The sequence below is a fragment of the Marmota flaviventris genome, chromosome 3 (genome assembly GCF_047511675.1).
Source record: "Marmota flaviventris isolate mMarFla1 chromosome 3, mMarFla1.hap1, whole genome shotgun sequence".
NCBI lineage: Eukaryota > Metazoa > Chordata > Mammalia > Rodentia > Sciuridae > Marmota > Marmota flaviventris.
In genome coordinates this window covers 7351316-7603254 of record NC_092500.1, presented here as the reverse complement: position 1 = coordinate 7603254, position 251939 = coordinate 7351316, and the positions used below count along the sequence as shown (strand labels likewise).

Genomic DNA, 251939 nt, shown 5'->3' with positions numbered 1-251939 from the left:
TGTGAATTGCCCAAAGACAGGGAATTGTTTGGGCCAGGTATGGAGCAGACATCAGAGGCTTCATGAATGGTGGAATGAGGAACTGAAGCAGCCATCTTTATTAGGCACCTCGTTAGTGCCAGGCACTGTGCAGAAAGTACGTCTGTTCTCCATGCAACTGAAAGTCTGACCACACTTGCAGCCCAGAGAGGTTCAGAGAAGGTTCCAAGAGCCCTCAGGTTCAGAGGCAGAAAAAAGATCAAGAAACCCTGGGAACTGGAAATCGGCAAAGGTTCCTTTGGCAGTGACTTTCAGGCATTCTAGGCGGCACTAGCCCCGTGGTGAAACAGCCAAGTGGTGTGCCAGGTACAGTTCCCAAAAGAGAAACAGACCTGCCCTCAGGCTAGAGGGAATGTGATCTTGCATCAGGACCTTCCTTGAACTCAGAAACCGAAAGAGTAAGAGGAACAAGACTTCAATGAACCCTGTGGACTAGATTCTTCAATTCTTGTAAATTTCCTTTAATTCTCTTAAGGCCTTTGTTAGGCTCAGGTGGTAAACCTTACCTAACGCCCACCCCATCCCACACCCTGAGAATGTAAGACTACTTAAGAAATTAACTCCCCTGGAATCTGCCATCTGCTGGGGAAACCATCCTAAATGGAAGATTTTTGCATCATTACAGTCAATGTGCACTTACTATTCTGCATTTTTCTTTTTCTTTTATTTCACATATGTGGTTCCACGTATCTATGTAACCTGGATATTTACAGTCAGTGGCTGATATTTGTGCCATTGATTGGATCCCAGTAGTTGAACACAGGTCTGTTTCTTGGTCTTCAGCCCTGTAAGTAGAGGCTGCAGTGAGTATCCCCAACACAGGGCATCAGCTCCTCCACTCTGGGAACGCTGCTTCCATGGAGAAGCCTGGGACAGGTTCAGGGCCTGGCAGGGACCTGCAGGCAGCTCTGTTTGTCTCCAGAGAAGGCTTTTGAGGGTTCTGTCCAAACCACATCTACATAATTCCTCACCTCCAGAGCCTGTGTAACCTCCTGGAAAATATACCCAGGCTGTTCGGGAAAAAAGTTATCTGAGCCATCCAACCTATCTGATTGGTGATCAGTAAGTTTGTGTCAACCTCTTCTGGCATGTTCATTTGGATCCTAGAAGTCCAATATGCCCTACTGGCCAAGGAGAGGACAAGGCACAGTGAAAAGTTCTTGACCCAGTCCTCCATTGGCTGGACCTTCCTGCTCAATAATCATAGGGTCGCCTGCCTGGGGTACAGCTTCCCTGTGGAGACATATCTGTCAGCACATAAAGGACACCTTGTTCCCAGTGACTCTCCAGATGTCTCCAGGTATGTATGCAACCTTCCCTGGCCCCACATTCTCCTGATGTGGTCCCTGCTGACTGCTGGACCTCTGCTTGAGCACAGAGTAGGAGATACCAATGTGGATTGTAAGTGTCATGGAAATACTCTAGGGCTGGGGAGTTAATGGCTGAGTGTGTTACTTAGCCTTGAACACTCACCAGATCTAGTCAGGTGCTACACTTATGATGTATTAATCCATATGTTGTTATATAACAAAATACCTGAGACAAGGTAATTTATAAAGAACAGAGGCTTACCAACTCTCAGGCAGAGCCAAAGGATTGCAAGTTTAAGGCCAGCCTCACAACTTAGCAAGACTCTGTCTCAAAAGAAAATAAAAAGTGCTGAGGACATATCTCACTTCTAGAGTACTTTCCTGGCATGTGCCAGGCCCTGAGTTCCATCCCCAATACTGCAAAAGAGGGAAAAACAAAACAAAAAAATCCCAGCAACTCAGGAGGCTGAGGCAGGAGGACGCAAGTTCCAAGCCAGTCTCCTGAGGACCTAAGCAAATTGGCGAGACCCTGTCTCAAAATAGAAAGGGGCTCAGTGGTGAAATGCCCCTGTACAAAAAAAAAAAAGAATGAAAGAAAGAAAAGAGAAGTTTGTTTGGCTCATGGTTCTGAAGGCTGGAAGTCCAAGAGCATGGTACCATATGGGCTCAGCATCAAGTTAGGGCCTTCTTGCTGCATAACAAGGTGGAGAATATCATGTGAAATAGAACAAATATGCTAGTTCTCTTCTTATAAAGCTACATGAGCTTTTGGGGGACACATGGAAGCCATAGTATGTGGTGAGCATGCATGCATGGTCTGTGAGGCTTAGGACATTTGTGAGTCTGTAGGAAATTCACAGGAGTGAATCTCCAAGAAGGAAATGCATGCAGCAGGTAGGTGTTTTTGAGATATGTGGGTCACTGAAATCATGCTTTGTTGGTGTCTGCCCACTCCACCTTTGTACTAAAGCTAGTTTTATGGTAAAGAAAGGTCTTGGGCCAAGTACTGATATCACACCCAGCCCAGCTTAAGTCAGCACCACCTGCAAATCACAGGCCCACTCAAGGCAGCCTGCACACCAGGCCTGTCCTTACCCTTACCCACAGTGTGCAGAGCCACCAGGCTCTGGCTGGGAATAGAGCAGGAAGGAGAACTTCCCTTTGTGGTTACAAAGTACCTTCCACTGATCAAAGCATATGACTCTTCAAAATATGTAATTAAAAATTTTACATATATACTTTCTGTTGCAAAAATAAACAGTGGAGAGAGAAATAATTTAAAATTTTAAGAGGAGAAGGGGCAGGGATAGAAATGATGTTTCTATTTTTTTATATTTATTTTTTAGTTTTTGGTGGACATAACATCTTTATTTTATTTTTATGTGGTGCTGAGGATCGAACCTAGTACCCCCACATGCCAGGTGAGTGTGCTACCGCTTGAGCCACATCTTCAGCCCCCAAAATGATGTTTCTAAAGTATACTTTATCAAAGGGTTTGAGCTTTAAGCCATGCACTGGGTTTTTTAATTCAAAATTAATTTTTAGTTAATTGGGGAAAACAACAAAATTTGGGGAGGATTATTATGGAGGAAAGGAAGGCAAACAGAAGTTAAGGATGGTTGGGAGGGAAGAAGCCATAAGACCCTCCTGGAGTACTTTTGATTCTGTTTAAAATGCAATATTGGAGAGTAGTGAAGGATGTGGTAGTGATCAGCCACAGAGCAGAAAAACAGATACTTACTGCATCCAACCCACAGCCATGAAACTAAAATCAGAGAACACAGTCAGTTGTTTTGGAATCGAGACCCAGAATTGTTGTCTGGCTTGTCCAAGATTCCACACCATGGCAGACTCAAGAATCCCTGGCCAAGTCTGGCTTCACTGTGATGCTGGTCAGAAGGATGGCAACATACAGATCCTTGGCTTCACCCACACATTCAAGTGCTGGGGACCACAGAGGTCAGACAGCATCCTAGTGAGAGGACAGGGAAAGGAAAACAACCAATTGCCAACAAGGTCCTCATGGCAGACTGGAAGCCTGACCCAAGTCTGCAGGGTTGCCCTCCTTTCAGTGCCCACCCTACCTGCCATCTCTGAACTCATCTTCTAGGGTCCTGCCTCTCCCCCGCCCCTCCTTGGAAGACAAGAGAAATTCAGGCTGCAGGTTTTGTCATTTCCAATTGGAGAATAGGCTTCAAGCTCTGCAGATGGTATAAAGCTCCAATTATGCATGCCACATGTACACTCGTGTGCTTTGAAGGCACGTGTGCATAGCACATACATACTGTCCCAACATGCCACAACCCCTTGAGGCACACAAGCTCACACATGAATGCACAATGCCATTTATGTCCCGGAACCTGCCACACATGCTATCTTTTGTGCTGAGCTGCCTGGGGTGCTGGTCTTGTCTACCATCCTTTCTTCCTGGGGCCTCTGGTCCCAGCCTGGGATGGTTCCCAGGGTGTGCCCTTCTCTCCCTTGCGCCTGGGGCTGCAGAACTCCTCTGCCCCACCCCAGTGTCATGCAGGTTTGATGTGGGCATGCTCCATGTAGGCGTGGAGCTCTGCTCACCGTTCTCATCTGGCAGCCCTGGTTATGGCTCCCAGCCTGGGGGAGAACTTCCCTTTGCAAAGTTAGATAACAGGCCGGGTTCTCTGTCAGAGGATTGGCGCTGTGGCTCCACGTGCTACAGCTGGCAGAGAGCCAGGTCCACCCTGCCAAGCAGCGGGAAGGGAAGGCCTGGCTGCAGCAGGAGCTGGCAGGTGGCCGAGCTGGGGGAGGACGGGCGGGCCAGGGCTAGTGCTGCCCATTGGCTGCCTCAGGCTCCCACCCCGCCTGCCTCCCTAGTCTGCAGCTCCCCCTGGCCAGCCCCTGCCTCTCCAGCTGCTTCTAAACTCCCGGAGCAAGCACCTCCTGCTGGGCCATGTCTAGCTGTGACCGGATCGGAGTGGCCCCTGCCATGGACATGCCTGAGGTCCTCAAGTCCCTGCTGGAGCACTCTCTGCCTTGGCCAGAGAAGAGGACAGGTAGGAGAACAGGAGGTCTGCATTGGCAGGCTGCCTAGGTACCAAAGGGATGGGTTCAGGCACAGGGATAGTGGCAGGACAGACTAGGGAGGGCCCCCCAGCAGGGGTTTGCCCTTGGACCTGTTCTGGAAAGAAGATGGGCTGTGGTGCAGAAAAGGCTCTGGGGAGGTGTATGGGTGCCACACCAACTCTGGGGCTATCCATTAGGCATGCTGGCTTTGGAGAGCTGCCGTGGCCAGCATGCAACCACTAACAGGTGCTGTGCTCATATGGGACAAGGATAGAACTGAGAGTGCCCTGTTGAAAGAATCCAGCTGATGTTAATTGCTTCTTAAGCTCCCTCCCTCTGCACATTGGGGACAGGCAGAGGAGTGGCAGAGATGGTTGATTTGGGCAGCAAGAGCCTGTGTGTGTGGAGAAGAAGCTCCACTCGCTGGAGGGCTGAACTCAAGGATGGGATGGAAGCTGTTATATAACAGGACCACAAGGCTCCTAGCCCCGCGTTCCTAGGATACCACAGGCAAACATGGGGCGAACAGAGGAGGGTGTGGAACTGGGGCAGCTCTGGCAGCCAGCACCAGGTGTCTTGCAAGTCCTACTTGGGAAACCCAAGAGGCCAGAGTGCTTAGATTTGGGGAGAATTGGGGACAACCTGTTTCTCCAAATCTCTTCTGTTCCAAACATCAGAGGCTCATTGCTGATGAGATTCTCTCATTACCTTAATCTGTTGGGTTTTTTGTTTTGTTTTGTTTTGTTTTTTCAGTGCTAGTGATAGAACCCAGGGCCTCACGATGCTAAACACATTCTCTACCACTGAGCTACACTCCCAGACCCTCCTCATTGCCTTTAAAGGAACCCAGCTGATTTAGGAGCCCAGGATGTTCCCTCAGGAGAATTTTCTCAGGCCTCTTCCACCTGTTCTCTCTCACCACCCTGGTTGTCCCCATAAGACGTCTTTCTGCAGGACTCTCTTAGCCACTCCTAAACTTTGGAGCCAGAGGACAGCCTCTGGTCTCCTCTTACTGCTCTAGGGTCAGGCGTGGGCTTTAGTTAAGGAGGGACAACAGGCTCTGTTTCTGGGGAGACACTATCTGAGAGAGGAGGGTGGCCCCCAGAGTTCATGATAGGATTCCCTGAGGGCACTCTCATGCATAGTTGAGCCCAGGCCTCTTAGACCACAGCCTGTGGTTTCAATGTTGGATTCAAAAGGTGGGCATTACAGAAGGCGTTTCAGCGGCTCACCAGGAGCCCAACTCCTCAGGGAAGGCCCCTGCAACCCAGTCCAATGGACAAACCCCAGCTGGAGTCCACACCCACAAACAGGCCACAGCTGACTTTTTGCCATCTCTGAGGAGGGCCAGCAGGAAAGCTTTCCAAAAGTTAAGGCAAACTGTATCCTTTTTGGTCCAAGCAGAGGGAAGGTAGCATAGTTCCCCCCTGGCCCTATCTATGTATCCCAGAATGCCTTGCTACACTGCACGGGACAGCTCCTAGCTAGGCAAAGAAGGGTTCTCGGAGGTGACTCAGGGTGCTGCTCCTCAGATGAGGATAGAAGGCCTTTGAAGTGTGGCAGCAGCTGCCGACTGCTGGCTCTGAGCCGGTCGGTCTGCAGAGCCCTGCAACAGCTGAAGAGTCTCTACCCATCACTGTGGAGGGCAGTCAGTCCCAGCATTTAGGGAACTTATCCAAGATTTCAGGCAGAACTTTGCCAAGAGCTAACAAGCTCTGGCTAAGAAATAGTCAGGTGTGGTCAGATAGGTCTGATGGGTATAGGCCAGAGTCTCAGGTCACCTCCTGTGATACCTCAATGAAAGAGCACAAGGTCCCAGAGGACAATTGCCTGTAGCCAACTAGGGAGATAAAATGAGGGGAAGCAGGCAGAAGAGCCAAAGGTGTCACAAAGCCCCATCCACATTACTGCCCCCACCCTAAAATTACCACTTTCCAAAGCTCTCAGACTCTCCAAACCATTTCTAAAAATAAAAATGGTTTACCTGAAAGAGTAGATGAGAACACACCCATCAAAGTGAACTCGATTCTAAGTAGTTGCATGGGTACTTGAAAGGCTGAGGTCAAAGCATCTTCCTTCCCCATTTCCCACCACTCTGGCTTTGACCTCAATTGGAAGTCACAGCTGCTTCTATGTGAAAGGGGATGGTTTCTCCTGGGAGACTATTTACAAAATCCCCCTCTTCTCCTCCTTTTCCCACCTAGTGACCGCAGCCCAGTTACATCATGGGCAGAGTATATCTTCAGTGGGTCAGGTTTCAGAGGAGAGCCACACGGTGTGAGAAATTCTAGGTGTGCCTTTGCAGAACTGCTCTCCTGCAGCCTCATGGTGGTTTTCTAGCTCAAGACAACCCCTGACGCTCACGTGGGGCCGCTCTCCTCCTTGCTGCTCCTGGGCCTCCTAGTGTAGTCTGTGCAGACCTCTGCCTCTCTCTCATCCTGCATTGGCAGCCTGACCAAACCTGGGATTCCCTTGGTTTCTTAGAGGCCCTTCCTCTGGGCCACCAGTTCAAATAATTTCCCTTCAGGCAGAGAATCACATGCCTAGAAAAAGGGTGGATCCATACCCTGACTCAGTTTCCCTTTCCTGGTTTCTGGACCCTGAGCCCTAATCATACTTTTCTTTCCTCTGCTCCCTCTTTCTCCGGAGAGTCCTTTTCTGAGAGTGATTCAGTCTCAGATGCTTACTCCATCATTTATTTGTTCCTTTCTTCTTCAGCTTCTGGAAAGACGCTGAGACCCAAGACTCTACACATACCCTTAGCTCCTTGTACCCCACCTTCTCAAGCCCTGGAGCCTTGGCTGTGCTCAGAGGCACCCCTGCCCATCTTTTTACCTTTTCCACTTATTCAGGCCTCCCTTTTAGAGAGCTGTGAATCATGAATGCATACTTTAAACAAGAACTTGAGCTGGGCAGGCAAGGTCCCCACCCCAGGGCACTCTTAAACCATGACCACATCTGGGCAAAGCAGAAAGATCCTAGAAAGACAGCAGAGAGCTTCCAGAGACAGGACTGCTACCCACTGGTTGGGTGGACTTGCCTCCCACTCTCCATCTCCTTTCTTTAAAGTGAGGAAAAGGATACCTGTGTCACAGTCTTGCTGCCATGACTAAATGAGTTGTCCCACATGAAAGTGGTATAAATTGTGAAGTGCCACGCTGTTTTCTCTGAAAGGCAAAAAGCAGCTTGGCCTGGCACGTTCCTTCTACCTGCATCACATTTGCAATCTTACCCTCCCACCCTTCTTCCACCTTCCTTTGAAGAGTTGAATGTTACAACTTTGTGCACATACACAGGGCTGTCTCCTTGGAAATGCATGCTGAGGCTCCCAGGACATGGTGCCATTGGCCCTGCACCAAATAGGACAGCCCAGATGTGGATAACAGGCAGAGTAACAAGGGGACTTGCTGGGACAGAGGCAGAGTGCAAGGGAGGGGACCTTGGTATGATCCTCTGGGCGGATGAAGTAAATGGACTAAGGGTGGACTCAGTATGGCCCAGGCAGCCCTGAGCTTGGCCTTAGTAGCAGTCCATCTGGGGACCTCTACATCCTGGGGGAACCAGGGCAAAACTGAAAATGTGTGGAGTTTGCTTCCAGGGAGAAGGAAATGGGATGGGATCTTCTGTGTGCTAGATGTGTTGACTCATTTAATACTCACTTCAACCTTCTAAAAAGTGTATTTTCCTATTCTGAAAATTAACTGAGAGAGATTGGCCACCTTTAGGCCAGTAAGTAGACTAGCCTTTTTTTTTTTTTTTTCCTCTTTCAGTGCTAGGGATGGAACCCAGCCGGGCCTCATGCATGCTAAGCAAGCTTTCTACCACCACTAAGCTTCACTCCTCGCCCAGGGGGCCCGCCTCTTTTCTTCCCTCTTACCTTAAACCCTTTCTTCTGCCTATTCCCCCTCACCAATCAAAAATGTGAGAAACTACTCTTCACCAAGCTCCAGACACTGATGGCAGTGTCAATCACTGCCGCTTCCAGGTGACTTTGCATTGGACCGGACCCAGTGCTAGGTTGCTGAAAGAATGACCTGTCAGTCATGTGCCAGGAATTGTGCTACACACTTCCGTCACTCTCTGTGCAAGAGACTGTGTTTGATTCTTCATTCTATGGGTGAAGAGATGGATGTTTGGAGATGGGAAGGTCACACAGTTGTCAAGGTGGTCAAGTCCAGTTCCTCCCCCTTCCAGGTTCACGTCTACCTATAGGACTCCCTGGTCTCTAAAACCATGTCTCTGGGCTGAACTTCCTGGTCATTCAATCATTCATCATTTGCTTTTTGAGCATTTGCTTCACTTGTGGCTCAGGTGTGAATGAGATGAACACTGTACTGGCTCAATGGTGTTTGCAATCTATTGGGGAGAGACAGTCAAGAGATAGCAACTGGGGTGCAGTGTGCGGGGGCGGGGGGAGGCTCTGTGAGGAGGGACATTTAGGCTAAGGCCTGGAGGGGAAGAAAGAGCCTGCTACATAAGGAACTTTCAGTCTGGAGGAACATCATCTGCAAAGGTTCTTTCCTGGGTCAAGAAAGACTAAATTGACTAAGGAATAAAAGGGGAAGAAGAGCAAGAGGGAGAGAAGATGAGATGGGGTTGGAGAGACTCAGAAGGTGAGAGCCTACAAAGCCTTTAAGGTCCTAAAGTGAGACTGAGAAGTCCCTGTGTCTAAGAGCCCACTCACCCTCACTTATTCCTGGAGAAGTGGCTGGTGGGAGGCATGCAGTATCCCCAGAACAACCCAAGATGGAATTATGGTACAAGTTAACTTTAACTGACCATTTGCTTATGCACCATGCACTGATGGCAGTGTCAATCACTGCCCTCTTTCAGGTGACTTTGCATTGGATCGGACCCAATGCTAGGTTGCTGAAAGAATGACCTCAGCATAGTGCCTACTGACTACTTTATTTCTTACGCTTAGGCACAGAAAGGTCAAGTATGATGCCCAAGATCACACAGGAAATAACTGAAGTAGGAATCAGAACAGGTGGTCAGGCTCTGAAGCATGCACCCCTACCACTGTACCACCAACAGCTTTGGCTGGAGAAACCAGGGCTGTCAGGTGGTGGCTGTTGAGAGGTAGCAGAGGCTGGAGGTAAGGGCTTCTCTCTGGAAAGAGCACTCCTACGGCAATTCCTTGTGTAATCTGAACCCTGGGAGTGCACAAAAAGCAAGCCAAACAGGAAACAAATCCTCTTGAGTGTCTGGAAGAGATGGGCAAGAATTTTAAAAGAGCCTCCACCCACCACTTCTCCCCTAAAACACAGTGAGACCTAAGGCATATGCACCTTAGAGCCCAGAGTTACGCAACCATAGGTATGCAGGCCAGAAAGAGCTGCTGGTGAGGATGGTGCTGGAGGACTTACGGAAAGATGGCTCACATTTGTTATTCCAGGTTCCACTGTGAATCACAGTGACTGTTATTTAACATTAATAACGCTCCAAATGTATGGAACTTGGCTCTGAAAGGTTTTGTTAACCCTCCTACCAGCACCAACCACAGCAAGCAAGCCAAGAAATATTTACTGCTACTACCCTGAACAATAGTGTGCTTGCCTGCTTTTGGTACTAGCAAGGACCACAGATGGCTGGGCTTTGTTAGAGCTCAGGTTGGGTTGGTTAGCAGGTTTCTGCACAATGAAGAACAGAATTCAAATCCAGTTAAAATCTGGAAAGCAAGACATTTTCTCATCCTGTTTTGGCTCTAACTTAGATTCTATAATCAAACCTTTGGTTGTCACACCCAAAATTATAACCCAACACAACCTGAAGGCAAGAGTGGGTGCCCACACACTCCATCCTATTTATTACTGTTCTAGTTGGGCATTTGACATTGTCTATCACAGATAATCCTCATAGCCGCCTTATGAGGGAGCATTTCCATCTGTTTCCAAGAGGAAAATAACTGAGACATTGAAATCATCTGCCCAAGGCCACATGGCTACTCAGTGGGTGAGGGGAGTCATTCCTCAGGCCTGCCTCCCAAAACACCAGTATCACCATTACCCCAGGACCTGTACTTCCTGAGAATCTATTGCTACAGAAGGTACCACTTCATTCCTTGAAAGTCCTAAGTAGGTAATGATGTTCTTTTTATGGAGTTTCTTTTCTTCATAGGGCTCACAAACACTATAGAAATTGGCTTCATTTCTCCACTAATAGAAGGCGCAAAACCAGAGTTATTCCCACACTACTGACAAATGTAAAGACAAGCAGTGGATTCTTGTTTTATTTGGGGGTACTGGGGATTGAATTCAGGAGCACTTGGCCCTTTGAAGTTTGTTTGGAAAGAGCTCTAGGTCAGTTTCTCCTAAAGAGTTTAGCCATATTGAGAAGTCCTGCTAACAACAATTTTACAACACACAGGTTTTTCTAAACACAATACTATTTCCACAGTGGATCTATACCCATCAGTTTTAGCAAAATTTTAACTATCATTTGTTGCAAGCTTGCAACTGTACAATTACATATTGGCCCATGGAAACACTCTAATGTAGATCCTATCCTTACTCCATTTAGGTTTTTATTCCTTATACAGGAGTCCAGAAAGGTGACACAACCAACTGGAGGCATCATATTCAGAAAGTGATCTAAGTCTAATTAGTATTACTATAAGAACCTGAGTTTTGGAGTCGAACTCCAGTCATCCTGTCCCTACCACTACCAAGTCCTCCAAATTTCTTGCTTTCTTTCTAGGCCTGCTCAGCTACTCAACTTTTTTTTCCCCCTCAACTCCCAGGGAAATTCTGATTCCATCAACTTTTAGCCAGCTGTGCTGCATTCCTGCGTCTACCCCAGGAACCAAGGACTACCTTTCTGCTGTTCCCCAGCCCCTCCCACGGGAAGCCTGGATCCCTTGAAGGGACACAGGACAACAAGTCAAAGTCCCTGCCCCCTCTGGGTGTTTAAACTGGGAAAGTCTAGTATTGTTTGGGTTTGAAGCAGAGTATGATTTGTATCTACGGAGGTACAAAGTTCTGAGGGCTCCCTAGGAGCAGCTTCCTGTAAGGGCTTTACATCCCTGCGTTTCACACGGTTCCTGAGGAAATCCCAGGGAGTGTTTATATTTTAAGAGCGGGTGGTTCAGCCACAAAATGTGGGATGGGATCAATACCTGTGTAAAGATTTTTTTTTTTTTTTAAATTTACGAAAAAGGTCGGGGCAATCTTGGAAAGAAGAGAATTCAGAGCTGTTTGGGTCTGTGGATACTCTAGCCCAACCTCCTAATTTCATGGTTGAGGAAACAGGCTCAAGTGGAGCCACTGGACTTTCCCAAGGTCACAAGCTAGTGGGGGGAGGATGGAAGCGTGACCCGAGCCCTGGCTCTGGACTGGGCCTCACGAACGCTCCCTCCACGCTAGTGTTTATCTGGCAGCCACGCCCGCTCCAGAAGCCAGGATCAGTGGGCAATCCGATGCCAGTTTCAGCGGCTGCCAAGCCTGCTCCAGCAGACCTTACCGCCCGGACCCGGGACCCGCAGGCTGCCTGCCCTCGGCCAACCTCTGGGTCGCGTGGGAGGAGGAGTGCTGGCCGGGATTTGCGTCCCTGTCCCACGACCCAGGGCAGAGTCCCCGGAACATTAAGGCCCGCCCAGCGCCTCCGCCCCTCCCCGCCGCATACCGCACGTGCGGCGCCTCGTGCACCAACGCCGGCCCCGCCCTCCACCCCCCATTGGCTGGTCTGTGCCGGCCTGGCTCGGCTGCGGCTCCACGTGACCCACAGGCCGGCCTTGCGCTTCCAGCCCCGCCTGCCTCCTGTGGTGCGTCGGGGAGGTTGCGAAAGTGGGATGAGAGGGAAAAGACTATGCGGTGGCTTGGGAGAAGGGCGAAGGTTACGAAGACTGGGAGCGAAGAACGCATTGGGGAACGGGCGGCCGCCGTGGAAGGCCTACAAAACAGACTCCAGCAGGGCCCAGCCAGGGACCGCGAGCAGGCTGGCGCACCTCACCTGGCCCCGCACGTGTCTCGCTAGCCCTAGCCTCCCGGCCAATCCCGGCCCGCGAGGCCGCGCCCACCCCCTCGCGGAACGCACCAATCCAAAGCTGCCGACCGGGACCGCTGGCCTGGACTCATGAATAATAAATGCAGCCCGGGCCTGTCCGCGGGCGGGGCGCGGATGAGGGAGGCGGGGGTGCGGCGGCGCGCCTGCGCAGGAGCCGCCCGTGTCGGCAGCTGCGGCGGGTCGCGCGGCTCCGGCCCATCTCGTGGGGCGGGCGGACGGGGGAGGTGAGGCGCGCGAGCAGGGCGCAGGGCACGATGTCCGACACGGGCGGCGGGAAGAAGCCGCCTGTGGAGCCGCAGGCGGGACCGGGCCCGGGGCGCGCAGCTGGGGAACGGGGCCTGCCGGGCTCCTTCCCTCTGGTCCTGAAGAAGCTGATGGAGAACCCCCCGCGCGAGGCGCGCCTCGGTGAGGGGGGGCATCCGCGCGTGCCTGGGGGCGGGGTTCCTGCAGGGGCGGGGCCTCGTGAGGGCGGGGCTGGAGAAATCGGAGGTCGGGGTGAAGTGGTCCAGCGGAGGGGGATGGGGCCCCGGGATGACGAGGGGCCTGCAAGACGAGGCCGAAGATTGGGAGAGGAAGACAGAGGGCGAAGCGGAGAGGCTGGGACGGGTGGGGCTTAGCGGAGAAGGGTCTGAAGAGAGGGGATGGGGGCGTGAAGTGGAGTTTGTGTAGGGGTTACAGAGGAGACTGAGGGGGACCGGAGCAGCCACTTACATGGCGCTCCAGGGCGCCTCCCCTGGGGCCGCCTGCATCAGAATACCCGGAACGCTGGCCTAAAATGCCGGTTCCTGGGCCCCACCCAGTTTGCGGATCCTGGATAGGACTCTGCATTTTAGGGAGCACCCCTCCAAACCTCTGTGGTTTCATAGTCCACCAAAGTTTGAAGAACATTGGTCTGCTGAGCAGATTGTCTGTGCATATGGCCTTGTCCCTTTCTGGGGGAGAACAAGTCTTCCTTCCAGGGGGTGAGTATTCCAGCTATTAAATCCTCTAATAGGTATCTATGGGCTGCTGCTGAGGTGCAGGTAGGGGAGTTGTGTGGGGCCAGCCATAGGGCACCTTCTAGCGGGGCAGGTTTGGGCGAGGCAAGGGTGGAATGAGAGTCAAAATGAGGCCAGTGAGATCCTTCACCTGGTTGGTTTGGGCGACAATAGGCTTTGGAACCACAAATAGCAGGACTGAGTTTCATCTTATTGCCCATGTCCCAGGGGCCTTTGTGGAAAGCAGGGTTGGCCCTGGTTTTTGGCCTGGGAGATGAATTTCAGGCAACAGCAGGAGTGCTACTTATAGTGGGGTTTAGGTGCTTTAAGGTCTACTTTCATTCTGAGACCTTTAGATTGTTACATTGACCCATCAGTGTAATTCAGGGATTTGGGAAGGGATGGGCCTTTTGAAAATTGTCAGACCTGAGTAATTAATTTTCTTTTTAAAAATGCCATTTCTCTTCCTTTCCTGGATGAGTTCTGAGGCTCCCTTTCCTATGGCTGTCACTGTTGGGTTATAAATAGCTTTAGCACATCAGGTGAAGCCAGGCTTTCTCCTGCTTCCGGACCTCCTGTGCAGACCTTTCTGTTTGTTTTCAAGATGATGCTTTGTTCCAAATCTTGGGACTGAGACAAACTTCAAGGACAGGTGTTCACATCTGGCAGGTTCTTGTTTAAGATTACCAGATAATAACCATCCATAACAGTAATTCAGAGTGTTCACAGATCAGTTTGACATGATCTTACTTCATGTAGACTTCCATCACAGCCCTGTAGAGTATTACCCTCACTTTGCAGTTGAGGAAAGTTGAGGTACAGAAAGGTAGGGATGCTTTCTCAAGGCTTTATGGCTCTCAGTTTGTTCTTTATACTATAATGAACACAATCACTGGTGTCAATACTGTCACCTATTTGAGTGATGAACAAATCCTCTTAAAATTAAAACCAATTTTTAAAAAGTATTGACTTAAAATACTCTCCAATATTTAGACTAGGCAAAACCTGGAACCTACTGTTGCTTGTCCTTTAGTACAGCTGCTTTTTTTTTTAATCTTCTCCCTTCTCCTGCTTCCATTGATCCTAAGTCCCTACCCAACAGAAGTCATTTCTGTGTAGAATATGGTGTCAGGATCTCAAGGGAGAAGAGCAAGAAGGTCATCTGGCCCACCCAACCCAGAAGCCATGGGCTTTTTACTTCCCAGTTAGTTGTAAACCAAGTCCTGGTATAGAATACAGTTTCAGGAATTCAGACTAAGTCATATTAGAAGCCATGACCAAATTATGTTTGCTAAAAACTCCATCTTCTTAACTCACTAGGTGTGTCCATTTTTATTGGACCAACAGGCTGCTTTTTGGCTGATTGTGGTCCAGGAGTCCATGCATGACTGGTTTACATTTCCAACATAATGGTATTTGATTTCTCCTTTTCACTTCTAAATCCAGAGTTCAAAGTTGTCTCTCTCAATTTTGAAAACCCATTATGAACTTGTCATGATTTTTTCTCCCACTTCACTGATTAGCCTCTCTGTCACTTTGATTTCCTTTCAGTCTTGTCACATTTTTCTCTTGTCTTTTTTTTCTTAATTGCTCTCTTTTGGATATCCCCATTTATAACTTTTTCACTAAGATAATTAGGTGGAATCTGGTCCTTACTAACTGATTAGTTTTGTTTTTCATAGGAGCAGTATCATCTTCAGCTCCATGCTTCTCCTTTCTCCCAGAAAACCTGCCCTTAGTCTTTTCTGTTTATTCTGGAATAAAGGTCTCTTGAAATGGTTGCTCTGAAAAAGGTCCTGAAAAGACAGCTCCAGATTCTCTCAGTAAACCTAAAGTGAATTCTGTTTGTAAATTCAGTATTCTTCATTCAGTATATGCATCTTCCTTTGGTATTTGATTTCTTCTGTCTGTGGGGTAGACAGCCACTGTCTGTCTACCTCTTTGTTGGACCCTGTCATCCAGAACTGAACCATACATAACCCCTGCTTTCAGTGAGTTCACAGTAGTAGTGAGCACCTGCTGTTTGCCTGGACTTTATACCGATATTTTCAAATGTTTAATCTTCACCAAAGAGGCTGCTTTATCCTTATTTACAGTGGAAGATACCGAGTAACATGGCCAAGGTCATATATCACATAGCTAATGAGCGGCAGCCCTGAGTTGCTAAGGAGAAGCAGACTTAAGGAGGCAGGACAGTAGAACACAAAAGTTCTTGGCCTGAGGACCTCAGCCTTTTCCACACACACACACACACACACACACAAAAAAAAAAAAAAAATCAGAAAAAGGCAAAAAATTATACCCTTCCTCAAAGTTTCTCTCCAGCAGGTGCCGTTCCCACAGCCTATTCTGCATTAACCCTTGGTTCACATCAGGCCTCAGAGCATGTGGCTAGCATTCCAGAAAGGCCAGGCACAGAAGGAGGTGTGATGCCATCTCTAAAGGAGACTAGCCACTGATTGAAGCACCAGATTGTAGCTGGAACACAGGTTGGGCCCTTGAAATGCATGGGATGGAATCAGACTGGAGAAAGATGGATCTGTCCTGAGGCTCACAGCCCACCTACTGGGACCGAGTTTCCCTCTTGTGTGGTGTCTCATCACAAATTTTGTTTGCAGATAAGGAAAAGGGGAAGGAAAAGCTGGAGGAGGACGAGGCGGCAGCAGCCAGTACCATGGCTGTCTCAGCCTCCCTCATGCCACCTATCTGGGACAAGACCATCCCCTACGACGGCGAGTCTTTCCACCTGGAGTACATGGACCTGGATGAGTTCCTGCTGGAGAATGGCATCCCTGCCAGCCCTACTCAACTGGCCCAGAACCTGTTGCTTCCTGTGGCCGAGCTAGAAGGAAAAGAGTCCGCCAGCTCTTCCACAGCATCCCCGCCATCCTCCTCCACTGCCATCTTTCAACCCTCTGAAACCGTATCCAGCACAGGTTGGTGACAGGCCTTTGGGCAGGGCCACCTGTCCCATCTAAGGAGTCCACTTCCCACTTAGGACGACTATGTCCACACACCCAGTGAGCCACTCCTCTGAAAGGAGATCCTGGTAGGCTGCAGTGTGGAGGAACCCTCTGATCCCCACCTTCCAGCTGTGTTCCCCGAGGCTGGAGATAAAATAGTAGTCACACCAGCAGCAGTCAGAGGTCTTCTATTGGTTGATGTGCTGCAAATGATCAGGACAGTGAAGTCAGCCTTTCAGGTGTGAAGCTTTGCAGGAGGAAAATCCTGTTCTGTGTATCCTTGATGCTGCTGTTTTATCCCAATTACCTGCATTTTGCAACAGAACATTTAGGCAGTATCATTAATGCCATTGTTGTCATCATAATTATCATTGTAAGTGCTAGCATTTATTTTGCTTTATTCTGTGTCAGACAGTAATACATCAAAAATCATCAAAAGAACCATATGAAATTAGTACTATTATTCCTGTTCTGCAGGTGAGGAAACTAACCTGTGAAGCCCCTTCATATAGAGAAGTGCCTTTCCCAGGTCACATACTTGGTAGGTAGTGGAGGCAGCACTTGAGCGTAGGATATATGTCTCTATAGGCAGGTACTGCTTAGGTGGCACTGGTCTAAAGAAGGCATTCCTTACACCTGTAAAACATCTTCAGAATATGTCCTTCATCCTCTCGTTGTTCTGTTTTGCCTGTAGGGGTTTGTTTTTATGACCCTTGGACATTAACCTACCAGGGGAGACAAACTCCTGTCTCAGTGGGCTCTGCAGAGCTTTCTACAGGCTCAATTAGAGGTTATACAAGCTGATATGTCCTGATTTGTCACCCAGGGAACCTACACCCAGGAAATTCTCATGCTCTTATTTTTTTATTTAATGTTTTTCTTTTTTTTTAATATTTATTTTTTAGTTCTCAGCGGACACAACATCTTTGTTTGTATGTGGTGCTGAGGATCGAACCCGGGCCGCACGCATGCCAGGCGAGCGCGCTACCGCTTGAGCCACATCCCCAGCCCCTTATTTTTTTAAATTTATGTTTAGTATAGAAAATTTTTCAAATAAAATAACAAACATAAGGGGCTGAGGTTGTGGCTCAGTGATAGAGCATGTGCTTAGCACATGCAAAGCCCTGGATTAATCCCTAGCACCAAAAAACAAAATAGCAAGAGACTATAATAATTAATGACCTTCCAGTCTGGGGTTGTGGCTCAGCAGTAGAGCTATCGCCTTGCATGTGAGACCCTGAGTTCGATCCTCAGCACCACATAAAAATAAATAAATGAAATAAAGGTATTGTGTTCAACTACAACTAAATAATAATAACAATAATAATGACCTTCCATATAGCCAACTCCCAACTTCAGTTGTTAATTAATAACCAGGTGTTTCCAATCAAATCCTAGCTATTTTATCATTTCATCTATAAATATTTTGATGTGTATTTAAAGTATGAGGGGTTTTTTTTTAATTTTTTGTGGGTTTTTTTGGTTTTTGTTTTTTGTTTTGGTACTGGGGATTGAGCCCTGGTGTGCATAACCACTGAGCCACATCCCCAGCCCTTTTTTATGTTTTCTTTAGAGACAGAGTCTCACTCAGTTGTTGAGGCTGGCTTTGAACTTGAAATCCTCCTGCCTCAGCCTTTAGAGGGGCTGGGTTTACAGGTGTGTGCCACTGCCCCCCCCCCTTGTAAAGGTATGAGTTCTTTTTAAAAACTTTTTTTTTAAATAACAGGTGTTTTTGCTTGTTAATGTTTGTGTTTTTACTTTTGAGACAGGGTCTCACTAAGTTGCTGAGGCTGGCTTTGAACTTGCAATCCTCCTGCTTCAGCCTCCTAAGTTGCTAGGATTACAGGCATGCACCATTGTACCTGGCTTAAAATACCAGTTTTATAGCTGAAATTGACAATAAATCCATTGTGTTCAGATTTTCCAAACTAGGAAACTCTGTAGATGCTTTTCAGCTGTAGAATGGATAAACTGGTGTGGTCAGGTAATAGAGTATTCCTCAACATTGAAAATTAAATGATTGTCATGAGCAACGTGATGAATGATCTTCACAAAGTTGAGTGAAAGATGCCATACACAAAAGCAGACACTGTTAAAGTGTACACAGTGGTTGTATCCATTAGTATATGGGAGTTCTAGTTATCAGTCTTTGATTTTAATTTAGAAAAAAAAATTTAACATAGTACCTTTTTTTTAATAACTTTATTTTATTTGTTTTTTTATGTGGTGCTGAGGATTGAACCCAGTGCCTCGCACACGTGATGTGTGTAATCATGTCATGCCTCACGTGTGCGAGGCAAGTGCTCTACCACTGAGCTACAACCCCAGACCTGATTTTAATTTTGAAAACCTTATATTGACAGATCTCCAAAAATACTGTTTCAGTCAAATTAACAACAGAACTGTTACCTTTCCCTCTTCTTAAGTTCCTGCTATGGAAGTCATGTTAAGTAACTTGCTAGAATTTGGTCAATAGAGCTATCCACAGGGAAAAGGGAATTCCTCAAAATTCTTGCCCCCAAGCCTTATTTTTATGCACTTTTTGGAAAGTGTCCTCTTTTGTTTACTGAAACTCTCTCCTGTCTTGTCCTTGAGACTTAAACACACCTCAGCATTTGCTTGCTGCTGAAAGGCCTGCACACATGGTGTCACTTTGAATAGCAATTTCGTTTAGTGGATACCTTGACTGTCTTGCAAGTATGGAGTTTGGCATGCCCCTGTATTCCCAAGTTACCAAGAGGTCCCTGCTTATTCACTCCTCTGTTGCTCGGACCTCTTGGTATTTCACCTAGTCTAGCAGGATACAGTGAGTTGATGTGTGTAATCATGTCATGCCTCTCTTTGTTCCGAACTCTCTAGTGGCTTCCCATCTCAAGAGAAAAGTCAAAATCGGCACCATTGACACTTAGACCACAAAATGTTTTGTGGTTGTTGGGATTGGAGTCGGAACTTAGATTTTAATTTTTATATCCTTTGCACTGTTGGACATGTAGCTGCCTCCCTGGCTTCTGCTCACTAGATGCCAGTAGCACCCTTCCAGTCATGACATGGCCACATGTCCCTTGTAGGGCAAACCCACCCCCTCTTGAAAACTCTGATTTTATTGGAATTAAACATATGTTTACCTTTAATCATATCCATGTTTCATATCCATCTTATTACTCTTTTATTCACTCTAGCTATATCATCATCCCTGCCATTCATTTTTTGAACATACCACCCAGCACCTACCTCAGGGTCTTTGCATTTGATATTCATGCTTTCTGAAATATTCTCCCAAATGTCTACATTATTCTCACATTTTTATACATGTTTTAAAATGTCATCTTGTGTAGCCAGGCATGGTAGTGTATGCCAGGAATCCCAGTTACCTGGAAGGCTGAGGTAGGAGGATCTCTAGTTTGAGGCCAGCCTAGACAACTTAATGAGACACTATCTCAACATAAATTTTTTTTAAAAAAGGAAAGGGAATGTAGTTCAGTGGTATATCTTTTGCCTAGCATGTGTGAGGCACTGAGTTTGATCCTCAGTACTTAAAAAAATAAATTGTATAATGTCGGTCATTCCCACTAGAATAATATTCCATGAAACAGAGATTTTTTTACCAGTTGTACTGTTTTGTCATTGTAAGACAGTACCTGAACCACACACAGTGGTGCATGCCTGTAATCCCAGCAGCATGGGAGGCTGAGGCAGGATGATGAGTTCAAAGCCAGCCTCAGCAACTTAGTGAGGCAGTAAGCAACTTAGCAAGACCCTGTTTCTAAATAAAATATAAAAAAGGGCTGGGGGGCTGGAATTGTGGCTCAGTGGTAGAGCACTTGCCTGGCACATGTGAGGCTCTAAATTTGATCCTCAGCACTGCAAATAAATAAATAAATATCCATTGACAAGGTTTTTTTTTTGGGGGGGGGGTGGGGTTTGTTTTGTTTTAAAGCAGGGGCTTGATGTGGCTCAGTGGTTAAGCACCCTGGGTTCAATCCTCAGTACCAAAAAAAAGACAATACCTGACAGTACCTGGCATATAGTTTGTGTTCATTAAATATCTGTTGACTGAATATATTGTGCACTCCTATCAGTAGCATTGAACAAATAGGCCAAAGGTTTAGTTTGTTTTTAAAAATATAACACTTATCTCTAGTAATACACAACCTTTGAACTCTAAAATTGACTCTAATCCAATGTTCACTATAAAGTGGCAGCCAGATGGGGCAGGGAAGAACAAGCAATCAGAGTCTTCCAGGCCAAGATTCAGATTTTAGTTCAGTCATTAATCTGTGTGATCCAGAGAAATCTTTGAATTTCCCGAGCCTTAGTATCCTCGTCTATCAAGTTAACAGTCATTTTTCTTTCAGAGTTGTATGACGAGCATAGTGACAAATGTGTCTCAGGGACTCAAAAGTGGAACCCATGTCCATGTCCTTGGCCCATTGTAATTCACAGAGAAATTCAGCTGTTTCTCATTACTTGAGACACAGGAAATGGGTATAATGATTTAATGTTTTGCTTAATATATCTTGAGAGGAAAAAACAATTGAAAAATCCTGTGTATTTTGAGAGCCTCTGTTTCCTTTAGAGCATTCTGTTTCTAAAGGGAGGAATTCTTGGACTGTGATATAGCTCAGTGGTAGAGTGTGTAGTTAGCATGAACAAGACTCTGGTTTAATCCCCAGCACAGCAAAAAAAAAAAAAAAAAAAAATCTTGTTTATGTTTTTGAATTGTACTACATGCACCCATCTCCCACCTAACTTAAGAGCTGTGGTTTCATGGTCTTCTTCCTGCTAAGTAGCAGTAGTTTGTGCAGCCTTGAGATTCCAGCAGATGTCTGGGTGGGTGACACAGAGACTACTCTCTCTTGTCTAGTGAGCTACTTCCAGATCACCTGCCTCTGTGTCTTTCAGAATCTTCCCTAGAAAAAGAGAGGGAGACTCCCAGTCCCATCGACCCCAACTGTGTGGAGGTAGATGTGAACTTCAACCCTGATCCTGCTGACCTGGTCCTCTCCAGTGTGCCAGGTGGGGAGCTCTTCAACCCTCGGAAGCATAAGTTTGCCGAGGAAGACCTGAAACCCCAGCCCATGATCAAAAAGGCCAAGAAGGTGTTTGTCCCTGATGAGCAGAAGGTAACCTGGTGTCCTTTTATAAGTATAGGTGTAACAGTTGTTCAGGAATTGGGGGTGGGATGAGGGTGTAGCTCAGTGGTAGAGTGCTTGCCTATCATGTATCAGGCCCTGGATTCCATCATCAGCACCACACAAAAAAATGAAGGATGTTGGAGCGGGGGACTGGGATGGGGGACAGGACTGGGAATTGTGTTTCCTCATATGAAATTTTACCTGGAGAACATTTCCTCCTTGGGGACACATGAGTTCAGTGTATAGAACCACATCATGCAGCAATTTGGTAGAAGGAAATGTAGTCAGGTGGTGTTTGGCTCCAGTGACTCCCTGTAGTTGTCTCTCATTTCTGTTGCCTCTGGGTGTGTCAGTGTCCTGCCTCTCTGGATTTAGCCCATCCATTGGGCAAAAGCTCACTCCACTGGAACTGGAGTTGAAGGAGTCTCCATTTGAAGGACAGAAGACAGCTTATATGTTGGCATTTCCAGGCAGCTCTCAAGCTGATGGTTCCATAGGAACTGATGGGAAGAGGGAACTTCGCAGTTTTTCCATCCTCTCCTCTGAAAAACTGAGAGAAAGGACTCTTCATCTGAGCTTGGAGTCAGGCAGACCTGGGCATAGGCCCCACTTTACTACCTAGTACCCAGGGTGCTTCAGATTCCTCATCTGTAAAATGGAAACAACTGTACTTACCTCTTGAAGAGGTTTCTAAGACTAATAATAATGGTGACAATACTGGTTCTTGGGACATTAACATCACCTTTAGGCCAGGCATTGTTATAAGTACTGTGTACATACTAACTCATTTAATCCTCAAACAACTCTATGAGGTAGTTACTATTGTTATTCCCCTTGTAGATCTGAGATACTGAGAAGTTTGGGCATTTGCATGGTTTTACTGCTAATAAAATTGCAGAGCCAAGATTTGAATTTAGGGGACTGGACCCAGGTTACCATCCTTTAACTATTGTAAAACACTAAATGATGTGCCTAAACATGCTTGATGCTAAAGCAGCACTCCAAAACGACTGGTAAATAGAGACTCCTTCCCTCCATGATGCAGCTGCCTGAGGACTTTGTTTCTCATTCTGCCCCTCTGAGGACAGGGCAGTGCCCTTCAATGTTTCTTGGCACATGTAGCTCCTTTCCCAGGGTCCCAGCTTTAGTTCTAGCTTCATCTCTGAATTATAAGGGGAATCTGGGTGGCAGGAGGGAAAGATTGGATTCCCTAACAGGGAAGATGAAACCCACAGAGGCTACTCTCCCACAGGATGAAAAATACTGGACGAGACGCAAGAAGAACAATGTGGCAGCTAAAAGGTCACGGGATGCCAGACGCCTGAAGGAAAACCAGATCACCATTCGTGCAGCCTTCCTGGAGAAGGAGAACACAGCCCTCCGGACGGAAGTAGCAGAGCTACGCAAGGAGGTGGGCAAGTGCAAGACCATCGTGTCCAAGTATGAGACCAAGTATGGGCCCTTGTAACCCGTGCCCCGCCCAGGCTGGGCACTGCCTGCCCCTTAGACCTCTGCCTGGGGGCTCCGTGAACCCCACACATGCGTGGAGACTTAGGACTCGTCCTGGGCGCATAGTGGAGCACCTGCTCCAGGAGCGTTCACGTCTCAGCTTCATTATAACACGGCCAGCGCACGTGGCAACTTCCCAGGGGGGTCAGCCTCCTCACTGACAGGGAGCACGAGAGAATCTACGAAGATGGGTGAATCGGCCTAAGTTTCTATTCTTGGATGTCCTGGCTGAATTGGAAGGGGACCTCTGGAGTACACATCTCCTTTCACAGGGCGCTCAGGCTTCCTTCGACTCTCCCTCGGTCTCCAGCCTGGGCTGCCGAGGGCTGCCTCTGCAGAATGAGTCATGATCATTGTTACCATTATGTCTTCTCAGGTAGCCTGTGGATTTCCACTTGGTGTGTGTCTGTCATGCACCTCACCCTCCCCAGAAAGTCTGTGAGATAGGCCATCCCCATCTCCCTTGGAGGTAGAAGGGCACACTTGCTCCTCTGTTAGCATACACAGGGTGCCAGGCCACAGGAATGGGTCTCCACAGTCTGGGATGGGGTTGGGGTCTGGGGCCTTCAGCAGAAGTGCACTCAGCCATTCTTAACCCTCACACCCCTTTTCTCTTGGGGCTTTAAGGCCTGAGTTCTGGATGCCAGGGAGGAGGCCCTGGGGACTGGCTTCGTCTACTTGCTGTGGAGCAGCTTCCTGGAGACTGGTCTTTGGGCCTTCTTTGCCAGTGCAGGGGAGACCTTTTTTTCTCCTCCTCCAGGCCAGTCCTGGAGGCCACCTGACTCTCTAATTTGTCCCACTAGACTGGCCTCTGGGCCTGTTGTTTCTTTCCACTTGGTAACCATTGTCTTGGATTTAAAAGAATCACCCCCCTCACCTGGGAAGCTTTACCTTCCTGGACCCAAGGTGTAGTTTCCGCATGGTGTTTGGAAAACTGGTCTCTATATCACCTTACACTGTGAGCGTGAGAGCTGGGGCCTGTTTCTTGAGAAGCTCCATTTTTTTCTTGCTCTGCTCACCAGTGTGGCCCAGGCCAGATTCCACTCTCCCTGAGGCAGAAGAGATCCTCTCACTTCTTGTATCAGGATTCCTCCTGTGCAAGCTATCAGGTGTTAGCAAGGCAGAGCACCTAGCCAGGAATCGTCAAGGTCACAATGCAGCTCCCATGGGATAGCAGGTTCTTGGGACATTTGCATGGACCTTGGTCCCCACAGTCTTGGTCCCAGAAGTCAGGCCACCTACACCGCCTGGCCATAGTGTGGAGCCATTCTTACAGCTATGGCCTCCTCTGCCTCACAGCTGCTCCTTTCTCTTCTGTCCGCCTGGATTTATCCTTTTGCCCAGAAGATGAACTGAGGAAACTTGTGGAACCCTCTGCTCATTTGGGCCAATTTGGGAACCCTCAAGATGGCTGTTTGTTTGCTCAGGGTGGGCAATCTATGTGAAGAGGAGACAGGTGACGGGTGCACTTTGTCATACTTAACACTGGCTTTATTTACAATGGTGGCATCCTGGGCCTGACCTCTAAAGACTTTTTGTAACAGATGTTAAAACCGGGGAAGCTGTCTGGCTGTGGACTGCACCCAGGGGACCCTCCAGGGATCTGCACACCCACCTCTTCGGGGGACTTGACAAAGGTCCCTGAGGCCAAGGGAGGTCTCCCCCGCCACTGGGCCCCTGACTTTCACTTTGTGGTTCTATAAAAACCATGTGCACACTTTTCACTCTCTTGTGACCACACAGGGCAGTTGCATCCAGCATGTCCGTGTCCTGCCCGGGCAGCTCACCTGCCCGCCCAGCGCTCTCCCTCTGGGCTGGCTGCTCACCCAGAGGGCAGTTCATTTTGTTATTGGTGGATGAGCCTTGAGCTGAAAAGCTCTTCATTTTCTTTGGCTAGAACAATATAAGGTTTGTGTTTTTTCAGTTTTTTTTTTTTTTTAAAGGATGGACACTTTATCTCTGGATTGTATCTATGTTTGGACCCCAGGGGGTGGGATGGGGGCTTGATGTCTCTTCTCCATCCCACCTGCCATCTGTGAAGTGCGCTCCTCTTCTTCCTTCGTGGCAGAGGATGACTAGTTCCTTCCTTAGAAGGAATTTGGTCATTGGACTTTTAGAAGAGCCCCTTAAAAGTTAGGAGCCTGGCAGGAACAGGAAGGAGCATGTCCAGAGGTTGACATTTTGGGGAAAGAAGTACTTAGGTAAGCTTGTTTTCTCCCCTGGCTTAGGAACCAAGACCCTACAGAAAGAGGGTTAGTGCCTGCCTAGTTGCTCTTGGAGATGGAAGTCTCTCTGACTCCCTCCTGGGCCCTCTTCCTCTAGGGTCAGTGCTGAAGATTTAGGCTCCCGTGCTCAGATCTTTGACATATTCTGGAGAACACCTGGGGGGGGGGGGTGTTAAAAATTAGCACAGGGGCTAGAGAAGCTGACTTAAACTTGTCTTTCCACGGGTTCACCTTGGGCCAGGAAGTGTTGTCAACTTCCTGAGCATCTTGTCTTCAATTTCCTGGCCACCCCATTGCAACCTCAGAACAGACAAATCATGAATGAACTAGAATGTTGCAAGAATGTACATAAAATAAATGTAAATCTAGATATAGAAAACAAGTTTAGACAGCCGGCAGCCTTGTGGAGGACCTGGGTAATCCTGTCCTCTGTCAAAGGAAGAGCTTTGCCTGTCTGGCTCCTGCCAGTTGGGGAAGGCATTTAGTAGTGAACTTTAACTTTGGGTCTGCACACCGTGCTGTGAGGTCTGCAAACTTTGCTGCAGACGCCTCCCCCCACCCCCAAACAGGCAACTTGTGTAGTCCTCCAGCCTGAGGCCGGATGGCCAGTGTGGGAGCCTGTGGGAAAGGCCCCTTTGTGCTGGGCAGCTCTCCACATGGCCCTGGAGTTTCACTCCCTATGACACAAAGGGCCGAGGAGCTCCTAATTTTCATGGCAAAGCTCCATCCCAGCTCCTTTAACACCTGTTAATTAAGTGCAATAAATTTTTCTAGAAAATGGCAAAGATGACTTCCAGGTGGAGATTGCTATCTTGTGGTGCTGGGGATGCCAGAACACCACTTGGTCTTATTTTTCTAAGTGCATGTGATGTGATAGAGTGTGTGGGGCTCTGCATCCTCCCCTGGGAGCTGGCATTCCAGCGGGCCCCCTTTCTCCTTTACCTTTGTTGGGGGAAGGAGGCAAGGAGAAGATCTCTTCTTCTCAACTGGAGAGGGCAGAACAGAGAGCAGCCCATTGGCCTTATGTGCGTGTGTGCGTGTGAGTGTGTCACTGTTGGTGGGCCGGAGTGATGTGGTAGGGAGGGAAGCCGGGAATGTATCCTTTTCAAAACAAAATTAAATATTTTGAGACGAGAATTTTGCCATTGCCTTTGTCGTTCCCATTCTTTCCTTGTTTTCTCTGTGTGTGGGCCTGGAGACTAAGATTCAGGCCAAAGTTCCTAATTTTTATTAGAATCCCATTTCTGGCATAACTTGTCACCAACCAGATGCCCTTATCTAGGACACCTAATCCCTGTGTTTCTCAGTTTCCTCAAATGTCAAATGATCCTCCTGCCCTGTTTACATTGAGGAAGGACACAGACCAAAAGCAATTTGAACAGATAAAACTGTACAACTCCAGTGAAGTGGGAGGCTGAGGCAGGAGGATCACCAGTTCAAAGCCAATCGCAGCAAAAGCAAGGCACTTAGCAACTCAGTGAGACCCTGTCTCTAAATAAGATACAAAAAAGACCTGGGGATGTGGCTCAGTGGTTAAGCGCCCAGGGTTCAATCCCTGGTACCAAAAACAAAATCTATACAACTAATAGAAAGATAGGACTGCTTATGAAAAGTGTTCCCAAATACTTGATGGCAATTGTGTTTAACCAAAAAAAAAGACTGGGGCCAGGCACAGTGGTGTACCCCACCGTAATCCTAGCACCTCAGTTTCCTGAGGTGGAAGGATCACAAGTTCAAAGCCAGCCTCAGGAATTTAGCAAGGCCCTGAGCAACAACCAGACCCAGTCTCAAAATAAAAAAATAAGAAGAGCTGGGGGGTGTGGCTCAGTGATTAAGTGCCTCTGAGTTCCATCCCTGGTACCAGAAAAATAAAATTTATTTATTTTTTTTTTTGGTACCAGGGATTGAACTCGAAGGCACTCAACCACTGAGCCATATTCCCAGCCCCTTTTTGTATTTTATTTAGAGACAGGGTCTCACTGAGTTGCTAAGCGCCTCGCCATTGCTGAGGCTAACTTTGAACTCACAGTTCTGCCTCAGCCTCCCGAGCCTCTGGGATTATAGGTGTGTGCCATCACGCCTGGCTCAGAAAAATAAAATTTAAATTAAAAAATAATAATAAATAAAAACCCTGGAAAAAAAATAAAACCCTGGAATTGTTGGGTCCTGGTGATGAGAGTCTGGGACTTTTCCTTTTCTCCTTTGGGCAAGTTTTCTGTCTCTGGTCACGACACTTTCATAACTAAAAGACAAGTTTAGCTAGGCCCAGTGGCACACTTCTATAATCCCAGCTACTCAAGAAGCTGAAGCAGGAAGGTCCCAAATTCAGGGCTAGCCTTGACAACTTAGACTGACTTACACATACCATTACACAGAGAGGGTACAGCCACTTGCAGGGCACCAGTGTTGTCATTGCCAATTGACTCAGCATTGGGGTCCCTGGGTCCCCTGCTCAGGCTGTCCTGAACTCTCCAGCTGCTTCCATCCAGAGTATGGGAGTGAATTGGGCTGCATCACCCTTGGTAGTTCCTCCTCTCTCCCGTCCCATCCTCCTCTGCATCCCTTTTCCCTCCACTCCCTGTGTGTGGAGCAGTGACTACTTTCTAGCTAAACCTGGAGCTGCCCTTCTACATCCAAGGCTAATTTGCCTGGCCTTCCCACCCTGCGCTGCGTATTGTTAGAGTTTGGTCCCTGTAGGTTGAGGGACCAGGAAGCATTTATAAGTTTGTAAGAGGGGGAAAAAGATGTATTTGAATGGCAAGGTAGACTATTTTTTTTTACTTTATTTATTTATTTGTATGTGATGCTGAGGACTGAACCCAGTGCCTCACACATGTTAAGCAAACACTCTACCCCTGAGCTACAGCCCCATCCCGCAAGGCAGACTTTTTTAAATGGCCATATTACAAATTAAAGGAAGCTAAGAAAGGCAAAGTGATGTGTCTCAAATTATAGCAGCAGAACTAAAATTCATACCCAGAGTAGGGATGGGGTAACAAATCTCCAGAACAGCATCTCTGCCCTGGGATCACAGCATTGTCATACAACTTGTTGACCAGCTGCCCATCTCCTGACAAAATCCTTTCTCCTAGCTGGGATTGTCCTCACCCCAGTCCAGCTCCCAGCACTCTTAGCACTTACTACTTCCCAGTCCTGAACTGGATACCTGAGGGCACTGTTTTGGTTTTTAAATTTAATGGGGAACATTGTCATCCCATTATATGCATGAGAAATCAAAGCTCGGAGAAGTTTTATGCAGTGAATATTTACTAAATGTCACGTGTCAGTCCTGCCGCCTGCCTCTCATTTCCACTGACAGTGAGTGTTAGAGAGTGGCACTAGAGAGTGGCGGGTCATGGTAAATGACATGATGGAAAAGACTGGGAACTGGGAGGGTTCTGGAAGACCCCTCTGTGGATAGCATTGAAAATGAAACCAGGAAGGCAAATGGATGTGACTTGTCTCCAAGTTTCATGTTAGGTGTACAGCCATGAGACCTACAGGCAGCTTCTGACCTGGATCCATACATCCAGTGTCGACCCAACACACCAAACAATGAGGTACAAGGAGAGGAGTTATGAAGGGATCCAGGATGAGTGGAACCTAATACCCCCGGTCTCTTGTCCCTGAGGATTGGAACAGGATCCCAAGAAGTTAGGTTAAGCAGAGTAAAACCTTTGGGCCCAAGCATCATATACTAAGGGAAAGGTCTGGCTGAAAGCCTTGCACACCCCCCAAGCCCATTCTTGTAGTCTTTCTGACCCTAGCCCGAGACACATTTAGTCAAGGAGTATGTGACCCAAAGGGCTAGGAAGTCCTTCCCTGAGATTTGTCAACCTGAGGTCTCTCTATACCCAGCAATGACCTGTTGTAACCCACTGTGTTTTCAATGCTGCATACAAATGCTCCCACTCCAAGCAGATATTTGTGCAACCTGGAGAAATGTAAGGGCCATAGACCTGAAATGTGTCCAAACACTGGTTTTGGACAACCCAAGTTCAAATGCTGCCTCCATCACCAATTTCAGGTATGATCTTGGGCACATCACCTGGGCATGCAGCTGCTGTCATGATGATGGTGTAGAATGTTCTGACCTACACTGATTGAGGTCGCCCCCAGTCCTAGCAGCTGTTGCCATCAGTGAAGGGTATCTGCTGGGCAGCATGTGGCCTTGGGCAAGAAACTCCATTCCCCTGAGCAACTTCACTCTGTGTGAAGAGGATTTGCTATGCAGACAACATGTGCAGTGCCTGACACAATGCAGATCATTAACTCTTGTCCTCTTCCACTCCAGCTCCTGGGAGGACAATTTTCCAAAGCTGGATATATGTCCCCTCCCTTGACTGTACCTCACTAGCAGACAACCCCTCCTATACTGCCTTGTCTGTGCCAGTTTGCCCCAGCTGGCAGGTCCTGATGTCAGCAGTTAATCTGGGACAACTGCCAGCCAGAGACAAGAGTGAGCAGCAGAGTACATCAGAAGCAGGCTTTCAAGTTGGGGGCCCTAGCCTTGAGTTCTCATCAGCTTCTCACTGCAGCAAATCCCCTCAGCCATTCGGGCTGACACCCGGGCTCCTTAGGATTAAGTCAGGGCAGAGCAGCACCGGGGACAGACCAGTGAGCCACTGCTTAGCCTTGTTTCAGGTTCCTCCCAACTTGGTCGGGGCATCCACTCCAGCTGGGATTCCAGGCTGACATCAAGGGTGCAGGCTGGTGGGGAAGGGTCGATGGTCCTTGGTCTGCTGCCTACAGCTGGCACTGCCTCTCAGAGCACAAGGCTTGTACACCATTCCTTGATATCCTCATGTCCCAGCCTCAGGCACCCTAATGGACATCCTCGTTTTACAGAGGAAGACATCAAGGTTCAGGGAGGTCTTAGGCAACTTGCCCAAGATCCACTAAATATCAGAGCTGAGATTCAAACCCAGACCTAGTGACTCCTACACCCTGGCTCTTTTTGTCACCTTATCTGGCTGAAGCTGGCTCTCCTGTGCCTGTCTATGCTAGATAGCCCCTCCCTCCAACTCCCTTGGGTCAGTGGAGGTCAAGTCGACCAAAGCAGCCAGACCAAGTTCTGATCTGACATCTCCCCATGGGCTGCCTGAGCCACCCTGGCCAGCAGCAAGGAGAGGAGAAAAAGCCTGATGTTTGTCCTTTGTAGTGAGCCAAGATCTTTGTGGTGACCACATTTGACCTACTTGACCAGGTTCAGAGAGGGAAAGTGACTTTCCTGAAGCCACACTGCTTTTCCACCATAAAACTCCTCCTCGATCCTGCCCATCCAGCTGGACCCTATAACCTCAGGTCCTGTGATCTACCCTCCTCTAGGTCCATCTCTCTCCTTTCCTCCCTCCCTCATGGCATGTTTGGGTGCCAGGGTCAGATGCCTTAGATAACAAAGGCCTTGGAAGTCATCACATCTGGACCTCCCTGCCTGGATGGGAAGGTCTGAGACCTAGAGAGGGAAATGAGCTACCTGTGGACACAAGCAAAATGGGGCTTGGGTTGGGAGGCCCTGCATTGCCACACCCTCTGCTCTCCTGAACTCAGGCCCAAGCTGGGGGCCTTTCACTTGGGTAGAGCATTGGTTGTCAAACCTGAGCTCATACACAACTAGAAATCAGCCCTAGCCAGGGATCTGTGGCACACAGTTGGTTAGGTGCCTGTTCAATCCTTGGTACAAAAAAAAGGGAGAGGAAAAAATATCAGGCCAGGCATGGTGGCACACACCTGTAATCCCAGTGGCTCAGGAGGCTGAGGCAAGAGGATCATGAATTCAAAGCCAGCCTCAGCAACAGTGAGATGCTAAGTAACTCAGTGATACCCTGTCTCTAAATATAATACAAAATAGGGCTGGGGATGTGGCTCAGTGGTTGAGTGCCCCTGAATTTAATCCCTGGTATCCCCCCCCAAAAAAAAAAATAAAATAAAAATCAGTCCCAGCTCCACCTTGCTGTGTAACCTCACAGAAACCTATGGCTCTCTGAGTCCCCTCTTTCTTATAAATACTATGAAGATCGGGACTCCACACCTGCCCACTTGTCAGGGTCATTGCAGGGGTCACAGGAGAAAATGACTAGAACCCCCCTATGGAATGCATGGGATGGGTCATGGGACAGTCTTATTATCTATAACCCACAATATGATGTGCCACCCTTCCCCCCACCACATGCACAGACTTACCTATGCCTGCAATTCTGTTAGAAAACGCTGACTGAAGGGTAAAGAGGGGGTTGGAAAAGGCAGGAGATGAGACTGGAAAGTGGTAGGACAAGGCCACTCCAGGCTGAAGAACATGGCCCCAGGACTGTGAATCTGAGAACTTGCTACCTAAGCCCAAACTGTCCTAAAATCCTGCCCTAAAGCCCCAGAGAAGCCCCACGTGTTAGCCCCGGGGGTGTGACCAGAGTGCATGAAGGCACCCAGAGCTGGGCCTGGAGTCCTGAGCTGGCAGTTTCCAGCCCTCAGCCCACCCTGACTCACCAGCTTCCTCCCTGCTCCGAGCCTTTCCCTGTCAGGGCCAGAGCACTGGAAGTGTTCTGACTGTAATCTACCAGGTCCTTGCCTGTGCTGGAGCGAGCCCAGTGTTCCCTTTCACTTCCTCTCTGTCTCACAAACTCCTACTCATCCCTTCAGGCCCCAGTTTGTTGTCACTTCCACCAGAAAGTCTTCTCCAATGCTCTTGGGGACTTGTGGCCCCTTCTGCAGGCCCTGAGCTAGGCTTATCCCCTCCCCCACACCTCGGTGGCAGATTCATTGAGTTGAAACACGCGGAGTACTATGAATAGTGGCCAAGCACTGAGCAAGTGGCCATAGATGTCAGCAGGTATTCTCATCACCACCCCTGCTCTGCAGAGGAGGAAACGGAGCTCAAGGCAGCAATAACTTGTCCTGATCCCACAGCGCATCAGTGGTGGAGGCAGGATTTGGACCCCGACTCCAGGGTCTTCCCTCCCAGCCCTCCTGTTTGTCCCCACCTTCCTGTCCCCACTAAACTCAACCCCCCATGCCATTACCTACCTGCTCCTATGATTCTTCCTTCCTGTCATCACATCACTCCTTCTGCTCCAGTATCTTTTCATCATCCCGTGTACAGGCTATAAAATCTCTAATCCTACAAAATCTAAATACCATCACCCATTGCCCTCCAGCTGCCATCATGCACCTGTCCCCTTTGTAGGAGCTCTTGGAAGTGCTTACACTCACAGCCTCTACTCAGTCTTCTCCAGGTCTCTCCAGCCTCCTCTAATCAAACTTTGACCTTCCACTGAAAATCTTGAGCAGAAACCATTTTTCTCAAGGTCCCAGGTGACCTTATGTTGCCAGATCAGCTGGACTTGATGCTCAAGCTCATTTTTTTCCCTCTTCTAAACTGTGTTTGAGCCAGGTGTGATGGCACAGGCCTGTGATCCCAAAGGCTCTGGAGGCTGATGCAGGAGGATCATGAGTTCAAAGCCAGTTGCTGAGGCGACTTAGCAAGGCCCTAAGCAACTCAGTGAGACCCTGTTTCTAAATAAAATATGAAAAAGGACTGGAGGAGCTACGGCTGTAGCTCAGTCGCAGAGCGCTTGCCTAGCACATGTGAGGCACTGGGTTCCATTCTCAGCACCACATAAATATAAATAAAATTATTATTTATATCTACAACAACAACAAAAATAATGGAAGGAAGGAAGGAAGGAAGGAAGGGAGGAAGGGAGGAAGGGAGGGAGGGAGGGGGGGGTGGGGATGTGGCTCAGTGGCTAAACACCCCTGGGTTCAATCCCCAGCACCAAAAATAAAATAAAATGAAATAAAACTGTGTTTGACCCAGTCACTCATTCCCTCCTTCTGTGTTCTTTTCACACTGGACCCCAGATCCTCCTCCCTCCTGAATGCTCCTGCTCATCTTCCTTTGCTGGTTCTCCTCATCTCCCCAAACTCAGAAGTCCACAGATCCTCCCTAGTGCTCTGCTCCACCCACATTCACTTCCTGGGTAATTTGCCTCAGAACCTGGAGTGTTCACACCTCGACCACATCTAAACTTGTCTCTCTAGCCAACACCCGGGCCCTGAGCCCTGTGCATATAGCCAGCCACCTACCTGCTCAGCACCTCCACCTGGATGACCACAGGCACCTTGATCTTAACCTGTCAAAGGCAGCTCCTGGTCTCCCCCAAGCCTGCTCCTCCCACATTTTCCCTTCAAAATAGAGAGTCCTGTGAGCCACGTATGGCAGCACACACCTGTAATTCCAGCTAGTCAGAAAGCTAAGGACAGAGGATCGAAAGTTTGAGGGCAACCTCACCAACTCAGTGAGACACTGTCTCAAAAAGAAAAAATAAGGGCTGGGGTTGTGGCTCAGCGGTAGAGCACTCGCCTAGCACATGCGAGACCCTGGGTTCGATCCTCAGCACCACATAAAAATAAATAAATAAAATAAAGGCATTGTGCCTAAAAAAAGAAAGAAAGAAAAGCTTGGTGCAGTGGCGCATGCCTGTAATCCTGGCTGAGGCACGAGGATCATTAATTTGAAGCCAACCTCAGCAACTTAGCAAGGCCCTAAGCAACTTAATGAGGCTCTGTCTCAAAATAAAAAAAATAAAAATAAAAAGGGCTGGGGATGTGGCTCAGTGGTTAAGCACCTCAGTTGTTAACATAAATAAATAAATATAGAGATGGTAGTGTACCCCTGGATTCTATCCCCTGCGCGCGCATATACACACACACAACTGAGTAAAGGGCTCACCATTCACACATTAGATACTCACCTCAATGCCATGAGCTCATTCTTATATTATTTTTTGAGAGTATCTTCTTATGTTACCCATGCTGGTCCTGAACTCCTGGGGTCAAGCCATCCTCCTGCCTTAGCCTCCCCAGTAGCTGGCTAAGACACAAGTGGACATCATTGTGCCCAGCTTCACCTTGCTATTCTTGATACTCTGCTTTATATCATAGCCCCCTCCCATCTGTCTGCAAACCTCTCAGTTTTAGAATCATATATACCCAGGGGTGCTCAGACACACTCTCTCTCTCTCTCTTTCAAATACAGACACATGGGCACTTCACGTCACAGGTCTTAGGGAAGGGGAAGCCCCAGACACTTGACAAAGTAAGTCACTGGGGCCCCAGGGGCTGCTAGTTTCCTGTCCACCTGCCCTTTCCTCAGCTCACACAGGACTCACCTGCACACACCACCTACCACTAACAAAGCTCCTCGGGCCTGTTCTGATAGGGCAGGCCCACCTCATACTTCCTAGCATCACACCACTGCCCCCTGGTATCTAAGCCGCCATCAGCTTCTGCCAGAGGTCCATACAGCAACCCCGTGTTTTCCCTGTCCATCCTGAAGTCTGTCCTCACAACAGCCAGCATAGCCATGGCTCCCATCACATTCCGAAACAAATTTAAATGCCTCACCTCAGAAGCCCTGCCAGATCTGCCAACCTCTCTGCCCCCCAATCCCCTCCTTCTCCACCTGGGCACTGAGGGTTCAGCTCTGACCGGTTTGCACCTCCTGGGTCACCCCACCACCCTCACATCTCAGAGCCTTCACACTTGCTGTTCCATCTGTCAAGTGCCCTCCCAAGATCTCTTCAGCCTCCTTCCCCTCTCAGTGCCTGGTCTGCCTGTGCCTGGCACATAGTAGCTACTCACTCAATGTCTGCTGAACCCCTCCCTGGGAATGTTGGGCCTCCAGCCCAGCTGTGGCATGAGTGTTGTATCACCACCAGGTGGCGCTGCAGACACATCCTGGGCAGTGACCTCGGGTTTAGGCTGATTTGACTTCTCAGCAAAGCCCGCTGGGGCCTTTAATGCCAGGTGGTACTGTGAGGCACCAGCTGATCAGTCCCTGCCCCATCAGCCCTCCAATGGCTCCTGGTAGACGCTCTTCGAGTACGCACAAAACCTGGAAGGAAGGGAGAGCTAGTTGCCTCCCATGGCCTGAACTAAGCTCTTTCTGGGCAGGCACCAGAAAGTTCAGGCACCAGAGAGGGGATGGGGAAATGGAGCTCAGCCAGAACAGGGATATGAGGTCTTGCACTTGGATTCTTCTTTTCCTGGATTTGTATCTACTCTTCTCCAGGGTTCTGAATGCCTTAGGCATACCTACCCTGGGCCAGTTTCCTCATCTGTCAAAGGGGATAATAAATGAGAGCAAGTTAAAACATGGGGGAGGGGCGGCTTGCTGTATCAGGATGAGGGTCCTTGCTGTATCAGGTTGAGGAGCTTCATGGTGTGGGGAGGGGCGGGGTATGTGTGCAGATGAGCAGTGCCCTGGTTTGGGGAAGAAGCAGGTGGACAGGAAACCAGGGGCCCCTGGGGCCTCCCCTGCCTTGAGGCTTTTGTTCCATGCCAGGAGCATGATCAGAGTACCTGCTCCATCAGTAGCAGAGCCAGTGCCCTGCGGGGGCATCAGGCCACTGTTCTAGCCCACCATTCCCAGTCCTTGCTAACTGAATCTTCCCTCCCTTCTTCCCCCACCCTCCCTCTCTCTTTCTCCATTTAAACCCCATACACATATTAGAGTCTTTGTCCTAAGGGATGGGGCTCCATGAGTCTCACTCCTGCAGCCTGGTCAATGAGGCTGTGGACATCCTTAGGGTGAGCAGAACTAGGGATTAAGCTTCCCCATGCAAAGATTCCTTATCCCTTCTCCACAGATTGAATTGTCAAGTGCTTATGTGCCAGGTGACACATTTATACCTGTTCATTTCATCCTCACAAAATCCCTTTAAGGTTTTGGGGCTTTTTTGATTATTCATTTGTGGTGGTTGTTATTGTTTTTGTGTTGCTGGGGATGGAATCCAGGGCCTCATGCATGCTATGCACACACTACTGAGCCCACTTTAAGGTATCTTTACAACCATTTACAGAGAAGAAAATTGAAGTTCCAAGAGATTAAATGACTTGGCTAATATCACACAGTCAATGAGATTTCAGGCCCAGCTCTGGTGGATTTTCTGCTGACAAAACTGGAGTGGATAGGCAGTAGGCCTCGTCTCCTTCTTCCTTAGCTCCTGCCCTCCTCCTCATTTGCCTGCCTGCCTGGTTCCTGTTTTGGAGGCTCAAGGGTCACAGTGTCCCCTGGGGAGATGAGGTGGAGGTGGTGGCTCAGAAGAGGAAAGGGCTGCTGAGGTTTGGGGGCTCTTCTTCATAGCCCTGAGTCCACACAGGGGTTTTGTCTGCAGTTTCAGACTGAGGAGTCATCCTTGCAGGCCCAGTGTCAAGGCCACTTTCCCCCAGCCCTCCCAGACACTGCCAGAGATAGCCCTTCCCTTATCCCCCCCCCCCACCACCACCACATCTTGGGACTTTTGAGCCCCAGGGCACAAATTGAATGCTCCTGTGGTGAGGTAAAGGACAATGATAAAATCAGCAATTGGTTGAGCATTCACTAGGTGTCAAGCCAGTGCTCAATGCTTTTCTGCCTGTTCTGGAGAAGTCTTTCCCAGAACCCTGCTGGTGAGTTATGTCCCATTACTGACCCCATTTTTACAAATGAGAAAACACAGAGAGGTTAAGAGACTTGCCCAAGGTCAAATGGCTAAGAAATGCCTCAGGCAGGATTCAAACTGAGATCTGTCTGGGTTCAGAGTCTGTGCTCTTATTCTTCATGCTACAATGAACTGTGAAGAAATGGAAAAATCTAAGGGCTTGTCCTCCCTGGGTGCTTCAGGCTTCAGGGGTGCCTAGGCCAATCCTAAGTGCCCCTGTGGTGCCCCAAACCTCACCAACTCTGGGCTGGGCTGGGTAAGGTAGGTCAAGCTTGCTGCTCAGGGGGCTGGAGGTCAGACAATTCCAGCCACAGCCAAGTCACTTCTCCCCTTTAAGCCTTAGTTTCTCAATTTGCTAAAAGAATCTGGCCCTTTGTCCAGCTTCTCAGAGTAGTTATAAGGAAAGAGGAGTCAAGCCTATCATTTACACACACACATACACCCCCACACACACACTCACACACAGAGTTAGGACCCTTGTTTTCAGTCACAATCTTATCCACAAGGCTAACACATAAAAGAGATAAAAGCTGTGCTCCATCAACATAAATCCCTAAACTCAAGGTGGTGATAGATCCAGTCACCACTGGAAAGGGTGAGTGTGTGACACTTTGTTGTTTTTAGTTATTGATAGAACTTTATTTTTATTTATTTATATGTGGTGCTGAGAATCGAACCCAGTGCTTCACACATGCTAGGCAAGTGCTTACCTCTGAGCTATAACCCCAGCCCAAGTGTGTGACATTTATGATGGACACACATCCTTCCCAAGATGTTGGTTAGAATCCTGGTGCTACTTGGAGCTATCCAGCACCCAGCCTATTTCTGCTGCTTGTCTGAGCTATACAGTATCCAGAAAAACTTGAAAAGCCTGTAGACCAAATGCTGCCCTTTTTTGGAGGTGGGGGCAGTCCTGGGGATTGAACCCACAGGTGCTTAGCCACTGAGCCACATCCCCAGCCCTTTTTTTATTTTGAGACAGAGTCTCACTAAGTTGCTTAGGATTTTACTAAGCCGCTGAGGCTGGCTTTGAACTTGCCATCCTCCTGCCTCAGCCTCCCAAGCTGCTGGGATTACAGGCATGGGCTACCATTCCTGGCAAAATGCTGGTTTTAGAAATGAAATATTCAAATCAAGTTCTGGGGACTGTTCTAAGGCCCAGCCACAGATTCCAAGCATCTATAGAGCTATTAGATGACCCCTAAACCTAGCTGTGGGACTCTGGGCAAGGCCTTTGCATTCTCTGAGCTCCCCCTCCAGGGGTCCGTCTGTTTACCTCCACCGTTATGGATTCAGTGACCAGACACATTTAGTCAGGCCTGGCTTCCTCCTGGCTGTGCTTGTCAGGCAATGGAGTTGTGGGGACAGGCTTTTAGCACTAGCCTAGAGGTTCAAATGCAAACGTGGGAAACTAGGAGGCAGGGTGAGTTAGGGTAGGATGGGTGGAGGTAGGGAGCTGGCCAAAGCCTGAGTGTTTAAAAATAAATCATGTTAGCTACAGCCTCAGCTCTCAGGGTCTGGTGACATCACTAGGGCACAGGATGTCCCTGGCAGGGGCTGGAGTGGCAGAGGAGACAAGACCTAAGAGAGGGCCAAGGGGGTTCTTTTCTTATCTGCCCTTTCTGTAGAAGTTGTGTTTGCAGAAAGCCTGCCTGGGTTGTTCTTGGGCAGAGGGGCTGCCAGCTACCTTCCCCTGATACTTGGTGGGCATTTCATTCTGCATATGAGAAACTGAGGCCCAGGAAGGTCATAACGTGCCTGATGCCCCACTTTGAGAGATGTGGCAGTCCCAGGATGGGTCAGGAAAGGAACCAAGTGAGCAAATGCCTAGCCCTGGGCTTGAGTAGCTTTTCAGGAAAAATAAGCTCTTCCTGCCTACCCACTGCCCCTGTGCCTCACTCTGACCTGGTGAAGGAGGACTGGGTAGAGATTAGCACTTTTTTTTTTATTTGCTTGTTTTTTTTTCTGTGGTGTTGAGAATTTAATACAAGACCTGGCACATGCAAGCATGCTATCACTGAACTGTACCCCCTACCAGCGTTTATATTTTATAGCTAAGGAAACTGAGACCAAGAAGGACAAAGCACATCAAGCATATTCTGCCCAGTTGGGATGGGATTGGTCTCTCCCAGCCATCTCCAGTTCAGCTGCCTATGGGGAGGGAAGCATGTGGTGTCAGGCAGGGGCTTCGGGAATAGAAGGAGGGGATGTGAGGGAGCCCTGGCTCTCTAGCCTTCCTCCCACCACCCCATCTCCTCCTCCCCTTCCCTCTGTGGTGCTCAGAACAAAGTCCGGCCCCCTTGCCTGGTCAAGACTCCCTGCCTCCTCTCTCACTGAACCCTGTGCTCTAAACCTCAGCCTCACCCAAGTGCTCATAGATCCCTAAAGCGCTTGCTATTTCAGGACTCTGAGCAGCTGAACAAGCTGTTCCCCGCTGCCTGGAATGACCCCTTCTGTAGCTGCCAAGGAAACTCCTATGCATCCTTCAAACTTCTGCTCTGAGCCATCACTGTTCCATCAGAGCGTGATGTGGTTGTGAATGTTATGTTCACCGCCTGTCTCTCTTCCTGTACCAACAACGTGTTTAGGGTAGGAACTGTATTTTATTCATCCCTTCATGCCCAATGTCTAGCCAGTGACTGGATAAAGAAATTGAGTCTTGATTTTGTGCCTTCCTTACCATGGATTTTATCCAAGTCACATATCCTCTTTAGAATGGGGACAAGGGCCAGGCAATGTGGTGCACTCCTGTAACCCCAGTGGCTTGGGAGGCTGAGGCAGGAGAGAGTTCAAAGCCAGCCTCAACAATTTAGTGAGGGCCTAAGCAACTCAGCAAGAACCTGTCTTTAAATAAATTATTAACAAGGGCTGGAGGAGTGGCTCAGTGGTTAAGCACCTGGGTTGTTCAATCCCAGTACTAAATTAAAAAAAAAAAAAAAATCAAAGGGAAAAAATGCAAACAAATGGGACAAGGCCCACTTTGCAGGGCTGCTGGAGGAGGCTGCATATCCCTTAGTAGGCATTAAAGGGCTTTGCTGGTGGGGGAGGTGCTGTGAAGCCAAGATTGGGACATTCTCTGGCCAAGTCCCCTCATCTGTCCTCCAAAGAAGCCCTCACATGCTCTGCTCTCACCCCTCCCTTCTACCCTAACTTTCCATCCTGCCCATGAAATCCAAAGCAGGTGGCAGCCCTAGCCTCCCTCTAAGGGCCTCTATGCTCCCAAAACTTAAAAGAGTTTTTTTTTTTGGCCCAGGTCAGCCTCGAACTTGAGAACTTTTTGCCTCAGCCTCCCAAGAATTACAGGTGTGGGTCACCACTCGCATATCTGCACTCCCAAACATTAGAAACCACATGGAGACGGGCCCTGCTGTGCACACCTGTAATCCCAGCGGCTCTGGAGGTTGAGGCAGGAGGATGGAGTTCAAACCAGCCTCGGCAATTTAGAGACCTTAAGCAACTCAGACCCTGTCTAAATAAAATTTTAAAAAAGAGCTGGGGAGGGCTGGGACTGTAGCTCAGTGGCAGAGCGCCCGCTTCGCACGTGTGAGGCACTGGGTTCGATCCTCAGCACCACAGAAAAATAAAGATATTGTCCACCTACAACTAAAAAATAATTTTAAAAAGAGCTGGGGGGATGTGGCTCAGTGGTTAAACACCCCTGGGCTCAATCCCCGGTACCACTGGTGGAGGAGCCTGGTGCGGAACTCTGGAACCGGTATTGTTAGGCAGCCTCCTTCCTTGTGGCCCGAGAGGCGGAGGACGATTCCTGCCCAGCGGAAAGGGGAGGGTGGGCAGCGGTGGGTGCGCGGGGGACGGCTCGGTGGCAGCGGCTCCCCGCTCCTCTCCCGCCCCTCCTTTCCACCGGTGAGGCGCGCCAGGACACCCAGCTCCCACCCGGCCACTCGCCGGGGGAGCGGGCGCCTTCCAGCCAGGACCTGTAGCTGCCGCCCAGCCCGGGGCGCAGGGCATCCGCTGCCTCCCTCTAGGGCCGTCGGCCGCGAGCAGCTATAAATAACGCGGAGGCGGGCGATGAAGTCTGCGCGCCCCGGGAGCCGGGACCGCCACGGGGGCAGCGGGGGCGGTTGAGGCGCGCTCCGGGCGGGCAGGGCTCCCGGCGGCCAGAGCCGAGCAACCGTAGGCGGTCCGGGCGTCGCTGCTGAGCTGGGGGGAGGGGGGCGGGCGAGAGGTGTGACAGCGCCTGGCCTTAGGGAAGAGCGAAGGGCGCCTCACGGCGGCCCCTGGAGCGATTGGGGGGCCAGGAGATAGGGACTGTCCCCTTATTTCGTAAGCCGCAGGCTGCAGCGAAACGGTCCCCAGCCCAGCGCCCCTCCTGGCCTTGGGGAGTGCGCAGAGCTGGCGAGGCGACCCCTGTCAGGCCGCGGGCCCAGTCTGCGCCTCCGTCTCCCCGGCGTCCTCCCCTCCCCCGCTCCGCGGCAGGCGCGCTGGCGCGGGTGGGGGGGCGCTGTTCCGGTGTCACGTGGGCGGAAAGCAGTGCTCTTCACAGGAGGGGCGCCCGCCGGCTCCCCCTCCCCTCCGCATCCGTGCGCCGACGCCCCACCCCCGCGCCGTGCGTTACGTAACCGTCCCCTCCCTCTTCCCCCTCCCCACTGCACGCGCTTCCCCCGCTGCCTGACTGCAGGCCCAGAGAGGCCAGGCCCTTTTCCGCTGGAGTGGCCACGCCTACCCCAACCTTCTCCCCTTCCTCTTAGCTCCCATAGGGACAATGAGACTCCCTCCAGTGGGACACACTGGGGGTAAGGGGTAGCTCGCAGGCATAGGGATGACTGTCCTTGCTAGGAATTTTGAGCCCCCAGGGAAGCCCAGACTGTGTGTGGGGGGCTACCCCTGCTAATGCACCACTGTGCCTGGCCCTTGTCCCCATTTGGAAGAGGGTATGTGACCTGGTTCAAAGGGCTGTTACCAGTGCACAATAGTTTACCCCCTGACCCGGACTTTGGGGACTCTGTAGGTCCCTGACGCCTCAGGAAGCCTTCCACAGCCTGGGCCACTATGTGTCTTAAATTGTAAAGCTGTGAAGCCCAATGGTAACTGATTCTTTGCCTACCTCTGGGTGACCTTGGGCAGACTTTGTCTCTCTGAGCCTCAGTATTCACATCTATAATGTCTCCTTGTAGTGTCATAGGGAAGAACAGAGCCATGTCAACACCGGTGAGTACTTAGCCCAGTAACTAGGAATTCTCCTTATCCTTCCCTAACTCCCTCCCAGGGACCTGGCCAGGCCCTGGGCTGGTAGGTGGTGTCTGCTGGACCAATCAGTTCCCTGTGAACCTTGGTCTTTGCCCCAGGGAGCTGGGTGTCCAGCCTGCCTTGTGGCATGGCTATAGCTGCAGGTGGAGCTAGTGCCCTGTGGGCTGGTGCAGTGGGGAGGTTTTCCTAGCCATCCCCTTTAAGACTCAGAGAAGCCCTGATAGTCCCCTGTAGTCCTTTCCAGGTCTCACTTGCTGAGATAAGCCCATCATTACCTGTTTTGAGCACCTACCAAGAGGAGGTGCTGGGATGAGGGAGACATTTAATTCAGTCCCTCTCTGACATTGGGAGGTCCTTCTCATTTGCAAAGGGGGATAACCACCCTAATCCTAACCATCCCCTCTTGCTTGGCCTTACTAGCAGGACATGAATGACACTATCTCTGCCTCCACTTGCTGGCCTGGACTATGAACCTAGGACTTTATGCTCCTGTTACCATCAAACAATGTGAAGGGAGAATTAGTGTCCTTTTACAGTTGAGGAAATCAAGGGGTGGAGCAAAATCCTCCAGCTAGGGTAACCAAGTGTCCTGGTTTGCAGGAGGTTCAGGTCTCAGTGTTAGAGCACTTGCCTGCGCCTAGGAGGTTCTGAGTTCCATCCCCAGCACTGATGGAAAAAATAAGTCAGTGGGAAAAACTGGAAGTCACCCTACCTTCCCAACCATTACCTCCAACCCCTTTGATACTAGTGCCAGGGGCACTCTACCACTGAGCTATATCCTAGCCCTTTTTAAAATTTTATTTTGAGACAGGTCACTAAGTTTCCCAGGCTGGACTCAAATTTGTGATCCTTTTGCCTTAGCCACTTGAGTTGCTGGGATTACAGGTATGTACCAATGAGCCTAGCCTGAGCCAGACTTTGAATGTGAATACTGTCACTTGCAAAGTATGTGGTTTTGAGTTGGGTGTGATGGTGCATGCCTGTAATCCAGCAATTTGGGAGGCAGAGAAAGGAGGATCCTAAGTTTGAGGCCAGCAAACAAGTCTGACTTTAGGTCCACATAGAGTAGTACCCAACTCTAATGCCCTCAATAAATATTTGCCACATGAGCAAAGGAATGATTGCACATACACCTCTTGGGCCTTCTTGGGTGCTTAACTTTCATGCCTGGATCCGAGTTTGGATTCTGCCAGGAGTGTCCTATCTGAGGTTAGGAGACTGGATTCAGCTGATGTCCCAAGGAATCCTTCAGCCTCTTCATTCAGCTTCAGTCTTTGGGAACCTCCCAGGGTCACCCAACTGATCCTTACCCTTTTGCCCACAAGGGAAGCTGGGTTCCCATGTGGGGAGCCACTCAGCCCCCTAATATCAACTGTATGGCTTTAAGCTTGTCACTTTGATTCTTGGAGCTCAGTTTCCTCACCTATAAAATGAGTGATGAGACCTACCTACAAGATTGCTGCCAGAATTTGGGACAATGCAGGTAAAGCTCTTGGCACACAAAAGCCTTTAATAAATAAATGTTGTTATTGTTGTTTATTCATGTGGTGATAGCAAACTTTTTTTTTAAAAAATTATTTATTTTTGTTAATTTTTTATGTGGTGCTAAGGATCAAACCCAGAGCCTCACACATGCTAGGCAAGTGCTCTGCTACTGAGCTACAACCCCAGCCCGGTGATAGCAAACTTTACTGCATTAAGCTAACTTTCTCTGTGATGGTCACTGTCTTAACTGATTTCCATGCATTCACACCCAAAGAGGTGGTAGATGCCTTTTTTTTTCTGGCATCAGGAATTGAACCCAGAGGCACTTAACCACTAAGCCACATCCCCAGCCCTTTTAAAATTTCCATATAAAGACAGAGTTTCACTGAGTTGCTTCAGGGCCTCTCTAAATTGCCAAGGCTGACTTTGAACTCACCATCCTCCTGCCTCAGCCTCTCAAGCAGCTGGGATTATAGGCTTGTGCCTATGAAGAGCTGAGTTTTAGAAAGGTGGTGACCTACCCAAGGTCACACAGCTAGTAAGGGGACAGGCCAGCATTTTCAGAGTTCTGCAATGTTGTAGAACTCAGCTCATATAATGGCAGTTATTGATATTCTGGGGAAATACAGCCATGAGCTAGAGAAGAACTGCTGAGGTCCCTCCTGGGGCCAGGCCCCTGCCTCCAGAGAGCTGTCCCTCTCCTTGCCCAAGGTGGCAGGTGGCAGGACAGGTTGTAAGCACAAGCCCTTTGCTCAGGCTGACTGCCCCTCCACCCAGTCAGCCAGCTGCCCATACCCTCTGCCAGCCACTGTTCCTTGTTGGCCAGCCAAGCTATGGAGCAGTCCAGGACATTGTGTCCAGAGAGAGGTCCTGGCATTCCCCCCTCCCATGACACTAACCTGCCCCTCCCCTCCAGGCCTTGGGCCAATCTGGCCTGTCCCCAGCCCTAGCATGAACAGGAGACTAGAGCTGCCCTCACAGAGGCCAGGACAGTGTCTGGCTAGGTCAGCCTTCCCTGCTTCCAGCCTAGCTTGAGAGGAATGCCCTGCACCAAAGCATGTGCTCTGTCTGGAAGACAACCCCAAGTCCTATGGGTCAGGTTCCCAGGGTGCCCTTGCAGGACAAATTAGCTAGGCTCCTGAGATGCCTCTTGCTGCCCTTGGCACATTTTCTCTGCCAGTTTAGTATGCAAGCTGATCCAAGGTGAGAGGCCTCCTTGAGCCAAGAACAGAAAGGGCTGGATTCATGCAAAGCCATAAGTTAAGACTCCATAGTGTCAAGCAGAAAGGGGGCTGAGGAACAAGGACAGTTGAAGGGGGACAGTCTAATGGGAGGGAGCCTACAGGAAACAAGGTGAGCCCTTCTGGGCTCTTTTGTATCTTTCTGCCTGGGCTTAACTGCCACCTATTCAGAGGTGCCTCTCTGACCCCCTCTTGGAGAGGAGGGCTCCCTGACTCAACCCTCTGTCTTGTCACCCTGAGAATGAATCTCTACTTGGATTTCCTTGTTTCTTTATCATGTTTGTCATTTCTTTTGCCACTAGAATTTGTGAGTCTGGTAAGGGAGGAACTTTGCCTTGTTTTTTGCTGAGAACAGGTTCCGCACATAGCAGGGCTGGTAAATATTTGTCGAATGAGTATTTGAATGCTGCTGGGCCTTTAAATCCTTTGGCCCTCTGAGCTTCTGCTTGCTTATTCTTTTTTTTTTTTTTTTTTTTTTTTGGTGGGGGAGGGTGTGCTGGAGACCAAACCTAGTGCCTTGCTCATGCTAACTAAGCATTTGCTCTACCACTGAGTGACACCCCCAGTCCTTCTTTGTTTTTTAACAGTGTTATTGAGGAATAACTGACATATAATGTACTTACTACACACAACTTTAAAATGATAATTTGATAAATTTGGCATATCTTTTGAAGCTATCTCCACAATCAAGATAATGAACCGGTACATTACTCCTCAAAGTTTCCTGATTCCTCTAAATCCCTCCCTCCTTGTCCCTCCCCCTTTTCTGTCCCCAGGCAACCACTAGTGTACTTTTTGTAAGCTTAGTTGACATTTTCTGTATTTTTTTTTTTTTTTTTTTAGAGAGAGAGAGACAGAGAATTTTAATATTTATTTTTTAGTTTTCGTTGGACACAACATCTTTGTTTGTATGTGGTGCTGAGGATCAAACCCGGGCCACACGCATGCCAGGTGAGCGCGCTACCGCTTGAGCCACATCTCCAGCCCCATATATTTTCTTTTCATATGGGAAAAACTTAGGAATGGAATGGCTGGATCACAGGGTAGGTATATATTAGATTGAATCCAGGGCCTTACACATTATAGGCAAGAGTTCTACTTTTGAGCTACATCCCCAGCCTTTTCTTATATTTTATTAGAGACAGGGTTTCCCTGAGTTGCTTAAGGTCTTGCTAAGTTGCTGAAGCTGGCTTTGAACTCACAAACATCCTGCCTCAGCCTCCTGAGTTGTTGGGATATGTCACCATGTCCAACTTGTAATTAATTTTTATATTTTTGATTAACATGTATTAATTGTACATAATGGGGTACAGCATGATATTTCAATGCATATATATAGCATGCACTGATCAAAGCCTTTCCATCTCATTATGTAATTGAGGTTTTTTATTTATTTATTTTTTTTTTGCGTTGGGGGATTGAACCCATGGATACTTTACCACTAGTTATATTCCTAGCAGTGTTTTTTTTTTTTTAATATTTATTTATTTTTTTTAGTTCTCGGCGGACACAACATCTTTGTTTGTATGTGGTGCTGAGGATCGAACCCGGGCCGCACGCATGCCAGGCGAGCGCGCTACCGCTTGAGCCACATCCCCAGCCCCATAGTGTTTTTATTTTGAGACAGGATATCACTTAATTGCTGAGGACCTAAGTTTCCCAGATTGGCCTTGAACTTGTGATGCTCCTGATTCAGCCTCCCAGTCACTGGGATTACAGTCATGCACCACTGTGCCCACCCATACAGTTGAGTTTTTTTTTTTTTTTTGTACTGGAGATTGAACCCAGGAGCACTTAACCACTGAGCCACATCCCTAGCCCTTTAATTTTTATTTTATTTTAATTTTGGGGGGGTAAAGGGAGTGAACCCACTCAACCACTGAGCCACATCCCCAGCCTTATTTTGTAATTTATTTAGAGACAGGTTCTCACTGAGTTGCTTAGCATGTGGCTTTTGCTGAGGCTGGCTTTAAACTTGTGATCCTACTGCCTCAGCCTCCAGAGCTGCTGTACCACCACACCTGGCTGTAATTGAGTTTTGAAAGTTCTTTTTATATTCTGGATACTAGCCCTTTATCAAATATATGATTTGCAAATATTTTTTTCAGTCTGTGGCTTATCTTTTTATTGTCTTAACAGTGTATTTTTGGAAGTTCTTTTTTTTTTTTTAAATATTCATTTTTAGTTTTAGGTGGACACAATATCTTTATTTTTTTTATTTTTACATGGTGCTGAGAATCGAACCCAGTGCTTCACACATGCTAGGCAAGCACACTACCACTTGAGCCATATCCCCAGCCCAGAAATTCTTGATTTTGATAAAGTCAATGTGTTATCTCATGGATCTTGCCTTTGAAGGGTATCTTAGAAATCTGCCTAATTCAATGTCACAAAGATTTCCTCTATTTTCTTTTAGAGGGTTTATAGTTTGGGGTTTTGCATTTCTGCCCTCTGAACAGTTCTTGTGGCTTCTTGAAGAAGCTCTCTACACTCCTCCAGCCCAGTCATGTTCCTCCTCCACATCCCTGGGGCTCCCTCAATATTGGGGCGCCCTCAATACCAAGTCCGGGTATTGCTGACCTCCACTCGGTCAGCAGCACCTGGCATCTGTGTCTATGGGCTATTCCCTGATTCTTCAAACCCTTCCCTCATCTGCTTCTCTCAACCCTCTGAAAAGCCTTCCAGCATCAGATCAGAACCTGCTCTGGGTACTCCTAGCTCCTGGGCTTCCTTCTGGTATGGGCTCATTGGAGTGTTGAAGTCAGGATGACCTGGGTTTGTTTCCACCATTGGAACTCCCCTGAGAGAAAGGCCTGGGTTTGCTCCTCCAGCCAGTCCATGTGCGGGGGCCCAGCTCATGGCCTGGCACAAAGGAGGGATTCTGGAAAGGTTTGTGGATTCAGTGTGTGAGAGAAAGCTCCCCTGCTTCTTTTGTTGTTGTTTGGTACTGGGAATTGAATCACTGAGCTACATCCCCAGCAGCCCTTTTTATTATTTTGAGACAGGGTTGCTAAATTGCTGAGGCTGGCCTCAAACTCGAGATTCTCCCTCAGTCTCTGGAGTCACTGGGATTATATGTGTGCACCTGGCTATGATTTTTTTTTTTTTTTCATGGCAGTGCTGAGAATTAGAGTCAGGACTTCAGGCACAGTGACACACGCCTGTAATCTCAGTGGTTTGGTAGGCTGAGGCAGCCTCAGCAACTTGGCAAGGCTCTGAGCAACTCAGCAAGACCCCGTTTCTAAATAAAATACTAAAGAAAAGGGCTGAGGATGTGGCTCAGTGGTTAAGCACCCCTGGGTTCAATCCCAAACTTAAAAAAAAAAAAAAAAAAAAATCCAGCCTTAATCACACTAGGCAAGTGCTCTACCATTGAAGTACATCCCCACCCTGCTATCCCACTACTTGGGGCAACTTGGGGGGCAGATAAAATCCCAACTTCCCATCCAGTTCACAAGGCCCTCCATGTTGCATGCATGACATGCTGTTGGCTTGTGCTAAGGCACACCAGTCTTGTTCTTGTCCCTCAAGTCTTGTGAAGCTTCTTGTCCTTCTGCTGATCTTGGTTAAACATGTGATAAGAGATTTTTTTTTTTTTTTGGTGGTGCTGGGAATTGAACCCAGGGACTTGTGCATGCTAGGCAAGCAGCTGTACCAACTGAGCCATATCCCCAGCAGCCCAAAGAGATCTTTTAATTCAGATCACATGATGAAAGCCTTGCCTTGACCACCCAGTATAAGGATTCATTAGGTTATTAGTTACCATTATTGTGATAATTACTTTTCCATTACTGGGAATTGGACCCAGGGATGCATTACCACTGAGCTACATTCCCAGTCTTTTCCATTTTTTATTTTGAAACACATAAAATAAAAGTTGCCCAGCCTGGCCTTGAACTTGCAGTCCTCTTGTCTCAGTCTCCTAAGTAGCTGGAAGTACAGAAGTGTGCCATCATGCCTGGCTGTTGTGATTATCTTAATAGCACATCCTTACCCTGTGACACTTTCTCATTTGTGATCAATAGAACCTTGCTTTAGGAGAGCAGGGACTTTGCTCTTCTCCCATGTTTTCCTTCTGCCTAGGACAATGTCAGCACTTATAGGGACTCCATGTGGCTTTATTTATTTTATTTACTTTTTAGTCCTAGGTATGGAACCCTGGACCTCATGCACACTAGGCAAGTACTCTAGCAACCCCAGGGGGTCATGTTGAATGCTGACTATTGAATACAGTAGATCAGGGTAGAGAAAGAAGAATGCAGATATCCAGGCCACTAGGGCAGGCCTTTCCCCCTGCCCAGACTTACCTAGCCTTGCCACAGCTTAGCAGTAGTCAGATTAGGTTCTTACACTTTGGGGATATCCCAGCCATACCATGTGGCTGCCCAAGGCCTCGCTGGTCATTTTCTTCCCCTCTCCCTGGGAAATATACCACAGCACAGGGCCCTGAGAAGAGGTACCAGCCCAGGGAATATCCTGAATGGCCTAATTAGACAGGGGCCTGACTCCGCTGTCCCTCATTGTGCAGTTGGGCCAGATGTCAAGAGACATTCAAGGTTACACTGAATTGGCAGCTTCAAGAACCTAGAACCCAATTCTTTCTGGCAGTGAAATTTTCCAAATTAAAGCCAGAGAATGAACAAGCTCATGTTGCCCAAGGCCTTGGAGACTTCCCCGGTGGGCCCAGCCTGTCCACAGGCTACTCAAGCAGGACGTGGCTGGCCAAGCTGGCCAGGCCCCTGGAAAGGAGGAAGTGTGTCCCTCCCCTCACCCCACTCACAGGGAGGTGGCAGTAGTAGGGACCAGACAGTGGCATTCACTTGGCCTACAGGTGCTGACTGAGGCAGGCATCGAGGAGGGAGCAGAATTTGCTGTGTGAATCACCTCTACCCACCCATGTGCCTCTTCAAGGAGAAACTCCCAGAAGGCTTTGGACATACAAGTCGGGGACCCTTCCTATGCTGAGGAGCGAGACAGGCCCCTGGAGGAGAGGGGAGTAGAATGGGACATCCTCTTACTGGTGGCAGCTTGCCACCTACGGGCAGCCAGACTCTAAAATGAAACTTTTATTTTCAGTCCTAGCCTGGTCCTGTTGCTGGCAGGCCTGGGTTTCGGCCTGTTTGCCAGTGCAGAGCAATAGACCGGATGGGGCTGGCTGGTGGCCTTTGAGGATGGACAATAATGGCCAAGTTGATGAAAATGATACTTATTTACCTCAGATCAGCCAGTGCCTCAACATTCCCTACCCATTATTCTGTTGTTCACAAGGAAGTGCTAGTCACTGTTCTCATTGTAGAAGTTGGGCAACTGAGGTGAAGTAGGTGGGGTGGGGGGGCTGAGGTTGTGGCTCAGCGGTACAGCGCTCACCTAGCACATGTGAGTCCCTGGGTTCGATCCTCAGCACCACATAAAAAATAAATAAAAACAAAGGTATTGTATCCAACTAAACTAAAAAAATAAACAAATAAAAAAGGAGGTGGGTGGGTAGCTGGAGGTCCCCCAGCTAGCAAGCAGCAGGGCTGGAATTGGTACCTGTGCTCCTTTTTTTTTAGTCCTGGGGATTGAACTCAGGGACACTCGACCACTGTGAGCCATATCCCCAGCCCTATTTTGTATTTTATTTAGAGACAGGGTCTCACTGAGTTGCTTAGTGCCTTGCTTTTGCTGAGACTGTCTTTGAACTTGTGATCCTCCTGCCTCAGCCTCCCTACCCACCGGGATTATAGGCGTGTGCCCCATGCCTGGTGGTACCTGTGCTTCTAAGAAGCAGGGTCCAGGCTTTTCCCCTACCCCTGATGGGTGTCTTCCTGATGGGGCTCCCCTGGGAGGGCTGTAGCCTTGCCTTTTCTTTTGTGGCTGACTTCTACTCTCTTCGCACCTCCAAGAAGCCTTCTTGGTTCTGTGGGCTCCTAGGCCCCTTGTGTATAGTATCCTGAAGGTGCCCCCCCCCCACACACACAACTGTTTCCAGAACAGAGTGGATGGATACTCAGGGATGGTTTTTAAAGTGCACAAATGATGCCCTTTTTTGGAGGAACTCTCTTGAGTCTGCCAAAATGTTTTCTTCCCCTGCTGCAGGGCAGGGGTCCCAGGCAGCCCTTTACCTCTCCAGGCCTCCAGCTCACTTTTCATCAGAGCCAGTGAACAATTGGTGAATAAAACACGGCATGAATGGAGTGAGTTACTTCTGTGTCCATTCCATGGAGGAGTTGGGGGTTTGTTCAAATATGTAGTGTCCACACTATGAGCTGGAGGGACTGGCTGTCCCAGAAGTTAGTCTTGGCATGTGGGTAGGAGGTTGCCCTGGCCCTTCAGATCTGAGTGTGACAGAGTGGGAACAGGTGATCCTGGCACTTGCTGAGTCAGGACCTATGTTTATAAATAGAAATGAGGTGAGGGGCCATCCCACCTCTGCTCTGGGGCCCTTGACTGGTGGACAGCTTGTACACAGGACAGGTTGGCTTTCTCTCTGTTGGGATAGAAGTATGAGACCCCTGTTAAGTGGTTTTGTGTCTTGACCAGGGGCTTTCCTCTGCTTGACACTCTGTGGGAAGCAGCCAGTGGAAGGAGCCAGACATCAGGGCTCCTGGGACGCTGTCTAGAGGCTGGACGTTTGGCCCCAGAACTTCTAGATACATGAAGTGCACATGCTTGCAGGGGTTGAGGGGAGGGCTGTATTGGCTTATTTGTAAAGCGAAGAGCCTGGGGACACCCCACCCTCCTGATGCACCATAAGATCTGCTTGCCCTCTGCCCCAGTTTGAAAGTGTTAATGTTCCCCATCCCCATCATCATACCCCCAAAACAGTATTACAGCTTATCAAATATTTGTGAGATCAGCTCTGGAAAGACAGGCACTGGTTTGTTCTCTGACAAGGGCCTAACACTGCTCAAGACCACTGGATTGAATAGGACACATCAAATCAAAATCTCAGCCTTACCACTTACTAGTTTTGTGAATTTAAGCAGGCAATTTAACTTGGCCTTCACCACTGGCTGCTATGAGGGTGAGATAAGATTCAACAAAAATAAGCCCTGCACGGTGGAACAGAGGAATACGCGGCTAGGGAGGCTGAGGCAGGAGAATCATGAGTTTAAAGCCAGCCTCAGCAACAGCGAGGCTGTCTCTAAATGAAATGTGAAAAAAGGGCCGGGTATGTGTCAGTGGCTAAGTGCCCCTGAGTTCAATCCCTGGGATCCCTCCCCCCGCAAAAGGTTCAACAAGTACCTTCACAAATACTCTGGGCCCAGTTGGGCCCAAAGACCTTGGGCAGCATTAATGAGCCCTGACCTTGTGAAGAAAAACATGGCCCTGGGGTCCTGGGAGAAGGAGGAGGTGACTGAAATCTCAAAGAAATCAGTGGCAGAAAAGTGGGCTGCTTTCCAATCCTGGGCTCAGACAGGTTGTCACCTCTAAAGCAGCCAGGGAGGTGTCTGGCCCAAGAAAAGGATAGAGAACCCGAGTATCAGGTGTTTGGACAAAACATGGCTTAGGTGGGCTCTCCTCATTCTGGCCATATCCAAAGAGCAAGTGGCTTGGATAGGCAAATACTATATCTAGAGTAGGCTGCAGGTGGGCCTCTCCCTTTTTTCTCCAAGGAATAGGCAGTTCCTAGCATAGCCACAAAGAGGAACCCCAATCTTAAGGCTCTGCTTCCAGTCCTGGCCCCAGCAACTACCAAACAAGAAAATGTCTATTAGCCTCAAGGAACCTGTCTGCAACATGGAAAAGGACAGTGGTAGTGGGCATACCAAGAAGTCAGTTATGTCCACCCAGGGGTAGGGGTTGGGCTACTGCCATTCTCTCCATCCCAAGAGACCCCATAAACAGAACAAGTTAGGAGCAAGGAAAGGGCTATTATATATCATGCTTTTAATACAAACTTAAAAAAATCTGGAACAATATAAACTGTACAGATTTGATCAATCTTGTTTTTAAACTAAATCTCTAACACACCAATATCCCATTTCAAAATATTGCACAACATTCTGAATACAAAACACTTGATTGTATTCCTCCTTCACTAAAGAAAAAAAAAGTCATTACCCTGCTCCCCTGGCTCCTCTCCACAGTTGCTTCAATGCCCCCTCCCACTCTTAGGGAGAATTAGAGAATCTATAGCTCCCTGCATTGAGAAAAAGACATCATTCTGGATTGACAGTTTACATTCTTCACAAGATAATCCATCTTTAGATTTGTTCCTGGGAAAGAGAGATAGATAGAGGATGGGGAAAGGGGAGAAAAAGGTTTATTCTCCTCTTTTTTTATTTTAAAGTTTGTTTTTCCTGAAAAAATATCAATTTCTCTCCTCTTTTTAAGAAAAAACCTTGAAAAGAAAAAATTACGTTTCTTACGTTAGAAATATACATATATTATATATACCTCTTACATTTTACAAATGTAGCAAATTATTCAATACAAACGGACACCAAAAAATGTAAAAAATAAAAAAAAATTTCCTACGAAACCAGGTAAATTAGTGCAGATTTTTGTTTGTTTTCTTAAAAAAAATAAAATTGAAGCAAAAATGCCTAGATTTGAGACGAGACAGACCGAACCAGGCCCAAAAGCCCAGTGTAGGAGACATGCTCCTGAACACACATTATTCTTCGTATTTCAAGAGACAGGAAGGGATTGGTCTCCCCCTCTCCCTGCATGTGGTGAAAAATGAGCTGGCCTGGGTGCGGGTGGTACCAGTGTGTGTGTGTGCACAGGAGGGGCCAGAAGGGGGATAAGGCAGCATCCAACCTTTCCCAGAGAGGAGCTATCTGCCTGGGCCTGTCACCTGCATGGGAGCTAAGGATGAGGGACAGGGTGACCCAGACTGGGCTGGCCCAAGAGGTCTAGAGGAACAGATGGTGCTGGGCTGAGAAGCCAGGGCCTTGCCCTGATGGGGAGGTAGAGCTGGTGCCCATTATAGGGAGGGGAGGCCGGCAGTGTCTGTCTGGGCCAGACTCACTGCCACAGCAGTACCCACTTGGGGTCCTGGGAAGAATGGAATGGGGTGGGGTACCAGGACTTTGGTGCTTTCTGGTGATGGAGCCCTGATGCCAAGTGCCCCATTACCAAAGCACTGTGGCTCAGAAGCTATGCCATGGATTGGAAAAAACCCTTTCTTCTGCAGAGGAAGGGGAACCAGTGACCTTCTGTATCACAAGTACAATGGCTGGGAGGACCACATGCCTGTCCAGCCTGGCCTACCCAGGAGACCATGCCTCATAGCATCAAGGTCCAGGGTAGGCAGGGTAAGGGCAGTGAGGGGGATGACAAGAGAGAGGTACCGAGAAACTATCAGGTAGGGACACAGACGGAGTGAAATAACACAACCAGAAGACCAAAAAGTCACAATGCAAGGCTCAGGACTGCCCGCAATAGGCACTGACTGACTCCAAATGCGGGTCCTATCTCCCCACCCCCAACTCCCCACCAATGGAACTCAGGTAAGCAGCTCCCATCCTGGGTAAGGTTGCACAACAGGGTCACTGAAGTCCAGGGACTTCTCTTAGGCAACAGAGGCTTGGATATTCCTTCTACCCTTCAGAGCTTATGTGTGTGTGTGTGTGTATATATATATGTATATATACACACACATACACACATATGTATATTGTATGTGTATATATATATTTTTCCCCTATATATATGTGTATGTATGTGTGTGTGTGTATAATTCTTTTTTTTTTTTCCTTTCTTTTTTTTTTCTTTTTGGTCAAAAACAAACAAAAGTGCAGATCCCTCTGCAGTCTGGAAACCAGTTCCTTCTGCAGTGCTTTCCCCTGGGAGTGCCTTAGGCTCAGCCAATGTCACCCCCTCCATACTGCCTTACAAAAAACTGACAACCCACCCCAGCCCATCCCCAACCTCATACATAAATAAGCACTTGCTGCAACCCAGAATCACATCCAGAGGGAAGTTTCACATGGCTTGGAATCCTTTAGAACAGGACAGCAAACCACATATACTCACAGGGGTGTACATGTACACACATGTATACATGTACACACACACACACACACACACACACACACACACCTTATTCCCACCTCCTAGCCCACAGCCTCAGGCCCAGGGAAGAAGGGCTGCATTAGAGAAAGAGGCCATGCTTATAAAGGATGCTGGGTGTCCAGAGCCATGATAATCGTCTAGGCCTGGTGGGGTCGGTGGGTGGATGGGGCCACAGCACAGAGATGAAAGGATTTCAACAAGACAAAGTGCAAACCTCCCTGTAGTCACAGACATTAGCTCTTGGGGGAGGGTGTCAAGTGGCTAGCCAGAAACTCCCTGTGGCCCAGCCTGAGAGGGAGTGTGGGCTGGGGTCAGACCTATTTGGGTGGCAGGGCCCAAGAAGTCCTGCTGAGGTTGGATGGCTTTGAGTGAGAGGATAGCTGGAGGGCAGGCAGTGAAATGGACCAGCCTCTCCCTACTTGGGGGGGTTTGGCCCCAGCTGCAGCTCTTCCTTCCCTGTGAGCTTGGACACACCAATCATAAAGGAGTGTGAAGGAGGGAGGAGGGAACAGGGAGCAGCAATTCACATCTGGACCATTCTTAGCACAGGAAGCCACTAATTAAAGATGTTATATAGAAAACTACATGTAAAAAAAAAAAAAAAAAAAAGAAATACAAAACCCAAACCAACCAAATAAATCAGAAGCAGGCAGGAAAACGGTCGGGGTGGGGGGTTGAGTTAACCACGATTCGGTGCTTCAGGAGCCCCCTCCCACTCCATGCCTGGGCTGGATCTTTTTTCTAGAAGCGAGAGTGAGAAGATTGGAAATATTTTTGTACAGTTTTCTTTTCCTCTTTTTTTTGGCCTTTCCTCTCCTTTCCTTTTTCTTATCTGTGGTCGTGGGTGCTCTTGGCCCTCTGGGTGGAGGAGTGGTCAGTTGGCCAACACAACAGGCTGGAACGGCTGGCTAGGGTATTGCATGGTGTTCAGGTTGTAGCTCAGGCCTTCCACAAAGGGTGTCTTCTCCAGGAAAAGGCTGTTGGTGCCACCTCCAAATACCTGGGCCATATCGAAGCTGCTGCTGTTACAGGTGCTGGCCCCACCACCCGCAAAGGGTGCTGAGGTGCCACTGCCCTGGCCATCAGCCGCATCAAAAAAGAGGCTGGGCGAGCCACCACCATTGTACACGAACTCCTTGGCATTGGGTGAGAGCTGGGACTGAGGCGCCGAGGTGGCTGTGATGAAGTTCAGTGAATGCATAGACAAAGAGAGGCTCTTGTGCTTCAGTAGGTTGTTGGTGGGCGAGCGGACCATGCGAGGCTGTTGCTGTGGTGGCTGCTGGCCACTTGCCCCACTGCTGGCCACGCCCCCACCACTAGATGCCCCACCACCCTTCTTCATCTTGGTAGAGCCAAATTTGGTGGCAGCGAAAGAGGCGGTGGTGAAAGTGATGGGCTGGGCAGAGCGAGGGATGAAGGTGGGGCTGGGTGACTGGCCGAAGGACGGCGAGGGGGAATTGGACAGAGAGCTGTCCTGGCTGCCAATGGGCACAAATACCTGAGCATCAGGGTTGAAGCTGCTCTTGATCTCCTTGTCCAGCTCTGGGGCACCACTGCCCTCACTGTCATCCAGGTACAGCACTTTCACAGCCCCCTTCTCACCAATCTGGTAGGACACCTCAAAAGGGTCAATCCAGACACTCAGTTCCTCAGGCACGTTGGCCCGCACATCCTCCACTGCCAGCCCGCTCCGCTTGGCAGCCAGCTCTACCACAGGGTCCACCATCTCCCCAATGTGGACGCAGCGGAAGCCAGAGCCCTTGAGTGGCTTATCAGGGTACCAGTGGCCTTCATATTTCTTTTTCAAAAGTCGCTCGAGCTCCTCTCCAAACAGGTCTGCCCGGCGCCGGGGCAGCTTGTTGTATAAATAGGAGATGATGAAGTTCAGGGCCACTTTAATCTCTAACTGCATGGTCCTTTCCTAGGCAGAGAATCAGTGCAGGGCACGTGCACAGGCCAAGGGAAGTGGTTGCAGATGTAAGATGGGCAGACTTGGGCTCCAGATGGTTCTTGGAAATGAGAAAGAAGGAAAGGAGTATCATGAATATATATATGCAGACAGATGGAAGTGGCCAAAGACAGACAAAAAAACACCAACTCTGGATCAACTACCATTCTACCAATGGCTGGGTTCAACTATACAATTGTAGACAAGTTACTTCCTTCTGAGCCTTAGATTTCTCACTGGGAAAATGTGTCTGACATGGAGTTGGAGGATATAAATTGTCTTATGCTACACTTGGCATTAATAGACACTTGATAAAGTTAGCTATTTTTTTAAAATAATAAACACAGACGGAATGCTGTTTTCCACCATTATGAGAATTTGGGTCCCTGTACGAATGATACACACACACACACACCCCAAGCAAAAATAAATAAATGAATAAACCCAGGCTCCTAATTCATCAGAAGAAGGGAAGGACTTTGCTGTCTCTGTAATATCTTGGTGAAGTCATGTCCCCAAACTGTCACAGGCTAAGATGTAAGTTTAAAATTTTTAGTTCTTCTCCTTACATGGAAAGGGATACAGGTCACTGAACATGAAGGAATACTGCCAACTTTTCTCTGGGGCTTGGACTTCAGTCATATCCATCTGTTACCCTGGGCCCCATGGGTGTGAGGCTTTCAGGCTCAGTCTGGGTTTGCAGAACTGATTTAAGAACTACAGTGTAGGGCTGGGGATGTAGCTCAGTGGCAGAGCACTTGCCTAGCATGCGTGAGGCACTGGGTTCAATCCTTAGCACCACATAAAAATAAACAAGTAAAATAAAGGCACTGTGCCCATCTACAACTAAAAAAAAAAAAAGGTGGGGAATGTACCCCTGGGTTCAATCCTAGTACACTGTTGTGCGCGCGCACACACACACACACACACACGAGCAGCACTGGTGTGGCCTGAGGGAATCTCTGTAGTTTCTGTAGAAGGTGTAAGTGATGAGGATGATGGCAGAGGGAAAAAAATTTCCATCACCCTGTAGTCTCCAGCTGGGGACCCCATCATCACTCTGTTTCCCAGGGACTGTCTGACCACCTGTTCTCGGCACTGGATCAGATTTATCAAGTGTTTGGAGATGCTGGAGGAGAAGGCAGCCCAAGATAAACACTCAGATTGTTATTTTGGGACTCTCTCACAGCCAATCCCACTGAGGTCAAAAAAGTTTTACCCCATAGGTCTGGGCCAGCCTCATGTTTCGGGAACATGATCCTTAAGTCCTAAGAGCTAGTGATTCTACTCTCACTTTCTCCAAAAGGGTGGCTCCTGAACTCACGCTCAGGGAGAAAATGAACTAAAAAAGGGCAATCTTTAAGGGAAGGCAGGGCCAAAACATCTCCCTAACCAGATCTCTGGGCAAGTCTAGGCTGCTGAGCTCAGCACAGAGATGAGACTGATCCATGACCTGTCAAGGGCAACTTCCGTCCTGTGAAAGACTCAGTGTTGGACTGTGATTAAAGTTCCTTCTGGTTTCAGCATGAAGTGTCCAGGTACCAGCTGTAGGCTTGGGGGGTCTTGAGTTTTCTGAACACCTGTCCCAACACACTTCCCTGTTCATTCTTAGACTTTGGCCCTTGGCTCCTAGGAACACTTTTAGGACTAAATCCTCAAGAAAAATATTCTGGGATGAAGGTATCTGAGAAGATGCACTGGATCAATCTAGAGCACCGTAGCTCAGTAGTTCCATCTGGACTCTCATTTCAGGTCTGAGGAAACAGAGAGGGTCACATGGGGAGTCAGTGACTGGTCCCTCTCCCAAGCCTGCCCACAGAATGCTCAGTACTCAGGAAACCCTGTTTTCCTCTTCATCCCAGCCTCCAAAAGACTTTGGTCTTTGATCTGTAAGTTTCTTCAAATGTCTATTCATGATTAAGACAGATCACTTCCAGGGTTTCTTTTTCTTTTTTTTTGTTTGTTTGTTTTTTTAAATGGTGCTGGGGATTGAACCCAGGACCTTGTGCATGTGAGGTAAGCACTCTACCCACTAAGTGATATCCCCAGCCCCTTTAGATTTAAAGAGAAGAATGGTAAAAAGGGACTTTCTGTTTCTGAAGATTGGTTCATCACCAGATACAAAGCTAGCTATACGACCATGGGACTCCTCCCAAGAAAGGTGGCTTAAAATAAAAAAAAATAGTGTCTTGCTATTTTGCCTAGGCTGACCTTTAACCTCCAGGGCTCAAGTGATCCTGAGTAGCTGGGACTATAGGTGTACAACATCATACCAGGCTTAAGAATGGAGGTTTGAGTCAGGAATGGTGGCACCCACCTCTATTCCCAGCAACTCGGGAGGCTGAGGCAGGAGGATCATAAGTTCAAGACAAGCTTTAGCAACTTAAGTAAGATCCTGTCTCAAAATAAAAAATAAAATGGGCTTAGGGATGTGTGGTTCAGTAGTTAAGCACCTCTGGGTTCAATCCCTGGGACCAAAAATAAATGAAGGTAGAACAGCCCTGGGTTCAACCTCCAAGCATAACAAAACAAAACAAACAAAAAGGTCACCATGGTGAACTAGAGGTATTCAACATGGAGGAAACTAAAAAAATGTGAAGAAAGTTGGCATCAGATCCCAAGAATGGGCTTGGAGTTAAAGCCAGTGTTTTCAAAGAGTTTGAAAAGTAAAATATATTTGAAGTCAACATATGACACTTCTCCTAAGGCATACCATGGCCTCTTAAAATGTGCCTCTTGGTATTCCACCCAGACCAAAGAAAGGACTTCCATGCCTTTCTAGGCCTACTCAAACTTGACTGTATAATTGCCTTCCAAATAAACAGCCCCAAACAGTTCAGCCTCAAAACGGGAGCATTTTAAATGCAGGCCAAAGTCATTGGGAAATAAGCCTCCCACCCAATATACAATAGAACCACTGTCATCAGCCCTGCCTAGTGAACCATTTTCTGCAGCATAAGCAACTAAAGCTGCACACCAATTTATACCTCAGTGATGTTGCTGCACAAATAAGGAAGTGTATAATGCTACCTTTGCCTCTTTAATTGGAGAACAGGCCAGGCCAGATGGTTGTGGGGTGGAACCTTACAAAAATGCCGGATGACCAGAATGAGATTTTCTGCTCTATCAGCTCAGGCTCTAATTTTGACTTCAAGAAGCTTATGGGACAGGATTAAAGCACTGGTGCTGTCTTGTCTTCAGCTAAAGATAAGTGTGATCACTGGATGAGTTCTTTAATTTTTTTTACAAAGCTATGGACAATTTCTAGAGCTTCTATATAAAATATTCATGAAAGTGTGGTAAGATTAGAGTGCTTAGAAATACCTATCCTTTAATAAAAGGAACAGGTAGATTTGTTAAGCTGCAGAAAATTCTTGAAATCTTTTTCAACTAAAAGGCCAGAAAGGTGGCAAAAAAGCATATGTGTGTTTGTGTGTGTGGGGATAAATTTTTAATAGCAAAATCTCCACTTCTGTCAGTGTATTAAAGTTACAAATGCAATTTCTGTCTAGTTTCACCAAGAATTTTATCCTCCTTGTGGTGGCGCAAGCCTGTAATCCCAGGGACTCTGGAGGCTGAGGCAGGATTGCAAGTTGAAAGTCAGCCTCAGCAACTCAGTGAGACACTGTCTCAAAATAAAAATAAAACATTACAAAGGAGTGGGTATATGGCTTAGTGGTTAAGGGTCCCTGCGTTCAATTGCTCCTATAAAACACACACACACACACACACCAAAAAAAAAAAAAAAAAAAAAAAAACAATCTCATCCTCCGGAATTTGCTTACTTTCAGCCACAAGGTTAAACCTGGATTCAGATCCCTTGTGCTGACTTGTGTTTTTAACAGTAAGTTTATAGGCAAAGATGTGGGGAGACGCTGAAGGAGGCCTCGGTCTATACAGATTCCAAAGAGGACTAGTGAACAGAAACCCCGATCCCCTTATTGTGGATGGAACCCAGGGCCTCGCACATGCTAGGCAAGCACTCTACCATTGAGATACACCCTAGGCCCTTTTAATTTTACTCTGCAACACGGTCTTGCTAAATTGCCCAGGCTGGACTCGAATTTGCAGACCTTCCGGCTTCAGCAAGGATTACAGGCGTCACGGAGCACCACGAGAGACAAGCTCTTTTTGTTGTTGTTGTTCTTAGTTATACATGACAGTAGAATATTTTGAAATATCTATACAAACATGGAGTATATCTTATTCTAATAAGAAAGAGAAGCAAGTTTTTAACAAAGAAGCAGTTGTGTTTTTAAAAAGGGTTGAAGGGACAATGGTGAAAGAATCCACTGGGCCCCAAATCTATAAAAATATTCAGGCACCTGAAACCCTTAACACTGACATCACCCCACAATCAAGCACTATAGGATGCTCTGGATTTGAGCAAGGCCGGGAGAGGCGGCAGCCAGCCCTGGGGTCCTCGTCTGCAGAGCGCAGGTCACCGCGAGGCCCCGCCCCACCGGCGGTCCCTAAGCAGCGGCCCGGTCCCTAAAGGCGGCGTGGGCTGAATGTTTCCAGGGCTGGAGCTGACCTCGCCCTGCTGGGTCTCACTCCCACCCACCCCAAATGTGGCCCGGGCATCACTGGGCGCGACCCGCAGGGCTCTCCCAAGGAAGGGCCCGCCAGCCTCCCCGGCGGCCGGCGCGCTCTGCACTCCGGGAGCCGCAGCGCCCAGGCCGCTCTGGCACGCGCGGACGCGTGACCTACTTCTGCGCACACTACACTTCCCTGCGCGCTCCGCGGGGGCGGGTCAGCCGGCCCAACCACGCATGCCCGGCAGGGGCACCTGGCCGAGGGTCGGAGCCGAGGAAAAGTTTCCGACGCACATGCGCACTGCGCGGCGGGCGCCCCCTCCCATCGCAAGACAGTTCGTCCAAATCTACCCACTAGGCCAGCTCGCGGTTCGTACCACCCACCGCGTCCGTACGAGGGGAAGAACTTTCCCCATCTCTCTCCACTGCCTCCGAAGACTGCTGAATTAGGGACCTGCTTCCAATGAGTTTTTCTGGGAGAAAGGGGTGGGCTGGGATAGACAAGGCCTCGCCCTCCCACCCCCACCGCTGAATCTGAATTCCAAGGGTGGGCAGCCGCTGTCTGGAGTTGCTGTAGGGACTGACGGTGGACTCAAAGAGAAAGGAGCCTTTTCCACTTAATGTCCAGTAGGCTCGGCTCCAGCACCCCACAGTCAGGAAAGGAAAAGCAGGAACTGGATCCAGTTCTGTCGGCAATCAGAAGGCCCAACGTCAGGGGGGCTCAAACCTTACCCCACTTCTAATCCAAGTCTGAAAAAGGATTTCAGGGAAATGGGGAAGGTTCTCAGCTGGGAAGGAAAAACTGCACATCGGAAACCTGAACACCTTCTAATATTTAAAATTCTGCGTGAGTCTCCTCCCACTGCAAGGCCTACTCTATGACCAGACTTACCAGATCCTCTGCAAAGCTTCCCTACAGGGTGTTAAACCTCCCTAATCCGGCCTCCCACACAAGCTGCTTTTCTCAATGCTTAAGAGAGGGAAGGGGGTAGGCGACAAGAAAGCAAGAGGGATGTTTTTCTACTGAGAATCAAATGAGGGACCTACTCCCAGGTGGGGTGGGTAGGAAGGTAAAAAACAATAGGTTGGACAGTGAGAAGGCATCCAAGACCCTGTCTGCTGGTCCTCAAGTTGAAGCCCCGCGTGTGGGGTTCGGCTGCTCCAAGGGGAGGAGAGGGTCAGCCGGCTGTGCCTTCCATTTGCTCCCTCCCTTCTCCCCAGATACCTGGTCAAGGGCACAATCCATTCTCTGGACTGGAAAAGGAATTTAGGAGTAGGGCCCTTCTTCCCAGGGACCCTATGTAGATCAAGTAGAATCCACTAGCTGGCATAGTCCTACTGGTACTTTTTTACGCGCAGTTTTCCCTTTAAGCCAAGAAGATAAAGATTTCAAGCTGAAATGAATTCTGGCTGAGTGGTTCAAGGACAGTTCCCTCTAATCGGTCTCATACCCAAGAAGGAGTGTTCAACCTTCATCCTTCAGGCTCCACAGAACCAGAAATAATCCATATTAATTAGCAACCCCATTTCATGCACACGGGAAAAGCAGAAAAAGGCCTGGATCCCCTTCCTTCCTCTCATTTATTTAACGATGGCAGTGGGAGGTATGTTTCTTTGGGGAACAAGGAAAATCTAGCGAGTATCTGGGATATAAGAACTGGGGAAGGAGGAAGGGAAGAAATGCACTCCATCCAGGAGAGGCCACTCTTGCACCTGGGAGAGAAGGTGGCTCTTGGGTACCGCAGGATCAGAGACAGGGTAGAGGAGCAAGGGAGAAGTGTGGGCGGTTCTAAAAGGAAGATAGAAGGGGCGAGGAAAATGCTGGCCGGGCGGGGGAGGGGGTGACAGCGACGTGGAGTGTCCAGCAAAGCCAAGAGCCGGAGCAAGGGCGGGGTGGGGCAGGTTGTCCAGCCGGTGGGTGTCAGCCCCCCCCCGTCCGCATGCCCCTGCACTCACTCGGGTCTCCGCGGCGGCGGGATGGGCTGCGGGTCGCCAGGTGTCTTCTCCTGCCAGGGTGGTCCTGGGCCCGGGGCAGAGGTCGCTCTCCCTGCTTTCTCCGGCGCTGCGAGGCCGGGGGCCGATGTGTCCTTTTCGTCGTTGAGGGCTGGGAGCAAGGAGGAGGTTACGGGCTATAACTCATAATTCTTTCAGCTTTTTTGGAGGTCGGACTCGGCGGCAGGGGACGGACGACCGCGGGCAGGCCGGCCGGCGGCGACAACACTAGGATGGCGGCCCAGAGGGTGGCTCGCGTCGCGGGGCGGAGGACGGACTGCTGTAGTCGGCGGACGACCTGGCCCTCCTGGCCCCGCGTCGCCCGAGCCACTAGCTTTTCTCCGCCCACGACCCGCACCCTCCCGCGCCCCGGCCAGAAGTGAGCAAAGTCAATGAAAAGTTTCACCCTTAGCAACCCTGCGCACGGATCCGACTTCCCCACCCCTGCGTGATGCGTCCCTCCGCCGGCGGGGCGGGGCTGGGCGTCCGGCCGGGACTACTTCCCTGCCGGCCCGCGGCTTAACCCTTCCGGCCCCGTAGCCGGCTGGGCGTGGGACGCAGGCAAAGGCTGCGGGGAGTCTCTCTTCTAGACCCTCTCGCGTCGCCACCTCCTCCGCCTGGCTGTCTGTCTTCCCTTCCCCATCAACACTGCCGTGCCGTATTTTCTTGCGGCCCCAAGCCACTCTCTGAGCTCGTGCTTAGCGTGTAAGGAGCATCCCCAGATAGACGGGGAGCTCCGTGAGGGCAGGCACCGGGCTGAAACACGGTGGGCGCTCACTCCAGCTGCTGGACGGAGGCTGTCGGGGGTGGGGCGGGCACAGCTTGCCCCAGGAAGCTCTCCCCTAACCTCCGACCCTGCACCTACCGGGGCGCCGGCGGTACGCAAGTTTACGTTTGTCCGAACTATTTCCCACCGAGGCTACCTTGGCGCGCCCCTCCAGCTCTAGGCGCCTGTCCCCCCACGCTCGCCCAGTTGCGACCTCCTTGGGTGAGAGATCTAGGGGCACCTCTTGAGCTCTGGAAAGGTTTCGGACCTGAGCTCGCATTGGCCTGAGTTTTCCGAGCGCGGCTCGCCTCGTCGTCGTACGCGAAAAGTCGAGAGGAGGGCGAGGGGGAATGGGGCCTGGGGCACGCTGTGCGGGATGAAGAGGCCGATGGCCAGCAGCTGAGTAACCTCTTGACACCAGGTTCCCCGTGCAGGGAGAGGGCCTGCTCCACGCAGACGCGCAAGCGCCGCCCCCCAGCCAACGCTCCAGTTGGCTCTCCCCAGCCCGCGACCCCTACGAGGGCTAGGAGAGCCACGCTAATTCTAGGAATAGCCCCGCGGAGTGGTGTGGCGCCTGCCCACAATAGGCGCGACGGGCCCGCACACCCGACGGTCCCTCAGGCAGCGGAGCAAGACTTTCCGAACCCGGGATAGGTTCCCTCTGCCGGGATCTCGGCGGTGCAGACCACTTTGCCTCTTTGTGACAGTGTGGGGCAGAGTAGGGGGTAGGGAGGTCTGTGACCGGTGAGGTCAGGCGGACAGGACTGCCGGACGGCGAGGTCCGGAGCCCTGGGTAGGGATGTTTGCTCAGGAGTCTACTCCCTCCTCTGCCCACTCCCCAATACTCCCCCCCCCCGCCTTTATTCTCGTTCCTGACCGTTCTGGACCAACGGCAGCCTCCGAACCCACGTGGGGTGGTGAGATCGGAAAGTTTCCAGTTACGGTTTGCATTTTATTTTCCTTGATCACTTTTTTTGGCAAGGACCGAACCCCAGCGTGGGGGTTTAAATGTATTCTCCTTGACAGCAGCAGAGAAACATCGGGCTGGAGGGCAAACTCCACTGAGACGGGGAGGCGGGAGGGAGCCCGAGGGCGACAGCGACCATCCCCCACATTCAGAGCGCTCCACCCCGGGACACCTCCAGGGACTACTTGCCTCGTGCGTCAGCGAGTGGCAGCGCGTCATACACACGCCCCTCCGCCTTTCCTCGCTTCACCCGCCCCTTTTTTCTCCTCCCCTCCCCAGTTCGCGGGTTCCACCTCGGCAGCGAGACTCAGCCCACCACTGGTACCCAAGCACCCAAAGCTAAAAATATAGCAGGCATGTTAGCAACAGCCTTTTTATTGGCTGGCGGGTGGGCAGAGGCGGCTTCGGGTTGGGTTTCGGATGTAACCGCTAGGACTGCGCCCTGGGGAAGGTGCCTTTTGAGCAGTGGAGCACGGCAAAGCTTGCTGGTATTTGTAGTCAGTAATTACTGCCTTGGAAATAGATGGGTTTACGTCCCATTTCTGCCACCGTGAGATCTTGATTTAATGCAACAAGCTTTACTTCATCAAACCTTAAGTTTCCTCGGGTATAAAAGTGGAGATCATGTGGAGTATTATCCTGTATGTAAAGCCTGGATCAAATCGTTTTTTTTCCCCCCTTCTTTCCTATACAAGGGATTGAGCCCAGGGGCACTAACTCCGAGCCACATCTTTTTTTTTTTTTTTTTTTTTTTTTAGCGGCATGAGGCGGGGAAGGTCTCGTTAAATTGTTGAGACTGGCTTGAACTTGTGATTCTCCAGAGCCGCTGGGATTGCAGGCCTTCGCCACCGCACCCGACTCGAATAGTTTAACTTCAAACATTTTGACCAACTTGCATCCTTCCTGCCCTGCACTTACTTGGTGTGCATGCCCCAGGGGAAAACTTTTCAGGGCCTAAGGATGAAAAAGGTGAGGGTGAGTTGGAAAGAGTTGCCCCAGGGTATCTTAGGAAGGAGAACAGAGTCCTTAAAAATAGGAGATGCTGTGGCAGACGCCTGTATCCCAGCAGCTCCGGAAGCTGAGGCAGGAGGATCCGGAATTCAAAATCAGCCTCAGCAAAAGCGAGGTGCTGAGCAACTCAGTGAGACCCCTGTCTCTAAAAAAAATACAAAATAGGGTTGGGGATGTGGCTCAGTGGTCCAGTGCCCCTGAGTTCAATCCCCAGTACCCTAAATAAATAAATAAATAAATAAACAGGAGACCTCATGCTGAGGGAGGGCAGACTAAGAGGGAAGGCCTTACAGTTTCTGCGTGTTAGTGCTTTTATATGAACCTGTCCTACTGTACTGGAATGCCAGCACTGAGCAACATCACTAAGACAAAACGGAGAACTGGAACTCTGGGTAAAGTGTTAGCATATAAAGGAAAGATAAAATAGAGAGGGAAAAAAGTTAATCACCCTTCTTAAGTGCTGATGTCTCCATCTAGCATGTGGTGAGGTGGAAGTTTTTCTCTTCCCATCATGTGACTTCACCTTGCTTACTTGTGAGCTGAATTCCTCAAGCATTCCAGATTCCCCTCCCATTTTGAATAATTATATATCTAAAGGTACACACCATGCTTTCAAAAATGGTGAATTTTAGAAGCAAGTGAGTAGAGGGTGGGGATAACTCTCCTGAGAATAAAGCAAGTTATGCCAGATGTTTTGGTGTCAGTGACAAGTCAGGTTGGTCATAATTGGCCCCAATTAACTCTCAGGATGATTCACTCTCTCATCCACACATGCCAGGATGTGAAATTTTGCATTGTTTCTTTGAAGTTGTCCAAGAAACTCCATGTCTCAGTCTGATTCTTTGGATCCACTGCTGCAGCTGGGCAGGAGCACACAGCCACAACAGAAACTGACTTTGGGAAGAGTGATTGGCTGACGAGGAAAATGGTTTGCCAGTTATCCACCAAGACTGTGAATTCTAGTAAACAAGGTGAGGGAACAAACTTGCTTTTGCTAAGACACTAAAATTCAGTGTTCAAATAAAGTAATATCTTAGCCTTGGTGGAAGCTACTTGGGGATAGAGTTGATAAGGAACTGAACATCTAAGAAAAGATGGAAATAATTTCAGTTTTTAAGGCAGGAAATTTCCAACCAAGGCAAAGAGTCTTTCACTTTCAGTCTTAGCTTCAAACTATGTTTACAAAGGTGTAGGTTGGGCCAGATGCAGTGGTACGCAGCTGGAATCCCAGAAGCTTGGGAGGCTGAGGCAGGAGGATCACAAATTCAAAGCTTCCTCAATAATTTAGCTAAGGCTCTAAGCATTTATGGAAACCCTGTCTCAAAATAAAAAAGAGCTGGTGATATGGCTTAGTGTTAAGTGCCCCTGGTTCAATCCTGTGGCTCAGAGGTTAGGTGCCCCTGAGTTCAATCCCTGGTATATAAAAAAATAAATAAAAAAGAAGGAAAAAATACAAAGATACATGTCTGGGCCATGTATAGAGGCACATGCTTGTAATCCTAGAGACTCTGGAGGTTGAGGCAGAATGATCCCAAGTTTGAGGCCAACCTGAGCAATTTAGGAAGAACCTATCTCAAAAGGATTGGGAATATGACTGAGTAGTTATATACCCCTGGGTTTAATCCCCACTAAGTTTAGTCCCTGGGAAGTTAATTTCAGTAATTTAGAGGCTGCTAATTGGCAAACCAAGATACACATCTGGTGGACGCATTTCCTTGGCATATATTGATATCTGAGGGTTTAAAAGTGAGTTGCCGGTCTGGGGTTGTAGCTCAGTGGTACAGTGCTTGCCTTGAACTGGGTTTGATCCTCAGCACCATATAAAAATAAATAAAATAAAGATATTGTGTCTATCTACAACTAAGAAAAATTTTTAAAAAGTGAGTTGCCAAAATTTAAAAATTGGGATACTGCACAAAAATACCTTGGTTGCCTCTTGTCCTAAATTCAAAGTGTCTGCCAATACTAGGCATTCAAGCTGGCAGCAATTATCTGCTGCTGAATAGCAGCTGTCTCCTTTAGTCTTGGTCAACTAACTCTCTGGCTCCCTAAGGTCCTCACCACTCCCTATTGTCTTCCAGAAGCTGAGGCTGAGAGTAATATACCATTTAAAAATACAGTTGGAGCTGGGTGTGGTGGTGTGCACCTGTAATCCCAGTGACTCAGGAGGTTGAGGCAGAAGGATGACAAGTTCAAAGCCAGCCACAGCAATTTAGCGAGGCCCTAAGCAACGTAGTGAGACACTGTTTCAAAAAATAAAAAACAAAAAGGGCTGGAGATGTGGCTCAGTGGTTAAGAATCACTGGGTTCAATCCCTGGTATCAGAAAACAAACAAAAACAAAAAATCACAGTTGGATTATTTTCTTTCTTTTTTTGGAGTACTGGGGGTCAAACCTGTTCTACCCCACCCTTTTAAAAATTTTGAGACAAGGTCTTACTAAATTGCTGAGTCTCACATAGAATTTGTGGATTTGCAGTCCTCCAGTTAGGGGGGGTGGCACACTCCTATAATCCCAGCCTGTAACCCGAGCCACACAGGAGACTGAGACAGAAGGATCACAAGTTCAAGGCCAGCCTCAGGAATTAGCAAAGACCTAAGGAAACTAGTGAGACCCTATTTCAAAAATAAAAAAAGCTGAGCACCTCTGGGTTCAATCCCTGGTACCAAAAACAAACAAACAAACAACAACAACAAAAACGTGATTCCCCTGCCTCAGCCTCTCAAGTTGTTAAAATTAGAATTACTGGCATGTTTCACTGCTCTTGGTTTTAGGCTATTTTTCCAACATCCTTCCCTTTTTTGTGGTAATAGAGATTGAACCCAGGGTGCTGCACATGCTAGGCAAAGCACTCTACCACTGAGCTACATATCTCCAGCTCCATGCCTTTTTTTTTAGTCAGTTCTATTATTCCCTTAAATTCCCAAGTTTGTGAGGTCTTTTTCTTTTTTTTTTTCCAGTATGAGGGATTGAACCCACACATTCCTTACCACTGAACTATAGTCCTATTCCTTTTTATTTTGAGGAGTCCTGATAAATTGCTGAGGTTCTTACTAAATTGCCAGGCTAGCCTCAAACCTGTGTTCCTCCTATCTCAGCCTCCTGAGTCATAGGATTTTAGATGCTTTGTGTGTGTGTGTGTGTGTGTGTGTGTGTGTGTGTATGTGTATGTATATATATATATATATATATATATATATATATATATATATATAAAACATATATTATTTTCTTGGTCTCTGATGATCAGAAAGAAAACCAAGAATGACATTATGAATTGGATGACAGAAGAGCAGGTTTCTGTGGAATTAACTGGGCTAGGATAAATGGCCCAGTGCCCGTCAACCAGTACAGAAGGGGCATGCCCTTTGAGGTCCTCTTTGGTATTAAGATTAAAACTCTCTTGAAGACATTGTAGAAGCATACTCACTGAATCACCATGCTAAAAGAGTACTTACACAGCATGTGCCTAGGCCCTGGGTTTGATTCCTGGTACCAGCAGGGGAAAAAAACAAACAAAAAAATGGTTTAGCATGGTGGCGCACACCTGTAATTCCAGCGATTCAAGAAGCTGAAGCATGGGGTTTAAAATTAGAGGCCAGCCTTTGAAATTTAGGAAGACCCTGTCTCAAAATTTAAAAATATAAAGGCCTGGAGGATGTGGCTTAGAGGTAAAGAGACCCTGGTTTCAATCTTCAGTACAAAATTAAAAAAACAAAAACAAGACTTTTGATTTATTATTACATACTAAAAACTATAGTTACTATAGAATCAATTACAAATTTTAATTATAATCTAAAGATGATCTGATCTTTGCCCCCCTTTTCACATACCATAAGTCCGATACTTTGTTTTTTTGGTACTAGGGATTGAATCCAGGGATGCTTAACCCCTGAGCTACATCCTCAGCCATTTTTTTGAGATAGTCTTGCTAAACTACTGAGGCTGGCCTTGAACTTCCAGTCCTCTTGCCTTAGCCCCCAGAGGCACTGGGATTACAGGTGGGTGTCACTGCACCTGATATTTTAGGTGCAGGAACTGTATGGAGTTCCTGGAATACATAACCCTGTTCAGGACTGCCTTTCCTGAAATTATTTTCCCCACACATGTGCCCTCATTTGCCCACGCACCACCTTTGCTTGCAAGTTCCCATACTTCAAAGCTCAGTTAATTTTCTTGCCTCCGGAACTTCAGTTATTCATTCAACACTGTACACCCACCATCTGCTGGGCAGAACACAGCCTAGTAGGTGACAGTCAATAATCATTAAATGCTTCCAGGAAACACACAGGGTACTATGGGGGAGAAGGGCAAGTTAAATTGGGGATTAGGAGAGATAACTGGGGAAATCTTTGGTCAGGTCTGAAGGATGAGGCAGTAGCTGAGCAAAACAAATGTGGGGGCAGGGGTGGGAGATCATCACAGAAAAAACAAGATTAAAAAAGGAAAGGGGGGGGAGGGGTGTCCGGGTTGTGTTTCAGCGGTAGAGCACTCAACTGGCATGTGAGTGGCCCTGGGTTTGATCCTCAGCACCACATAAAAATGAATAAAAATAAAGGTATTGTGTACAACTACAACTAAAAAATAAATATTAAAAAAAAAAAAAAAAAGTTAAACGGGGGCAGAGCTGTGCTCCATGGCATAGGCCTGTAATCCTAGCGGCTCAGGAGGCTGAGGCAGGAGGATCCTGAGATCAAAGCCAGTCTCAGCAAAAGTAAGGTGCTAAGCAACTCAGTGAGACCCTGTCTCTAAACAAAATACAAAATTGGGCTGGGGATGTGGGTTAGTGGTCAAGTGCCTCCTGGGTACCCCATGCCCCCTGTAAAAGAAAGCTGAAGAACTGAAAGGAGTCCCAGTGGCTGGAGTGTAAAGCATGGGAGTGGTAGAGAACACCTGGAAAAACCTCCAGGATTACTTTTTTTTCCCCCCAAGTACTGGGGATGGAGCCCAGGGCCTTATGCATATTAGGCAAAGACTACCACTAAGCTCTTCCCTAGCAGGATCTTCAGCCTTCCTGAGGTGCCTCAAGAAGCTGAAGCAGGCTGTTTGTAAATTAGAGGCCAGCCTTGGGAATTTAGGAAGACCCTGTCTCAAAATTTAAAAAAATATAAATTCCTGAGGTGCCCCCCAAGCTAGGCCAACCCTTCTTTAGTGCATCCTCTGGGTTGTAGTGGTACTGTTTCTGTCACATTGTTCAACTCCCAAGGTAGAGACTAAATTTTGGAAACTCAATACAGCACAAATAATCAGTTTGGTTGACACAGACAAAAACGCAGGATCAGAAGTTTTCTTGGCTCTATTACTAAGTGGCACTGTAAACCTGGGCCAAGTTCCTGATGCCCTTTTCAAATCTATGGTGTAAGAGACCTACTTGACTGTACATATCAAACTATCTCCTCAAATAACACACTCATCAACCTCGGCAGGCAACTCAGTGAGACCCCGTCTCTAAATAAAAATAAAAGGAAGGTCTGAAGATGTAGCTCAGTGGTTGAGTGCCCCCTAGTTCAATCCCTGGCACCAAAAACAAACAAATAAAGTAGGATAGGAAGGAAAAAATAATTTCTAAAAATGACTTAGAATGAAAGGCATGGGTGGTTCTGAATTCATCCCAGTAATAAAAAGAGGACAAAATGCATTATGAAACCCCACTACCTCTAGATTGAGTCATCAGTTCATGGGGGTCTACAATAAATTCCTAGAGTTAGGCTAAAGGGGGACAGTGACTGACTACCAGAAAATAAACACTGACTTTATTAACAACATCGACAGAAAGGGTTTCCAATTTTTCAGAAGAAAACTAACATGAAACCAGCACCACCTGGTAAGCGTTACAAGATTAAATGCTCACATCACATTTATTGTTCTGATAGCTCACTGCCACACACTGAAGGGTCATCAGGACAACTGCCATCAGAGCTGCTGCAAGAACAAGCTTTTTACTGGGGGGCAGATTCATAGTCAGCTCCTTTGACAGCTGACTGCAAGGATATTCCTGTTCAGCTCTTGGTGTAGAGAAGACAAATCAATTTAGAGAACAGAGTCTTGCTTCTCAAATTCAAGAAAAACCATTAAATAACCAATTAGTTTTTCTTGGACTGTCTGTCAGTGCACTATGAAGAATCCTTTTCCATCCCCACCCTTGTCTGGGTGAGGAGAGGAAAGGGTGGCAAGGGGCCAACACACTAGCAGGTGGTTTTGGTGACATGCTGGGCTCTGCTCCCTTTCTGCTGGTGATAGTAGGCGTCTTTCTTGGCAGCTGCAGCAGCTTGATGGGGGAGGCAGGGGCCACCCACTGATCACCTCTTTTTAAAGCCATATTTTTTGCGTTCATAGAAGAGATCTGTCTTAGAGCTCCCCAAATTGACAATCTTTGGGCAACCATCTCTCTGGAAAACAGAATAGAGAAACTGGTAAGTCAGAATCTGAATCAAGAGGAACTGAAGATATAATTCACTACAGAGGAATAAAAGTTAATCTTTTGCCCTAGTATTTGAAGACCATAACAGGTTTGGGGGTGTGCTCAGTAGTTAGACTGCTTGCTTAGCATCTGCAAGGCCTGGGTTTGATTCTCATATCTCAGCCCCTCAAAAGTTAAGAAACAACAATGAAAGGATTTGCAAATGTGTACAAGCAACCCTAGCTCCTTAAATGGGAGGTTCAGATTAATTAGCACCAAAGGGAAGTGTTTCTTCTCTATCACTTGAGTTTTCAATGATCATTTTATAAATTTTAGGTTAATGGTTTAGTTAGTTATTCATCTTTCCAATTATCCTATTTAAATTTTTTTTTAGTTGCTGATGGACCTTTATTTTATTTTTTAAAAGCAGAATTTAATTTTTTTTTTAAAGAGAGAGAATTTTTTAATATTTAGTTTTCAGTGGACACACATCTTTATTTTTATGTGGTGCTGAGGATCGAACCCAGCGCCCCGTGCATGCCAGGTGAGCACGCTACCACTTGAGCCACATCCCCAGCCCCTCGACCTTTATGTGGTGCTGAGAATCGAACCCACTGCCTCACACATACTAGGCAAGTGCTCTACCTCGGAGCCACAATCCCAGCCCCCCCATTATCCTATTTGATCTATTAAGAATTTACAAGTTGGTGCACCTATAATCCTTGTGACTTGGGAGGCTAAGGCTGAAAGATCCAAGCCAGCCTTAGCAATTTAGGGAGACCCTAAATAACTCAGTGAAACCTTGTCTCAGGGGGCTGGGGTTGTGGCTCAGTGGTAGAGCGCTCACCTCGCATGTGAGAGACCCTGGGTTCAATCCTCAGCACCACATAAAACATACAAATAAACAAAATAAAGATATTGTGTCCATGTATAACTAAAAAACAAAAACAAAACAACAACAACAAAAAACTCTGTCACTAGGGATGTAGCTCAGTGCAGGTTATATTTACTGAATATCTAGATATCCAGAAAGTCCTCCGGAGCCTGCCCACTCTCTATTCAGTGACTGCAATTATATTTAAGAATATTTGATTCAACAGGGTGTGGCAGCACATGCCTATAATTCCAGTGACTCATAAGGCTGAGGCAGGAGGATCACAACTTTTGAGGCCAACCTTAACAACTCATCTAGAACCTATCTCAAGGGATGTAGTTCAGTAGTACAGCATCCCTGGGTTCAACAGCTCAATTCTGTTGCTGGTATGACACAGTGCAGGTAGAACCTGAAACTTTTTTTGGGGGGTGGGGTGGGCGGGATGGGTGGGTGACTGGGGATTAAATTTAGCAGTGCTTTACTACTACATCCCCAGCCCATTTTATTTTTATATTGAGACATGGTCTTGCTAAATTGCTTAGAACCTCGCTAAGTTGCTGAGACTGTTCTTGACTTGCAATCCTCCTGTCTCAGCCTCCTGAATTTCTGGGACTGCAGGCATATACCACTGCTTCTGGCCTGAAAACATATTTTTGGCAACAGGAAACTGAACCCAGGCCCTCACACAAACTAAGCAAGTGCTTTATCACTGAGCTACGTTCCCAGTCTTTTTTTTTTTAATCTTTATTTGCCTCGCACGTGCCAGGTGAGTGCTCTACCACTGAGCCAAAGCACCGCAGTCCTTTCTTGTTATTAGTTTTTTGGGGTACCAAGGACTGAACTCAGGTGCACTCGACCACTGAGCTACGTTCCCAGCCCTAGTTTGTATTTAGAGACAGAGTCTGAATGAATTGCTTAGAGCCTCACTTTCGCTGAGCTGGCTTTGATCTTACGATTCTTGTGATTGAGCCTCCTAGGCTATTGGGATTACAGGCACGTGCTACCACGTCCAGTCCTCCCTTTTATTTTGTGCTCAGGTTGATCTCAAATTTGGAATCTTCCGTCCTCAGGCTATTGAGTAGCAAGGATTACGTGTATACCATGTGCCTAACCAGAATCTGAACTCATATGTCCAAAGAATTTTGTTCAACTGAGGGATTAAAAACAATCAGGGCTAGGGTTGTAGCTCAGAGGTATAGTGCTTGCCTAGCATGTGTGAGGCACTGGTTTTGATCTTTAACACCACATAAAAATATAAAAAAAGAAAGGCATAGTGTCCATCTACAACTTAAAAACAAAAACAATTAACTTCAGTCAAGTGCTCTAGTTCTCCTGGATTATCCCAGAATGGAGAGGATACCACCAAAGGGAAAAACCTAAAGGCTTTAGGAGGGTTTCACAAAGTGTCTTGTTAATTCACTTGATTTAATCCAAACACCGATCCCCGCACCCCCAGCACATGCTTTGTAAGTGCTCTACCATTGAGCTGCACCCAAAGCTAAATCACTTCATCTGAACAAATACATGGTTTTGCAGAGGGCCTGTGCTAAAGGTGGTGTTGAGTTTGTTCTGATTTGTAATGACATGCTGCTCCCTTGGCCATTCTGAGAGCTGAAGTGGTTTCAGTGAAGCTTCCAGGAAGCCTCCCATCACTTGATCTGGGATGCAGGGAAGACAGCTGGAGAAGCTGTAACTGGAAAAAAACCTTAAAGGTCTGTTGATTTTAAGACACCCACATCAAAGGAGTTGGATTCCTGTCATATTAGACTATAGAATGAATTAATCACCTTAGTCCTCCAATTTCTAACTCAGTTTCTTTCGGGGGGCCTAATATCAACACAGAAATTTTTGTCTGAGAACATACAAAGCCAACATTGCATGATTTTCCAGAAAACATGTACTCTGTATTACAGGAGTGCTCCCACCTGTGGTGCCTGGTGTATGAGGGAACTAGCCCCACCAATGGCTCACCAGTTGAGCTATGTATTCAATCTGTTTTTGTGTGTGTGTGTGGGGGGGGCTGGGGGGGGAGTACTGGGGATTGAACCCAGGGGATTTTAACCACCAAGCCATATCCTCAACTTTTTTATTTTTTGGTACCAGGGATTGAACTCAGAGGCATTCAACCCCTGAGCCAGAACTCCAGCCCTTTTATGAATCTTATTTAGAGACAGGGTCTGAGTTGTTTAGTGCCTCACTTTTGCTGAAGCTGGCTTTGAACTCACAATCCTCCTGAGTTGCTGGGATTACAGGCGTGTACCACCTTGCTTGGCGCCTTACGGAGTCTCACTAAGTTGCTTAGGTCCTTGTTAAATTACTAAGGCTGGCTCTGAACTTTCGATCCTCCCGCCTCTGCCTCCTGGGTTGCTGGGATTACAGGTGTGTGATACCGCACCTGGCTTTACTCTGTGTTTAAAATCCTTTTTTAACAAAGTAAGAATCAAAACAGATGTTGTCCCAGGGCACTTGGGAGGCTGAGGCAGGAGGATTTTAAGTTCAAAGCCAGTATCAGCATTTAGCAAGACCCTAAGCAACTCAGTGAGATCCTGTCTGTTAAAAAAAATATAAAAAAGGGCTGGGGGGGGGGCCTGGGGTTGTGGCTCAGAGATGGAGCACTTGCCACCCATGTATGAGGCACATAAAAATAAATTAATAAAATAAAGGTATTATGTCCATCTAAGGAAAAAAAAATAGATGGCTAGGTTGCATGCCTATAATCCTAGCAGCGTAAGAATTTGAGGCAGGAAGATCACAAGTTCAAAGCCAGCTTCATCATCAACTTAGGTCCTAAGGAAATTAATGAGACCCTGTCTCAAAATAAAAAATAAAAAGGGTGAATGTTTTTTTTTAAAAATATTTATTTTTTAGTTTTCAGCGGACACAACATCTTTATATGTGGTGCTGAGGATTGAACCCAGGCCACATACATGCCAGGCGAGCGTGCCACCGCTTGAGCCACATCCCCAGCCCCAAAAAAGGGTGAATGTTTGATATCAAATGGGGCAGTGCTCTACTTTCTTTTAAAGGTGCTGTGAAATTTTGTGGTATGAGGATAACCTAGATTTGTGCACTGTGGTAGTCCTTTCTTTTAGATTCATATTCCTCAAGTATAGAACTAGGGACTAGACCATAGACCAGGTCAATGTTAAGAAACTGAAGAGAGCCTTAGAGATTCCTGGGAGGGACCAGATGATGAGAGGATATATCCTCCAGTCTGCACAGCTGCATCCCACTTGGTGAAGGCAGCAGGCCCTGGAGCTAGGCCACCTGACTTTGGATAAGTTATTCTTGAGTCTCAGTTTAGTCACACTTGAGTATAATGGTAGAACCTACCTCGGAGAATTAAATGGATTCGATGGTTCGAAAAATGTTTACAACAATACCTGGCATACTTCATTCCTTAATAAATTATAAGAAATTGCCAAAACAAAAATCAGCAATTTCATAATGGTTCAACCTAACCCTACACTCCCACTAGTTTTGTGTAAAAATCTCTTTTTGTTGTTGGTACTGTGATGGTACTGATTCTGAACCCAGGAATGCTTTACCACTGATCTGAGTATCCAGCCATTTTTATTTTATTTTTGTAATTTTGAGACAAGGTCTCACTAAATTGCTTAGGACCTCACTAAGCTGCTGGCATTATAGGTGTGTCTCCACCCTAGCAAAAATAACCCTGAAATAGCAATAAAAAACCCAGGACTTGACTGGGAATAGAGCTCAGGGGTACAGTGCTCCTGGATTCAATCCAGAGCATCACCAAAATAAATAAATAAATAGCAAGAGTTAAGGGGATTAATTTGCTGAAATGTAATAAACTACAAATTAGTCCTTGGGTGACAATGTCCACAGATGTCATCCCTGGACTCCTGGTTATTTTTGGGCATTGAAAAATTATAATGAGGACACCCAGCTTATCTTACCAGCCGTTATAAATTATGAAAGCTGCAGGAAGCGGGTAACAATAGTGATGGTGGCTTTTGTTGTAGGAAGATTTCTGCATAGGAAAAAGTCTTGGGTACTTAATCTACATGATGATCTGTAAGAACGAGAGACTGGATCATGTCACCGGACTGCTCTGTGTTCCTTGGAAACTAGTGCTGAGTAAATGTGAGCTAAATGCCATCTCAAATATCCTCAGGTCATTCCTGTATAATGTGAAGTAGAGGAAGTGATGTCTAGAATAATTCTTAGAGACCAATGAGGCATAAGGATCCAAAGGTATCAGGTCACACACCACATGCAGAAGAGTCAGACAGCAATTAACATTTATTAAACATTCTCTGGTTGCAAACTTAAGCCAGATAAAAACTCTATCTATAACCACACAAGTTCAAGAAAGTGTCACTAAATGGAGTTTATGCTGGGTGTGGGAGCACACACCTGTATTCCCAGCAGCTCAGGAGGCTGAGGTGGAAGATTGCCAAGAGGAAAGCCAGACTCAGCAACTTAGCAAGGACCTAAAGCAACTTAGTGAGACCCTGTTTCAAATTAAAAAAATAAAGTAAAATGGGCTGGGGATGTGGTTCAGTAGTTTTGTACCTTCTCTTCACCACTTATTGACTGTAAGTAATTACATCTGCTGTGTACCAAACAACCTGTAGGGGGACTAGGGGTAATTTATAGGGACAGCACCAAAAATGTGCACCATTTTTGCATTACAAGTCAGACCTGTACCAAGGCCTGAAAAAAGGAGGCACACACAAGATCCAAGGTACTGCCCATAATGGAGTATAATCTAGTTGGTGGAACTGATCCACCATTGTTGGAAGTCAAGTATAATATGATAGTCAAAGGTAAACCAATTTAGGAGAGGAAAATATTCAAATCACCAACTAAAATTACGTTTTTGTTACTTAATCTATGACATTTTATATTTCCTAAATAACAGATTAAATGGTGTAAGAAATAGTTCTTTCTGGCCCAGTATCTTGCACTTCCTAGCAGTAGGCAGGATCCAAACACATACACAACTGAGGTTGTTGGGTTGTTTCTCCTCAACATGGGCACAATATCTGAATGGACAACATGGTATGATGGGAACACCACAAGGTTTTGTCACAGCCTAATTTTGTCATTTATTAGTAGGAGAGAGACGTAAAGATGGGATAATACTAACCGTCCTTATTTAACAAAGTTATTGTGAGGAATATGAAGATAAAAGGTACAAACTACCTCATCTTTGCTCACAGAAATATGAAGAGTTAACATATTTTATCTTATCCTAGATTAGTAGGTCCTAGATCAGTAACAGTGTACTATTAGCCTAGTAAGATTATATCATACTTCCTTACGTTTTCTTGTAAAAAGAAAGCAAGCTGGGGGCCTGCAGCTGTGGCTCAATGGTAGAGTGCTTCCTAGCATGTGTGAGGCACTGAGGATCAAAATTCGCAGTACCACATAAAATAAATAAATAAATAAAGATTGTGTCTGTCTACGAATCTCTCTCACACACACACACACACACACACACACGAAGAAGAAAAAAGCAAGCTGATCTGTGGTTCCACCACTCCTCACCTAGAACCTGGCTGCCAGTACTAAAGAACAAGGGTAAAACTTGACTTTGGGCAATGATCTACAGGTGCTGTTTTTTTGTCTCTGTCTCAGGGAGCTGAATGACAATAATTAAGAATTAGGCACTGGCACCATATAATATTAAGGGACAAAAATTTGCAAGACCAACAATCACTTCTGCAGTATTAAATAAAGGTGTTCTAGATTAGTGTGGTGGTAGAGCAATACTCCCAGAGACTCAGGAGGCTCTCAAACACAAATGTGAGGCCAGCCTGGGCAACTTAATGAGACCCTGCCTCAAAATAAAAAGTAAAAAGGAGTAGGGATGTAGCTCAGTGTTAGAATGTCCCTGGTGGGTTCAAACCCCAGTACCACTTAAAAACAAAAAACATGCATTGTGTGTTAGAACTTACAAATTCAGGATGTTGTTTCTGAATAAGAACAATCATAGAGAGACATCAAAGCAACAGAGAGGGTGCTCCAAACAGCTGGTGTTGACAAAGATTTGCTTGTCTTGCATTTTTGCCCTTGATACAAAATAACAGCCTTTTATTGACTACACCCAGCTTGGCCCAAAGAACTTTTGAGAAATTATAACTTCGGTGATTTGCTGAACACAGTAATTTCTACAGACAGGAGGAAATTGCCATGGATGGCAAAGTGTTACAAAATAATGGGAGGAAAGGTCAGATAGAAAGCTTTGTATTCACTCACATCCTTCTCCTGGATGGTGCATTCTTTACAATAATAGGCATCAGAGACTCCTGGGCCTCCACAGATCACACAGCGCCCCTGGTAAGAACCATAGTTACATTCATCACATATTCGCACCAGAGTGCAGGGGCGCACATAGGAGTCACAGATCACACATTTGCCGTCACCTGTAAGGAAAAAAGAATGTGTCATGTTCACTAGTAAGTATGGGTTGTGAACCCAGGGGCACTCTACCACTTAGGTACATCCCCAGTCCTAATTTTTTTTTTTAGGGGGGTGGGGAACTGGGGATTGAACCCAGGGATATTTTACCACTAAACTATTATCCCTAGTCCTTTTTGAGACAAGGTTTCTCTAAGTCCAGGCTGGACTCAAACTTGCCATTCTCCTGCCTCAGCCTCCCAAGTAATTGAGATAACCGGTGTGTGCCACCACTGCCCAGGATATCTCTTTTACAGTGACTTTAGGGCCCTCCTCTACTTTTGCATGGCAAAACTTGGCTTACACAAGTTTTTTTCTATATCTCCTGGACACAAAGGAAAAAAATAACCAGTTAACATATATAAAGGTCTTGGAATTGCACTTAGGAGATTGTAAGCATTGATAATTGCTGGTAAAAACCTGTGTGTGCACACGGGCATGTGGGCTGGAAAGGATAATGGTAGTTTGCCCATTCTTCCTGATCAAACGTGAGACTTCCTTAAAGCTTAAATACAGTGTTTAAAAGTGTGCACGTCAGAGTGGGGCGATAGAAGGCGGCTTTAGTGCAGCCCCACACACGTGTTTCCATCCTCCTCCCGGGCACGTCTACTCCAAGCTTTCTTTGTGGCACCTCTGGAAATGCCCGTATGTTGGCTCCACAGAAACTGAGTGGGAGGAATGGGGTGTTGAGGGTGTGTTCCACTCACATTTTTCACACAGTCTCCCGATGGCTGTAAGACCAAAGAAGGGACAGGGTACAATTAGTATTAAAGTTTTGACAAAGCGGGGAAGCACATCCTCGAGGTCCCGATAGGCGCAAAGGCGGCAGTGAGACTCATGGGAAGGGCATCTTATTCTCGTGAATCTCAATCTGAGCCAAACCCACGGCCAAAGCAACCTCCCGAAGCTCCTCCCAGGCCCCGGGCAATCTGCTGCAGTTTCTTCAGACTTGCGGCGGAGGCCCTGGCCGTCAGCCCCTTTTACCACAAACCCGCGCGCTCCTACAATACCCAGCGACCAAGAGGCGCGAAACGTGGCGACTCCAAGAAAAGACCCTAAAGAGGAATCAAGAATTCCTAGACTCGAAGCGCCTAATATCACCCCACCCACACAAGCAGTGGGCAAGGCCCGCCTCACCAACACCAGCTTGTTTGCGGCAGAATATCAAATCCGGATGATGTTTAGCCATAACTCCCTCCAAGCAAACTACCGGAAGCCTCGGGAACTTCCGTCCAACCTCTAACCCCGAGGGTTCCTGCCTCCACGTCGCGGTGATTGGTCTTCGAGGCTTCTATCAGCGTTTACGCTCTGAGCCAAATCGCGCTAGCTGTCGCGCGATTTTCCTTCATCTGAGGGTAGCTAGGTCTCCGCAGATGCGTAGAACTCTTAAAAAACAACAACAACAAAACACTCTCCCGGATTTGGAAGGTATAGACTTTCGGATAAGCCATCTTTGCAGCACTGACATCTTTGCTTCTGTGTTTGTTTTTTTTTAACTGGGCACTGAACCCAGGCCTTGGCGCATGCTTGGGCTAGTGTTTTTATTCAGCTTTTTTTCCCCTCTCACGCGTCGATTCCTAACACATGAGCTCCTCCTACTGCCTTCTCAGGGCAATGGAGCCGGTATGGAGGCCTCGCCTTCCCCGTGACGTAGCGCTCTCGAAGCCACGCCCCCACCACGGCTTTAAATAAGCTGTGTGGCACGTCACTTTTACGCGACCTCATCTTTGTCAGTGCACAAAATGGCGCCTTACAGCCTACTGGTGACCCGGCTGCAGGTGAGCGAGCTCGGGTTCTCTGGGTTCACGGGGGCGGGGTGCCTCCTCCTGTGCCTGTGGCGATGGGCGAGGCAAGGCAAGGCGGGCCGGACCTGGGGCCGACTTCCCGTGTACCCGTCGCTGTTGTGGGCCCAGAGCCGTGCCCGCTTCTCGTTGCCCTAGGTCAAGGCGTCCCCGGCACCGTCAGCTCCCTGACCATGTCCCCGCCCCGGGGAAAATGTGGCTATAAGCTGTGATGGCTTGATGAAGAGTGGAGGCACCTCTTTTTCCTTTCTGAGGACCGCACTTCCCTCTCCCTTAGGGTGTCTTTCTGTTCCTCAAGGTGAGGACAAGGTGACTGGGGGGCGCGGTGGTTGTTGAGCCCTGTAGGCCAAGTGCCTGAAGCCTTCATCTCTCAGCAACAGATGCTTGCAAGCCAGGGGCATCCACAATTGCCATCTGGCCTGGAGGCAGGAGAAGCTAGTTCTTTATACTGTCTTTTGAGGACCTTGCGGAGTCAGGAATTGGAGAGTGTTCTTCGTTTACCCTGACGTAGTAAATAGTAATGTTTCTCACCGTTGTACCAGATTCCAAAACTGATTTTAATACCTACTAATATCATTTGATTCATATAATCGTCTGGTGAGATAGATGTGACATGATTTTTCCCATTGGTAGATGATAAAACTACCAGAAAGTCGGTGAAAGTTCTGGCTCTCAAAGACTGTCACCCTTATGTTGTGACCTGAGCATTGACCCTCCTGCCCCTCTGTTCTCCTTCTTTGTGTCAGCCTGCCCTCTGAATTTTATGAGCCAGGGTGGGGTCATTTATATTTGTAAGAGTACAGAATGGACTATTTTGAGCTCACAATTAGTTGCTTTTCAAGTACTAGGTGGGAGAGTAAGGAGACTTAGCAGTTTGACCTTGACTCTCCTGTTAGGAGCCATATAGAAAGTTGACTGTAACTGTCAGATGGGTTTTTACTCCTAACTTGACAACTCCCGGAAGGTGTTATATTCAAAACTTCAATGTCAAATGTGTGTTTTCTTAATAAAAATAAAAAGTTACCTGTAGACATTCCTTGTCAACCTCTTAAGATTAATTTTGAATTTTCTTTGGATCAAGTGGCATAACTTTGATTATAGAATTAATAGTTATGTGCTATACCCTCAGAAAGCATTGTTATTTGAAGTGATTTTTCATATTATTTAAATTTAAGCCAAAAAGTAAAATAATTTCTCTGAAAATATTTCTGGTCCCAATTCTGAGCAAAGGTAAAAGATTTGCACTTAATTATCTCTTTAGGTTTTTTGATTCTGTAAGTTAATGATGTGAAAATATTTGTTTTTTCCTGATTCTGCTGTCATGTGATTTAATGAAATTAGGCAAAATTATGTGACAGGTAAATAACTTATTGAGCTTGGAAGAAAGACATAATGTCAACATTTTGAACTGAAAAGGATATTGGAAAGTATGAATATTAGGGTGGTATGGAAAGAGATCTGGAATGTACTTCATGCTTTTGATCCTTGACCTTCAGCATGTAACTTCCTGAGTCCATTATCAGCTGAGGATAATATTTATTTATTTATTTTAAAGAGAGAGAATTTTTTTTTTTAATATTTATTTTTTAGTTTTCGGCAGACACAACATCTTTGTTTGTATGTGGTGCTGAGGATCGAACCCGGGCCGCACACCTGTCAGGCGAGCGCACTACCGCTTGAGCCACATCCCCAGCCCCGAGGATAATACTTAAACAGATGATAACTGTGTACTTGCATTGCCACAAAATGATGAGTAAGTGGAATGTATTTACAATCATGTAGTTCATCCTGTTTTACAGATGGAAAATCCAAGACTTTGAGAGCCTGGGTGATTTCCAGTAGCAGAATCAGGATTAAAATCCAGGTCTCGGGCTTTGGTTGTGGTTCAGAGGTAGAGCGCTTGCCTAGCATGTGTGAGGCACTGGGTTCGATTCGATCCTCAGCACCACATGAAAATAAAATATATTGCGTCCACCTACAACTAAAAAATAAATATTAAAAAAAATCCAGGTCTCCTTGTATGTTCATTCAGCGGAGATGGATGAACAGCATTATGCTCTTTGCATTATACCACACTGCGTCCCAGTAGAAACATAATGACAGCTAGCACTTGTCTATTGAGAACCTCTTACATTTACCTCTTTGCTTAGATACTCAGAAATATTTCAGATATTTGAGAAGTGGTAATTATCACCTTAGTAGTCTTTTCTGCAGAACTCAATGATGGAGTCATTTTATTCCCATTCTTCCACATATTTCCTGAGCCCCCACTGCTTGCCTTGGAAACACTGGTAAGCAAAGACAATCCCTGATCTCATGCAAGTGTCTACTGTATTCTAATGTATCATACTGCAGAGGGTCTCAGAAATCTTTCTTAGCCAAAATATTTTTCTTTTGCTTTTGGCTGGACCAAAGGTGATGATAGATGATAGAATGATGGCTCTTACTACTACCACTATGAGTAGCTAACATCTACATTACTGAGTGCCAGTAATAGCGCATGACTCTGGGATAATGCATACTATTAGCCCTGCTTTATGGATGAAAAAGGATTAGTGAAGAAACAATAGAATGGTTAATGGCATGGATTCTGGCATCAGACCCGCCAAAGTTTGAATCCTGGCTTTAATACTGAGTAACTGTGACTCAGAGCAAGGTACTTAACCTTTCTGAGCCTGTTTGCTCATCTGTATGATATCATAATAATAGTACCTCTGTTTTAATCACGTAATAGTTGCAGAGTATTTAGAACCTTGCCTAGCACCTTTTAAGTGTGATATACTTATTAAATTAGATAAATTTTGCATAGGGCCATATCACTGGTATTGGCAGATGTGATTTGGATCTGCCATTGCTGATTTGAAAGCCTGAGGGCCAGCAGCTGTAACTTCCTTTGGCATCAAGACTCAGCCTTGGACCAAGGCATTATTGATTATTATTATCGTAAACTTGAGAACAGTGCTAAATTGTACATACACTGTTGTTTGACAGTACCTGTTACCAGGTAGAACGATTAGAAACTGGGGAAAATGCAAAGTGTGATTCTTTGAAAAGTCATGTTTATTCTCTGGTTTTCAGTATTTATTTTTTTATGCATATCATATGGATAAGAGGGGTTGGGCACTTCAACTTTTTTTTTTTTTTTTTGTACCAGGGATTAAACCCAGAGGTGCTTCACCACTGAGCCACATCTCCAGACCTTTTTTATATTTTATGTAGAGACAGGATCTTGCTGAGTTGCTGAGGCTTGCTTTGAATTCTAAGTCCTCTTGCTTCAGCCTCCCCAGCCACTGGGATTGCAGGTTTGGGCCACTGCTTGTTGGGGTTGGGTACTTCAGATAATTTCTCAGGTCTTTGGTTTTGCCTTGAGGTACTGGAGTTTGGGTTCTCATGACCTTGGGAAGGTCATATAGCTTCTTGCATGTAAATCTAGGATAAATAATTCATGACAAAGAAGTCTGACTTCTTTGGTAGAAGTTTTCTATGAAGAGCTGCGCTTTTTTTTTTTTTTTTTTTAGTGATCTTGCTTTGAATTTTAAACAGGTTATTCTGGTTGTATGTTCACTTGGATGCCTTCCTGGGATTAAATATTGATTTGAATTGAGTAAATGAATGAATGAATTAGTAAACAAACCTATAGTCTCAAACCTGGGTAAAAGGAATGACTACTTCCTGGGACTAGGGCAGCACACCATTGCCTTGGAACAAATTGCTCCTAAAATGCCTAGAACTGCCCTATACCATTGGAATGCAGGGACTAAAGAGGGGGGATAATTTGGGCAAGGTGACACATGCCTATAGCCCAAATTACTCCAGAGGTTGAGGGGAGACAGAAAATAACCAAGTAGAAAACAAGAAAATTGTAGCTACAGAGTGCTATAGGGAAGATAAAATAGAGCCTGGTGCTATGATGCACGCCTGAAATCCCAGTGACTCGAGGCGCAGGCAGGAGGATTACAAGTTCCAGGCCAACCTGAACAACTTTGTGAGACCCTGTTTCAAATAGTAAGGACTGGGTTTACTCCTCAGTACCAAATGGGGTGGGGGTTGGGGCATTAAGGAAGAGCCAGGCTCAGTGGTGCACTCCTATAATCCAGCTATTAGGGAGGCTGAGGCAGGAGAATTGCAAGTTTGTGGCCATCATGAAAAACTTAGTGAGACTCTGTCTTGAAAATAAAAAGGTCAGGGATGTGGCCCAGTGGTAGAGCGTTAGCCTGGCATGCACTGAGACTGGGTTCAATCCCCGGTACTATATAAAAAGGAAAACAACAACTAGCCAGTTGGCCAGTTGTTAGAGTAGATGCCAGAGGAAACAGGGCAGTGCCAGTAAAGGTGACATTTGAACTGAGGTTTACATGGTAAGAAGGCAGCCATTCAGCATTTTGGGAGAAGAAGTTTCAATTAGAAGGAGCAGCATATACAAAGTACCTGAGATAGGTGAACACACAACCAGAATAACTCGGTGTGTTAAGAATAAGGCAAATCAGTGTGGTTGAGGTGTCTTTAGGAATGGGAGGATCTGAGCAGGAAGTTAGGCTCATGCAGGTTTCCATATGGAAATTGGGTTTTGCTTCAAATGTAGTGAAAATCCACAGGAAAGTTTTAAGGTAGGGAGTAACATGATCTGATTTATGCTTCAGAAAAATCATTCAGGCTGCTATATGGATGATGGACCATAGAGGGTTAAGAGAGGAAGCAGGCACATGCCTATAATCCCAGCAATTTGGAAGGTTGAGACAGGAGGATTACAAGTTTGAGGCCAACCTCAGTAATTTAGGGAGGACCTTTGCAACTTAATGAGACCCAGTCTCAAAAAGGACTACAGATAAGCTCAGTTGTAAAGCACCCCTGGGTTAAAATCAGTACCAAAAAAAAAAAAAAAAAAAAGGGCAGGGCTGTTGCACACCTGTATTCCTAGTGACTTGGGAGATTGAAGAAGGAGGATCATAAGTTAGTTCAAGGCTAGCCTGGGGAATTTAAGGAGACCCTGTCTCAAAAGAAAAAGTGTTGGGCGCGGTGGGGCATACCTTTAATCCCAGCAGCTCAGGAACCTGAAGCAGGAAGATTTCAAGTTTGAAGCCAGCCTCAGCAATTTAGCAAGGCCCTAAACAACTTAGTAAGATTCTGTCTCAAAAGAAAAATAAATATAAAAGGCCTATGGATGTGGCTTAGCGATAAAGTGCCCCTGGGTTCAATCTCCAGTGTTCCCTCTCCTCCCCCGAAAAGGGCTAGGGATATAACTCAGTGGTAAAGTATTCCTTGGTTCAACAAACAAGTTGTTTAGGAAAAGCTTTTTGGTACTGCTCTAAGATAGAATTGGGAAACAAAGTAGAAATGAATCTGCTGGGGTTTTGGGGGGTGGGGGTCAGGGGGCATTCTGGAAATTTAACCCAGAGGCACTTTACCACTGAGCTGCATTCCCAGCCTTTTATCACTTTTTTTATTTTTTTATTTTGAGACAGGGCCTTGCTAAATTGCTGAGGCTGGCCTCAAACTTGCCATACTTCTGACAGCCTCCTAAATCCCTAGGATTATAGGCGTGCACTTATTACCATTATTTACAAGCATTCATTGTTTTGTGACTACATTGACTGAGGGAGCTACAGAGCTGGCTTAGTCTCTCCCTGCATGTGAGACTCCTATGCCAAGTGAAGGAGAATCATTTAAATAACTGAAGCCAGGAGGAGGTGGGCACATGTGCTGGGGGTGCCTGAATACAGACTCAGCTCTGTCTGGCACATGGATGGTGGTGGTTGATGTTTAGTCTGCCTGCTGCTGTGGTTGGTGTATGAATTGCTGTTCCAGGCCCTGGGGAAACGGGAACCACATTAGCTGCCCCATATTGAGTTCAGGCCCTTTCACCAGTCACAGAACTAGGTCTTGTTTTACAAGTGTTGCATCCTTTATCCTTCACAACAACCTTATGAAAACAGACTTGTTTTCATAATGATGAAACCAAGGCCCATAGAGGTTAAAGAGCTCATCTGAGGTCACAGTGTACAGCCGAGTCCGATTTTGAATGCAGATGTGCTGGGCTGCAAAGTCCAGACTTTTTACCACTCAGCCAAACTGTTTCCCCAGAGCATTCCCTTTGGGGGAAGGAGTAAAAGCCAGATCTCTGTAGAGCAGGCTCAGTATAAGGGACACAGTTCAGTTGGCCCTGGATCCATTTGGGTGTGTATCTTTGGGGATGTGGTTGCCTCCTGCCCCAAATACCAGTGAGGCAGAGTTCAGGCCCCACAGAGGCAGCTTTATTCCTTGATCCAACTCACAGACTGCCTGTGGAACTCACAGAGGATGCCCTTCTCAAGGGTATTGGTACTGAGCTGCTGCCCACCCTTTGTAGCATAGCATGGTTCAGGATTTGTAAGCAGTTCACTATGTGCTGGCTGTAGTCTCCGCTGCTAAAGCCAGCAGCAAAAGAGAATTAGGCAGATGAGTGAATCTATCATCCTGTTCCTTTAAGGAACCCCCTACCATCTTTGGCACCCATTTAGAGGGTATGACTTGGGGGGAGACATGGCTCTTTGTCCCCTTGCCAAACCTCTGAAGAGGACAGTACCACTTTTGTTCTTGCCAGTTGCATAGCAACCAAGCTAGCTGATTGCCTGCTGGTGGGAGGGAATTGTTTAGCTTGGAATTCTTAGAAGAGGTGCCAGGCATTGCCTACTGGGGATGGGAGGAAATTGTGATAAGCTTGCAGCCATGTGGGAAGATGCCACTCCTCAGAAGGGTGTTGATTGACATGCATTCTTGTGGAGCCCATCTGAGGCTTCCCTGCCAGGAAAGACTGGGCGGTTAGGCTGCTGAGAGTCATAGTTAGAAGAATCAGGGGTCTGACATCTTTTGAGTCCCTGAAGTCATCTTGGTGAAGTGGGCTGCCTCATAGGGTAGAAAGTTCCCCACCGTTAAAAATGGTGCAGAGGTTGGTACAGAAGGTTGGTATTGAATGGTGGACAGTTCCTTTTCAATTCCAAGATGTGCCAGGTTGGCACTTGGTATCTGTTCTGGGGCTGTGATTTGGGGTGGAAAGGGAGAAGTGAAGGCATAGTGGGGAAAAAAGCCTGTAAGCCTTTCTCTAGTGCACAGGCAGGCAGTATGTTCATAAGCAGCAGCTCATTCTCCCAGGAGGACGGGTGGGTAACAGCAGCTCACATTTAGCCATGCCTGTCAGGAGCCCAGCTACCAAGCTCTATGCTTTTTGCATGTTTTTTCCTTACATACACAATGCAGTGTGTTCATAAATGTCCTCTTCCTTCTCTTCATCCCAGTTCCCAGAGGCAACCACTGATCATCCTAGACTTTTTTCTCTGCAGTTACAAGCCATATGTTTCTTTCTTTCTTTTTTTTTTTTTTTTTGAGAATTTTAATATTTATTTTTTAGTTTTCGGTGGACACAACATCTTTGTTTGTATGTGGTGCTGAGGATCGAACCCAGGCCGCACGCCTGCCAGGCGAGCGCTCTACCACTTGAGCCACATCCCCAGCCCAAGCCATATGTTTCTAATCCTCACAAAGTCTCTGCCATTTTGCTTCCATGTCACAGAAGAGGAAATTGAAATTTAGATCAAGAATCTTGTCTGAAGTCCCACAGCTAGGGGAACTGAGATTCTAGGGAGACCCTTCAGATCTAGAACATGTGCCATTTTTTTCTTTTTTAGTTTATTTTTTAGTTGTAGTTGGACACAATACCTTTATTTTATTCATTTATTTTTATGTGGTGCTGAGGATCGAACCCAGGGTCCAGCACGTGCGAGGTGAGCGCTCTACCGCTGAGCCACAACCCCAGCCCAGAACATGTGCCATTTCTGTAAGTTGTCACTTGTTTTGAAGCATTTCACAATGTACTCTTGACAGATGCTTGGTGATTTCTCAGTATCTACTGAAGCAGTTGTCTCAAGAGACCTGGCCTCCTCTAGGAGCCCAGCCTATTTTGGCAGCTCAGCCATCTTTCGCTCCTTAGCTTGCTGTATATGCTGGTGTCCACATGGCTCCCTAACAGGCATTGCTGGCCTAAGCCAGTCGTGACAGAATAGACAGAATTCTGCCATCAAGCCAGGTGTTGTGGGAGGGTAGGTGCACTATGCATTAGTAGTTGGTGCCACTTGGAGTCACTGAATGTTAAGTGCTCCCTGGGTACCTGGCACCAGGGAGTCTAGTTGAGGGGACGTGGTGAGGGGTGTCCCTGGATGGGCTTTAGGTAGTCTATAAAACTGGGTGTTTTATGTGTAAATTTTTCTTCATGTGCTACTATTTATAATGAAGGAAAGAACCCGTAGTGTTATTTTTAAAAAGTGTCTGCTTGTAGCATTTTACATAATAATTGCTCTTCTTGGGAGCCCATTCCTGTTGTTATTTCATACTTCATAGTAACACTCAGAATAAAATTTATGTCATTTCATTCCTCATAAAATACTACAGAGATTACTACCTTTTTCTTTCTTTTTTTAAAAAAAATATTTATTTTTTAGTTGTATTTGGACATAGTACCTTTATTCTATTTATTTATTTTTATGTGGTGCCGAGGATCCAACCGAGGGTCTCGCATGTGCTAGGCGAGCACTCTACTGCTGAGCCACAACCCAGCCCCTTTTTCTTTCTTTCTTTCTTTCTTTATTACGTGGTGTTGAGGATCGAACCCAGTGCTCACCGTGTGAGGCAAGTGTGCTTTCACTGAATTACAGCTACAGCCCCTCCTTTTTTCTAAATGAGAAACTTAGTTAAAACCTGCTGGAGGTCACATAGCTAGTGAATGGTAGATGTGGGTTTTGAAGCTAGATGGAAGCTCTGTCCTCTACGCTACATTGCCTCTTGGAAAGCCCAGGTTATAGTTGAGGATTTAGGATAGTAAGCTGCACCCTACTGGGCCCTGTTGGGTTTCAGGCCTGACCTCCCACCATTTCCTACTTTTGTCTCTTACTTCCTACTATTTTGAATGATTTGTAGCTTCTGCACACCTAACTTGAAGATTCTGTGTCTTTTTGTTGTTTTTTTGTGGTGCTGGGGATGGAACCCAGGGCCTTGATCATGCTAGGCAAGGGCCCTACCCTGAGCTACATCCCTAGTCCTGTGTCTTTTAAGGTACTGCCTGTCATCTTTGACTGCCTTGTAAATACCTGTTTATCCTCTGCACCCTGTGCAGGCAATCCCTGCTCTGTGAAGGCATTGCCCCAGCATCCGGGCAAGGTTCCTTATTCCCTGTGCTTCACTCTTTCCTTGTGTGTATGTTTCCTTTGCAAAGGTTTCTGTGGGGTTTTTGCATTTTATATGCTGCTCTTGGCCAGATTAAGGTAAGTTAAGATAGGCACTGTATCATTCTTATTATCTGTGTCACATTGCTTGGTAAATAATAGGGCTCTAATGTTAAAATACAGATGTTCTGCTAGGAAAAAGGTCACATGAGAGGCCACAATCAACCTCTAATAATATTTTTGCTGTTCTGGATTGCATTATCTATAGAGCAGCAACAATGATTTTTTTTAAATGTGATTTTTAAAAATGTTTTAGCTGTAGATGGACACAACATCTTTATTTTATTTATTTGTGTGGTGCTGAGGATCGAACCCAGTGCCCCATGTGTGCCAGGCAAGAGCTCTACCACTGAGCCACAACCCCAGCCCTGTTTGTTTCTTTTTGCACTGCGGATTGCTTTATTATAGAGTTAACATTTCGATCTTTTTTTTTTTTTTTTTTTTTGTACTAGAGATTGAACCCAAGGATGCTTAACCACTGAGTCACATTGCAGCTGTTTTTTATTTTGAGACAGGGTCTCCCTAAGGGGCCTTAGTTGCTAAGGCTGGCCTTGACCTTGCAATCCTCCTGCCTCAGCCTCCTGAGCTGCTGGGATTATAGGTATGCACCATCACATTCAGCTGTTTGTGTTGGTATTGGGGATTGAACTTTACTACTAAGATGTACTCCCAGCCATTTTTGTTTTTTATTTTGAGGCAGAGTACCTCTGAACTGCTGAGTCTGGCCTTTAACTTGTGATTCTCCTGTCTTGGTCTCCTGAGTAGCTGGGATTATAGGTGTGTGCCACCATACCTGGCTGATGATTTTTAAAATATTCTTTCTTTCCTTTTTTTTTTTTTTTTTTAAGAGAGAATTTTTTTAAAAAAAATATTTATTTGTTAGTTTTCAGTGGACACAATACCTCTATTTTATCTCTATGTGGTTCTGAGGATCGAACCCAGTGCCCCGCACATGCCAGGCCAGCGCGCTACCGCTTGAGCCACATCCTCAGCCCTTTTAATATTCTTTGCTGAGGATCGAACCCGGGCCGCACGCACATGCGAAAACTAAAAAATAAATATTAAAATTATTTTTCTCTCTCTCTCAAAAAAAAATATACATATATATATATATATATGTTTTTTTTTTAGGGCTGGGGATGTGGCTCAAGTGGTAGCGCGCTCACCTGGCATGCGCGGGGTGCTGGGTTCGATCCTCAGCACCACATAAAATAAAATAAAGATGTTGTGTCCACCGAAACTGAAAAATAAATATTAAAAAATTATCTCTCTCTCCCCTCTCTCTCTCTTTAATAAAAAAATAAAAATATTTTTTAGTTGTAGATGGACATAATACTTTTATTTTATTTATTTTTATGCGATGCTGAGAATCAAACCCAGTGCCTCCACACATGCTAGGCAAGCACTATACCACCGAGCTACACCCCCAGCCCCTGATGATTTGTTTTAAAAACAAGTCCGATCTTGCATGAGCCTGCTTAAACTTTTAGTCTTGCCATTGCTTTTAGTTTAGTTTTTTTTTTGGTACTGGGGATTGAACCCAGAGGCACTTAACCACTGAACCACATCCCTAGCCCTCTATATTTTATTTTAATTTTGGGGAGGTTTGGGGATTGACCTCAGGGGCACTCAACCACTGAGCCACATCCCCAGCCGTATTTTGTATTTTATTTAGAGTCAGGGTCTCACTGAGTTGCTTAGTGGTTCACTTCTGCTGAGGCTGGCTTTGAACTCACGATCCTCCTGCCTCAGCCTCCCGAGCTGCTGGGATTACAGCATGCACCACTGCGCCTGGCTTCCCATTGCTTTTAGGATCAAATTAAAAATTTAACATGCCTTACTGTCAAGCTCACAATTATAAGACAAAGCCATGGATTGACTGGATCAGTAAAGATACAGTGACTGCTTCCATGTTCAGTCTGTTAACTTACATAGTGAAAGGAAGAATAAGCACAGTTGCCTGCTCTTTTCCTGTACACCATAAAGGATGACACCAGGACAAAAGGAACTAATGAGGGCACTGTGGAGAGCCAGATCTGGACTGCAGCTCAGCATTCAGTAACTCTAGTCTAGGGCCAGAAAGCTCTGTGCTCGATTAGGACCCAGGAGCAAGGAGAAGCTGTTTTCCAACAGCCTTCTGGGAGAGATGGAGGCAAGTTGGAAAGGGCCTCCAGCTCTCCTCAGAGGCCTCCCATCCTCAGCCACTATGGCTTGTATAAGCTGCCGCAAAGTTGTTAGGGTGCCATGGTGTAGCTTTTCTACACCTAAAAGGTCCTTCATGATACCAGGTTCCTTTTCATCTTTTTAGCCTTATTTTTCTGCCATTTCCCCTGTATTGTGCTCACTCGTTATAGCCAAGCTGGTTTTCTCTTTTTGCAGGTACAGCTGCTTTCTTGTAAAGGCCACGGGGCCATTGCATATGCTGTTCTCTGTCTGCAAGGTTTCCTGGACTCCTTCTCTTAAGCCCCATTTTGTTAGCCTGGCTAATTCCTAGTTATGTTTCAGTTCTCAGCCACCCCCCTCCCCTCATTAAAGCTGAGGCCTCACACATGCTTAGGCAAGTGCTCTACTACAGCTACATCTGCAGCCCTTTTAATTTTATTTTGAAATAGGATTTCCCTATGTTGCCCAGGCTATCCTTGAACTTGGAATCCTCCTGCCTCAGCTTTTTGAGTAGCGCACCACCGCCTGACTTTTAGATTCTCTAGTTTCATGTTGTCATAGCTGCTTAATTTGGCTTTTATTGCACTCCTTTTGCATAGTTGCTACATAAGCCCTTGAGTGATCACTCACTGGATGTCTATTTTCTCCTCCATACAGTAAGCTCTTCAAGGGCAGGGACTATTCCTGTCTTGTTTTATGTATTTTAGTACTTAGGATTGAACCAAAGGGTGTTTCACCACTGAGCTTCATCCCTAGCCCTGTTCATTTTTCATTTTGAGGTAGGTAGGGACTCATCAAGTTGGTGAGGCTGACCTCAAATTTATGAAAATAAAAAGGAATGAGGATATGGCCCAGTGGTAGTGTCCCTGGGTCCAGTCTCAGTACTAAAAAAAAAAAAAAAAAAAAAAAAAAAAATTGGTAATACAGGGTCATGTTGGTTCTGATAATCTGATTCCTGATGAGCCATCTAATGAGCAGAGCTCTAGAAGGATGGGACTGAGGGTGAGAATCCCAGCTGCCTGCTTGACATGTGCACATAGGTATCAGGCCAGTGTCTATAACGGAACTCCTGGTCTTACCTTGTTCAAAAACTGCTCCTCCTGTACCATCCCCATTTCACTTTAAAGCAGCTCCATTCTTTCAGTTACTAAGGCCTCAAACCTCAGTGATATTCATTTTTCCTTTCCTTTTTTTAAATTAATTTTTACACATAAAGAAAAATTGAAAATGGTATAAACTTAGATACCTTCCATCTAAATTCAGCAGCTAACATTTTTGCCTTATTTAACTTATGTATTTTTACTGTTATTTCTGAATCATTTCAAAAGAAGAGGTATTGTAATACCTTGTCCCTGAAAACTTGAGCATTCATCTCTCTTTTGTTGTTTTGTGGTGCTGGGAATGGAACCCAGGCCTTTGAGCTTGCTAGGCGAGTGCTCTGTCACTCAACTATATCCCCAGTTCTGTTCTCAAAATTTTTCCAAACAACAACAAATTTCCCCCCATTAGAGATTGAACCCAGAGACACTGTACCACTGAGCTACATCCCAAGATTATTTGTTTTTTCCCCCAGGACTGAGGACTGAACCCAGGGCCTAGCAAGGCAAGCGCTCTGCCACTGAGCTAAATCCCCAACCCCTATTTGGTTTTTTTTAGACAATGTTTTATTAAGTTGTTGAGGGCCTTGCTAAGTTGCTGAGGCTGACTTCAAATTTGCGATCTTTCTCCTTCAGCCTCCCCAGTTCTTGGGATTATAGGTGTGTGCCACCATGCCCAGCTCCATCCTTAGCCCTTTATATTTTTTATTTTGAGACAGGGTCTAAGTAGCTGAGGTTGGCCTCAAACTTGTAATCCTTCTGCACTAGCCTCTAGAATTGTTGACATTACAGATGTTTACTACTGTACTTGGCTTCAACATTCATCTCTCTCTCTCTCTCTCTTTTTTTTTTTTTTTAATAAGACATAGGTGGACACAATATCTTTATTTTATTTTTATGTGGTGCTGAGGATCGAATTGGGTGCCTCACGCATTGTAGGCGAGCGCTCTACCTCTGAGCCACAACCTCAGCCCCTCAACATTCATCTCTTAAGAAATAAGTCAAGGGGCTGGGATGTGGCTCAAGCGGTAGCGTGCTCGCCTGGCATGCATGCTGCCCGGGTTTGATCCTCAGCACCACATACAAACAAAGCTGTTGGGCCCATCGAAAACTAAAAAATAAATAAATATTAAAATTCTCTCTCTCTCTCTCTCTCTCTCTCTCCCTCCCTCCTCCCCTCTCTCTCTAAAAAAAAAAAAAAAAGAAATAAGTCAAGGCTGGGGATATAGCTCAGTTGGTAGAGTGCCTGCCTCACATGCACAAGTCCCTGGGTTCAATCCCCAGCACAAAAAAAAAAAAAAAAAAAAGAAGAAGAAGGAGCCAGGTGCCATGGCACACGCCTGAAATCCCAGGGCTCAGGAGGCTAAGGCAGGAGGATCATGAGTTCAAAGCCAGACTCAGCAGTTTAGTGAGGCCCTAAGCAACTCAATGAGATCCTATCTCTAAATAAAATTAAAAAAAAATAAGGGCTGTAGATGTGGCTCAGTGGTTGAGTGCCCCTGGGTTCAATCCCTGGTACCAAAAACAGAAAAAGAATAAGTCAAACTTTGAGAGCATTTGACTAGGCTTCGATTTTGATCCCCAGGACTGCAATAAGGACACCAAAGTCAGTTATCTGTGTAACCACAATAGTATTACCTGACCTAGGAAAATAATAATTTTCTTTCTTTCTTTTTTTTTTTTTTTTGGTACTGGGGATTGAACCCAGGGGGTGAGGGGTCCTTTAACCACTGAGCTATATCCCAGCCTCCCCATACCGGCTTTTAAAATTTAGATAGAATCTGGCTGAATTACTTAGGGCCTTCCTAAATTGCTGAGGCTGGCTTTGAACTGCAGCCCTCTGCCTTAGCCACCCAAGCTGATGGGATTACAGGTGTGTGCCACCACATATGCAGACTGCATTCTCATTCTTTTTTTTTTTTTTTAAATATGTTTTTTAGTTGTAGATGGACACAATACCTTTATTTTATTTATTTGTTTTTATGTGGTACCTAGGATCAAGCTCAGTGCCTCACGTGTGCTAGGTGAGTGTTCTATCACTGAGCCACAACCCCAGTCCCTTGGACTGCATTCTTAATTTCTTCCAAAATGTCTGTGGTAGCTGTCTTTTTCCAAATCATAATCTAATTTTTAAAAATTGTACATTGCATTGGTTTTACCTTTTTGTTTTCTCTTTATCTAGAGTAGCACCTTTTGTTTTTTCCTATGATACTGATTTTTTTTTTTCCAGTTTTATCAGGCCAGTTTTCTTGTAGAATGTGCACATTGTAGGTAGGTTTAATTATTCTTTTCGTCCCCTGCTTTGGATGTAAGTTCCTAGAGCTCACTAAGATTGAGATCAAACATTTTTGGCAAGAATTCTTCCTATGATGCTATGCCACTTGGAGACACCAGTGCCAGTCTGTCCTGCTATTAGTAATGCTAAGTTAGATCTCCACATTGACGTGTTGGTAACCAGATCCTGCTATTGTCAGGGTACATATCTTCCGTTTTTCCCTAAGTAGTGATAAATTCCTTTAAATTAACTTGCTGGCACAGAGGGTTTGCACATTAACAACAGCAACAAAAAAAATTAAAATACTTAAGGTTTTTGTCAAATTGCTACAACTTGCTACTCTGCACTGTAGCTTGCCTTTTCTGCACTTACTTGCTTCCTTTATTCTTTTTTCTGATTACAGTAGATACTGTATCATGCAAAATTTAAAAATTATTCAAAGCCAGAGTGGCCCAGCCTGAATTCCAAGTGTTTTAGGAGGCCAAGGCAGGAGTCCTGATCACAGGTTCTAGGCTTGTTTGGATAACTTAAGGAGACTGTATCCCAAAAAGTAAAAAGGTGTGGGGGGGCTGGGGATGTAGTGAAGCTGAGTTCAATCCCCTGTACTGGGTTTAGGGTGGGATTACAGAAATGAATAGTATAGAAAGTGAAAGTACCAATAATTCTAATCCAGAGATAATTGCTGTGGACAGTTTAGGCACATTATTTCAGTATGTTTTTTCCTAAACATACTTACATTTGTTTAATATTATTACACTTAAATGGGCTTATAACTATAATATTGTTTTACTAATTATTTTTATTGGATGTGTCATGGAGGTTTCCTTGCCAGTAAAGATTGATTTATTATGTTGTATTTTTTTTAATAATGGAAAAATAATAAAATTTGACATTTTAACCTTTTTTTTTTTATAGCTTCATTTTATTTTTATGTGGTGCTGAGGATTGAACCCAGTACCTCATGCACGCTAGGCAAGTGCTGTACCACTGAACCACAACCCCAGCCCTGACATTTTAACTGTTTTTTTTTTTTTTTTTTAAGAGAGAGTGAGAGAGAATTTTTTTTTTTTTAATATTTATTTTTTAGTTTCCAGTGGGCACAACATCTTTGTTTGTATGTGGTGCTGAGGATCGAACCCGGGCCGCATGCATGCCAGGCAAGCGCGCTACCACTTGAGCCACATCCCCAGCCCCCATTTTAACTGTTTATTTTTTAAACTATTTTTTAGCTATAGTTTGACACAATGTCTTTATTTTGTTTATTTATTTTTATGTGATGCTGAGTATCAAACCCAGTGCCTCACACCTCACACCAAGCACTCCACTACTGACCTACAACCCCTGCCCACCTTTTATTTTATTTTATTTATTTGATTTTGGTACTAGGGATTGAACCCAGGGGCATTTTACCACTGAGCTACATTCCCAGCTCTTTTTTTTTTTTTTAAAGAGAGAGAGAGAATTTTTAATATTTATTTATTTATTTTTTAATATTTATTTTTTAGTTTTCGGCGGACACAATATCTTTGTTTTGTATGTGGTGCTGAGGATCGAACCCAGGCCGTATGCATGCCAGGCGAGCGCGCTATCGCATGAGCCATATCCCCAGCCCTCCCAGCTCTTTAAAAAAAAAAAAAAAAAAAAAAATTTAAGCAGGCGCTTGCTAAGTTTCTTAGGGCCTTGCTAAGTTTTTTTTTTTTTTTTTAATATAATTTAGTCATTGATGGACCTTTATTTAATTTATTTATTTGTATATGGTGCTGAGAATTGAATCCAGGGCCTCACATGTGCCAGGCAAGCACTCTACCTCGGAGCCACCACTCCAGCCCCGCCCCCCTTTTTTTTTTAATATTTAATTTTTAATTATACTTGAACACAATCTCTTTATTTTATTTATTTATTTTTATGTGGTGCTGAGGATTGAACCCAGGGCCTCGCACGTGCTAGGTGAGCGCCCTACCGCTGAGCCACAATCCCAGCCACCTTGATAAGTTTTTGATGCTGGCCTCAAACTTGTGATCCTCCTGCCTCAGTCTCCCCACTGTGCCTGGTGATATTTTAACCATTTTTAAGTATTCTATTCAGTGATGTTAATTACGTTTGTATTGTTGTATAGCCATCACTACTATCTTTTTTCTTCTGTGGTCCCAGGTATGGAGCCCAGGGCCTCACTACACCCCCAGCCAATTATCTTCTTAAATAACTGTTGGCTAGGGATGTTGCTCACTGGTTGAAAATTTGCCTAACATGTGTGAGACCCTGGGTTCAATCCCTAGCACTATAAGAAAGCAAAACACAAACAGCTGTATATTGACATTCCATGGTGGATGAGCCAGAATTTATTTAATCAGTGTTCTACTTATGGGCAGTTGAGTTGTTCTCTTAAAAGCAATGCTGTAGCTGGAAACAGTGGCGTATGCATACAGCAGCTTGGGAGGCTGAGGCAGGAGGATCATGAGTTCAGAGTAGCTTCAGCAAAAGCAAGGCACTAAGCTACTCAGACTCTGTCTCTAAATAAAATACAAAATAGGGCTGAGGGTATGGCTCAATGGCTGAGTGCCCCTGAGTTCAATCCCTGGTACCCCCCACCAAAAAAAAAAAAAAATTCTGTAGGGGGCTAGAGCTATAGCTCAGTAGTAGAGCACGCTTGCCTAGCACATGTGAGGCACTGGATTTGATCTCTACCACCACATAAAAACCAAATAAATAAAATAAAGGTATTGTGTCCATCTACAACTAAAAATGTTTTTTGTTTTTTTTTTAAAGAGAGAGAGAGAGATTTTTTAAATATTTATTCTTTAGTTTTCGGTGGACACAACATCTTTATTTTACTTTTATGTGGTACTGAGGATCGAATCCAGTGCCCCGCGCATGCCAGCCAAGCGCGCTACCGCTTGAGCCACATCCTCAGCCCCACTAAAAATGTTTTTTGAAAAAATGCTGTAGATAATGTCCTTGCCTGTCTCTTGGCTCATTTATTTGAACATTTTAGTAAGATAACTTCTAGGAAAAGGGAAAGATAGTCAAAAGGCACAAACATTTTACATTTTAATAAGTATTGCCTAATTGTCTTTCACCAATGTTGAATCTCTGTACACTCTAACCAAGAGCACGTAACCCTGGTAAATTATTGATTTGTCTTGTTGACTGTTTGCTCACCTGAGGTTGGCTGGACCTCCTCTGTGTTTAACCCTGTACAGTAAAGAAGGGCTGGGTGGCAAGTCAAAGCAGCATTCCTTGGTTAATGTGGCACCACCTGTGTATCAGACTTTGTGTTTGGGCATGGGGAATTGTGAATAAACATGATTCCTCCCCTGAGTGGGCCTTACAAACTAGTGGACACCGCCATAATCTCACGAATGAATGTCAGAAAGAGATAAGTGGGCATATATGATAGGAACCTCTGATGGGGCTGGGAGTCAGGGAAGAAGAGTTCCCTGAGAATGTGAAGTGTGTTTGAAGTTTGAAGGATCAACTGAAGTTACCTAAACAAAGGGCAGACTGGGAATGGCAGTAGACAGAGAACATTCCAAACAGAAGAATTAGCTAGCATTTGCAAAGCCCCTGTGGCAGGTCCCTTTAGAATTTTTACTGGCCAAGGAAGTTCATCATGTTTGGTGCCCTGAGAAAGGCAGTTTCTGAATTATGTAGAGACCAAATAAATAAATGAGATCTCACTACAAGGACTCCATAAACAGAAGGGATTTCAGAGGGATGGGAGGTTTTCCCAAAGCAGTCTTTCACACTCTTACCTGTAAAAGTTGGATAATGAAAGTTTTTAGAATGACTTATCCAACATTAGAAGGAGGGCAGGTAACTGTGGAGCAGCTGGAATACATTAGAAGTGGGTAAGGAGCCGGGCTCAGTGGCACATGCCTATAAATCCCAGTGACTGGGGAGGCTGAGGCAAGAGGATTACAAGTTTGAGGCCAGCTTCAGCAATTTAGCAAGACCCTCAGCAACTTAACAAGACCTTGTCTGAAAATTAAAAAATAAAAGAGCTAGGGATATAGCTCAGTGGTAGATTGCCTCTGGGTTTAGCCCCTAGTACTTATCAAACAAAACAAAACCACTGGGATATGGATTAGTGGTAAAATACCTATGGGGTATGTTGACTCCCCAGTACCAAAGAAACCCCAAAAAGTGTGTGTGTAGGGGGGTGTTCTGGAATGCCAAAGATGCCAAAGGCTGGGCTGGAGCTGGGGCTCAGTGGCAGAGCACTTGCCTACCATGTGAGGTGCTAGGTTTGATCCTTAGCACCACATAAAAAAGTAAATAAATAAAATAAAAGCATGCTGACAATCTATAACTATCCAAAAAAAAAAAAAAAAGATGCCAAAGGCCCAGGTGAGTTAGGCCTTAAGCTGTGTTTGTAATCAGAAAAATCTTGAGTCCTGCTTCTGGAAGTGTCCAGAGAAAAGGAACACTGAAATTGATGTGTGTATTCACTGTAGTGAAACTAAGGCTTGGGAGATGAAATGACCTGCCCAAGGTCACAGTAGGTAAGTGGTGGAGCTGGGTTGGGTGGGCAGTTGGACTGAACCATCACACTGTCCTGGGAAAAAGAGAACAGTGGGAGGGAAGAGGAACTGGCTCTGAATCTAGAGGTGGCAGAATCCAGTAGATATGGCCCATCCAGAAAGGGACAGACATGAGCTTGCTTTCAGTTCACCACTAGTAGGTATATCACTTCTGACTTAACTCAGTGACCTTCATTTTCTACGTGCATGCGTAAGACAGGAATAGCAATTACCTTACACGGTTGGGAATGGGAATTCAGAATGGACATAGAAAGTGCTTGGCAGAGAGCAGATGCTTAATAAGTAATTGTGTTTGTTTTTATTCTGAGTGGAGGTATAGCACCCCATTTTTTGTTGTTTTTTTTTTTTTTTTTAAAGAGAGAATTTTTTAATGTTTTATTTTTTAGTTTTCGGCGGACATAACATCTTTCTTTGTACGTGGTGCTGAGGATCGAACCCGGCCACACGCATGCCAGGCGAGCGTGCTACCACTCGAGCCACATCCCCAGCCCACACCCCGTCTTTTTTATATATATGAGAGAGATGTGGTCTGTAAATGGATGTTACATGGTGTGCTTGTCTTTCAAGCCAATCTATGGGATAAGCATATTAATATGTGTAAATTCTTCCCAGCTTACACGTGACATTTCATGCACTTAAAACCTCTTTCAACGTTGCTCTGAATCATGGAGCAAGGCTGAGATTTTACCTTGTATAGGGTGAAAAGCTGGGGTCCCGGAAGAGTTAATTGCCTGAATTTTCACAGCTTAGTTAACAACATCTTTTGAGATATATATGTATTTTATTTATTTATTTATTTTTTTCTGGGATTAGTAGATTAGCCTGAGTGAGTATTGATTCTGCAGAACATTTGACAAAATCAGTCAGGTTGTCCCTAACAAAAGAGAGAAGCAAAAACAGAACAATAAATGGCTCAGTTGGGTGGCTATTGCAGTGCTTTGAACACCTGGCCCCAAGAAGTGTTGATATTGGATCAGCGTGGGCCTGACCAAACGTCTGCACTGGGAAGCCTAAGCAGGATGGGTCACATTTACGATAAGACCAGGACGGACAACACATCATGTTTACTGTGTGTGCCTGACACACTGAGAGGATTGGGGTGATTGCCAGGACTAATGTAGACACAGGGATGGATGAGGATGTTAAATCAATATTAGGGTCAAGTTCTTCATCCAGGTTCAGAAAACCAAATCCACAAGTAAGTATGGCTCAGGAGCAGTTGATGAAGATGGCATGGAGGTATCAGGGTATTTGGAGGTCAGTGGGAGTGTAAGGTGAGCTATTCTAAGAAGGCTGATTAGAGCAGCAGAGAGCCTGCAGCATGGAATGGGATCAGGCTATTGCAGAATTTGAAAATATGTTACATAGAGACATAGTTGGAAAACCTCAGGGATGCCCTTGGCCTAGAGAAGAGATTTAGGGTGGGCATGGTGGTGCAAGCCTATAATTCCAACAACTCCAGAGGTTGAGATAGGAGGATCACCCCTTAAAATTGCCAGCTTCCGCAATTTTAGTGAGTCTCTAAGCAACTTAATGAGAACCTGTCCAGAAATAAAAAGGGCTAGGGATGTTCCTCACTGGTTAAGTTCCCTTGGGTTCAATCTCTGGTACTATGAAAAAAAAAAATTAGGGAGAAAAACAGGGTAGATAGCTAGTAGGTCTCCAGATATCTGGAGGACGCCACCCCTGGAGAAAGTCATTGACCTTAGTGGGATCTCAGATTTTTTTTTTTTTTTTAAGAGTTATTGCAGCATTCTTTAAAAAAAAATTTTTTAAATATCTTTATTTATTTATTATTATTATTATTTAATATTTATTTTTCAGTTTTCGGCAGACACAACATCTTTGTTTGTATGTGGTGCTGAGAATCGAACCCGGGCCGCACGCATGCCAGGCGAGCGTGCTACCGCTTGAGCCACATCCCCAGCCCTATTTGTTTATTTTTTATGTGGTGCTGAGGATTGAACCCAATGCCTTGCATGTGCTAGGCAAGCACTCACTACTGCTGAGCCACAACCCCAGCCCTGGGATCTCAGATATATATATATATATATATATATATGTATTTATACACTTTTAACATACATATATATTTTTTTTAAGTTGTAGATGGACACAATATTTTATTTATGTGGTGCTTTGGGTCAAACTCAGAGCCTCATGCATGTGAGGCAAACACTCAACCACTGAGCTACAACCCCAATCCCAGATCATATATTTTTAACAGATTCCAGGGGTTCTGATGCATCTGAGGTCATGGAACCCTTCTCATGAGGAAGTTGCGATGACTGGTCCCAGAGACCTAAACTGAAGAGCCGGCTGTGCAGGGACTCAGAGTGGCTGAATGTGAAGGAGAATGCTCTGAAATCTTTCAGGAAATAGACTTTGCTATTGGTGTGGGATGAACTCCTGGCATAAGGGTGTCCAGACTTAAGAATAGATAGGAACTTTTACCAAGAAAATGATCTAACAAACATTCAACTTGTTCAGGTTTCCTAAAAACTCTTTTCATCCTTACTAATGTAAAAGACTGAGTCCCATGTAATTTTAATTAAAATTAATTAAACTTAAATAACAGTAATAATCTTTTTCTTGGCGTCACTTACCACATTTCATGCATTGCTAGTAGCTGTTCTGTTGGCCAGCGCGAATCTGGAGCTTGGACAGTGCTAGCTGCTCTGAATGCATTTTTTTACAGGGTGGGAAAGCATAGCACTATGGTTGAGGATTGGCATGTAGATGATTCCCTTTGTCATTAACACTATGAAGTTTAACTCCATTTTGGGGAGAGGTTAGGGAGTTAAGTGATGTGCTTTAGTCAACAGATAGTGAAGATGAGTTCTGTCCCACTTGCTCTGGGGTAGCCCTGGGGTCAAGCATCTTCCATGCAAGCCTCAGTTTCTTCCTTGGGAAAATGGAGTCATCACAGGAGTAACTACACTGGATGACTGTGAAGATTAGATAATGTGATATGTGCCAGGTGCTTAGCACAGTGTTCTCATACATCTTAGGCACTCAATACATGTTCTATCTTTACCCATAAGTTGTTTCTGTATCAGCATATTTTTTTTTTTATGGTGTTGAGGATTGAACCCAGGGTTCCATACATGCTAGGCAAGCATTTTACCACTGAGCTACAATCCCAGCGTATTATTTTATCTTTCTTTCCAATCAGCATTAATATTTTTTCTTTTGGTACTGAGGATTGAACCCAGGGGCACTTTACTACGGAGCTACATGCCCAGGTCTTTTTATTTTGAGATAGGCTTACACTAAATTACTGAGGGTCTCCCTAAATTGCTGAGACTGGCCTTAAATTTGTGATCCTCCTCTCAGCCTCCCCAGTTGCTGGGATTATAGGCGCATACCACCATGCCCAGCTCATTCTGCATTATTTCTTTTTATTTGTTTATTTGTTTATTTATTTATTTATTTATTACCTATCTTTCTATCTGTTGGTGCATTATAGTTGTATATAATGATGGAATTTATTGTTATATATTTGTATGAATTTGTTGTTACCTTTTTAAAACTTCATTATTTATTTATTTTTATGTGGTGCTGAGGATCAAACCCAGGGCCTCACACGTGCTAAGTGAGCGCTCTACCAGTGAGTCACAACCCCAGCCCCTAAGTGACACAATTTTTTCTTTGTGACTGAATAAAATTCCATATTTTCTTTATCCATTCATCTATTGACGGGTACCTAGGCTGGTTCCATAGTTTGGCTGTTGTGAATTGTGCCTCTGTAAACATGGGTGTGCATGTTTAATTCCTCAGGATAAATACTGAGAAATCATATTGTTGGTTTATGTATTTCTACATCTAGTCTTTGAGGAGCATCCATTATTGCCAATCAGCATTATTTCTTTCTCTCTCTTTTTTTTTAATACCTATTTTGTTTGTTTTTTGGGTGAACACAATGTCTTTATTTTATTTGTATGTGGTGCTGAGGATTGAACCCAGTGCCTCATATGTGCTAGGCAAGTACTTTACCACTTGAGCTACAACCCTAGCCCAATCAGCATTATTTCTTAAGCCTATTTTTTGGTATTAGGATGTAGTCCATACTGGTTCTTTGCTGTTGGGAATTGGGACTTTACCTTTTCCTAGTACTATAACTAGGATTGCAGTTTATGGTTTTACTTACCAGGCCAGACACTAGGTATTGTTGCACTCCTTTTTGTTTCTAAGGAAACTGATGGGGCAGTTAATTTGTAAAAAATTGATAGGTCTATATACAGACATTGAAAAGCTGTCTGAGTTAAATTAATAAATGTAAAGAGCAAGTTGTGGAACAGCTTGTCGTGTCTTGTTTGCATGCAGAACACTGAGGGAGCTGTGTGTGTGTTCATCAGTACACAAGGGTAATAAGAATAGAAACTGTTCTCAGAGCTTCATGTAATCTCTCCTGATCCTCCTAGTTGCCAGGAAGTGAGTGCTGAGGTTAAATTGTCCAAGATCACTCAGGCAGTGAGTAGCAGCTCAGGTCTGGCCAGTGCCCTCCCTTGCAGTAGGCTTTTCCTGGGGTTGCGAGGGTGGTGATAGCTGCTGCTGATGTGCATTGCCTCTCCCTATGCTTGGGCAGTGTTGAAGGTCCTCGATGTGTCATTGATGTGCCCTTCACACCTGCCCTGTGAGGTAGATAGTGGGGCCCTGCAGATGGATCCAAGCTCTACCCTGGAGAGGTCATTCCTGCAGCTATTAAGTGAGGCTGGATGATGGGTGGTTGGGGTACAGTTTCATAGTGTGGCCTGTTCTCACCCCAGCATGACCTGCACAGGGGTGGCAACTATAGCCTATGTTGGGTTCTGATGGTGAGGTTGACAGGTTTGGATGTAAATATCCAGTGGCATAAAGAAGAAAGCCTGGGGCAGCACCTTCCACTTTGCCCCTTCCCTTCCCCAGGGAATAGCCCAAAACTGGATCATTTTCCTTTCCCATTGTCATTCCTTTGGATTCATTTATTATTCTCTGGTCACAAGGTTGTTGCCCACAATTTAAAAATCAACTAGCACACATCTCATCCTAATAATCACTTACCTACTGCATAGCACATAGGCAGAAGCTATTCTTTTTGTGACCCTGTCACAAAGCCACACAGCATGGTTGTCACATTGTATTCCTTAGAAGTCAGTCAGGAAGCTGGGCATGGCACATACTTCAACCCCAGCGATTTCAACTGAGGCAGGAAGATTGCATGTTCCAGGCCAATTTGGGCAACTTGGTGAGGCTCTATCTTAAAATGAAAACAAAAACAAAAACACTAAATAACAAAAAGGGCTGGGATGTAGCTCAGTGGTAGAGCACCCCTGGGATCAATCCCTAGCACTGTTAAAAAAAAAAAAAAAGGTCAATGAGGAAGTCTGCTGACATTCAGGGGGAGGGCATTTGGTACCAGCTTTTGAAGGGATGAGAAAATGTCAAGGGCTCACACAAAGACCTTTCCTCATTTATTCTTTCATCAAGTCAGCAGATATATGTGGTGTTTCTAGGTGGTAGTCAAGAGTTGAGATGAATTATTAGATCAAGCTTGATCCCCACCTCAAGGAACTCAAGGTGTAGGTAGAACGGCGGCTGTGGTTTGGACAGTGCTTCACATCTGAGTGACAGCTCCACACATGGTCTCCTTTAAACTCCCTGCGTGGTCACTAGAGCTGGTTGTATCCTGTTCTCTAGCACCGAGACCATGGAAGATTTCCTTCATATGATTCAGTTTACATGGTAGAACCTGGCTTTGATCCCAGCCATTCGCTACAGATCTTTGCACTTTCTTTCTCTGCAGAGCAGACTGCTCTATTACTCTGCTTCAGGTGAAGAAGCCAAAGCTATGGTCATGGCAAACAAATCTTTTTTTTTTTGGTGCTAGGATTGAATCCAGAGGTGCTTTGCCACTGAGCTACATCTCCAGTTCTTTTTATTTTGAAACAGGGTCTCACTAAGTTGCTGAGGGTCTTGCTAAGTTGTTGAGGCTTTCCTTGAACTTGTTATCCTCCTGCCTCAGCCTCCCACATCACTGGGATTACAAGCAAACACCATCTTGCCTGGCTACAAAACAGCTCTTGACACTTTAATTCCCCAACTTTTTCATTACATTAAGCTGTCCCTCACAGATGGACTCTCTTGAGAACTTCGTTGCTGATTGCTGTCATTTTTCTTTTGCAGAAAGCCCTGGGTGTGCGGCAATACCATGTGGCCTCAGTCCTGTGCCAACGGGCCAAGGTGGCCATGAGCCACTTTGAGCCCAACGAGTACATTCGTTATGACCTGCTAGAGAAGAACATTAACATTGTTCGCAAACGGTAAGTCTGTAGGTGGGAGCTCGCAGTGCTGTCTGCCCTTTTAGGCAAGTTAAGAAGATTGGTGAAAGATGGTTAGTGGCAGGATTAAGTATTTGGGATGTAAAGGTCCCTATAGAAGAGAGGCATTCTGAAACATTGGTGGAACTTCTGCCCTCTCTGCCGAAGAGGAACCTGTGTTATCCAGAAGCTTGGTAATCTGGGCTCTTAGGGAAAGACTGAGGTCTGCTTTGGTGCTGTGGCCCAAGTCTCCCAGTTGTTGAGGGCAGGCTGCTGAGCCTGGACCACACCTCTGGGAGCCATCAGGCTGGAGGTTCACCTATATTTCCTGTTTGGTGCAGAGGCCCCAAGGAGAGTTCCAGCTTGAGACCCAGAAGAAAACTCAGATGGGATCCTATGCCTGTCTTTCTCCTGGGCCTCTGTTCCTCATTTGGTAGGAGGGCAGTCATCTTTGCCTGCTGTCCTGTGTGCCAGGTCCTGGGCTAGATGCTACCTCCAGAAGAGTGAATAAGGGACCCCAGGAGAATGAGTGGGAGCTGGCAATACACAGCACTGCCTTTGGAGATTGATCAACTACAGACAGGGCTGTGCCCTTGCTTGTCTGGTAGCCTCTGCAATATTGATCCTGGTGACCCTGGGAGAGGTCAGATTTGAGTGTACTTATTGTACAGCTGAGAAGGCTCAAATGGAGCTGCAACTCATCCAAGGCTGAATGTACAGTCTCAGTCCCCACCCTATACCAACTGAGCCAGAACCTGCCATTAACAAGATCCTTGGGGAACTTTGTGATGTTAAAATATGAGAAGTGCTGGCCATTTTCCCAGCTGATTTTAAAATGCAGTCAGAACCAAGAACCACTGTCCCCATCAACACAGGACCTTGAACTGATCTCCAGGAAACAATATTTTATTTGTGAAGCTCGGACGCCATAGCTCAGTAGGAAAGTGATGGATTTTCCTTTTATCTGCAGAACACTTCCACCTTGGTCTTCTCCATGTGTGGGAGGAGAGCTAGCACAAAAATGTGCTTTGAGATAACTTGACTACAGAATATTATTCGGCATTTAGTTTTTGCCTTAAACAATTAGCAACAACAAGTATACCCTTTAAGAAAAAAAAAGTGTGTGTGTGTGTATGGGACTCTTCTTCCACCCTGTGTCTGTGATGGTGGAGATATGATTCTTTAATATTTTTAAAGTTATACTTCGACACAATATCTTTGTTTTTTTTTTAAATTTATTTTTATGTGGTGTTGAGGATCGAACCCAGTGCCTCATATGTGTGAGGCAAGCTCTCTGCCACTGAGCCACAACCCCAGCCCCTAGAGATCTGATTCTTTTCTTGGGAACTAGGTCTATCACCAAGAGGGACAGAGGGACATAGAGGAACCATTTTGTTTACCTTGGAACTGTGACAGTGAGCTGTCTTTAGGCTTTATCATTGACAAGATTTTTCGTCTGTGTGTGTGTGTGTGAGAGATCAAACCCAGGGTGCTCGACCACTGAGCTATATCCCGTCCTTTTCATTTTTTGAGACAAGATCTCAATGAATTGTTGAGGATCTTGCTGAATTACCAAGGCAGCCGCACAAGGAACTTGAGATCCTCCTGTCTCAGCCTCTGACCGCTGAGATTAATATGTACCACTAAGCCCTGTTATCACTTTTTCATACAACATCAGGCATTTGCTTTCATTGTGTTGGATTCTTAAACCCATGTGCTGTTTTTTCTCTCCCTGGCCCAGAAGAGGGGTCTGTGTATGTAGTATTGCCACACCCAGCCTTGGAGATGCTTGCAGATGGGCCACTGTACAACAGGCTTGTGCTATTTTTATGCAAGGTTCCTGATGGCAGAACCCAGATTCTTAGCATCTTTGATTGATCTGTGGTTGCTGGAGAACCAGCACCTTGAGGAACTCTTAATTTCAAGGACTTAGGGGACTATGAGAGTGTGAAGCTGGGAATTAGGCTGTCAGAAGGAAGAGTCTCTGTTCCCAGCAAGTCATATTGGCAGTGCTGGTATTAATGACTGAACACTGTGTGAGGGGTCTGCTCTGTTTCCAAACATTGAATCTCTGTAGAAGTTAACGTGAAGAGCACAGACAGTAGCGCCACTTTGCTGTGTTCTCTTAGTCTAAGTTTGCACTCATAGTTTTGAGACCCCACAGCAAGTCACTTCATCTCTCTGTCCCTCAGTTTCCCCGTCTGTGTTCTGGGCCAGAGATGCAACTCAGTGTAGAGTGCTTATCTAGCATGCATGAGGCTCTGGATTTAATCCTCTGTGTTGCAAAAACAATACAAAACATTAGACCTCATCTGTGTCATGAGGATAAAATGAGTTATATATAAGAAAATGTCTGGGCCCCGTGCAGGGGCATTTGCCTGTAATCCCATTGGATCACGAGTTTGATGCAAGCCTCAGCAATTTAGTAAAATCCTCAGCAATTTAATGAGACCCTACCTTAAAATAAAAAATGAAAAGATCTGGGGGTATAGTTCAGTGATCAAGCACCCCTGAGTTAATCCCTAGTATCAAAAAAAAAAAAAAAAGATTAGAAAGTGCAGGGCCAAAAGTAAGTGCTCTGATAACATTAATCTGTAGTGACAGAAAGCAGATGAGTGGTAAACTGAGAATGGGATGGGAGGGAATTTTTGGTTTTTTTATTTTATATTTATTTTTTAGCTTTAGGTGGACACAATATCTTTATTTTATTTTTATGTAGTGCTGAGGATCGAACCCAGTGCCTCACGCATGCCAGGCGAGCTCGCTACTACTTGAGCCATATCCCCAGCCCCCAATTTTTTTTTTTTAACATTTATTTTTTATTTGTAGGTTTACACAATACCTTTATTTTATGTGGTGCTGAGGATTGAACCCAGGGCCTCATACATGCTAGGCAAGTGCTGTACCTCTGAGCCACAACCCAGCCCAGATGGGAGGGATTATTATCATAGGTCAAGAGAAAACCTTTAAGGGGGAGGTGGAGATGGTCAATGACTTGATTGTGGTGATTGTTTCACAGGTGTAAATTGTCAAAACTGAATCAAATTGTATACTTTTAAAAACCATAAATATTGTATTTAATTTTTTTTTTTTTTAAAGAAAGAGTGCGGGGGAGAGAGAGAGAGAGAATTTTTTAATATTTATTTTTTAGTTCTCGGCTGACACAACATCTTTGTTTGTATGTGGTGCTGAGGATCGAACCTGGGCCGCACGCATGCCAGGCGAGCACGCTACCGCTTGAGCCACATCCCCGGCCCCTTGTATTTAATTTTTTTGCAGGGCTAGGGATTAAAGCCAAGACCTTGAGCATGCTAGTCAAGTGCTCTATCACTGAGCCACGAACCCAACCCCAAATCATTTACATACATATATATATCTTGTAGTTGTAAATGGACAGATTGCCTTTATTTTATTTGTTTATTTTATGTAGTGCTAAGAATCAAACCCAGTTCTTCCCACGTGCTAGGCAAGCACTCTGCCATCGAACTACAGCCCAAGCCCTCCCCCCTCCTTTTTTTTTTTTTTTTTTTTTTTAGCTGTTCTAGGGATTGAATTCAGGGCTGTTACATGATAGGCAAATACTCTACCTTTGAGCTACATCCCCAGCCCTTTTTATTTTAAGACAGGATCTTGCTAAATTGCCCAGCTTGCCTTGAACTTGGGATCCTCCTGCCTTAGCCACCAAGTAGCTGGGATTACAGGTGTGTGCCATCACACCCATCTTCAAATTGTATACTATTAATGTACACAGTTCATTATATGTCAATTATTTCTAAATTAAACTGTTTAAAAACAAAGGAAGTGCTATATTAAGTGCCATTCCTTCCAGTCAAGCCCTGCACTTTGGAGGCAGGCTGTATGGACTGCTGGAGAAAGATAGTAATTTATTCACTTCAATGGTAGGTTTATTAATACGGTCACCTCTAAACCCAGAGCTTCTGACTCCCAGTGGACAGTTTTTCCCTTGACCTCAAACAGTAGTGTGGCTTGTGGCTATGAGTAGAACTTAGCTGCTTCCTAAGAAGGCTCAAGTTTGGCCTAAGCTTCCAGAATGGTGGGAGGCAGAGTGTGAATCCACTGGGGTGACTGCCCTGTTGTGTGACAGCAGCAGGGCATTCTCAGGGAGCTTGAGGGTGGGCAGTGGAGCACTGACCTGCACAGATCTGAGTCTAGTGGGGTGGGAGGCTGGCAATGAGGAGACAGTTGAGTCCTTGTAGATGCTGCACCCCACAAGGGGTGGGTTTGGACTGCCATTTTAATAAGGAAGGGAGGGTGGAATAGCCAGGGAAATGGGTGTTAACAAGAAAGGACCACCAAGAGGCTGGAGTCGTGACTGGTTTCTGTACTGAGAGCTGAGAGCCGCAATCCACGCTTCTCAGTGGAGTGAGAGTGAGCGCAGCTAATGGGGGAAGCTTTAGCATATGAGGGAGCCAGTCATCCAGCATATGAATTGCAGCCTGGTAGCTGGCAGTTGTGGCAGATTCAAGGAGGGGGACTTTTGCATGATCCCATGTCTTACTGGGGCTGAGGGCAGGGGAGAGGGCAGAGAGAAAAATAGGGGACCCAATGTGAGACTTAGGCTATGAACTTGAGCTCTTAACATCTCTCTCCTGAGTCTGTTTCTTTTTGGTTGTTTTATTAAATAGCAAGAATATCATGAACATTAAACAATTATATGTACTTGATAGTATTTATTAGGTAATAGCGATTAATATGGTAGGAAAAACAAATGTCCATTGAAAACAATCAACACTGTCATTCTTATGATGTCACTTACTCATCAAGTAATTTTGGAGCATGCAATGAGCGGCAGATGCTGTGCCATAGGGAACAGGACCAATTTGTCCCCATTGAGTGGAACTTCAGGTCCTGGGCACAGTCGCCCCTCTGCCTGCCCACTGTTAGGTTGCCACTTGCACTGAAAAGGAGAGGCTGTGGATGGGCAAGGGGTTGTACAGCTGATACCTACCACCCTTTCCCTTCTCCCCAGGTTGAACCGGCCCCTGACCCTCTCAGAGAAGATTGTATATGGACACCTAGATGACCCAGCCAACCAGGAGATTGAGCGAGGCAAGACATACCTGCGGTTACGGCCTGATCGTGTAGCTATGCAGGATGCCACAGCCCAGATGGCCATGCTGCAGTTCATCAGCAGTGGGCTTCCCAAGGTGGCTGTGCCATCCACAATCCACTGTGACCATCTGATCGAGGCCCAGGTTGGGGGTGAGAAAGACCTGCGCCGGGCTAAGGTGAGGCCCAAAGTAGCATGGGGGGCATGTAAGGTGTGTAACATGGGGATGAGAGGAAGAGCTCTCATCCTGGGGCCAGTGGGGGCACCATGTCTAAGTTCTGTTTTTTTCCACAGTATTGGGGACCTACCACTGAGTCCCTTTAACATTTTTATTTTTTGAGACAAACTCTCATTAGGTTGTTAAGGGTCTTACTAAGTTGCTGAGACTAGTCTTGAACTTGCAGTCCTCCTGCCTTATCATCTTAAATAGATGAGATGATAGGCATGCACCGCCATGTCTGGCATTTTTTTGTTTTGTTTTTTGAGACAGTGCTAAGTTGCCCAAGTTGGACTTGAATTTGCTATCCTCCTGCTTCAGCCTCCCAAGTAGGTGGGATCATAGGTGTGTGCCACTGTGCCCTACTAATCACCTCCAAGTTCTAATGAACTCTTTGGTTTAGTCTGGTTTTGCTTTTTTTTTTTTTTTTCCTAGTTCTGGAGATAGAACCCAGGGCCTTGGGCATGGTCAACAAGCATTGTACCACTTTACACCCTAGATCTAAACTTTTTAAACTTTTTTTTTTCTGCTGTTTCCTAATACTGGAAATACCATTTGGTCATTGAAAATGTTAGAAAATACAGAGAATGCCTAGAGAAAAGGAAGATCATCCTTGATCTTACCACATTAGTGGCCCTTTTGGATTAGAAAAGTGCTGCCGACTCCTCATGATGTCTCATACTGGTGTATGGGCGGGGCAGTCACATTTCCCTTTCTGTTCAAGCAGTGAGGGGCTCATCTTGTCCACATCACACATGTGCTTTCTGCCCCCTCCTCTGGCCCTCTGAGAGCAGTGACCACTGGCTATCAGGGAGGTAGGCAATGGTCACTGTAACAACATCATATAGTTGGATCCTATAACCACACGAGGGCGTGCTTGGGCTAAAACTGATCTCAACTCCAGCTCCAGTGCTGTCTCATGCAGATTAACCTCCTTAGGGCCCTTTCTTCTTCTCTTGAGTTTTGCCTAACTAGACAAAAGTGGCCATGTGCCAAACAGAAGAGATTTTTCCCTGAACTCCCCACCTTGTGAAACCTAACCCTGCTCCTTCTCTGAGGAGCCTCTGGGGCCTGTGTGTGCACTACTGTGGCAGCACTGGGCCTCCTGCTGCTAGCTCTGGGCCTTCCCAGTCTCTGCTTCCTACAGTGGGAGTGGCGCCCCTCAGGGAGGCCATTGGCAGGAGCTGAATGCTGGCAGGGCTCCAGCAGCTAGCAGAAAGTGGGGCATGTGATTGAAAGTGCTCTGGCTTCCAGGGTCAGCACAGCTCAGAGCCTCTCAGACCCATGGGAAACACTTGGGGCAGCCTTCCCATTTGAGTCCTTTCTCCCTACCCTTTCCTACCCATTTGTGTCCTGGTCACACTGTGCCTTTTTCCACTTGTCAGAAGAGGTGGTCACATTCCATGACTTTTTGCAGGATAAGAACTGCTCAAGGGCAGGGGCCTGGGACCTCTTCAGCCCAGAGGACAACTGTCCACAGCAGAGCCTTACTGTATGGAGATGCTCCTTCCCTTGCTTTATGGGTTCAGAATCTACTTGCTGGAGATGAGACTCCCAGAGTGATAGGATGTCATAGCACATTTCTTTGTTTATTCAACAAATATTTATTGAAGAGTCAGCATGTCAGATGCTATGCTAGGTGCTGGGGTTCATTGTGAACATGACAGACAAGGCCCAGCCTACATGATCTTGGGTCAGTAGGGAGATGGGGAGTGCTGAACAATCACAGAAATCATAATTGCATGTTTGGATATGTGTTAGGAAGGGAAAATGCAGGACTCTGAGATTATTAAAAAGAAGCCCTAATTTGCCAGAAGTGGTGGTACATGCCTATAATCCCAGTAGCTCTGGAGACTGAGGCAGGAGGATCTTAAGTTTGAAGCCAGCTTTAGCAACTTAGTGAGACCCTGTCTCAAAAAAAAAAAAAATAAATAAAAAATAAAAAGAGCTAGGAATGTAGTTCAGTGGTTAAACACCCCTGGGTTCAATCCCTGATACCAGCTAGGTGCTCTCAGATTGAGTCTCATGCCCTCCTCCTCAGAAAGGGCAGCTTTATTTTTTGATAGGATGTTGCTCTCAGGCTCTGTGCTTGGGTGGTCCTGTTTAACCCTGGCTCCTGTTTAACCCTATGGTCTCCCACAAGTTATTTCACCTATAAAGTGGACTTGATGACGATCTCTCCCTCCTTCAGGTGGGTAGTGAGGATGTATATAGCATGATGCCATTTCTGTAGGAGGCATTCATTCAGTAAATGTCAGCTGGGGTTACAGATGAGGCATCCAAGACTCACATGGGGGAGCAACATCCACATGAGCCACAGTGGAGCAGGGAGGTCCATGTGATCCCAGCACCTCCCTGTATCTTTAGCAGCCTGTCCTGTGTGGTATATTCCTTCAGTGTTGGCCTTGGCTGGGGACTTGAGTGCCAGAGGGCCCGGTGGCAATTTTTTAGTCAGTTATTTTTACAAATGAGGAAACTGAGACCCAGGGCAGGTAGGGACTTGTTCCAGAGCCACAACCCCAGCCAGCTGTCACAGAACTGAGGCTATCTCTGCTCCCTTGCCTTTTTCCTGGGCCTGCCAGCTAAGACTGTGGGCCAACAGCCAAACCCTTCTGGAATTACTTTCAGAAGGTCTCCAAGAAAGGGCCTGTCTTCACAGTGCCAGCTTCTCGGTACCATGGGGAGGGGTGGTGTGAGGAGAGCATGGCAGAGGTCCTGCAGATGCAAACCGTGTTACTAATCCTCTGGTTATTGATTTGTCTTAATAGGACATAAACCAGGAAGTGTATAATTTCCTGGCAACTGCTGGTGCCAAGTATGGTGTGGGCTTCTGGAGGCCTGGATCTGGAATCATTCACCAGGTAAAGCAGTGCCCAGCCTTTCTCTGCAAGGGGCCCAAGCCCAGGCTGCACAGAGGTAACCAGAGAACACATTCCTGATCTCCAGAGGCTGGGGACTCGAGGCCCAAGAGAGCCAAGGGGGAGCAGGAGGATGTTTCACTCATCTCTCAGGTTCTTCTTCTTATTTGTAAATTAATTTTCGTGTCAACTTACACACTCTCCATGTGAAGTAGTCCCTCCTAACCTCCCAGATACCTCACTTATATTTTTTGGTGGTGGGACTGCCAATAGCAGGGATTGAACTCCTGGCCTTAAGTATATTAGGCAAGTGTTCTACCATTTGGTGAGCTACAGCCTCACCCCGGTAACCCATGTTTTAAAGTTGACCTATTTCTTCTACCCAAGTGTTAAGCTTAGTGTTTTGAAGATACTAACTCAGTTCACTGCTCACCATGACCCTATGAAGTAGGGGGTATTACTGTCCACACCTTGCAGATGAGGAAAATAAGTCAGAGAGGTTAATATACTTGCCCAGGGAACGTTTCTGGCTAATGATGGAACCTGGATTTGTAGCAGGTGGTCTGGCCCACAGCAAGGGCTCTGCACCACCATGCTGCTCTGCTGCCTCTGTCACCCAGGAGCCCTTCCCACCCCTGCAGACAGCTACTCTGATTCCATTTGGTCCCTTCATGGGATTCTTTATAACAGAGGTACCATAGGCCATTGGCCATGTTGACAAGGGACTCTTCTGTGTCCGTGCATGTTCCCTGGTAATATGCTTCACTTCCTTCAGAAGTTATTGTTGAGGACACTGGCTTGATATGTGTGTGTCCGTTTATTATCATTTCATATGTATGAAACCTGCCCTATCCCTTTCCAAGGTAGACCCTTCTCCCACCTCCATCCCAGGCCTTCCTGTGAGGAGGGGTCAGGCTTTCATCTGACCCCATCTGGGCCTCTGGCTCTGCTCCACTCTGAAACCAGAGCAAATAGCAGATCACTGCTCTGTACTTTCAGAACTTCGCCCTTGGTAGGACAGAGCTGTGAGATGACAGGTATACCATCCTTCAGGGGCCAGAGAGCCTCTCTCTGCAGGAGGACAGGGAGGCAGATGGATTATTAAAAGCACCCCAGTCTAAATATCCCTCATTTCACCTCTACAAAGATCCAGGCCTTATTGGCAGCTTCTAATCCAAATTTTGGGGCTGTCAGTGATAGTTGTTCACTCCTGCCTTTGGCTACCTACTCAGTGTTCAGCCTAATGGATTTATTCCTTGATAGAGAATGTTCCCAAGTGTTCATCTAGCTGGGTGTGGTGGCATATACCTGTAATCCCAGTGATTTGGGAGGCTGAGGCAGAAGAATCACAAGTTCAAGGCCAGCCTCAGCAATTTAGCAAGGTCCTGAGCAACTTAGTGAGATCCTGTCTCAAAAAATAAATAAATAAAAAGGACTGGGATATGGCTTAGTGGTAAAGTGCTCCTGGGTTCAAATCTCAGTACCAAAAAAAAGTGTTCATCCAAAGCAAGCCCCAACCCTTCCACCTCGATGCCCTGTCCTCTGTTGACCCAGCAGACCCTATTTCTCCACATTTTAGCTTTCTGGCTTCCTGTTTGATTCCTTGGCTCTGTCTTTGCCCTGAATCAGGTCTCTTGTGTGATCCTCTATGGGCTCCTTTGCATTATGTTCCTAGTTGTGGGAATAGGGACTGTGGCTTATTTACTCCTCTGTAGCTCTGGGGACAGGTGGGTAGAGTTGGTCCTTGGTGTGTGTGTGTGTGTTATGATGCTGAGGCTAGGCAAGCCCTTAGACTTCTTTCCAGTTGAGCAGTGCAGAAACTCATGGCTTTTGTATTCCCACTGGCTCCCTAGTTCTTTCTTAGGGTCCCTGTGGGGGCTGGAGCTAGTTCAGAATTGCCCACCAAGGTGGGCACAGTGCCCACCCTGGACAGTATACTACATGAGACTGAGAGTATCATCAGCATCTTTCAGTTGTCACACTTAAACCAGGCCCATCACAGGACACATTTACAAGCCAGTTTATCTGGTTCTTGCCACATCCCAGGGTTAAAGTGGTGTGGATATTTTTACTACTGTATTACAAATTAGGAAACTAAGGCACTGGGTGGCATTTATAGGCCCAGGCTACACAGCAGGAACTGCTTGTGTCCCAAGACCGGTTCTTCCTGGCTACACTGGAAATGACTTGTACTAAATGGGGTCAGCCCCACAGGTCCCACCCTGGAGGAGCAGCTGGGCATGGCCAGTGGCCTGGTGTCAGTGGGGGGGAATTTTGCAAATCCCTTCTGGGTCCTACATCCTTTCTCTGCTGAGGTATTCTTGCATGCCAAGCAAGCACTTCACCACTGAGCTACCTCCCCAGCCTTCTGATGAGGTCTTTTAAGCTTAAGATCTTAAATTCTTTTTCAGATCATTTTGGAAAACTATGCCTACCCAGGGGTTCTCCTGATTGGCACTGACTCCCACACCCCCAATGGTGGTGGCCTAGGGGGCATCTGTATTGGAGTTGGGGGTGCTGATGCAGTGGACGTCATGGCTGGCATCCCCTGGGAGCTGAAGTGCCCAAAGGTAAGGTTGGTGGGCATGAATGGGGGACTGTTGGCCAGAAGGGCTGAGGGAGTAGGTCAAGCTTAAGTTTCATTTGGAGGGAGACAGGGATGAATGAGCAGAGTGTTAGCAGCAGGATTCATTGATTTCTGGTTGGCATGTGGCCCAAGGGGTTGGTAATTGCCATCTTACCCACCTCCTCTTCAGGTGATTGGTGTGAAGCTGACAGGCTCCCTCTCTGGTTGGACCTCACCCAAAGATGTGATCCTGAAGGTAGCAGGCATCCTAACGGTGAAAGGTGGCACGGGTGCCATTGTGGAATACCATGGGCCTGGTGTGGACTCCATCTCCTGCACTGGTGAGGAAAGTTGCCACAGGATATGGCCCTCATCCTATATTGGGCTGGGTATGGCCTGCAGTTGAACAGCAGAAGTATTGAATAACCTTCCAGAACATTGTTCAGGCAGTGTGGGGGTTGGGGTAGACAGGAAGTTGTGGAGTTGACCTCCCTTCTTATAGTTCCCTTCTCTAGTCTTAGCTTTAACCCTGGGCCTCCAGGGATGAGTGTCTGCTGCCAATAGGTGGCCCTGAGAGTGAGGAAGGAAATGAAGCAGCTCCTTGGTGTGAAGAGGGGCATGCACCCCTAATAGGTGCCCCATACCCAGCAGCTCAGCCAGCCCCACAAGCCCTGTTTCTCCACAGGCATGGCAACAATTTGCAACATGGGCGCAGAAATTGGGGCTACCACTTCAGTGTTCCCTTACAACCACAGGATGAAGAAATACCTGAACAAGACAGGCCGGGCAGGTGAGCTGGCAAGGGCAGAGTGGTGTGGGCAGGATAGTTGTCCAGCATGCCTCTATGACTTCCCTTTAGGGTAAGGGGTCCTTAACCTGTTGCCTCTATGCTAACTTCAGAGGTTCTGAGAAGCCCCTGCAACTATATGACAAGCTGGGTATGTATTAGTATTCCTGAATGGGGTGTCTGGTGCTCTCTTCAGCTTCTAGAAAAATCTGGCATCCAAGTTTGAGATCCCTGCCTAAGGGTTGGATTTCGTTTCACACAGAAGGATGATTACAGATGGCATTCTTGGTCTGGTCCCTGGTGCCCTCTAAAGGAAGCTCCAGAAATGACATGGACCTCCTTTGTGTAATTGCTGCCTTAGCAGGGGTAGGAGGGGAAATATATGGAACAAGAACCAGCTTCCCTGCCTCTCCCAGCAACTTCCCTGAGTTTCTAGCTTGGTTTCTTTGAAGTTCAGAGGAAGAAATAAGGTGCTGGGGTCTGGAAATGGAGGAGAGCAAGAGCCCAGGGGGGAGAGTTCAGCCTCCAGAGTCCTCTTAGAGGCCCTTTCCTCCTTTTTTTCATTGTGTGACTTCTCCAGAACTGTGCTCTCCATCTCTAGGAAGCCTTCCCTCACTAGTTAGTGCTTCTCCATTCCTGTGTCCCCATGTACCTCTCCTATCATACTGGCACGGTCCCTGCCCTTGAGGGGCTCACAGTCTAGGAGCAAACTCCTAGACTGTGAGCCCCTCAAGGGCAGGGACCATGCCCTGTGCTGTGTGCATTGTTCCTTTGTGGGTTCAGTTAGTGCCTGGGGTCTGGTGTTGGGCAGGTGCCAGGTCACTGGCTCAGATGGGTGGATGGAATCTCAAGACCACATTCTGTTTCACATGCTTCACTTCCCTCCCCTGCTCATTCCAGACATTGCCAGTCTAGCTGAGGAATTCAAGGATCATTTGGTACCCGACCCTGGCTGCCAGTATGACCAACTCATTGAAATTAACCTCAATGAGGTAAGGAAGGAAACTGGGTTTGGGGGACTTCTGAGAGTGGGGCAAGTCCAGCCTGCACACTCAGTAGTGGTCATGGCCCTTGGTTCTCTAGTCCCCTACAGACTGCTACCTGAACCAGGCAGAAATGGAGGGGAGGGAAGGGGGGTGTTTGTGACCAATCAGAAACCCAGAAACCCGAGTTGGTTTACCCTCACCCCAACTTTAGTAGAGGCTGAGATTTCACCCTGAAGCATTGAAATTTAGAGGGCCAGGCCCAGTAGGACTTGGTCTGAGACCTACAGACCAGAGCAGACATTCAGAGAGCCAGAGGAAAGGCAGACTGAAGCAACAGAAACCAGTCTTATGAGGTTGAATGCTGGCCCTGCCACTGAGGCTCTGCGGCCTTGAGCAGGTTGCATAATCTCTCTGTGCCACACTACATGTGTGAGAGCCAAGGCAGGTGTGAGTTCATTGGGTTTATCCGTGTAATTAACAGTCATTCATATTTATTGAGAGTTTACTGTGTGCCAGGCAGTTCACTGCGCACATCACTTTGTGTGTGTGTGTGTGAATATGTGTGTATGGTGTGCTGAGGATGCAACCCAGGACCCAGTGCATGCTAGGTAAGCATTCTACCCCTGAGCCACTGTGCTGCCATCCTTAGCCCTTCATATTGATTAGTGTTATCACATGGAAAACATCTGCCCTTAAGTCCTTATTTGTCAGATGATTCCAAAAACAACGTAGTTTACAGTGAGGCACATACAACCAAGTGCTGTGGTGCATAAACACCTGTAATCCCAGCTACAGGAGGCTGAGACAGGAAGGTTGCAAATTCAAGGCCAATCTCAGCAATTTAATGAAACCCTGTCTCAAAATTTTTTTTAAAAAGGACAAAAAAGGACTGAAGATGTAGCTCAGTGGTAGTGTGCTTGCCTAGCATATGTAAGGCCCTAAGTTCAACCCCAGGCACCACACCAAAAGCATTATAGTTGGGGAGATGATGGACTTACTAGATAGGCATTCATTCCATGCCTCTGCCATGCCCTAGCTACATGACCTTGTGTGAGGCTCCTTACTTCTGAGCTTCAGCTCCTGGTGTGTGCAGAGAGGAGATGAGGACAGCCTGGTAGAGCTGGCGTATCCCAGGAGCTGATGCGAGTTCAATCTTCTGCCCACGTATTTCCCACAGTGAGGTTTATGCTATGATGACAGGAGTCTGACTCCCTCGAGGGATCTGGAAAGGCTGTGAACTGTCATTCTCACTCAAACGTATTCCTACCTTTCTCTTTCAATTCCTTATGTCCCCATCTTCTAGCTGAAGCCACACATCAATGGACCCTTCACCCCTGACCTGGCTCACCCTGTGGCAGAAGTTGGCACTGTGGCAGAGAAGGAAGGATGGCCTCTGGACATCCGAGTGGGTGAGCACCTTCCATCTGGTTGGGTTAGCAGGTCTCTGGGCTAGCTGCTCTACCCAGGCACGCCCTATGGTGCTTCCAAAAGGAGGTACTTTCTATAAAATTGCCTTTGCTTGGTATACAAGAATATTAACGAGGAATTTTAAAAACACCTCTAAATTCAACCCCTAAGCAGAAACAAACTTTTGTTGTTGTTGTTGTTGTTGTTACTGGGAATTAAACCCAAGGTATTCTACCATTGAGCCTCATTCCCAGGTGCCTCCCCACCCCCACATTGTCTTTGAGACAGGGTCTTACTAAGTTACCCGGGCTAGCCTTGAACTTGTAGTCCTCTTGCTTCAGCCTCCTGAGTCACTGGAATTACAGATGTCCACCATTGCATCTGACAAGATACAAGAAACAAGCTCTTTGAGTTACACTGTGTTTCTCTGTACATATTTCACATGCATGTATTTGTGTGTATTTCTTTTTTGTAAACACAAATCTTACCAGCCACACTTCTTTTTTACATGGTTATGCATATGTGGACAGAGGTATTCAGTGTCCCTGGTTTCTGCTGCTGTGAGGTAGTATGCATGACTGTAAAGAGCCTGGACCCTGGTGCCACAAGGCCTGAGTTTGAATCCTGCCTCGGCCACTTGTTAACTGGGTACCTTGAGCAAACTGCTTTCCCCTCTGCCTGGTTCTCCATCTGTGAATCAGGAGTGATAGACTTGCCTTCAAAGTTGTCTGGAGGAGTGACAAGTTATTATGTGAAAAGTGTCTTGTATGGTATCTGGCATTAGTGTTACATAAAGCACTCACCCCACTTAGTTGAAGTAAATTTTTAATATTTAGGAAATAAATTGCCAAATTGTTAAGAGAAACTATCTTCACATCTGTAGGTCATGCAGTATTGTTCAGTTTTTATTGAGTTTTATGAGTAACTGACAAATACTTTAAAGAGATCTCTTGTTACCTGGATTATAAAGCAGTAAAGAAAACAGAAAATAAGACAGGCCCCAAAGGTGTATACCTGTAATCCCATCTAAATTTTGGGGCTAGTTTAGGCAACTTGGCGAGACCCTACCTAAAAACAAAAAGCACTGAGGATATAACTCAGTGATAGAGTACTTGCCTAGGGTGTGCAAGGCCCTGGGTTCCACCCCGGCACTGCAAAAACAAAACAAAAAACTGGAAGTATAAAGGAAACAAATTAGACTCACTTATCAGCCCCCTACCCAGCAATGCTTATAGTTCATGTGTTTCTATTAGTATAAACCTTCTGGTGTATGTACACATGCACATGGTGTAAAATGAATTAACACTCCTCACATACGTTCAGTGTCATGGTCAGAGACTCCAGATTCTTCCCTGGAATGGCTGTTCACAGGAGCCTGCCCTTTACTGTTGGATATTTAAGTCGCTTCCTACTTGTCTCTGTTAAAAACAGTGTCTAACCAGCCCAGTTGGCAAACTCTTTGGATTAGGTCTGGATAGTTTAAGGTTGGGTAGAGACCTCTGGTCACTGTCTCCTTCTGACCCTTGACTGTACCATCCACAATACACCAGGGCTGATCGGTAGCTGCACCAATTCAAGCTATGAGGACATGGGGCGCTCAGCAGCTGTGGCCAAGCAGGCATTGGCCCATGGACTCAAGTGCAAGTCCCAGTTCACCATCACACCAGGCTCTGAGCAGATCCGTGCCACCATTGAACGGGATGGCTATGTGAGTGCCCATCTACCCCTGCCTCTGGCTCCCCTACCCCACTGCTGAGTAATGTGGCTGTAGAGTGGGACAAGCCACAGCCTATTGGGCCAGAGGGGGTGTAGGTCCCAGTGGCTGCCATAGGGTTCCAGTATAGTCTTCATCCTGCAAACTATTCACCTGCCCTTTTTCCCATCAGCCACTTGCCTGCTCCTGACAGTTCCCTGTCTTCTCTCTCTCCAGGCACAGATCCTGAGGGATGTGGGCGGCATTGTCCTGGCCAATGCATGTGGCCCTTGTATTGGCCAGTGGGACAGGTAAAAAGCACAACTTTGATAGGATAGCCCCTTGTATACTGGAGTATTCATACCCACAAATTGAAGGGAGACGTTGGGGTGGAGAGAAGACTCAAGTCCAAAGCCTCTGGCTCCAGAGGCTGCTGTACATTAGAAGACCTAATTAGATAAGGGGATGCAGAGCCTGCAGGGGCACCAAGTGACTGTGGCTGAAGCCTGAACTGGCAGGAAGAAGCCAGCGAGGCCACATTCTCTTGGACACAGCCAGGGACTTGGATATGAAAGGAGGCAGCTGCCCTCGTCAGGAAACTCAGGCTTGGATCTGGGCTCTTCCTCTGTCTTCTTTGTGGTCTCAGACAAGGCCCAGTGAACCAAATACCCTCCTGGGTCATGAACAAGGCATGTACTATAGGAACCCTGCCCATCTCATCTCAGAACAGGATAGGTGACACCATATAGCCCTAATTTTGTCCCCTTTGACCTGGCAGGAAGGACATCAAGAAGGGAGAGAAGAACACAATTGTTACTTCCTACAACAGGAATTTCACAGGCCGCAATGATGCTAATCCTGAGACCCATGCTTTTGTCACGTCCCCAGAGGTAGGACTACCTGGCCAGGCTCTAGCCTGGTGAAAAAAGGGGTTTCAGGGCTGCCGAGGAGGGTGGCATTGAAGGGCAAAGGATTTTCTGAATAGAACCAAGGGCCCTGGTCTCCCAATCCCTCAAGCATTGTGCTTCCTGGGCACTTTCAGCCTGGGTCTCCCTCGAATCATAGGATTGTGAGATGTTGTTTACACACAGCACTTATGAACATTGAATATGAAATCTCACTAGTTGGGATAAACCCTAGCCCTTTCTCTAGTCTATCAGGGTTACATGAGAACATATGTGGAATTCTGGCTTGCAGTTCTTTTTCTTCTTTTTTTTTTTTTTTTTTTTGAGACAGGGGGCTTCTATTTTGCTTACTATGTTGCCCAGTCTGGCCTTGAGTTCCTCAGCTCAAGTGATCCTTCTGCCTTACCCTCCCAAGTAGCTGGGACTAAAGGCACACACCACTCACTGCACCAGCTCTAATTTCTGGATACATTTCTAATTTTTCTAGTAAAAGTTAGGCCTTGCCATTATGGTGAGCACTGAGCGAGCTGACGTGCCCCAGGCAGTTGGTAGGTTTCCTGCCTTGCCATCACTGGCACATGGCTATTCTCTTTTTTGCATGAATGTTCTAGAATGTTTGTACTTCTTTGCAAGGGAGATTGCGGCTTTTGTACTTTCCACGTGCCGTCCACCTAGGAGCATTTCATCACTGCAGAATTTCTGTGCTGGGGCTTCTACTTGTCTGCCCAGGACACAGGGGACTGAAGAATGCCACAGTAGTGTTTGCCTAACCTGTGGGAGAATGCTAAGCTTGGGCCCCAACAGCAGTGGTAAGGCCAGATGGCCTTTGCATTCTTGAATCCTCTGCAGCACAATGGCCCATGATCCCAAAGACAGTTCTGCAGTTCTGGCCTTTTAAGAAAAGGGACTTGGGAAGAACATAGACGTTTCCTGGTTTGTGTATTTGTTTGTTAGTTTGTTTTGGTACCAGGGATTGAACTCATAGGCACTTGACCAATGAGCCACATTCCCAGCCCTATTTTGTATTTTTATTTAGAGACAGATCTCACTCAGTTGCTTAGCGCCTCATTTTTTGCTGAGGCTGGCTTTGAACTCGCGATTCTCCTACCTCAGCCTCCTGAGCTGCTGGGATTACATGCGTGTGCCACTGCGCCCGGCCGCTTCCTGGTTTTTGTTCTCAGTTTGGTCTAGGCTTCAGCTGGAATGGGGAGGGTAAATGTGATGGTTAGCCTCACCAGCAAACTGGCTTCTTCCGTTTCAGATTGTCACAGCCTTGGCCATCGCAGGAACCCTCAAGTTCAACCCAGAAACTGACTTCCTGACAGGCAAGGATGGCAAGAAGTTCAAGCTGGAGGCTCCAGATGCAGATGAGCTGCCCCGAGCGGTGAGCAGGCACTGTCACTCTACTGTCAGCCTCTGAAGGCCTGCTTCGGCCTGGGTGCCTCAGAGCCATTGCTGGTTGCTGTGTGGCCAAGACATTTCCCAGCATCTGAACATCTGGGGCTGGCCCCTCTTGTGCAGGCAGGGGTGACAATGTTAGTGAAAATGAAGCAGCTACATTCTCTGGGAGGAAGTGGCTTGGGGCAGGGGAAAGCTTACTTGCTCTGAGAGCTTTCTCTATGGGGAATGAAGATCCAGCACTCAGCATTCTCTGTCCCCTGCTACAGGAGTTTGACCCAGGACAGGACACCTACCAGCATCCCCCCAAGGATAGTAGTGGGCAGCGGGTAGATGTGAGCCCTACCAGCCAGCGCCTGCAGCTCCTGGAGCCTTTTGACAAGTGGGACGGCAAAGACCTAGAGGACCTGCAGATCCTTATCAAGGTCAGCAGCAAGAGGACTGGCAGAACTGCTGGGGCCCCCAGTTCCCTGAGCATCAGGAAAGATTAGGAACCCATTGGGAGCAAGGGTGGATGGTCAAGATGAAGGTGGGACAGGGAGGGAGGTCACTGCAGAGGAGGAAGGGCATTGTAGCCTGGGCTTCCCCTTCTCTATGGCCCAAGCTGAGTAGGGCTGGATCTGACTAGCTGCTGTCCGGGGCTCACTCATCGGACATGTATGACTATATAGTGGGTTTCCACATCTCTGGCTTCATTGACCAGGCTCCTGAAGCTGTGGATTCCTCCTGACCCCTGCTGAGCACTAGTGGTGTGGCCTATGTTTGGGAGCTGAGCTGAGCCTTTATGTGTGGCCAGGGACCTCAAACCCATGTCTGACATTAATTTATGTGTTTACTAAGGGGTCTTGTACCCCTGTGACACAGCCAGTATTGAGTCCATGTGACGTGAGATGGATCAGCCAATAGCCAGGAATCCAGTGTCCCAGGCTCTGTGTCTAACGTGAAGTCTGTTTAATCTTCCACCCTGGACAGTTCTTAATTGAGGCCTAGGCCCTGGAGGGGAAGTGGGCAGATTCACCTATCTTCCCTTTAAGTGTCCTGTCCCATGAGGGAGTATCCTGTCCTAGGGACAGAGAAGTTGTTGAGGGGTGGTTGTCTTGCCTGAGCCTGGTAGCACCAGGACTGCAGACTACATGTCCAGAAACTGCTTCCCTGGTCACTCCTCTAGGGTCCTGGGCCTGCCTGCTACCTGCCTCTGGAAGGCGGCTTCTTCCCTTTACCATTCACCGGCCCCATACTGACCTCTGTCGCCTCTGCTCACTCACCAAGGTCAAAGGGAAGTGTACCACAGACCACATCTCAGCTGCAGGCCCCTGGCTCAAGTTTCGTGGGCACCTGGACAACATCTCTAACAACTTGCTCATCGGTGCCATCAACATTGAAAATGGCAAAGCCAACTCCGTGCGCAACGCTGTCACCCAGGAGTTTGGCCCTGTCCCTGACACTGCCCGCTACTACAAGGTAGGGCAAAGTCAGTGAGGGGCATGGTTGGGAACCACTCTCCTGAGGGCATGCAGGGCAGGCACAGGGAAGACATGGGGAATGGAAACAGGGAGGTGGGCAACCACTTTCTCAGAGGGAACTGCCATCTGGAAGGAAGGAAGGAAAGCCCTTCAGCCACTGCCCCTGCAGCTCAGGTGGGCAGAGCTGGGTGCACACACCCAGGAGCCGATAGTGAGAGGAGCACTGTTGGCAGATGTTTGACCCAGTTCTGAGAAGAGTGTTGGAAGAAACTGTGGAGGAAAGAGGAACTGCCTTGGGAAATCAGAGAGGAGCCTGAGGCTCAGAGAAGAAAAGAGCTGTGTAGGCCTTAAGGGAATGGGCAATGAGGGTCCACGGTCAGCCTGGCCCAGCCAGAAGCCAGGGAGCAAGGAGTTTGGGGACAAGGTTAGAGGAACCAAGGGGCTGCCAAGGTTAGAGGCAGAGCCAGAGTCCAAAGCTTTTTGACTCTTTCTGCTTTGAGAAATGAACAGAACCAAGGCTAATCCCAAGTCCTGGCCCATCAGTATCTCTGGGCACCCCTTGGTGGCTGGGCAGGGCACAGTGGGTGCTCACTCCACCCCAGAGCCCACACCAGCTGTACAAGAGCCTTGTCTCCCCTGCCTACTGCAACCACAGCTCTGCCCCACTCTGACCTCCATTTTTCTGACTCTGCACTGAGCCCCAGTGTTGTGACTTCTGTGTCCACTGCAGACAGGCAGGCAGGGCCCATGTCCACCTGCTGCTGCCCCTCAGGGCCTAGTTGGACCCAGTCAGTCCACTCTGACTTCAGCTGCCCTTCAGAGCAGAAGAGGAAAGCCCCTCCAGCCCTTTCCTCATGGGCCTCAGTATGCCCAGGGGCTACTGGGTGGTGCACGCCTTCCTCTGCCTCACAATGAGCTCCCCTTGCCTGGCAGAAACACGGCATCAGGTGGGTGGTGATTGGAGATGAGAATTATGGTGAGGGCTCCAGCCGGGAGCATGCAGCGCTGGAGCCTCGCCACCTTGGTGGCCGGGCCATCATCACCAAGAGCTTCGCCAGGATCCACGGTGAGTGGGAGTCCACACCCAGCCATACCTGCTGCCCTTCACTCAGAGTCCAAGGTCACCCACCCTGCCAGCAGCCTACTTGGTCCTGGAGCCAAGTGCCTAGCTCCCAGTCTACGTCTAACCATCAGCCCCTTCTCAGGTTTACATTGCCCAAATCCAATGTCCACAGCTTCCCATCAGCGCTGGTCTTGCTTCCAAACTTGAAGACCAGAGCAGTTGAAATCCAGGACACATAATGAGAGAGTCTGTTCTCATTGTGAACATGTCTACCAGGAAGGCCTCACAGAGACATCTGCACCAAGGCATACCCCTTCAGGTGCCCCTAGTGAAAGGGAGCATGTCACTGGGACTTTAGTAGACCTGAGCCCTCTAGTCATTGTGTTTGTTCCCAGTAGCAGGACCAGAGGTGTCTGCCAAGGTCCCAACCAGATTTAGAAAATGATATATTCCTTGGACTGGTAAGGGTCCCTGAAGGGGAAGAGGAAGGTAAGGCTGGGGACCAGGCAGACACCACCCAATTAACTGAGTGTGCCTCTGTCTTCCAGAAACCAACCTGAAGAAGCAGGGCCTGTTGCCTCTCACCTTTGCTGACCCTGCTGACTACAACAAGATACACCCTGTGGACAAGCTGACCATTCAGGGCTTGAAGGACTTTGCCCCTGGCAAGGTCAGGGGGCAGGGAAGGAGCATAGACAGGCTAGGGTCCTCCTAGGTGGAAGGGTGGGGGCAGCCACTTTCCCTTCCTACTGTCCCTGCAGCTCCTCCAAGTGAGCTGGAAGGGCCCTTAAGTTCTCTAGGCAGATCCCAGATAGGAAGAGAAGTGCCTTTCCAGAGCCAAGGGTGGAGCCAGCCCAGGCTTCCCCAGTGTGATCCACTGGCCCCAGGACCCCCCTATGGGTAGCAGAGGCCCAGATCTGCCTAGGACTTACTTTGCCTGTTGGCCTCCAAATCCCTTGGCAACTTCAGGGCCCAAAGCAGCTACCCCAGGCTGGCTTCTCCCCTACCTTCCCATTCCTGCCCCAACTCAACCCTGCCAGTGGTCATGCTACTAGGAACATGTACAACTCTTTACCCACACCTGCCTCCCCCATTGCAGCCCCTGAAATGCATCATCAAGCACCCCAACGGGACCCAGGAGACCATCCTCCTGAACCATACCTTCAACGAGACGCAGATCGAGTGGTTCCGTGCAGGCAGTGCTCTGAACAGGATGAAGGAGCTGCAGCAGTAAGGAAGGGCCCTGCTCTGCCCCACCCCTGCCCAAGCTGGTGTCATTACAAGTGCAGTTCCACATGCATCGTCAGGGCCACTGGTCCAGCCAATCATGGCTTCCTACTCCGGGATGGTGTGACCAGACGTGCTTCCTGCTCTTTCCCACTTCAGCCCACTCAGTGACCCATGGTGGGGGCTTCTTAAAATCAATTTCCAGTCCCTGCCTTCCCATTTTTAGTTTGGTTCAAATCTTGAGCAGCGCCACATGACTGTATTTATTTTTATGACAACACTCCCCTCTAAAGAAGTTTTTATTCTGCCTGATCATTTGGTGGCTGAAGGATTTTAGAGAACATTTTTTTCTTGCAAGAAAAATAAGAATCAAATTCATTGACTGTTCCTGCGTGAGTGGTGGTCTCTGCTGTTTGTACCAACTCTAGGGTTCAGGGAGGGCCTTTTTAGCCAATGTCAGTGGACACCCCACAGTCACACCTGGAGCCCAGTTGCTGCTGTGAAGGAGATGTGAGCTATGGCAGAAAGGCCCTCCCCATCACCACCTGCCACCTGCACTTGCACCAGCTAGACAGGCATGGCCCTAGATCCCATGGTTTTCCTGGTGGGAAAGAGCCTCCTGGAGAGAGAACCCACCTTCTTCCCTTGGGCACTGATGGCATGGCTGGCATGGTCTTGTTAATCCCTCTAATCACTCTGAGGGATGGTCTGTGTATCTTACAGATAAGGTCATGACTAGAATATGCTATATACTGTTCTGTCCCTTTAGCATGGTGAAAAATAGGGTCCCCCTGAGGTTGCATAGGCTGACACTGCCCAGGACCTCCACTGGTAACCTGAAGTAAAAAGTCTCCATGGAGGCCCAACACCAGGACAAGACTCAGGCACAAGTGTCCTGGTGTCCACAGCAGTGGGAGAAAGGGGCAGGAGGACCTGTCAGAGCCATTCTCCTGCTCAGATCTGGGGCATCACTGCACTACATAGCTATACCTGCGGTCTGAGTGACAGGCACTAGGATTCCTGCTCTTCTATGGGGGATGATACCTGGGGTCAAGAAAGTCCACAGCCTTCACTTCCTCAACTCAGAGCTGGTTTAGCCAATTTCAGGGGCTTCCTTCTATCTTCCAAATGCAGAGCAGGTGTATTGCCTCTAACTCAATCAACAACTGGTAGCTTCAGGACCAAAGCAGCTAGCCTAGACTGGCCTCTCTCTACTATGGAGCCAAGCTCAGCCAGCCCAAGGCCCCGCCTGGGGTGGCAGGAATTCCACAATCTGAAAACCCCACTTCTTGCATTTGGGGGGAGTTCTTCAAAAGGGATATGGGGTGAGTTAAGGACATGTCCCAGCTTGGCAACTCAGTAGATCATGACATTGGCCATTGAGACAAATCCAGGGAAGGATCTTGATGATCCTTCCCTGCAGATGCTGCCATTACTTTATTAAAATGTTACTATCACTGAAAACCACAGGATGGGACTGGATAGGGCTGGGGGTGTGGCTCAGTGGTCTCAGTCTTTGCCTAGCATGTGGCAGGCCCTATGTTCCATCATCCCCCAGCACCGCCAAAAAAAAAAAAAAAAATCACAGGGATGGCAGGACTTCAGGGGTAGCGCTCTGTGGGGAAGAGCAGGGCTAGGTCACTGGGGAGGGAGGACATGCTGGCAGAAGTGCTGACCCCTGCCCCTTCTGGTCCTGGGTGACATGGACTCCTCAGCATCTGCTCAGGACCAGCTGCACCACCTTCCCCAGGGCTGAGGTAGGGTCTACTGGATGGGCAAGTTCCCCGTCGAACCCCGGATCTAGTTGCTGGTCCACCACGAGAGAAGGCCCAGGCCAGGCTCACTGATGGATCCCTGCCAGAGAGAGAACAGGTATGTTTCACCACCATTTAGGGCTTAACTACCCTGGAGAGGAGATAACAGGGACCCACCCTTGATTCACAGCAGAACCAGCATAGGCAAAGGAGAGGTGAGGCACACAACAGCCATGGGGCTGTAGGGAAATGGGGACCCACATCCGTGATGGCACAGTGGAGCACGTGGGGCACAGACCCCTCTTCTGCCCCTCCCCTCCTGAGGTCTGTAAGGAGAGTGCTGGTTTGCTGGCCCCAAGGCCTCAGTGGGATCAAGCACCGGTCCTCACCCCCAGGCCCACCATTCTAAGCCATCTGTGGTTTAGTCCTGCCAGAAAAGCTGACAGTCCATGAGGCTTGGCCTCCAAATATGTACAGAGGGAGCAGCCCCCAGGCCACTCTTCCCTCCTGGGCTTGTTTCTTCCCTGCAGCCCCGGTGGCTTGTGCAGCATGGACCCTTGCAAGCAAGGCACTAATCCCGCCCACCCTCTCCAATATTCATGGCAACTTTGGCTCCGCTGCCCTAGCCTTGAGAAACAGGGATTTCGATTTCGGGGATAAGTGACAGGCCAAGACCACACAAGAGGGGCCTGGTCCCTGACCTGCTGGAGAGCAGGTCCTACAGCAGAACTTCCAGGGAGCCGCCCATCACTGCACACTGGGCTCTCCTGCCTCCCAGTGATTCCTGCTGCACCATCAAAACCTCTCACCACAAGTGTGTATGGAGCCTCCTTCTTTGGCAGCTCCTCATTGGAAGAGGTGGCCTCCGCAGAGCTGGGCCCTGTAGGAGACGTGTCCACAAAGCTCTCATCCACCACTCGGAAGCGGATCTCCTCACCAGTGTCCATGTAAAGGTCGTGTGCTCCCTCCTCCGTCTCATACTCCCACACCCACACCTGTTCTGCTTCATCACTGAGGGCTCAGGGTCAAGGCCACAACCAAGCCGTGAGGAGCACAGAGTTGTGGAGTCCTCCTAAGCACCCACCCCAAGAAAAAACAACCCCAAAGATGACAACATCACTTTGGCTGAGAAGTCACAGGAAAAGCAGGTGCGACTGGCTGCAGTGTCTGTTTCCAACAGTGAGAAGCAGGAGTTGCTGCTGCCAGGGAAACGCTGGGACCACAGCCAGCCCACCTCTCAAAGAGTGACTGAGGCACCTCACGCCACTTCTCATCCAAGCCTTGTGAAAACCCAAGGGGCAGGTAGCTTAAGGGCTTGTCCAGTTCTCAGGAGGATGAGGTGGTTGGGAGGTTACCTGCCTAAAGCCCTACCATTGATGAGAGTAGCAGCCAGGCTGGGTCAGGTGTGATGTCACACCAGGCAGGGCAGCACCCCCACCCCCACCACCCCCTCCTCTCCTACCCCAGAGCCCACAATGAATCACACTGCCTTCTAGTGGCAGTCCCACCACTGGGCACTGCCTCCTCTACCAGGCCCCTTCTGGCCCCTGGCTACAGTTCCTCCAGTGAACAGCTCCACAGAAACAGACAAGTGCAGCCAGTTGCAGCACTGGGATTGGAACAATAGTGGGCCTGGAGAGGAAGACTCGCACCTAAGTAAAGTGAATCAGAAGAGGGTCCCACAGCCCTATTCTACCATCAGCCTGCTACCTGCAGACAAGGGCACATGGAACTGAGGTCAGGTGGAAAGCAGAGGTGGGTCAGCATACCCAGAGCACAAGGGCTGCAGGGGGACAGCAGTGTCAGGTCACAGGATATGAAGGCCACCACAGGAGCAGGTACCTTCTATTGAAGAGGCCTAACTCCTCTGTGACCCACTTTTACCTTGGAAGGATACAACTTGGCAGGCTGCTGCAGTGACTCTGGGGGGATGAGAATGTCATCAAAGAACCCTAGAGAGACTGGGAGAAACGGAGATGACTGCATGAGACAGGGCCCAAGAAGCCAGCCAGACAATAAGGGGTCTGCATGCTCAACAGGCACATCCCTATCCAGTGTGCCCATGGGACTGATGTCACCATGGGATTTAGCCCTTCTCACCTCAGATCCCCACACCTCTGCCTACATCACACACCAACCTGAGCAGCTCTGGGCAAAGCTCTAAGCACCTGGTACCCCAAACCTGAGGTCTGAGTTATGGCCTCATAGTGAAAGCCGATGGCCAACTGAGGTCCTTGCTCAATACCTGAAAGTGGGAGGGAGCTGAGTATACCTGTGCTTGGCCCTGAAAGCTGAGCAGTCTCCTCCAACAGGAAGATCTGCTTCCATATCTGAGCACCCCACCCCCCAACCACATGCACAGCACAGGCTACCTGCCCCCAGCCAGACTGCCCGAGATACTCAGGGTCACCTCACCATGCACTCCCTCTGGGCTGCAGCCCTTGATCTTCCCAATCAAAATCTCATCCAGGAATGGGTGGAACACCACGTAGCGAAAATGTACTGAAATGAAGGCAGCACGTTATTGACCAGCAGGCACAGGAGGACGACCTTGGAGACTGGGGTTGCCCATGCTCTCCACAATCCCTCCTCACCACCAGCACACTGACCCAGTGGTCAATGTCAAGTCCTCCTGCAAATCCACACCCTTCGGCTGAGCCCAAGAGACCCTCCCTCACCCCCAACAAGGTCATAGCTTGATCCTTTGAGGGACCAGCAGCAGCAGCTGCTCTGGGTCTGTGGGCTGGCTCCCAAATCCATATGATAAGCCACACCTGAGCCCACACTCTGGGCCATGGATGACTCCAAGTCAATTCCAACCTTCCTCCAGGCTCTGCTTTAAGTTCTAAAAAGGGCAACTGGCAAAGGAAATCAGGTTTGGAAACAAATTCCTATCTCCTGATGACTGTTGAAGTTTGCCCCAGGCACAGCACTGACCTGGAACAGGATGCTAAAAATGCCTTGAACTTAGGGGGTAGAGTGGGTGTGGTGTGACAGCTCAGCAAACATACCTCTGTGGGTTTTCAAGACTACCTCAGGTGTCCCCACTCTCCTTATCTCGAGAAAAAATACCAGCTATGGTCCATGCCCACATTACTCTGACCCCAGGACCTAGCAGGACCGTCCCCCACATGACCAACACTCAGCTTGGTTTAATGAATCCTCAGATTCTCTACCAGGTGTGCACCAGCTTGGGCATCAGGCTTGTGGAGGCAGACAGCACATAATGGGGTGCCCAGGAAGCTCCAACTTTTTTTTTTTTTTTTGGTACTGGGGATTGAACTCAGGGGAACTCAAACACTGAACCACAACCCCAGCCCTATTTTGTATTTTATTTAGACACAAGGTCTCACTGAGTTGCTTGGCACCTCACTGTGGCTGAGGCTGGCTTTGAACTCACAATCCTCCTGTCTCAGCCTCCCAAGTTGCTGGGATTACAGTCCTGTGGCACTGCACCCGGCTCCAGCTTTTTCTTGTATTTTATTAGAGACAGGATCTCACTGAATTGCTCAGGGCATCCCTATGTTGCTGAGACTGGTTTTGAGCTCGCAATCTTCCTGCCTCAGCCACTGGGATTACGGGTGTATGCCACTGCGCATACACATCCAAAAGTCGGAAGCATACAATGGACAGCCCAAGTGTCCATCTATGGATGAATTGTACACAAATGTGGTGCCCATACACATGGGATTATAAACCCTAAGGAAGAGGGCTGGGGGTGCAGCTCAGTGATAAAGCCCCTGCCTTACTTGTGTGATGCCCTGAGTCCATCCCCAGCACCCCTCCCTCACCAAAAAAGGAGAGTTTGGCCTGCACAGTGGCACGTGCCTGTAATCCCAGCAGCTCAGGAGGCTAAGGCAGGAAAATTGTGAGTTCATAGTCAGCCTCAGCACTTTAGCAAGGCTCTAAGCAACTTAGCAACACCCTGTCCCTAAATAAAACATAAAAAGGGCTGGGGATGTGGCTCAGTGGTTGAGTACCCCTGGGTTCAACCCCCAGTCTCCAATTAAAAAAAAAAAAAAGAAGAGTTTGTTCTTAGTTGTGGGCTTAAGCAAAATTTGTGCAAGAATAAGTAAGGTTGCTTTGGGGTGTAGTAAATTTCTGCAAAAAGGATACTATGATTCTTACTCATGTCATGGTCAAGTTCACAGGGCCGAAAGCAGAATGGGGGTTTCGAGGAACTACAGAATAAGAAGACAGTATTTAATGGGAAGGGAATTTCAGCATAGGAAGATGAGAAAGTTTTGGAGGTAGATGGTGATAACGATAATAATAGCCAGGTATCGTGGCACACACCTATAACCCCAGCAGCTCAGGAGGCTAAGGCAGGAGGATCACAACTTCAAAGTCAGCCTCAGCAACTTAGCAAGACCCTGTCCCAAAATAAAAAATAAAAAGGGGTAGGGATGTATCTCTGTGGTTAATCCCCCCTGGGTTCAACCCCTGGTTCCAAAATGTTTTTTTTAAATTAAAGGGATGGGAATGTAGATCATGGTAAAGCACCCATGGGTTCAATCGCCAGTACTTTGGGGTGGCAGGGGGGGAGACATAATGGGAATATATTTAATATCACTGAACTGTACACACAAAAAAGTTAAATCATTAAATTTTGTTACACACTTTTTATCAAAACAGGGAATAAAAAAGAAAAAGAAAAACCACCAACAGCAGGCTGCTCAGGGCTGAGTGGACAGAACAGAGCATTAGAGGGGGAGGCCAGGACCCAGGCTTGGCGGGCACCAGGTAGAAGTGCTCTAAGTGATTGTGGATAAGCCTGGCAAGTCAAGGTCAGTGTCTCAAATCATGAAAGCTGAAGTCTTCTGAGTACCCACCACACAGGAAGTTTTGCAGAAGAGTCTACTCGTGTACATTTAATGAGTATGCACTGTTATACTATTGGAATATATGGGGAAATGGAGTTTCAGAGAGCTAAAGCAACCTGTCCTAGGTGACAAAATGCAGAAGCACCTAGCAAATGAATATTCCTCAAAGCAGAGGTAAAGGCAGGACCTATCCTGGTGCTGTGGCCCCCTGCGGCACTTGCTCCACCAGACCAGAGCCTTGTGGAAGGCAGAAAGGGAACAGCAGAACTGTGCCTGGGGACAAAAGCCAGCATCAGAATCAAACAGCAACTGACCTCACTACAAAATAGCAACTCCACCTGCATGGTGCTCAGTGGCCCATGAGGAACTATATTATCAGAGTTACCCTACTGCACTCACGGAGAAACCAAAACCAGGAAGCGGAATTACCTGCCAATGCCCCCATCCAGGACCAGACCCAGAATTCACTTCTAGTCCCTGGGATGCGCCTACCCAGCGCTCAGCGCCGCATATTTGTTCCCAGGTGGAGAATGATGAAGATCAATGGGCAGTCGTACACAGAAACAACCAACCAACCATGCAGAACTTCCCCAAACCAGACTTATATCTGGAAGCTCAGGTACCTAGGGCCACCTGCTTTCTGGGCTCAGCTCAGCTCCTTCTCCTGGAAGCAGCCCTGCTGGTGGTTTTCACATCACAGTCTTTGTTTTCTGCTCATGAAAATGCCCCTAGTCCACTCAAAGACAGCCTATTTCTTAGGGCTCCCTATGGAGCACAGTAACATCCACCTGAATGAGTTAAGCCCTGGATGCCTGCAAGGGCCCAGGCAGTCCCAGCACATTCTGGAATGCCTGGGCATCCCCGTGCTGAGAGGCTGACAAGCAAAGGCTAGGACAGGGCTCCTTGGCCACAGGCTGTGAGAGCATCACAGGGCCCTCAAAACTGCCTCACTTCTGCTCTCAACTCTGATCCATGGTCTGGGCAGGCTGAGAATCTGCATTTCCATCACATGCCCAGGTGACAGCAAGGCTACAGACCCACACTCCAACAAGCTCCACACATCTCCATCAGGACCACGCCCCAGGCCCCTCTCCTCCTCTAACCCTGCCCTCCCAGATGCACACCCCTTCAATGTGACAGCATTTTCTCCCATCAAGAGGTGGAGTCTCTGGGGCTGGGGTTGTGGCTCAGTGGTAGAGCGCTTGCCTAGCATGCGTGAGGCGCTGGGTTCGACCCCCCAGCACCACATAAAAATAAATAAATAAAGGTATTGTGTCCATCTACAACTAAAAAATATATTTAAAAAAAAAAAGAGGTGGAGTCTCTCCATCTCTTGCCCAGAGCCTTGGCCACATGACCCTCTGGCCACTGGGATTTAAACAGAGGCTGCAGAAGCGCTTCCTCAGGGAGCTTTGCAACCTTGAAACTGCCAAGCCCAGAGTGGCCTACTGAAAGATGAGACCACAGGAGGACCCAGACCAGCCAGGCTGCCACTAACCAGAACACACAGCCATCCTACATGGCCCAGACCTGGCCAAGCCACCCCAGAAGAACACCACCTAAATGACCCAGAGCATGGAGAAAAGCAATCCAACTGGAGGAGTACATGCTAGGTGCTATGGTCCTGTCCTAGGAGCTCTACCATGTATTAACCCCATCCTCACAGCAGTCCTGGAATATAAAATCTCTTTTTTTTTTTTTTTTAAGGAGAGAGAGAGAGAGAGAGAGAGAGAGAGAGAGATTGAGAAAATGAATATCTTTTTTGTAGATGGACCCAACACAATGCCTTTATTTTTATGTGGTGCTGAGAATGGAACCCAAGTCCCGCCCGTGCTAGGTGAGCTCTCTACCACTGAGCCACAATCCCAGCCCATAAAAATCTCTTAACTGCATTTGGTAGATGAGGAACAAGAAGGACAGAGGTTACATATTCTACTCAGGACACACAGCCAATAAGCAGAGTAGCAATCTGAATCCACAGACCACACTTTTTCTTTCTTTCTTTCTTTATTTTAATATTTATTTATTTATTTAATTTTAGTTGTAGACAGACATGATACCTTTATTTTATTTTATTTACTTAGTCATTTTTACGTGGTGCTGAGGATAGAACCCAGGCCTTGCACGTGTTAGGCGAGTGCTCTACCATTGAGCCACAACTCTCCCGCCCCCACACACTTTTTCTTTTCTTTTTTTTGGGGGGGGCCATGCTGGTTACTAAACTCAGAGCCCATAGCATGCCAGACACTCGAACATGGAGCCACACTCCCAGCCCTTTTTTCATTTTATTTTGAGACAGAGTCTTACCAAGTTAAGTTGCCCAGACTGGCCTGGAACTCATGTTGCTCCTGTCTCATCTTCATGAGGGGCCAGAATTACAGGCCTGTGCCACCATACCCAGCACAGGCCACATTTTCAACAGCTATGTCCTCCTGCTTCTCAAGGTCACCTGCTTCCCCCACCCTGTAACCCAGCAATGGCCTGGCCTGTCTCCTGTACCGGGTGATGAGCAGCCCCAAGGATGGGCAAAGAGCAGGGCTGGGCAGTAGAAAAGACCCAAAGGGGCACAGATGTGGAGCCCCAATCACAGAGCTGGAGAGGTCTTGAAAATCACTTAGTTTACCTCCAATTTCTTTTTCTGGTACCAGGGATTGAACTCAGGGGCACTTGACCACAGAGGCACATCCCCAGCCCTATTTTTGAATTTAGAGACAGGGTCTGAGTTGCTTAGCACCTCACTTTTGCTGAGGCTGGCTTTGAATTTGCGATCCTCCTGTCTCAGCCTCCCAAGCCACTGGGATTACAGGCATGCACCACCGTGCTGGCGTTACATCCTATTTTTTACAGATGAGAAAACTGAGGCCCAGAGTGAATCTGCCCACTCTTATGGCATCAACTCTTGACACAGTCAGGAATGGGCCCAGGTCTCCCACCACCTGCAGTTTCTCTACAGCTTGACCTCTTGCTATAGAATTGAGCCCAGGAAATGCAATGCCCTAGGAGGAGAAGGTACCCACCTTTGGTATGTGAAGCGCCATCCCCTGGGAACACATAGGCATCCTCCAGCTTGGTGATGTCAAACAGACAGATGCAGAGTCCCACGTTGTACACAACCTGTGTGCATGTGTACACATACACGTGACTATGAAGTCCAGTTCCCCAGGAGTACCTCTGGAGACCCTCATAACCATAAGCAAGTTGAGTATCCTCTTTTAAATGGAAATGAGTTGGGGCTCTGCAGGAGGTAACCATGGTAGGGAAGCTCAGGACACAGGGCTCTGGAAAAAGCAGGCCCATGGTGACAAGACAGATCCAGCCTCCAATGCCAGCTCTATCGTTCACTGTGTGACCCCTAATGCCATCATATTGCCTCTTGGAGCCTGTTTCCCCATCTGCAAAAATGAAATACCAGCTACAGTATTGTTAAATTAATACAGAGATTGGAGTGAAGCCCTATCTTAGTGTCTGGCTCAGCCACTGCAAAAACAACCAAGTGAGGATCCCTGGTATTACCAGTGAGGACTGGGGCAGGAATCCTGGCTACACCCACACGTTCCAACATCCCAAAGTCCACGCTGCAGCTTGCAGCCATTGAGTGGTAGAACCACAGCTAACTCCACTATGCTCACAATGTGTCACACACAGGCAGTTGTAGGGAATGTGCTGGCACAGTGACCAAGGGCCAAGACCCTAAGAAAGGACAGAAGATCCCATGGCCCCAGTCCCACACCACAGTGCTCCAAACAACTTGTCTACTATGTCCAGTATCCACCAACAACACTATAATATCACCTCCTAGTAACAGACCTTGCAGGAGCTGTTCAGGGATTAGCAAGATACTCAAGAGAACTGAGCTGTGGGCAGACCTCACTGCCACAAGATTGTGAAAGCCAGCTGGCTCAGGAGGCAGGTGAGATGCCCTTGAAGGACGCTAGGCCTTTTCTGTGTGGCCTCCTCTCAGACTCCCTAGTTCAAATATAGAAAGATTTGTCTCAAAAGGACGATGCCCCAGGGGACCATATTCCCTTCCTATATTTTTACACCTTCTCTCTACCATGTTCATACCTCATTCCTCCACAAATCTTCACCTTCTACCTCACAAGGTAACAGAAACATCCACTAAGGGTTCCGTGAGTTCCATCCACCATCTAAACACTTCCAGATCTATACACTGCCATCCTTTGATCTCAACCTATTTTGAAGGAATCTTCCTCCTGTCTAAAGTCAACCAGTCCTCCTCTGGCTCTTTCCCAGCCCATCACCTCCTGCTGCTCTACCCATGAAGACTGAAACTCTGACTGTGAAATCGTATGGGGATGCAGACCTATCCATCTTCCAGCCCACGCTCCTCTCACCCTTCCCAAACCTACTAGCTTCCTCCATGTCCTTCCACAGGGCCTTTGCACATGCTGATTCCTCCGCCTGCACAGCTCTTCTCTATGCCTGGCCTACTCCCAACTCAAAAACAAATCCTCCAGTTGGCTCCTCCTCACCATAACATCGCCTCACAATCAGATGGCTCAAGTGCCACCTCCTCAACAAAGCCACCTATCCCTCTCAAGTTCATTTTGTTCCACAAGTGTGTGAATACCTGTTCTTCATGATATTTATATCAACTCGTCCTCATATACTTAACTGCGGGGGTCCTCCTTAGTCATTTCTGCTTTTCTCACCATAATCAATGATTATGGAGGATTTACTCTGCCAAGCTCTGGCTAAGTGTGGAGATACTGCAAGGAAAAAAACAGACAGGTCCCTGTCCTCATGGAGAGGAAAAACAAAATGCACTCAACAAATAAACAAAAAACAAGAATGTAACAGAGGAAAGAAAAAAGCAAGGTGTGGTGGCATGCCTGGAATCCCAGCAGCTCAGCAGACAAGTTCAAAGTTAGCTTCAACAACTAGCAAGGCTTTAAGCAACTCAAGGAGACCTTCTCTAAACAGAATATAAAAAAATACTGGGGGGCTGGGGATGTGGCTCAAGCGGTAGTGCGCTCGCCTGGCATGCGTGCGGCCCGGGTTCGATCCTCAGCACCACATACAAACAAAGATGTTGTGTCTGCCAAAAACTAAAAAATAAATATTAAAAATTCTCTCTCTCTCTCTCTCTCTCTCTTTAAAAAAAAAAAAAAAAAGATACTGGGGATGTGGCTCAGTGGTTAACCATCCCAGGGTTCAATTCCTGGTACCAAAAAGAGAATTAAAAGGAAAGATAATGATGACACTGGACCACTGGGCAGAAGGCAAGCACAGAAGGATAGGAAGGCCCCTCAGGAGCTAGCACTGAGGCAAACAGCGCACATAGAAGATGTGCAAACATGTCACAGGAATAAATGGATAAATCTCCTGACAGTGAATTCCATGCCACTAGAACTCTCCATCTTTACAAAAAATAACAAATGGTAGGTAGAAGAGCATTGTCCTCATTTTGTAATAGAAACTGAGGCCCAGAGGGAGTGACTTGCCCAAGATCGCAAAGTGATTTGGAAGTGTGGAACCCAGCATTTATCTGTTACAAAACCCTTTAAAAGTCCATTTTCTCTTCTGATCCCCTCTTCAATCCTTGTGAGATTCGGAATACCCCCATCCCGTTTCCAAGCGACGGCAAGGAGGTCCTGAGACTTTCAGCTCCTTGCCCAGGGACAAGGCTGGGCATGACCGTGACCAGGTCTGCAGCGGGCGGGGCCGGGCGGTACCTTGTTGGCCAATTTCTTGTTCAGCTCCTCGGCAATAGAGTCGTTGAGCTTCCTCTCAAACTGCCACGGGGGGATTCGCACGGTGTCCACCATCTCCACCAGGACGAACATCCCGGCCTGCGCCTGGAGCTCTGGGAACCGGAGAGCAGGTCACGCACCAGGGTCAGGGGTGTGGGGACCCTCAGCCCCACGGTCCCGTCTCAGTTGCTGAGACCCCCCGCCCCCGCCGCCCTGCCACAAGTCCGCGCCACGCGCCGCCACCACGCACAGCGCATCCGCACCCACCTGCCCTGGTGTTGCCAGACTGTGCGCGAGATTCCGAATTCCGTCACTTCCGAAGAGACGACCAATAAGAAGGCTCCGCCCGCCCCCTAATGCGGGGCGGGGCTACTACAGACTCTTGAGAGGGCGGGGCTACTACAGGCTCTTGAGGGGGCGGGGCATGGAGATAAACGAGGCGGGGCCTCCCTCAGCTGCGGAGCTGTCACCCCTGGGCGGAGCGCTTTCCGGTTGCTAGGCGACCTGCAAGCTCTCCCGGCCCTTGAGTGGCGCTCCTGGACTGTACTGCAGTACCTTCCTTCCAGGTCTCTAGCGGTTCTCTGCTCCGCATCCGGTGCGATCCTTTCAAATCACAAACATCATGCTGAAAACCCTTCGGTACTCTTGAGTTGTATCGGGGAGTTGCCGAGAAAGGGGCACTAGGAACTTTACTGGGACAATAGAAATGTTCTGGGTCTTCTTTTAGGTGGTGGTAACCATGATGAATACAATTGCCCAAACTCAGGGAACCCAGCACTTAAGATCTTTGCATTTAGGGCTGGGGTTGTGGCTCAGTGGCAGAGCCCTTGCCTCGCACATGTGAGGCATTGGGTTTGATTCTCAGCACCACATAAAAATAAACAAAGTAAAGATATTGTGTACATGTATAACAAAAAAAGTTTTTTAAAGTCTCCTAATATTAATAATAAGATCTTCTCATTTAGCCTGGCGCGGTGGCGCACACCTGTGATATCCCAGCAGCTCGGGAGGCTGAGGCAGGAGGATCACGAATTCAGTGGTCTAATGTTCCTGAGTTCAATCCCCGGTAATCACCGCCCCCCGCCCCCGAAAAAAAAAAAAAAACAACTTTGCATTTAATGGGAGAAAGACTATACCTAAATTTAAAACTAATAGGAGTGGGGGCTGGGATTGTGGCTCAGCGGTAGAGCGCTCGCCTAGCATGGGCGGTCACGGGTTAGATTCTCAGCATCACATAAAAATAAAGGCATTGTGTTGTGTCCATCTACAGAAATAAATAAATAAAAAGATTCTCTCTCTTAAAAAAAAAAAACTAAAAACTAATAGGGGCAGAGGATGTAGCTCGGTAATAAAGTGCTTGCCTAGCATGTTTAAGTCCCTAGGTTCTATCCTCATTACTGCGTAAATAAATAAATGCTAATAAATTGGGACAAAATAAAACTCACAAGACTTATCAGGACCCTGTCTCAAAAATAAAAAGGTCTGAGGATGGAAGTCAGTGTAGAGGGTCAAAAACAAAAACAAACACACACACACACACACACACACACACACACATAAAAAAAAAAAACCCACCTCAGTAACATTCCATTGAATTAAGAATAAGTCCAGGGCTGAGGATATAGCTCATGGAAAGAGTGCTTGCCTCACATGCACAAGGCCCTGGGTTCAATCTCCAGCACCACAACTCAGGAAGCGGAGGTGGGAGATGGTGAGTTTGAGGGTACCTTGGGCAACTTAGCAAAACTCTCTTTCAATATAAAAACTAAAAAGGGCTGGGGATATGCCTCAATGGCAGAGTTTCCCTGGGCTCAAACCCAAGTACAAAATTGGTCTTTGGAGGGCTGGGGTTGGGGTTGGGGCTCAAAGGTAGAGCGCTGTATGTGTGAGGCTCTAGGTTCGATCCTTAGTACCACATAAAAATAAAATAAAGATATTGTGTCCACCTATAACTAAAAAATAAATATTAAAAAAAATATATCTTTGGGAATACTTGAAAAGGCAATTTCCATCAATGAATTTGCTGATTTCCCAAGCATAGAGATCTCTCAATGAGACTGGCTGCAGTGCTACTGAATGTGGCTTTCACTACATCTATATTTTGTTTGTAGGTTGGTCTGCTTCTACTAGGATTTGAGCTACTTGAAGACAAGAATAAATGCTATTTCGGTTCTTTTTATTTCCACAATCCCTTAACATAATTCCTAGGAGGCACTCAATAAAGTACGTAGATTAATATTAATTCTTTCTCTCAGATATCTCATATGCTGCTTCTTTATTTCTTTCTCACTGCCACTGCTTTGGTTCAGGCCTTCTCATTGCTGGAACTTAGAACACACCCCACTCTGACCTCAGTCTTTTCTGCAAATAATTGCCACACTATCACAAAAGCCTTCCCACCAGGAATCTCTTTCCCACACAGATATGGAACTAGCTGGTGGGTGGTACATGCCTCTAATTACAATGATTCAGGAGGCTGAAACAGGAGGATCTCAAGTTCAAAACCAGCCTCAGCAACTTATTGAGGACCTAAGCAACTTAGCAGGGCCCTGTCTCAAAATAAAAAGAGCTGGGGAATTAGCTCAGTGGTAATGTGCCCCTAGGTTCAATCCCCAGTACATCCCCCAAAAAAGCATTCTAATGAACCCAGCATTCCTCTTTAGCATCATCTCCGTCTGAACTCAAGGAATAGGGAACCTCCATTGCCATTGATGAAGCAACCCATCCCCAGCCTCAATCACTACTTTTTTTTTTTTTGAACTGGAGATTGGAGCCTGGACCTTAATCATACTATGTAAATGCTCTGCCACTGAGCTACATCCCCAGCCCTCAATTGCCTCTTCTTTACCTGGAAAGCTCCTAGTCTCCCAACAGAACCCAAATGTAATGCCTCTCTCATTTATTCACTCACTTATTCATCCTACCATCCTGCCCAGTTGATGGAAGTCCAAACAGGAGGAAAAGCAGGGGCCTGGGCCCAGCTTCAGCTCAGAGTGGTTGGGTTTGGGGGCAGGGTTTGTTATCCCAGGTAATCAAAAGTATTTTAGAACTAGGGATGTAGTTCAGTGGTAGAGTGCATGCTTAGCATTTGCAAGACCCTGGTTCAATGCCTAGCACCAAAATAAGAAGAAGAATCAGGATGTAGTAGTGCATGCCTGTAATCCCAGTGGCTAGGGAGGCTGTGGCAGGAGGATCAAAAGTTTAAAACCAGCCATCCTCAGCAAGGATAAGGTGCCAAGCAACTCAGTGAGACCCTGTCTCTAAATAAAATACAAAATAGGGCTGGGGATGTGACTCAGTGGTTGAGTGCCCCTGAGTTCAATCCTTGGTAACTCTACCCCCGAAAAAAAAAGTTCAAAGGCAGCCTCAGCAATTTAGTGAGGTCCTGAGGAACCCAGCAAGACCCTGTCTCAAAAATAAGAAGGGTGGGGATGTCCTCAGTGGTTAAGCACTCTGGATTCAATTCCCAGTATAAAAAAAAAATAGGGGCTGGGGGTATATCTCAGTTGGTAGAGCACTTGCCTCACATGCACAAAGGCCCTGGGTTCAATCCCCAGCACCACCAAATAAATAAGTAAAAATAAACTAAAAAATAAAAGACAAAGAGGAGAAGGAAGAGGTGCTCTACCACTGAGCTACACACTCCTGGCACTTTCTTATTTTGAGGATCATGCTGGTCTAGATCTTGTGATCCTCCTGCCTTACCCTAGAGTTGCTGGGATTACAGGTGTGTGCTGCCACACCTGGCTGTCAGGCACTGCTTAAAAGCTGTACATGTACAGATGCTCCTTGACTTACCCTGGGGGTACATCCTGATAAACTCAATGTAAGTTGAAAATATAATAAATCAAAATGCATGTAAGGGCCTGGGGTTGTGGCTCAGTGGTAGAGCACCCACCTAGCATGTGCGAGGCCCTGGGTTTGATCCTCAGCCCCACATAAAAATAAATAAATAAATAAAGGTATTGTGTTCAACTACAACTAAAAAATAAATATTAAAAAAAAAAAGAGCTGGGATTGTGGCTCAGTGGCAGAATGCTTGCCTAGCATGTGTCAGGCACTGGGTTCGATTCTCAGCACCACATTTAAATAAACAAAATAAAGGTCCATTAACAACTAAAAAATATTTTTTAAAAAAATGCATGTAATACATCTGGCCTGCTGAACATCCATCATGGCTTAGATAGCCTATCCTACTTTTTTTTTTTTGGTACCAGGGCTTGAATCCAGGGATGCTTAACCACTGAGCTCCATCACATCCCCAGCCCTTTTTATGTTTTGTTTTGAGACAGGGTCTCACTAAGTTCCTGAGGGCCTCACTAAGTGATGAAGCTGGCTTTGAATTTATGATCCTCCTGGCTCAGCCTCTGCAGCTGCTGGGATTATAGGTGTATACCACCATGCCCAGCCACCTCACCTACCTTAAATGTTCTTAGAACACTTATGTTAGCCCACAGTTGGGCAAATTATCTAATATAAAGCCTGTTTCATAATAAAGTACTGAATGTGTCATTTTATTTATTTATTCATTTTTAATTTTTGTAGTCCTGGGGATAGAACCCAAGGCCCTGCATATGCTAGGCAAATGCTCTCCCACTGAGTCATACTCCTTATTTATTTATTTGTTTGTTTGTTTGTTTGTTTATTATTTTCTTCCCTTTTTCTGTGTGTATGGTTATGAGTAATCATCCCAGGGCCTTGTGTACGGAAAGTAAACACCCTAACCCTGAGTTACATCCCCAGCCCTATTTATTTATTATTTATTTATTTATTGATACTGAGGATTGAACTCAGGGACACTCAACCACTCAGGCACATCCCCAGCCCTTTTTTGTATTTCATTTAGAGACAGGGTCTCACTGAGTTGCTTAGGCTCTTGCTAAGTTGCTAAGGCTGGCCTTGACCTCACAATCCTCTTGCCTCAGCCTCTGGAGCTGCTGGGATTACAGGCTTGTGCCACCACACCTGGCTATTTTTGAGACAGAGTCTCACTATGTTACCTAAGCTAATCTCCAATCCCTAGGCTCAAAGTGATCCTCCTGCTTCAGCCTCCCGAGTAGCTGGGATTACAGGCAAGCGTCACCATGCCCAGCTCTCAGGTGGTTTATTGAATACTGTACTGGAAGTGAAAAACAGAATGTTGCATCAGTACACTTTTGCATCATCTTAAATTGGAAAATCATAAATCAAACCATCGTAAGTCAGGGACTGTCTATACTGTTATTTTTCTAGCAGCTGAATAAGGTAGGAGCTACTATATCAGTAGAAGTGCAGCTTAATAGTAAAATTGAGTCAGGGGTCTCAGAGACCCAGAGAACTATGGAAACCCTTCAGCTTGGAAAAACCCTTAATGGTTCTGAGGAAGACAATGTAGAACTAGGTGGAGAAGAGGAAGCAGAAGCACCTGAGGTGCTGGAGCCAGGAATGGACAATGAAGCATGGACTCCTGACCAACAAGCCAATCCTGAGCAACAGAAGTCCACTAACTGCAGCTCCGTGAACAAAGAACAATCTGATTCTAATTCTGCACCCCAAAATATATAACTCAGGAAATGTCACCCGTCTCCCAACCATGTAAGCGTTGCAGCCATTACCTTTTATGCTTCATCTCAACATTTAGCACTGTCCAGCAGTTATATGTTTAATTCCCAACAAATATTTTTGTAGCTTTTATGTATTCGTTATGATCGATAGCTTTTAATTAGCATCAAAGTGTCTTTCTAAGGACTATGCAGAAAATTCAAATCTGTTTCACCTTATTTTATAAAGAAAATAATAATTAAAAGAGAAGACCAAGTTTTAAAGAAAATAAATTTAAAATGCCTATTTAAGGGGCTGGGATGTGGCTCAAGCCGTAGCTGCTCGCCTGGCATGCGTGCGGCCCGGGTTCGATCCTCAGCACCACATACAAACAAAGATGTTGTGTCCGCCGAAAACTAAAAAATAAATATTAAAAAATTCTAAAAAATAAAATGCCTATTTAAGTTCATTTTGAAAGCTTAAGATCAAGGTTCTAAGGATAAAAGCAGCTGTCAGTGTTTCATGACTACAACTCCTTCACTCTTAATTTGTCTGATTAAAAAGTTGTGTTTTTTTTTTTAAGGTAGGAGCTATCATCATCATCTCGTTTATACCATTCTCACTTATGATCTCCTTTTGCTTATCTAAGGCAAAGAGAGGTTAAGTAGGTCATTCAAGGTAGCACAGATAATGAGAGGCAGAGCTGGGACTCGGACTCCAGAGTCCACGAAGGATCCAAACTTGCAGCTGTGCTACCAAGACATTGCCTGAGGGAGGCAGAGAAGCCTTAGCAGGTTCAAACAGTGACACTTCAGCTGGGTGGGCAGTGGATGGGAAAGCGCTGGAGGCGGGAAGAGCAGGGAGAAGAGAGAATGTGGCCCCAGCAAGAGAAGACGGAGCAAGGCTGGTAGCCAGGGAGAGCTTGGTTGGGCAGAGTCCAGAGGTCTTCAGCGGTGGGATGGATGGAGGACTTGGGAGACAGAGGGGAGGAAACAAGGCCTGAGGACTTTAGCCAGCGGCTGGATGGGAAACTGGAGGAGGGCCAGGCTGGGGGTGGAGGCCACACTGAGCTTTGGATTCCCGTCGTCTTTTGTGGCATTCAGCTCACAGGATCGCCACAATGATTTGTTGGCACGATGGTTTACTCATTAGTAAGGACGAGGTTCCGGGCCTCTTTATTAATTCTCCACGTCGCTCCGTGGCAGATTCGAGGTAGCTTTCAAAACACACCAACGCCTCGGTCTGCAAGCTCCATGGCAGCAAAAGGCTTCTCTATCCTGTCCCTCCCTGTCCTCTGGGCCTGGCCCATGGCCAGGGCTTGTAAATACGTGCTAATTTGAATGGACAAAAGAAAAACCAAATAATTGCTATGGGTAAAGGAGTGAGGGAGAAACTGGGTTCGGAACTAATCAAGGCGGAGGGACAGTCGGGTGCAGCGGCAAAGGGCAGGGCGCTCCCACGCCACCGCGCACGCACGAGCTGAGCACCGGAGCTGAGCACCGCGGGAGCCCAGGGACCTCTCAGGGCCCTGTCGCCTCTCTGAAGAACGGGGATGATAACAGAGCGGATCTCAAAGGACTGACCTTCCGTGGAGGGCTGCTAAGAGAAGCGTCGTATGTGTCAAATGACAGAAAACCACGAAGCCGTGGAAAAGGGCGAGATGCCCTCTGTGTCCTGATACAGAAGGACCTTTGGGATGTTGTGAAAGCCAAACTGCGAGGTACGGAGCAGGCGGTGGGCCGCCACCCGGGGACGGAGCCCCCAGGGCCGGGCACACGCTAGGCCCGGGCTCTACCACGGAGCCACACCCCTGTGTGTCAAAAGGGGAGGAAGATAATATTTATGTTGGTTTATGCACAAAATGGCTCTGAAAGGATATGAAAGAAACTGGTGACATTGGTGTCTCCGGTGGCTAAGGGGTGGGAATGAGGGTGGGGTAGGAGGGACAATTTTCTACCAAATGCCCTTTGGAAGCTTTGGTGTTTGGGCTCATGGGAATGAGGTAGGATCAAAGAAATAAGGACAGCTAGAAGGAAGGTTCACAGGGAAGGGAAAAGAAACTAGAGCTTTATCATTTTTATTTATTTATTTGTATGTGGGGGCGAGTACCAGGGATTGAAGCCAGGGCTTTACACACTGAGCCACATCCACAGCCCCCACTGTTTTTTTTTTGTTGTTGTTTGTTTGTTTGTTTGTTTTTTGAGACAGGGTCTCAGTGAATTACCCAGGCTGGCTTTGAATTTGCGATCCTACTGCCTCAGCCTCCTAAGTCCTTGAGATGACAGGATGCAGACTAAAAACTTTTATTATTATTATTATTTTTTGTAATGGGGATTGAACCCAGAGCACTTTGTCACTGAGACATATCTCCATCCCTTTTTTATTTTTTTGTGTGTTTGTTTGTTTTCCTCCTCCTCCTCTTCCTTCTTCTTCTTTTTGGTACTAGGGATTGAACTCAGGGGCACTCAGCCACTGAGCCACACCCCCCCAGCCTCTTCTGTGTTTAGAGACAGGGGCTCACTGAGTTGCTTAGCACCTTGCTTTTGCTGAGGCTGGCTTTGAACCCAGGATCCTCCTGCCTCAGCCTCCCAAGCCATTGGGTTTACAGGCGTGTGCCATCAGGCCCGGCTTGGAAACTTGTAACTTTAAGCCTAAGAAGCTCCGTGAACATCCTCACCTTTATTTCCCACGCCTGTTTTCCTGTAGACATAAATTCCTAAAAGGCCTATAAATCTTAAGAATATTATGAGCCCAGATGATTCATTGCTACCTTACAGAACATATTTTTTTTTCAGACTTAATAACCCCAAGGGGGGGCTGGGGTTGTGGCCTAGTGGCAGAGCACTTGCCTAGCATGTGTGAAGTACTGGATTTGATTCTCAGCATGGCTTATGAATAAATGAATACAATAAAGGTCCACCAACGATTAAGAACATATTTAATAAATAAATAAATAAACAAACCCAAGGGGAAATATTGTTGGAGAATAATGATATGAGTATATTCCATGTTTCCTATGGACTGGATGATGTCAACCTAGATATCCTGGAAGTCCAGATCACATGACGGGCCTTGTGCCCCATCCTTAAGAAATCTGAGCTGACAAGACTAAGGTCACCTCCATGGACTTCTCCTATTCACTTTTTTTTTTTTTTTTTTTTGGTACCAGGAATTAAACCCAGGGGCTTGAACCCAGGGACTCTTAACCACTGAGCCACATCCCCAGCCCTTTGTTATATTTTATTTGAAACAGGGTTTTGCTGAATTGCTTAGGGCCTCGCCACTGGGATCACAGGTGTGTGCCACTACACCTGGTTCTCCTGTTCGCTTTTTTTTTTTTAATATTTTTTTAGTTGTCAATGGACCTTTATTTTATTTATTTTTATGTGGTGCTGAGAATCAAACCCAGTGCCTCACACATACTAGGCAGGCACTCTGCCACTGAGCCACAACTCTAGCTCTTCCTGTTCACTTTTAAAGATGAGCCTGGAACCCCAAAGCACATCCCCCTCAAGCACCACCCTCCTTCTCCTTAGAGTGTATCTGCTCTGATCCTCGGTGGCCTGAACAAATCTTTGTTTGTTGTTTGGACACGTTCTGAAATTTCTTCCTGAAGTGTAAGTCAAGAATCTTCCAGGGCCATCTTGAGATCCCCTTCTTCCTTTTGGGGGACATCCTTGGACCCCCATCTGAGGAATATGTGACATGATCACAAGTGAATAAAATGTAGATTAAAAATGATGAAGTTTTTTTCATCTTCAAAAAAAAGCCTCCCTTGGGGCTGGGGTTGTGGCTCAGTGGTAGAGCGCTTGCCTAGCATGTGTGAGGCACTGGGTTCGATTCTCAGCACCACATAAAAATAAATAAAGTCCATCAAGAACTAAAAAATAAAAAAGCCTCCCTTGGCCCCTTTCCCTCCAGCTACTGCCCCGTTTTTTCTACTACTTTTGCCAGAAAAACAGCTCAAAAGAGTGCAAAGTGCTCGCTGGTCCAGCTCCTCTGCCTGGTTCTCTCTTCGGCCTGCTCCAGGCCACCACTCCGCTCACACTGCTTCCTCGTGTTCCTGAAGGTCTCTGTGTTGCCCAATCCATCGGTTCCAGGTCCTCAAGGGCAACATCTGTCCCAGCTGCCATCCCCCCTTCTTCAAACACCTTTTCAAAGCTGAGTGGCAGGCGCTTGCCTAATGCTCGAGGCCCGGTTCCATCTCCCGCAGTGCAAAACACAAAGCAAAAGCAAAACCCCTCTTGTGTGGGGTTCACCTGGGTCCCCCTCCCCTCATTAGCCCCTCGCCCTACCTAATGTTGGCACCCCATGCCAGGGGGCCTGGCGGCTTTTCGCAGCATCCCTGGCTGGTGGCTTCCTGTGGCCCCTGCAGCCCAGAGTCTCCGGAGCACCAGACTCCTGCACCACAGCCCGCCTGGGAGCCCAAGCTTAACCCGGGCCCAAAGGGAACTCCTGGTTGTCCCTCCAACAAACGTGCTCCCGTCAGCCTTCCCCGTTTTGGAGGATGATTTCTCCATTCTTCCAGCTGCTCAGGTGAGAACCTGTCCCACACCCCACAGGAAAACGGAGCAAATCCTGTAGCTGCTGCCTCCCCATAGACTCTAACCCTCCACACCTCCGCTGCCACTCTGGGGTCCCAGCTGCCCTCAGCCCTCACCTCGGACATCAAAGCTGCCCTTGAGTGGTCCTCCTTGCTCCAGCCCATACCCAACACAGAAGGCAGAGCAGATGCTGTGGACGGGAGTCCAGAATCCTCACTCCCGGGCTGGGAGGAAGCTCAGTGGTAGAACATGGCTTAGCACACACAAGGTCTGGGGTCCAGTCTGCAGCACTGCTGGAGAGAAAAGGAAAGATCTCTCTGTTTCTCTCCAGCCCCTGCAGTGCCCCATCTTACTGAGGTGAAGAGCCAGGGCCTTAGAGTAGCTCTGAGGGTGCCCCTGCCATTACCCCTCCAGCCACACGCCCCAGTCTGGCTTGTGCTGGCCCCTGCCCTGCCCCTGGTCCACTCCCACCCTCATGCTTTCCTTGCTTACCTCTTCCAGCTCCCGGCTGTAATGTCACCTTGCTGAGGCTTCCTCTGGCCCCTGGGTACCAGACTCACCAGCCTCCCACCCCTGCACCTCCCACCCCCATCCCCACCCCTGCCCTCCTTCCTGAGCGTTTATTGCCTCTGGTGTGACACAGAGTAATTGTTAGGTTGTGTTCTGGCCTCCCTCCCCCTGCTTGACTGTCAGCTCCACAGGGATGGTGTCTGTTCTCTTCACTGTTCATTTTCTAGCACCTAGAAAAGTACCAGGCACACATCAAACCCGGGCAAAGATTTTCCGGATGATCAAATGGATGAGGGAGGAAAGAGCAGAGTAGCCCTCAGCCAGGCCTAGCCCTGCAGAACTGCCAGGGGTAGGAGCCTTTTAGCAGACAAGGCAAAGAGAAAATAGTCTTTTTTTTTTTGGTACTGGGAGTTGAACCCAGAGGGGTTTAACCACTGAGCCACATCCCCATCCCTTTATAGACAGAATTGTTTAAATGGCTTGCTAAGTTGCTGAGGGTGGCTTTGAACTCATGATCCTCTTGCCTCAGCCCCTCACTGGGATTACAGGTATGTGCCACTGCACCCGGAGAGAAAAACATTCTTGCTGATCATGTGGAAACTCACTAGGCATGGGCCCAGATGTTCTCAAAATTTTTCCAGGCAAAGCCAGGAGTGTGGCACATGCCTGTAATCACAGTGGCTCTGGAGGCCGAGGCAGGAGGATCACAGTTCAAAGCCAGCCTCAGCAACTTCATGAGAACCTGTGTCAAAAATAAATAAATAAATAAATAAAAAGGGCTGGGGACATGGCTCAATGATAAAGCAACCCTGGATTGAATTCAGATAAAACAAAACTTTCCAGGAGAGCAGGAATGGAGGCTCTGTAGAGCTGGGCTGAGCTCTGGACAGTCTGTCTGAATACACTTGGGAACTCTTCTCATTTGGACCCTTTTTTTTTTTTTTTTTTTGTACCAGGTACAAAAAAAAAAAAGTGGGCACTCAACCACCGAGCCACATCCCAAGCCCTATTTCATATTTTATTTACAGACAGGGTCTCACTAAGTTGTTTAGCTCCTCGCCATTGCTGAGGCTGGCTTTGAACTTTTGATCCTCCTGTCTCAGCCTCCAGAGCCACTGGGATTACAGGTGTGGGCCACTGCGCCTGGCTGGGCCCTGTTTTTTTTTTTTTTTTTAATTTGTTACGGGGTCTCACTATGTTACCCAGGCTGGTCTCACCACAGCCTCCCAAGTAGCTGGTACCACAGGCAAGTGCCACTGCACCCAGCTTCTTTGGGCATTTTCAAAATGTCCCTCCACGGAGGCAAAGGTGCAGCTTCAGTGCCACCTGGAGAGATCAAGGAAGGGCCCAAGCAGAGTGTGCCCAGGACATGGTTCTCTGCTCTGCAATGAGCTGGAATTAAAGTTCAAGGTCCCCCAGCGTTAGGCGGGGGCCACTGGGTATGAGCCCTGGCTGTAGTGCGGGGACAGACGAGGGGCACAAACATACAAGAGCCTCCCTCACACCACTCCTGAGAAAGGTCCTGAAGGTAACGTGATGGCGACCAGGGCTGCTGCCCTGGCCAGAGCATCCTGGAAGGCCTTGTCCATAAGGTGAGGCTGGAGGTGAGCCCTTGTCCTTGTGGAGGCCGGAGGCGGGAGGTCGCCGCCCAGAGTGCACGCAGGGACAGACGCTTGCCTTAGGTTTGGTTCACAGCCAGCCCGGCTCTGGGGTCAGACTGGCTGCCAGCCCAGGAGCTCAGGACAGGGAGCTGGGAGGCCAGCTGAGGGCCAAGGTCCCCCCTGCTGCATCTCAGAGAGCTCCTCTTTGACCCCGAAGGAATCCTAGCACCAGCTGCCAAAGGAGGGTCTCCCACCAGCCAGACTCCCCAACCTTCCTGCCTACGTTGATCAGTACCCTAGACATGAGCACCCCAGTCATTTAGAGGGGCCCTGTCGGGTGCCAGTTGTGTTATCCAGAGGCAGGAACAAGGCTCACCTTCCCCTCCGTTCAGATGAAAAGTAGCCCTCTCGCCAAGCCCGAGTCCCCCAGAGGGTGGCCTTGCCCCGCTCCTACTCCAGGCTCTGACCACGTCTGCAGCCTTAAGTTACTTGAGTGTGCAGATGCTCCCCGCCTGGGCACCTGCCTGTCCGTCCCCTCTTCAGGAGACACTCTGCCCCTGGTTTACACAAGGCTGCTTCCATTACCCCTTGGGCTCAGTTATAGGGCCCCTTAGAGAGGTCCCCAGCCCACATCTCAGCAGGTGGACTCAGCTCCACGGATTCTGCCATCTCTCCCGGTTGGTTTTGATCATTTGTGATCAGACATTTCTCTCTAGAGGAGATGTGACCCTCGTGAACTCAAGGAGCTCAACTTCTTGGTCCACTGATGGATTCCCAGAGCCTAGACCAACTGGCACAGAGCAGGTAATTAACAGAAATTTGCTGAACGTATGTGTGCACGAACAAATGAGCTCTCTGAAAGAAAGAGACCTGGTAGTAGCGGTTGGACTGGAGAAGACACTGGTGGAGGAGGAAGAAAGGGCCACCTGATTTGTTGGGCAAAAATGTAGTACAGGCTGGAGACAAGTTCTAGGGTCAAGAAGGCAAATGTCCAGGGATGAGAAAACACTTCAAAGGTACTGTGGCATAGCCGAAAGAGCAAGGGTGTAATGAAACCAGAACCTTTGCATTTCCATATGAGCTGTGTGATGCTGAGCAAGTGTCTTAACCTCTCTGTGTCTGCGCTTCCTCGTCATCTGTCAAGTGACAGCAGTGTTTTAGGGGTCTGTGTACTATAAAGAGCTACATAGCCTCAAGGCTGTGTTAGTTCAGGCCTGGCCCCTGTGAGTGGGCTGACGGTAGGTAAAGAGGGGCAATTTCAACTCCCATAGAGTCAACAGGACTCAGGGGCTGTTCGGCTCTAGCCACCTCTCAGCTTCTCCACAGGGAGGGAGGCTTTTGAGGAGATGAGTTTTTGAATTCTCAGCTTTTCACAAAAATAGCCTCCACACGGAGCCCCTGGTTTCAAGCAGACGATTTCTTTGTTACTCAGCGACTGGTGGGTGGGTGGGTGGTGCCGGCTGCTCATTTCCTGAATGAACAGCTGTGCCCTGGGCTGCGGGGGATAATCATCACACCACTTCACTGAGGCCCAGCCTCCTCCATTCACTGCACCCGGCTGCTGGCGGCCCTGCGCCCATGCTGGCAGCCAGGAGGGGCCTCGGTGAAAGAAACTGGATGCCAAGGGAGGGGCTAAGGTCCTCAGCCCTGGCCCTGGCCTCCTCTGCAGTGAGCCAGGCCTCAGCCTCCTCAGAACTGGCCTTCATGGCCTCCTGGCCTCCCAGCCTGTGTCCTTCCCCTCCCTCCCCTCCCTTGTCCTGCCACGCCAGCCTCCTCCTCTGCAATGCCAACATGCACACCCCCCAGGGCCTCTCCCCACTGTAATATGTCTCCGGTTTCTGTCAAGGCTGGCTCCTTCTTGTCACTTGGAGCTTAGAGAAGTCCTCCTTGGCACCCCTGGCTGCTGGCCCCTGGCTCAGCCATCAAAAGGTCAAGGTGACTGGGAGGAGAGCCTGCCTCGGCACTGACATTCCCGCCCAGGTCCTGACACTGGTTCGATGGGCCAGGCGTGGACAGGGGTCCTGCAGATGGAGAGGGGAATGATTTCCCAGGTGACAGCAGGGAGGCAGTTCCAGCAGATGGGACAGGTGTCCACTGTGGCCCCAGCCCTTCTTCACAAGGGCAGGCTGGTGTGTTGGGAAGTCACAGGTCCAGAGGACAGGACCCAGGCTCCTGTCAGGCACCTAGGAGCCCTGTGACCCCAAGAGGGCTCCAAGCCTGTCTCCTCATCCAGGCGAGCCTCACGGAGCTGTTACCAGAAGCAGCATCACAAAACAAAACAGACAAAATAAATCATTGAGTCGTGCCTGATGGCACACACCTGTAATTCCAGCTACTCAGGAGGCTGAGGCAGGAGGATCTCAAGTTAGAGGTCAGCCTGTGCAACTTGGTGAGACCCTCAGCAATTTATGAAGACCCTGTATCAAAATAAAATAAAAAAGGCTGGGGGTGTTGCTCAGTGGTAAAGCACCCCTTGGTTCAATCTTCTTTTTTTTTTTTTTTAAGTTTGACCATTTTTTTTTAAAGAGAGAGAGAGAGTTTCAATATTTATTTTTCAGTTTTTGGCGGACACAACATCTTTGTTTGTATGTGGTGCTGAGGATCGAACCCAGGCCGCACGCATGCCAGGCGAGTGCGCTACAGCTAGAGCCAAATCCCCAGCCCCTGGTTCAATCTTCAGTACAAAAAAAAAAAAAAGAAAGAAAGAAAGAAAGAAAAAGAAAAAAGAGACAAGAATAAAATTATTGGGTGATTGTGAAGGTGAAACACATTACCTCACAGGTAGGACAGACCACTTTTAATTTTCATAGTTGTTTCTCTTTCCACTCCCACCTCCTTCTTATTTATTATTATTTATTTCTTTATTTTTGCAGAGCTGGGGATTGGACTCGGGGGAGCTTTACCACTGAGCTACATTCCCAGCCCTTTTTATTTGATTTTGAGACAAATTACTGCTAAATTGCCCAGGCTGCCTCAAATTTACAATCCTCCTGCCTCAGCCTCCAGAGTAGCTGGGATTACAGGTGTGTGCCACCACACCTGGCTTCCTTCTTAATTAATTAATTTTTGCAGACCCTGTCTTAGAATAAAAAATGGGAGGGAAAGGGCTGGGGATATAGCTTAGTGGTTGAGCACCCCAGCGTTCAATCCTCAGTACCTAGAGAAAAAAAGAAAATGTCGCCTGCCCAGTGGTACTAAATACCAGCAGGGAAGGACTTCTTTCCAAGCCAAGGCTGAGGGGAAAGGAGGGGAGGAGGCAGAGGCCCCATTGTGGAGGCCTCCTCCACCCAGGCCCTGGGCTCACAGATGTTGTTGCATTTTGGCCCCAACAATCCTCAGGGGAGACTCAGAATGATAAGGGGTTTGGCCAGGGACACACTGTGGGGCTGAAATTCAAAACTGGCTCTTGTCTGATGTGGACCCTGGGCTTCCTTTAGGCGCAGGCAGCTGTCCAGCAGGGTGCTGTGCCTGGACTGGATCAGTCCCCTCTGCCAGTGTGTGTGTTTGTGTGTGGGGGGGGGGGGAGAAGCTAGCTCTTTACTCCCTTAGGGTCCTCTTCAGTTCAATTCCATAGACCATCTCAAGGGCCTGCTGTGTGCCAAAAAGGCGCCTTCCCCGGACTTGCCCACCTTCTTCACTCCAGGGCAGGGCATCTCACAGTCAAGCCAGGGGACAAGCGGAGGGCCATGTGGGGGCAGATGGAGGGCAGGAGCGTCCAGACAGAGGAACGTCTGGGAGTCCCTGGGAACTTGGCTTGCCCCCAGAGGGCCTCCCCCCTGCCGGGCCTCCCTTCTCCCGGACGCAGCCTCGCGCGCGCACCCCACCCCTTGCTCTAATTGCCAGGAATGCGTCGGCAGCGCGGTCCCCAGCTCTTCCTCGCCGGCGTTCCTCAGCGGCTGCCCTGACAGGGCCGGGCAAATTACACGGTGGCCCAGCCATAAAAGCCACTTTCCCAAACAAGAAGCTTTAGGCTGAGACGCAGCTAAGTCACTCCCCGGCGGTGCCTGGCTCGGGAGGTGGTGTCTGGGTCGGAGGCGACAAAGCCGGGTGTCCCTTTAAGCAGGGATACAAATTCCCACCGGCCCCTCCCGCCGCTCCCCTGACGTCAGCGGGAGGCGTGCGGGAGTGAGTGGGGGGCCGCGGCGCGCTCCGCGGCGCCTCGCACTCGCCACAGCCGCGGGACCGTCCCCCGCCAGCTCCGCCCCGAGGCCGAGCGCCCGGACCCCGCGCTGGGAGAGGTAAGGGCGGGACGGCGAGGGCACCTGCGCTGGGAACGGCGGCTCCGGCGGGGACAGGGCGGGGGGCGCGGGGACCGGCGGGAGGGGGCTGCGCCCGCCCGGCTCGGCGGCGGGAGGAGGCCGGGGGCCGCGGCGACAGCGCCCCTCCCGCCCCCCCTCCGCCGGACCCCCAGGGAAGCCGAGGCGGAGCGGCTCCCCAGCCGGCATGCGCCTGTCGGGGCTCGGTGTGGCCCCGGAGGCAGAGGCGGCCGATCCCTGCCCAGCCACGGCCTCGGTCTGGGGAGCCGGGAGGGAGCCGGTGGCGGGGAAACCACAGGGCGCCGTGCGGATGCCAAAGGCGAGTGCTGCTGGGAGCATCCCCGGTCTCTGCCCCTGGAATCTGGGCTGGGACTGGGAGGGACCGTCGGGGACAAGCAGACTGTGGCGCCCGGAGCAGCTGTTTCCTCGGGACTCTATTTTCCCCCATGTGGATGGGGATAGCGGTGTTAATTGGCTTGGAGAGGTGGCTCCTTGTCATTTTCACCTTGGAGCCACCCCACCGAGCGTCCCTGCCTCTCCCCAGCCTGCTGGGCTCCCTCTGGCCTCCCCCTTGCTGGGCACAGCCCTACTCCCCCAGGGCAGGGTGATAAGCCAGGACCTGCAGGGACACTGCTGCTGTGGGATGCTGGGAGTCAGGGTGGCCTTGGCTGGCAGCGGACCCCTGAGTGGCCTGGCCCTGACATGAGGAGGCTGGGTGGAGACAGGGGCGATGCTGGCTGGCACCCACGGGGTGGGGGGCAGCAGGTCCTGCCAGGCTGCCAGCCTGCGGATTCTTCCCGGGCAGAGGAGGGAGACCAGAGAGAACAATAATAAATACAGAGGGTGAACTGCTGTGTGGTGGCCTGGGGGAGGGGAGGAGGAAGTGTACCCGGCGGGGGTGGGCAACCTCTCTGAGAGCCTGGCACCACTCGCCTGATGCCCTCCAGGAGGGGGCTTTCTACCCTGGGGAAGGGGGAGCGTTTTTCCCAAACCTGACTCCATCACAGATGCCTCTGGGCCTCCAAATTCTGAACATTTCCTCTTCCCAGCCTTGCCCCCCACCATCTCCCTGAAGTCCTTTCATTATTTGCCTATTCTGATTTGTATGCCCCTACCTCCAAAAAATTAAAAATAATAATAAATAAAAGGTGCAAGGTGCAAATAGGAACTGGAAGCTCAGGGGGCTGGGAGGGCCACAGACATTTACACCAGGCCTGGAAGAGATGGCTGGACAATGTTCATGGATGCTTGCTGGTCAGGGGGCCTCTAGGGACCCTGGAGAAACCACACAGACAGGTGGTGGAGAGGGGACATCCATCAGTCCAGGACACCCTCAGGGCGGCACCCGGCAGAGGGCGCTCTGAGCTTGACTGAGCGGGTCACGTTCACTAGTCACAACCTTGGTGGCCAAGACCCAGAGCCTTGTGAAGGGGTGCTTGGGCAGTTCAGATATCGATGTCCATGCTGCCCAGCAACGTGGGGGGCTCTTCCTCTGCCTCAAAGCCAGTGAAATGATAGGCCTGGAGTGTGGGGGACAGAGCACACTGGACATCTCCAGGCTCTGGGGTCTCACTGGTTTTCATTCAAGCTCAGCCACTCTGTGTGACTTTGATTAGTCTGTTTCTCTTTCTAGGGGGCTCAGAATGGGAAAGTGACTTGCCTAGGACCACACAGCCAGGCGGAGGCGGAGCTGGGATGTGAAGTGCTCTCCTGGTGTGGTCCTAAAGGTTCCCAACACTGTCCCTGCCAAAGAAGCCCAAAGGCCTTAAACATAGTGGCCCAAGACAGCCAGGGCTCAGACAGGGGCAGGGCAAGTGGACACTCAAGTCATTAAGCACTAGCATTGGCTGAGGCAGCCCTCTGTGCATACCAGGCACAAGCACCCTCGTGTACACACACACACACACACACACACACACACTGTGGGGGGAGGAACCAGGTTTAATTAGGTCAACTCCAGCTGCAGGAGCAGCTTTGACACTGGTATTTTAAGGAGTGTCTGGGAGGCTGGGGGAGGGGAGCAGCCAGACAAGTTTCAGCTCTGTCTGGTGGTCCCAAGGTTATGTTGTCACCCTACAGGGTGACAAAGCCCCCAGCATTCAGCAAGCCCTTCCATTGCCATCCTCATGTTCCCCGTCCTTTCTATTTTTAAGCAGCTGTACCCGTTCCTCTCCATCTGCTCCCCCATGATGGGGGCTTGGGGCGGGGATGTTTTTATTGGGGGAATTGTTTTTAAGTGTGGCAGAGTTGGTGAGTGACTCACCCAAGGTCAAGGTCTGAGTCAGCGCAATGCCAGAAATAGAACCCCAGTCCTGGCTCCCCAGCTTTTCCACACCCCTGCTCCCCCTCTGGGGGCAGTTGGTCCCCAGCCCCTCCCGCCCAGGGCCTTTCTGTACTTTGCCCCCAGACATCTCCAGGGTGCAGAAAAGGTACTCTTGACCAGCTGTGGGACTTCAGGGAGCCTCTTTCACTCCTCTGGATCCCGAGTGTGCTGACGGCAGTCTTTGTGTAGATTGGGGTGCAAGGCTTGGCAGGTGGCTATAGCCATTAGGTGGTAGCAGGACTTCCTATGCCAAACTCATGTGCCCATTTTCCACACTGAACTGGGGCTCTCCAAGGGCAGAGCTGTCTTCCACATGTTTGTCCCGGTGCCTGGTACTTCGTTTTATTTCAGTTACAGGTATATGTGTAAATATATATTTATATTTTAATTGGAATATAGGACACACTGGTTAGGAAATGTCACCTTGGGGTCTGCCCCTTATGTGTGTGTTTGTGTGTGTGTGTGTGTGTGTGTGTGTATTTATTTATTTATTTTACACAATACCTTTATTTCACTCATTTATTTTTTTTACGTGGTGCTGAGGATCGAACCCAGGGTCCCGCACATGTGAGACGAGCGCTCTACCGCTGAGCCACAACCCCAGCCCCCTTATGTATATTTTTGACAACCTCAGAGGAGAGGTGGACTGACCTTCTTCAATCATCTGGAACAGCCATGATTCATGTAGCTAGAGATAAAGCTGAAGCCCAGAGAGGGACATGTGCTAGTCCCACATGTGCTGGTTTGCACAGCATTGGGTTTGCTCTCCCCCAGCTCCCCTGGTGGGGAAGGACCATAGCAACCATTTCTGCTCCATTCTTTTGGAGGGGAGTTAAGAACTAGAGCAGAGCCCCAGCTGCCTATGGTCACCTGCTGCCAGGGCTGAGTCACCATTCAGAGTGCCGTGGCTCCATGACACTGCATCACACCTGGGTCATCTCCAAATAGGCCTGACGTTTTGTTTTTGTATCCCTGGACCCCCCACTGGTAGATCAGGGTCCCTTGGAGTTTGGCTTTCATGCAGGCCAGTGAAGACTTGACTGGAGGGTCAGAACCAAAGCCTGTGGCCTGGGAGATACCCTCCCACGGGGACATCGCCCTGGCTCTGCCCTGAGCAGGTGTCCTGATGAGGACACTGAGACCGGGAAGGGAGGGTCGCTGAGCAAGTGCTGCAGAGGCGGATCCAGCCTGGGCAGCCCCCCTGCTGCCAGGAGCTGGTTCTGAAGGGAATTATTCCAGACACCAAAGCCCCCGGACAGACACCAGATCCCTCTAGGGATGGCCTTTCCTGGAGTTGAAGCAAGTCTCTGTCTCTCTGCTCTTAGGGGAGTTTATTTTTGCCTTTAGTTTCTCAGGGAAAGTTCTTTTTGGGAAAATTCCAGCCTCGACCCAGCTGAACCAGGAACAGAACTGATCCTCATAGGTAGAACACTGGCTCTCCATCTGACAGTTCTGGGCTCTGTCACCGGCCTGCTTACCTGTGTGACCGTGGGTGAGTCATTTAACCTCTGGGAGCCTCAGCTGCCTCATGTATAAAATGGAAACAATTGTAATTTAGCCTTTCAGGGCGAGTGGAAGGTTCCAGAATAGAAATCAGTCCCTTACAGCCCTGTATAGTGGGAGGCATTCGGACAGCAAACCCTTCAGCATTTCCCCTGCCCTCTTTGACGGTGACACTCTGGAGACAGGGTCTGAATGGAGGCTTGCTCTGTGTCCCCACCCCGTCTCCCTCACCTCCCAGGCTGCTGGGTGTTGAGCAGCTCCTCCCAGTCCAGAGCCCTCTCCAAGGTCACACAGCAAGTCCACAGCATCATGGGGCCTCTCACAGGGCTCCTGACTCCCCAGTGTAAGGCCCCCTGGTCAGCTCGTCCTGGCCTAAGTCCCAGCTCAGACATGGTGGCCCTGACTGAGTGACTGAATCTCTCTGAGCCTCGGTTTCCTTGTCTGCAAAATGGGGTCAGAGGCCTGCAACAGGAATTGAATAAAAAGAAACTTGAGGCTGGGCTGTAGCCCAGTTGGTGGAGCGCTTGCCTACTATGCACAGGCCTGGGTTCAGTCCCCAGAGCCCCCCAAAAAGAGAGAAAGAAACTGAAGGTATGAGGGGCAGGGACCCAGCAGTGGGCAAGTCCCAAGGAGGGTAAGAATGGAAGGCCAGCTGGGCCTACGTGCCCCCACAGCACCTCCAAACCTAAAACAGCCCGCCTGGGAGGAGCGAACCCCGTCCATCCCGTCCATCCTCAAGACACAATTCCATTTCTTGGACAGAGAGAGGAGGCTGGTGGGAGGGGCAGGCTGTAGGGCCTTGGCTCTCTGCATGGTGGAAGCTGCCCACAGCTATGCCCTGACGTGCCTCCTGCCTTCTCCTGGGAAAGGGCTTCTGTGGCTCTTCTATCCCCGCCCCCACTAGTCTCAGCTGCTTCTAGCCCCCATCCTGGGAGAGGAGGCAGGGAGGCTGTCCTCGCTTTACCCTTCCCACTGCCTGCTTAATGTGGAGTCTGGAGTGGTGGTCACTTGGCTGACCTGGGATCAATGGGCATCTGGTTGGCTCAGCAGTCCCCTGCTCAGTGCCTGCATCTCCCTGGTAACCGCTGGACTCTGTCTCCCTCCCTCATTCCCCCCAGGACTTCCCATCACCGGCTGTCACTGCCAAGCACAACTCCAGGCCTGGGAAAACTGCAGTGGGGAGGCCAGGACGCCCTGCTTCCCAGAGAGCCCGAGGCAGGGCTTCTGTCCTCACCACCTGCCAGCCTTCGCCCAGGTGGGGTAGGCTGTCCAAGGAAAGCCTGGCACCTAGTGCCTCCCCAGATGGGGCATTTTGGGGAAGTTTGCTGCCTGTCTTTTTTTTTGGTAACAGTTTTGTTGAGATATTATTTATAGGCCTTACAATCCACCTGCTTAAAGTGTGAGATTCTGGGGCTGGGGTGTGGCTCCAAGGTCGAGGGCCTGCCTGGTGTTCACGAAGCCTTGGGCTCCATCTACAGCACCACAAAACAGACACACAAAAAATCTCTGCCCTGTCCCCTCCCACAGCCCCTCTTCTGGTCATTGCATATAAATGGAATCATGCAATGTGTGGGCTTTGTAAAGGCTTCTTCCGCCTGGTGACCTGTGTTCAGGGTTCACCTGTGTTGCGGTGTGGTGTGAATTGCTACTTCGGGTCTTTTCACGGCCCATCGATGTCCTTCTATAAGGCTGTACCTCAGTTTGTTCATCTGTTGGTGGACATTTGGTTTGTTTCTATTTTTTGACTTTTTTGAATAGAGTTGCTATGAAATGAATTTGTTTTTTAAGTTGTAGGTGGACATAATATCTTTATGTTATTTATTTTTGTTTACGTGGTGCTGAGGATCGAACCCTGTGCCTCACATGCACTGGGCAAGTGCTCTACCCCTGAGCCACCATCCCAGCCCCATTGGCTGAAAGTTTTTGTGTGGTTGCTTCTCTCTCTCTTTTTTCACTTTTCTCCTTACTTCTTTTTTTTTTTTTTTTTTTTTGTGGTGCTGGGGATGTCACCCAGAGCCTCATGAATGCCAGGTACCAGGCAGGCACCCTATCCCTAGGCTTCATCCCTAGCCCTTTTTTCTTCTAAGGGGCACATGGCTGGGGTGTGACTCAGTGGTAAAGTGCTTCCCTAGCATGTGTGAGGCCCTGGGTTTGATCCTCAGCACTTCAAAAAGTGGGGGGAAAGTATATTTTACCCAGGCAGGAGGACTGCTTGAGCCTAGGCGTTCTAGGCCAGCCTGGGCACATATGTAGTGAGATCCTGTCTCAAAAAATAACAATAACATGGGGTTGGGGATATAGCTCAGTTGGTAGAGTGCTTGCTTCGCATACAGAAGGCCATGGGTTCAATCCTCAGCACCACAAAAAAAAAAAAGATGAGGAGCTGGGGCATAGCTTGGTGGTTGAGTGCGTGCTTAGCATGCATTTGCAGCAGCAATCAATCAATTTGAAAAATAAAAAAATAAAATGGGGATGAAAATGCCAAGCCCGGCCCCCTAACTCCTGGAGTAAGCTCCGAGCTGAGTGCCCCACAGCCCTCCCTGGCTGCATGGGGAGCGCATCTGAGGCGGGAGGGTTCTTCCCCACCTCCACCTCCAGGGATGCAGAGCCAGCTCACCATCTTGGCCCAGAAAATTCTCACTTGCTGTGTGATTTGGGGCAGAAGCCAGGGGACATGCTGCAGTGACAGGGTGGACCAGTGGCTCCTAGGCTCTGGAGCCCTGCTAGGTGGTGTCTTCCTGCCCTTGGACTCTGAACTCCTGAGAAGCCAAGACCCACCACAGCCTCAGAGGGGGTGAGGAGGCGTTATCAGCCCTGCTGGACGATGAGGAAACAGAGGCCAATGGAAGTGCCACCCAGGATCAACAGCTGATAAGGAGCCTTCGAGAGCTCCCCTGGGCCCGGGCCGCCCGGCTCTACTGGGCAAGTGCTTCTCCCTCCCCGGGTTCCTCAGCAGCTTTAGTTGGGTTCCAGGACTTCTTGGCCCTTTTCCTCAGTAGAGGAACATATAGGGTGGGTTTTCTCAAGGTCATCTAGGCACCAGCTGTTGACTGGGGACTTCTATTAATTTGCATTGACAATATGGGTGCATTGGGTCTCTCTCAGGATGCCAGGCACTGGCCCACACTCATCATTTCATCCTCCATATCCTCACATGACATTATTGACCTCGTTTTACTTCTTCCTCTTCTTTGCTGCCGTACTAGAGATGGAGCTTAGGGCTTCACACATGCTGGGCAAGCGCTCTTCCACTAAGCTACACCCCCAGCCCTTCAGCCTCATTTTGAGAGGCTGAAACTGGGCTAAGGAAAAATAGCCCACATTCCCAAGAGCTCATGGTGCACTGGTCTTGTTCTCTCTCTCCCCCTCTCCCTCTCTCCCCCTCTCCCCATCTCCCCCTCTCCCCCCCCACCCCCCCACCCCCCCACCGCCCCACCGTCCCACTGCTAGGCAAGTGTGGTCCGGTTTTAGGCATGTATTTAACCCTCAGAGTAATCTTTTTATGAAGTAAGAAGCAACCTATACCCAAATTTTAGAGCAAATGATGCAAAAGGTCAAGAGTGTTGATCAAGGCCCCAGAGCAGGTAGGTGGATTCAAACCCGTGCTGTCAGTTCTGGAGCCCGCACCCCTGGCCACCATGTGGGTCTGCAGAGGTCATGCTTAAGATCACCAAGTTGTAGGTGACCCAGTTGGGGTTTGAACCTAGAGCTGTGAACTTGAAACACAATTCAAATCCTGGCCACCCTGCATTCCACCTCCCCAGCCCCTGGGGTTAGAAACCTGGACTGCAAGTTGAAGGACTTGGGGCTTACTTGGCATTTGTTTTTGTTTTGGTGCTGAGGTGGAACCCAGGGCCCCACACAGGCTGAGCGTGTGGTTTACCCCTGAGCTGCACCCAACTCTGACATGACCGCTGTGTCCTCCTGGTGGACAGAGAGGCTGAGAGGCCTGAGAGGCTGAGGCCATGCTGCAGGAGCGGCAGGGAGGAACCGCCCTCCCTCCTCGTGCCCAGCGCGCAGAGCTGTCCCCAGCATGCAGAGCTGTACCCCGCAGTACTCACCCATGCCTCCCTCTCTCCCTTGCAGACGGAGCCTGTGGCTGGCAAGGCCACCGAGCAGGGCCAGGCCGGGCCCTGCCCGCAAGGACGCCCAAACCCTTCACCGGCCCCCGAGCCACAGAGCCCACCAGGCTCTCCTGCTGGCCCCACCATGACATCGGAGCCCACGTCGCCTCCTGTGGTGCCCCCACTCCACTCCCCCAAGTCCCCTGTCTGGCCTACCTTCCCTTTCCACAGGGAGGGCAGCAGGGTCTGGGAACGGGGCGGAGTCCCTTCTCGGGACCTGCCCAGCCCTCTGCCGACCAAACGGACGAGGACATATTCAGCGTGAGTACTGGCTCCTGGCTCAGTCTCTGGTCTTCCCTCAGGACGGGGCTGACCCCACCCATTCCCATCCTCTATCACCCACTGTCCTCACCTGAGGACGGAGAAGCTGTGTTTGGAGCTTCCAGTAACTTCCATGTTTATTCCTTCATCCCACAAAAGTGTGCTGAGCTCCTGACCAGGGACCCAGAGATAAGTGAGACAAGAGCCCCATTCGCAGTTGCTCCCAGTCTAGGGACCCTGTCCCCCACCATCGACGCCTGGCAGGGATGGGCAAGGAGAACCCAGGCCCAGGGCCGAGGGCATGCTCGCGGGTTGGGAAGGTGTACCTGGTGAAGAAGGGCTCCGGTGGTCCGGGAAGGCGGAGCCGCACGGGGCTTGCCTTTCGGGAGGGGTGGGCAGGCTGGCCCTGTGGAGCAGGTCACTGGATGAGGCCATGAGGGTCGCAGTGGGGGGTTATGAGACCCACAGGGACACAGACTTGGCTTGGCCAAAGGGTGTTTTCCGTTTGTTTGTTTTCTGTGGCAATGTTGACTGTCCTGTGTCAGACCCAAGTCCGGGCACAGAGCCGATGCTTAGCAAATGGCAAGTGAAAATGAGTGAGGAATGCGTGGGTGACAGCAGCTTCAGGAGCGCGAGTTCCCTCGTGGGGAGGTACTCAAGCCCGGGCTGGACATTCTTCATCGGGATTCTTATAACAGGAACCCATTTAAGCCCAAACAAGGAGGGGAGGGTGCTGTGTAGACAGGGGGCACTGGCAAGGAGTCAGGAGACCCTCTTGCTGTGCTACCCTGGGAGAGTCAGTTTCCCTCTCTGGGTCTCAGTCAAATGGGGGGGTGTCAAATGGGAATGATGTGAAGTTGAATGAGCAGCATTCTGTGTTCCCACAGCCCTGAGGCCAGCTTCACAGGCAGGGCCCAGGGAGGGTGGGGTTCCAGAGGGGTCTCCCCAGGCCGCAGCTCCAATCCCCCTACCCTATCCCCAGGACAGCCCGGGCCTCAGCCGGCCCTGTGTTCAAGGGCGTCTGTAAGCAGTTCTCACGCTCGCAGGGCCATGGCTTCATCACCCCTGAGAATGGATCGGAGGACATCTTCGTGCATGTATCTGAGTGAGTTCCCTTCACCTCCTTGTTCCTGGCTCAGAGGGGCCTCTCCAGCTTCCCCCTAGGCTGGCGAGGTCTGTGTCCCTCTTGGGTGGGGCTGGGGGTGTGTGGAAGGAGGCAGCTGGGGCTGGGGGGGAGGGGGCATGCAGACCTCAGAGCCCCGGGAGCCCTGGGAGCCTGTTGCAGCCTTGTGGGGACCTGAGGGGCTGGACCAGCTCCCGGGCCTCAGCCGGGAAGGGGCCTTTGGTAGGTAATGACGGGGAGAGGTGGGTCTCAGCCTGTCCGCACCCACCCTAATGCCAGGCATGATGGAGGATCTCGGAGACCCACCCTGTGATCTTTCACCCTCAACTCCCAGAGAAGGAACTGTGTCTGATTCCCGTTTCACAGAGAGAGAGAGACGAGGCTTTGCTAGGCGATTGGCCCAGGCTCCCTGGCCTCTCTAGGCTGGGGACAGGCTGCCTTGCACCCAGGCCACAGTGGCGTCCGGAGAGGGGCCTGCTCTTGGGCTGACGCCCCTCTCCTATTTACCAGCATTGAGGGAGAGTATGTGCCCGTGGAAGGCGACGAGGTGACCTACAAGATGTGCCCCATCCCACCCAAGAACCAGAAGTTCCAGGCCGTGGAGGTGGTGCTCACCCAGCTGGCCCCCCACACCCCCCATGAGACGTGGTCTGGCCAGGTCGTGGGCTCCTAGGCAGGGGCAGCCACACCGGGAAGGCGGGCAGCAGCGGGCCCTGTGCCCCCACAGTGCTGCTGACCAGCCCCGGGCGGCCTCAGTGTGCACGTCCATCTGTCTGTCTGTGCTCGTGGCCGTGAGTGTGTGCCTCTACCCACCCGTGACCCGTGACTGTTGTGTGAGCCAGCCAGGAGCCGGACGGAGGGGAGGCTGCCAGCCCTGCCTTGGCCTGCCCCTCCTCCCTCCTCCCTGCAGCACACACCCAACCCTGTTGCCCCCTGTCCGCTGTTCACATGTTGACTGAGCTTCTGTGAGCCTGCGTCAGGCTCACAGGGACTCAGGGGACCCCTCTCTTAAGAGCTTGCTCCCCTCACTGCTGCCCGCAGCCCTGCTGGGCCCCAGCCCTGGTCCTGGGCAGACCCTGCTTGTGTTCCTGCCTCCTGCCCTGGGCTGGGGTCTCTGCCCTGGCCTGGCCCCTTTCCCTCACAAGCCAGGCGGGTGAGTGCTTTCAGGGAGCCTCTAGCTCCAGCAGGGGGAGAGGAGCCTCCAGAAAGGGGTTCTTGTTTCACTGGCCAGGCCCCCCTCGGCCTGGCAGTGGCTCTGAGCCCACTGAGGCTGTGTTCCTTCCCTCAAGGCAAGGAGTGGGGACACAGCTCCTCAGCTTGGATGGAGCCATCCCCTCTACCCTGACTCCCAAACTCTGTAGACGCTCAGCCCTGGGCCCAGCCATGACAGCTGCTGAGGATGTGCTGATGGACTGACGTGTCCCCTCAGGCCAGGCCTGGCCAGGCCCCTGAAAGATGGCCCTCAGCCTGGGAGACCATGGGCCTTACAAACCCAGGCCAGAACCCCTTCCCACAGGTCCCTGTCAGGCCCCTAGCCAAGGTGGTCCTCATCCTGTCCAGGCTTGGAGTCCCTATGGGACTAAGATTGTGTGTCTGTCAGAGGTGGCCTGGCCTAAGACATCAGGCAGGGCCCTGCCCACCACACCTCCTTCTAGAGAGCGCATACAGAAAGTGGTATAAAAGGGGTCACAGGCTCAAGGGAGGGCCCGCCAGGACAGTGGCTGTTATGAGACCCACTCTGCAAATAAAACTGGGGGCTTGAATACCCAGATGAGGGGATCAGTAACTGGCTGAGTGGCCGTGTAGGTGCCTAAAACCCAGGCGAGAGATCAGCGGGACATCTGCTTCTCACCCCTGCCCGGTGCCCACTCTACAGAGGCAGGGAGTCCAGAGCTGCTGGGGGCGCTGGCCAGCCCCAACAGTGGGCAGGGCCAGCCTGACACCCCCTCTGAGCTAGGCTTCTCCGGCAAGACCTGTCCCTGAGGGATAAGGACCTGTGGCCCTCTTGGCTGAGGGCCTGTTGGTACAGGACTCCTTGCCTGCCAGCTTCCCTCCTGTAAGCAGACCCCCTTTCTAGGTGCCCTGGGGCTGCCTGGGGGGCAGTGGGCAGCAGCTCTCCTCCCCATTCTTGGGTCCTCCAGGCCCCAGTCAGAAGTCCTCCCAAGACCCCAGCCACGGACTCCCCATCCTTCCTAACACTGGCAATAAACTCTCGACTGTGACCTACACTGGCCCAGAGCTGCCTTTGTCCTGCAGGTTCCCTGGGGAAGGACGCACCAAACTAGCCCTTTTGGGGCTTCAGTGTATCACACTTCCTGGGTGACCCGTGCAGGTCCCAGTCCCTGTTTCCGCATCTGCAAAGTGGTGGCTATAAAGCATTGACTGGAGCCAGACATCCCCTCTCACGCGTCCGACACCACACCTCATCCTGGGAATTTTAATGTATATGACAAAGTTCTCTGAGATGTGCCCTCCCAACACTCTGCCCCTCCTCTGGTCAGGGCAGGACCAGGTGGATCCTTATCCTCCTCTAGCACGCGCCTCCTCCTGGGTGGAGGGAGACCTGCTTGGTTCAGAAGTACGAGCAGCAGCTGTGGCCAGAGTCATCAAAGTGCAAGATGGGGATACTCTGGGCACAAGGAGGACAGGAGCCAGTCTCTCCAGGAGCTGACTGGCTGGGGACCGTGGGCCTCGCAGGAGGTCTTGGGCCAGAGAAGGAAGGGCCCTGGCCTCAACAAGGCCAGGCTCTCTTCCCACCTGGGCAGGCTCAGTGGACGCCGAGATGCACAGGTGTGGGCCAGTCAGGCCTCGTGGGCTGTCTCTGGGAAGAAGATCTCTCTGCATCTCCGCACTGTGTCCTGAGGGGAGACCACGCTGTGGCCAACGGTCCGGGGATCAGCATAGATCTCAAAGTCATTCCCGCCCTGCACACAGGGAAGGACAAAGGAGACCCTGAGGTGGTGCCAGGAGGAGGAGCTTCCCTCCCCACAGGAGCTGCCCCTCCCCTCACAATCCCAGGCCAGACCCCAGGAGGAGCCACCAGGAAGTCCATGTTCACAGCCCTGTCAGCCCTGCCCTGACTTGTGTGACGGGTAACAAGTGTCCAGCCCAATTTGGGTCCTAGGCGCCCAATCTGCCTAATGGGGTTAGTGAGCATGGGCGGTCCTCCAGGAGCCCCCCCAAGAGGTCTGCTCTGTTGCCCTGAGTCCTGGCCTGGACCTCCAGTGTTTGGGTTGTGGGGAACCTGAGTGGGCTGCACTCACAGGGCTAGTCTCGTTCCCAAAGAAATGAATGGTATCAAAGCTGTCCTGGTCCAGGCTGTCCAGACAGTAGCGCTTGTCCCAGCCCTCAGGGAAGACATCAAAGCTGATCATGCCTCCTGTGGGGCAGACAGGGGGCATGCTTAGTGCTGGACTCAGGATCTTCAAGGACAGTCTGATTCAGGTGCAAACGGATGAGGCCCTTAGAGGATGAGGCCCTTAGAGCGCTGGGGGAGCCTCACCCAGCCAGCATGGCCCGGTGGGATGTCTGGGGGATGAGCGCAGTGCCCAAGGCAGGGAGAGGCGAGGAGTGGCCCAGAAACACTCAGGCTCAGAGAGCAGGAACAAGTTGTGGCCTGGGCTCCAGGTGAGGCCCTGGGTTGTGTCTGGAGGAAGGAGGAGCCCAGGGGCCCTGTGATCAGCACAGGCTTTAACTGAGCCTGGCAGCTGGTCTCGCCCTTGGCCACTGGGTGAGGGGGAGTTTGTGGTCAGGGATCAGTTGTGTCAGCCACGTGGCCGTCTGGATGCGCTGCCAGTGGTGGGGGGGAGCGGGTGGGTCCAGAGGCCTCTGCCTTGGCCCTGGGACGTGCAAGCAGACTGAGCCCAGGAGGCATGAGGAAGAAAGCTCAGCTCCTGGCGTGGGCAGGGGGTGCTGGGCCCTGGCAAATACTAAACCCCTGCCTGCTTGGAGCTCAGTGTGCCTTGTGCCCTGAGGGGTGGGCTCCTGGGCCAGGCCTCTCAGGTCCACTGTGGGATGGACATACCTCGGGAGAACCTCAATCCCTTGCCGGCAAACTCTGTCTTCAGGGCTTCCACAAACTTCTCTCGGATCTTCTCCTTCTGCAGAGGGAAGGGTGCAGACAGAAGCTCAGGAGGCCCAGCCCTATGCTAGGCCCTGTCCACACAAGCTCACTGGTCCTCTAGGTGGGTCTGACCCTCACATTACAAATGAGGAAACAGAGGTTCAGAGAGGGACTCTGCCTTGTTCAATCAAGGTGCCCAGCCATAGTGGCAGAGCCAGGGCCTGATCTGGAAGGTCCTCGAAATGAACCTGGCCAGATACCTGTCCATGGGTGTGGATGGGGTATTTTGAAAGAGGCCTGCAAGCAGAGGTGGGAGGAGGAAGGCCCCAGGGACAGGCAGCCCAAGTCCTCATCACATGTCCACCTTAGGGCACAGTTCAGACCCATCAGCTCTGCCCAAGATAACAGCAAACTGTGGCTCAGGCACCAGAAATGAGTGTGAGAGGCCAAGGGCAGAAGACCATGACCAAGCAGCAGCAGGTCCCAGCACTGGTGTGGCATAGGACGCTGATGTGGCCTCGGCAGTGGACCCATTCATTGGGCATGTTCTGTGGGCTGGGCTGGGCGATTCAGCAGGACCCAGGAGAGCCCCCGCCCCTCTGAGCAGCACCTTGATGCGTGGAGCAGGGAACTGTCGCTCTGGGCCTGACCCTGCTGAGACCATGGCGGGCCAGGCCTGGGGGGGCCACGGAACACGCAAGCCTGGCCACACATCTTGGCTTCTGGGCTGGGGGGGGGGCACGGGAACAAATGGAAAGGAAGCAGCACTGAGCTCTATGGGACATTCAGCTCGCAGAGGACTGGCTTGAGAGGTTTGGAATCATTCTGGGGGGCCAGGGGCCACTGAGGATTTCAGGGCAAGGGAGAAGAGTGAGTAGCACCACCTTGAACAGACTGGGTAGGGCTGGAACACAGAGGCAGGTGGTGTGGTACCTGGAGAGGAAGCCCTGGATGCCACAAGATAAGGGCATATAGGACTCCACCCGAGACCTAAGGACAGGCTGCCAGGGCTCCAGGCTTGCCTGCTGTGCTGTGTGGCCGTGGGCAGGTCATCGAAGTCTCTGAGCCTATTTTCTTGGTTAAGCATGGGGAAATGATTAATGAAGAGGGTGCTTCCCTCTTCTGGGAAAACAGATATGAGGGATGGGACACCTGCTGGCTCTGGCTCTGCCTTCCCAGTGGTTGTGTGGGCCCCAGGGAGGCCAGAGGCCCTCCAGAGGCCCTTAACTACTCCAACCAGAAAGATCCCTGTGGCTGTGGCCATGCCTACAGAAAGCCTCCAACACAGGGTAGGAGTCCTGTCACTGAGCCCCTCCCCTCTCAGGGAAGCACCAGTGGGCAGCGGGCTGCATCAATCTTCACTCTGCAGCCCACGGCCTAGGTGGCCCTGGGTATGTCATTTCCCCTCTGGCCTTCATTTTCACGTTCATAAAATGGAATTAATGCCACTTGTTTCATAGATTCAATCAAAGGCATTCCCTAGGCTGAGTATGGCTCAGCGTCGAGCACTGGCCTGGCATGCACGAGGCCTGCGCTCAACCCCAGCACCGCAAAAAGACAAAAAGTACTTCTGGGCACTTGCTGTGTATGAGGCACACAGGACCCATCAGCCAACAAGTCACACAAGTCTGTGGAGATGACGGTTTTGGTGAGAGCTGATGGAGGAACTGAAATCTTAAAAGTAGACAGTGTGGGGGGTCAGAGGGCAGCGGTGGATGCTGGGGAAGCTAAGACAGGGCAGCAGTGCAGGACTGACAGAGGTGCGGTGTGAATGTGAAGCTTGGGAGGGCCACCAGAAGGTGACATGTGAGCAGAGCTGAGGAGGTGAGCGGATGAGCTGGTGGGGGCTGAGTCTGCACCCTGGGAAACTGTCTGCTAAAGCAAGGAGGCCATGGCTGCAGCAGGGGGCAGAGGGGAGGGCAGCCAGCTGGTGAGAGAGGGCACGCACAGGGCGATGGGAACGCATCAGGGAAGATGCCCACCATCCTGAGAGGGCATGGTGGACGGGGCAGATTCACACCCAATGCCGAGAGGAGGCTGAAGAGGAGCAGGAGCCGGCAGAGCCCTCAGGGCTGGAGAGGGGCTGGGGAGCTTGGGAAGGACTGCCAGCAGGGGCTGGGGGTGACGACATGTGTAACAGATTGTCAAGGGCACTGCTGGAGAGCAGACCGGGCTGAGGGGGCAGGATTGGGGGCAGCCTGGGGAACAAGACAGTAGTCTGGGGAGTAGGGTGTTGGCCTGCAGCTGAGCAGACTTGAGGCTGGTTCCGGAGGCTGAAGGAACAGGAGTTGTTGGATCCTGGACCCTATGGGATGGGAAGGTGGCAATGACACACCCTAGGTGTTGGCTTGGGGAAGGAAGTAGCTGGGGTGCAGGTCATGAAGAAGGGAAACCAGCAAAAGAAGGGGCCCATAGCAGTGATACATGGCTACCAAAAGATGCTGGTTCAGCCGGGGCCACCCCTGACCCCACAGTTCACATTAATGAGAGAAAATAAAGGCTCAGAGAGGTTGAAAGACCCCAGTCCTACAGGCCTGCACTGGCATAGTGGGTGGCACCTTGTCCAGTTCAGAGAACTCGATCCTCTCCTCCAGGGTGCAGCTGCGACCAATGGGCGAGATGTTCAGCATGCCATTCCGGAACTCGATGAAGGTTCCGCTGGTGGTGAGGAAGGCCCGGGAAAGGAGGGCGGGAGCCAGGGAGAATGAGAGCCAGGGAGAATGAGTACCGTCTCCCTGACTTCACAGGGGACAAGAATCACCCACTGCTAAGTCAGGAGCCCAGGGCTGGGGTGCAGCTCTGTGGTAGGGTGCTTGCTAGCATGCTCCAGCCCTGGGTCCATGCCAGCATCACCACGGGGGGTGGGAGGCCAGGGAACTGAGTCCAGGTTCCATCTGGGAGACCCACACTTTTCCTCCCTTAAGTCCCAAGTTCTGGAGCCAGGCCAGATGGGACCTCACCGCTTCTTGGGCAGTCTGAGCAGGGCCATGTAGCTGAGGCAGAAGTTGATCAAGTCCTGTAGGAGTTCTTCTCCCAGGTGGTTCTGGATGGTCTGGACAAGGAACACAGGCTCTCAGATGTGGCAGAGATCTCTCCCCAGCCCAGAAGGTACCTGTGCAACGTCCCAGTGGGGAAAAGTGGGGTACTGATGGCTAGGTCCTGGGGGGTGCTGACCTGCTTGGAGAGCAGCCGTCCATGCTTATACTGCACCGTACCGTTCTCAGCAAACACATAATCAAACTTCTCAATGACTTCAGGGCCACACAGAAGCCAGGGAGAAAGAGAGAGCATGAGATCAGCACCCGCTTTACCCCGAGCAAGCAGAGCAGAGGAAGCCTGCATTCCTTGGTTTGGCCTTCAGAGCCCATGAGTTCCATCCTGAACCTGCTTCTCCAGCCCTCCTCTCCTTCCACAGCTTTTCCTTTCCCATGAGCCAATCACTCCTCCAGCTCTTTATATGTTCCCCCTAAGGTCCTCTGCTTATCCTTCAAGATCCAGCTCTTTCCTCTGGAAGCCTTCCAGGACTCCCAGCAGGGGGCGCCATTTCCACTCTGTGCTCCCACAGCCCCACAGTAGAGGAGACTCCCCTTCTGGGCTTTCCTGTTCCCTGGGCTGACTGCCTTGGGGAGTTTTCAGCTCTCGCTGCCCACAGAAGCTGCTGGGGTGGGTGAGCTGGGCTGCAGAGGGAGCAGGGCCAGGATGCTGCAGCAGGGTTTGGGGGGTGGGGGCGGTGATCACCTGGACTATGGTGGGGTGCTGGAAATGGAGACGTAGACAGGAGAGGGAGATCATTTTGGACACACTGGTGGAAAAAAAAGGGGATGTGGGGAAAAGGAAAATTCAAGGAAGTTTCTGGTTTAAGGAATTAGAGGTTATCAGCTGCCACTTAGCTGAAGTAAAGGCTCTGGGATCCAAATCACTTCCTGGGAGACTTAGTCCACTGTTAGAAATGGCATGATCTCTCTACTCTGGCCAGGATTACCTGAGAGCTTTAACACCTGGTCATCTATCTTGCTTTGCTTTGCTTCCCTTCCCCACTTCCTTCCTTCCTTCCTTCCTCCCTCCCTCCCTCCTCCCCCCCCCACTGGTATTTAATCCAGTGGTGCTTTACCATTGACTTACAGCCCCAGCTCCTTTTATTTATTTTGAGACAGGGTCTTATTAAGTTGCTTAGGTCCTCACTAACTTTCTGAGGCTAGCCTGGAACTTGAGATCCTCCTGCCTCAGCCTCTCATGGCTGGGATTACAGGTCTAAGCTACTGTGCTCTGGAACACCTGGTAATTTTCAACAAATCATAGCCACTATTGATTATGTCCATTTTTTTAAAGCCCAGGACCAGATGAATTCTCATCTGAATTCTACCAGACTTTTTTTTTAATATTTATTTTTTAGGTGTAGATGGACACAACACAATGCCTTTATTTCTAGGTGGTGCTAAGGATCCATGCTAGAGTCCCGCCCATGCTAGGCGAGAGCTCTACTGCTGAGCCACAATCCCAGCCCCATAATGCCCATTTTAAAGAGGAGGAAATCTAGATTCAACAGGGAGTCATGAGAAAGTAAACTGCAGAAGGTCAGGATTTGGTCAGCCTTGTTCCCAGCACCTGCCTGGCCACTGGCTTACTCAGTGCTTGTTGACTCAGTAAGGGGGCATCTGGCTGCTGCTTCTCTACCTCTTTTGCCCCACAGAAGCAGTACAAGGTCTTTGGGGTGCCCAGGAACATCCTGACTCCCCAGCTCCCTGTTCCCTCCACCCTCACCACTGGAACAGGCTCCAGCCCACTCCTACCTTCATCCCCATCTCCCAGCTGCTCAGCAATCTTGGAGTAATCGGAGCCGCCCACCACTCCAATCTGCACCCGACTGCGCAGCTTCTGCAGGAAAGCTGATACCTCAGGGTCAATTTTCTGCAGTGGGGAAGGAGGAAGAGAAGGATTTTGACTCAGTAGACAGGGACCTCCACTTAGCCCCCGCTTAGTGCTCAGAATCAGGGAGCTCACTTTCTACCTGATGTCAGTCACTAGGCGCTGAGCATCATAATCTGAAAATCAGAAATGATCCAAAACTCAAAACTTTTTGCTCACTGACATAATACCACAAATGGAAAATTCTATTCTTCACTTAATCTGATGGGTCACAGAAGCACACTAAAAATATTATATGTTGACCCAGTTATCCCGCTGCTCAGTATATACCCTAGCACTTAGAATCAGCATACCACAGTGATACACCCACATCAATGTTTATAGCAGCTGAATTCATAATAGCTAAGCTATGGAACCAACCTAGGTGCCCTTCAACAGAGAATGGATTAATTAAATGTGGTACATATACACAATAGAATATTACTCAGCCACAAAAAAGAATGACTTTATGACTTTTGCTGGTAAGTGGGTGGATCTGGAGACTATCATATTAAGTGAAATAAGCCAATCCCCAAAAACCAAAGGCCCAGGGCTGGGGATACAGCTTAGCTGGTAGAGTACTTGCCTTGCATGCACTAGGCCCTGGGTTCTATCCTCAGCAGCACATAAAAAACAAAAACAAAAACAAAAAAACAACAACAAAGGCCCAATGTTCTCTCTGATACTCTGATACATCTCTGATGCTAATTCACAACAAGGGGGAAGGGAGGGAATAGAAGTTCACTGGATTGGACAAAGGGAAATGAAAGGGAGGGAGGATGGGAATAGGAAAAACAGTATAATGGGGGCAGGGGATGTGGCTCAAGCGGTAGCACGCTCGCCTGGCATGCGTGCGGCCCGGGTTCGATCCTCAGCACCACATACAAACAAAGATGTTGTGTCTGCCAAAAACTAAAAAAAAAAAATTAATATTAAAATTCTCTCTCTTTCTCTAAAAAAAAAAAAAACAACAGTATAATGAATCAGACATAACTTTTCTGTTTTCATATATGACTATACCACTGGTGAAACTCCGCATCATGTACAACCACAAGAATGGGATCCTAATTAGAATAAGTTATACTCCTTGTATGTATAACATGTAAAAATACACTCTACTCTCATGTACATATCTAAAAAAGAAAAAAAAAATTAAAATTGTATAAAATAGGGCCAGGGTATAGCTCAGTGGCACAGCACTTGTCTACCATTCATGAGGCCCTGGGTTTGATGCCCAGCACCAAAAAATAAAAAAAGATAAAAAGGAAAAATATAACATTGCCTTCAGGCTATGTGGTAATGTGTATAAGATGTGTGTATACTGTTTCCAGTAGTGGGGATTTGACCCAGGGGCACTCTACCACTAAGCTACAATTAAACCCCATTTTTAAACATTTTGAGGCAGGGTCTTGCTAAGTTGCCCTGGATGGCCTTGAACTTGTGATCCTCTTGCTTCGGTCTCCTGAGTAGCTGGGATCATGGGTGAGCGACATCCCACTCAGCTGTATAAGGTATATGTGAAACATGAATGAATTTTGTGTTTAGCCCTATGTCCTAGCCCCAAAATATCCTGTTGTCTCATTATGTATGTGCAAATATTAAAAAATATGAAAAAATCCAAAATATCTCTAGTCCCAAGTATTTTGGATAAGGGATACTCACTTGTCCCTCACTTGTTTTGATGTCTAAAACTAAATGTACCTTAATTCAAACTCTGACTCAAGTCCCTAACAACAGGATGACCTTGAGCAAATGGCTTTGTCTTTCTTTCCCTCAATGTCTCTTCTGTTAGATGGGTACATAGTAGCAACCATATACAGGGGCAGCTGTTAGAATTAAATGGGATAATGTATCCAAAGGACTTGGAAATGAAAAACAATGAACTGGTGACTGATGATGTGAAAAGATTCTCCTAATGAAATGTTAGTGAGTTATAAACTGAATTTTCATCCATTTAAATATACAAAAATGACAACATCTAAAGTGGGTGACAATGCAGGGAAATAGGCACTCTTGGATACTGTTGGGGGGAATGCAAACTGGTATAGCTGTTTTGGAAGGTAATTTAGCAGGATCTATTAAACTTAAAATGCATATACCCCATCACCTGGAATTTCCACTTCTCTTGCCCAGGTATATACAGAGGTTCATAAGGGGTATATTTATAATATTTATAATAGTGAAAAAACTGCAAGCAACTTACATGCTTGTCAACAGGAGAATGACATATACCTACTCTACTGCAGGTACTCAGGTAAGGCAGGCCTGTGCTTCAATATAATAGGATCCCAAGACACAATGTTAACTACCAAAAGCAAGTCACAGGAAGGCACATATAGTATAATGCCACTTAATTAAAAATAGCCTTACAAAACAATGCCTAATATTTTCACTGGGCAAATAGTTCCAGACAAAGGTCTGGAAAGAAGCCACCCAAGCAACTTTGGGGAGGGGGCTGAGCCCCTTCCTTGTGGGTTCGGAGAGGACTTTAGCCTTCCCTATTATATTATTTTCATTCTTTACAAAAATGAATGTGTCCTGTGAACACATGTATAATTGAAAATTTACTTTTGAAAAACGCAAAGCACAGGGCCTGCAGTGGACAATAAACAGGCAGTCCTTGTTCAGGCTGTTGTGATACAGCAAAGGGTGGGGGGAGGTGTGCCTAGGCCCCACCACCTTCCCTCCAGGCTGCCTCTGGCTCCAGGATCCACACCCAGAAAGGGGGCTGATCCCTTTCTAAAACCCCATCCCCAGCCAAGGCAACTTGGCTAAAGGGGAGGGGAGGGGCCTTGGGAGGCTAAGACCTGGGTTCCTATCAGCCTCTGCCCGGAAACACATCCCCACCACTCCTGCTACGGGAGGAACCTCCGGTGGCTCTTGGGGCCCTCATGCTGGAGGGTGGAATACCCACAGGGTGGGCAGGAGTGAAGCCTGCTTATTCATGCATCCAGCTGGTGAGGGTGGGTCTGAGGACTCGCCCACGATGAGAGCAAAGGGAGAAAACTGGGTGCGGTGCAGAGGTCGGAGGATGGCCCCACGGGTTGATTCGGAAGGAGAACTTCACTTCCATTCTCACTGTGCCTCAGTATCTCCATTGTAACCAACTCCAGGTTTATGGAGCCCCGGAAAAAGGAAAGCAGCCCTCTCCGCTCCATGACACGAGTGGAAGGTGGGCGGGTGGGGGCTTGAGAAACTAAACGCAGCCTCAGACCTGCAAACTCAGGGGCGGGAGGGCTCCGAGAGCCTCTTGCCCCCACCAGAGCGCGACGCTGACATTTCCGCGCGCGCCAGGTCCTGCTGGGACCGTGGCTTCAGATGCCAGCTTCGACTACTGGTGCATCCTAGGGCTGAGACGGGGTGGGAGCCCCGGAGCCAGGCCTCGCCTTACGGAACCCTCCCGGGGAAAGAGCCGGGCCCCCACCCACAGCCCCCTCCCTCCAGGACTGGAACTAGCCCCAGCGCTCCCGAGAAGGTCAGGGCGCAGATGCCCGGAAGGCTGGGGCACGGGGTACCAAGGTCCCCTTCACCAAGGGAGCTCGGCCCCAGGAGGGCAAGGGCGGGAACCGCTGCATCCCACACCGGGACCGGGAGTGTCCGCGGTCACGCCGCCGCAGGCCCCATGCTTGCCCTCGCGGGTCCGCGTGACACTCCGGGCCGGGGATTCGGAACGTCGGGGCGCTACCTGGCGAGCCGGCGTGAGGGTCCCGTCCACGTCAAACAAGCAGAGGACGCGCTCCTTCCTTCGGGCGCCCTCGGCGGTGACAGCCATGGCTGCAGCTCCGCGCGCCGGGCGGAGTCACTGGATGCGGCCGCCCAGATCGCGCCGGGCGGAGGCTGGACGGGGCGGGGCCAGGAGCCCGCCAGGCGGCGCCGCGCGGAGGGGGCGGGGCCAGGGCGGGCCGGACGGGGGCGGGGTCTGGGCCCGCCGAAAGGAGGCTGGAGCGCTCTGGCGGGGGCGTGGCACAGCGTCCCGCCGGCCGGAGGCGGGGCCTGAGCCTGCGCGCCGAAACGGGTCTGCGGCGACGGCTGCGGAGGGACCGGGAAGGGCGGAGCAAGGCCCCGCTGGGCAGGTCGTCTTGCCCTCGCCGCTGCCAAGATTTCCAGGGCAGTCCCTTTGCCCTACAAGGCTTGAACTGTAAATCTCCTCATGGCTCAGGCTTTGGACTTTGTCTGACAGCCTTCCTGATGTCATTCGGTGCACTCCTAAGGCCCAGCTCTTTGTCTACCTCCGTGAAGTACCCTGACCAAACTGGGCGCGGTGGCGCTCGCCTGCAATCCCAGCTGCTTAGCAGGTAGAGGCAGGAGGAGCGCAAATTCAAAGCCAGTCATAGCAATTTAGCGAGGCCCTGTCTCAAAAAAGGACTCTGGGTGTGGCTTATATCTTAAAGGCCCACCCCCCCAAAAGAAGCCTGCCCAGATCCCACTTTTTTTTTTGGGGGGGGGACTAGGGATTGAACCCAAGGGTGCTTTACCACTGAACTACATCATCAGCCCTTTATATTTTTTTTATTTTGAGACAGGGTATCTCTGAGTTGCTTAGAGCCTTGCTAAACTGATGAGGCTGGCCTCGAATTTGTGATATTCTGCCTCAGTCTCCCTAGTCGCTGGAATTACAGGCAAGCACTGTTGATCCTTGTTTTGCTGTTTTATATATTTCTATCTCCCTATTCTTACCTGAGAAGGAAAGTAACTTTGAAGTGACTAACCAGTTTTTTGTTTCTGCTTTCTTGGGCTCTTCCCTGTCTGTAAAACCAGCCTACTGCCAAGCATGGTGCCCATGCCTGTAAACCCAGGGACACCTGAGGCAGGAGGATCCTAAATTTGAGGTCAGCCTGGGCAACTAAGTGAGACCCTGTCTCAAAATAAAGCATAAAATGGGCTGGGAATATAGCTCAGAGATAGAGTGCCCCTGGGCTCAATCCCCAGTAGTGCAAAAAATAAGAAATATAAAGAAACTGGGCTGGGGTTGTGGTTCAGTGGTAGAGCGCTTGCCAAGCAAGTGTGAGGCACTGAGTTCCATCCTCAACACTACATAAAAAATAAACAGTAAAATAAAATAAAGGTATTGTGTGTGTGTGTGTGTGTGTGTGTATATATATATATATATATATATATATATATATATATATATATATATAAAATACATATATCTATATCTATATATATCCCAAACCTCTTCTGCTCAGCTCAGTGGGAACCCTTGCTCTATTTTATGGAATGAAGTGTTGCCCAATTATTATTAGTTGGAGTAGCAGTAGTACCAGGGATTGAAACCAGGGGCACTTAACCATTGAGCCACATCTCCAGCCCTCTTTTTCCACCCCCAACTTTGTTTTATTCTTATTTTTTTAAATTCTGTAGTTGTAGATGGACAGAATGCTGCTTTTGTTTATTTTTATGTGATGCTGATGATCGAACCCAGTGCCTCACACATGCTAGGCAAATGCTTTACCACTGAGCTATAGCCCCAGTCCCCCAACCTTTTTTTTAATATTTATTTTTTAGTTGTATGTGGACACAATATCTTTATTTCATTTTTATGTAGTGCCTCATGTGTGCTAGGCAAGCGCTCTACCACTGACCCACAACCCCAGTCCCTCCCCCAGCCCTTTTTATTTTTTGTTTTGAGACAGGGTCTTGCTAAACTGCTTAGGTTCTCAGATGAGGCTGACCTTGAACTTGTGATCCTCCTGCCTCAGCCTCCTGAGCCACTGGATGGGCCCCTGTGCCCAACAAGTATTGCCCAATTCTAAAATAGAAAATGAGACCCACTTAGACCCTCAAAATTACTTGTTGTAATTCTGTTCTTGACAGCAGTTTGGGTCATATACACCCACATACTTATGAAGGGCACTGCTGCTCACAGTTCTTTTGGTAGGCCTGGTTCTTTTTCTGTCCGGTAGTAGTGGTTTCCTGCAGAGATCATCAGAGTCAGAGTTTGGAGAATTGCAGTTTGGTTCCAGCTAACTTTAAGGATGTGGACGGGTCATCATACCTTGCTGGGCCTCAGGTTTTTCATTTATATAATGGGGATGTAAACCCCACCTGACAGGAGTATGAAAGGTGAGATAGTAAAAACTGATATTTACCCATTCTTTGGCATGGGGCAGCCAGCATACTGGATGCTTGACCACATATTTTCACTTGCTCTGGGAGCAAGTCTAGGAGGTGCTAATTCCTCCACCTGCTGAAGAGAGAGGGGTGTGCCTGACACTTCACAGAGCACCCAGCAGCAGCAGTTCAGCCAGGTGGAGTCAGAAAAGGTAAGGGAAGCACTTACTGCAGGTACTATTTTTTAAAAAAATATTTATTTTTTAGTTGTAGTTGGACACAATACCTTTATTTATTTATTTATTTTTATGTGGGGCTGAGGATCGAACCCAGGGCCTTGACATGCTAGGTGAGTGTTCCACCGCTGAGCCACAACCCCAACCCTGCAGGTGCGAATTTTAAGAGGCATCAAAAGTTCTGTAATCAAGCTGGGCTCAGTGGTACAGGCCTGTAATCCCAGCTACTCAGGAGGCTGAGGCAGGAGGACCTCAAGGTCAGGCCAATGTCAGTAACTTAGCAAGATCCTGTCTCAAATTTAAACAACAATTTTAAAAATCACAGAGGATGTAAAACACTTGCTTAGCATGTGTAAGGCTGTGGGTTCTATCCCTGGAACTAAAAAAAAAAAAAAAAATTCAGTAGTCACTGGGATTACAGGTGTGCACCACTTGCCTGGGTGTCAAGATAATATTTTAATGTAATATATATTTTTTTCATCTGTGAACAAAGTATGAAAAAAAATTAAAGACAGGATCAGTGATGGAATATGCTGGGAGGCCATGTTGGAGTCAGAGGTCAAAGGAAAAGTCAGTCTTTTTCCAGGCCCTGGTGGCAGAGTTTGATTCTTTAACAATATGTTGTGCCTGACACCCTTCTGGGTCCTAGGAACACTGCCGGGAACAAATTAAGGGTCTCACCTCCCAGGGGCTTTTGTATGTGCTGTTAATGTGGACAGCTAGGGCTGGGGATGTGGCTCGAGTGGTGGCGCGCTTGCCTGGCATGCGTGCGGCCCGGGTTCGATCCTCAGTACCACATACAAACAAAGATGTTGTGTCCGCCGAAAACTAAAAAATAAATATTAAAAAAAAAATGTGGCCAGCTAACTATTTTATTTTTGTTATGCTGAAAAGCATGTGGTCTATCCCTCAGCTATACACCCAGCCCTGCTCTGTCCTGACCTGCTCTGAGTTGGTTCTGGCAGGGCCTGTCTAGTGCCTGTGGATGGGACTGGAATTACCCAGATTTAGTCTATGATACCTCACAGGTGATCCCTGTTTCACTGGTTGAATGCAGTTTCCTGGAACCCGCCCTTGGCATGGGTATCAGGTAGTTCTGGGATGCTGTCCACCGGGTAGGATGAGGTTTTGTCTTCCTAGAACTGGATCCACCTTTCCAAAGACAAAGATAAGTTCCCTTGTCCCCACACCCGTGCCTTAGACTGCGGAGAACCAGTCTTCTTACAACACAGTTTCTATAGCTTCTCATCTGAATTTTCAACCACAGGCATTTCACCTGAAACCCAGGTGACTGGCTCTGAAGCACAGACACAGGGATACCAGATGGGGGAAATCCCTGCGGCCTCCAGTATGTCCCTTTAACTCATCCTTGGCAACTGGTGCTCAGATGGGGCCCTGGGGAAAGGAAGGAGCAAGACAGGGAGGGAGGACTGGCCAGAAGGGTGGCTTTGAGAGTACCAGAGGAAGCCAGGACTGAACCAGAGGGCCTGAGACCCCAACCTGGCAGGGTTCTTTTCAGGAAAGAAGACCCTGGGCTCTTCTGAGCCAAACACGAGCCTGAGGTTTGAAGGTTAGTGACATTCATGTTTGGTGGGCACCGTGTAGCTCCCACTTTGGGCATTTTTCTTGTGTTTCCCAATCTCTCTCTGAAGTACCCAAATTCAAGAGGTTGGTGCTGACACCAGAGAAATGCAGTGATTTTCCTAGGGTCACATGTACAGTCAGGATTCCCGTCTGTACCCCCAAATCCTTTGCTTTCTCCTGGCTCCTCCCTGGTGGTGCAGGCAGTGTAGAAATCAACACACTGAAAGAATATAGGGGCTGTTGACTTTTTTATTTCTCTACCTGGGACGTGATCTTTTGAGGGGTGGGCAGCCTCTTCTGTGTTGTTGGGTTTGGAGGTGGGCAATCTCCGTGTCAGTTTGGTGGGCTACTCTTCCCCGCAGCTGGCCTTAAGCAGGTGCCTTCCACTCTCAGCCATTCCTCTTCTAGGGATGGAGCCAGCAATGCTGCCAGGAAGATGAGGGGAGTAGGGAAGGAGGTGTTTATAAAGAGGCACTGCAAAGGGATGTCACAGTTTGTTTTCCTTTTCAAAATACCTACAGGGTTTACATTGTTTTCACAATAGATAATTGAATCTGAACACTTGAAGGGCAAAGGGCGCATGCTCAGAGATGGTGTTTGTTGGAGAGAGTGGAAGCTGTTGCTGGGTTGGCTCAGGTCCCATGAGGCTCTTAGCCAGTGGGGACAGATCAGTGGTTTCTGTGGATGAGAGCCCAGCCCCAACTACTGGAAGAACTTGGTCAAGTTCTTTCCTGATTGTTCAAGCCAGGGGTGGGGAGAGGAGTCACACTAGGAGGGATCTTTGGGACCATCTGATACACGTTTCCTACAGATCAAGAAAAAAGCCCAGGGAGGGGAAGGGCTTGATCAAGGTCTCAAAGTCTCAATCCAGGTGGGCTGGAATTGAGGACCAGTTTCTTTTTTGATGACCTACCCCCTCCACCCGATGTCTGTTCAATGCTGGGTTGGTGGGAGTGTGCGGGAGGCAAATCGGGGATCAGGCGGACAGCTCTTGTGGGAAGAGGACACCGCTGGTCCCAAAGCGCTGACAAAGGGATCCAGGTGGAGCAAATGTGGACTGAGCCATGGAGGTTGTGAAACCACGTGCGTGACAAAGGACTGGCAATTGAGGCAGGGCGTGGGGTTGGATCATGAGAAGGGCCTTGATAATGTGAGGGCAAGGCGTTTGGCTGTCACCCCCTGGACTCTTACTAGACCAAGCAGTGACCCAAGTATGTGCGGAACTCCGCATGCCCGGAGTTGGGCGGTGGGCCGGGCCGGGTATGCTGGTCGACAGCGCCCCCTGGTGTTCACCTCCCTTATGGCCGCGTGACCGTGCGCGGCTCTCTCCAGCTGATCCTGCACACCAGATCAGTTCCAGCCGCTTTCCATCTTTCCAAAGCCTCCAGCGCCTTGGTCAAGGAATCACGTTCAGTTGTGTGTCAGACCCTTGCTGGGCTCTTTGCCTGCCCTCTTGTTATCGGCAGCCAAACCAGGAAACCTGCCGTGGACTCGCATAAGAAATAAGGATGTAAAAAGGAAAAACGATTTTCCGCAGTTTAACTTTCGGGAGGAGCAGAGGCTGAGGCAGGAGGATTGCAAGTTCGAGGCTAGCTTTGGCAACTTAGTGAGACCCTGTCATAAAATAAAAATAGAGAACTGGGAGCCAGGCGTGGTGGCGCAGGCAGGTAATCCCACTGGCTTAGGAGGATTAAAAGTTCAAAGCCAGCCTCAGCAATTCAGTGAGGCCCTAAGCAACTTACTGAGACCCTGTCTCAAAAAAATAGAACGGGGGATGTTACTCAGTGGTAAAGTGCTCCTGGGTTCAATCCCAGTACCCCGGGATTGAACTGGGGAGAAACAGACCAATCCCGGGTGTTACAGAAGATTTTAGAATTTATAGAAACAAAAATCAGGAGAGATACAAATGCAGATTCAGCAAGGCTGCGCTAAGCCTAAGAACACGTCCCATTTAAGCTTCCCTGGCAACATACGTGGCCATTCATTCTCAGCAGAGGAAGTTCAAGAGCTGAAAACACTTTGGAACTTTTAATTTTAAAGGGGCTTTATGTCACTATCTGGGCATGAGGACAGTGAGTCTCAGTCTGGTTCCCAACCAGCCTGGGCAGGTATTCCCCTAAACTACCATCTCACTCCCAAGCAGGTCCCTGCCCCCACCACTGCCACCTGACAGTTCCCTCAGGCACTGGGGAACTTTGCTGGAAGGTTCTCCTCTTAGAATTCCCTCTACCCCAGCACCACCCCCACCTGTGCCTCCTCACTGCATGTAACAACAAAGTGAGATACCAGAGAGCATGGTCAGAGTGTGCACCTTCAGATGTCCCGAAACATCTGCAAGGTTGGTAGTTTCTCAGAATGATGTAATTTCAGGTGATTTTTTTTTTCATCTTTGTACTTTTATTGTTCGATTTTCTAAATACATTCTTTTTTTTTTTTTTTTTTCCTTCAGTGCTGGGGATCAAACTCAGGGCCTTATACACGATAGACAAGCACTCCATCAACTAAGCTACACCCCCAGCTCTGAAACACCCTTACAGTCTAATCACAGAAATCAAGGCACATTCCAAGTTCAAAGCCGGGGTAGCCTAGGGGAGGCCATACGGCAGGGGCAGGGCGGTGGTTCACGGGCTGCTGTCTAAGCTCCAAAGTCTTGTCCAGGGCTTCTCCACAGCACCAGGCACACCTCGGTGCATTGTGCACCTGCTGCCCCAACCCCACTGCTCTCCTCCCAGGCTTCCTGCTGCTGCCTCTCACCGTATGCGCCCCTCCCACCATGAACAGCACATGGGAACCACCCACTCTCCTGCTTGTTCACCCCCAAGCCCCTGCCCTGCACCTCCTGCTGCTCTCTGCCCACCTACTCTGTTCTCTTGGACCCTCCAGCGTTCTCACTAGCTATTCCCTCTGCTAGGAATCCAACCCCCAAGACCTGTGGTCTTCATCATTCTGGTAACAGATTAAATATTATGTCCTCAGAGAAGCCTCCCCAACCTAACCTATCCCTCCTTCCACACAATGCTGCCACCTGGCTTTATTACTTCTCTGGCACCATCACCATTTGGGATCCCCTAATTTGTCACTCTCGTCTCCCAGCCTCACCTGCCTAGGCAGGGCCTTGCCAACAGTACCCATCACCACAGTGCAGTGGCCGCACATATTGCTCCCAGGGAAATGGCTGTGGGGTTGAATGAACCACCTCAGACTGACTGGCTGTGAGTTGCGAAGTCTGGGGAAAACACCTGTTTTCTGCCCTTCCCTCCAGAGGTAGATGGAAGCACAACTGCAGGAGTTTATAAGGTGAGGTGGGTGCCATTTCCATCTTACAGGGCCACTGAACTGGACAGGCCCCCCCAGTGTCGAAGCTGGGACTTATCTTCCAGTGCGTGACCTGGGTAAGAGTCTCAGGGACTCCTTCCTCTGAACAGGTTGTCCTCAGGAAGCGGGTATGTCAGTAAAACCAACTGCACTCCGCACCCTCTGGAAGGAGCCAGAATCTTGTGTCATTCCTAAACTAGCACACTAGGAAAACAGTGCCTCAGTGGGGACGTCAGTGGGGACGCCGCAGCAGCAGGTGGTGAGAAAACATGGTCTGGATGAAAGGGCAGGCTCAGCCACCAGCCAACTGGACAACTTTGGTTCTCTGTCCTGTCAAATGGGACACCTCAAAGCCTGTCATGTGTGAAAGCACCCAGCACAGTTAAGGCCCATGGAAATGGCTCACATGAAGTGGGTCACCTGGGTTCACTGAGAGCCAACATCAGCCCCACCACTTGTTCAGTGAGATCACAGCAGCAAGGTGGGGAGAGACCCCAGGAACCAGAGACCCAGCCGTTAGCCAAGATGAAAGAAGTGAACAATTCTTGGTAAGTGAGGCCATACACCCTTCTGATGGCCAAGTTTTTTTCTGGGGAAGACCTTAGAATTTGAAACCACTCCACCACTAGCTGCAAGGTGACCTGGGGCAAGAATTCCCTGAGCCTTTTAGCCATCTTTTTTATTGGTGTGTGTGTGTGTGGGGGGGGGTACTGGAGATTGAACCTAAGGATGCTTTACCACTAAGCGATATCACCAGTCTTTTATTTTTTTTCATCTTGACATATTTTTTAATGTTTGGCTAAATATTTTTTTCCCAAGTCTTTTTTTTAAAATTAAATTTTAACTCAGGGTCTTGCTAAGTTGCTGAGACTGCCCTCAAACTTGCAATCCTCCTGCCTCAGCCTCCTGATCATTGGGATTATAGGTGTGTAACACCACACCCAATTCCCCATCTTCCATCAATCAAGAGTGAAAGCCTTGCCTTGCTATCACTGCTCATCCTCAAGGTTTACACCAAGCAAAGGCAGCAGCTCCAGGCTCAGCAAGGTTAAGTTCAGAGAAAAACAGAAAAGCCTAGGGTTGCTTCAGGCTGGACACACACCCAGATGGGACCCAAGCACCACACAAAGCAGCAGGCAGAAATGTTTATTGCATTAGAAAAAACACCAATGTCAACCAGCAGACACCTCCATACTAGACACAATTTTTAGTTGACTTCAAGGGCATAAAGGAATCTCGAAGGTACAAGCTTTATTTCTGGGAGAGGAGAATGGTCTCATCCCTCTTCCTTCTCTGTCCCTTTAAAACCAATGGACGTCTACAGAGGTGTCCATTGTGTAACACAAAGACATGACTCATCTCCCGTTCTGTTTGCCTGTACATGCCCACATGGAGTTAGCTGGTCACAAGTATACCCCTGAGGTTCTGGGATAGACAGAGAGAGGGGAGGATGGTGCTAGGGTCCTAGCCTGGGCCTGGGTTACCACAGAGAGTGACGGTGGGGCTTGCAGAGGGGGATGGGAGTCTGCCTCCTGCAGAGCTCTGGGAGACTGCTCACCCCTCCATCTCCCCGCATTGGCACGAATGGCTGCTGGGCATGAAGGGGGGGCTTTTTGAGGAATCAAATGACTCAAATTCCCTCAGGGGAGCCACTCAGAAGAACTCAGAATAGTTCTGGGTCTGAGGGTGACCTGCTGCAAGGAGCAAAACCAGTTGAGCCTGGACATGGCAGAAAACAGCCCACTGCCCTCCAGATAGAGAAGACAGCTCTGGAGCAGGAACTGGGAAGAGGGAGTTCTGGGCCAGGCAAGCTGAAGAGCAAACTGGTGGGAGGCAGGGTGATGGCCGAGACCAACCTGCCACCTGCCCAGAAGAAACCCAGTTTCGGACACCCATTCTTCCTGGGCCAATTCCACAAGTGAATCAATATTAAAGAATCCCTGTTGGTTTCCACTGCAATTTATCTACATCTACCAGCAGTTCAGTGGGTTTTGAGAAGAATGAAACTGCTCATTCATTTGGCCTCTAATCTTAAAGTTCCAAATGTCACTTGGTATCCCAGCTGGACATGGCCCTGGTCAGATCACAGCAAATACTAAGGCAGAATGACATCTTTTCCTCTAGCTGAGACCCTGATGATGCCAACTGCTATGGCTAATGGCAGAGACGGTGGGGATGGGGCCAGGGGTGAGCAGCAGCTTTTCAGGGAGGAAAGGCGCCTGCCCTGGAGGGAGCAATTGAACTCAAGTTTAGAAGTGGCAGGGACCCAAGGGGGAGAGCCACGACTTAGGCACCTGGCAGCCGAGTCCTTTCTCCTCACTCACTGGTTTGTGTAAAGAAAGGAAGTCTGAGAGCCTCTCCAGATCCAGGATTCCAGACTGTTCCCTGCCCATGAATTTCTAGCAGCAAGTCTTTAGGAAAATGCCCTCTTCACACTCCAACCAGGCCTCCTTAAAGCCAGAATGACAATGGAAATGACATGTGCCTTCAAAACATATTTAGGATAATGTAAAAGTTCCTATTGGAAACAATTCTAAATTTTCTTGCCACCGTGATTCTGCATCATTATTCTTTGTACATCAGGGGTATCTTCCTAGAGCAGGGAATCATATCCCCTTGGTCCCCAGCTGAATACTGCATATCGGTCTGGGTGGGTGGTTCTAAGTGACTGCAAATTACCTTCATCATTGTTTGCAGACAGAAGGCTTGGGTCTCTGTTGCACAAGCCCGGACCTTCAGCTATGACCGTCGGTCAGCTATGCTGAGGGAGAGAGCCCTGTGGTGGACAGCAAGGCAGGTTTTCCAAAACTGATGGCAGAAAATTGCGATCAGTCCAGGTGGAAGGGGGAATGGCTTTATCCTGTTTTCTTGCTGTCACTCTCCTGTGATCCTGAGGCTCTAGCTGCTCCAGCCCTGGCCCCATGTGCTGGGACAGGGGAGGGAAGGTCGGGGAGCTGCAGCTAAAGAGTTCACTTAGGCTGGGTTAGTCACCCTGCAACTGGTCCCAAGTGTACCAAATCCTTTGGTACATGAACCACTAGAGAGTAACTGCTTCTGGTCACGATGTTGTAAAACTCACCTGGGTCCCACAGGTGTGGCAACCTGGGTGGAGTGTGGGTATTCTCTGGAAGGAGGTTCTAGGTTGGGGCTCCTCCAAACTGTGCCTCTTGCTTTCTGCTTAAACAAATCCCCTCCGTTTCTCCAGTGTGGAGGACGCTTAGGAAACAGCGTCAAAAGTGAACTCACAGACAAGACAGCCTTAATAAATTAGTATAATACTATTAGAAGGGGTGGCATTTTGTTCTGTTTCTTAGCAGCATTGTCCTACATGCAGCCTGACGATCTCCTTCCCTGGGATTTTAAAAAGCCGTCCCCTGGTTGTTAGCTCTGATGTAAAATTATAAAATAGAAATCTGGTAGGGTTTGTTTTGTTTAAAAAGGAAAAGCCCTGGAGAGGCGGGTGGTCCCGTGCAGTCCTGTTAGCTCTGGCCATTGGGTCTGCCCACAGCGTTCCCTCCAGGAGGCTGGATCTGGATGGAGTCCAGGAGTGGTCGGAGTGCCTGTCCGAAGGGCCTGCGGGGAAACAGACAAGAGCTGGGTGGGCTCTGGGTGTGGTCTGCCCACAGACAGACAGTGGAAGTGGGTGCTGGCAAGAGCAGGGCTATGGTTTGGATACAGAGGGGCCCATGTTCTCCTCCTCCTCTCTCTGCTTCCTGCCATGGTGCCTCACTGCAAGCCCAACGGCAATTGGGCAAAGCAACTCTGGACTGAAACTGGGCCCAAATAAACTTTTGCTTAATATAAGCTGCTTATCTCAGGTATTTGTTACAGTCATGGAAAGGTGACTAATACAAAGGGCATCTCTCAAGGAGCCTGCTCTGTACTGTCACTAGTGGGGGCCCCTCCTTAGTGGGTACTACAGTTTTGCTATCCATGGCTCTAAGGTCTGGTGAGCTATGGTTTGAACAGGCTGCCTATCCACAGGGAACTACAGCTTTTCTGTACTTGATGTATGTGTGTCTTTAATTTTTGTGAAGAAGAAAGTAAAAATTAGGTTGAACCAGGGAAACTGAGGCAAAAGAAAAAAATATAAAGAGTTATGAATAACTAAAAAGAAATAAACAAACAAAAAAGATCTGAATAAGATAAAGTCAGGAGTGAGAATGGCACACAACTAGATTCTTCTAGGAACTGAAGTCTTCCAGGGAATATTCAGAAAAAAAGTGGCCAAGTTGCCAGAAGATATTGATGTCATTTTCTAAAGGACACTAAGCTTTCTCTCCTAGTAACTTAGCTGGAAAAGTCACTGCAAATACTGGAGTTTGGAGGCTTTTCATGGTAATTATACCCTTAAATAAGGTGGTCCACAACACACCTCAAGCACAGGCTTTTTCTCCAGTGGTGCTGCCGTTTTGAAAATCATCCCCAAGTTCAAGGGAATAAGTACTCCAAAGTGTAAACAGATGAAACCTAGAAACATCAACCCTAATTCAGAAAGTCCAGGAACTCCACCCATCAAATAATAACAGCAAGAACATTCCAGCTATGCAAGTTTGCTCAGGGCCCCATAACCTAGATCCATCAGCAAGGCTGTGGGATTGCACATACCCACCAAGGAACAGGAGGTCAGGGCCAAGGCTGGGAGGCTGGGGCTCTTCAGTAGTCTTGTTTCCTAGGCAAGTGTTTCGTGAGAGGTTTCTACCCAGGTGTGAAAAACAGCTCACCTTGTGGAGCTGGCTAAACCTGCCGGCTAAACATCCTGTTGGGCAGGACCCTACTTCAGGAGAAACTGAGTCTATAAATAAACATGGTCCGGGAGCAGGCAGGGGCTGCCTGAACCAGTAAACAGCAAAGGGAGGGAGAAGGTGGGATGGCTTTGGAGGTGTATGCCCTTTTAGGGGATGACACTCCATGGATGGTGGCCCACAAGCCTTCCAGGGCTGGGACAACATCAAGGCAGAGGAGCTAAAAAGTGTCCTTGAAGAAAACAACTAGTGAAGCTGGGTGTGGTGGCACACACCTACAATCCCAGCAACCCAGGAGGCTCAGGCAGAAAGGATGCAAATTTGAGGCCAGCTTGGGCAACTCAGTGAGACCCTATCTCAAAATAAAAAATGAAAAGAGCTGGGGATGTGGTTCGGTGGTAAAGCAACTCTGAGGTCAATCCCCAGTACTGAATAGGACAAAAAAACTACTGAGGACTGTTCATGGGCAAGCAGAACTAGGTCTTTTTGTTTTTGCAGTGCTGGAGATTGAACCCAGGTCCTTGTGCTTTCAAGGCAAGTGCTGTACTTCCTGAACCCCCAGCCCAGAACCTGGTTTTGAGGGAGTCAAAGTGGTCAGGGGGCAATGGAAGAAAGCAACAACAGTTGTGAAATAAGCCACCTTGCTCTTCCTCAGACCTCTCTCCACATCTACCCAACACTGCACTTAAGTTGGCACTGCAGGGGAGGGCACACTTTGTGCATGATGGGAAAGATAGGTGCCAGGATTTTGTCCAAATATTGAAGTGGGTTTCTAAATTGTGCAGTTGTATCAGGTCCATGGTCTAACTTCAAGCAGGGTGAACATGATACAGGTGTGCATTAGCAGGTGGGGAGAATGGTGGCCTTTGGTGGTAGAACCTGCTGTCAGGACAGGTCTGCCTGGTTGGAAGGATTCTGCTGCCAGTAGGGAAGGCAGATGTGGGCAGGGGAGGGGCACTGAGTGGGGATTTTCAAGGTTGGCCAAGGCAGGGCAGAGACAGAGCTCAACTTACGTGGAGAGAACTTCAGAGGGCAGGTCAGTGATGTAAGAAGGGATTTTCCGCCCAGTCAGGAACTGTGCCACTTCGTTGCTGAAGGTGTTACAGTTGTGTTCAAAGAGGTTATAGGCTTCACCTCTGGCATTGTAAGAAAGATTTGGAAATGGATGAGAAAGCCAGGAAGCATCGATGTGAAGCTACTCAAACCAGGAAGTGGAAAGGTGAGCACAGCTGAGGGTGAGGACTGCAAGGGTCCTTCATGCCAAGGATAGTGCCTTCTGCCCCACTGGACCTTGACAACCAAGTTAGAAGGATGAACTAAAAAATGTGGCTCCTGCAGTTTTGGAGTCTGCATTCACACAAGCAGAGCAGTAGCATTCAACTCTTATTAAACTGACTAAAGCTTCTTAAGAGAAAATCTGCTTACGTTTGCATTTCATCCCAATCCAGCTACAAACCCTGCTTTTGATGTTCAGGACAAAGCACTTGGCCAGTAGAGGCTGAGAACAGCATTTACTGATTTTTCATCAGCAGGAACGAACAGCCCATCTTTCCTCTAAAAGTTTCAGCAGAAAGTATGCTGGGGTAGAGTATCTGTCGCCAACAACCTTGGGCTCTTTTTATGCCTTCTCTTCATATTCATTTAGTAACTGGACCAGGCTTTGTGTTGAGTGCTCCAGGACAGACACAGTGGCTGCCCCCCAGGGGCTGACTATTTAGTCAGGGAGATAGACACCACTCCCACCCCACCTTCACTCACCGGAACAGAGACTCCCCCAGGGAGGACAGGTACTCCAGAAAGATTTCTTCTGTAACTTCTGTGCTCCCCACATCAACCACAGAATCTGGGGGCCCAAGCAATGTCCCTCCCTAAAAGAGCCAATTCAAAAAAAGCCATTAAGTCACAATCTTTGTTTTGTTTTTTGTTTTATAGTGTTGGAGAACAAGCCCAGGGTCTTGCACATGCTGGGCAAGTGTTCTGCCACTGAGCTATAGCCCTCCATGCTGTCCCCCGTCTAGTCCTCGGTTTTGTTTTTGCTCCCTGGGTTCTGGGATTGAATCCAGGGGCATACACTTGCCTCGCCACCACTGAGCTACATCCCTGGTCATTTTTAAATTTTTACCTTTTTTTAGTACTGGGCACTGAACCCAGAGATGCTCTACTACTAACTTATATTTTTAGTCCTTATTAGCCCATGATGGCCTCAAACTTTCTGCCTCAGCCTCCCAAGTCACTGGAATTATAGGCATGCACCACCATGCCCTGCTTGAATTTTTTAAATGGGGTCCCTTGCAGAAAATCACAAGCACTGTGCTCCAACTTCTTATTTGACTTTCAGAGCCCTCTGGGTAGATGAAGAGGGTTATTTCCTGTTTGTATCAAGATTACAGTGGCTTAGAGCTTCCTATTGGACCTTGAACTGTCACATGCTAGCAGCACAGCTAAGACGTCGGGCTTCCTGCTGCTGTTGGGACTGGGAAGCTGGTCCTCTTTGAGGTCCGACTTTATGCAATCCACTCATCCAGTTGATAAAGAGAGAGAAACCCAGTATTTGTAGTCTCATTTTGTCCTCAACATGCCTGATCACGAGGACAGAACAGAATACAAGAAATGGCTCACACCTAAAAGGCCAGCTTTCCATGCCTTGGTTTCAGCAAAATACAGCCAGTTTCTCCTGTGACATACTGGATGCTCTTTGTAACAGTGTGAAAATGTGAAGGACTGTGAGAAATCTGGCAGGTTAGCAAGTATTTCCACAACTTAGTTCAGTTTTGAACTATGAGGCTAATATTCAGATGGTCATAGGACAGGAGAGCTGCTGGCCTGAGACACCTACAGAAAACCCTCAGTCAGTGCCACAGGATGCTGACAGACTGATGCCAGTCAAAGGGGAAGTAACAGGAAATGGATGAGGACAGATCTGGGAAGGGAGAACACCCCAGAACAGAGCTGCTGAAAAGGTCATGATTTATAGCCACCGAGAACCTTCTATATAGTGGACATTGCTCTAGGAGAAGGCACAGTGAACAGGACAGGTAGTCAGAGGATAATTTCTCAGAGTGGTAAGAGACTAAGGGGTCACCATGACCTCCTATGATTCACACATGTGAAGAATTTTCTATGTACTGTGCCTTAAGATAGGCACTGGGAATATGAGATTCTTGCCCTCACGGGACTTATGGTCCAGCAGGAAGGCAGATAAAAACATAAACCAGTGTATAATTATAAACTGCAATAATGGTTGTGCTTGGAAAGTACAAAATGCCATTAGAATATATGACGGACCTTCCCCTTCTGAGGGGTCAGGCAAGACTTGCCTGAAAAAGGGACACTGAGCTCAGATTTGAAGGATGAAGAGTAATATGCAGGTAAAGGTTGGAGTACCGGTTTAAAAGTCCAATGGGTGCCTCAGGAATGAGAAGTGGGCAGAGGTGGGGAGAGTGCAACCCAAAAAGAGGCTGGCTGAGAGGGAGACAAGCTAGAGCACAGGGGGCCTTGGAGCCATGCTGAGCCTTCTGAGTTTTATTCCAAGAGCAAGTGGGAGAATTCTGGTTAATGCAAGGGAATATCAGGATTCGATGCTCACTCTGAGAACATCACTTTGCCTCCCATGTGGAGGACAGTGAGGAAGAACGAGCGGACACAAGGAGCTCAGGAGGCTCTTGCCACAATACACGTTAGACATGAGGCTGGCCTGGACTACGGTGAAAGCTCTGGAGAAATGAGGAGAGATGAGATCAAGAAGCGTTTCCCTTGTACAACCAGAGATATGAAAAACTGTGCTCTATATGTGTAATATGAATTGAAATGCATTCTACTGGGCTGGGGATGTGGCTCAAGCGGTAGCACGCTCGCCTGGCATGCGCGGGGCGCTGGGTTCGATCCTCAGCACCACATAAAAATAAAATAAATATGTTGTGTCCACCGAAAACTAAAAAATAAGTATTAAAAAATTCTCTCTCTCTCTCTCTTAAAAAAAAAAAAAAGAAATGTATTCTACCGTCTTATATAACAAATTGGGATTAAAAAAAAAATGGCTTTCCACTTATGAGACTCAGAATGATGGGTGCTGCCTTTGCTTGAGCACCTCCTGTGATCACCTTCAGGTATCTCTTAAAATAATGTTCTGGAAAAGGGCTTGGGGTATGAATAAGAGAGACCTGAGCTCTAGGACTGCTGTTGCTTACTGGCTGTGTAACTTTGAGCAAGTCACTTTACCTCTCTGTTCAGCTCAACATGGATGGGATTCCTACTGTGAGCCAGGTTCTATGTTGTGATGGGATATAAGGGTAAAATCCAATCTCAGCTCATGAGGAGCTTACATAGTTCCCTGTGGAGACACAGAAGCAGCTCCAGAAGGAAGGACCTACAGGTGAGATGGGAGCAAAGAGAAGGGCAAGGTTTTCTTGAATAATTCCCAACCACCCTCGCCTTTTTTTTTTGGTGGTGGTGCTAGAGAGCAAACCCAGGGTTCTTGGATGCTAGGCAAGTGCTCTACCACTGAGCTACATCCCCAGGCCCTGAACGAGTCTTAAGGTCTTTATGAGGCTACACCACAGGCCTCTATACACTAGGCCAGAGGCCAAGTACATAGTAAAAGCAAAATTCTTGGTCCTCACAGGAACCCAAGACTGCAGGTCAGGGTGTGGGGGAAGACACTCACCGGGGGACAGCTGGAGATACCGCCACTGCCAAAGAAGAACTCATCCTTGTGCACAACTATGGAGGTGTGCCTGCCACACAGAGAGACACAGTGAGCCAGAAAAGGGAAACTTATCCAAGAAAAAGCAAGCACCATACTGCTATGAGAACAATTTCTGCCCAAGGATGTGACTGTGGTGACTAGTCTTATGAAACTAACCAAATAATGGTATAAGTAAGATAAATATGATTGCCCCTCCGTGTCCATGAGCACTGGTTCCAGAACACCCCCTCCCTCCAGATACCAAAATCCACACATGCTCAAGTCTGTTATATAAAACAGTATAATTTTTGCATAGAATCTATGCACACCCTCAAGTATAATTTAAGTCATTTCAAGATTACTTATAATATCCAATACAATGTGAATTCTATGAAAATAGTTGTTATACTCTATCGCTTAGGGAATAAGAAAAAAGCCTGCAAGTGTTCAATACAGATTCAATATTTTCAATCCACAGTTGGTTGCACTTGTGGGTGTGGAGAGCTGCTGGGGCTACAGGTCAGGGTTTCTCCACCTCAGCACTACTGACATTTAGGGGTGGATAAACCTGGTTGTAGGGGCTGTCCTGTGCATTATAGGATGCTGAGAGGCATTGAGGCCTCTACCTACTAGCTGCTGGTAGCATCCTCCCCCTAGCTGCGACAAAAATGTCTCGGGACACAGCCAAACATCCAGTGGTGGGGGTGGAGGGGCAAAAAACCCTGATGGAGAACGGCTGCTTTAGGAGGTATAGGAGGCAGAGGGCTGGGTTTCAAGCTGGAAGCCACAGGCGGGGCCTGAAGCTGAGAGTGCTGAGCAGTTTCCTAAAGCAGTCCACTGAGCGGCCCCACCCGACTCACCAGATGCCTTCCAGTTGTTTCCCTGTGGAGAAAAGGAGAGATTTAGCCACTTGGGATTGGATTAAATGGCTCCTCAGTCTGAGTAAATTTAGAAGGGCACTCAAACCCAGAGGAACCTATTAGAAGTCTCCTGGGAGAAATTTCTAGGAATTCAGCTCTCCTCCATTGCCGTCCTCAGGTCATGATAGGGTGCACTGTTTAGTAAGTTGAAAAGTAACCAGAATCCTTTACCAGAAAGCAAGATTAAAACCAACCAACCCACCCACCCCAATGGTATAAGGGCTGGGGGCCTGGGAGTGTAGCTCAGTGATATAGAGCCTTGCCTAGCATGGATGAGGCCCTGGGTTTGATCCCCAGTACCAAGAGAAAAAAAAATTCTGCTGGTACACTTAAGTGTATCCCAGTTTTATGCCTGTTCTTCTTTTGCCTTTGGGATTAAGTCAGCTTTGCCTTTTTCTCCTTTTCTTCCAGTACTGGGGACTTAACACAGAGCTACATCCCAGCCCTCTTAATTTTTAAATTTTGAGACAGGGTCTTACCAAGTTACCCAGTCTGGCCTCAAACTCCTGCCTCAGCCTCCTGAGTTGCTGGGTACCCAGCTCAACTTTGCCTTTTTAATTTCTGTCTCTGCTACAATAAGACTAGAGTAAAACAATAAAAGCTGATAGTATTTCTTCACTGAGGTAAAATCCTTCAGAAAATAATGGAACCAAATTTGGCAAATATATGCATCTTAATAGTCAATGTGCATTTATTCTTTTGGTACTGGGGATTGAACTCAGGGCCTCATATATGCTAAGCACGTGCTCTACCACTGAGCCACACTCCCAGCCCAATGCACATTTATTCTATACCTCTGTATGCCAGTAAGTTAGGTGTGGAAATGCAAACACAGATTACTGTCCTGCCTTTAAGGAGCTCAAAGTCAAGTGGAAGGAGACATGTAAATCATTAACTAAGACACAATGTTGATAAGCTCTATAATAGTGGTAAAATTAGGAGCTATGTGTAATAAAGATAAAGATAAACTACCTTTGTGAGCTTCAGTTCAACCCATGAGCGAACAGGGGCAGGGCTGGACGTTTCTGCCAGAGAGAAGAGTACAAGCAAAGGTATAGCTGTAAAGACTGAGGCCCTGGAGGGCAGGACGCAGTGATGGTGACAAGAGGAAGAGTGGCCAGCAGGGCTGCGGCAAGGCAGGGTGGCCTGGATGGAGGTGCTGTTGGCAGGGGAGCGCTGTGACCGCACCCACACTTTTAAAAGATTAACTGTAGCTGCAGCCGAGAAGATGAACGGGAGGGAAGAAGGGAGAGAGCAGGCTAGAGTCGGGAGGTCAGTGCACCACAGTGACAGGAGGGAGGGGAAGGTGCGAAGGACATGGGGACATGAGCAAAACTCACCCACTTACCTGGGGCTACCAGCTCATGCAGTCACTTACTGATTGCTAAGTGCCACCTTTGCTGTGTGCCCTGTGGCTCTCTAGAGGATTAAAGCACTGTGTGAAAGGAAAGCCCCATGCTTGGGTTTCTTTCTTGGTGTTTTACATTGTTGTTCCCTTTCTTAGGTAAATTATGAGATTTCAAATAAATATCTAGCTCTTTAAGGTATTATTTTGATTGAATGACTAATGCTGGGGATGGAACCCAGGGCCTTGCGCATGCTAAGCCAATGCTCTACCACTGAACCACACCCACAGTCCCTAGGAAATTTTTAAATAATACGACTTTAACCTAATTTCTTCTCTGTATGAGAAAGGAGGTGCCACAGCCTCTCCATGAGGACCTGCTGATGGTGGCTCACACTCTGTCCTCAGAGGTGGCTAAGAAAACCCAATAGGTTCAGACACTGGCTTTTCTACATGTTAAGGATGGTGGACTTTGGGCCACCTTCCTAAGCCTCGGCTTCTCCAATATAGAGTTGTGACCGATAATAATGTATGTGAAGTATCAGTAGGTGGTACGTAGAAAACTGATAGAGGATATCATAGGTCTAATGACCTTGGGAAAGTAAGACTTCCAAAAGAGCTATCGTGCATAACTAATTAGAACAAACAAACAAACAAAAAGACTTCCAATAGATAAAATGAGTTCTCCTGGGCCACCCATATTGGGTCCCCTCTTGCCCCTACAATAATTCTATTTCTAGTCTTTTGTTTGTTTCTATTCCTTTTTTTTAAATTTTTTTTTTTAGTTGTCAATGAACCTTTATTTAACTTGTTTATTTATATGCAGTGCTGAGAATCACACATGCCAGGCAACTGCTTTACCCCTGAGCCACAACCCCAGCCCTGTGTTTCTATTCTTCACACTTGAGTAAATCCTACTCCTTTCACTCTTAGGAAAAAAATGAGTTCTTCAGGATGGGTGGGCAAGCTCTAACGATTTCAGCATCCAGGGAATTACTATGAAATGCTCTACTTTATGTATAAACATTTCATTCTTGGCTGTTAAAGTCTTGGCAGACTAAATGGAATAACAAAGAAAAATGAAATATGTCAGAGTTCTTCTTTCTATTGGTCTTCCAATCCCAGAGGCAGCTTCCTTTTCACTAAGAAATCTGCTGCACTGGCCCACAAGACCACAAATGGATGGAGGGATCCTGGCGTGGGTTTCTGAGGTGGGGTTTTTATAGGGCAGACTCTGCCCTTATCCAAACCGAGCTGAAATTCCAGAAGTTGATCAGAACCAGACTGGATGCCGAGGAGGGTAGTATCCATCTCTCCATTGCTGGGCTCCGCTGGACTCTACTAGCCGTGAGGTTGGAAGCACTCTTTTCCCGATTCTTGAAGTCTCCTCTTCCTGTTATAGTACTATAAGTAAAGTGGGAGGACTAACACTACATTTTAAACAGAGCTGATACAGTCTTCTGGTCTGCAATTTATAAAACAGCTGTTGTCTAAGTTGTGGTTTGTTTATTTCCTTCTAAGACATGTATGATTCAGTGGTACTGGGCAGATGAGGGACACTTGTTTTTCTCTTGTGTTTCTTTCAAATGAAGCTTCTCTCATACACTGTGAGAAAATACTGCACTCACCAAGAGGAAAAAACATGCAGTGATTGAGAACATAGGTCTGGGTAGGCAGGCCAGGTGTGATTCCTATGAGTGAGCCAATCTTTATTGAGTGAGTACTATGTTTCAGGCACTATTAATTGCACTGGGAATACATCAGCAAATAAGGAGATAAAAAACTCTTTCATGACACTTAACAGGTGAGGGGAGGGAGGGTCAATAATACTACTAACAATGTCATATCATGTTAGCAATAGTGAGTGTATAGGAAAAAAGACAAGAAGAGGGAGAGGAGACAGGGAGTTGAGGGATGGTCAGGGTGGGCCTCTTTGCAAAGATGACATTTGAGCCAAGATTTCAAGTGGGTAAGGGGAGAAGCCATTCAGGGACTGGACAGACCAGGTATATCTGAAGGACTGAAAGGAAGCCAGAGGGGGCTAGACTAGGGTGTGAAGAGAGGAAAAGCAGAGATAAGACAGGTAGTGGAGGCTGGATCACACGAGGTCCTGAAGAAGCTGGGGACTCTAAGCTCAAGCTAATAGTAACCACTGACCGACCACACGTCACTATTAACATTAAAATTAAATAAAAGCACAAACTGAGCACCTCTGTTGCACTAACCATGTTTTAAGAACTCAAGAGCCACATGTGGTTATAGTGCAGGTCTAGAACATTTCCATCACTGCAGGAAGTTCTATCCCACAGTGCTATTTAGTTTTTTGCAGTGCCAGGGATACACTGGGAAGTCCCAAAGCTTCACACATGCCCGGCAAGCACCCTGCATTGAGCTACATCCTCAGCCCTGGACAGGCATAACAATAATGTCTGCTTCATAACATTTCTAGGGTTAAAAGAGATGAGGAATGGCAAAGTAAGAATGAGGCAAAGCCTGAGGGCACAGGGCAGCCAGGGGACTTTGGACCAGCACCCATGAGAAGTTTTGAAATGTTTCAGGCCTTCAGTGCTGAGACCTGCTGGCATTCTCCACAAACACAGTCTTGTTTTTGCTTTTGTTTTTGGTACTGGGGACTGAATTCAGGGGGGCTTTATCACTGAGCCACATTGCCAACCCTTTCTATTTTTTTTATTTTGAGACAGGGTCTCATTAAGTTGCTTATGGTCTAAGTTGCTCAGGCTGGCCTTGAATTTATGATCCCTCCTGCTTCAGCTTCTTGAGTTGCTGGGATTACAGATGTGCATGACCATGGCTGGCTATAATTCAAAAGTTTTATAGCTGTTCTCCTATTTGTGTCCTTCTCTCCAGTTGGACTACAACTGCCTCAAAGACAAGGACAGTTCCTTACACATCACTGTACCTCCATCACCTAAAGTACCTGGACTAAAGATGCTACATGGACATCTGCTGAGATGACCTATTCTATTCAGTTTAGTCAGCGCTGTTAGCTGCTACACAGTGCCACTGAGGCCACAGTTCTTATCCCTAATCTTGGCTGCCCTGGCTAGTTATTCAAATGACTGCAACCCTGGCATACTGTGCTCCAGTTGGGTCAGCTACTGCCCCTCAGGTAACCACACTCAATGACAGATGCATCAGCTCAGATAGATCTTGCTACAATAATTTGAAGAGGGGCCTTAGAGATCATCCTGTCAGGTATTTTATACCTGAAAAACAAGTCCTTACTTTACTCTCCTTTATATTCTCTGTATCCATCACTAAATTTGCCTATAAGCTAGACATTATACTTTCTTGTTATTTGGCTGCATCAAGGTTCACTTTTCCTCATCCACTCTGTCAGACATGGTGAAGTGAGCTGTAGTTCCAGCTACTTGGAAGGCTGAGGCAGGAGATGATCCCTAGAGCCCTGGAGTTTGAGGCCATCCTGGACAAAATGGCAAGACCTCATCTCAAAGTAAAAAAACAAAACAAAACAAACCCCCCCCCTCTATCCCCCCTGCAAACACAAAAACAAAAAATCCTCATCATAGAATTGTGATAGGAGCTACAGAAAAAAATTCTCTCATTTATGCATTCTTTCTTTTATTAATTCATCTCAAGACCTTCATGATTATCCTTATTCTCACAACATTTTAAGTGGTAGGTAGGGCTAAGATTTATTAACATCATTTTACAAAGAGGTGAGAAAAGATGCATGGTTTGTCCAGTATGAAAATGAGACAAAGCCACATGTGAGGATGAACTTTTGGAGGAGCATAGGAAGAAGGCTCAGTCAGCCTACTTTTGGGAGGAAAAGAATGAGTGCCATGGCTTTGACAGGATGACAGGCATTGGAAAGTGGGACTGAACTGACTTTTAAAATTTTTTGGCCAGACTAGAGTAGGTGAAGAGGGGTTGGTATTTTCAGACTGAAGTAGAGCCCAAGGCCATTTGGGACCTGAACTAGGTTCTATGGATATTGGCACAGTATAGAAGCAGATGATTTCCCACTTGCAGAGTAGGTGGTCAGATGGCTGCATCTCCAGGCCTACTGGCACATACAATGCACTCATTTTGAAGTCTATTAAGTATGAATACAGAAAACCAGTGGAAGACATGGACATCAGCCCTGTTTTTCATCATGAATAAGAGAATGTAGAATGAAGTCTGCATTAGTCAGCCTCCTACTTATTATAAAAATGGCTGCATCAAAGCCAAGGAGAGGGGCTGGAGTTGTGGCGCAGAGGTAGAGCACTTGCTTAGCATGTGGGAGGAACTGGGATTGATCCTTAGCACCACATAAAAATAAATAAATAATAATTTAAAAAAAGGTATTGTGTCCATCTACAAATAAAAAAAATATTAAATTTTAAAAAAAGCCAAGGAGAGAAACACTCACCCACCTCACTGACTGAGATGGATGTACCTTGTGCATATAGATATAAGTGCTGGTTTTGGGCCAGCACCTGGTGCTGGTGTTAAAGAAATGCCTACTTCTCTTCTTCTTCTTTCTCTCTCTGCTCTCTTTCTCTCTCTCTTTCTGCCCTCCTCTTCTCTCTCTGCCTCTCCTTTCTTTCAGGCAGCCCCCCAATAAAATCTCTTGGTTGAATCTCAAAGAAAAAAAAAATGCCTACTAAGAAGTGCAAAGTATAGGTAACAGTGATGCGTCTCCCAGGGCAGGGGCATCTCATAATAACTTTTCATTGTCATTGTAGCCCTCTGCAGCCAATATTATATATATATATATATATATAAATAAAATGACCATTAGCAGAAGGCTTTGCCCCTCCTTTGGGCAGAGAAAGGAATCTAGAAAATCATCAAGAAATCAACATGAGCCAGAAGTGGTGGCACATGACTATAATCTCAGCAGCTTGGGAGGCTGAGGCAGGAGGATTGTGAAAGCCAGCAAATTAGCAAGGCCCTAAGCAACTCAGGGAGGACCTGTCTCTAAATAAAATATGAAAAGGGGCTGGGGATGTGGATCAGTGGTTAAGCACCCCTGGGTTCAATCTCTGGTACAAGGAAAAAAAAAAAAAAGAAAAGAAAAGAAATCACATTTTCACCTCTGGACTTTTCCTAAGCTGTTCTCCTTACCAGGGGTACTTCATCTCCCTATTTCTTGTTTGACTGACTTCTGCTTATCCTTAAGGACTTAGCTACAGTGTTGCTTCCTCCAGGAACATTTCACATGCCTATAATTCCAGATATCAAGGAGGCTGAGACAGGAGGATTGCAAGTTCAAGCCCAGCCTTCATAAATTATCAAGACCCTGTCTCAAAATAAAAAATAGAAAGAACTGGGAATGTAGCTCAGTGGTAAAACATCCCTGGGTTCAATCCCCAATACCAAACAAACATAAAAACTAATGACTATTTTAATCTTCGAAAAGGTAAGTTAGGGGCTGAGGCTGTGGCTCAGCGGTAGCGCGCATGTCTGGAATGTGTGAGGCACTGAGTTCGATCCTCAGCACCACATATAAATAAATAAATAAAGGTCCACTGACAACTAAAAAATAAAATACATATATATGTGTGTGTGTGTGTGTGTATATATATATATATATACACACACACACACTAAAAAAAAGTAAGTTTAAAACTACTTAATACACTAGTATTGACATTCTTTTTTTTTTTAAAGAGAGAGTGAGAGAGAGGGAGAGACAGAGAATTTTAATATTTATTTTTTAGTATTTGGCGGACACAATATCTTTGTTTGTATGTGGTGCTGAGGATCAAACCCGGGCCGCACGTATGCCAGGCGAGCGCGCTACCGCTTGAGCCACATCCCCAGCCCAACATTCTTTGTCAATACAGGATTCTTTCCTAGGATAAAAATAACTTGTGAGTTCTTTTCCTCAGTACTGAGAGGGTCCCCTCAATTACTGCCTGCCTTGCAGCGATGTTTTGGGGTAGGCCTGCAGCATTCGCACCATTTGCCCAGGTAAAGTTCACTGAATGCCAAGCACTGTGCCAGACTGTAGGGATACAACTGAGGGCTTTTGTGCCCATAGAACTTCCTGTCCAGTGGGAGGAGGTCAGAAAACAAGCAATTATAAAACAGCATGATGAATGCTTCTAAAGGAATATACAGGATGTTATCAGAGACACATGAGCAAGATCTGGAGGGTCAGGGAAAGGTTCCTGGAGGAAGCAACACTGTAGCTAAGACCTCAAGGATAAGCAGAAGTCAGTCAAACAAGAAATAGGGAGATGAAGTACCCCTGGTAAGGAGAATAGCCTAGGAAAAGTCCAGAGGTGAAAATGAGACCCTGAGGCCGTCTGTCTAGTTAGGTATGTGGCAGCCCTTCTCTGATATGGTTCTGCAAGGGTGAAGCCCTGGTGCTCCAAGGTACTTATGGGAGAATTGACGAAACACTCACTCAAGTCAGTTTCTTCCAGTGCTCAATTCCCTTGCAGAGCCCAGCTGAGGAAGGCTAGTGTTGAGTGTTAAGCAGGAGGTGGTAACAGATAAGGCTACAGAAAATAAGCAGGAGCAGGAACAAGCAGGGTCCTGTAAGCCACATTTGTTTCCATTTTGCCATAAAGAAATTGCAGGATTACTAAATTCATTCATTCAGTGGCTATCAAACAGTTCACACAATGAACAATAAAAATCTAAAACAAAGCACAATAGATGGCATTAAACCATTAAAAAACCTCCCTCAGATTTCAATACATTCTACTTAATTTTTCTTTTCTTTTTTTTTTTTTTTTTCAGCACTGGGGATTGAACCCAGGAGAGCTGTACCACTGAGCCACATCTCCAGCCCTTTTTTGAGACAGGGTCTTGCTAAATTGCCAAGTCTGGCCTCAAACTTGTTATCCTTCTGCTTTAGCTTCCCAAGTATCTACTTAATTTTCAAACCTTAATCATTCCCTTAATAAATATTTACTTGGGCTGGGGATGGAGCTCAGTGGTAGAGTGTACACCTAGTGCGTGTGCACACCCATAAAACAACAATGAAGCCTCACTGGGCACCTGCTCCAATCTCTGTGAGATAGACTCCCTGCCCTTCAGGGGCTTGAGACTCTTTGCTGAAACATCTGAAACAGCTGCACCACTCATTTTGGCATCAATCATAATCTACTTTATACTATTATCTAATTGTATGTGCACATACATTATTTTTAGAAAAATTAACTCCCAAAGGACAGAGTTCCTATTACTATTCATACTGCAGAGTTAAGCAAGGAAGTGAGCATAGAATAAAATCTAAAATATTTATTAGATTACTTTCTGCCAAGACAGACATATATATATATATATTCATTCTATGGCCCCAGGTCTTTAAACCTGGGAATAGTTTTGAGATGAGCTTGTAACGTAAAATAAATGTGATGTATGGTGCACAAGACTTCAGATCAGAATATAACAAAGTACCTCTTAGCACAATTAAAAAACAAACCTCTGCATTTCTCTCTATGTACTTCAGCACAAAAAGAGGTCATAAAAATTTAAAGAGCAGCTAAAATTATTAAGAGGAAGAACTGAAGTACAATTAAAATAGCTAATTATATCAGGCAAATGGTGATATGGGGGAAAAGTTGCAATCAGGCTATCTGCTCAATAAGAAAGCTAAGGATAATTGTGAGATCATTTTCATGGACAGTGAGGAACAGTGGAACAGGAATACCTTCCTGGGAGGCAACTCCAGGAGACTAAAAACAGGACAGGGTAAATCTCTGGAGTCCACATGATTTCAGGGAATCTCACTGAGTGTTATCTAGTCTGATCATGAACTGTAATAGAGTGGAGGAGATCTCACATAATGGGGAACTAACTTAACTGAAGCATGCCGCAGTCTTGTGGCTCTCAACAGAAGCATGACAGGGCTCTGCTGTTAAGGTCACATGAATTTAATTTGCAAAAAGGTAGGTTAGGAAGCTCAATCATAACTTTAGAAGATTACAAATGGCACATACACATTGAACCTAGATTTCTTTTCCTCTTTGAAATTTAACATTTGGCTGTCTTTAGATACTTTAACAAGGTACCCACTTTATACCAATCATATGGGAACACATTACACAGTAGAGAGACGGTAGAGCAAAGTGACATGAGTTTTGGAACTCAGACTGCCTGTGTTCAAAACCTAGCTCTGCCACATACCAGCTGTGTGACTTGGAGCAAATTTCTTAACTCCCTTTGTCTGAGGCTTCTAAATTGAAAAATGAAGGTAAGAGCAGGAACTCTCTCACAAAGATATGGTAAAGATTCTAATGCATGCAAAGTACTCAGAAACAAAGGGTCCAGCCCACTGTAAATTCTCATGGCTATTAATATACTTCTATAATTCTTACAAAAATCAGGAAATAAATTGATTTTTTAAAGTTTCAATATATTTAGGAATGGGGAATCGATATATGGAAGCTAACAAAACTGGGATATATCCAGGTTATATATAAGGTTAGTGGTATCTTAATGGGATAAACCAGCAAAGCAACGATCACTGTGTAAATTTTCAACTTTAGAAAGTATAGCTATTAGTTTTGCTGTTATTTTTTCCAAAAGGTTTAAAAGAAACATGAAAAAAGAGCAAAGAGAAAGAAGAGTTAGATGTGATGTGAGTTAGGTGATATCCTCAGAAACATTATTGTAACAGGATGTGCCAAAGTAGTAAAGTTGCCCTGGTTGGCTAAGTCTTCCTAGGATTTCACATCTATTTAAAAGGGTTTATTACTTCACCTTCACTTATGGCCCTTTCGCCTTCACCCAGTGTACTCTACAAAGGCCTGCTTTCAGTTCCAGTACCAGGAGGACTCTGGACTTTCTCCTGCCTCCAGGCCTTGGCAGGTTGCTTCCTCTTCTACCTGCACTACTGTGACTCTCTGATTGGCCTCCAGAGGCTACTTCTTCCTCATCCTACCTCATATCCTTATTTAAAATACCTCTGGTTATCTTCAATCTCATTACCCAGTTAGCTTCCTGCACAGCACATATCACAATTTTTATTTATTTTATGCTTGTATATGTGCTTATTTTTAATGTCTCTCACACAAACTATCTCTACCGCAGTGAACAACATCATTGTTCATTCTAACATCTTCAATTAACACACAGGACATAGTAGACATTCAAATATCTGTTGAATGAATGAAACAATGATCCCTAAGGTCCCTTTAAACTAAAAAGTAACAGATCAAAAACATATAGTGTAAAGGGAGAGACTTTTTATTTACAGATCTAGGCAGTATCTAAGTGTTGCCTCACTATGAGCAAACTAAACAAATGGCTTCATTCCAAAAAGTTTAGTTAGAACTTGATTTATATAATCTAGCACCTTCCTCAAACTGTGCCTTTGTTAGTTTTACTTTCGAATTTGCCTTATTATTTTTTTCAGTGCTGGGGATTGAATTTAGGGCCTCAAGCACTCTACTACTGAGCTATACTCCTAGCCCTACCTTACTCGTTTCAACAACTTCAGTCCAATAATGAATGGGTTGGCTACCTAAAAATTATATGTAATATAAATACATATATAACAGCATCCAATCCCTCCCCAGTACAAATAATAAAAATTATATAAAAATACATATTTATGTTCCAAAACTCCAGGAAATTCTGATTTAGTACTTGAAGTATGGCTCTAGAATCCATATATTTAAAACTTTCCTTAATTTAAATAGATAATATGTATACATAGTACAGGATTCAAACAGTAAGAAAAAGCACTTGTGGTTCCCCCCACCCTCTTTCATCAAGTTCCTCTTTCCATAAGCTGCCACTATTACCAACTTCTCCTGTATACTTCCAGATAAGTATTTTCCTAAGCAAGCACATGTATATCCTTTGCTTTAAACACACACATGCACATTTAAAGAACTGTTTTAATCTTAATTATTTTCTTATCTCATTTAACAACGTATGTTGAAAATGAAGGGGTTTGGGGGCTGGGGCTGTGGCTCAGAGGTAGCACACTTGCCTGGCATGTGTGAAGCACTGGTTCGATTCTCAGCATCATGTAAAATAAATAAAAGTCTATCAACAACTAAAAAAAAAAAAATTAAAAAAAAAAGAAAATGAAAGGGTTTTGTTTTATTTTGTAGTGTTGGGATTGAACCCAGGGCCTTGTACATGCTAAGTGTTCTGCCACTGAGCTACATCCCAGACTGGTAACTATATTTTTTACAAGCACTGTAGATGATTCTGATGTGAAGCCAAATATAGAAACCACTCACTAGCCTAGAGTTGAGGGATTAAGTTCAACTCACTATGACACATTAAAAACTCAAGGACATTGAAAAGATGCAAGTAGTCATACTTTCCTGACCTCTGCCCCCTTGCCTCCCAGAGATAAATCAAATCTTTCTCCAATGTCTCCTTAGAAGCCAGGAAACACAAGCCATTTAAATGGATGTTGCCCAAACTGTTAAATTTTCAATTCCTGAATTCCTTTCCTGCCCATTATTACCTGAAATTACAAACCTGACAATTTCTATGTGACACAAGACATTTTGGTATTTGGATAGAAATGAGGTTTGATCTACACGGAAACAAGCGCTGACTTTTTCTCCCAGCATTAACGTAGTTTAACGGGGCACAATTGCAATACTTTCCTTACTAATCCTTACTCATACAACAGCATCCAATTCCTCCCCAGTACAAAAGCAATTAACTTTGAAAATGCTGAGAGAAGACTGCATTGCCAGGCCGAACTTTGTGAATTCTGAAGTTCGGGCTCTTGTTAACCTGACTTGACCTCTACCTTGGGGGAGATGGTTGGGCCCTTCTGTGCAGCTCTTGTTCTTCCTTCTCATCTACCTCAGAGATGCAGAGGGAGTTTACTTTTGACACGGAGGGAAGGCTCTCCGAGGGCGACCCGAGAATCTCCTCCGCAGTGTCCCTTTCACCACGAGGGGCACCACGCGGGAGGCATCCTCACCTTCCCTACACCGCGCCAAGGAAAGAAGAGTGTACAGGGCTTCCAGGAGAGGAACCTGCCAGGATCTAGCTGGCTTACCTCACCCCTAATCGAAGGGCCCCTGGTGGGCTGCGTTTCTTTCCAAGCCCCCAGGAATGGGTAGGGCATGACTCCCATCCCTTCTCCCTGGATCATACGCGAAGATGGGAAAATGGGGCTCTGCGAGCCCAAACCCGAGACCCATCCCTCTCCACCCCGCCTTTCCTTCCAACCTCTGGGTCCTGCGTCTCCCCCTGAATAATGCCCACCTCTCCCCCACCATGGCCGGCCGGCGTCCTCTTGCCTGGCTCCTGCCTTCCTTCCCACCTGACCCCAGCCCCCTCACCCAGCATGATGGGGCTGAGCCGCCGGGCCAAGCCCTTGGACAGGTCGTACACGTAGAGCTTCACCGGATAGAGATTCGGCGGCTCCATTGGGACCCGTGGCGGCGGCCACGATGGCCCTCGGGCACCCGGCAGCGGCTTGGACCTTCCCGTACCCGACGGGGGTGGGGAGAGGAGGGAGCCGGGGGACCGAGCCCGGGCCCGGCCTGAGGGGCGGGGGAGAGGCCGCCCTGCGCTGCTCGCGCCCCCACACCCGCTACTGGCAAAGACTACTGTGAGGTGACAGAGGGGGGACTGGGAGGATCCGTACCGAAGAGGGGGCGGGGGCGGGACACGCACTTTCGCGCATGTGCGTACCGTCTTGACGGGCGCCGGGGGCGGGGCTTAAAGGGGCGGGGCTTCCGCTCAGCATTGGCTTTAGGTAGAGACCCTCGTGGAAGCGGGGTTGTGGAAGTGGGCGTGTCAACATGACGGGAAGAAGGGCGTGCTGTGCGTGATGACGTAAAAGGCGTTGATTGGGGGAGCGAGCGGAAGTTAGAGCGTACGTGCTGCCCGCCTTCTGTAAAAGTTTCTCTCTTCTTTGCTGCAAAGGTAGGCTGGAGGCGCTCTGAGTGTGTTGCCCGCCGGCCTGGGCTGTCCTCGTCCAGTTTCATCCAGTCTCGAGCGCCCCGCTAGCCTTGCGGTGGGGCAGCGCCCACCGCCAGTGTGCAAACCTGAGGGTAGAGACAGCCTCTGGACTCCCCTTCTTCTCCGCGGGAGGCGGCATCCGGCCTCGGAGGCCTGCCGGCGTTGGAAATCTCATTAGGCGTGTCTGGCAGAGGGGTTGGGGAAGATTTAGGGGCGGAACGGGGACGTGTGGATCTGCTAAGTAACCGAGTAACCACCGCAGTCCAAATGTGGAGCAGGAGGCGGGACCTCAAGGGTGTGCCCCACGCACGGATCTGAGCTGTTGCCACTGGCCCTAAAGCGTCCGTAAGGGATAGCTAAGGTGAAGCTGCTGGTGGAATACTCTCCTTGTCCATTTCCCTCTGCATCCTAACGAATGAGAGCTCTCGAGCCAGGGATCCATCCTCCACATTATTAACTAGTAACTCCGAGCTTTTAGAACAGCTCTCAAAAGAGCCTAAAACTGGATATTTTTTCTTTAAATTTTCTTGTTACTGATGTGAACTCATTTCACTTAGCAGAAACAATTATGTCAGGGTGGGAGTCTTACTACAAAACCGAGGGCGATGAAGAGGAGGAAGAACAAGAGGAAAGCCCGGAAGCAGGTGGTAAGTGACTTTACCATGTAATTGAAAGACCCTCCGACTCCCTGTCCAAGGAAAAGCACGCGAGACACTGGCTGCAAAAGCAAGAGGCGATTTATTGATACACAGGCGCCTGCGGGTGCTCAGCGAAACCTCAGCCGGAGCTTCGGTGAACTGGCACACCGGGCTTTGGGGTACAGATCTTTTATAGGGTACAGTGGTCAGTTTCCCTCCTAGCACAGTAACAGGTATTTCATTGGCTCTTTTGAATCCAGCATATAGGTCACTTAAAGGGTAAACTTGTTTTTCACTATAGGTTCCTGGAAAAACCACATAAAAACCATTTGTTATTCATTGTATGGTTTTTCATTGTATGATCCCGTTTGCCCAACCGTGCGGGTTCTTTCCCAACCATCCTGTCCTTTCTTAATCGGTTACACTTAACTGATTTTCTGAAAAATACATCTGACGTCTGTGCAGGTGCTAGAGCAAGCCCTGGTGATTTGTTACTGGGCCTAAGGTTATTGGGCTGGGGTCTCTCATAATACCGTTCTGCATGTGGAAAAACGGACCTTCCTTGCCTTGTCTCCTGCAAGGACGTTGCCTTCTGATGGCCCACCATTTTATCCCCAAATAATCCGAAATAACTTTTCTCCCTTTGAGCTTTGCAGAGCTACCGTAGGCTCTCCTTTATTCTGGTTTTACTCTATGAGACATCTCTAGTTTTAAATTTTTGCTGGGCACTGGTAAATTGATACCTTTTGAGCTCCAGTAAATGACCCTATTCATGGGATCTTTTGTTATCTTACATGACTCAGGTAAGACCCTTTCTCGCCTGAGAAAGGAGTTTTATTTATCTCAGAACCTCAGTGTAAAAATACCTTCACCCTACAGTAACTTACACTAATGGAAGAGTAAACATTAGCAATGCAGGTTTCAAAAGAGTTATTCCTTCATGGTAGCTCCCAGGTTTGGGAGTATCTGTGTGTATTCAAGCAACACAATATTTATTATTCAAGTAGTGTATGCAAGCAAAACAGTAACACATAGGGCCAAGGGAGATTAATAAAGGGTACGTGTAATCCACTAGTTAATTTAATTCCTGGATAGAAAATTTTAGTGTTTTATTAAAAAAAAAAAAAAAAAACCTGTAATCTGTGTACCCGTCATCATACCACAACCAACCACTACCATAGTTTTGACTTTTTGTTTGTTTGTTTGTTTTTGAGACAAGGTCTTGCTTTGTTGCCTAGGCTGGCCTTGAATTATTAGACTCAAGCCATTTTCCTTCTCAGCCTCCTTAGTAGCTGGGTTCATAGGCCTAATTCACCATTCCGGATCTCTTTGGCAATTTGAATATCTCCTTTATGCATCTTTCAATCTATTTATTCTAAATATACATACATGCACATTTTTATTCATATCTGATTTTTATATTATTGTAATCATAGTATACATACATTTTCTCACTTTACATCAGTCTTCTTCCAAAAAAAATTTTAAGCGTAAAATTTTATGTTCTGCCTTTTTACTTGTTGTATTATAGCTATATCTTTCCATGTTTTAACACATGTACTTAGTTGTTATAACCTTCTTGTTTAGTGGTACTGGGGTTGAACCTTTAGGTGCTTTACTACTGAGTTATATCCCAAGTGCTTTTTATTTTTATTTAGGGTACCAAGAATTGAACTCAGGGGCACTCGGCCACTGAGCCATATCCCCAGCACTATTTTGTAATTTGTTTAGAGGCAGCTGTTGGCTGAGGCTGGCTTTGAACTTGAGATCCTCCATCTCAGCTCTAGAGCCGCTGGGATTACAGGTGTGCGCCACTGCAACCGGTTTATTTTTTTTTATTTCTTATTTTGAGACCAGGTCTCACTTGAGTTGCTGAGGGTCTTGCTTAGTTGCTTGCAATCCTCTTGCCTCATAACTCACTTAAAATATATTAGAATTTATTGATTGATTCAATTTCCTGTTGGACATTTTAGTTATTTTTCAATTTCTTTAATAAACAACATCATAGTATGGGCTGAGGAGGTGGCTCTAGCGGTAGCGCGCTCGCCTAGCATGCGCAGGGGGCTGGGTTCTATCCTCAGCACCACATAAAAATAAAATAAAGATGTTGTGTCCACTGAGAACTAAAAAATTAAAAAAAAATCATAGTAAATTCATTTTTAAAATTTTTTTTCATTTTTTTCCCCAAGGATGAGGATTGAACCCAGGGCCTCAGGCATGCCAGACAGCATTCTACCACTGAGCCGCATCCCCAGCCCAATGTTATAGTAAATTTTGTATATGAGTTTTTCCATTTTTTTTTTCCAATATTTTTTTAGTTGTTGACAGACCTTTATTTTATTTATTTATCTATGTGCTGAGAATCAAACCCAGTGCCTCACACATGCTAGACAAGGCCTCTACCACTGAGCTATAAACCCAGCCCCTGTTTTTCTTTATCTTAATAAGATAGATTGCTAAGAGGTAGAATTTACCAGATCAAGGTAGAACTTTTGTTTAAGGCTTTTGACACACATTTTGTTCTCCAAAAGTGGCTAATTAAATTTATTGTATTAAGCAGCAGCAATGTCAAAAGGGAAGATAATTAGACAAATACCTTTTTATGGAAAAAAAAGAAAGAAAACATCACTGTTGGGCATGGTGGCACATACCTGTAATCCCAGTAACTTGGGAGGCTGAGGCAGGAAGATTGAAAGTTCAAGACCAGCCTCAGCAATGTAGCAAGGCTCTAATTAACTTAGGGAGAACCTGTCTCAAAAAAAAAAAAGGAGTCACGCAAAGTGACAACTGTAATCCTAGTGATTTGGGAGTCTGAGGCAGGAGTATTGCAAGTTCAAAGCCAGCCTCATAACTTTGTGAGTCCCTGTCTCAAAATAAGAAAAAGGGCTAGAGATGTTGCTCAGTGGTTAAGCACCTCTGGGTTCAATATTCAGTATCAAAAAACAAGCACCTCTACTGTCATATATATAAAAAAAGAACCACTTAAAAAAAATAAGCACATCACTTATGATATAGTCATGCTGAAAAAAGGAAACTTGAATCTGATTAAACCACTCTAGGTCCCTAGTAAGGACAACAGAGTACACCCAAAGATGTAGATGTTACTCTAGACCAAAAGAATGCAATCAGCAAAATCCAGAATATGGAATAGTATATGTGACAAAGCATTTTGGTTATTTAGCAAATAAATTATAAGGAAAAATAGACTGTTTCAATTTTATTTATTTGTTTGTTTATTTATTTATTTTTGTGGTGCTGGGGATTGAACCCAGAGCCTTTTGCATGCAAGGCAAGCACTCTACCAACTGAGCTATATCCCCAGCCCTCAAAATGTTTTTATAGAAAGTCAAACTAACGTTTAGGGATGCACACTTAGATGATAAAACTATAATGAAAAATTAAGAAAGTAATTACCAACAGTAAGGATCATGGTTACTTTGTGGGGAGGTGGGCATTGTAATTAGGAGGGAATATATGAAGGACTTCTGGGGTGACCAATAGGACTGATTTTCCTGACATTGATGATTTTTTTAAATTTTATTTATTCATTTTAGGTTTTTTTATGAATCTTTATTTTTTATTTATATATGGTGCTGAGAATTGAACCCAGTGCCTCACACATTGGAGGCAAGCACTTTACCACTGAGCCCCAACCCCAGCCCTTGATGGTTATTTTAAAGATGTTCACCTTATAATAATTCATTAGGTTATACTTTTGCTTTAAGGACTTCTCTGTATGTTTCATATTAATGATAAACTTAAATATGAGTACAAGGGTAAATGTTCCTTCCATTTATTTTCCCCATAGGAGAACATAAATATTCAGGAAGAGATAGTTTGATTTTTTTGGTTGATGCCTCCAGGGCCATGTTTGAATCTCAGGGTGAAGATGAATTGACTCCTTTTGATATGAGCATCCAGGTAAGTCTTCCTTTTTTTTTTTTTTCCTTATTTTTTTAGTTGTAGGTAGACACAATGCCTTATTATTTATTTATTTTTTTATGTGGTGCTGAGTTTCGGACCCAGTGCCTCACTCATGCTAGGTGAGCACCCTACTATTGAGCCACAACCCCAGCCCCATATCTTCCTGTTTTGTTTTGTTTGGATATTGGTGATTGAACCCAGGGGCACTTTACCACTGAGCTACATCCCCAGGCCTTTTTTATTTTTTTTATTTTGAGACAGGATCTCGCTAAGTTGCTTAGGGCATTGCTAAGTTGCTGAAGCTGGCCTCGAACTTGCAGTCCTCCTGCCTTGGTCTCCCAAGTTATTGGGATTACAGGTATGTGCCATCATGCCTGGCAAGACTACCTTTTATTTGATCCAAAAAAAAAAAAATAGCAAAAAAGTATGATATCACTTGCAAAAACATGAACTCTTTGAAAAGTTTGTGAATGTTAAATAGCAATTAGCCTATATTTGCAGCCAAAAAAAAAAGGTAGCAGTGTTGGAGATGAGTCTCATTCTATTCTAGGTTTGAACTTGGGACTGTAGGAATACATTGTTCCCACCTTTTGTATTAGCCCTGATAGTAGAAGTGGGCTTCTTCAAATATAGGATTATAAAGTGCCGCAGTCTGGCTGAGCAAAAATAACCGGGGGGTGACAAGCAACTTGTGGAGGTTGAAACAGCGGGAGCCCCTTTATTGCAAGACAGTAGAGGTATATATACCCAACTGATTACACACAGCTTAACTTAATTAACATCATCTAGATACAGCAGTCAGTCATTAAGGAATCCTCATCATCTTAATGGTTCGCTCGCATTACTTCACAAACCACTCCTCCTGGCAAAGTGCCAGGCGCCATCTTGACTTGATTGGTCCTCAACAATAAAGGAAGAAGGAAAGTACTGGCAATTATGGTGTGAAGAAAAGTCCTTTTGGGCTGTAGATGTAGTTCAGTGGTAGAGTATCCACAAGGCCATGGGTTGGATCCTCAGTACTACCAAACAAACAAACTAACCTCTCAAGTGATGTTTGGTAATTGAATACTACTTGCTGAAAACTGTTACTATAGCAACAAGACAACCCCAATTTTAACATGGGATAAGGACTTATAACTTAATAGCCATTTCTCCAGAGGTATACAGGTGGCTAATAAGCACAAGAAAAATGTTTGACAGCTTTAGTCATTAGGGAATGTGAATCCAAACCACAGTGAGATACCTCTTTATACCCTCTAGTATGGCTGTAATTATAGAAAGAAAGAAAAGAAATAATAGTAGCCAGGCTTATAATCCCAGCTGCTTCGGAGGCTGAGGCAGGAGAATCATGAGTTCAGGGACATCCTGGGCAACTTAGGGAAAAAAAAGGTGAGGACTGGGGATGTAGCTCAGTGGTAGAGCCCTCCTGGGTTCAACTGCAGTACCATACCAAAAAAAAAAAAGAATTTTGCAATTTTGGGGATGTAGCTCAGTGATACAGCACTTGCCTAGCATGTGCAAGGCCCAGGTCCAAACCTCAAAATTGGGGGGAAAAAAAAACAAAAAAGAATTTGCATTTCCAGGAACTTGTTGATGTTACTGAATCAGAGGCCACAGTTTGAGGAGAGATGCTTTAATGTTTTTTGTGATTTCAGATCTCTTTGAGGATGTTATGAAAGCTATGTACCTTCTCTCCTAGAAAGACAGCACTCATCATTCTACATGTAATTACAAAGGGTTCATTGAACACTTTAAGCCCAAAGACCATAAAAGAAAAGGTAGTATTAGGTTCCAAATAGATGAGAGATTCACCAATAAGGAAATATATATATATTTATTTATTTATATTTATATATATATATATATATATGTTTATTTTATTTTTGAGAGAGAGAATTTTTTAATATTTATTTTTCAGTTTTTGGCGGACACAACATCTTTATTTTTATGTGGTGCTGAGGATTGAACCCAGCACCCCGCGCATGCCGGGCGAGCGTGTTACCGCTTGAGCCACATCCTCAGCCCAATGTATATATTTAAAAAAATTTTTTTTTAATTGTCAATGGTCTTTATTTATTTATATGTGGTGCTGAGAATCGAACCCAGTGTCTCACACATCCTAGGCAAGTGCTCTACTACTGAGCCACAACCCCAGTCCAAGCATAATATATATTTGTTAACAAGCAATGAAAGAACATTTTCTAAGATTCTGTTTTCTCATTTTATCCTTGTGCAAGGGCCATGTTAATCTCTGTATTATTTTAATTTAGTATATGTGTTGAAAAAGCAGACACAGTTTTTTTTTTTTAATTTTTTTAGATTTTGCTGTACAGGGAATTGAACCCAGGGCCTCATGGCACTCCACCACTGAGCTACATCCCAGCTCACCCCTCAACCCCTCACTTTTTTTTTTTTTTTTTTTTTTTTTGAGATAGGGTCTATGTCCAGGCTGGCCTCTAACTTGCAATCCTCCTGCCTCAAGTCTCTTGGTAGCTGAGATTATAGGCATGTGCTACCATGCCCAGCTCGTTTTGTGTTTTTAATTATTAGAATCTAAAAGGAGTTTTTACCAAATTCTTCTAAAAACTTGTAGACTACTGAACAAATAGATTAAAATATTTATAGAAGTAACTACTTGCCATGCAGGTTATTGTCAGTGACTAGCCGTAATGTAAGTTTTGCATGTAAGCATAGTCTTGCTTTAGAGGAAGGCCAGTTAGAGGCTCAGGCAGGACATGGAGGGGTCACCATGGTTGGTTTATTCAGCTTTGCAGATTCAGAAACAATTTTATTAATGCCCCAGAATTAAACAGGCCCAAGATGGATCAACTTTTCTAGGACCTTATCTACCAGATGTTGATGTTAGTTCATATGGGGGACAGACTTTTCCTGTGACTGAAACACTGATGGCTGTAATTGTGTAATTTTATTTCAAAGTGTACTTTTTGTAGTTACTGACTTGTTTTGGGGTCAGATACATTTATTGTTAATTTAAGCTTTGTAATTACATATGTAAACTGTTTCTTGGTGTCAGAATACTTTAGAAAAGATCAGGTGACCTGTCAGACTCAGTGAGTGACATCAGTGGGATGCACCTCTGATCTTCTGAATCCATTATTGGGCTTTTAAGATTTTATTTTTTAGTTGTAGTTGGACACAATACTTTTATTTTATTTTAAATATTTATTTTTTAGTTGTAGTTGGACACAATACCTTTATTTATCTTTTTATGTGGTGCTGAGGATCAAACCCAGGGTGCGCACATGCTAGGCGAGTGCTCTACCACTGAGCCACAACCCCAGCCCAATACCTTTATTTATTTGTTTATTTTTATGTGGTGCTGAGGATCGAACCCAGGGCCTCACAGATGCTAGTCAGGTGCTCTACTGCTAATCCACATCTCTAGCCCCATAATTCTCTGGTTTTTTATAGTAGGGACTGCTTTGTGGGTTTTTTTTTTTTTTTTTTTTTAAATACCTTTATTTTATTTTATTAGTTGTAGTAGGACACAGTACCTTTATTTTATTTATTTATTTTTATGTGGTGCTGAGGATCAAACCCAGTGCGTCACACATGCTAGGTGAGTGCTCTACTGCTGAGCCCCAACCCTAGACCCTTGTTTTGTTTTATTTGTTTTTATGTGGTGCTGAGGATTTAACCCAGTGCCTCACACGTGTGAGATAAACACTATTTGAGTGTACTCTATGAGCCAGAATCCCCCACCCCGCCCCTCCACACCCCCTCCCCCTGCTTTTATTTTATTTTATTTTTTTTGCATTGATGGGATTTGAACCTGGGCCTCATGCATGCCAAGCAATTACTCTGCTGAGCCCACTGAGCTATACCCCATACCTAGGGACTACTTATAAGTCTGTTATATCCATATAGCACTTTGTGTTTGTTATAAATTGATGTGTATGCCCATCACTCTCTGGTTCAGGAACTGCCTGAAAGTAGGGGTTATGTCTTATAGTGCTATGTATAAAATTCAGCTAGGACATGTTAAGTATCTACTATAAGCCAGGAACTTATAGAACTTAAATTTAATGGTAAGTAAATATTCATTGAATTTTAATTTTTTCAGTGTGTCCAGAGTGTATATGCCAGTAAGATCATAAGCAGTGATCGAGATCTCTTGGCAGTGGTATTCTATGGTACCGAGAAAGACAAAAATTCAGTGAATTTCAAAAATATTTACGTCTTACAAGAGTTGGATAATCCAGGTCAGTAATGTTCTAAGCTCAGCGTTTCCCTTATGTGAGAATGTCACTACCCTGAACAAAGAGGGGTATGAAGGAGGAAGCAGGTTCCATCTTGTTAAGGAGTCTGCTTTCCTACAAGCGGTCTTTGTTGGTAAACAGCTGTGGAGTGAGAAAGGAACCCTGGCCTTTCTGTTACCCTGTGGTGAAGGTGGCCACTGACTCTAATGGTTTTTCTGTCCATTTGATTCTTTGATTTAATCAGGTGCAAAACGAATGCTGGAGCTTGACCAGTTTAAGGGGCAGCAGGGAAAAAAACATTTTCAAGATCTAATTGGCCATGGTTCTGACTACTCATTGAGTGAAGTGCTGTGGGTCTGTGCCAACCTCTTTAGCAATGTCCAGTTCAAGATGAGTCATAAGAGGATCATGCTGTTCACCAATGAAGACGACCCCCATGGCAATGACAGTGCCAAAGCCAGCCGGGCCAGGACCAAAGCTGGCGATCTCCGAGACACAGGTGGGCATTTTTCTTATTCTTTTAAATTGGCACTTAATTTTATTGCTTTCTTTATAGCTGATCTCAAGCATTTGCTTTTCACCATCCAGAGTCAAAGAATAATGTAAAGCCAAGGGAAGACACCTGTGTAACATTACACTGAAAATGGCCACATCAGAAAGATGTGGTGGCACATGTCCTCAATCCCAGCTGTTCTACAGGCTGAGGTGGGAGGATCACTTGAGCACATGAGTATGAGGCCAGTCTGAGCAACATAGTGGACCCAGTCTCAAAAAAAGAATAAAGAAAATGACCTTACTACACTGTCTGAAGGACTTTAGAGCCCTTGAGCTTGCCACCAGAGCAAGCTTATCTTGACTTTTTTTTTTTTTTTTTAACTGAGGTTTGAACCCAGGTGTGTTCTACCACTGAGCTACATCTCCAGCCCTTAATTTTTATTTCTTTTGAGGCAGAGTCTTGCTAGGTTGCCATGGATGTCTTCAAACTTGAAATTCTCCTGGCTCAGCCTCCTTAGTGGCTGGGATTACAGGCTTGGGCCACCATATCCTGCACTTGTCTTGATTTTAACACTACCTTGAATGAGGTTATTTGAATAAGTTGTCTCAAGTAAATATAACAGCTAATTTATTTAGCCACTTTCTCTCTAATTCCTGAAATTGTTAAAATCAATCTAATTTGGTGGGGGGCACTTTTAAAAGCGTTTGAATTTAACTGAAAAGAATCTTCAAGTTGGACATGGTGGTGCATGCCTGTAGTCCCAGCTACTCAAAAGGGTGAGGCAGAAGATTGCTTGAGTCCAGGAATCTGGGGCCAGCCTGGGCAACATAGTGAGATCCCCATCTCTTTAAAAAAAAAAAAAAAAATCCCATTTTACTAAAAATTCTTTTTTCTTCCTCATTTTTGTCTGTGTACCAGGAATCTTCCTTGACTTGATGCACCTGAAGAAACGTGGGGGCTTTGATATATCCTTGTTCTACAGAGATATCATCAGCATAGCAGAGGATGAGGATCTCGGGGTTCACTTTGAGGAATCAAGCAAGTTGGAAGACCTATTGAGGAAGGTTCGTGCCAAGGAGACCAGGAAGCGAGTGCTGTCCAGGTGAGCACTAAACCTGGGTTGCTGCCCCCAGGTCCCCGAGCAAATCACCAGTAATGTGTTGCTTTGACATCCCTGTGCTATGCTGTTGTCTTGCTGTGTTTCTTCAAAATATCAGCTTCATGAGGATAGCACTGTCTTATTGCTTCTCCAGAAGAGCACAGTCCTCCATTTCCTTGTGCCTAAGTGAATCCTCAGCTATACTCACTAATACACTCTTTGCTTTCTTCTGTGTTGGTGATGGTAGTAACACCCAACTCATTAGATTATTTTGAGGAATAAATGGAAAACAAAATGTATCAAACAGGTTATATGGAGCAAAACCTCAATAAATGTTTGTTATCATCATTGTTAAAAGTGTATATTCTAGAGGCTGAGGCAGGAGTATCCCAAGTTTGAGGCCAGCCTCAGCAATGTAGCAAGACCTTATCTTAAAACAAAAAAATAAAAAGGAGGCTAGAGTTGTGGCTCAGCGATAGAGCACTCACCTAGCACTGCAAGGCACTGGGTTCGATTCTCAGCACCACATAAAAATAAATAAAGATATGGTGTCCAACTACAGCTTAAAAAAAAATCATTAAAAAAATAAAAAGGACTGAGGATGTAGCTCAGTGGTAAAGCATCCCTTGGTTCAAACCTCAGTACCACAGACACAAACAAAAAAAATTGTCTTAATTTAGTCGGTCATGGTGGCCCATGCCTATAATCCTAACTGCTTATAGGCTGGGGCAGGAGGATCTCAAGTTTGAGGCCAGCTGAGCAACTTAGCAAAACTCTGTCTCAAAGGAAAACATAAAAAGGGCTGGGGATGTAGCTCAGTGGTTGAGTGCTTGTCTAGCATGCACAAGGCCCTGGGTTGAATCCTCAGTACCAAAAGACAACAAAACTGTATTATTCTGATTTCTTGTAAACTTGAGTCCAATAGGAACCAGACTGTTGGATTGTCTTCTTTTGAAGAGTCTTGATATTAATGCTAGGGGCTTCTCAGTGTTTCTTCCTAAGGAGAATGCCTCTTTTGTTTGCCTTTTTTTTTGCAGTGCTGGAAATGGAACCCAGGGTCATGTGTATGTTAGGCAGGTGTTCTTCCACTGAGCTACCTGACGCTGCCCCAGGCTTCCTTTTAGACTGGCTTTTCAATATAGGACATAACACTTGGTAATTTTTGAGTTTACCGACATTGTTTTTTTTTTTTTTTTTTTTTGAGTGTTGGGGATCAAACTCAGGGTCCTGTGCATGCTAGGGACATATTCTATTACTGAGTTACATCCCTGTTTCCAGTAGTACATTCTTTGTCATTATTCTAAGTAGTTAATATACTTTGAAACTAATTTTTGTGGTGGACATTGAGATGATATTATATCAAATTCCATTGTATTATTTTTTTTTAAAGAGAGAGAATTTTTTAATATTTATTTTTTAGTTTTCGGCAGACATAACATCTTTGTTTGTATGTGGTGCTGAGGATCGAACCCGGGTCGCACGCATGCCAGGCGAGCGCGCTACCGCTTGAGCCACATCCCCAGCCCTCCATTGTATTATTAAAATGCATTAAGAACTTGCTTAGGGTTACTGTGGTGAATAAAGCAAATTGAAATTTAAATGTCTTGAAGGAATTGCAGATGGGAAAATATATAATCTTTTTTTTTTTTTTGATACTGGGTATTGAACCCAGGGGTGTTTTACCACTTTACCCCTGAGCTACATCCTAACCTGTTTTTTAAAATTTTTTATTTGGAAAAGAGTCTTTCTAAGTTGGTTAGGGTCTCACTAAGTTTCTGAGGCTGAACCAGACGTGGTGGCTAATGCCTGTAATTCCAGTGGCTCGGGAGGCTGAGGCAGGAGGATCACAGGTTTGAAGTCAGCCTCAGAAACATCAAAGAGGCTGTAAGCAACCTAGTGAGACCCTGTCCCAAAATAAAAAATAAATCAAGTTGGGGATGTGACCTAGTGTGACCCAGTGGTTAAGCCCTGTAGAGTTCAATCCCTGGAACAAAAAAAAAAAAAGAAGTTGTTGAGTCAGGCCTTGAAATTGCAATCCTCCTGTCCCAGCCTCCTAAACTGCCAGGATTATAGGCATGGGCTACCATGCCTGGTTTTATACACAGTCTTTGAGTCCATGCTTTCATTTTTTCTCTCAGGTTAAAGTTTAAGCTCAACAAGGATATAGCACTCACTGTAGGCATTTATAACTTGGTCCAGAAGGCTAACAAGCCTTTTCCAATAAGGCTCTATCGGGAAACAAATGAACCAGTGAAAACCAAGACCCGGACATTTAATGTAAATACAGGCAGTTTGCTCCTGCCTAGTGATACCAAGAGATCTCAGGTATGTAGATGTGCTTTTTTTTTTTTTTTTTTTTTTTTTGAGAGAGAGAGAGAATTTTTTAATATTTATTTTTTAGTTCTTGGTGGACACAACATCTTTGTTTATATGTGGTGCTGAGGATCGAACCCGGGCCGCACGCATGCCAGGCGAGCGCACTACCGCTTGAGTCACATCCCCAGCCCTGTAGATGTGCTTTCTTACCAAATTTTCTCCTGTTGAAGAGTTAACAGGGAGGGAAGACAGTAATTAGCCTAACCAGTTAAATTACTTCCATGTGTGTGTCTTTCTATTTAAGATATTGGGGCTGGGGTTGTAACTCAGTGGTAGAGTGCTTGTCTCACAGGCGTGAGGCCCTGGGTTCGATCCTCAGCATCACATAAAAATAAATAAACAAAATAAAGGTATTGTGTATAACTAAAAAATAAATATTTTTTTAAAAGATATTGTGTCCATCTACAACTAAAAAAATATTTTAAAAAAAGATATTTTAAGGGGCTGGGGATGTGGCTCAAGCGGTAGCGCGCTCGCCTGGCATGCGTGCGGCCCGGGTTCGATCCTCAGCACCACATACAAACAAAGATGTTGTGTCCGCCGAAAACTAAAAAAAAAAATAAAAAAAAAAAAATAAAAAAAAAAAAAAGATATTTTAAGAATCAGGGCTGGGGGCTGGGGTTGTAGCTCAGCGGTAGAATACTCACCTAGAACATGCGGGGCCCTGGGTTTGATCCTCAGCACCACATAAAAATAAAATAAAGGTATTGTGTCCAACTACAACTAAAATAAAATCAAAAAATAAAAAAAAAGAATCAGGGCTGAAGATGTAGTTCAGTGTTAGAGCTTTTGCCTAACACGTACCAGGCCCTGAGTTCAATCCCTAACACTGCAAAAAAGAAAAGAAAAAGACAAGAGTTATTACACTTTGGAACTATGGCATATGAATCAGTGAGATCCTGAGAGCTAGGGAGTTAAACAGCCCCAGTATTGGTAAGAAGTGGCAGTGGAAGCTTCGGCTCTTGACCACTGAGCACATGCTGCACTAACAGTCTAATTCCCTGATAAAGTACAATGGCAGAAAGTGTTTCCTAGTTAACTAGGGAGATGAGAAATTAGTGACATGTTACATATGAGGTGGACTTTTTTAAAGAGAATTTCTTTTTGCTAGACTATTAAAACATTTCCCTTACTTTGAAATGACACACATCTGCCTTTCTGAACCTGAACTAGATTACAAAACATTGTCCTTCCTCATCTTCTCACCTATATTCAATCTATAGAAGGATTTGACGTTGAAAATTAAAATTGAATGAGTCATCCTTTTTTTTTTTTTTTTAAATCATGTGTCTGCCTTCCACATTGAGACCTAACCTAGTACCTTTATATGTCAGGGTTGAGGCTGGGAGCTCAGTTCATGTTAAGTAAGGGAAGGAATAAATACCTGAAGAATACGGCCTTTGGCATTGGAAAGATCTGGATTTAAAGCCCAATGCAGTTGTATAACCTGGAATGTTACCCAACCATTGGGCTTTAGTTTACTCATTGGTTGAACAATTTGCAGTGCTGGGGTGGAACCTAAGGTTTCTTAAGTGCTAGGCAAGTGCTATACTACTGAGCTAAATCCATTGCCCTTGCTCAGTTGTTTTAATTTTAATTTTTTTGGGGGTACTGGGGATTGAATTCAGGGACACTCAACCATCGAGCCACATCCCCAGCCGTATTTTGTATTTTATTTAGAGACAGGGTCTCACTGAGTTGCTTAGTGTCTCACATTTGCTGAGGCTGGCTTTGAAATCATGATCCTCCTGCCCTTAGCCTCCCAAGCCACTGGGATTACAGATGTGTGCCATTGTGTCCGGCCCTTGCTTAGTTTTTAACATTTACTTCCTGGGATTGCTACAGAACATAAATTAGATGACAAACCAGAGTACCTGGCAGTCACTCAGTAAATACTAATTCCCTGTTGTAAGAAGAGATGCACTGGTAAGCCATCTTCTTGCTTAAAGAGAGCTGACTTTAACTTGCTAGTGTCCTGTGCACCAGTTTGCATTTTCATGTAGCCTCTATGCTTCTTTCCTGTAGACCTATGGGAGTCGTCAGATTGTACTAGAGAAAGAGGAAACGGAAGAGCTGAAGCGGTTTGATGAGCCAGGTTTGATTCTCCTTGGCTTTAAGCCCTTGCTAATGCTGAAAAAGCACCATTACCTGCGGCCCTCCCTGTTCGTTTACCCTGAGGAGTCCCTGGTAAACGGTAAGTAGCATAGGCCAAGAATAAATGAAGGACTCTGACACAGGACACAGTTTATTGAGCCGCATTTCCTGAACGGGTACTGCTTGGACACTGTATAGAGATGTTAATGGGATATTTTGGAAGTGTTTTATGTTCAAATTTTGGATATCTGGGACTAAACAAAGTTAAAGAGATTTTTTTTCAGAACCCTTAGTATATTGACATGTATTGTGAAAATCCAGGAGGGGCTATGAAATTGAAGATTTTTAAAACATTTTCCTTTGGAATTATTTGAGGCATCAGACGAGAGCAAAAAAACTCAAAAGGTCCCACAGCCTTTTCTCTGTTAGTGGCCATTAAAGATGATGTGGCTGGGCACGGCGATGCACTCCTGTAATCCCAGCAACTTGGGAGGCTGAGGCAGGAGGATCATGAGTTCAAGGCCAGCCTCAGCAAAAGGAAGACACTAAGCAACTCAGGGAGACCCTGTCTCTAAAGAAAATACAAAATAGGGCTGGGGATGTGGCTTAGTGGTTGAGTGCCCTTGAGTTCAATCCTTGGTACCCCACCCCCTCACAAAAAAGGAAAAAAAAAAAAGATGATGTGAACTCTGCCATTATGTGTACTGGTTCTTTCCAGACCTCTGTTCCTTTGTTCAGTAGGAAGCCCCCAACCCTCCCACCCCCAGTTTGGACCTGATTAAGTTTTCCTTAGTGTTTGGAGCTCATGTTGTTAGCCTAATGTCAGTAAAGTGAACTGACCTTAATAATTCACACTCCTAAAGAGCGTGTTTGAGGATTCCAATCCCGATTCTTTTCCTTTCTGTGCGTCTGTTGCCCCCACATTTCCTTCATCTCTTGCTCCCACACCCTTTACCCATGGAAATATCTTTAAAGAAAATGGAAGAGAAATCATGAGACCTTTGTTTTCTAGGGAGCTCAACCCTGTTTAGTGCTCTGCTTACCAAGTGTCTGGAGAAGGCGGTCTTAGCAGTGTGCAGATACACACCCCGCAAGAACACCCCCCCTTATTTTGTGGCTTTGGTGCCACAAGAAGAAGAGCTAGATGACCAGAAAATTCAGGTGACTCCTCCAGGTACGTAACAGATTTCCAGGGCTCCTGAACTTTGCCCATCTTTGGATTCCCTCCTGAGGTCCTGATTCAGACCTGCTGAATCACAGTTCCCAGGAAAAAGGCCTGGGAAACGGGTATTTTTAAGGTTTCTTAGGTGAACGATGTGCAATCAGGTGAGGCCACCACATTACAGTTTGGTTGAACAGTGCACAGTATGTCTGGCTGTTCATGGCTGGTCCATAGCTAGGGTTGATAATTGTCTACATTTGGACTATTTGCAGGTTACTGACGGAAGTTCAAGGCCTCACTGCTGACACCTTTTCTTTATTGAAAGCTGTGTTTGTCACCCCTTGTAATGCTTAATGTTTGATTTATCTCCTATATATTCACCGTGGTGGTGGAAAGAACATGGATTTTGAAGTCAGGCTTGACTTTGTCTTTTGCTTGAGTGTCTGAAAGTTTGCTTTCCTTTATTTCAGATCCATGTCTGCCACTTGTTAGCTAGCCAACAGGGCAGATAGCTTAACCTTTCTATTTATATTCTTTATCTTAGAGATGGGAATTCTGAAACATCTTTCCCTCAAGATTGTTTTACATCTGAAATAAGTTACTATGCAAGTTCCAGGGCTGAGAGATGTAGTTCCATGTAGTTACTGGCTAGCGTGCATGAGGCCCTGCACCATGATGGTGCTGGTGATGATGGTGGTGGTGATGATGATGTGAAGTGCCTAGCACAAAGTAGTTGGCCCATGGTAGTCTACCTTCTCTAGCCATGTGGATAAAATTAACTTTATAAAGTAATTATTAGATATATTTTTAATCCTGGTCATTAGAATACTCAGTTTTAAGCTATTATCTCTCAACTCCAAATTTACCCTGTTAGGGTTTGTGCTCCTAAGGCTGAGATTGTTCAAACCCAGGTAGCTCTCAGGCTGTGTCAATAGTACCTGCTAGAGGGAGGCCAGAGGGCAAGTGAAGGAAAGAGACTTATTTCTTCTTGTGGGCTCAATGCTGTCAGCATTGCCAGCAAGGATCCTTCATCTGGGGGTAATTCATTATAGTGTCTAGGTTTTTCAATCCTTCTAGAACCAGCCAGTAACTCTACCAAGATCAGCCTAATAACCTTTATCCCTCACTTTTTTATTTTTAACCAGGTGTTGGAGGGTAGAGAGAAAAAAGGAAAGACATTGAAGCTCAGAGGAGCTGGAAGTTAGCCCTCAGTGGGGAGGCACTCTAGCTGGTTCTAGATATATCAGAAAAACTGGAGAGGGACTGAGGATGTAGCTCAGAGGTAGAATGCATGTTCAGCATTCTTGGGTTCTGTTGCTAGCACCAGGAAAAAAAAGATGGGGACTGGTGCCAGGTACCTCTGGTGCCAGGTACAGAGTTTTTCCTTGCTGGAGCAATATAGACAGGAGCACTGAATATATAGGAAGGGATATCTCTCTTGCCTTCTGTTCTTCCTCTGGAGTCAGAGCATCATAGGCTACCAGGTGTCAGCTGGTAAAGGAGAAATGAGATTTGCAGGGCCCTAGTCACAGTATTGCAGGACATAGCTGAGACAGACAGCTACAAAACAAATCTCAGAAAACCTACCTCCTTTTTTTAGGCTTTCAGCTTGTCTTCCTACCTTATGCTGATGATAAACGGAAAGTGCCTTTTACAGAAAAAGTCATGGCCAACCCTGAACAGATAGACAAGATGAAAGCCATTGTTCAGAAGCTGCGCTTCAAATACAGGTGAGCACTCAGCAGTCTTGACCTTCTTCTGGAGGACTTTCTGAGTTGAGTCAACAGAAATTCAAGGTAGCCAGGCATGGCAGCACCTGCCTATAATCTAGCCACTCAACAGGCTGAGTCAGGAAGATCACAAGTTTGAGGCCAGCCTGGGCAACTTAGTGAAAGCCCCCATTTCAAAATAAAAATTTTAAAAGGTTGGGGCTGGGCACATAGCTCAGTGGTAGAGCACTTACCTAGCATTCTCAAGTCCCTGGGTTCTATCTCTAGTACCAAGAGACCAAAAAAAAAGAAAGAAAAAAGTTCAAGTTAGGCATAGGCCATGAGAATATGATTTTATCCTTTTTAGTTAACTGGTAAATTGTGACTTGTTATTGAGAACTTGTAAAAAGCTACATCGAGAATGGAAGTTCTAATCATACTGAAGACACTGGGAGTGTGCTGGTAGACTTAGAAAGTCAGATTAGTTGGTTGAACAAGTTCAAAAACTAGCAGTAGGGGAAGATTCTTAGTTGGTTTTCTCACTGTCACCCAATGAGAAATTGTTACAGGCTTTAAAGAATAATTATGTGATTTAAATAATTTTCTTTTACGCACATGATAGACCATCTTTTAAAAGCTTGCATATTATAACACCACACATAATATTTTTCACATCTTTTTTTTAAAATATTTATTATTTTTTAGTTTAGTTAGACATATTATCTTTATTTCATTCTTATGTGGTGCTGAGGATCGAACCCAGGGCCTCACATGTGCTAGGCGAGCACTCTACCGCTGAGCCACAATCCCAGCCCCTCACATCTTTGTTTTTTATTATTTTTTTGTGGGGGGTACTAGAGATTGAACCTAGGGGCGCTTAACCATTGAGCCATATCCCTGGCCCTATTTTGTATTTCATTTACACAGGGTCTCACTGAGTTGCTTAACACCCCACTTTTGCTGAGCCATTGGGATTACAGGCATGTACCACTGCACCTGGCACATCTTTATATTTTTTTAATATTTATTTTATTATGGTAAGAACACTTAACAGGAGAGTACCTTCTTAATAAATTTCCATTTGGCATTATTAACTGTAGGTGCAATGTTGTTCAGATCTGCATTGTTGTTCTAGCAGATCTCTAGTACTTATTTTCCTTGCATAATGGAAACTTATACAAGTTAATTAGAAATTCTCAACTTTCCCTGTCTTTACCCCTGGCAAATGCCATTCAGCTCTCTGCTTCTATGAGTTTGACTATTTTAGATACTTCATTTAAGTGGGCAATATTTGTCCTTCTGTGACACTGGGTTACTTCCCTTAGCACTATGTCCTCAAGATTCTTGCATGCATTGCTGGGGATTGAACCCATGGTCTTGTGCATACTTGGCAAAAATGGTCTACCACTGAGTCCCAGCCACAGCTGTAATCTTTCTTTTGTTACTCATATGAACCTTGAAAACTTGGATTTGTTTTCATTTTATAGATGAAGAAACAGGGTTACACCAGGCATGATGGTACATACCTGTAGTGCTAGCACTCAGGAAACTAAGGCAGGAGGATTGTTTGAGCCCAGGAGTTGAAGACAGTGAGACCCTGTCTGGAGGAGGTGAGAGAGGAGGAAGGAAAGAAAAAGATAAAGAAACTGAGACTTATAAGAGCAAAACATCTTGCTAGGACTCACCCAACTAGAAAGAGATGGAGCTCATTCAGCTTTACAACTGTCTAGATTCACACCCTCTTTTTAAATTTTTTATATTTATTTATTTATTTTTGGAACTGGGGATTGAACCCAGAGCCTTGTGCATACAAGGCAAGCACTCTACCAACTGAGCTATATCTCCTGAGCTATATTTTTGTGTATGTGTGGTGCTGATGATCGAACCCAGTGCCTCATGCGTGCTAGGTGAGCACTCTACCATTGAACCACAAACCCAGCCCTAGATTCATGTCCTCTTTACCCCCATTCCACTGCTACTGCATACAGGAAGAAAGTACACTCAGGATTCTGAATCTCCCTCTCCCCACCATCCCTCCTTTGTCTTTCCTCTGTATTTACACAGCCCTACCTCTTCTTGTTCTGGTTCTGGCCATGGTGTCCAGTGACAGGGAGCAGGTTCGCTTTGAAGTTAACTTTTGGATCTCTAGCATTAGATAAAATCAGCGAGAGAAGTTGATTTGTGACAGGATTCCCAAATATTTTACTTGGAGTGTTTTTTCAGCTGGATTTCTTTAATTTTATTATTTGGTTTCATTTTTAAAATGTTTAACTTGTTATGTTTTGATTTGTTAATGTTTTTCTCATTGTTTTAACAGAAGTGACAGCTTTGAGAACCCAGTGCTGCAGCAGCATTTCAGGAATCTGGAGGCCTTAGCTTTGGATTTGATGGAGCCTGAACAAGCAGTAGATCTGACATGTAAGAATGTTGGACTGACTCAAGTCGTTTTTACTGGAGGCCTTCTTTTTGATTTCTCTCTGATCTAGTAATGTGGATGCATTGCCTAACTCTCTAGAGACTGAACACCATCATCTAGGCTATCTGCTTGAGAGATTTTTCTAGACCTGATTAGAATGCCTGGGAATGATTCTGCAGTGAGACGAGGAGAGAGTGCCAGGCTCCTGAAACCTGCTTCTGAACTAGGCCACCTCATGCCTGCATGTTGGTGAAAGTTAAATAATATAATATTTATCAAGTGCCTACCATGTCCCTGAACTGTTGTCCTATGTGTTGACTCATTTAATATTTGTAAGTATGAGGTAGGGGCTTTAGTTGTCCTGATTTTACAGAGAAGGGAGTGATTTGCCCCATGTGCAGGTACTAAATTGTGAGTGGTGCTTCCAGGCTCAGAACCCAGTGACTCCTGCCTGAGCCTGTGCACTGCCCTCTGTGCTACTGCCTCTCCATCAGACTGTGCATGCTCTGCCATGAGAAAAGCCAACTTATTACCAGCTTTGCCTTGGCTTTCCAAGTGGGGCTTCTCTGACCTTGCTGTAGCCCCTTCTGATTATGATTCTCTTACCTATCTGTAAGAGGACCCAGGAAGTTTAGTGGCACAAGTAAATAACCACAGGAAGCAGATTGGATTTAATGAAGATTCGTATAAGGGTTAGAGAGATGAGAACAACTGGCTGGGCCATTCAGCTTCCATGTTATTCCTGGTCTTCTATACCAGGCAGACTAGCCCTGCCATTGAAGGCACAAGTTTGTCATGACTGTGTAGCCACATCTGGCAGAAGAGAAACACTTGAGTTAAGCAGCCCTTCTTTTCCTGTAAGGCCTTAGGCAATAAGAAGTATAGTCATCTTTCCATATCCTTGGGTTTCTCATACATTGATTCAGCCAACCATGGATCAGAAATATTTGCAAAAAATTGCTTCTGTGCTGAACATGGATGTCATTTTCCCTTAAATAACACAGTAAAACAACAATGTATTTATGTAGCATTTCCATTGTATCAGGTATTATAAGTAATCTGGAGATGATTCAAAGTATATGTGAAGATGTGTGTAGGTTATATGCACATACTACAGCATTTTAAATAAGGGATGTGAGCATCTGAGGGTTTTGGTTATCTGCATGGGTCCTGAACCATCTCCAATGGATACCACAGGACACCGAACTTGGAAAATGCTGGCAGGACTTTATTGAGTGTTTTTGTGGCCAGGTCAGCTGTTTTGTAGCAGGCTCTTCCCCTCACCCTTCATCCCAGCAGTTAGGTGCTCTCTCCTCTCTTCTCCTAGAGTTACAACTGGACAGGACACTGTGGAACAATACTCACCTGGCCACTCTTCTGTATTTTCATTTTTCTAGTGCCCAAGGTTGAAGCAATGAATAAAAGACTGGGCTCCCTGGTAGATGAGTTTAAGGAACTTGTCTACCCACCAGATTACAATCCTGAGGATAAAGTTAGCAAGCGAAAACAAGGTAAGGAACTGGCTGTGGACATGCAGAGGGTTCTTTTGAAAAGTTGTCTTCATGGTCTTATCACAGAGGGAGGGTAATGGCCTTTCAGAAATTTTTAAACCAGCTGGGCATCATGGCACATGCTTGTAATGCCAGCTACATGGAAGGCTGGGGCAGGAGGATTGCAAGTTCAAGGCCAGCCTCAGCAACTTAGTGAGACCCTATCTCTAGATAGATAGATAGATGGGGCTGGGGATGTAGCTCGGTGGTAGAGTGCTTGCTTAGTGTGTGAGGTCCTGGGTTCCATCCCTAATACTGCAGAAATTTGTCCCCTGCCGGGTGCGGTGACACACACCTGTAATCCCAGCTGCTCAGGAGGCTGATAGGAGGATCATGAGTTCAAAGCCCGCCTTAGCAAAAGTGAGATGCTAAGCAACTCAAACCCTGTCTCTAAATAAAATAAAAAATAGGGCTGGGGATGTGGCCCAGTGGCTGAGTGCTCCTGAGTTCCATCCCTGATACCCACCCCCCAAAAAAAATTATCTCCTGAAAAAGTGATACATTGATACCAAACCCAAGAAGGGATCATGTTTTTGTATAATCTCACCAATTCTGGACTTTATAAGTATTTTAAGATATTTATACAAAAATTGGTAAAGGTACAATCAGAGATGAAAAATCATGCTCTAAATGCATAATAAGAATTGTAATGCATTCTGTTGTCTCTCATAAATTTAAAAAATTAACTATAAAAAAATTGGTAAAGAGAAAATTATGTCCTGATTGTTTTGTAATTCTGCAGATATGAGTGAGATGTAGTTTTTTTGTTTGTTTTGGGTTGTAGGGTTGTAGATGGACACAATACCTTTATTTTATTTACTTACTTTTATGTGGTGCTGAGGATAGAACCCAGTGCCTCACATGTGCTAGGCAAGCGCTCTACCACTGAGCTATAACCCCTGCTCGAGATGTAATTTCATTGGACTGTTTTTTTAAATGTGTACTTCCTGTTCTTGGCATTAACTATTTTTTCTATTGGACTATCCTTTTTCTTACCTGGGAATCCAACATTTTCCTACTATGAGGCTCACGTTTATGGAGCCGGCACCTGGTGCACAGTCACCATTTTGGAATAGTTGTCTTAGATTGTAATCTTTTGGGCTCTCTTGGTCAACTAAAGCCAGACTTGGGCATTGTTTACCTGACAAATGAGGAAAGGGCGCCACAAGAGGGTAGGTGGTTGCCATGGTGCTTTCTCCCTTTTGCATTAGGAGTGACTCCTGTAGTGCCCTTGGAACCCACTGGCAGAGCTCCTCACATGCTGACCGTGGGTTAGTGACGAAGTACTTGTCTGCATGTTTGTCTCGCTCAACCTGCGTGTTCTTATCACCTGGTGCCTTGAAACTTAGTGTTTGTAAATGCTTCCCCATTTACAAACACTTTTTCTTTTCTTTTTTTGTGATGCTGGAGGGTCAGAGCCTTGAGCATGCTGAGAAAGCACCCTACCCCTGAGCTATGTCCCTAGCTGCTGTAAATGCTTTTTGAAGGAAAAATGGGAAGCAACTATTTGCTCACCCAGAGTGAGTAATTGTTTTAGGTAAACTCGTGATATTCATACTGCTGGAAACTCCCTTCTAGGTATGAGTTACATCTTTTATTATATCTATAAATAAAGGTGTCTTGTCAAGATACCTGTCTTCCCCCATATACTGTAGGTAGGCATCATAGCTTTATGAAAAATGGTTCACTGTAGCCTAAATCCTAAGGGGCCCCATTATGTGCAGCTGGGATGCCACTGGTAGCACATTTAGTTCTTCTCTCCTGACCCTTTTCCCCAGATGATGGAGTTTCTGGAAGTAAAAAGCCCAAAATGGAGGTATCTGAAGAGGAGCTGAAGGCCCACATTGCCAAGGGCACGCTGGGCAAGCTCACAGTGCCCATGCTGAAGGAGGCCTGCAGGGTGCATGGGCTGAAGGGTGGGCTGAAGAAGCAGGAGCTGCTGGCTGCTCTCACTGAGCACTTCCAGAAGGACTGATGCTGACCACACACCCTCCCCGTGGCGAAGTTGCCTGCTTTTGTTCTCACCAAGTTAAAGGTGTTTTTCCTGAGCTGGGAGGAGTTGCCTTGCGGAAGCTGAGGACTTTACATTTGAAACTTGTTGGCACAGAGACCGCATGGCTCTCTCACTTGGCTTGTGCCTTACTCTATGTGAATAAAGAACCTTGACTTTGTACTGTGTACTGCTCTTTGTGTGAAGGAGAAAGGTATGTCTGCCTTGCATCCAGAGAGCACTGGCCATCAGCTCTGAGCTTAATTTTCTCTCCTACTGGGAACACACATCATGATGGAAACAGAAACCAAAAACAGAGGGGATGGGGAAGGATGTCACAGTCCAGGTCATATAAACATAGGTGCTTCAGGAATGACAAGCCTTAGCAAGACTCACTCTCCCAATCCCTGTCCTCCCACTTGTTTTCCTTCAAACATGCAGTATGCTAAGGTCTAAAAATCGGATTTCAGAAGCAATAAGAGTAACATTTTAAATTTTGGTATCATTTGCTTCATGAGTAAATAGCAACTTCCTCAGATTGTGTTCTTCTGAATATGCTATTAAAGTTTGAAGACATAAATTTTCTGTTTTCCTCAGAATTAGTTCCAGTATATGAGAAATTAAGAGTTATTTTTCAGAGGAGCATGGGAAGTTCAAGTTGAGAAGTCTAGTGTTAGGAGAAGAGGGAAATGTCTCTCCCTTTCTATTCTTCCTCCCCATCCCTCTATCTTTCTGGTGACTTTTCTGCTCTCTGATGCTCCTACTTTTGAAGAATTAGCAGGAGGAGTATGTCGGAGGGCTAGTTTCCTGCTATAAAATCTACAGCCTTGGATTATCTGCTCTGAGGTTTGTACATTTTTAAACCTATATTTGGTTTTTGTGTTTGAAAAGAGGTGTCATGGATTGGGGTTGTAGCTCAGTGGTGGAGCGCTTGCCTAGCACATGTGAGGCACTGGGTTTGATCCTCAGCACCACATACAAATAAATAAAATAAAGGTATGGTGTCCATTTACAACTAAAAATATTTTTTAAAAAGAGATATTACATTCTTTTGGCATTTCTTTCCTTGGCAAGTCAGCAAGTCATTGGAGAGGAAAGATTTTTCCAATTAGAAAGTGCTTAGTACCTGCTGATTCTTATTGTTGAGAAATTGGGCCATTCTCGTTAAATGAAGCTTGCTTGGAAGCTCTGGATTCTGGAAAGGGCCAGTCTACAAAGACAGGCATCTGCAAGTGAGAGGGTAAGAAAGTGCCATCATTGCACCCTTGGTTTTCAGCCCTGGGTGTCCTAGGTAGTGAGGACAAACCCTCCAACGCATTCCTGGTTGGCTTTTCTGGGTGCTCCTGAGTGACCTTACTCAAATGTAGCCTCTTTCAAAGAATTCAAGGGACAAAGAACAAACACCAGAGCCCAACTATGTGAATGATGTTAGAAAAACCACCACTCAAGGTCTGTAATAAATAGTAGTTGTAGCCAAGTGTTGTGGTGCACATCTGTAATTCCAGTGGCTTGTGAGACTGAGGCAGGAGGATCTCAAATTCAAAGGCAGCCTCAGAACTTAGCGAAGCCCTAAGCAACTGAGCGAGACCCTGTATCTAAATGAAATATAAAAAAGGGATTGGGGATGTGGCTCAGTGGTTAAGCGCCCTGGGTTCAATCCCTGGTACCAATAAGATAGATAGATTGAAAAAACGAACAAGGCTCGTCGTCGTTGGAGCAAATTCCCTTTTATTGAGGAACAGCTCTGCATATTTATCGAGCCAGGGGTGGTTTGACAGTTGGCATGGGGTGCTTTCTGATTGATGGGTAGGATCAGGTGAGCCAGCAGGGCTAGTCTGATTGGTGGGTAAGGATCATGTGAGCCAGCAGGGCTCACCATTGGACGGCTCTTCTTGGGGGATGGGGAAGTTAGTCTTTGGAGCCGGGTGACTCCCAACATTCCCCCCTCTTTGTTATTAAATGAGAGTGGGTGTCGACTCATTCAGCTGCTTCCTGCTGAAATGGGGTGGTGTGGGAGAAAGAGAGGAGGGAAGTAAGGAGCCCCCACAGGAGGGCAGAGAAGACCGGTATCAACGAAGGTTCCTTGCCACCACAGATCCAATGATGACGTCAGTCCATTTGGCATAGGTCTCAACTGGAGGTACCATCAGTAGCCAGGAGTTGGTAATTCCTGAGGAGAAGCTGGTTAAAAGCTTGATTAGAAATTTTACCCACCTGGGTCTGAATGAACTTTATGATAGAGGGAAGGAACAGGCACAGGGAGTTTTTATAGCCCAAATCTAATCGAATCTCTGGGTCTGCAAGCTGCCTTGTTGGCCCAAGGGGGGTTAAGTGTTCAACCCTGAGGGGGGGTGGTTGGTGGTGGTTGAGTGTTCAGCCTTGAGCAGGGGCTTGGGCGTTTGGGCTTGAAGCAAACAGGGGATATAGAACCAGACAGAGGGTTTGAGAAGCCAGGTCATTCTGCACCTAACTTTGTTTGGCATGACCTGCAGGCTCTGCAGACCAGCCTGTCCTGCACCTAACACCCTCAATTCTGCTCTTCATTCCTAGTCCAATCTAGCTCCCTCCCCTCTCTATTAAGGCTGCTCTTCAAACTTTCTCCTACCTGGGTGTACCAGCTTGATTCTCTCTTTGCCTTTCTCAAAGGTGGCCAAGGGAGGACGGTGGCCCATTGTTACCAAATTTCCCTTTGAGAGCAGTCAGATCTCTCCAGGTTTTATAGATAAATAGATAGAGATAGATAGACAGATAGATAGATAGATAGATAGATAGATAGTAGTTGCAACCTGTTTCTCTGATGATGCCTTCTCTGCCTATTGAGCTCCTCAGGAAGGAGGAAAGTCCACATTCAGATGTAATTGGACTTTTGAAAGCTCACAAGTCAGTAAATCTGTATATTGACTCCATTGCATATATACAATTGACCTTGGGCAATTGATCTAGCACGTCTGAGCCTCCGTTTCTTCGTTTGTACATCCCATTGAAAATCAGAAAATGTAAATGCACGGGGTGCTCACCAAGTACTTCTAGCTTCCACTGCCTCAGGCATGCTTTGATCCACCAGGTGGCGCTGTGAAGACTCCAGGAGCTGCCAGTAGACCTGGCCCACTCCAAAGGTGCAGCCACACCAAGCCACCAGCAGTGATGGCAGCAGCTGGAAAGTAGATTCTGACTCTGTTGGGAGGAAACTCTATCAATCACGCCCACATCTCATATATGTGTGTTTACTCTAGGCCAGATGCAGAGGGAACGTTCAGAATGGCACTCACCAAGATGTTAACTGTGGTGAAGGGACGATTTCACTTTTTAGAGTGTAACCTTCTGTGATATCTTTTTGTCACAGTAAAAGCTAGAAGAGGGCTGGGGTTGTTGCTCAGTGGTAGAATACTTGCCTAGCATGAGTGAAACACTGGGTTCGATCCTCAGCACCACGTAAAATAAATGAATAAAAAAAAAGGTATTGTGTCCAATTACAGCTATTTTTTTAAATAAAATATAAAAGCTAGAAGAAAAGCAAGGCAGGACTATGAGCTCTGGAAGAGATTAGTCATCCACTGCCTCTCCTGTCATCCCGAAATCCTCAAATCCATATGGAGGGAAATGTGCACACCTATACTACACTCAGCATGTTTGAGCCTAAACTGCCACCAGAATGCACTAATCCTCCTTGTAACTTGACTGCATCATATGAAAACAGATCCTAAAGGTATTTATTTTCAGGCACTCTGAGGCACCCTGGAGCATCTCATAACCATTGAGGGATGCTGCCAGCACTTCAGTGTTCATTGTCCTGCCAAATCCCACTCCCTACTACCCCACCCCCCAACTACTAGGGATTGAACCAGGGACACCTTATCACTGAGTTACACACCCAACTTGTCTTATTTGAGATAGGATCTTGCTAAGTTCTGGAGGCTGGCTTCAAACTTGCCATCCTCTTGCCTCAGCCTCCTGAGTAGTTTGGATTATAGGCCAGTGCCACCATGCCTGGCTGCCCTGCCATTTTGACCTAACCATGTTTATTGCCATTTTGACAAGACATCTTCATCCTTTCATCCTCCTCCCCCACTTTATCTATTGCTTTGAAACAAATTACCTCAAAACTTTCAGCTTAAAGCAGCCATAAACATTCTCTTTCACCATTTCTGTGGATGAGGAATGTGGGAGATGATTGGCTGGGTAGTCTTGACTTAAAGTGAGTCATGAGGTGCATTCAAGATATTGACTAAGGCTGCAGTCATCTGAAAGCCTGATAGAGGCTGGAAGGTCCACTTGTAGGGAGGCTGTATTAATCATGTTTATTTTCTGTATTTTTTGTTTTAAGGTCTTGGGTGGGCAAGTTTACAGGCCGAGAGAGAGTGCCCCTCCTAGATTCCTAAAGATGGTTAAAAAGTTACTTGAGAGAATGCCTTTCTTGCAAGCCAACCCCCTCCTTTATCTAGCTTTCACAATCTAGCCATTATATCTCCTGTCCTAAGTCATCCCAGTGAGACAGGGAACAACATGGGGACAGGATGTAGATGCTTTTCTGGGCCTTGGCTCATGGCCTAACAGTCGACCTTGGAAAGTTTGATGTGTGCCACTCTCAGTCGAGGTCAGTTTTGCAGCATTTGTGGTCAGGGTACCCTGTATGTATTCTTTTACATTTTTATTTGCAGTACTGGGAATTGAACCCAGGAACATTCCACCACAGAGCCTATCCCCAGCCCTTGCCAATTAATATTCCCACCCCTGCAAGTAACCACTAAAACCCTTTTGTTCAGGGAGCCAGCCTGACATCTTGTTGGATCTGTGTCTACTTTCCTAAATAGAAGCTCCAGTAAAAGCTTTCCCTGTGGGGCTGGGGATGTGGCTCAAGTGGTAGCGCGCTCGCCTGGCATGAGTTCAGCCCGGGTTCGATCCTCAGCACCACATACAAACAAAGATGTTGTGTCTGCCGAAAACTAAAAAAATAAAATAAAATAAATATTAAAATTCTCTCTCTCCTCTTTCTCTCTCTTAAAAAAAAAGCTTTCCCTGTATGTTTGCTAATCTGACTCAATTTCATTTCCATTGTCACAATACTTTTATTTATTTTTAAGTGGTGCTGAGGATTGAACCCAGGGCCTTGCATATGCTAGGTGAGCACTCTACCACTGAGCCACAACCCCAGCCCCTTCATTTCCATTGTCATTGGGTCAAAAGATCCCTGTTTGGGGCTGGGGATGTGGCTCAGCGGTAGCGCGCTCGCCTGGCATGCTTGCGGCCAGGGTTCGATCCTCAGCACCACATACAAACAAAGATGTTGTGTCCGCCGAGAACTAAAAAAAATAAATATTAAAAAAAAAGAAAAAAGATCCCTGTTTGCAGCATCACCAAGACCCAGGAAGGAACCAGGTAACTGGAGACCACACCTATTGCCCAAAGCCCACACGAATTATTCAGACTAGACAGTCCTAAGCCATTTACTCTGCCTTCCCCAAGGAAATACCAATTCAGGCTGTAGCCTAGGCCACATTCTTGCTTCTCCTGACCAAACTGAGGCTTCCTCTGAGGCTCTGTGGTATATCATGCCCTCTTGGTTAATGTAAATAAATTCTTTTTTTGTGGTACTGGAATTGAAATAAATTCTTCTTTCAATGGCATTGACCTCTCAGTGTTATCATTCAGTCACCTCTGTTCATTAAAATCCCATGGGTACCTGGGCACCATGGTGCATGCTTGAAATCCCAGTGACTAGGGAGGCTGAGACAGGAGGATCATAAGTTTGAAGCCAGCCTCAGCAACCTAGTGAAGCCCTAAGCAACTTGGCAAGATCCTGTCTTAAAATAAAAAGGGTTGGAGAGTGACTCAGTGGTTAAGGATCCCTGGTTCAATTCCCCAGTACCCAATAAATAAATAATCCCACAGGTACAAATGAGAGAGGTTGATTCCCATGGCTGGTTGACTATAGCATTTCAGACCTCTCCACAGCTGCTTTAAAGTCTTCACAACAAAGCTCATTCCCCTCAGAGCTGGTGATCTGAAGAGAAGACAGAAGCTACAGTGTTTTCTATTCTTTTTTCACAGGTCTGTAGCCCCTGGAACTCCAAGATTGAGGCAGAATTGCTTGAGACCCATACCTTTTTTTTTTTTTTTTTTCATTTTGAGACACGGTCTAAGTTGCCCAGGCTGTTCTTAAACTTGCAGTGGTCCTCCCTTAGCCACTTGAATAGCTGGAACTATAGGTATATAGCTCTACACTCAGTTTCAGTGTCTCTTGTGAAGCCTAGAAGTCACATGTCACTTCTGTCACACTCTGTTATTCAGACCAACTCTGAGTTAGTGCAGGAAACTATACAGGAGCATAAATCCCACCCACCACCATCACCACCACCCCCACAGGGAGCCATCGGAAGCTGGCTGCCCCAGTGCCTAGAAGAGAGTATTTATTTGCTACTCAAAATGTTTTTCCTTCATTCACAAGAGAATATGCAATTGACTACCCTTCTCCCCTCTACCCACCTTCCACCCAGAAGTTTTTCAAAATGTAACCCACTTGGCACTGCAAAAAGGGTCAGGGTATACAAAGTCCTCAGAGCAAATTTCTCTCTCTCCCTCTCCCATCCATGTTTAAGACCAAAGATAATGACAATGCATTCTTCAGTACTTAATGCTATAAATGAAAAATCTCTTTAGGTCTATTGTAAATGTAAAAATATTGCTTAATTGCAGGTCCTCAGGAAGCTTTTCAATTATAAGTTTCTTTTTTCCATATTTATTTTTTTTTAGTTCTCGGCAGACACAACATCTTTGTTTGTATGTGGTGCTGAGGATCGGCTGAGGATCGAACCCGGGCCGCACGCATGCCAGGCGAGTGCGCTACCGCTTGAGCCACAACCCCAGCCCAATTATAAGTTTCTAACCAGCAATGTTTTGAGTCAGAGGATCCTTAGAGATTTGATGGGAGCCAAGGATTCTCTCTCCAAAAGAAAATGCTTATTCATGGCTGGGGATGTGGCTCAAGCGGTAGCGCGCTTGCCTGGCATGCGTGGGACACTGGGCTCGATCCTCAGCACCACATAAAAATAAAAAAATAAAGATGTTGTGTCCACCGAAAACTAAAAAATAAATATTAAAAAAAAGAGAAAATGTTTATACACAAAAATTTGCAACCACCTTCATAGATGGTTGGTTAGGAATGGATAGATTTCCTCCCTGCCAACACATCCAGGCTTTAGTGCCTCTGTGCTGCAGGTGCTAGGACCTTGCACATTCATATCTAATGAGGACAATGATCAGAAAATGTCAGTCACTGGATTGATTTTTTTTTTTTTTTTTGGTAGTTGGAGATGAACAGCATGCCTTTATTTGTTTATTTTTATGTGGTGCTAAGGACGGAACCCAGTGCTTCACATATGCTAGGCAAGCACTCTGCCACTGAGCTACAGCCCCAGCCCAAGTTCAAGTTTTAAAGTTTAAAAAGTTTAAAAGTTTAGGTTTTAAAAATGTTACAGAGCTGGGAGAAAAGGAAACAAAGTTAGAATGAGAGAGCCAGTGTAGTAAAGGGATATCAAGTGCAAAAGAGTGGGGGCTGGGGATGTGGCTCAAGCAGTAGTGCGCTCGCCTGGCATGCGTGCGGCCCGGGTTTGATCCTCAGCACCACATACAAAGATGTTGTGCCCGCCGAAAACTAAAAAATTAATATTAAAAAATTCTCTCTTTAAAAAAAAAAGTGCAAAAGAGTGGCAAACAGATTCAGAATATTCAGTAAACAAAATATAGAACACTGAGCAAAGTTGGAACTTCTAGGAGAGGCAGACACAGTGGAGGCCTGCAGAAGCAGGGGAGAACCCTGGGAGGTTTTTTCTGGAGACCTCTGGGAGAGGCAGACACAGGACAGGCAGTGGAGGTCTGCAGAAGCAGGGGAGAAACCCTGGGAGGATTTTTCTGGAGGCAATCAGATTGGTACCCTGCCCTGTAAAGGCATGCAGTGCAGCAGTGGGGACTGAGCCAAAACTATCAAATAGACTGAACAAAAGGGCTGAGGATCTCAGGAGCCCCTGCCTGCCCCTTCCTTAGGGTTCTTACGAATAGGCCCTAATTTTCATTTAGATGGAGTTTGGTTTTTCTTTTCTGGTGCTGGGTATTAAACCCAGGGCTTAAGCACATGCTTAAGCAAGTGCTCTACCATGGAGCTACATCTCAGCCCCTAAGTGCATTTCTTGAGCTCCTCTCTCCCAATTCTTTGGATTATGCTAAACATACATAACAAAAGCAAATACAAAAGTAAACACTACCTGAAACTTCATCCACAAATGAATGTAAAACTTCATCAGGAGTGGTGATGATGCAAATGAGGAGAGAAATGATTAGTCCAGTAGGCACAGAATAGGTCCCCTTACCTCAATGGGCTTCCTGCTAAAGTGGGATTGGCCCAACACAGCCAAGAGAAAACTATCATTAATTTGACCACTGTGGTATCCAGTTGTTCGAATATGGGAAGAAAATTTCTTTATTCTGAGTTATTTGTATTTACACTCAGATAAAAAGTACTAGATAGGTGAGGTGGCAGTAGCTTCAGTCACCAATACCAATGCTGCATGTGCCTAACTCTGCAATAATGATTCCTGACAATAATGTCTGAAAATGTTTTTTGGTCGGGGGCAGCAGTGGGTTGCTACTGCCCCCTAAATGGGTAGGGGCTGGGGATGCTGCTAAATATCTCAGAACACTGAGTATCCCTTGCAAATTAACCAGGCTAAATGTCATGAGGATGAGTGTTTTCTACAGTGATAGCAACTCAGATGACTTGAGTCTCTATGAGAAGACATTTTGAACTGCTAAACCAAAAACTATCTTGCAGGAAATGATGGCTTTTAGCCTTTTGGTCAAAAAGTCAAAGCTATAACTTGCTGGGGTAAAGCATGTTTAGCATGCACAAAGCTCAGGGTTTAATCCTAGCACTGAGGAAGGTGGTGGGGGGCGAGGGGAAGCAGCAGCTATAACCATTCTAGTAATGCTAAGCATTTCTTCATTTAAATATTAGCTGGATAATACCTACTAATAATCAGGCACTGTCACACTTTCTTTAAAATGGAATATGAATATATGTTTTTTATTAGTATGCTCAAGAATGAACACTCTGGGACAAAGAATATCTGACCATGTTGTGGCAGGAAATGGGTGAGGGCTCCAGAGCTGGTGCTAAGTGGCCACTGAAGAAATTCCATTCAAAGAGGATGCTTCCTGGATCCCATCATCTCTCTGTAGCTTCCAGCCAGGTCTCCATGATTTCCCCAGAATCCCTCATTCCAGCACCAGATGACACTTTTTCCCTTGCCACTCCTGACTCTTCCGAGATCCAGGTCGATTGTCCCCCATGCCCGCTCACCCATGTTGTCTTTGGAATCCTGCAGCTATGCTGCTGCTCTGTCACCCTCAGGGTGTAGCTGGGGCAAGAATTTAACATCACATTACCAAAAGCACACGGGACATAAGCCCAGCAACTTCAAAGAACACCTGCTTCCTCCCAAAATGACACATAATCTTGAGGGGAGAGTAGGTGAGAGAAGGACATCATGATAACATGTACAGAGAGTCTGTATGCCAGGCACAAGGGATCTTAAGTCAGAGTGGCCAGGGTCCATTCTCATCCCATCCTGCACACTTGGGAGCGAGTGGATGAAAGCTGCAACAGATGCCTCTCCTGGCTCAGGCAAGTTGCTACTGGCTCTTCCTGCCTTAGGTGCCACAATTCTGCTATCTGTTTTGGGTACTGGCTCATTTTTCAAAAGGGAAAGTAAAAGAACGGCTGAGGGTAGAAGGGGAGATGTGAAACAAAACAATACAAAAATCCAGAAAACAGATTTAGTACAATACTTTATAATAGAAAGCCGCTGACTACATGCTAAGACAGACAATATGATACACAACCTGGGTTGGTGGGGAGAGCAGGGCAGAGGCCGGCCACAGGTTTAGACTAAGAGCCTTTCAATAGACTGCTGAATGGACTGGATCTGCTGCTTCAGTTGAGAGCCTTCTTTGATGGTGACAGAACAGGCAATGACAGGCCTGGAAACCCCACAAGCCCGCCCTAGGGCCTGCTTGGAACGCACAAACACATAGGGCACATTCTTGTCTTCACATAGCAGTGGGAGGTGCAGGATGATCTCCAGAGGTTCAGCATCTGCAGCCATCACAATGAACTCAGAGATGCCTCTGTTGAGAGTTTTGGTGGCTGTGGAGACAAACAGGCCAATAGGTGACAGGGGGCTTGAGCAAGGCAGACCCAACAATTTCCCACAAAACCTCACCAATACAAAGCAGAGCGGTCGAGTACTTCTATTGTGTGTGTGTTTGCACTGGGAATTGAACCCAGGGACGCTTAACCACTGAGCCACATCCCTAGGCTTTTTAAAAATTTTATTTTCTTAACTTAGGACCTCACTAAGTTACTGAGGTTGGTTTTGAACTTGCAATCCTCCTGCCTCAGCCTCCTGAGTTTCTGGGATTATGAGAATTCACCACCATGGCTAGAGTGTAAAGCTTCTATCTGCCACCAAGGTTTCAGTTCTGTATTCAAATTTTACCTCAGGAAAACCTCCCCTAAATATTCCATCTGAAGAGACATTTTCCCCAACTCTACTTTATCTTTAGCTCTAAGGCAGGGACTTGGTTTTGATCACCATTGCACCGTCAGCATACAGACATGTGCCTGACACACGGCAATTAGATATAGGAAGAATGAATAGTTGAAACAAGGCAGAAGACAAGGAAATTGTTGCCCTTCCCTTTCTGAACCCTAGTAAGCACATTCTGAACCCAGCATCTCATTCAAGGACCCTCCCACCCAGCGTCCTGGCACCTCTGGGTCTAGCACCATGCAAGGTATGGCAGGGCAGGAGAAGTCAAGATGGTCCTGTCTGAATCCTCATTTACACATGGAGCAAGAACTCATGCCCCAATACCAGGCCAAAAGCAGGGCTGAAAAGAGTACCATGTCCACAGAGACACATGAATGGCTTGCTTTGTCTTTGTTTAGCAACACAGGTGAGTGAGCTCATAGTCATCCTGAATCTCAAACACAGGCCCAAATGCCTGTTGTCTCAGAATCTTTGGAGACAAAAGGACTCTCCCCAAGTAAACCACTTGCCATCAGACACTGAAAAGCATTAATATCCCTTTCCTTTTGATGGCTCTGGAGAGAGTACAAAGTTAATACAAATGGTTCTGCACAAGTAGACAAACAAATAAGATGCTTTATATATTAAGGGAGAAGGAAGGAGCGAGGTGTGGTGGTACACACCTGTTATCCCAGCTACTTGGGAGGCCAAGTCAGAAAGATTGTAGTGGAGGCCAGCCTGGGCTACTTAGCAAGTTTCAAAATGAAAAATAAAAGAGATAGAGGGACTGGGGTTGTGGCTCAGTGGTATAGCACTTGCCTAGCATGTGTGAGGCACTGGGTTCAATTCTCAGCACTGCATATAAATAAATAAAGATCCACCAACAATAAAAATATTGAGAGAGAGAGAAAGAATATGAATATGTAGCACAGTGGTAGAGAGCTTTCTCATCATGCATGAAGCCCTGGGCTCAATTCCCAGTATCATTAAAAAAAAAAAAAAAAAAAAAAAGGTGAGAGAAAGAGAATGTGGCAAATTAACAAGGATGAGTCTAAAAATATTCTAAGCATATTAGCCTTTTTTATCTAGTCAAAATGCTGCTGCTCTCAAACCTTCCTATACCCAATCAAGAATATCCAGGGCATGGCAGTTCATGCCTATAGTCCCAGCTACTTGGGAGGCTAAGGAGAATGCTCAGTGCTAAGGCCCAGGAGTTTGGGGCCAGTGCTGGCAACATAGCAAGACTTGGTCTCAGAAGGGGGAAAAAAGAAAAGAAAAATTCTGGCCCTCCTTACAAATCAGAAATCTAGACCAGAGACCCCAGGAGACAGGTGCTGTCATCATTCCCCCAGCAGCACCCTGCAGTACCTTACCCTCATTGGCTCCTTTCCGAAGTTGCTTGTAGTTACATGACTGCTGAACAAGGTCCAACAGTTTCTTGGTGAGGTGGGCATCTGCAAGGGGATAAGCCTTTGGATTTACATCAGCCTCAGTCTGCAGGGGGAAATATCAGTCAGAAAATACTAATCAATTGAGTGACACAGGTGGTCAGTGTGCTTCCTATTCCCCCACCCACCCACACACTTTTTTTAATATTTATTTTTTAGTTGGACACAATACCTTTATTTATTTATTTATTTGTGGTGCTGAGGATCGAACCCAGGGCCTTGCACATGGTAGGTGAACACTCTACTGCTGAGCCACAACCCCAGCCTACACACACACTTAATGTATTAACACTAGCCTGCCCACTCTCAGCTTAGAAAAACTAAAATATACTATTAAAGGCTAAAAGGGAAGGCAAGCAATTATATAGCCCAATAATGTATATTAAAACTTATATACTTTTATTTGCTTTTCTTTAGCCTAATGCCTGGTAATATTAGAGCAAATGGGTTATAAAAGGTCTCCTATGGTTCACCAGCCACTTGAGTTTCATGGGATAATCTTTAAATTAGGATTTCCATATCCACACTCCAAATTTACTGAATCAAAATTAAGATATAATTTACAGTAAACATAGCATAAACTTCTCTCTCCATTCCCCAAGTCCACCTGAAAATCTCAATTCAGTCCATAGCAAGTGGTTCCTAGTAATAACTACACTTCCTTGCTTATTCTACCCTATAATACACACAAATGGTTTATTCAAAAGTTACTTCAATTCATTTTCTCTTTGGGGTTATCAATTTGATATACAATTGACTGTACTGTTTGCTTTTTTTTTGGTACCGGGGATTGAACTCAGAGGCACTCCTACTGTATCACATCCCCAGCCCTGTTTTGTATTTTCTTTAGAAACAGGATCTGAGCTGTTTAGTGCCTTGCTTTTGCTGAGGCTGGCTTTGAACTCAAGATCCTTCTGCCTCAGGCTCCCAAGCAGCTGGGAGTATAGGTGTGTGCCATTGTGCCCACTGGATCCCCACCCCCCACCCCACCCCCCGCGGGTGCTAGGAGTTGAACCTAGGGCTTCAGCCATGCTGGACAAGCACTCTACCACTGAGCCACATCCCCAGCTTAGTTACTGTTTTTTTTGTATTTACCATACTATACATTTTAGTGTTGAGTGTACACCTACTTATAAGAAAATGTTTACCATAAAACAGGATGCCCTGTTATGCAAGCAGCATCCTTTGTAAATCTCTAGTTTACTGAATCTCCTCTTGCATCAAGAGGCCACAAAGGCGACTGACCTATTAACATCTAGATCTGTGTACACATCATGATGTTCACATAACCACAAAATCGGCTAACAACACAATTTTCAGAACATACACTGAAGCCAGAATTAGACAGTGAGTATAGTAAATCTAGCCAGGTCAGATCAAGGAGGCCAATTTTGAGTCCTACAAGTTGGAGACTGTCCCCTGAGGGATTGAAATGTTAATTCCTTCAGAGCCCTTCCTCTACCCTCATCAAGAATCTCCCCCTGGGCTGGGGATGTGGCTCAAGCGGTAGCGCGCTCGCCTGGCATGCTTGCGGCCCGGGTTCGATACTCAGCACCACATACCAACAAAGATGTTGTGTCCGCCGAGAACTAAAAATAAATAAATAAATATTAAAAAAAAAAAAAAAGAATCTCCCCCAGCTCCAACCTGTTGCCAAGGTAACCTGTCCCAGGAATTGTGTCTCCATACAGGGAACTATAAGGTTGATAATGTGTCCTGGGCTGCTCCATACTGCCCTTTCCCCTTCAGCCCACCCGTTTCCCACCTTTTGGCCATCCCACCAAGCATTCCTGGGTCTAGTCACATATGCAGGCAGGAGAAAGATACGGGGAAGAGGGCAGGAAAACAGAGGAAGCCTAGGACACATAAAAAGGGCAGAACACCTGGGAATGCCAGGATACCAGCTATGGCTCCCTTCTCCCTCCTGGGAGAAGTCTATGTTACTCCTTTTAAAATAAAACTTACTTTATATGCTTTCCTCTGCATGCTTCTTTAATGTTCAAACTTCAACATTTGAGGGAGCAGACACCCGGGTGATGTCATTACCTGTCCTTTAACGATGCATGACTGCACTAACTCCATAACAACCATTAGGGCAAGTGCTTAAGCAGCAGTACCACACTTGATTTCAACATCTTCACTGTGAGGATGGCCTTAGGCCTGAGCCTAAGCAACTCCATTTTAAAAACTCCCAGTTTGAAACCTGCAAGTCTCACCAGGTAAGCCCTCCAGTATGGTCCTCAGGCATAAACAAGTCACTTCCCCCTGCCTTGATAAGCTCAGAGTGAAGCCTCTGGCAGGCTGTCCTCACGTATAAGAGGAAAAGGTGAAAAGATCAGGGTGGGACCACCAGACCAGATGTTTTTAACCCCAGGGTAAATGATGTCACTGAGAAATCCAGTGGTAGCTGATAAGGATTGAAAGGGGGATCAAAAGGCCCAAAATTTGGTATAAATAATAGAGCAAATGAACAGGGATTCAGCCAGCTGACACTGATGCCCACAAGCCTGAACCTCTGCATCGTTCTCACTGCTCTCAAACTCTACAGCCACATCTTGACCCTGATGGAGTGGCATCTTCTCCCTGGCTCCTCTCCTCAACTGGCTGTCAGCTCCACCCCAGGAGAAGCCTGCCTTGGTTCCTAATCTGATCACCAAGGTCTGAGTGACTGTGTACCTGCTTTACTTAAAGCCTAAGGCTTGAGACTTTTGACCTGACACTTGAACTTAACATGCAGAGGCAATGTCTGTCATTAACCTGTCATGATTGTGTTGGCAATGCTTAGAATTAATTAATCTTGTTTGCTGTGAATTAATTAATCTAGAGTTGTTTGCTGCAAATTGATTATGTCTATTGCAGTGCCTAGCATTAAGAATTGTTGTTTTTCTTGATTAAGAACTTATAGAATGAAATTGTATAGAATGACTTGACTAAAGCATTGGAAAGGGCAGAAGCACATGGACATTCTATATTGCTCCCCCTGGACTGTATAAGTTGCATCTTTTGCCCAGCGCTACACTCATGCACTGTTATGTTCATTTTATGGCCAAGAGAAAATACAACAAAGTTCAACCTGAAACCAGGAGCTTCCAAAACTTTTCACTGAACTGTGTTAAGACGGGTACTGGTTTAGAAGCTTCAAGTTCTAGACTCTGCCATATACTGGCTTTACGTAGCGCAGGGTGGGAGCAAAAAACAAAAGGTAATTCCAAAGGGGTCCAAACTTGGTAGGATTAAAACCTTACTATAAAATATAAGTTCTTTGCAAAAGTCTTCCCTTCTTACCAAGAGCCAACCCAAAGTAACTCCATCATGACACAAGAATTGGAACTCTCGCTAGATGACTACAAGTTGGAGACAAATGTTAACTGCCGCATGTGGTGCTACCAAGCACCACCTTGGATTTCTGAGACCACGGTCTCGCAAGAAGAGCTATTCCTGTGCTCCAGACCACTCCACATTCCCCAAGGCCAGCAAACGCTCCCTGGCACGTGCTGAATCGCCACTAGGTGCAGACCCACGGAGAGCTCCCCCTCCTGAATACCAGCAACAGGAACAGGGTGGGACAGGTGAGGCTGATCCGAATTCAGGGTTCCACATCACCCTCGCAAAGGTAAATAAACAAAAAGTAAGGGAAACGAAAGAATCATCAATTTTCCACCATATCGCCCACGTGGGCTGATCTCTCCCCCAGGCAGGGCCAGGCCCTCTCCTCTGATCACCGCAGGCCTTCGGCCACGCAAAAAGACTAATGCAATGGCCCGGCTCCTGCGGTTTCCCGAGTTGGGACCTGGGGCCGACTGTTGGGACCCCGCGGCGGCCAGCGCTCCAACTCCGGGCCGGGCAGCCGGCGACTGGCGGCTGAGGCCGCGCTCGTCCTACGCCTCCATGGGACGGCGAGTGACCCCGAAGCCCGCGAACCCCGCTTCCGGGTCCCGAGGCCCGGCTCAAGCACTCACCATGGCTGCGGTCACGTTGGCTCGCCACTCTCCAACAGCAGCCGAAGTCGGCGGAGTCGGAAAGCCGCACGGACGGAGGAGCGGAAATGGCCGCGCGCGCGGCAGGAAGCGGAAGTGATGTCACTACGACTGGCGGACCTCGCCGCTAAAAGGCCCCTTGGTGAAAACCGCGCGTGTCTGGGAAAGGGGTTATGTTTTGCTGTCTTTATTAGCGGTCTACTATAAATGTTGATAGAAACTGAATCAGATATTCAGAAAGTAGCGCGCGAGACGAAGGGTTTCAGTGATGTCATCATCCTATCGCCAGTTCATTTTACTTTTTTGGTGCTGGGCATTGAACCCAGGTGCGCTTCATTTATTTAAAAAAAAAAAATTTAAAAACTATATAGTTTTAATTGTGGATGGATACAATACCTTTATTTTATTTATTTGTTTTTATGTGGTGCTGAGGATCGAATCCAGTGCCTCACGCATTCTAGGCAAGCGCTCCACCACTGAGTTACAACCACAGCATCTATTTTATTTTTTTTTATTTTATTTTGAGACAAGGTCTCACAAAATGGCTTAGGAACTCGTTGAGTTGCCCAGGCTGGCCTCGAACTTGCCTCCTGCTTCAGCCTTCTGGGTCGCTGGGATTACAGGCGAGGTCAAAGCATGTCTGTGGCATGCCACCATGCCCATCTTGCCAGTACATTTTTTTAAAAATATTTTTTTAGTTGAAAGATGGACACACCTTTATTTTATTTGCTTATTTTTATGTGGTGCCAGGGAACGAATCCAGTGCCCACAACCCCAGCCCCGCCAGTACATTTTTTTTTATTGCATTCCTATTTTTTTAAATTTAATTTTTTTTTAGTTATAGATGGACACAATGTCTTTATTTTGTTTTTATTTATTTTTATGTGATGCTGCTGATGGAACCCAGGGCCCCAAATTTGCAAGGCAAGCGCTTTACCACTGAGCCACAACCCCAGCTCCATTCCTATTCTTTTAAAAGCATCCTTCCCACTACTCTACACTGGGGAGGGAAGATAATTATAGATAATCCTAAATATTATCTTCATCTTCAGATGTCCCTTGTGAACGTTTATGGTGAGGAATGGAGTTAGAATCAGGAAGAAAAGCAAGTTTGGGGTTGGTGGGTAAGGGTTGCATTACTGTCAGGTTCTTTGTAGTTATTTGCTGACCTGACTTGGACTTTCCTTCTGGTTAGCATCTTGCTCTGTGCTCCGTGGAGATCCAGATCTCTATTAATACAGGCAGGTCCTCCTTGATGTTTATGGTCCATACTCATCTCTCTCCAACCTGCCTCCACAGGTCTTGGAATCATTGGGAACTAGTCAAAACTAGACTAATTGGGACTAATTCCAGTTAATTCCTTTGGAAATGTAGGAGTTGAGAACTGGCAAGACCCTTAGAAATCATGCAACACAACATCTTTACAGATAGGAAAACTGAGGTTCAGGAAAGGAAGCTTGCCTATGGTCACAGAGTGAGTCAATGGCAGAACCAAAACTGGACCCTGGGATTTTTGACACTCTCCTGGTTTATTTCCACCACATCTTGTTGCTCTACCTGAGATATTTTGAGGAACAGGACTATGGGAAGAGCTTGAGCTGTGTCCAAGTTTAAAGTTTGATTACATCAGAGATCCCTCATCAAACTTTACCTCTTGAAAATCTGATGTGACTTGTCAAAGAAAAAAAAAATCTAAAAATTAAGTAATGTCCATCGAGGGCTCCAGTAAAGAGTAGAACCTGTGATGCAGACTCTGCTCCTTGCTTTTGTTGGATCCTGGGTTTTTTGTTTTTTGAGGGTTTTTTTGGCTCCATATTATTTGGACCTATTGTTGAGAAATGAAACATTATCCAATTTTC

At 47.2% G+C, this 251939-nt stretch overlaps 10 protein-coding genes and 1 non-coding gene across 22 annotated transcripts; 4 read left to right on the top strand and 7 right to left on the bottom strand.

Moving 5' to 3' along the window:
• The first annotated feature begins 4230 nt into the window (after positions 1-4230).
• Tef (TEF transcription factor, PAR bZIP family member) lies at positions 4231-26338 on the top strand. 3 transcript variants are annotated; one of them, XM_071609446.1, is made up of 4 exons: positions 4231-4378; positions 15988-16305; positions 21235-21455; positions 22720-26338. In XM_071609446.1, the coding sequence occupies exons 1-4, from the start codon at positions 4276-4278 to the stop codon at positions 22933-22935; spliced, it is 858 nt and encodes a 285-aa protein (XP_071465547.1). In that variant the 5' UTR covers positions 4231-4275; the 3' UTR covers positions 22936-26338. The 3 variants fall into 3 exon arrangements, with proteins under 3 accessions (XP_071465547.1, XP_027781900.2, XP_071465546.1); XM_027926099.2 differs by lacking the exon at positions 4231-4378 and adding an exon at positions 12548-12797; XM_071609445.1 differs by lacking the exon at positions 4231-4378 and adding an exon at positions 12882-13354.
• A 26132-nt stretch (positions 26339-52470) lies between these two features.
• Positions 52471-64392, bottom strand: Tob2 (transducer of ERBB2, 2). The gene is made up of 2 exons (XM_071609444.1): positions 63060-64392; positions 52471-56629 (listed from the first exon to the last, which is right to left on the bottom strand). The coding sequence occupies exon 2, from the start codon at positions 56530-56532 to the stop codon at positions 55495-55497; it is 1038 nt and encodes a 345-aa protein (XP_071465545.1). The 5' UTR covers positions 56533-56629; positions 63060-64392; the 3' UTR covers positions 52471-55494.
• A 7178-nt stretch (positions 64393-71570) lies between these two features.
• On the bottom strand, positions 71571-80792 carry Phf5a (PHD finger protein 5A). Its single transcript, XM_027925856.3, has 4 exons — positions 80683-80792; positions 80253-80276; positions 79345-79511; positions 71571-72228 (listed from the first exon to the last, which is right to left on the bottom strand). The coding sequence occupies exons 1-4, from the start codon at positions 80732-80734 to the stop codon at positions 72139-72141; spliced, it is 333 nt and encodes a 110-aa protein (XP_027781657.1). The 5' UTR covers positions 80735-80792; the 3' UTR covers positions 71571-72138.
• A 423-nt stretch (positions 80793-81215) lies between these two features.
• On the top strand, positions 81216-129001 carry Aco2 (aconitase 2). Its single transcript, XM_027924653.2, has 18 exons — positions 81216-81323; positions 106840-106976; positions 111964-112222; positions 115030-115122; positions 117531-117689; positions 117876-118026; positions 118371-118475; positions 119373-119464; positions 120762-120867; positions 122416-122573; positions 122796-122869; positions 123337-123448; positions 124725-124847; positions 125131-125286; positions 126131-126322; positions 127258-127390; positions 127936-128057; positions 128487-129001. Exons 1-18 carry the CDS (start codon positions 81288-81290, stop codon positions 128619-128621), a joined length of 2343 nt encoding a protein of 780 aa, XP_027780454.1. The 5' UTR covers positions 81216-81287; the 3' UTR covers positions 128622-129001.
• A 992-nt stretch (positions 129002-129993) lies between these two features.
• Positions 129994-141235, bottom strand: Polr3h (RNA polymerase III subunit H). Of its 3 annotated transcripts, XM_027925471.2 has the most exons (7): positions 141173-141235; positions 140888-141018; positions 138209-138305; positions 132784-132870; positions 132266-132329; positions 131178-131379; positions 129994-130468 (listed from the first exon to the last, which is right to left on the bottom strand). In XM_027925471.2, the coding sequence occupies exons 2-7, from the start codon at positions 140996-140998 to the stop codon at positions 130415-130417; spliced, it is 615 nt and encodes a 204-aa protein (XP_027781272.2). In that variant the 5' UTR covers positions 140999-141018; positions 141173-141235; the 3' UTR covers positions 129994-130414. The 3 variants fall into 3 exon arrangements, with proteins under 3 accessions (XP_027781272.2, XP_027781555.2, XP_071465544.1); XM_027925754.2 differs by lacking the exon at positions 132784-132870; XM_071609443.1 differs by lacking the exon at positions 141173-141235 and having other exon boundaries at positions 140888-141082.
• A 15983-nt stretch (positions 141236-157218) lies between these two features.
• Positions 157219-168896, top strand: Csdc2 (cold shock domain containing C2). Its single transcript, XM_071609143.1, has 4 exons — positions 157219-157318; positions 165249-165547; positions 166530-166652; positions 167181-168896. The coding sequence occupies exons 2-4, from the start codon at positions 165372-165374 to the stop codon at positions 167341-167343; spliced, it is 462 nt and encodes a 153-aa protein (XP_071465244.1). The 5' UTR covers positions 157219-157318; positions 165249-165371; the 3' UTR covers positions 167344-168896.
• A 183-nt stretch (positions 168897-169079) lies between these two features.
• On the bottom strand, positions 169080-179452 carry Pmm1 (phosphomannomutase 1). Its single transcript, XM_027923325.2, has 8 exons — positions 179324-179452; positions 175524-175641; positions 173908-173984; positions 173694-173785; positions 173292-173391; positions 170695-170770; positions 169934-170049; positions 169080-169594 (listed from the first exon to the last, which is right to left on the bottom strand). The coding sequence occupies exons 1-8, from the start codon at positions 179408-179410 to the stop codon at positions 169472-169474; spliced, it is 789 nt and encodes a 262-aa protein (XP_027779126.1). The 5' UTR covers positions 179411-179452; the 3' UTR covers positions 169080-169471.
• A 3972-nt stretch (positions 179453-183424) lies between these two features.
• On the top strand, positions 183425-234253 carry Xrcc6 (X-ray repair cross complementing 6). Of its 6 annotated transcripts, none has more exons than XM_071609440.1 (13): positions 183425-183498; positions 210959-211045; positions 214845-214957; positions 219045-219183; positions 219425-219679; positions 220595-220778; positions 222914-223100; positions 225177-225345; positions 226258-226419; positions 228008-228137; positions 230434-230534; positions 231930-232043; positions 233861-234253. In XM_071609440.1, exons 2-13 carry the CDS (start codon positions 210967-210969, stop codon positions 234055-234057), a joined length of 1830 nt encoding a protein of 609 aa, XP_071465541.1. In that variant the 5' UTR covers positions 183425-183498; positions 210959-210966; the 3' UTR covers positions 234058-234253. The 6 variants fall into 6 exon arrangements, with proteins under 6 accessions (XP_071465541.1, XP_027811708.2, XP_027776550.2 ...); XM_027955907.2 differs by lacking the exon at positions 183425-183498 and adding an exon at positions 210294-210362 and having other exon boundaries at positions 210956-211045; XM_027920749.2 differs by lacking the exon at positions 183425-183498 and adding an exon at positions 210302-210362.
• On the bottom strand, positions 183748-210092 carry Desi1 (desumoylating isopeptidase 1). 2 transcript variants are annotated; one of them, XM_027922468.2, is made up of 6 exons: positions 209774-210092; positions 197117-197138; positions 196236-196305; positions 193331-193440; positions 192586-192708; positions 183748-183937 (listed from the first exon to the last, which is right to left on the bottom strand). In XM_027922468.2, the coding sequence occupies exons 1-6, from the start codon at positions 209859-209861 to the stop codon at positions 183859-183861; spliced, it is 492 nt and encodes a 163-aa protein (XP_027778269.1). In that variant the 5' UTR covers positions 209862-210092; the 3' UTR covers positions 183748-183858. The 2 variants fall into 2 exon arrangements, with proteins under 2 accessions (XP_027778269.1, XP_027777651.1); XM_027921850.2 differs by lacking the exon at positions 183748-183937 and adding an exon at positions 187960-190400.
• Positions 217153-217254, bottom strand: LOC114088805 (U6 spliceosomal RNA). The gene has a single exon (XR_003582064.1). It is a non-coding gene; the product is annotated as a U6 spliceosomal RNA (small nuclear RNA).
• Positions 234254-243116: 8863 nt separating the features above from the next.
• Positions 243117-250162, bottom strand: Snu13 (small nuclear ribonucleoprotein 13). Of its 2 annotated transcripts, XM_027954179.2 has the most exons (4): positions 250063-250162; positions 246029-246149; positions 243967-244270; positions 243117-243482 (listed from the first exon to the last, which is right to left on the bottom strand). In XM_027954179.2, the coding sequence occupies exons 1-3, from the start codon at positions 250063-250065 to the stop codon at positions 244008-244010; spliced, it is 387 nt and encodes a 128-aa protein (XP_027809980.1). In that variant the 5' UTR covers positions 250066-250162; the 3' UTR covers positions 243117-243482; positions 243967-244007. The 2 variants fall into 2 exon arrangements, with proteins under 2 accessions (XP_027809980.1, XP_027809225.1); XM_027953424.2 differs by lacking the exon at positions 243117-243482 and having other exon boundaries at positions 243900-244270.
• Positions 250163-251939: the final 1777 nt, after the last annotated feature.

Bases quoted from the DNA above. Each gene is read 5' to 3' on its own strand.
- Tef (XM_071609445.1), top strand. From the start codon at position 13,168: ATGCCGGTTCCTGGGCCCCACCCAGTTTGCGGATCCTGGATAGGACTC. The intron at 16,306-21,234 runs GTTGGTGACAGG...TGTGTCTTTCAG, and splicing joins TGAAACCGTATCCAGCACAG to AATCTTCCCTAGAAAAAGAG. The intron at 21,456-22,719 runs GTAACCTGGTGT...ACTCTCCCACAG, and splicing joins TTGTCCCTGATGAGCAGAAG to GATGAAAAATACTGGACGAG.
- Tob2 (XM_071609444.1), bottom strand. From the start codon at position 56,532: ATGCAGTTAGAGATTAAAGTGGCCCTGAACTTCATCATCTCCTATTTA.
- Snu13 (XM_027954179.2), bottom strand. The intron at 244,271-246,028 runs GTAAGGTACTGC...TTGTCTCCACAG, and splicing joins TCGGAAAGGAGCCAATGAGG to CCACCAAAACTCTCAACAGA.
- Phf5a (XM_027925856.3), bottom strand. From the start codon at position 80,734: ATGGCTAAACATCATCCGGATTTGATATTCTGCCGCAAACAAGCTGGT. The intron at 80,277-80,682 runs GTGAGGCGGGCC...TTGGTCTTACAG, and splicing joins CCGCAAACAAGCTGGTGTTG to CCATCGGGAGACTGTGTGAA. The intron at 79,512-80,252 runs GTGAGTGGAACA...TTTTCCTTACAG, and splicing joins CGGGAGACTGTGTGAAAAAT to GTGACGGCAAATGTGTGATC.
- Aco2 (XM_027924653.2), top strand. From the start codon at position 81,288: ATGGCGCCTTACAGCCTACTGGTGACCCGGCTGCAG. The intron at 81,324-106,839 runs GTGAGCGAGCTC...TTTCTTTTGCAG, and splicing joins TACTGGTGACCCGGCTGCAG to AAAGCCCTGGGTGTGCGGCA. The intron at 118,476-119,372 runs GTGAGCTGGCAA...TGCTCATTCCAG, and splicing joins GAACAAGACAGGCCGGGCAG to ACATTGCCAGTCTAGCTGAG.
- Polr3h (XM_027925471.2), bottom strand. From the start codon at position 140,998: ATGTTCGTCCTGGTGGAGATGGTGGACACCGTGCGAATCCCCCCGTGG. The intron at 132,330-132,783 runs GTGAGGTGACCC...CGTTTCTCCCAG, and splicing joins CAGCCCAGAGGGAGTGCATG to TCTCTCTAGGGTTCTTTGAT. The intron at 130,469-131,177 runs GTGAGAGGTTTT...TCTCTCTGGCAG, and splicing joins AGGCTCCATACACACTTGTG to GGATCCATCAGTGAGCCTGG.
- Desi1 (XM_027921850.2), bottom strand. From the start codon at position 209,861: ATGGAGCCGCCGAATCTCTATCCGGTGAAGCTCTACGTGTACGACCTG. The intron at 197,139-209,773 runs GTGAGGGGGCTG...TTTTCTCCACAG, and splicing joins GCTCAGCCCCATCATGCTGG to GGAAACAACTGGAAGGCATC. The intron at 193,441-196,235 runs GTGAGTGTCTTC...TGGCTCTTTTAG, and splicing joins GTATCTCCAGCTGTCCCCCG to GGAGGGACATTGCTTGGGCC.
- Pmm1 (XM_027923325.2), bottom strand. From the start codon at position 179,410: ATGGCTGTCACCGCCGAGGGCGCCCGAAGGAAGGAGCGCGTCCTCTGC. The intron at 173,786-173,907 runs GTCAGCACCCCC...TTCCTTGTCCAG, and splicing joins GACGGCTGCTCTCCAAGCAG to ACCATCCAGAACCACCTGGG. The intron at 170,050-170,694 runs GTATGTCCATCC...TCTGCCCCACAG, and splicing joins GGGATTGAGGTTCTCCCGAG to GAGGCATGATCAGCTTTGAT.
- Xrcc6 (XM_071609440.1), top strand. From the start codon at position 210,967: ATGTCAGGGTGGGAGTCTTACTACAAAACCGAGGGCGATGAAGAGGAG. The intron at 219,680-220,594 runs GTGGGCATTTTT...TCTGTGTACCAG, and splicing joins TGGCGATCTCCGAGACACAG to GAATCTTCCTTGACTTGATG. The intron at 228,138-230,433 runs GTGAGCACTCAG...TTGTTTTAACAG, and splicing joins AAGCTGCGCTTCAAATACAG to AAGTGACAGCTTTGAGAACC.
- Csdc2 (XM_071609143.1), top strand. From the start codon at position 165,372: ATGACATCGGAGCCCACGTCGCCTCCTGTGGTGCCCCCACTCCACTCC. The intron at 165,548-166,529 runs GTGAGTACTGGC...CCCTATCCCCAG, and splicing joins CGGACGAGGACATATTCAGC to GACAGCCCGGGCCTCAGCCG. The intron at 166,653-167,180 runs GTGAGTTCCCTT...CCTATTTACCAG, and splicing joins ATCTTCGTGCATGTATCTGA to CATTGAGGGAGAGTATGTGC.